General features: G+C 39.3%; 4 protein-coding genes across 5 annotated transcripts in view; 2 read left to right on the top strand and 2 right to left on the bottom strand.

Moving 5' to 3' along the window:
• ptch1 (patched 1) overlaps window positions 1-18,520 on the bottom strand; it is a 49,795-nt gene extending 31,275 nt beyond the window's left edge. Inside the window, exons 1-5 of the mRNA XM_063489241.1 lie at window positions 17,995-18,520; window positions 16,399-16,591; window positions 877-1,066; window positions 240-309; window positions 37-128 (exon numbers count right to left, since the gene is read on the bottom strand). Coding sequence (XP_063345311.1) covers window positions 37-128; window positions 240-309; window positions 877-1,066; window positions 16,399-16,591; window positions 17,995-18,165 — 716 coding nt within the window. The 5' untranslated portion in view covers window positions 18,166-18,520. The remainder of the gene's footprint in view (window positions 1-36; window positions 129-239; window positions 310-876; window positions 1,067-16,398; window positions 16,592-17,994) is intronic.
• A 30,836-nt stretch (window positions 18,521-49,356) lies between these two features.
• ercc6l2 (excision repair cross-complementation group 6-like 2) lies at window positions 49,357-64,075 on the top strand. Of its 2 annotated transcripts, XM_063490114.1 has the most exons (20): window positions 49,357-49,642; window positions 49,969-50,396; window positions 50,513-50,629; window positions 50,787-50,980; window positions 51,174-51,267; window positions 52,506-52,573; window positions 54,396-54,603; window positions 54,715-54,855; window positions 55,230-55,346; window positions 55,432-55,551; window positions 55,632-55,703; window positions 57,367-57,512; window positions 57,604-57,699; window positions 57,895-57,994; window positions 58,116-58,268; window positions 58,896-58,976; window positions 59,658-60,624; window positions 60,702-60,856; window positions 61,334-61,491; window positions 62,743-64,075. In XM_063490114.1, exons 1-20 carry the CDS (start codon window positions 49,615-49,617, stop codon window positions 63,905-63,907), a joined length of 4,608 nt encoding a protein of 1,535 aa, XP_063346184.1. In that variant the 5' UTR covers window positions 49,357-49,614; the 3' UTR covers window positions 63,908-64,075. The 2 variants fall into 2 exon arrangements, with proteins under 2 accessions (XP_063346184.1, XP_063346185.1); XM_063490115.1 differs by lacking the exons at window positions 49,357-49,642; window positions 49,969-50,396; window positions 50,513-50,629; window positions 50,787-50,980 and having other exon boundaries at window positions 51,245-51,262; window positions 62,743-64,069.
• A 10,190-nt stretch (window positions 64,076-74,265) lies between these two features.
• On the bottom strand, window positions 74,266-87,737 carry hsd17b3 (hydroxysteroid (17-beta) dehydrogenase 3). Its single transcript, XM_063490256.1, has 11 exons — window positions 87,587-87,737; window positions 77,944-77,990; window positions 77,645-77,720; window positions 77,426-77,533; window positions 76,523-76,590; window positions 75,966-76,010; window positions 75,197-75,231; window positions 74,980-75,061; window positions 74,829-74,894; window positions 74,546-74,695; window positions 74,266-74,452 (listed from the first exon to the last, which is right to left on the bottom strand). Exons 1-11 carry the CDS (start codon window positions 87,735-87,737, stop codon window positions 74,345-74,347), a joined length of 936 nt encoding a protein of 311 aa, XP_063346326.1. The 3' UTR covers window positions 74,266-74,344.
• A 3,792-nt stretch (window positions 87,738-91,529) lies between these two features.
• On the top strand, window positions 91,530-224,024 carry ipo11 (importin 11). The gene is made up of 30 exons (XM_063490574.1): window positions 91,530-91,634; window positions 98,228-98,377; window positions 103,782-103,882; window positions 113,412-113,484; window positions 114,698-114,901; window positions 117,532-117,664; window positions 117,931-117,989; window positions 125,312-125,360; window positions 129,823-129,893; window positions 130,074-130,266; window positions 131,166-131,318; window positions 131,937-131,980; window positions 137,261-137,351; window positions 139,522-139,569; window positions 142,824-142,929; window positions 153,032-153,158; window positions 158,632-158,665; window positions 158,862-158,902; window positions 159,005-159,121; window positions 161,142-161,255; window positions 165,319-165,434; window positions 166,505-166,581; window positions 188,717-188,796; window positions 188,944-189,024; window positions 189,678-189,773; window positions 190,163-190,276; window positions 190,746-190,867; window positions 195,094-195,189; window positions 196,595-196,679; window positions 222,016-224,024. The coding sequence occupies exons 2-30, from the start codon at window positions 98,240-98,242 to the stop codon at window positions 222,178-222,180; spliced, it is 2,928 nt and encodes a 975-aa protein (XP_063346644.1). The 5' UTR covers window positions 91,530-91,634; window positions 98,228-98,239; the 3' UTR covers window positions 222,181-224,024.
• Window positions 224,025-288,358: the final 64,334 nt, after the last annotated feature.

The raw sequence follows: 288,358 nt of genomic DNA on the forward strand, positions 1-288,358 counted from the left end.
ATTCTGTCTAGTCAAAAAGAGCTTTTAAGTACTTACGAGAGATAGACTGTTCCAGACTGGAGCTTAGCCCCCTCCCAGAAGCAGTCCAAAGGTGTGATGATGAGGCAGGGATGTAGCCTTTCTATGATCTAAATGGTTGAGCAAATAATAGAATTGCCAAACACTTCCGAAGTAGCAACAATACAGAGAAAAAAGTCAAAAACAGAAAAACTATACACACTGTGCTGGTTGTGTCTCACCTGATTCAGGTAATGTGTTTCTGTGACTACTTCCCCTGATTTGTAGCATAAGTCCTCTAATTTCCATTGTCTGAAAAGGAGAAAAAAAGAGTGAAAAAGTCACTTGGATGAGTGACGAAACTTTTCTCCCAATGAGAATGCTTCGTCCAGAAAAAAAGTTTAATTTTTTCATCACCACGTAAACACCACGAGTGCACCCAGGATATCCTTCATCACTACGAATTTCTTTATGTTTGTACACACAGAATAATTGCTATATCTCATCATGTACAGCAATGAATTCACTCAGAGATTACCACTTGAGTTTGCAGGAGGGTTACTCCACTGCTGTGATCAGCTTATTCATTTACTTCCAACAATGTTGAATAAGCTGAGCACATCGTGTCAGAATTGGAGCTGAGAAATGTTGACTGACACACAAGTAAGAGAATTTATACCTGGACTGGCAGAGCTATAACAGGGCTACACTCACAGATTACTGGCCACTGTGTTAGAATAAAGAGGAAGCCAGATACCGTTATTGGACTAAAGATATTAAACTTGAATTAACTTGTCCAGAATTGAAAAACATGATCCTTAAATACAAAATGACAAGAGGCACGACTCGAACAGAGGCAGTTATGGAATAGTAAGTTACCTGTTATAAAGGTAAACATGAACTCTGCTGGCTCGGATAGCTGAATCCAGGTGCTGCAGGAGCGCCTCCACAGTTAGAACATTGGCTCCCTCCTCCCGCGGCGTCTGGATCATCAGCTGAGGGTTAAACATGGCCTCCTCGCCTATCTTCTGTCTTGTATACTTGAGTTCCTGGTTCACACGCCCGCCAACTGGACAAAGAAGAGTGAAGTTACATATTTAAGGCTTTTGTGAAAACATCCAGACCCTTATTGCATTTGATTCACAAAATCTTATTTAGTAAAGTTAAAGGTTAAGAAAAACTGCATGTAAGGGTTAGGGGCCAGAATTGTGCTGGCTTTGAATATGTGCTTAAAAAGTCTGTGTTTTTCTGACACAAAGGCACAAATACCTGCAAAATATAAACACAGTAAAGATTAAAACACTGACTTTCCTTCTGGTTCTTCATGTAAAACAGGAGTACAGCTGTGTAGAAAACATCACACTACTACCAGATCCATTCCAGATCATGCATACTTTTTTATTTTAATGCATTATTTTGCTCTAAACTACAAGATAATAATAATAATAATAATAATAATAATAATAATAATAATAATAATAATAATAATAATGAGCCTTTAACACAGGACATCTTGCACACACACAAACAGCACGGTGTGCTATAAAGTCTGTGACTCACACAAGTGATCCCCTGCTCGTTCTGCAAAGCAGACCCAAAGACATCACAGCCTGTCTGTGACATTATCTGACTTGTATCTTAAATAAAAGCACTTTCCTCACAGTGAGCCTGTAACACTACAATGGCAAACATCCCAAGTCCTTTGAATCCACAAAAGCAGCATCACCTCAACAAATCCACATTTTACAAACAGCTCAGTGTTTCTCCTCAAATTTGCTAACTTGTCAGCAGCGCCAAAACACGTTGTCTGCATGTGTGTGTAACACTAGTGTGTGTGTGTTTGATAGAGAGAGGCTGTCTTCCAGGCTTTGCTCCCAGTATCGTGGTGGGACTAAGCCCTGTGCGTGCGCTCTGAGCCCTGAGCTAGCCCGAGCTACAAAAGCAGCCTTTCAGACCCTTTAGCTGCCCAGCTCCACCCAAGTACATCCAAGGAAAGTCTGGCAAAGTATCCCTCACAAACACACACGCACACACATAAACACACACATGCATGCAAACAAATGCGGGCATACAAGGATGGGCAAAATTATAAGGCAAATTAAATTTTAAAAAAGTACCAGAATTGTTTACGTTTTGTGTTCAGGTTTAAGATTCACGTGTCTTCATATGCATCCCCCAGTTTGGTGTGTCTGTGTCTAATTTACGAGCTGATGATTTGAGCCGTTCAGTCATTAATGACTAAACGCTCAGTGAAACCTCGAGCAATTTATACTCATCTTATTTCACTTGGTCACCCAGCCACACACATACACAAAACAAGAAAACTCTCCAGTGAGAGAGCCGACTGTGTGAAAAATCTGTAACATTTTATTATGCCTTAATCCAATTTAACAATTCTGCTCAATCCGTGTAACAGTGGGCATGGATTGAATATTTTTAGTCTACTGTAATGGCATTAAAGTTGAACATAAGCATGCCTGTTCCGCTGGGCTGGACCACCCAGTCAGACCAAGGGAAAAGGGAGAGAGGGGCCATGTCTTGGGGCATTAGGAAAACACATTTGATTTCTTTTTTTCTGGACTCAAACAGCATTCCTATCTGAACCTGTCTGAATGCATGTTTATAATGCTCATCATTAATAGCAGGCCTAGGCTAACTGGAGCGACATGCTTTCCACTGCTAGGCCAGCTACAGAGGTCCGTTACACCAGCCCTCCCTTCAAAGGAAAGCGCATGGAACTGATTAAGATCTGACGCACACTGACAGCGCACTAACAAGTCGGCTTGTCTGATACACTCAACGCTCAAAGGCAATGCTAGCCTGAGGCTTGGTTTAAGTGCACTGCCAGGAGGGGACAACGGAAACACGGGTATACGGAAAAAGGTGCATCCATCAGTCAATACCCTTCTACACGTGTGGAGATGGCAGGGGGGGATGGGAGGATCAAGTTTAGAAAGAACCCACTGTCTGTTTTGAACACTTTCCAAGTCGTGGACTGCCACCCAAAGATCCTGAGTTTACAGCAAGCAGCGAGGAATGGGACAAGTCAAAGGAATGTACTCTCCCGCTACAGGAAACAGCACATTACAGCCTCAGGCTTCGAGAATTCCACACTTCACGAGGTTACAAAGTTTTGGGGTCAACACTCACACAGCCTTGGGGTGAAATTAACACCCCAGCTGGACCAAGAAAACATGTATGTGTGTGCGCACACACTCAGCATACGTGCAAGCATGTGCACACGAGTGTGCGTGAACACACAGCTGTGTTTCTTCAATGACACATATTCCCATATTCCTTCTCCTAAGAAAACTGGTTGACCCCAGCATGTGTTGATATCTTGAAGGTGTCCCGCTCCAGGCTCAGCTGCTGAGACCAAAACAAAGTGGAAATAATTTTCAATCCCTCCCCTTACCGGCCTCGGTCTCTTACGAAAACAAAAACCATTTGTAATGTTTTAGAGTGACATGAAAAGTACACATCCAAAATAGATAATTAAGAGAGTCTGATTAAGTCAAATTGTACTATCCATCAACTGGTTTTGAGCCAAAATGCTTTCATTCCAATAAATCACACCACTTAATATGTTCTGACAGAACTGGAATCAGCAAGCTGCTTTCTGGTTTTCAAAAGTCCAGTTTCTTCACCTGTGTTCATGAACTTAGGCTCCAGAAACTTGTGACAGAAATATTTTATTATTTTCTGACTTGTAATAGATCAAACTGCTAATCAAAGTAATCAGCAGCATATGACTAGTTAGTTATTTAGCTAATCATGTACGTATTTATTTTTACTGAGTTAGTGCGCACTGTTGACTACATGGGTTTGTAGTGTACGAGTTATTAGTTATTAATGATTGACAAACGAAACCAAAAACCTTAGAAGAAGAGAAGAGAAAAGAAGAGAAGAGAAGAGAAGAGAAGAGAAGAGAAGAGAAGAGAAGAGAAGAGAAGCGGCCTATGCTTGTCACTGTAGTGGAGCCCTCGGTGTGGGTATTCAGCATGTTGCATAACATTAACCCCTGGTCCCCCTATTCTCAAAGTAGAGGAATGGTGGGGGGTGGCGGGCACCAAAGGAGAGAAAGTAGGTTTCTAAGGAACTGACATCACCCCCTTCCTCCTTTCAGATCTGAACGCCCCCTCCTCATTCTCATTTTCTCTCTCTCTTTGCTCTATTCAGCTCTACACCGTGATTGGCCAGATCATGATGGCAATCAGCCCGGCCCCTCTGTCAAAGCCAGACCACCCCCCATATCCTTTCGCCAACTTTCTCTCCTTTCCATGCAACACACAACAGCTTGTCCCCACCCCAGCACATCTCTTATGTCTGACAACGGAAGCAGCCCATAACTTTCCAAGAGAACACGCACCACGGGCGGCACACCACTCCTGCAACTGTGAGTGATGCTGGTATAATTCCAATCGAAATTATGCTCAGTGTACACCTGAACATATTTACACATCTATTAATAAATCGTCTGAAACACCTGACCTGCTCCACTACTTAAAGATTTGTCACATAATGTATTATATGTATTTGCATGTGGCTGAACACGTCTCTGTGTGTGAGTGTGGGTGTGTGTGTGTCTGTTTGCAGAGAACGGATTAGCTGGATTAGCCCTCCATCCCAGCAGGCACCCCCTATGGTGAAGAGGAAGCCCCCCAAAGCCAGGTCATCTCACTGCTACCAAGTCTACAGCGACCTCCCAAAATCTGAACCTCCAGTATTATTAAGGGATAAAGAGACGACCACCCCATGAAACTACAACGGCATGTACTTTAAAAGCTGCTTTAAAAGTTGTGTAAAGAAAATCACATTTAAGTTGATTTACACTGAAAAGATCTTTTAAACTTGGGAAGTGACACCTGTTGCATGAGACAGAAAAATGATGCTTTCATACAAGAGCTTGATATTTTGGGTTTCTCTGGAGTTTAGCAATACTGGTACTTAATTAATATTTGGAAAGGTATGAAAGGTTCTTTGTACCTTACTGTGGTTTTTCAAGTTGTGCTTTCAATTTTTCCATAAGCTGGTATTAAAAGATTGATATTATTAACCTTTTTCTTTCTAATGAATCAACCTATAATCTCCTATAAAGACATTTTGGTATTTTCTGTTCAATTATTAAAGAACTATAACATAAATATCCCATTTACCTACATACTGAGAACCTTATCTTAACTTTTGTCCTAAGTGAATTAATTCAACACACTGAGCACGGGCACACACCTATTCATAGCAGGTCTCACAGGGGATGATATAAGCCAGAGTGAAAACCAAGAAGTGAAGTCAACAGGACTGCGAACTTGAAACATTATTGTGTTAATACTTGGATCTGAGGAAGAGGAACCGTTCTGCAGAATTCTTAAATGGTGGTTTTCTTCCTACCAAGAGTCTTTCTTGGTCTGACCACTTAGTCAGGGGTGAAGACTTCTTCGTGGAGATGCTCAGTCAGTGATAAGAAAATTTTCAGTCCATAACAACATCCAGAACTTCTGACACTAAAGTAATGTAGGCAGTAGAGCAGTTTGCCAAATCCTCCTGTAGGTTTAGGAGTGAGACGATGGTTTTCATTTTCTGTTTTAGCAATCCCATTTGCAGTACTCTTGTCAAAGTTTGTTACTTGATCTCCACTGGTTCTGTATACTGCCATTTCTTATTATATTACAAACTGCAAAAAAACAGCGACCTACAAAACCTTTGCAGTTTTCTAGCAACACTCCTTTAAACTTTCAGGCAGGTGCTTAGAGGCAGCCTTGGGCTATAGGAGTCCTAAATCCTGAGGCAAAGTTTGAGGAGTACAGAGAAAAATTATATAACTCTTCCTTTCTTTTTGTCTGTCAACATAAAATTGCACAAGAGACAATAAAAACATTTGTCTTTTTTTAAAATGATAAGAATATTTCATCTTTAACTCCATGCCTTTGGACACGAGGTCATCTTTTTCTCATTGGTAGTTCAGTTATGTTTAAGACATAGTTTTGTAGAAATACCCCATAAATCTAATAACAGGGCTATTTAGACTATGGCTGATTTCAAACTTTCTCATGAGGTTTGGAAAGAGAGGATATACTGATATAATAAAAATGCATCTGTTACTTGGCTATCTTGGTCATTTATTTGAACTTGCTTGGTATCTGCTCCTGGTCGCACTGCTCAGGTAGTTTCCCACAGTAGGTCTGTCCAGTGACCTCTCCTACTTCCTGTTTGTCTCCCATTCAGCTGCTACTGTCAATCACCTGCTTTGATCACTAAGAGGACCCCACCTGTTTCTGTCCTCCACCATTTGTCTGCTTTCTCTTATCCATCTGCTGCCACGGCTCTGAGTTGATCTTTTTTCTTAGATTTTCTGCTGCTCCCATTTTCTGTAGGATATCATCACTGCAATGTGACAGACCCTCTCAATAAAAGTAGATAAACATCAACAGATCTATGCTAGAATGCATTTGTTTATCACTTTATACACCGATCTAAAATATTTAGCTGCAGCTAGGTGAAAAAAAAAAGTGCCACAGATTTCTGTCAAAGCACTGTCAAAATCTGTTAGAGAATTGTTGAACTGCAGGCGGGCACAAGATTATGATCAGCCCGCCACAGGAACAAGCAAGAAAGAAGTCAAGGCTTTAATCCAGAAGCACACAGAATTTGAGGACAGGGTTTGATGAGAGGAAAAAGAGAGGCAGGAACTGGCAAAGGAGATGCCAGTGTGTAAAGAGATGCAAAAGGCTCAGAACAACTTTGCGAGCAGGAGAAGGAGCGCTCACTGCAGCAGCACGCACAGCAATCCACAGAGCATTAACAGCAGTTTCGAATGTTCACTCTGCAATGCAGGTGTGCACACAGCCACAAATATGTGGTGAAAGGCCTTACTGGGAGCCGAGACCCTATCTGACCCGTGGTGAGTTCCCCTCACTTGTACTGCTCTCCCTCCCTTGCTCTCTCTTTCCCTCCCTCCTGTCAGCTTATAAGAAGAGGGGGCTGCCACACAGAGAGGGGAGTGTAAAACAATCGTGGTCAAGAGCGGAAAACTGTGAAATAAAAAAATGAGGAAAAAAAAGGAGAGAGTGACAAAACGGAGATTGGAAGTCCTTGGACTGGCAGCTGTAGCCGAGTGTCTCCTCATGCAGCAGCGCACCCCCGAAACACTCCAACCCCCGACACACCCCAGCTGCCAACCACTGCCCCCAGAATCCCCACCCATACCACCAAAACTCACTCCCCAACTACTGCATTACCATATGTATAGCTCCCCTCTCCCCTGATTATGCTAATCACCTGTCCGGCCTCTGCAGCCCCTAAAATGGGTGTATTTAGCAGTCGGCTGGCTCCCAATGCAGCTTCCCCTGGGCCCGAGGTGTACATTCACACACTCCTCAATGGGCAGATTCTTCCACGTTGCTGCCTTCATTCAGGTCCCTCTCTCGCCTCTCCCACCCCCCACGAAAAAAAAAAAATCCTATTCAGTGCCAATGGATTCAGAGAGCTGTGGAAAGAGTAGTTGGGGAAGAAAACATTGACAGAAAGTCTGTTTTTGTAGCATGTGTGCATGCAGTGGTTTGTAGTTCAATTAAAAGTGATGTCACAATGCAGCCAAACAGACATGGCAGATCTGAAGCCACCATCACTAAAGTGACGTGAAAGCTTTATAAACTCTTCAGCGATAGTACACCTCTTACTCTGATAAAGTCTAGCCGATTTTACCCATGAATTCTGTACAATTCTTAGAGAATCAAACTGAGTTATTTTCTACAGTTGTCTGCTTCATAAAACTGTAAATATTCTGTTTGGTTTTATAGAGGGACCTGCTTGAATGCAATGCGAAAGATGCACCACACGTTACGCTCACTCACTAGCGGTGAATGCCGGTGATAATTGTGTGGTTTCACACATCTGTAAAATCTGAAAGCACACGTACTTTGTACTAGGAAGCTGGCAGGTAAAGACCAGATAATGTCCAATTAAACTGCAGCAAAAATTCTGCATTCTCAGGTGTGTGATAATGAAGAAAAAAAAAAGACTCCAGGACAGGGAAAAAAATCACATTCTCTATTCTTCTGCAGTGCCTGTCAAATTTAAGCCAGGTGAGTCTCGTCCTCTTGCTGCATTTACAGCCTTGTGATTGGCCCACAACCAAACCATAACAGACCGTGACATGAGCCTCAACAACCAATCTCAACTAGCTATCTCTTTGTCATTTCCTGTAAAGATGGTCAATGATTTCAGGTATCCCATAAAGAAAACCACACATTCTTGAGTGTGCAATAAAGGACACAGAAACAGTATGAAAGTAAGACAAAGAAAAACCAACAGAATCTGTATTTGTTTTTTGAGATTCATGGTTACCACCCTCATAATTCAACTGTTATTCCATCTTACTAATAAATCAAGGAACCTCTGAACTTGCATCTGTTCTGCACTCATCACAACAACCAGTCGCCCAGTCTGTTTTAAACATGGGCAAACTTAGTGCACTGCTGGGAATCTGACTTGCTCAGATTCCCAGCAGTGCACCCACCAAGTTTAAAACAGACAGGATGTTGAGGTTATTTGGATAAGGGGTGATCTCATTTTTGCGTTCAGGGCATCTCATGGACCGTCTGTGTCTTGCTTGCTCGTGCAGCTTTCTGGGATGTATCCATCACTTTGTGCCTGACAAAGGTAAGAGTGAAATGCACTACAACTATCTATGAAGAATTAAACATTTCTCTTTTTTTGTTAATGGCAATTATCATCTAGTTTATAAATCCAGCAAATGGTGGTTGTTTATACTCCATTCTGTTATGTATAGGTCTGCCCAACAAACAGAGCCAAACTTTTACAGAAGGGCAGATTATAGTGAGAGCACTGGTCCCTTTATTTTGAGGCAAAGTGTTTATGGTTTACATGGATCACATTTCAGGTATTAGGGTCTGTAGTGACAAAGATGAGCTCTTTTCAAACATGTTATTTGGTGAAATTCATACATTTTTGAATGAACATATACATTTACAATGTATGTATTAATAATTCACATAGTAAATACATCAACTATAAAACAACTGTAAATGTGCATGAAATAGTTATTTTGAAACAAGAAGATGGAAGATATATGATGTGCATCTAACCTAAATATTGAACCCGTGCATTCAGCTACCTTTGTCACTATAAGTGTTGTTTTTAAACCAAAAACAATCTCAATCCATTATAAAAAGCCTAGAAATACATATTAAATGATCATTCGCACACACAGTCAATGTGTAGCTAGCTAGAAATCAGCGCTAGTATAGACACAGACTATACTAGAAAACACCTGCAATTTGTTCTTCTTGCTGAATTAACTGCTGACAGTCAAGACAGATTTCCTGATTTTTTTTGTTTTCTTCTGGAAGAGGGTCATGCAATGGGGGTGAGTGACAAAATAGAGAATGACACATAGTGACTGATAAAACCCAGTATGATAGGAAGAGTTCAGACTGAAAGACAGCACAGTGGTGTCCAAACTTAAAGAGCATTAGAAGTATACAAAAGCTTCCCATTTCTGGGCTCCTGTGATGGACTTGAAACCCGTCCAATGTACTATAAGCAATACTTATTGCTCTGTGTCAGCTCCAGTAGGCCCTAGACCCTCTGCAACCTAAGGTGGGTGAGCAAATAATAAAATGGACAAATGCACAGGTCCAAAAACACTGGAGTAGTGCACATGCCAGGGAACAATGAAGTAGAAAATGTTTAAGTGTAAACATGGTCTTTATAACACCCAGTGCTCTTTATGCAGATAGGTTACAGTGCAAGAGACGATTTCACTCAGTTGCATGCTGATTCAATCTGGAGCTCCTAACTTTTCAATCATCTGACAGAGGAAATGTTATCTTTGTATCTTTATGTCTTGCATGTGCATGTGTGGTACTTGTGTAACTGCCGTGGTTGCCAGATTCTATGACGACGTGCTGCAGGAATTGCAATGAAATATACAGCTACGTATGTAACTGTGGTGTGCCAGAGGGGCTAAAAAAAATAATTAAAAAAATACACACATACACACACACACAGTTGGAAATGTTAGCGAGAAAATTTCTCTGCTCTGCAGTCTGAGAAGCATCAATCCACACCCCAATCTCTCTTTCCTAGCGTACGGTAGGCACTGCAGCCAAAACACAAACACACTACTGCTACTATACTCTTGCTTCTTCCCTCACTCAGTCTCCTCTCCAACACACATCACACACACAGACACACGCACACACACACTCTCCCTCTGCTGTTTTGTACAGAAGGGTGTTTCTCCACCCTTCTGGCAGTCATCGCTGTGAGGGAGGGAACAGAGGAAAGGGGAAGAGGGAGGGAGAGGAGGCGAAGGGGAGGGGAGGGAAGGGAAGGAGGGAGGCCAGACCACCCTGCTCTCATGGCAGGGCTGAGTGTTTACATTGCCGTGGCTCACTCTGTAATACATCTGGCATTCTGAGGCCACTCTCTCTCCAGCCAGGGACGGGGGAGTGGTGGTGGTGGTGGTGGTGGGAGGGTGGGGGGCAGGAGGGGGGGAAAGGAGGCTCGGGTAAAGAGAGAGACCTTTCTGGCAGAGCGGAAAAGAGAAGAACAGAAGAGAGAGAGAGCGAGGGAGGTAGAGGGGGAGGGTAATTCTCTCCACAGTCTCCTGTGGTCGGTCATTCGCAGGGCTCTGGTTTTTGAATAAGAGCGCCTGAAAGAATGCAAAATGTAAACAGAGTGCTTGGAGGTATCTCAGGATGTTGTTTGTGAATGGGAGCATGCTTGCCTTGGGAGCACGCACACACACACACACACACACGCCCGCACACACGCGGGGAACGCTTGACGAGCAAATTTTTAAATGTTATTTCACATTCACTTTTGCCAGGTAGGCCTAATATACACAAAGCTGTTTTCAAACGCTAGCTTGAGAAAACAGCGCAGCGAGTCTGTGTACAGTACCAGAGGCGCAATGTTTCCCCACACTAAATCCCTCACCAGCCAGCCTGCACTTTTCATCAACTCGTAAAGTTTAACACAACACACTGGAATGTTATTCCTTATAGAGGGGTTTAATCATGTTTGTAGTGAACTGATAAACACAAACTCAGCAGAGTGCAGTTTGGAAAAAGCGCGCATGTGTAGGTGCGCTCACGTTTGAGTATCACTGTATACATTTGATGTCAGGGAGCGAAACTGATGAGGAGAGAAGAATAGATGACTCTATGTCGTGTATGCCGCGCTAACTAGGGAGAAATATTGCGTGTGGGGGGGGGCGTTTGTATGTTTGATCGCTTGCTGCTGCTGCTGAAAGAAAGCTGCAGGAGGTGTAGTGTGAGAGAAAGAGTGAAAGGGAAAGAGAGAAAAAGAAAGATAAAGGGAAAAAAAGATACTACCAAAATAGACTGGCATGCCAACCCTGCTCAACCACCCACTCATTCACAGAACCAAAACTCCAAAGCCTCTTTCTGCGTACATGTGTGTGTGCACATGCACCCATGCATGTATCTATGCTTGTATACACATCAAAAGCTGAATAATTCAGCCATGCAAACCACAATCCTCTCAGTGGAGACACCACATTCAGGGCACTCCTCCTCCTCCACAAAAAAGGATGTCAAGGCTTCTTCTGCATGCACTTAACATTATACTGCACCCTTTTCCACTGCCATTACCAGCAAAACAACAAAACAACCACCAGCTCTGTTGACTCAGTTCTTAATCATACTAGATACAAAACAGACACGGAGGAACGGGCAAAGGAATGGCTTTAGAAAAAAAACAAAATAACAACAACAACATTTGATCCTATCAGACTGGATTTTGAAACCTTAAATCAGGCTCCAAACAAACATAGCCTGGCACCACTGTAACTGTTACCATACTGATTTCAGGGACAAGCTAAAGGCGCTCCTTTTTCAATTTAAAAGGAAATTAAATTGTGAAATTTCTGCAGTATGACTTTGAAATTACTCCGTCTGTGACATGTCGCTCCTTCAAGTGTATTCTGTCGTTGAAGCTGGAATGATGATGTGCACTGTTCTTGCACTTAGATATTTATTTGACATAAAATTATTATACAGTAATTCAGAGATTAAATAAAAAATAGATTCACTGCCCTCTGCTGGAGAAGAGATTTTAAAAGTTTGATCAGAAACTCACAAAACTGAATCATCACACAATGAGAAAAGAGTGCAAACTCAAAACAAAACAGCTGGCACTGAGGCGCTCTATTATACAGTAGGCATACACATGCGACATGCCCGCACGTGAACATATACAAACAGTGACTGGTGACAGCTGCGACCTTTGCTGCAGTTCTTCCACCCCCCCTCCCACTTCTGCTGTGAGTCTTCACTCTGCACCCAGGCCACAGGGTGAGTATCAGGTAAGGTTTTAAATAGTGGGGCCTCTACAAGATGACCTCAGGGTCTCAGGGGTCTACCCCCGTGGCCCCCGGCCTCTGCACTTATGCCCCCCAAGAAAGCGCTCCGGGACCGAGGCCCTCCCCTCAGTCTGCAGCCTTGAGACTACAATCCACTGCCCTGTGCCCCAGTCCCAGCCATAAATCTGGAGACCACAAGCTCTTTTTAAACTCGAATCCTTCATATAATTGCCATACATTTGATATCAGACACAACTGTCAGGCAATTACACTCTTTTTCCTTCTTGGTAATCAGTTTCCATAGGGGAAAGAGATTCAATTTTCCTTAACCAATCATTACGGAGCAAAGTGTCTGACTGGATGTAATATATTTCTAGGTCAACACTGATGTGTAGCCATGTCAACATGTCAGTGGTTTTAAGATTGGAGCAGAGCTAAGTTAAAATAAACTCTGACATCGGTCGATACTGCAAAAACATGCCGTTTACGTAGCAGTCGACAGTGTTAACATGAAGCCTCCGTCTTCTCCTCCAGTTACTGCTCTTCACTTATCCTTCATCAAACCTCTTTGGTCCACAGATTCACAATTCTGGATCCTGAGGTGTGATGAGAACAAAATGCAGCCACTCAATGCCCGCTTCATCCTCGCTTCAGTCTAGGCTGAATCTATAGACTAAATAAAACTCCAGCCACGATTACCCCACAGCTCCACATCGTCTGCTTCACCCCTGGCTTCAACTTCAACCCTTGCCCAGAGCTCAAGCTTCAAAAGCCCCAATTTCCAAACCATCCCCTCCCTGCGTCTCCTCTTCCCAATCAGCACAGCTCCATAATCTCCAGCCTTTCTCTCTGCAAAGAAACGGAGCAAAAGAGAGAGGGGCTGTCCTACAGGAAGGCCAATGTTTATGTGATACTGTTTTAATTAGCGGCAAGGCAGTGCTCCTATTTTCTTTACAATTTGGCCTGTTTTTGCCATAACGTAGAATGCCAAGGGATGGCTCCATTTTCCATTTGCAGCCAGGAGGAAACCTAAAAGACTCTCATTCCTCGCTCGTCTATGTCTCTTCTCCATGAATGTGGCTTATTGTTAATCACTGCAAGATCATCTAGATGATCTTCAGGTTTAAGCTGAGGATGCATCTGAGGTCGCAAGCCAGTGAGCATGTTTTCCAACACTGAGGAAAGCACACAGAGAGCTTCAGACCACAATTGTGTGTGGGGAGACAGTACACCACAATACTACAGCTTCCTGTTTGAACTAATCATTTCCTGTGAGTGGATATAAACACAGAGCTTGTCTGTAGTGTGGATACAATCTGCCCTAAATAGAAACCACGGCCACTTTGATGTTTTCTAAGTGGGAAAAACAAGACTGAAAATCTTACTATCTTGCCCCGATTGTTAAGTAAAGACCAAACTTCCATGCATCCTCAGAGGTCTGACACCACTGCGTCTTCGTGCAGGCATGCATCTCGCTCCCAATTGGTCTCTGTCACTTTGTCTAATAAACAGAACTTCCTGTGTCAGAGTATTTATAAACAGTGCTGAGTGAGCACTGTGTGAGAAAAGACAATCCCTGCAAAAGCTGTGGCACGTGACCTACAAGCTAACCGCAGTAGAGACTTAACGGCGGTCTGCCGGAGACCTCAGCTGCTCTGCAGCTATCAGAAAGCAGGTGACGACCGACACGACATGAGATCGCAAACGTGAATGTTGCTCCGGTCAACACTGGAGGAGCTGAGAGATCTGATGGGAGCTGGGCTGTATTGTATGCGCGCACGCATCCACAGGCCACACAGCTTCCACGTGGGGTCGTCCATGGGTCGCCTGCGGAGGGGCAGTTCCAACCAAATGAAACATAAACAGGCACTCTGTCCTCTCCTCTTTTTCCTCTCGGACGATGGGCCAGTCCCCCAGCACGGCCCAGCACAGCGTTCCACGGTCCAGGCAGAACTAATCTATCCCTCAGCTGTGCAGTCTAATCTAAACAAACAGATCTCTCCCTACCAGCATCTGGAACCCCTCACTTATCGGGATGTAGAAAACCACAGCAGCCCTGTCTTGTAGTCAGAGCCTGTGTACGAGCAGGGGTTCGCATCTTGGTGTGAGCCAGTATGAGACCATTTTGTAGATGTCTACCAGAGGTCACTACACTACTTGTGTGTCAGCCAAGGTCAGGTTCAGTTCTGTCAACACCAAAATTTATTGGTGGAACAAAACAAAAGTGTACAGTCACTCTGGGTTTGAGTATCCTGAATTTGATGCAACACCAGCAGCGCTAAACTTGCAACAGAATCAGCTGAAACATCTGAAAATGCTGATAAATCACAAGTTACCAGACCTTGCAAAGACAAAATAATAATAATGGGAAACTGAGAAAATCTAAAAATTCTCACATTTGAGAAGCAACAAGAAGACCGTTTACCTACTGAATCAATAACTCTGAAGCTATAGGTTTTAGTAATTTTAACCTCAGTACTCTGAAGAAGCTGAAATAAGTCTACAGTTTGCACTTGCAATGTATCTTGAAGCCAAAAGGCTTCATTGCTGTCCTTTTAAATATGCTTTAAATAAAAAGTTTGCCAAAATGTTTCTAACCCCGTTCTTTGAGAAGGGCAGCAGTATGAGATGGAAGAGTAAAGCTCATAAATTACAACAGGCCAAAGTGATGCTCTTAGTATTTTTTATCCCACACAGCGTTTAAAATTAAATCAAACAGGCAACAAAACGGCGACAGGTCCCTGCAAATGTTTGATTTATTCATTTTTTTACAAATTACAAGAAGCTATGAATATATTACTAATTCATTTCAGCACTTGCGTGTAAGAGTAAAGGATGCACTGTGAAGTGTGCAATAATATTCAGTTCCAAAAGGTGCCGGTCACTTTAGTATACACGACCGTGGTCAGACATGTGAAAGGGTGTGAAAACAGTGCGATCCTCTGAGTATAATCAGGATTCCTATCCCAAAGAGGCTCCCCTCTGCCTAAACTGTTGCCAACTGCGCCTGCGCTGCAGATTAGAAGAACACGCTGTCTGTCAGACCCCTGCAGCTGCACGCAAGGGGAGAACAGCCAACCCCGGGCAGGAGGTGTGGTGTTTGATCTGTACAGGAATCAGTTTGCTTTAGTGTTTGATCTTGTTAACTTTTTTTTTTTAAACCTGAGACAAAGTGGTTTAAAAAAGTTAAAAAAGCAAACCACACAAGCACAGCTAAAAAAATGCATTCATTTTTATAACCAAACAGTACTCCACTTCAATTTCTCAACAAGTCTGCTCCTCCATTCATGACTCCTACAGCCAACTCTACCCATAAGCGCAGGAATGTGGATCAAAGGAAAGGAAAAAAAAGCTCAGCCCCTTCCCCTTAAACCCCCCCACAAGCACCACCCATATGCACAGTTTCTTTCTTCCTTATATATTTTCACTCTTCATAAGTTGTTTAGGAATTTCAAAAACAAGGAAAACTAACAAGTGTTCCATCGACCCCGCAAACACGAGTTCCTGCCCTCACTCCGCTTTTTCCCTGCAGCCGGAGACAAATCTTTTTGGAAAGTTGAGAGCTGTCCAAAACGGGACCACACACAGTCAACTGCTGGGGGCAGGCAGGCAGGCAGACACACACACACACACACTCACACACATCTCACAAAATGGCGGCTTTCACAAAAATTTCCTCTACCCCGAAAGCCCCTTATGAACTTAATTACAACTTTTTATGAGCATAGTTACACTCAGCCCTTGCACATCTTATGTGTGCATCTAGAACGGTTTTAGAAGCTAAGTGTGTTGGGAATAGGCAAGTATTTTCAAGTTTTGCTTGGGTGCTTGCCAGCACCTATACAATAAACAATCCCCTTACCTACTTCATTAAGTAGCACCAACAAACCTTCTTCCTCCGAACTAAACTGTGTCAAATTCTTGGAAACATGCAATATGAAGTGAAACAGTTTCAAAAGCACTGAAATAAAGAAAAGTCCCAGCAGGTCACACTTAAAAACATCATGAATTGCACAGCTTGTCAAAAAACAAAATAATCAAGAGTGTCTTACCTTCCACCCAGAGCTTCTCCACATCCGTTTCCAAATTAGCTGCCCGTAAGCCCACAGCAAAAGCTCCAAAAATCATGAGGCCAACAACCAAAAACTTTCCGCAGTTCTTTTGAATGTAACAGCCCAGCCTAAATAAAAGTCTCTGGAACTTCGCTCTCAGCCACAGAGGTGCTTTCCTCCCAGTTGCCTTCCCCTATGATAAGACAAGAGTCCCAGAGTTACTGTCAGTTAACAGACAAAGCACCGCACTTACCTGCTCAGGTGAGGCTGTAGGGTTAAAGACAAAAGATTTTATGGTATACATGCAAATAAGCTACAACAATAAATGTTTCCACTTAAAAGAACCTTTACAGTTTTAAAGTACAAGCCACTCTTTGATCAAAGAATCCCACCTGCTCTCTGTTCAGTAAGACTGCACATTTACCTACAACTGGGGATCTAAAGTCAGAGAGCTGGGATCTTCCAACACATCCACTAAATCCCTCTGCTAACCTTTATTCACTGAAAAACCACAAATCTGCTGGGGATCCTGGGCACTGCTAAGGACTCCCCAGAGTGCGAGCTACAGGTCCTGTCAGATCAGAATCCTTAGCATAATACATGCACTGGGAAGGTACCACCATTCCATGTCATTTCACAGCCACAATAACAATAATAAATAGTCCAAAATAAGTACATCTGGACCTCCAGAGTAGACACAGGTAAACAGGACATAACTGTCAAACCACAACTAGACTAAGCAGGCTCCCTTGTGTCTTTGTTCTACTCTTTATGTAAAATGGCCATTGGAAGCACAATACTGCTGTTAGTAGCAGACTATAAGTCTTAAAAGACAGAGTAAAATAAAATACTGAATGCACTGTAGACCACATGCTCCCCATTTGACAGAAACTATTACATTTTGAGGGGTAGTGTAATTGCTACTGAAGTAACCTGCACGCACACATCGCCCGGTGATATTAAATACCCTGAATCGGCGCATGTGGTAAAACCACAAATACCACCACCACGCACTCACACGCGCTCTCCCCGTCTGGCCGCTCGTGTGTTCCGGCCTGCACGGTGAAGTGAAGGAGCTATCACGGGGAGGAATCACAATATTTGTGAACGGAAGAGGGCAGCCACATGGATTCTTTACTTTCCTCCTCTTTACACGAGTCACCCAAGTTTAGACAGTGTCACCGAAACTCTTTAAAGCTTTGGGTGCTCCGCGTAAAAGAAAGGCAAGGATGTTATGAAACGGTCAATGGCAGCGTTGCCTGCGAGAGTAAAAGCTGCATGTTTTTGCCTGGTGCGGGACCGCTCTAGGTTGGGGATGCACTGGAAACAATCGCGTGTTTGTACTGGGGAAACGGGCACTTAGAACTTGCAGCACATCCTTCATCATAAGCCGGTTGCATCGGAAGAGTCGCGTGAAATCAAACACAACTACTTTGCGCTTTTCTGCAACCTTGCCTTACCGCTGTGTACCCCGTGCCCAGCCCGTCCCGTTACCTAGCAGCGACTGGACAGTTTGGCCACTTTTTTTTCTTTTCGACGAATACAATGAAAGCAGCATCACAAAGCCTTTTCCCGTTCAAGATGAGAAATAAGCACCTCTGAAATCTGCTCCAGAGCAAAGCCCGCATCGCAGTAACTCGGCCGCTGCAAATACTCCAAATCCAGCGGTGTGTTGCGGGTATAGTCCCCCCTGTTCCTCCGCGTTATCCTCGGCCGATCGGGGTCTCTGTTTTCCTGCTCGGAGGGCGCATTACCAGCCGAGGCCATGTTGCGGGGACAGCGATATGGTTTCCCACTTTATAGTATTTCCCCGAAAGCGTGTAGCGATATCCCAAGAGAACAGAGTTTCACTCTCGGAGATCTCACACCCGTGAAGTAGGGCTTCATACTCCTGTTGGAGACGGCGAGTCAAAGTCTGCGCCTTCCATCCCAACATTTCGTGATCCGGAGGTCTCCACCGCTTTCACCGCATTCACCGTGTCTCTTAAAAAAGTAAGTTTCTCTCAAAAAGCGAGCTTCGCGAAGTGATTTCCATACACAAGTTGTCGGGTATGAAACCTCGATAGTCGTAGCATTCTGGTGACATCTATGTGGTCTTCCCCTGGGCCGCGCGTCACGGCCAACTCTGAGATTCAATAGAAATGAAGAAAAAGACCTCTCTCCATTTGGAGGCAGAGAAAGAGGAGGGGTGAAAAGAGGAAAAAAATACTCGAGATCCCGCCTCTGGGGCTGTCAGATTGCAGGAGTTTCTTGCATCTGATTGGTTCCAGAAGGGCAGAAATTACTCAGCAAACACGACTATTATTAGCTGCTTAGCAACAGCTCACTAAAGTAGAGAGACCACCCAGGCAGGCAGACCTCATGTGAGCATCTCCAACTTCAGGGGAGGCTCGCCGAGAGTCGAACCCATTTGGTGCATTCAGGTTTTCACGTAGAGCTCCGTTACAATGATGAAGCGTTTCCCTGAGAGGACCCGAAGTCAAAGACAAGGTACCCGTTTGTGCATCGGAGGGGGCTTTTTGGCATGTCAGAACTTTAACTATTTTTCCCCCCCTCAGATGAGCCTCTAACTGGTTCAATGAGAGGGGGGCGGCTTGTAGGCTATAGTGTTGTTGCGATCTTTAGAGTTAAACACCGCCAAAACACAGCTCATTAGTGTTTTGTACATATCAAAATACGCCACAGCCTCAGGACCACAGCTCTCTACAGAGTAAAACAAAAACCCTTTGATAAAACGTCTAACTGGGAAAATATTACCTATAGAGAACTGCGATGTGTTTATGCGCAATTACGCATACGAATGCCTAATTATCTCCCCTTTAGTCTAGTGATCCGACAGGGCAATATCACAGTATTATGGTTATTTAGCTAAAAAAAAAAAATCACATTTCATATAGATGCAGATATACACAAGAACTATTTGTGCATTTACATCTTGCTGCACAGTAAGCAAGCGGATTTTAGGATTTCATTATAATCTGATGTCCTTAAACTCCTAACACCTGGTTGCCAAAGGAGGTAGCATTTATCCGTGCTGCAGGCATCATTTTTATAATTGACTTTATTCTGATAGAACTTTTTTCGTGAAATAAAGATAAAAACAAATTCATTCAAATAAACAGTATCGGGTCAAAATAATAAGGTTATAATAAGCAAAACAATTAACTCCAGCAGCCACTCTTGGCTCGCCAGAGCATCAGGTGTACTTCACACCTAAGCCATCTAAGCTGACTCTGGGCGTGTGGCTGCCAGCCGAGCACTTACCATCTTCTGTCCTGGTGGGGAGAACATTCAGAACAAATCCGTTATTTCCCGCTCCTCGGAGAGCGAAATGAGTCAGTTATAATAAAGATAAAAAGGAATGATTAAGTGTTGTGAGGAGAGAAAGAGATGCATCGTAATCTGTCTTGGTCACAGTCAGAATGCTCAGAAAAAAGTTCACCCAATTATGGGACTGTTCCTTTTTTGGCCACGTTGGTGGTCTCCTTAGCTTCATAGGCAGGACCCTTTGATTGTCACGTGATTAGCCCGAAGTCGTAAACTGTGCCAATCACGCAGCAGCTTCCAGTATTTTAGGCTGTGGTAATTGAAGGAAAAGAAAGAAAAAGAGCGCACAACGCACACCTGTGCACTCTGACATCAAAGAAGTGAGTGCAATGCAATTTAGAGACGCACAGATATACTTATGTGCACATGTGGGTACTTAAGGAACAAGTACATAGGATCAAGCATACAGATTATTTCCATTGATGCATAAGGGATTGTAGATGCTGTACAATAAGGAAACCAAAAACAGATTAATACAGTCTCATGTCCTCAGCCACATAGTCTCAGATTATATTAACTTCCAAAGACAGATTCGTGTTACTATCAAAGTAAGTCATTTTACTACCCTTAGTGTCCCCCTTAGAGCAAATGACTTTACATTTGGTCTGGACAGAAACCTTCCATTTTACTGGAAATAACATAACATTCATATAAATGCTTATTTCTGATCTGTCTGTATCATAAACACTAACATTCTTCTTTGCAGTTAGTAGGAAGGTTGGTTGTGATGGAGAAAACCCACCTTAAATATATACAATTTAACTGCCATCAGATACTCCAGGTGTAGTATCTGAGTGAGGGAAAGCGTCCAAGGGGGAACAAAGTTAGGCTGCGATGCCCCCTAATGCTCCTGAGAAGAACCAGGCCTGTGTCAGTGGAACAGGAGGAAGTAGGAGCCGTAAGTGCTGCACAATATCTGTGCTATGCATGTTCAAGTTGTTGTCATGACAGTAACGCTGCAGGACTCCATAAGAGTGCCTCAGGTCATTGTGGAAAATAGCCCCCCCCCCCCCCCCCCCCCCCCCCATTTGAATACTGTAGTTAAAAGTTGTAAAGATATGCCTGTAAAAATGCTCTTGGGAGATTATATTGCAAGCATCTGTGTGAACTAATGAAATACATATGCACAAACAACACTAAAACACCCTGGACCAAACATGAACATATATCCTTTTTTATTTATTGACAGTTAACATGGATGGGATGCACTAATTGTTGACTTTAGGAAGGGAGAAATTAATCCAGCTTATTCTGATTTGTAAATGCAGGAAACAGTTTGGGTTTCAGATTTTGTAAGATCAATAAGTCCATTCAACTTGTAAGGTATGGAGCAACAAACAACAAAGGTTTCAGTAGTCACCTTTTCATACTTGTCATCAAAATCAGATTACTCCCCTTTTTGTGACGGAATATGTTTAATAAATCTGTATGTAAACACCATTCGTTACATGGTGATCTGCTGTGACACACTCACTGTTCGAAACAATATCCTACAGAGAAAGTTATCATATTTTTCTTAAATATTTGTTAGCTTTTCTTATGTATTACTTTTTTTTTTAAAATTGTTTCAGAGTTAGTTTGCTTGTTTTACTCAAGTTGATTGTTCGAACTGTTTAATTTTAGGTTTGTTTTTATTATTAATATGTTAAGTTTTGTCAAGAAGACATACTTTAATTTTTAGCCCTCTTTCACAGCCACATGGATTTCTTAATGAGGAAAGGAGATGAAGTATTCATTTGGGTGCTTGAGGTATTGGGCATTGATCCCAGAATGACTTCACCAACAAGTCACCTTTGGTGACCCCTGGCAGGGCCCCTCACACCCCTCAAGGCTGGTCGCTGGCCAGTGGCCATGAGAAAACGCTGAAAAACCTTGCTTAGTGCATGCGTTTATTTATGATTTGCAGGTGGATTACAGTTCCAAGCAGAACTGTGCCAAAACATTACTATCCCTGAGTCAAAACAATAGCTTCTTTTTAGCCAGGGCCATTGTTATGCTTGATGCAGGGATAAACAAAGATTTCTAATCAATACTATGTCCATTACCTGGCGTTATGGACATACTTTGAAATTTTTTTAACCAGTCTAACCACTGCATTTTTAGTCAACTCATTTTCTGTCACATCAGTAAACAGTAGCAGTATCCAACCAACCAACAGTTTGAAAAAGTCTCGTAAATGCAGAAAGTTATACTCAATTTAGTTGCGTATTTATGAAGCGTTTGTTTTTTCCAGTGGTTATAAGACTATAGTAGGTGTAAGTCACTTACAGTGAAGTGTACTGAAAAAAAAAGACCAAAAGGGGCAACAACAACAGAAGAACACCTGTTTATTGAAAACAAATGTTCCCAGTTAAGCAAGAACGTCCTCTACTCTTGTTTTTCATGCCGCTTACAAAAAGTAAAGAGAAGGAAAATCAATATGGATGTGTGGGAGTGAAGGTTTCTTGTTGCTTGAAAGCTTATGTGATATGTTCCATTCATGGGCAAAAGTGTTGTTTATACATCCAATTTAGCTTTAGCAGCATTGTACTGATTGTTAACCAAAACAAAACAAAAAGAAAACAGGTATTGCAAAATGTGTAAATGCCCCTAACATGACTGCTTGTTTGCTTGTATGCCCTTATGCACACATTGCTGTGACTATGGTAATCATATGTTGTTTTCTAGGTTTTGCCCCAAACTTCTAACCAAGTTGAATAGTTTGCTGTTGAAGCATGGAAACTTTGCTTATAGGACAGCCAACACAGTGAACAATAAGACAATAACAGAGGTTTTATACAAAATCCTGGCTAGCCAAACCTTGAAAAAGAAAACAAAGCCTAAGATCAGAGCTTTGTTTCAACCATCTTTTGTAAACATAAATAAAGAGCAACATTCTGGTTTTGTTCTGACCAATATCGTAATGCCTAAAGGGGACCAGCTATGCCCTTTTCTATATCTACTCGGCCTTAGAGCTGCTCATCAAATTATCCACCGTCCATTGTCTACTGGCTTTTCGCAAAATTCAAAAGAGCCCACCCACCACTTTAATCGCAATCGCACACATCTTTTTCTAACATATACCATAGAAATGGAATATTTAACAGTATTCCCGAAAAACCTCTTTTTTCTGACTGTTTTCTTAATGACATTTACATTTACAACAATGATTTTCACAGCAGTGGGGAATAAATTTCATTACAGTAGATTTCTTTCTGAAAGGGCTGTAACTAAGTTTAAGGATATAATTATATATGATAGCCTCGAGGAAAACTATTGTTTTGATTTGGCGCTGTATAAATAAAATTGAATTGAACTAAAAGAGTTTTTGATCTGTGGTTGATTTTATTCGTTTAGTTTCCTAGTGTTTCTTAGTGTCTATCTTCCCTCTATCTCAACCATGTGTTTGTCTTCCCAGTTCATTTTGGTAACTACTTTTTTATGTGTGTTTCTGTGCACAGGCCTGTGCAGCAGGATAAAGCGCTGTGATACGATGGGCTGTATCACCGTGCTAACTTATACTGCAATGGTTAGGTTCTAGATTAGAGAGGAACATGTGCAAAATCACCACCTACTGACCAATAAATTCTCCAGAAAAACTGCATCATTACTCCTGCATAAATAGTAGCAGAGTCTAAAGTTTTTCAATAGCATCTCATGTCTTTGCATTTCCTTGATGAAAATTCTTAGATGCAACCTTGTTGTTTGATTTTTTTCCTCCCAATTTTCCGCTAACAATCTTACAAAAATATTGTTGTTCTACAAGCATTAATATATGATCCTAAAACAGAGCCGCTATTTGTATTTGTGGACTTTATATCAAGTTTTCCTTTACTCTAAGCCCATTTTTGCACTCACACATTTATTCAGTGCTTTTAATACCAAACCTGCTGTGGAGTGCCTTTCCTCTCAAATACTCTGGTGCTTTTGTCTTTCGCTCTATACACTAATTCTCTAAACTATGGAAATGGAAGTTGAGTTGTATTAAACGGGAAATGTTCTTTGTACATTTCTATCTGTAAGGCTGGACATTTTTACTCAGCGGAAAATCTCTCTGTCAGTACATCCTTACAGTATTCCCCTTTGGAAGGCCCATATAGGTACCATTTCCAATATTTCTGCCAGGTCATAAAGCTCTCCTGTCCTCCTCCATCTTAACTGCCCCCCACCCACCTCTACACCGCCATGGCTCCCTGTGAAGGAGTAGGGGCTGAGTGCAGAGTGAGAGCCTGCTGGGATGTTTATGTTGCAGCTCAAGATTGTCTTCAATCATACGTAGAGCTGTTTGACAGGTTGCAGCAGCAGATTTTGGCCTCTGTTTACCTCTTCCAATTTCTGTGAGGGTTTGTATGTACAATAAGAGGAGCTCGGCAAGGATACATTTAGCACGAACATAGAGAAGTGGACCAAAACTATAAGAAAATCAAGAAAATGCTTTTTTTTTGTTTGACTGGCAAAGTGAAGAAAGCAGGACAGATTTTGATTCTTCTTCTTCTTCTTTTGTGAAAGTACACTGATATGTGAAAAAAATTCAAGCTTACATAAAGCAAGCTGATTTGGGTGTCTTCCTAGTGATGTCTCTCAAAAGTCAGTAGGCATGATGTGAGAATAGAGATATGAGATGAGGTTTTCCTGACAAGAAGTGTGTAACTGCTAATGAGAAACTAAATTTAACATGGCTGGCATTTATGATTTTTTTTTTAAATTGTGTCAGTTTTATTGGTACTATGTGCAGCAGTTGACAGTCAGTCCGCTGTTTGGCTGACATTCACTTTGAAATCTGGGATGGACAACGTTGGAGCAAGCAGATATTTAGACAAGGCAGTGGTCTGCTCTGCAGAACTGGCCTGAGAAGCTGTAATTTTTGGAAGCGAGCTGAGCCTCCAATGTTAACAGGAAACGTGTGCTGGTCTCAATGTATACACATGGCCTCAACAAATAAGCAGTATAATACAATATAAACGCTGTGGCTCTGTAGAAAAAGGGCTTACAAAAAAAGGAAGGAAAGTTATACAGTCCAAAATAGGCTGAGAGCAAGGGAGAGTAGACAGATGGAGTTAGTTCCACAAAAAATTCATTTTTATAAATTGCACAAAGAAAGAAGGGAAATTTTGAGTCACGGACACACATTCACAAACAAATATATTTGTTTAAATTCAAACATCTGCACTCTGCATCTTGACTGCACCATATTAATGGAAGATTTACTTGTATTTGAACTGAGGTAGGTCTCTGTGGGAGGGCCACTGGAAAAAGTGAAACATTTAAGAGTATGAAACTAATAAGCTGTCCAGACCTCTGTTTACTCACTCAGACCTCCTGTTCGGTTTGGTCGCAATAACAGCGGGAACTGTTACCTTTCTGGAATGTAAGCTCATAAACAAGCTGCATTAATTCTTGTTAGGAGAAATTGTTTCAGCTGCACAGAGAATGGATGCACACTTTGGTGTTTGTAAATGAACCTTTAAAACGTTTCCTATTAAATATTGATGATGCATTTCAAATTTATAATTTAATACAACTTCCTTGTAAATGTCCGTAGTGTGTCAGTGGTGGCAGTTTGAGCTCAAGAGCTGTATTAATGGGAATGAAAGGTATTTAACAGTTCCTGGAATACCAGCGCTCTTCTCAGGTGTGCCTAATAGCGTAATAAACCTATAATTGCAGGATTTTGTGTTGGTTTGTCAGAGGAATGAAGTGCACATGTGGCGTTCTGAAACTGTAAAAATAATTAGAAATAGATTCACAATGTCTATTTTAAATCAAGCAGAAATGTCAGAGTTGTAAATAAATCCAATATATCGAGTGCAAAAAACAGCAGTTTCTTGAGTGGGAACTTGAGTCTCTATCGAAATGTCAATAGACTCCTCTATGCCGCAGCATCATGTATAGAATTAAAACTACAGAGATGTTGGATGAAGAGTCCCAGAGAAGGAAAGGAAATACGGTGGCCAAAACAGAGAAGAAAAATCTGTTTTCATGTTTACATTTATTGCCATGTGTAATTTTGCGTGCAATAAAATGACTGTGCTCTGGGACTCGTGTGCCATGTTTGGCTTTAATCTGCCAAGAGAATATAAAAAAAAAGACCTGTGATGCTAACTTGTCCACTATTTTGGTGAGTGTTTGCTAGAGAGGTTGATGGTATTAACAGAGAAAATTATTGCTTAAAACCCAGTCACGTAGGCCTAGCAACCATTTGTTACTAGGTAAAAATGGTTGGAAAATACTTCCTTATGATTGCTTTGGTCAACAAGTATTTTGTTGTGGTCATGGTTTGAATGGAAATGATAGATTTCCACTCCCCATCTCCTCTCTGTGAAAAGTGCAACACAAATGGGCTTTTGGGGTTTGAGTTTTTCAAGTTTACTTCTGCTAGGCTAATTTTTGCCAAGTATTTGCAGACAAACATAAAAAACTAGAGGAAACCCTGGCAATTTGCTCAGCAACCAAAGCAATCAATAGAAGGTTTTTAACATGACTCCTTCCTTACAACCAATTTCATCCAGTGACATCCAGCAACCTCCAGGAACCACTGCTAACCAGTCAGGGAATACAGATTTTTCCCTAGCAACCAGTGGTTGTATCACATCCAATATGGCAGATAACTCTTAAGCAATATATGTCTGACGTAATGTGAAACCTCAGTAAGTTACCAGCTTCGACATGCTATTGTCCACTAAGTCTACAGCTCATTGGGTAGTAGGCTCATCATTTCTCACCGCTGAGATTATCCATTACCAGCTGATTGGGCAAAGATATAGCCTTCTCCAACTTCTTATAGTATCACTGTGTTCCATGTTGCTGCACCTTAATGAAATACAGCTTCGATGTAAGTTCATTAAGGAAAATCTGTAGTCACTCATGCCCGCTTTCTGCCTTCATGGTTAGGTGTTAGGCTTCTTGGCTGTTCTTTTCATCACTACAACCTTTCTGTCAACCTCAGTACTGCCATCATTACTCTAGTCCAATCACCTTCTTACCTGCCTTCTTTGTGCGAATCAGCCTCTACTCTACGTGGTTAAAATCTGTGCTCTCCATCATTTTCTGTGCCAGCCTCTCATTTGTGCAACTCACTTCCTCCCCATCTCCACCTCACAACCACTTCAGTCAGAACTCAATCCAAGCCTCAGTCTTCATCTTCCAGACCACCAGTGTCTAGATTCCAGGGGGTCCTGTCCTAAATCTTATCACTGCTGGGATTCGCCAAATTATTGTATCGCCAAATACAATAATTTAATTTCTGACTGAGGTGTGCTTAGTGACCAGATATTCAGACTACTGGATGGTGTCACCATGCTTATGTCCGTCCTTTATGTACACAGTCTATGAGCAGGTCTAAATCACTGAGTAAGGAAAATAGTATTTATGTAAATTCTATTGCGTTTCCTCATTATCTTAATTAGAAAGGTTTAATAGATGTGGCACACTAACCAGGCTTCATCATAGCTGATAACCTAGCACTCCACTTTCTTGTTCAAATTTGGTCCAAAAATGTTAACACTAAAGTTAAAAAGCAGGGCTTCACAAAAAAGTGGGTGACATCATAGTTACTGTGGCAATCTTTTATATACAGTCTGTGTTTTAAATTCAACTACAGCAACGTTTCACAAAGCTAGCATTATATTGTGTATTATATACTGTATAATTATACATTGTTACTCAAAAGACAAACATCAGACAACAAAGGCAAAAGCACTACAATTCTATTCAAGCACTGTCTCCCTTCACCACATTTTTGTTGGGGATGTTTTACCCTAATCTTAAACAATGACGAAAGATGAATAAAAGCACAGCTTTGCATTACACGTGCGGCAGCACACTGTGGACTGAATTAGACAGCATGCGGGTGAAAGCTCATCTATCATTAAACCCTCTCATTACAGTGATTGGGATGTTTGCAAGACTTTTAATTATGATGCTTTTTGCATCAGCTGTGCTGGAATTTGGGCTTTTTGACAAAATGTCAATATTTCTTTGGGAGAATTTACTTTGGTGCAGCCACATTTGATTCTGGATTGTTTTGACCATCAGAACACATTAAGAAAAAAGAGATAATGAGGACACACCAGGCTTGGAAATGTTGGAACATGGATCATTTTTTAAAAATTGTTGCTCCCTAGTTGAAATACAGACACAACAAGGGAATTTTCTCATTCGCTGCTCTTTTTCAAATCACATTTCTTCCACATTTATGGAGTGGAGGAAAAAAAAGGGGGGGGGGGGGGGGGTGAATAAGTGGAACAGAGACAGGGAAACAAGCTGGGACTATAGGTTACATTCATTTTAATAACTCTGCTTAAACTGTGGTAAAGACCTATAGAATATGTGCTGAGACCACCTGCTGCCAAACCACTGCATCTGACTCGGCTTTCTTCTGACTCATGAATGTGGCGTCACAGTCATCGTCTGCTTATTTTCTTCACAATACCATGAAGTCATAGCTTAAGCGGCCCAAACACTGTTAAATCCGGGACATCTACGGTGATAGCATGAGCAGAACGAAGAGGGGTATTTATGGTTGCTTCACTGGACATCTGCAGTCAGAGGATTATGAAACCTGTCTAACTTATCCCCATCACGGTAACATCACACCTGCACTTCTGTGCGCTTAGCTATGTGCATTTCTGGTTTATGTCTTTGGGCATCAGGGCTGTTTTGGTTAAGTGTCTAGTGTGCTTACTGTGAGGTCTGACTTGAGCAGGGGAAAATAGCTGTCATAATTACCCAAGCCTGTATCTTGTAGCTGAAATCCAATCCCTGTTTCCTAATTACCGCCTGCAAGCAATCTTGCTAATTTATGCGTATTGGTCAAGAGATGTGGGCATTCCCTTCTGTAACTCTTTCCCAGTCCAGCCAAAATTGTTAGTGGTGAACATTCAACCATAATTTCTGCTGAAAACTTTAAACAGCTACACATTAAATTGAAGAATGAGGGGTCCCCCTTTTCATCAGCAAGAGAATGACACGGCAGTTTCCACGCAAGGTGTGCATGAATATGTAAATATTTCAAAGAGATAAAACAATACATTAAAGAAGCAAAAGAAATGGTAACAGCCAGAAAGTCAGTATGCCCTCTCTCATTTCAGAAAGGAATGGATCGGTGTAAACACAGCTGGATGAGAGTATTTATTAGTTCGATTTAAATTATTGCTTTGCTTTTCTGTAGACTGCCAAAGGCTGTTATGTATACAGAGAATATCAATCTGAATTCACTCTCATGTTTTGCAGCAAAGGTACTTGCTCAGAAGTCTTGGAACTTGGGAGATATCCATCTGCACATTTCAAAAGCAGCACTGTTTAAGATTTTCATCATGTAGTCAAGTGTGATGCAACCAGAGCTTTGTGTGTGTCTGTTGCAATCATTTCTCAGTAAATAATGAGGGACAAAAGAAGTTAAAAGAGAAATAAGTGGGTGAAATACTTAGGAAGTTCATAGAAATAAAAGTAAGTTGATATCATGCATCATATTAACACATTGTTTGCAGGCTTTGGTCTCTAGACATCAGAGAAACACCCATTCATCTGTCCTCTCGCCACCATGGTGGTGTGCAGCACAGAAATGTCAAACAGTCCGAGACAAAGTCAACATGCGCTTGTATACAGAGGGACTCTGAAATTTGCAATGGGGGGAATGTCAGCTTGAAAGCTGCTCTTGGTTTTATCATTCGTGAGGAGCATGTTGACAAAGACTACAGACTCAAGAGAGTCGAGAAATAAAGTATTGGAACTTAAGTTACTTCATCCAAAGTACAGATGTTGTATTATTCATCTGTCCTCACACCAAAACATTTTAATGGAAAACCCAGCACAACGTGGAGCCACCGTGACCCTGACATACTATAGAGCTGAAATGAATGTGTAAACAGGTTTTGAAGACACAAAGGTGCAGAAAAAGGCACAGTTTCCTTTGAGCATCTGGAGATAAAATGCAATTATCAGTGATACGCTCCACTTCATGAAAATCATCGATCTTTGAGGACTGAGCTGTAAACTAAATAGAAATTTGTTTGCATTACTTTCCTGAATACATGTTTGCATTTTAGGCAAGTATGAAGCCTTAGAGCGGAATTATCAAAATAAAAGCATCACTGACTAAACACAGATCCAATCCTGAGTCATATCCTTATCATAAAGATAAAGTCAAACTTTCAGTTGTTGAGTGGGGATTGATGGGATTCTAGCCAACGATCTATTCATCTTGCAGATGACTAATAGTCACATGAACCCATGTGGATAGTTTCACCGCGACTCCCCTGGCTTCACCTTGCAAAAATAAATTCCTAGCAAGGTTGTGCTTGAACCCACATGCTTTATTTTTCACTCTTTTGTTTCCATGGGGGGTTTTTTTATGTTACAGTAGCAAAAATGTAAAATAGCCCCATAAAGAATTGTTCAGGTGGCTCATTTTGCCAAGAAGGATTAATTACAATGTGGTTAAAATAACCACATTTTCCTTATTTTAAAAACTCACAGAGTTTTCACTAGCAATCACCTAAGAAGGCTTACACATACATCCTAATAAGTGCAAGAAAAATGGACCTCCGCTTCAAGGAGGAGGCTTTCCGGCAAGTGGCCTTACTGTCGTCATTTCAAGCAGTCTTTTTTCAAAAGAGGTCATGCGTGACATTAAAGAAAATCCAAGGGGCCTTAAAAAAAAATTTTTGGACTCACACATGGACAGTTACAGATGCCTGACATACCACAGAATTGCTCACACAAGTTCATCAGTCACTCAAACTGTCCACTGCTGACAACTGATCAGAGACTGGGTTCACAAACATTTCAAACACATACACTCTGACTCCCCCTGTGACTACACTGACCTTTGACCTTAGGTGAAGAAGGTTGTTGTCTGATGGTGTGGATCCATTCTCCGTGTGTGAAATCATTTCCTGCCAGTGTCACTGTGAGGGACAAAAGGGGGCGAAACTGGTTGACCTCGAATTGGGTGCCGGAAGGTAAGGAACATCAGCAGAGGAGCACCATATTTTGTAATAATGTGCGGATGTGTTTTAGTTTTAGTAGCTTGGAAGACCTTTACTTATATGAAACCAAATACTGATACACTGGGACAGCAGCATGTAAATGACTTTATTATGTAAAGTGTTACAAAGGCCAGCTTCATTTTGTTGATCATGTTTAGGTGAAATAGTGTCATCGCTATACTTTTACCCAACCCGAACCTAACCCTATATTTGCTATAAACCATGGTGCTGAGGGCCGTCTCTAACAAACAGAACCTTTTATATGATAAAACCAAAACCCTCATTGTTTGCAGTTTATGTCAGAATGGGCGTCTGTGTATATAGACCCAGCAAGGGAAAAAGGCCAAAAAATGGAGGAATCTGCTTTGAGCAGCATTTGTAAACAACACAAACATAATCAGCATCTTTAGAGCCACATCTGGCTCTTGTCGAATTTGGGCCTGGGTTGTGATTCAGAGACCGATGTTCAATTGTTTCCTCAGAGTTATTTTGTTGCATGCCACAGGAGGGAAAAATCAAGTGCTTGGTATGCAAAACATTGGCATTTTCAGGAACAAATGGCTAAACCTGTCACATATTGTCTACTACTTTTAGACAATATCTGTCACAACAGTAAAGAAAAAAGAAAGTAACAACAACCTTGATATTACTCTGGTATGTTCCATCCACCTAAGCGTAGCTGAAGACCAAGGAGACCCCCAGTGGCAACAGCACTCCCTGATGGCAGTGGTCTCCTCCAAGAGGAGAATGGGCCCTCCCACACCTCAAAACCTATTCAAGGACCGCTCAAGGAATCATCTGATCATCCCCCAGATACACTTGAAAAAGCGCAGCCTCACATCACTTCACATTCACTGCCACTTCCTGGTGACAGAGGTCACGTGTTCCCATGCTCCAACAGGTCAAAGCTGTGTGGGTGGAATGAAGGGGACTGACACAGAATTACAGAGATGATTTTAATGTTGGTCAGTCTATAAAGTCTAGAGTTAGATGTAGATATCTGTTCCTATTGACAAGGACGGCATTGTAGTTTCCTACTTCTTGCAGATTGACATGTCAGATTTATGTATTCTCATACATCTAAACAGGAGTGCAGATTTTGACAGCCCACTATTATGAGTACATATTTGTGGCACTGAATCACATTGGTTTATATCAAATCAATACACAACAAGCCTGAAAAGTAAAACAAACATACTGCAGTGAGTTTTTTTTAAATTTGCCATTACTCATTCAAGGCATTAGTAACTACTGCGTGTGTTTTTCCTAGTATTTCTGGAAGCATCGCTACAAAAAATATGCTGTTATGCCTTTTAAAGAGAAATGAAACAGAACAGAGCTTCGGTTGAATGTCTTACAGTAACAAATCCAGTGAATATCATATATGGCTTCTGCCTTGTATTTAGCAGACATCGTGAAGTCACAGCATATATATACAGAACACTATTACAGCGCTCCAGAGCTGTGTTTAAAAACCATTGTGCTGCGATGAGAGAGCCCCAAACTTGCCCCAGGGGAACCTCCTCTTCTTTTTTACGAGAAAGGCCTTAATTCATAGAGACAAACCAAGCCATCGTTATATTTAACAGAGTGTCGTAAACATTCCTGCATACTGGATCTAAATGGCAAGTGTGTCTGGTAAGATAGACGGTTGGGTAAACACAGTGATGTGACCTTACAACATATACACAGGTTTCCCATGCAGGCACATCTGTATGAATGATAGCTATAGGTGGGAATGCACCTTGGGCTGCTTTTAATTGAACACTCTCTGTGTTCATTCATTCTGTGTGTTATGTTTGTCTTAAAGTATCACATATTATTTTTAGACTTTCCCAACCACTCGAACCTGCAATGTCAAGGCTTATGAACAAGTAAATTTAAAAATTAATAGATCGAAACCTTTAAAAACAAGAATAACACAGTTGAATGAGTGTTCATTTAAAAGAAAAAAAAATTCAACCTCAGTAAACATGGACCAATAATTCGGAGTAAAATGCAACTGAAATGTATAAAATAAGAGGTTTATTTATTCAAATACTTAATCTTTAAGGTGCTTAGTATAAACTAAATACATACAAATCAAGCAAATTTCAGTTGACCAGATTAATATTTTACATTGTACTAATGTAACAAAATTAGTCAAAATCAAATTTATTTATATAGTACATTTAAAACAACAACTGTTGACAGTGCTGTACATTTCAAATAGTCAAAAGAGATAGAAATAGGAAGAAATGACAAAGTTTAAGAAAAGAAGCATAAAATGAGAAGATTTCAGTGAGAAATAAGACAAATAAAAGAAGTACAAACTCATTCTGATTTAAAAGCAAAGGAATAAAAGTGGGTTTTCAAACGGGTTTTGAAAGTATCTAATGTTGGGGAGGTCCTGATGTGAAGGGGCAGTTTGTGCCACAGTTTAGGAGCAGCCACAGCAAAGGCCCAATTTCCTCTGTGCTTTAATCTGGAGCTTGGGACAGCTAGGAGCACTTGATCTGCAGACCTCAATGATCTTGCAGGAGTGTACCAATTCGAAAGATTAGAAAGGTATGAGGGTACTAACCCGTGCAATGCCTTAAAAAGGAATAATAAAATCTTAAAATCAATTCGAAAACTAACTGGCAACCAGTGTAAGGATGCTAGTATTGGGGATCTGTGTTCTTGCTTGCGCGTGCAAGTTAGTAACCGTGTTACAGCATTTTGGACCATCTGCAGTCAGCTAATTGATGACAGACTGACACCTATTACAAACTATTACAAACGTGGAGGCGAGATTAAATGAAGGCATGAATCGCTCTCTCAAAGTCTCTAAAACAGAGAGATGTCTTCACTTTTGCAAGTAGCTGAAGATGCAAGAAACTGGTTTTGATTACAGCATTGATCTGTTTATCAAACATTAGATTACTGTCAAAAATCACTCCTCGTAAAGGGTCTTTTTAAAATAAATTTCTAAAGGGCCAAAGTTGTAGTGGTCACAGGGACTAAACACAATGACCTCTGTTTTTTGTTCATTTAAATTAAAAATTAAATTAAATTAAGTGAGCACTTTATCTTCCAGTATCAGGATATTTGCCACTTGCCATTAAAGCAAAGACTTCCAACCCAAAACACTTACCCATTCAACTCATGTAAGACTGTGGTAGGAGATAGGAAATAGATAGACTCCTAAGATCTAAATAATATAATTTGACTTCCCCCTTTGTTCCAGCTTTAATTCAGTTTGATGGCAAAATACCAAGTCATGGGTTGTAATAAAAAATAAATAAATCTTCCCCTCCTATAACATAGAAGCATTACAACACACCTTGTTTTGCCTCAAATTAAAAACGTATCTGGCATATAGGATTTGTTGCAGTGTTAAACCATTACCAGTTAGCGCTGTGCTGCTGCCTAGACTCTACAGCTGGGTGAACAACAGTGCCTATGCATAAACGCCACTGACCCATCACAAACCCTTTACATCTCTAGGGGCTACCACAGTAAAGATGAGGCTATGAATGACCCCACCAAGGACCACAGGATATGTCTCTGAATGTGTATAAAAGTGACAAGTGGATTTAACAAGTGCATGTAACAGCCTCACAGCCACAGCCATGCCTTTTATGGCCTTCTAACCATTATACTCTTCTTCTTCGTCTACAAAACACAGCTGATCAAAAGTATATCTTGTAAATTATCATAATCTAAAACCAGTTTGCTCACTACGTCAGGTGGCGCAATGCCATTGTAAAGTCTGGATATATAGAAATAATGTGTTATCTGTACGCTTGCCCACTTGCTGGAATCTGTAGATGACAGCAGGGCTGAAGATGTGACAAAGACACCAGACCCAAGCCATACCGGGGTCTAGTGTCTTTGTGAGCAGTGTGCACTGTATATTTATTTCTTTGTGTCTTTGTGCGTTGCTAAGGTAGAGTGACTAATGACTGATTATTTCTAGCTGTCAGACAGGACATCCTGTTTGCACTGGGATCCATGTGGGGTTGTGGCAAATGACCTCAACACATGCTGTAATTCTGAGAAGCAGTCCTGACTTAATAAACACTCCATCCATACATCAGTGTTTGCCTGCAGATAACCTCATCCTAACTGATTCTGCATGCATGTCAAATTAATGGGTTTGTTTCCCCCACTGTTGAAATAGGTGCTGTAGAGAATACTAACACTATGTAAATACTCATGTGTTTTCCAAATGTTCCAGTACTTTGTCTGATGATGAAGCTGACCCACTGGAAATACCCTAATTTGTTAACTATCAGGTGCTATGGGGAAAAAGAAGATAGCAATACTTTGGATATGACCCTGAACCAGATGCTACATAACAAATAACATCATTCATAAAATATAAATCACTGTTTTGTTTTGTTTTTGGATTCTGCCCAAAATATATTTTTGCGGAACCACAGATAAACCCCAACACAACCCATAAACACTGTTTGTTGTCAGTGAACAGGAATATCATACTTGATATTGCCTGTGAGCTTTAAGTATAGATCCCATCTATTTTCCCTGATAAACCCCTAACCTGCAGAGATGCAGACTTTTGAACTGAGTGCTGGCAACAAGTTGGATGTCCCCTCTTTAGTTTGGAGGAGATGGCATGTACTCTTTCCAAAAATAATGATCAAATTTACATTCATCTGACCACAGAAAGTGTTTTCATCTTTCTCTCTGTACATTTCTGTCTCTGTACATTTCTGTCTCTGCACATTTTCAATGATTTTTGGCCCAGAGAAGATGGTGGGGTTTCTGGATCAGGTTTACACATGACTTCTTCGTTGTATGGTAGAGCTTTAAACTGCATTTGTGGATGGCAAGGTGAACTATGTTCACAGACAATTCAATTCAATTTTATTTATGTAGCACTGAATCACAACAACAGTCTCAAGGCACTTTATATTGTAAGGCAAAGACCCCACAATAATAGAGATAAAATCCCCAACAATCAAACAAACCAGTTTAAACAGGCACTAGGTGACAGTGGGAAGGAAAAATTCCCTTTTAACAGGAAGATACCGCAACAGAATCATGCTCAGGTAAGGCCAGCCATTTGCCATGGCCAGTTTAGGGTGGTGGGAGGAAGACAGGATAAAACACAATGATTTCTGGATGTGTTACTGGGCCCATAGAGTGATTTCTATGACAGAATCATGCCTGTTTTAAGGCAGTGCTGCCTGAGTGCTTTAAGATCATCCAATACAGATTTCTGGCCTTGTCCCCAGCACACGGAGATTTCTCCAGTTTCTCAGAATGATGATGATATTATTTGTTTGCAATTTTATAGGAGGAGCATTATTCTGAAAATATTCCACAATTTGTAGATGCAGTTTTTTTTCTTTTGCAGATTGGTGAACCTCTGCCCATCGTTACTTGTGAGAATCTCTGCCTCTCAAAGATGCTCTTCTTATATTTAATCATGTTACTGATTACTGGCTAATGAATCTAATTAGTTGCAAAATGTTCCCCCAGCTGTTTCGTTTTAGTACCACTTACTTTTCCAGCCCTTTGTTGCACACGTTCCAACTTTTTAAGACATGTTTCTGCCATCAATTTCAAAACGAGCCAATGTTTTTCACTAAATTGTAAGATGTCTCATTTTAAACATTTGATATGTTTTCTCTGTTCTATTGTGAATAAAACATGGGTTTATGAGATTTTCAAATCATTTAATTCTGTTTTTATTTACATTAAAGAGAATTAGGGTTGCATATAGGTCCCATATCTGGCCTCAGGATGTTGTCTGTGCATGTGAATGTGTGTGTGTGTGTGTGCCTGTGCATAAGTGTGTTTATCTGTCAACATCTGTTCTCCTCCAGCTTGAAGGTGAAAAAACCCTGTAGTTCAGTGCTAACAGATGACTGATGGAGTCTAATCAGAGTCTTTATTTGAAGAAGGGTATTCAGTTCTCTGTATTTGGGGCACACAGCAGTGGACTCACATGTAACCCTGTCTGTTCAGGGCCAGACCTCCTCACTCCGAGCCTTTACAGTCCCCTCGACTGAGGCACAACCTACATTTCACTGGAGAGACACAAAATGTCTCTGGAAATGATTTCAGGGTTTGAGGCCTCAGTCAGTGTTGATTTTAATTGAACACAACTATTTGTGTGTTTGATGTATGTGGGCGTGTGCTGTGTTTGGGTTTGTGAGTGTGAGTGTGTGTGCGTGTGCGTGTACTATATTCATGCATTTATAGAATTATGCTCACACAGCTATTGGGTTGTCCAGGGAACCACTGCTTACATATTGTGTATGCATGTGCACATTTCTGTGACTTTTATACATGACACACACAGAAATGCAGACACATTTGAAGTATTTGTGCATGTGCAGTGATATTTGCTGTTTTCCATGACTGTGTTTGAATTTAAGTGAGTTTGAGTTTTAACATCTTTAAATTGGCTACTTTTGACTTTTGCAACAAATTTTGAATATTTTTGATTGCCCTAAATGGAGATAAGCACATGCTTTACAGCAATTCATGGCACAACAGCTCGCCTACAATGCACTTATTTTACTAGCTTGAAAACCAACATGTAATATAAGGATATCTATAATATGTTTTGGCTATTTGGAAAATTCACCTTGTCAAGTTCATCCACCAAAATCCACACAGGTGCACAAGTGTTTCGAAAAACTACTATGCGTCACAGAGCGAGGCTCCATTCTTCCTGGGTGAATGCCCGGTGAAAAGAGCTCTGTTTGGCAGGCTAGCTGATATATTTGCAAATAACACAGTAATCTCCCCATGGCGGGCCAAACATGCCAGTGTTTGCTTGCTTATTCCACATAAAAGAAAAGTTTACTCATTCGTGTTCTTACACAAGCAAAGGCAAACATTCCCTTTTATTGTGCAGGCGTCTTCTCCTTTTTTTGGCCCCTTCTTCTCTGAGCCCAGGAAGGACACAGTCAGCCCGGAACAAGCTTGGAGGTCTTCAGACCACACACAGAGCAAGCAAAGATCTCTCCATGACTCTCTTTCTTTTTCTCCTTCCTCTCCTCCCTTCATACCGTCTAACTCGTTCCCACTGTTTTAAATGGTCACCCGTTCAGTATCGCTCCTTCTTCATTATAACTCTCTCACACTGTTCCCACATTTCGTCTTCTCTCAGGCCAGCCTGACCCAGGCAGAGCAGAGGTTGCATGCCCACTGTTGCATATCTCAATTGCCATTCTAGCAGTGGGTTCTGCCCCAGTGTTTGTTTGAAAAGGCTGATGTGAACTGTAGAGAGGATGGTCACTTAGTATGATATTTGTGCCTGTTAGACCACCCAGCCAGTCAGGCCAAAACTCAGGAATTAAGGCTTTATTTTTCAACGCCTCCACTGTTCCCAGGGCCTCAGAGCTGAATGAGATTAATCCCTTCTCTGTCACCACCATCTGTGTCTAATGCTATAGCTTGCATAGTAGTCACTTCTGGAATATCCAGGTAAAAGAGAGGATGTGCAAAACAGACAAAAAGAAAGAAACAGTCGAGTCATATAAAGGAGGATTTTTCCAGTGGAAAAAAATTAGGAAATAAATTAGGAGACAACACAAATGCTTCTTTAGGTATTTGTACACTGAAGTTACACATAATTTAAAATAAATTCCATATAAAATATAACATTTATGAACACTTCTACTGATCTGTACTGACAATGACTCACCGAGAGGAACAAATAGATAAGAAGTAAGTTATCTTACATGACTGTCAGAGTATCCATCCATCAGGAAAATTTTAAAAACTCTATTAACATAGCTAACTTTTCCACAAGGACAGATAAGTTAGAGTTTTTTGCATATCAGAGTGTTCAGATACAGTCTGTTTATGTATGTGGAAAGAGATCATTAAGTCTTCTTTGAGAAATTTTGAAAGGCATAAATGACCTTGACTTGGTTGGGCTGATACTGTGGATAAGGAGGCCTAAACGTCGCATTGGGTGGCACCATGCATGAGCTGGGGATTTACAATGTCTCTAGACCGCACACAGACAAATCAGAAGAGTGAGGGATGGATGAAAGGAGAGTGGAGATATGGAAAAGTAGCAACAACAAAAAAAGAAGATTAAATGTGCCCTGTTTTAATGTTATAGAATTATATATTTTAAGCTGTTCTGGGGGCAGAAAATGACTTATCGTGATAATAATATCAAATCACTGAACTGCAGGCACTCATTAAATTAAATAACACCTTTGGATTACAAACGTAAGTGCATTCCAACCAAAGACCATCACATAGTGAACCCAAAATTAACAAAAAAAATTTTCTTTAGACAGTCTGCACACTTCTGACATCAAATAAGGCTATACGCTCTTCTGTTGCTAAAATATAAATTAATCACAGCAAGTACCCACAGCACCCTGTTTAGTGGAATCCAAACACAGCGTATAAGCTACCTCATACCAACTGTCGAGCACGGTGGTGGAGGGGTAACGATTTGAGCTTGTTTTGCAGCCTTGGCACTTTTCAATGAGTCAACCATAAACTCTGTATACTAAAGTACTCTAGAGTGAGATGTGAGGCCATCTGCCTGACTGCTGATGCTTGGTCCAAACCGTGTCATGTAACAGGACAATGAACCTAAGCATAGCTGCATCGGCGTAACTTTGTGCTGAACAATTCATAACTTTATTGGGGGGGCTTATATTGGTTGGGTCTGATTATTGGGGGGATCATAATCCCCCTAACCCCCCTGGAAATTACACCCCTGCACAGCTGCAAATCTCCAAAAGAATGACTGAAAATGAAGAATCAAAGCGCTACAGTGGTCAGTGAAAGTCCAGATCTCAACTCGGCTGAAATGCTGTGGCACAGCTTTAAGTGAGCTGTGCATGACGCAAATTCAGAGAACTGAAACAATATTGTAATCAAGAGTGGGCCAGAAGTCATCCACAGTGATGCCAGAGAATGATAAAGTAATAGAAAAAACCCCCCGATTACTTTAAGTTATTGCTGCTACAGTTGGTTCTACAAGCTACTGAATCATGAGGTGTACTTAGTTTTTTAACAGCCTCATTCTACATTTAGATTTCTTAATGGAATCTCAAAATGTTTCCTCAAATCAAGAATACTGAATAAAAAAATTTTTTTCAACTCAATATGTGACATACAGTAGAATATATGTACAACTCATTTTATATGAGTTATGAGTTAAAATCGTTTAAATTTGTCCACTGTATATTTGGACACATTTAAATCAGCTGTTGGGTTTAAGTAAAAGGTGAAATGGCTGTGCTAAACTACTATACTGTATGCTATACTACCCCGAGGCCATATTTCTCTTAACTGGGTATATGATTACATTTCACAATAGTCAGCTTTGACAAGTCACACTAAGTGCCCGCAGTACTGCTGACAGATTTAAATAGAGAATATCCAAAGTATTAAGGAACCAGCATAAAAGGCAAATGGAAAATTGTGTTGGTATTCCAATAAGTACAGATTTGTATATCCTTCTCGTTAGATCCTGTTTTCTCTGTGGAGTCTTTCTCTATTCACTGTGAAGTTTTCCACCTCTGATTTGTGTATCAGGAGAAATGCAGTGTAGCCATGAAGGAGAAAGCAATGTGTGCTAAATGGTCCATAAGCATGGCCTGGCCTGGCCCTGAAAGCCCCTCTGGACCCCATATGGTGAATATGTGTGGACTAGATGCATGGATGCACGGCCTACCCGCAGCAAGGCTGCTCCCCACAGTAAAACATCCCACTGAATACCCATACAAATATATAAACACATGCAGATATTCAAAAACTCAAAAACACAGTACATTAACACAAGATACATAATAATACAACTATGCATGAAACTGCCAGCTCTCACACAAATGAAATCTCACAACTACACAAGCCCTTAGGTATTTCACGTGCAACAACTTTAAAATCCTGCCAATCAAGATAGCAGTGTCTCCACAGATCCTTCTGCACTTAGTGAACTACTACAGATACCACGTTGTACTCCCCCCTAATCCTGTTTGTGAATTGGTGAGCAAAGGGGAGCATAATTGCATGCTTAAACGCCTGAGAAATGGACATCCAGTTCTGCTGAATCTGTGCTTTTTGTGTGGCCTCATTGTTGAGACGTGCAGTCATGCAGTTCTTTGACTTGCAGTCAGTGTTGGGTTAGGGGTGGTTCAGAAGAGTGGAAGTGGGGAAAATATTGTCTAGGGTCCAGTTATTTTATTTCAGTATCAAACAATCCATGCTTGCCCAACATGCCTGGCAGGAAGAGTGTGATTATTACCAGAGCGGAGTAACACAGGCAGAAATCGGACGCGTTTCCCTCTTTCCATTGCGTTTCTGTCCTGCAGTTTAACACTCTTGTTGTCAGCGATCTAATCAGCTGTTTTTTTGGTTTTTTTTTAAGGCCCTGTGGAGAATTTTGTAGCAAGATGCCAACTACACAAGCACAAGAGCACACACACACAGACATGAACAGACTCCACAGTCAGTTATACTTTCTGGTTGATGGGCTTTCTGGTAGTGTGGCCAAAGAGGACAAACAAAAGGCTCTTCTATGGGGTTGCAGTGTAATGAGAGGCAGTGTGATTGTAAATATGGTGCTCTGCAGAGTTTTCCATCTCACTGCAGGACAAAGGGGACCAGCCATCAAATTCGGGTCATTAGAGGCTTCTACGTTGTAAATCAATTTGCTGAGCAGAATACGTTGCGTCATCATCTGTCTGTGGCCCCAAACTGCTCAACAGAGGCTGAAGGATTCTCCACTTATGAAATCTGAATGACAAAAAGTGGTTTTGTATATTTACCTCTTACCGTTTCAGTGTGGCCGCAGGCCTGAGAGCACTCTGACATTTAGAGGGAGGTTAATTATCAGCTTTTGGAGGAGCGAGTGTGTGAGAGCAAGAGGAGTTTGGATGAGATAATGGATAATGTTTAAAGTTTATTCGAGCTTTATATAACTTTATTAAAAAGAACTACAGCACTTTTGTCTCCAGCCTTGCTAAATGGACACTATTTACTGTGACTAGCTCTTACATTTATAATGATAAATGAGACAATGACAAGATAATGGGTGGATTTCAAAAAATTGCAGCTGTAACAACACAATTTGAAGTGATTCTGAGACATCCTGGCATCTTTAAAACAATATAAATACATAGATGACAGTCTTAATTGCATACTGCCTATGATTTGGAGTGGTGCAGTCTCTAAGGATGTAATCACGTCAGAAGTCCGTGATGCAAATTATCTTATTAACTGTATTCAAAACTACAATTACTGCCTGGGAGTTGTAGAACTCCCCCGCTGGTCAAAATAAAGTTTATATTCATGTATTCATATTTAAAATGCATAGCACATAGACAAAAGATCTGTACAGTCACCACAGGTTCAGAGTGGGAACCCAAGATCTGTATCCAACCAAATGTATGAACATTGTGAAATGTTAATAATTGAGTAATGGTGTTGAATAATGGCCAAGAAGTTTTTTCGGGGGTTTTGTGGAACATTTTAATGTCACAGTAAAGTTTCTCCTTTGACCATTCGCACATGTATGATTTTTTTTGTCTTCCTCCACTCACCCCAGCTAGTCATGCCAGATGGCGACTCCTCCCTGAGCCTGGTTCTGCCAGAGGTTTCTTCCTGTTAAAAGGACATTTTTCCTTCCCAATGCCACCAAAGCACTTGCTCAAAGGGGATCATATGATTGCTGGGGTTTTCTCTGTTTTCTTTGTATCATTGTAGGGTCTCTACCTTACAATATTAAGTGCCTTGAGGTAACTGTTGTTGTGTTTCCTGCTATATAAATAAAACTGAATTGAATTAAAATGATTCACTTCTGTGAAATTTTGTAGTAGTACACAATTAGAGTGAGCATTAAAAAAATTATGACAGAAAGATGTTTTGTTAGCTATTTCACATCTAAAATCTCTTTATTATATCCTTTTGTGGCCATTTTAAAGAAAGATGAGCTCTGCAGCAAAAAGACCATTACTATGAAACAAATGCAACTGGTACAAAAAAAAGTAAAAACATGTCAGAAATGTTCATCTTTTTGAAAAATCCACACTCATTTAATTAAAGCTTTGTGGATATGTTGCTCTTAGACATCTTACTTAATTTAAATTAAACTATTTCAGCTTTTGCAGGACACACTTATACCATGAATGAATTAAACAGATGAATGAAACAACTGCGACGAAGAGAAAAGCATGAATTATCAACCTAATTTTCCGTCTGTGCAATCAGTGTTTATGAAGTTGAAACTGTCATTTTTGGCACAGTGGTAATTGCTTTTGGCTCATAGCGGACTTTCTGACTCATGAGAGAGAGGACGTGGAACACAGGAGTATTTCCGAAGCTCCCGAGCGCAGGACAAGACTTCCATTCAGGTCTTTCTAGGCGCTGATTACAACGTACGATAGAAGTTTCACCCATGTCTGGTCCAACACTGTTTTATTCGAGTCAAACCTCAACTGAAGCAAATAAATCCGACTGAGATTAAAGCTACTGCTGCAGGAAACACCTCGTCCACAAAAGTGCATGTTCTTAAGTCAATACAGGTGGGTTCTTAGGAAAGCCAGTGGGGAAATTTCACCATGAATGCAAGAGAATGCAACACTCTGACCTAATTAGAATAAATTAGAAAATATTTCCTTTCTGTTTTTAGAGATTACAACGTTAAATATTCATCTCAAGAAAGCACAAAGCTGAGACAGCAAGAATATTATAAAAAAAACGTTATTACTTAACAGAAGTGAACTCCTTGCGCTTATACTTAAGTGTACTTTGGCAAAATTGATTTTTTTTCCTGTTTAGTTTAGTTTCTATTTAGTCACATTTCAGGAGAAGTCACTGCTGCAGACCAAAAATTCCACCATGCATGTTACTTCTCATACATAAGTAAATATCTTATAGATCAGCTAGATAGATTTGGAATTTTACTATAGTTCGGTTTATTGGGTGATGTATAATGTATGAGAGATTTATAATCACAACTTTAGGTGCTGCATTTTTTCCATGATGATATAGACACAAAAAAGACCACAAAAAAGAGAAAGAAAATAGTACAACAGTAGCCGATAAATGTACATTTATGCACCAGATAAAGATACATTTTTATGGGTGGCTACATTTAGTTAATATCTCTGCACACCTGAATGAATAATCTATGCACACTGTTTCACTTGCCACTATTTATTTTCACATTTTTATTATTTTTATTTTAGTGCTGGATCTGACCACTTCCATCTTATGTTTCTTTGGCAGTTCAGAAATCAGGACCCATATTCAGGTTAGAGTGTGTCTGGCTATAGGGCTGGCTCAAGCTGAAAAGCAAGCAGAGACAACATGGGCTTTCTTGAAGGCAAGTAGGCTCCCAAGAAGGCTGCTATATATTCTGGCTTTCTATCAAGTTTTTCCAACATAAAAAAGAGCAGTGATAAAATAAAATACATCTTTTTTTCTCCTCCAATTTGATCAAGAAGAAGCTAAGTTTGAAAACCAGCAACTGATTTCAGAAATGAAAAATCAAAATCCAGCACTTGGCACAATATCTCAAAAAAGTCAATTAGTCAATTTTGAAAATGTGAAGGTTTTGCCAGAAGCCAGTGATCTATTTATCTCAACTCTATCTGTCTGAGTCGTGAATTTCTAACGGGGCCAGAAAAGGTCCTTGTGATTCAGTGAGAGAACAAGTGTGTGTGAGATGTAGTGGAGTATGTAAACCGTTTGACATCAGTGTTTGGGCTTTCTTTATGAGAACATCTGCAGCAGCTGCCCTATAAATTCCCAATGTTGAGAAAGCAGGAACAAAAAGTTCCATTTTTGTATAGCAGTGTACCATGGCAAGAAGCGGACCCAGTCGTGCCTCATCTGGAGCAGCATGGCCGACGTTTTGGGAAAATCAAATTGGGGATGCAGAACTGAGATAATGTTGGTGTATGTTTACAAGCCAGTTCTGCACAGCAATAGACAACCTTGAAGAGATCTTACTGATTGCCACCATATCAGCCCCAGACAACAGGCAAGACATCTGTCTTGGTTTTACTTTTCAACAGACCAACTCTGTGTGGGATTCTGGCATTTAATGGGAAATATTGGCTGATGTGACGATGTTGTTGTTCCCTCTTTAAGAATGTCTTCATTGCCAGTGATACCTAAATGTTAAACTTTCAACTAGCCCCATAGACATATCTTTTTAACAAATCCCATAGGCAATCAGCATTTCACAATATTAGCACATTATTAGCAGACACACTCAGTGCTAAATTAAACATACACTCAAAATTCAAATGCTTCTGGCTTCTTGGCAGATTTTTGGGACTTTTCAGACTTGTGAAAAATGCTGACAATTCAATTCAATTCAGTTTTTTTTATAAGGTCCCAAATCACAACAATAGTTACTTTGGGAAAATTTATATTGTAAGGTAAAGACCCTACAATAATACAGAGTGACAGTGGGAAGGAAAAACTTCCTTTTAACAGGAAGAAACCTCTGGCAGAACCAGACTTAGGAAAGGGCTTCCATCTTTTGTAACCGGTTGGGGGTATGGGGAAGAGGCATGCTGACATGCTGTGGAAGAAAACCAGTGATGAATAATAGTAAGTGATGATTAAATCCAGAGTGGTGTATAAACACACAGTGACTGAAAAGGGTAAGTGAAGAAGATTGATTTTAGTGGAGGGAGACTAAAAATCCAGAAAAAACAACACTTTACATAAAAGTTACTAACTGATTTGCATGTCATTGAGGGAAATAAGTCACATCCCTAAAACTCAGCCAGATCTTGAATAATCAGGCCCCATCTTATCTTAATGACCTTTTATCACCCCATTAGGGCACTTTGCTCTCAGATTGCGGGCTTACTTGTTGTTCCTAGAGTATTTGAAAGTAGAATGGGAAGCAGAGCCTTCAGCTTTCAGCCCCCTCTTCTGTGGAACCAGCTCCCAATTTGGATTTGGGAGACAGACACCATCTCTACTTTTAAGATTAGACTTAAAACTTTGCTTTTTGTTGTTGGATGTAAGTAAAGGAAATACTAGTATAAGGTGTCTATGGAACACATTTCCTTCAACGTTCACAAATCAGTCAACTCATTGTGTTAAGGGAAAAAAGCAGCTAAATACACTGTGATTGCTCCACGTTGTTAGTGAGTTAACTCTGGATTTCTGTGGATTTTGTCAAACTTGGAGTGAACAAAAGCAAAAAAACAGTAAAAGATGCAGACAGTGAAAGTCTGGTTTATTTCATGAATACAATGAAACATTTTTACAGTCCACAGAGCAAAGTAGCATACATGATACATGGATACCACACCATAAAATGGGCAGTGACAAGTAAAACTCATCATCTTACCAGTTGTTATATTCTTTAAACTTAAAATAAACCCCTGATATTAGAGTTTAGTGTTTTAAGTCATTTATTAAAAACACGAGTCAACACTTCTTTCTCCCAGGAGCATTACTGAAGTGACACTTTAACATACTGCTGATGCTTCACATAACAATCTTTATGATGAAAAAACATGTTCTCTCATTAGCAGATGTCTGTGAGGTCACTTGGTCAGAGCGTGGGTTCAAGCTCCCTCTTCTTCCTCTTAAATTACCATTGATCATTAACAGGGACCACAAAAGAGTTGTCATATTATCCCCATAAACAACATGCTTTTATAGAAATCATTGTGATACAAAGATTTAGATTCTTGTTTTACAATGTGAACAAACTCAAAATCTTTTGAGTTTCATATTTATAAAGTATCAAAAAGAAGACATTTATTCCATGAACAACGCTTCTTGTAAAAAGCTGATTGGAAATGCATTCAAAAAAGCTTCTGTCATGACCTTACTTCTGCGAGCATGCACACACATACGCACGCACACACTCACACACACACATACAGAGAGATAAAGAGAGAGAGTATTAATACAAAGGATTGCAGCAGCTTTTGGATTTTCACTCTTTGTTGGATTTAATATGAACAGTCACATAAAATTCATTCCAAATTTTCACATTTGCTTCAATTAAGATATGTCTTTAAATCTACGATACTTTTCTCGTTCAAATAGTAAAGAAGTAGATAGGGAACTCAGTAAGTATAAACAACAATAGTTTAAGGAAATTTTCTCAAATAAAGAGGATTTCATCATCTGCAGTTCAAAGGTGCCACATTAAAAACAAATCAGTAGATCCGCAAATGATGCATACACTTACACATAGACATACACATACAGACTTTTTTTCAGCTATAGAGGTAGAGGCACACTTCATGTACTTATTAACATACAGTTCAGAGGCCAGCATTAGGGTGCATTGGTGCATACTTGGGCATCTTTTATTTAGTATGGTTATACCATTGTGAATTTTGCCATATAAATATGCTTAAGAGCAGAGATGGGCAGTAACACGTTACTGTAATCCGATTACTTTTTTCAAGTAAAGAGTAATGTAAGGGATTACCATTGCAAAAAAGTAATTAGATTACTGTTACTTTCCCGTAAGCACGCTGCGTTACTGCGTAACTAAACCATGATTTTGTTTGTGAGGGTGTCTCATGATGACAATGAGGTAAGCGCGTGCAACGCCCATGGCAGCAACAGACGTGTGTAGATCAACAATGGATAAGTAGCAAAGTCGGCTCCAACCCACGTCCAGGCATCAACTGGTCTTTCCGCCAGCTGGCTTTACCCTCAGCTTCCATGCTGGGATCTGCCGCACAACATCGCACTAGCCCCAGGGGCACGGAAAAACTTGTAAGCCCCAGTTTGGGTCTTCACGGCTCCCAGAGAATTAACAATTGAAGAAAGGGATCCAACACGAAACTCAAACCGCACTGTACAGTTGTAATTGTTCACAACCACGCTCAGTTTCACAAATAAACAAAAAACTTGCACCAGCCATACTGTTCATAGCCACAGGAGGGAACATTGAAAACTTCCCAGAAATTGAAATTGTAATAAATTAATCACGCTAAAGCCACCTCTACGCCATTTTCGAAAGCTCCAGAGGCTTTATACATAGCATATGCCAACCAGACTCGGTGGGAGATAAATAATATGTAGCCTTAGAATTAAATATCTACAATTTAAAGAGATACACAGGTCAGTGCCTCGCTATTGTCTCTAAACATTAAGATCCAAAAAATATTCCGTTTCATTAACCGAGTGCACATGAAACAAGCAAAGCTGGCAGTTCTGGAGGGCGGTGCATGCTCTCATTTCACAAGTTGGTCTAAATTTTCCCAGAAAGAAAGACCACACAGTTAAAACCTGTAAAAATGCTGAATTTTGTGATATACAACGCAAACCAGTGCTCCCCAGGTAAGTCTGATGGGTATGTGTTCACAATGCCCAACACACCTTTTGATCCCCCCAAGGAAAGAGTTCACAATCCCTTATCAACTCTATGCCTCTTCCCCGCATCCTCAAAGACAGACAAAAATACTCCATCTCCCCAATTTCCTGAGATACAGGGCGTCATAAAGTCTGAAACAGGAACCAAAGCACTGTTGCTAAGACAATGTGACAATTTACATCAAAGATACTGCAACACAATTCTTCTAACATACACCCTTTCAGATTAGTGTCTAAAAACAAGTAAGTCTTTCTATTAGACCTCTCCATAGTGTTCGGATAAAAGATAAAGTAATTCCATGTTTGTATAAATTCACACTGAAATATCCCTTTATAAAACAGATAAACCTAATTAAAACACCCCCTCACTAGGAGGAGACAGGGCGTGCGTGGTATGCACGGCGGACGGAAGTATCAGTTCTGGAGGGGGATGCCCGCTTGTGCATGAATGTGCATGTGGACGTATGTGCACAAGGTGCCAGTTCTGGAGGTCAGCCCCCCACCACACACACACACACACACACACACACACACACACACACACACACACACACACACACACAAAGGTGCCAGTTATGTTCTTTTCATGTACATGTACAAAGAGTCTGCATCTGAGTTAAGAGGGCTTGGGCTACAAAGTTTTTTGGCTGCCTTCAGATACTGCAGGTGTACTGGTCATGTAGAAATTGGAGGCAGCCAGATCTTCTTAGGAGAACATATTATATGCCACCATATGCTTTTGTCATTGGTAGTGCCAACAAGGTACCAGGCAGGCAGTGATGGAAAAAGGTGCATCATCATCCTCTTTGGCAGGTTAAACTTTTAATCAGTGTCTGGAAGTACAAACTCTGCTGTCTTTATTTTTTTTTTTTTTTTTTTTTTTTTTTTTACAGAAAATCTACAACCAGCTCCACTGTTAATATGTAGGTTCTGCATTAGGTCAACAAATGATCAATAACCATATGTGGACAATAAAAGGACTTTCTCAGTGATAAAAAAAAAATCACTGAGATGCTTAGAGTGAAACCGGGGAACTAGGAGTGTGAGACAACTATGACTGATCTGTGTATTATTTCATATTAAGTTAATTGTTAATTGATATTATTTTCCGTTTACTCCAAATCAGATTTGAGATGTTTTATCCTTTTTTTCGTGAATAGAGCACATTAAAACCTGAGCAGCACTTTCTACACAAGAGAGACGCACGGTTAAAGAGGTGAAATAGATCGAATCATTAAACCACACAATGTTTAAAACATTATTTAAATTAAATCAACAAAGCTACACAAACGACATTTTATATTTACATTTATTAAATTTAGATAAGTCGGTGAAATTTGTCGAAAGTGCGGTATCGATTGTGAAAACAGATAAACACTGAGCAGCCTGCAGTAGAGCTGATCCTGCTGTGAGCCTGTTGTGCCTTTTCCCCAAATAAAGGACTCTTGGAAGAGGAGAAAGTATGAGCGACTTACTCGGAATGACGTGACTCACACAGATAGGTTTTTCGTCTCCATTTAACCGTTTTCCTTTTTTGTATATGATGGCTGAGCTAATCTAGCAGGCTAACAAGCTACAGTGCCTTTTCCTCTACCGGAAGAAGATCAGAGAGTGCAGCCTCTGTTTCCTCCTGATGGCTTCAACTTCTGCAGTTGGAAAAGGTATTTTTGTTCTGTTTTTCTTCCTATTCTGTCTGTTTTCTCCGTAGCTAATGTTTATATTTCTATCAAGTAGCTTTTACGTTCACAAATTAGTGATTAGCCATATTTTAGCAGTTGGTGGTAAATGTCCCCTCCTGCAAAGACATTTCTTTCCTTTTTTTGACCAATTTCTTAAAGAGTATTTGCGAAGATTATTGTTATATGTTATAGCCAGTGTTATATTTGCCCAAGGTTAAATTTGCACTCATTTTAATGACTGGAGTTAATGTGAAATTCTTTAATACATCTACATCATTAATAAATATAATGTCACCATGATTTTGCAGCAGAATGGCGTGAAGGTGACAGTTGTCTGGCTCTACACCCAAGACATGGTGTCCTGAGAGAAGCCACTATCCAGAAACTGACCTCCAGCTCTCTTAATGAGGATACAGCATGGGTGATATTTAAAGACACTAATAAAGATGTGGGAGAGGAAGAACAAGAGGCGGAAGCCATACCTATCTCAAAACTTATGAGACCTGGTTTGAGGGACTTCATGCAGGAGAAACCTTGGTTTCCTACCAGCCTGATAGACCCCAGGTTATGTGTCTCGTTAGAGCTGAGTGATGCTGATGAAGACAGAGTTCCCTATACCATCAATAGATACCTTAGAGATTACCAGCGGGAAGGTATCAGGTTCGTTTACAATAACTACATCCGTTCCAGAGGTTGCATCCTGGGAGATGACATGGGCCTGGGAAAGACTGTACAGGTACAAAGCACATTATTTTGTTGTGAGAATTGTTAAAGTGGCAGTGTTTGTTTTTAATTTGGCTTCCTGTGGCTCTCTTCCTTTTCATTCTTGTTGTCTCTTGGATCTCACCTTAGGTCATTGGTTTTCTGGCTGCTGTATTGCACAAAACAGGCACATGGGAGGACATTGCAAACAACAGGCCCCAGTTTCTGCAGAGTCAGCAGTCATCTAAGCAAAGTAATCCCAGCAAAGTAGGTTTTTTTTAAAGCTTGCTTACATAAAAATGTGACCTGTGTTTTAACAAAATTTTCAAGAAAAATACACTATGTATTTGACCAAGTGCAACAAGTGACAGCAGTGGAATATCACAGTCACAATTTCGACATTTGTGCGACATTTCTGTTTAAGGCGTTCCTTATTGTGGCCCCACTGTCAGTTCTTTATAACTGGAAAGATGAGCTGGACACATGGGGTCACTTCCAGTGTGTGGTGGTCCACGGACTGAGGAAAGAGGAGGAGTTGGCCCGCATTAAGAAGGGGCGAGTTGAAATTGCCCTCACTACCTATGAAACTCTTCGTCTCTGCCTGGATCAGTTTAATAAGTAAGACCCGCACTTAAAAAACATGTGTGTACATTTAGTACTATTTATAAATTAGGCTCCTTAAGAAATGGTTTATTTTGGTTTTTATTTATTTTTAAGGCACTTCAGTTGCATTTTAGATCAATGTTGTGCCATAAATAAATTTGCCCTATCTATTTATGCCCTAGATTATACCTCTGCCTCTTCCCTACAGGATTGACTGGTCTGCTGTGGTTGTGGATGAGGCCCACAAGATAAAAAATCCAGACTCTCAGATCACTCAGGCCATGAAGGAGCTAAGATGTAAGGTTAGAGAGCTTGTGCTGTTATTTCAGAATTCTCGTATTTAGTATGGACTACTAATGAGTCTGTGTCAAATAACTGATAGTGGAAAGTGTTGATGCTCTTTGTCCTTGAGGCTCTACTAGAGCTGGGCGATATAAGATTTTTTCATAGCACGATATGTTTTTTTCATTTCAGGTGATAACGATATATATCACGATATAAGCCAAATAACTATATTTGTAAGATTTAGATGTGCCGTTGCTCACAAGTAAAATGTGAAATAATCAGCAGCTTGTTTTGATTTAAATATTTATTTCCCATAATAAGTTCAACAGGGTAGATGTACTTAAGGAACATGAGACTTTTTCAGATAAATAAAGGCAAATATTGCAAATTACACAAAAGGCAGCCGCTAAAGCGTTTAAGTTTCAAAATAGAACAAACAAAACAGACTACTAAATTGTCAATTCCACTTAGAAACAAAATATTAATTCTAAAAATAAATCTTAGTTCGTTTTACAGAAGAACAGACAAAATTGACTAACTTTTGTCAATATCAAATAAACTGAGAACTAAAAGAAAATTGTCAATCTCTCCTTGTTGTATAGCTTAGCTTTTCAAACAGTTTTAACAGTTACTTTAGTCTGACAAAAGCCGAATGACGAATTAGCGCTTTCAGTCAGAGATTGAGCATGCACCGGTTTATTGTATTTCCAGACTTGCTTTCGGCACAATTTACAGTGCGCGCAACTCTGTTTTTTGTCAGACTTGAAATAGCCGAAATACCTTCACACTACGGAACTTCTATGGCTCTTCCGTTCGACAATCTCTCCGGAATTGGAACCATCATCGGTTTTCTCTTCGGTAACCTTCGGTCATGCTCTCGGTTGATTTTTCTCTAGTCGGCAAACTCATTTCCTCCATTACCCGGGCGGCATGGCGGCTGGCTGCTTCCCAAACAAATACACATGTGCGGCTTGGCACTTGTGCTGTAGGTAACAAGTCACGTGACACTGCGGCTGTGATTGGTTCGGCTCTGCGCTACTTAATTTGGATTGGCTGTTCTTCTTTTTTTTTAAGAGGACAAGAGAGATGAGGCCTATCGCAATAGTTTAATTTTTCTATCGAGAAAAAGTTATTTCGCAATACATATCGTTATCGTTCTATCGCCCAGCTCTAGGCTCTACACATTAATTTCTTAACCTTTTAGCAAGCTCAACTTTGAGTCAGGATTCTAATGCTAACTTTGTATTTCCATCAGGTCAGAATTGGTCTCACTGGAACTATTTTACAGAACAACCTGGAGGAGCTGTGGTGTGTTATGGATTGGTGGGTTAAAATTACAACCTTAAAATTTATATCACAACTTCTTGTCTTTTAAAAACTGTGAGAGGCATAAAGCAATGCAAGTCGGGAACATGTTTGGATATGGGAGGCTATTTCACTTTACCCTTTCTTTTTACAGCCCTCAGCAAGTGTTTGACCACTGTAGGATTTCAGTTGCTCAACATTTCTTGGCCTCCTCTGTTGTTTTTATTGTTTCATAATTTGCACAGTGTTTTTAATGGGCCATGATAGGCTGCCAAGAGAGGGACTGTGGTACTGCATGAGGAAATCAGGAGTGGCAGAGAAAACTGTGAGGTTGGTGCAGGACATGTACGAGGACTGCGAGAAACCGGTGAAATGTGAGTTCAAGCTGGAAGTGGGATTCAGGGATCAGCTCTGAGCTCTTTGTTGTTTACGATGGTAATGGACAGGTTGACAGATGAGGTCAGGCAGAAGTCTCTGTGGACTATAAGATTTGTAGATGGCATTGCAATCTGTAGTGAGGGTAGTGAACAGGCAGACAGGCAAGGAGCGGCAGTAGTGGTGTGGATTAATTTAAATACCTGGGATCAACCATTCAAAGCAATGGACAGTGCACAACAGTGAAGAAGCGAGTGCTGGCAGGGTGGAGATGAGTGTAAGGAGTGATGTGTTCCCGAAATGTTGCAGTAACTGATGTTGCAGCACTGAGCAGCTCCTTCAGTGGGAGACTGCGGCACCCATGGTGTGGGACGGAGAGATTTCGCAGGTCTTTCCTCCCCACTGCTGTCAGACTCCACAACAAAGACTTTAACTGATCAAACGCACACATCCACACGTGCAATAACACTAATGTGCAATAATCTTTTCTGGCATCACTGTATTTTTACTAAGTTGTATATAGCATTTGTATTCTATTTTTATCTTATTGTATATTTTATTCTACTGTATATAGTATTTTATTTTATTCTATTCTGTACAGTTGTGTACTGTATTTATTCTTATTTTATTTTATATTAATTTTTGCTTCATAACTTTTGCACTGTCCACTTCCTGCTGTGACAAAACAAATTTCCCACGTGTGGGACTAATAAAGGTTATCTTATCTTATCTTGTCTTAAGTGTGAAAGTAAGGTTTACAAGATAGTTTTAAGACCTGCTGTGCTGTATTATTTGGAGATAGCACCACTAATTCCCACAGGAGGTGCAGCTGGAGGTGGCAGATCTGAAGACGTTAAGATATTTTAGCTTAGGTTGAGCATTTTCGAGACAAATTTGGAAGATTGAGATTTTTTTGAACATCCAGAGCAGGGATAATGTATATATTGGACAAAGGATGCTGAATGTGGACCTTCCAGGTGGGAGGTCGAGAAGAAGACCATAGACGAAGTGAAGGAGGACATGCAGAGGGTTGGTGTTGGAGAGCAGTATGCTAGTTATAGCGTGAGATGTAGTCAGATGCTCCACTGTGGTGACCCCTAAAAGGAGCAGCCTAAAGAAGGCATTTTTAACTAGACCATTTAGCACCTGGATTCCTTTAATACAAACAGAATATAGGTTGGCATCATGCTGCTGAAATAAGCAAAGCCTTCCCTGAAAAACATCTGTGACTGTCCAACATCAGTGGTCCCATCAATGTGCAGAGATGGGCACTAATGCACTCCCACACCTCCACAAATGCTTGCCTCTGGTCTTATCGCTAACAAGAACCATTAAATCTTACCGTTAAAAATCGTACTTTAATATTTAGACTTTGCCCCATTTTCAATTAAATATAATGAATTGCATTATGTTTTTATTGAACTTCTATGCAGAGATTCAGATCTATGTTTACTTTTCTCTTTAGGGCTATACCAGGTTGTCTTGGTAGCTTAGGCCACTTCAAGAACAAGTTTTCAGATCCAATTGAGCAAGGGCAGAGGCACAGCGCAACCAAACGCGCTCTCGCTACAGGGAGGAAGGCCGTCAGAGCCCTGGTGAGGAAGATTTCTCATTGGTTCTTCAGAAGGACTAAAGCTCTTATCAAAGAACAGCTGCCCAAGAAGGACGACCGGGTAAGACTAGATGTCAGACTGACCCACACTTTTTTAATTCAATCAAATTTATTTGACTTAATTACCTTCTCTCTTTTGGAAACGGCTTATGTATGTGTTGTTTCGTCGAAGGTGGTGTATTGCTCTATGACAGAGTTTCAGCAGACAGTGTATCAGGCAGTGCTCGACAGTGAAGATGTGACATTACTCCTAAGGTCATCAGAAAAATGTGACTGTCACAGCAGACGCACCCGCAGAAGCTGCTGCTATAAAGTTAGTTTTTCTCTTCTGCTATTGTGTGTCCCTGCAATTTACCAAGCACAACTTGATTCTATATGTTGAGACCAAACTCACTTTTATTGGATATTTTGTTTGTTTGTTTACATTTTATTTTACCCACTTTAAAGTATCACATCATGTATTTTAACTGCAGTCTATATAAAGTGTCTTTGTGAAGGTGCCTAATCTTTTTTTTTTCATTAAGTAACTGTTTTAAAGTTCATTATAGTCTGCTAGAATACACCAAGTAATAGATCCCATTAAAACAGAAAGGAAACTTTATGCTTTTGCATAAAAATCACATGTATAAAAATCAACAAAAAGATGCTTTGTCTCTTACATTAAATAATATTTTCCTTCTATCATAGACAAACTCTGATGGAGTTCATATGAAGGAGCTGTACTTTAGTTACCTGGCCATATTGAGAAAAGTTGCGAACCATGTAGCACTCCTTCAGTCTACTCCAGGCACCAGCAAGAAACAGGTAGAGTTGTGTTTCTTTGCACATGATTCTGGATAGATTCTCTCAAGATCTGGTTCATTAAAATGACTTTTCTACTTATTTTTAGGAAAAGTATGTGAGTGCTGTTTGTGCAAAGGTATTCCAGAAGTTTCCGGAATTTGTGCATAGATGCAAAAATGAAGCATTTGAAGCCCTGTCAGACCCAATGTACAGTGGAAAAATGAAGGTAAAGCACGAAAACAGCTGCGTGTGATCCCTTCACTGTCGGTTTCTAAAGGGGGTTAACAGGTTTATGCTTTCTTTTAGGTGCTGCAGAAGCTTCTCAAATTTTATTTACAAAAGAGAGATAAAGTGCTTATTTTTTCTCTCTCAACCAAGGTGAGAGCTGCGTTTGCATTTTTTGTGTTTCTGTGACTTTGGATGTGTGATTGAAGGTTTTGCAGTGAGTGAATTAAATACTGAGTCATATCTATTTTGATAGATTCCAATTTGTTCATGTAAATCAGGAGTCTTCTTCTAGAGTTCAACAGGGTCTTTTTGCATTATACATATTTTCCTTAGGCAGTGTTATTAAAAAGCACTCTGTGCAGTTTCATTGCTATGCAGATGATACCCAGCTTTATTTTTTCATGAAGCCAGATGATACAAATCTACCAGTTAAATTACTGGCATTTCTTAAAGACCTTTCCTACTTCTAAATCATCCAAAACTGAGGTTTTTGTAGTTGTTCCTAAAAATCTTGGAAACATGGTGTCTAACCAGATACTCTGGATTGCATTAATTTGACCTTAAGTAACACTATGAGGAGTATTGGAGTTCTTTGTGACCAGGATATGTCCTTCTGTATGCATATTAAAGACATATGTAGGACTGCATTCCTTCATTTGCAAAATATCATCCTGTCTCAGAGTGATCCTGAGAAACCAGTTCTAAATCTTTCCGTTAACAGGGAGTTTTTCCTTCCCACTGTTGCAAAGTGCTTGCTTATAGGGGGTTATGCAATTGTTGAGGTTTCTTTCTAATATTGTAGGGTGTTCACCTTACAATACAAAGTACTTTGAGGCAACTGTTGTTGTGAATTCGTGCTATGCAAATAAAATTAAATTGAACAAAGGAGCAGCCTGAACCCTGCTAATCGCGTCTTCTGTTAGATGAATTGCTTATAGAAAAAAAGTCTAGAGGACGTGGTTTTCTCATTACATCATGTTTATTTATAAGTTTGTGGTGAAGAAAATTAGACTGAGACTGCAGTCTAATGGTTGTAGTCACCTGATACAGTATAGCTCATTTAAGCTTCGGGTATATCAATCAGCAGTTATTATAGTTTTTGCTTTCTGTTCAGTTTAATTTCACTCTCTCCAGGAATACATCAGGTGTCTTTGTGAGGTTCTGTTGAAATGCTGCTGCGTCTGCTATAATTCTGGAATTGGTTTCAGAGTGGGTTTACTCGTTGAATTTTTAATAGTTTTAGATTTGTTGTCATTATCATGTAGGTGAGATTAAAGTGCAGAGCAGTCTGATAATACACGGTCACATAGGCTTAAGTCTAAAAGTAATATTTTTATGTTAAGTATTGTTGTGTTATCTCAGTTAGGTTTTTTTTTTAATTCAGTTTTGTTTTCATTTTCATTTTACAGCACTTTCACATTCATTTTTAGGTTTTATATTAGTTTTAGTTAGTTATAACCTTGAGCCTAAGTTTCTTTTTCTCACAATTTTCACATCATAACTTAAAGTACTTAATTTTTGATGTGGGCGTGGGATGCAGGCAGAGTGTGCAGAAGGGAGGAAACATGATATGAAGTCATATTTTCATGACCTTGGTTTTACTTTAATGCTAATCATGGTGTCCATACAGGCCAGTGTAGCACTCAGTGTTTAGCCTCACTGTAGATCTGTAAGTATAAGTTGTAAAGATTGAAGTCCAGCAGATATTTTTAGATATGCTGCTTCAGTTTACACGTGTAGGATCTATTTTCTATACAAATCTACTGATTAATGAAATCCTAAATGGTCATTTATTGTGTATTGAATCTTTTAGCTATTAGATGTGCTGGAGAGCTACTGCATGGCTGTGGGCCTGGACTTCAGCAGACTGGACGGATCCACCAAATCCAAAGAGCGAGTCCAGATCGTCAGAGACTTTAACAGCTCCTCTCACATCAACCTCTGCCTGGTTTCCACCATGTCAGTTGGAAATACCAACACTTGTAACAATTAATTTTATCCTAGGTAGTATTTGGTATTGAAACCTACTAATATGTGTATTTTCTTTTAGGGCAGGTGGTCTTGGTCTTAACTTTGTTGGTGCTAATGTTGTGGTGCTGTTTGACCCCACCTGGAACCCAGCCAATGACCTTCAGGCTATTGACAGGTAGGTTGCCACCTGACTAGATATTATTTCATAGCAGTGTTTTGCTGCAGCTCTTTAGCTAACCTAACAATATTCTGGTAATTCCTAACTGTTGCATACTGCATCCAGAGTCAAGGCAGGAATGTTTGGTGTTATTGCGCCACTTTGTGCTGTTGAAAAGCATCATACTTTGTGTCTTTTTATACATCTCCTCAGGGCGTATCGCATTGGCCAGTGCAGGGATGTGACTGTTCTTAGGCTGATCTCACTGGGGACTGTGGAAGAGGTCATATACCTACGACAAATTTACAAACAGGTACCAGACTACTGTGAACTCATAGACATAATGTAATCTGCAATTTAAATACTGTGTATACAGATGAAGCTATAGTATATAAATTAGATGCTGCATTTCCACATTCTCTCCCATGTTCCAGCAATTGCACTCCTCTGTAGTTGGCAAAGAGAGCTCCCGGCGGTATTTCGAAGCAGTGCGGGGGCATGGTGACCATAAGGATGAACTGTTTGGGATCAAAAACCTATTTAGGCTGCAAACTCAAGGGACCTGTCTCACCCGCAAGATTTTAGAGGTTAGATAGCCGACAGACCTTTTACTGTTTGACTGTGTGTTCTGCTGCCTGCCTGGACTCGCATCATCCCACTGATTTATTTCCACAGTCACAATTCAGGGTTTCACAAACCAAAATGACTTTTACTGTTTCTTGTCTTGGGCCTTTAGAGGCATTTAACACTTGCTTTGATTTTCCACTCAATATCAAGACTTAAACTGGTTTCATCATCTCAGAGCACAGAGAAAACTGGGTGTACATATTTCCATCTACATAATAAATGCACTACATCACTTAATCTTTGAATTCAGGTGTTGGTAAAATAATTGGCTGTAGCTGTGTCCGCAAGGGTGGTTGGCAGGATTCAGAAATCTTGATTTATACATACAACGGTGTCACAATACTCTAGGTTGCTTGTTGTGTTTTTAAAAAGCAGGATATTGCCCAAATAGGATTTCCCTTTACATTTCAAATTAAAGATATGTTTAAACATACAGTTATAAAAATGGTATCCTGCAGAAGACCCAACCTGTCTCTCACAGTGTTATACTAAATATCAAAAGTGAAAGATATTGTTGTGCTGATGGTTGTGACAAAACTGAGTTGATGCCGTTCACTGAAATGTTTGTTTTGATGAATTCCTCTCAGAGAGAAGGGCAAGTGGAGGCTGGTGTTATGATGAGTACACACACAGGCAAAGACACGGAGGAGGAGACAAAGGGAGCTGGCGTGAGTAGTCTTCTCTTCTCAGAACATCAGAACATCCCTGACTCTGTCATTCTTTCCAAGCAGACCGCTTGTCTTCCCATTCCCACGTGAACCCTGCTGTCCGTCAGTCTACCAGCCACACAGGCTCATTAAGCAGATCTCAGCTGCTGTTCTGAGAGAGTGAAAGTGACCAACTTGTACTGCACACTTCCAATTAATTACTATTAATACTTGCAAACACATCAAGTGCAGTAGACTCTGGAGTACGCTATGGAAGGCCTTGGCTCACAGATAACATTTTATTCTCTGTATATTAGTGAAACTGAAGCATGAAGCTCTTGTTGGGTCACCACCACATATGAACAGCTGGGTGTCATTACTTGTTTGCTCTAATGTAAGGCACATACCACAATGAAGTCTGTCTTCCACTTTTCAGACTCATTCATGTAACACTGGAACACGTTATGACCCTTTTCTTTTTATCATTATAGAAGCTTTAAACCACATTAATGAAAGTTAACAAATAGCTTTGTATCACTTGAACGATTGCCTGATTGGGTCACTCAGTGGTGACACAGGTGGATTTTTGAGCTAAAGCTACAGTTCACTTACAACAAGATGCAACTAATAAGAGAAATGTATTGCCTGCCCTTCTTGTCCTTTCTTTCTCAGTCTGTTTCTACCTTGTGTCTACTGTCTTAGGAAGCTGGAGGTTCTTCACCTACAAAAGTCCATGTACCAAATGATAAACCAGCGAAGGAGATCAGCGATGCATCAAAAGTCTCCACAGGGGTGCTGGACTTCAGCAGTGAAGAGGATGAGAGGCAGCAGGGGTTCAAGAGAAAGGCCTCAAACCTCAGTACAGATGATTGCAATAGGAGCAGGAGTGCTACAACAGGTCCTGGTCGAATGAGTCTCCAACAGCATGGTTTCTCCAAACTCCTTGAAAGAGTCAAAGAAGCACCAGCGCTAGAAGGAGAAACGAGTCCAGAAGATGAAGGAAGCTGCTTTGAGGAAGATCCTGAGGAGAAAAAAAGGGAAGACACGTCGACCTCCATCACAGGAAATGTCAGTGTCCCTTTGGGAACAGAAACCAGGGACACATCCTGCAATTCAGACAGAAAATTAAGAGATAATGGAGATAATGGGAGACAAGACGGTGACACGGGTCTGAAACGGCAGATACGTGAAATAATTACTGTGGATGAAGATGGCAATAAAAACTCTAAAGTAGAAAAAAATAAAGTTAATAAACTCAAAACTACATTTCACCAAAAACACAAGTTTGATGGTTACTCAGATGAATCTGAAGACTTCGACTTAGAGGCAAAGTCGTGGTCCAAAAAGGATACTTTATATTTACATGATGGAGCAGAGAAGGGGGGAGGAAGGACAGACTGCAGTAAAAGGAGGCAAAGTGCAAGTGAAAGGGATAAAAGAAGATCAAAATACACAGAAGATATAGAGACATTCTCATCTTCAGAGGAGGAACATGTAAGTCCGCACATGGAAAGATCCAGAGTTAAATTGCAAAAACTTGGGCAAAGACCTGTGACGGGCACAACAGAGAAGGAAGCTGTGATGCCGAAGGCTGTTTCATTTACAACTTTGAAAAGTCAGACAACCCTGGCAACTAAAGAAAACAATGGAACTATTGACTGCATGCTAGGTTAGTTCCAGTACTACTTTAAACATTTTTAATAACAAAATTGTACCAATTCTGATGGACTTTTTTTTCTTTTTAAGGAGGTGTACAGGAGGTGGTGTACACCCACTCTAACCAGTGCGTTGTGGGTGGCAGCAAAGCAGAAGAGCTAATCAGTCGAGCTGCTGTACGGGACGTGTTTGAACGCAAAATGTACTCGCAGCTCCCGGCCAATCACCTTCTAGGAACCCAAGAGGTACAAACAAGAGGTCAAACACTGGTCTGATCCATTGATTCTTCACGTAGTATAATATAGAGCCCTCAGTCAAGCGTCATACCTTTAACCCTGTGTTGATGGCAAGTTAAAGGATCATCTCACCCAGTTTATAAAACACATTTTTTTCTGTCACATGGGAGTGGTACTTGTAGATTACTGTTGGGCAGTTTGTGCTGATTTGAAACCGAGTTGATCAGTGAAATTTATTTTAAAAAGAGTAGAACTTTGGGGTAAATAAATGCTGTTCATTATGATTTAGCGTAATTATAGGACTTTTAGGACCAGTGACTTAAGACTGTCCATTAATTGCAGCACAGTACTTAATTTTTTACATGCTCTTTCATGCCTGCAAATCTGGTCCACCAGTAATGACTATAAACTATATTGTTGTTAGGTAACTTGACAGAGAGTGGATCAATATTTCTCTGAAACTTTACTCTTGTTTGATTGTACCAGAGCTTGCCGGAGAGCTTGCCAGAGAGTGAGCCGTGCCATTCCACTATGAGGCTGCAAGAGCTCAGTTTGGATCATCCAGTCACCTTTACCACCAAGAGTGTGCATCACACCAAACACAACACCTTCATCGTTGGCGAGACTCCCAAAGCCATACGCAGGTAGTGAATTGTAAAAGAGTTTAACTTATTTTAAGGCAGAAGAATCACATGATGATAAGAGAGGTCGGGGGTAAAAGAGGGAGAGGTGATGAAGGTGTAAGGGAAAAACTGCAACAGAAGAGTAAAAAAATTTCTGATATGGGAGGAAAAAAGTAGGATAATAACTGAGAGGAAGGTTGAATAGAGGAGTAACGGGGAGGATAGGAAAAGAAAGAGGAATTTCTAGCAGTGAGGAATGAGGCCAAAACCTACCGGAGATATAGTGTTGAGTGCCCCACCTGGGCCTCAGTAATTGTGTGTGTGTATTTAGTGAGGGACCACCTCTGAGCTTTTCCTTCCACCTATTTCCCAGCATCGTGCCAAAGATTACCCAGTTATGACCATGCCCAACAGTGCAGGAGTTTTCCCCTTCACAACCGCAGCCCTCCTGGGACTAACCAAAATGATCGCCTTAGGACTTCCAAACCCACTCTGATACGTACACACACATATCCTAACAAGCATTAGCACACGTTCACATGCAGAGCATTCAAATACACGATTCTGTTCTGCTGCATCACCCCCACCCCTTTCTAAATACTCAAACGCAGACACACAGACACTGTTTGTGGCTCCAGTCTCACTCCCCGAGGGTTGTATCCCTGCCTGGAGGCTCACCAGGAAGCAAATACACACTAGTTATATTGCTATCGCCTCAGTTAACCTTGGTGTTTAATGATTAAAATCCACATGCGCATCAGGTTATACTGCTCCTACTTTTATTTATTGTTTTGTTTTGTTTTGTTTTTTCAGTAAAAGCCACAAATGCTAGTAACACCACTATAATTCTGCTTTACCACCACGGAGGTATTTCTGTCCCGAATAATTGTTAGAGCAGAGTTTTAATAGGTGCCTAGCAGCTAATGAAAAATACTACACACTGCACTGCTTTCTGGATATGAGCATGAATATGGGATGTTTATAATTAGTTAGGCCTTACTCAATATGTGCTTAATAGTATAGGCCTTGTGGCTTTTTGAAGAGGTATTATTTGAGATTTTAAGGCATTTTATGGTCACAAATGCCAGATTCTAGCCTTGATCTTACTGTGCATTTGTGAATATAGGTTAGGAGAAACCATTAGTTGTTAAAATATCCTGTCGTCTTCAGTATCTAACACAATTTTCTATTTTTAGATGGGGGTTTTTTGCACTTTCTTCCTTCATTATTGCCCTTTTTTTTCTTTTCTTTTCTTTCTTTGTTTTTTTGCAGGCAACAGCTGGAGGAAATGGCAGAAAAATTCAAATTTCCCACAGTCCACCAGTTTGCTGTTGAAATTCTGAGCAAAGATTCAACCCAGAGACTGGCCTTGCTTCACCAGTATTACACTTCACTGAACCTCCCTGAGTTGGCTGATATGGTCAAAAACAACTTCCCACAACCTGTTTCAGCACAAGCCTCCCCCTTAGCTGCTAACTCAGAGATCAAAAATCCACAAAAGGATGCTTCAAAAGCCACAAAAAATTTGATATTCACTCAAAAGAATTTCAGAACTAAACCTGAAACATCGCAAAAAACTCCTGTGCCACCAAAAAAGGCTAGAAACTTAAAAGGCGATACTCCAAAACCTCGCAAAAAGCAAAGAATATCACAAAGGAATGTGCTGGAACCTCTAAGTGATGTTCCAAGTCCTGAGTCAGAGGAGCAGGACGAGACGCACTGCAGTGCCAGAGGACTCAAGCGGACAAAGGGAGGTAGTGTCTCTACTTCTGGAGCCCACATAGCTGGTGGTGGTCTTGGCGGCGATCGAGTCAGCAGCAGTGGTCTTGGGTCTGGGGAGGCTTCTGCTCGCCTGAACTGCACAGACAGAGATACCCCTTCTTCTTCGGACCTCAGCCATGGCAGTTCCACCATGGTATCCAAACCCACAGCACGAGGAAAAGAGCAGAAGCAGAAGTCATCTTTGAGGATAAGTGAAACTTTGCAGAGGGAGCAGAGAGAAAATTCTCAGCCCCCTTCCATCTCCACTAATTGCTCCTACCTAACAGAGCTGATAGGAGACACCTCGATCCTAGATGACTTGCTAAAACCCAAACCCAAGAGTACTCAACACATCCCAAAAACACCACCCGTAGCACCTGTAAACACCAATCTTACCACGCCTTCACCGTCCGCACTCACTTCCGACTCTGATGCAACCTTACACACCCAAACTACACACCAGGTCGAAACAACAGCACGGGCATTGAAGGGCAGTCGCAAAGACTTCTGGGACATCCTGAATGAGGGTAATGAGGAGAGTATCAATAGATTAACAGATCCAGAAGAAGTGCAGAGAGTTTGCATCACCACCAACTTTGCAGCTAGAACTATGTCTGCGGAGAAGGACAGCAAGAGTCTCTGGAAAACTAATGACAAGTTCCTGTGGAAAAAATAGCATTTGAATTTGTATTGGTGAACAGTTTTGCAGATTTGTCTGCAAATTTTAGTACTTGTCTTTTGTTTAAAATGATTGAATCTTTTAAATTGTCTTTTTTTACTTTTTAAAAAAGAGAATTCTCTTGTTTGTTACTGAAATAAACTTCAGTGTAATCACTCTTGAAAGTATTTAGTTGAACGTGCATATACTTTTATGAAAATAGTTTCCCTGCTCTTTTTTTTTTCTTCTTTTTTTCTACACTGGCTGAGCACTATACTTTGTCATCACAGTGGTAAGTTGTATATATGTATCATGTGATGACAACAGACAGTTTCCATTACACTGGACTGTTTCCAACAGAGAAACAAAAAGTGGAACTTCAGGGCGAAGCTGACTCAGATCTCATCAAACATGGGTATGGTTTGGACTTAGCATAGGCAGGAGTGTATAGTGTCAGCACTTTAGGCCGATCACACAGGCATAGTGGCCGATCAGCTGTTCCTAAATACAGCAACTGTGAAATGACTGAACACTTTATTTGGTAGGTGATTGGCATCAGGGACTACACGTTTTCTTTTCCTGCCAACCAGTGGTTGTTAAGGGGTTAACGACTGGCTTCTAGGCCTGTGTGACTGATATCATAATTGTCACCCAATAAGTGTTGGTGACTGTGCAGAGATACCACTTAAAACTCCTTAATGGCTATTAGGTCTGTGTCACTCCACACCCGTTGCTGCCTCACACCTCCCAAGAGAGTGGACATTACATAGTGTAGATGGTGATGTTTTCCTGCAGTCATCTGCACTGTAATCTGAGCGCTCTGTGGGTCTGCTGAGTTGTGCCCCTCAGAGGGGAGAGCTGCTGTGCTATTAGTGTAATAACAATAAGCAATTCAAGACTTAAGTGGAGCAGCGAGATGAGTGATGGCAGGTAGTATTCATGCCCTTCCATTCACCCATCATCTGAAAATTTTCGTTACAGTTGCATTTGTCAAATTCATCAAACTCTAAGCTTTGTTTTAATATGAAAAAAAAAAAGGGTCATCGTGTTTGTTTGGGAGTGCACATTACTGTTCTGTTACACACAGCTGTGTTTGACCTCTTTCAGCTGTTGCGTTGATGTAAATGAAAGCTGCTCTGTTTAAGTGTTGTGTTCTGTGCAGCAGAAATGAGAAAGTGCGGATAGCTATCGGTAAACATCACTGAACGTGCCTCAACAAATCATGCAGGTCGGTAAAGTGTGTGTGTGTGTGTGTGCGCGCACGCACTTCTGGGTGGTAGATCATGGCTATGTTTGCTAAATTAGAAGCCACACATCTGTCACACCTGTTTAATGAATCAAAAGCCTTTTCTCTTCCAAGCCCCCAAAACATTTTTCTCTCTTTGTTTCTGATTCATCCAAAACTGAGATTTGCAGATCCCTATCTTTTTTATCTTTTTGTGTTTACAGTCTGGTCCCAGGGTGATAGCGGAGCAGCAGCATTTTACTGGCAATGGTGAAGCTCACTAACTGGCTGGCAGTGGTTCCAAGCTAATGGAGGCCAGCTAGCATGGCTCAGTGGCAAACAAAGCTTTCATGTCTTTAGTACTAACTACATTATTATAACAAAGATCTGCTTCTGCTGCCATGACTTATAACTGACAATGTCTCAAATCAGTTGGATTATTGTATTGTATTTTTGTACTTGCCATGGGAGGCCGTTTCCCCACAGATGGAGCTACAAGAAATCCCACCAAAGAGGCTGACTGTTTTTCCAGTCCTCTCATTAGTTTCTTGTCTTTATGTGTCGAGGGAAGGTTGAGAAGTCTGTTTATATTTCCTGCCACAATAACCTGAGTGTCTGTAAGCCTGTAAAATGCAGCACAGTCAAGCAAAGAGATGGCCCTGAACCTCTAAGTTTATTTTCACAGGTCAGACTGTCACACCTAGTTTGATTTGATTTGTAAAAAACTGTGAATGAGTGTTGTGACCCACTCTGACCTCAGCCTGCAGTCATCTTTGGATCGGGTTTCTATAGGTTCACTCTGCAGTGTGTGAAGAACATCTGCAGGCTGTCACAGATTAAGAAATAGCTCATGTATAAATGCATAAAACGAAGCAACCAAAAGAATCTGCGCTACGAACTGCGTCTGTTATTTTAAAGACACTGTGAAATTTAAAAAAAATAACATAAACATTGACAAAAAGTAATCCCAAGTCTTCAGCGTATGAATGTGATAAATGTTGATTTACAGTACTGTACAAAATAGTTCTTCGAGCAATAGTTCTTAAAGCTTTTATGTGGACATTGACTGCTTTTACACTCATTTTCAGTCCAGTCCTTGGGTTTTTAAGTCGGTTAACACTGATATAAGAATCATTCAAGCATTAAAAAGGCACCAAACTCAAAGGATGAACCAGTTTTGTATCTACACACATCTTATGGAGTGACTAATACAAATTTGACATTTTTGGTTCAAATTGTCAGTATTCACAGAGGAGCTCAGGAGAGAGGTACAACAGTAAAACACGACACAGGCTCTGTCATGGGGCTGCACTTCAGCCAGTAGTGTTGGTGATCTTGTCAGAACTGATGGAAATCTAAATGCAGAAAAGTACCATCAGATTTTGATCCACCATGTAGTACTATCCAGAAAGCATCTGATGAAATACACTGCCCGTGTGGTAAAAGCATACCTGGATAGAAAAACACACAATGCAAAAGGATCAGTCATGGATTGGACTCCCCAGAGCCCAGACCTTAACACCACCGAAGCAGTGTTGCGACGGCTTGGCAGAGACCAGAACAAAGGACAGCTGATATCCTAAGAAGAGCTTTGAATGTCATTCAATAAACCTGGAGAACTATTCCTGCAGACTACTTAAAGAAGTTATGAGACAGCTTGCCTAAGAGAGTTCAGGCTGTCGGAAAAATGACGACTATACCAAATATTGACTTTGAAGCTCATTAGAATTGTACAAAGTCTGTTTTTGCCTTATTCACAGGTTTTCTGTTTGTGTGCACCTGTTTCAATAAACATGACAAAATATCAAATATGGACAACTGTAACAATAAATGCTATAGTAAATTCTCTAAATGCATTACTTAAGACTGGATTAAATTAATTTATTCCTAGCACTTTTTTCTGACCTCATATTGTGGGAAAGGAAGGTGTGTGTATGTAGGCGCAAGTTCCTGCATTTATTATGCTGTGTGTGCCAAGCCACATGCAACATTTGTGGGTGTCTGAATTTCTTACTTAAGTCCCTCCAGCCACTATTTCCTGTACAGCGTAAAAAATTCCTGATCATGCAAAACACTCACATCCTTGGTTTAACTTGCATTTCACTGTGGCCTTAAAAGTTTTGTGCTCAAAAATCTTTTTAATCCGTCTTATTAGGACCGGGTGGGTGTGAATGAATCCTATTTGAGCAGTAGGCAAACACCCTACCCTCTTTTACCAGATCTTTATTTTAATGTTTGCACTGCTACTTAACCTTTCTAACTAACTTTTAATGAGTCAGAAAAGAGAAAAAATGCAAAAAATTTCTCACTATTTCAGTAAAACTCATCTCAACATCACAACTCTACAAACTAACTTGTTGGTTGGCTAAGAAAATTAGTTATTAGGGCTTTTTAAGAGCTCATAGAGGAAATCATAGTGTATAATTCTTGTCAAAGTTCATGCAACACTAGCTTATTAAAAAAATACGCTGAAAATAAAGGTAACCGTTAAGAAATTGTAAAAGAAACTTAGCTGACCATCATAGATGATAACGTGGAAACAGATAAATAGTTTCTATCCGAGGCCTATTAAAAAAAAAAAGCACACATTTAGGTGACTCAGCAGGCAACAACTGTTTTGGAGGGATACAGAGTCCTCCTGTTACGGTAACAGGCAGAGGAGGTCTCGAAATGTGAAAAAGAACTCCCCCTTCATTACAAAATTACACACCATTTGCCCCTCATTCCTATCCAGTTGTCTGGGTAACTGCTAGCTGTAATTTGGGTTAATTCACTAGCTCCCGAGCCCTTCCGTTCCCCATTGTGCCCCATCATAAAAGAGATATAACACAGATGCACACACACACACAGACACACACACACAGATACACATGCACACACTTGTACAAACTAAGTTTCTAATGCAGTGACTCACACAGTAAGGGAGACTAATCCTCATTTTGTTTGCTTCTCCTCATCATGGCTGGAAATAGGCCATGTGTGGGAATATCAGTGTAGGAGATTCAGTGCAAATCTAAGCTTTAAGCTTTAATCTTTTCATTCCTAGCACCTTTATCGAGCTGTTGCAATAATTTAGTTATTGAATTCTTTCGCTGGGGTTCTACTGTTGTCAAAAATTGTATAATATTTTTAAAGATTTGTACAAAAAGGACACTTATCCTTTCTGACCCTGCCCTGTGTTGAAGGTGGGAGAGATGGAAATGGGAGGGCTACTCTTTTTGCTGCTTTCAGAACAAAAGGAATGGAAAATTGTGTGTTTTCCCATGGGGTAAATATTGAGAGAGTAGAGATATAAACGCACGGAAGAAAGGCTTTTCTAAGCAGCCCGGGTCTCTGTTGCACTGCCAAAGGCCTGTGCGTCACTTGATCCATTGTTTAGTGTAGAGAGGTCTCGGTGAGCAAGCGGCTGCCTCCCCGCTCCAGCTGCAGACTCTCTACTGTTTATGTTTGCAGGGCCCTTCGCCTTGAAGTGAGGCTATACAAGCAAAGCCTAGCCATATGTGAGCACTGGGCCCTCGGAGAAGTTACTTGCCCTTTATTTTTCAAACCATCCATCTCTCTAAAACTCTCTCTGTCTCGTTTGTCCCTCTTCTTTCAGCTTGTTTGCTTTCCCTCGCTGACAGTCCAGCTCTTCCCTGACAGCCTGCTCTTTTGAAGAAGATGAAGGATTGGAATTATCTTCTTGAGTTTCAAAGAGCCCAGTCCTGGATGGCAGGAAAGCTGTAGGTATTATAACTGCTGGGAGAAATAATTAGCCCCCCTGGAACTGCTCAGTGGGAATTCAATGTTCATGGGCTCAGCAAGAAAATCTGAAAAACAAGACTGGTAATTATGTCATAGAAATATTTCAGCTTCTATGAATGTTTGCCCATCGATACAAATGAGCATCACTCCAAAAAAGGCAACATGGAGTTAAAGGTATAGTACGAGCCATCTGGGCTGTTTGGCCAGTCAAGTATATACGTGTATGGACTTTTTCAAAACTCCTTTATCCGGGTTAATTGCTACCTTCATTTTACTTTGCAAGCACAAAGGTGGATAAAGTTCTAGTTTCAAACTAAACACTTGAGTCAACCTGGAATTTTTTTGTGTGAGCTTGGTTTAGTGTGTAAGTTTACGCATGTGTCTGAAGGTTAGTAGTGCTGACCTTGGCTTCTGGGTGGGCTGCAGTGGCAATGTGCTTGTCTTGGATCATCTTTGGACCCTTCTGTTTACTGAAACAACACGCAAGCAGTGTCCAGGGAGGAGAAAGGAGTCACACAGGGAGCATCCTCAAAGGCTCTCCTTTTCTTACCCGTGCTTCAACACACACGCACACACACACACACACACACACGCATACACACAAACATAAATGAACACACAGGAAGGTGTCTTCAAGAGCCCTGACCACCCATGTCACCCATGGTCATCTTCTGAGATATAAACTTTTTCTTGACCCCTTCCTTAATGAATTCATCATCTGCTGGAGGCTTTAGACACTCTGGGTTTAATATGTGTACAAAAATCGGACCTATTTGATGGTTAAAGCCCTCATTCTGCGTGTGTAGAAGAAAAGCTCTCCCACACACTGTCTGGAAAATAAGTGAAATATTAGCTTTGAGAACCGCACTTGACGTTAGAGAGGTTTTGTAGGGCAAACTATAAATTAAAAGGTGTCATAATTGTGCTGCCACCCATACCCATAAATTGCAGATCACCCCAGGTGAGGAAAGTCCCTGCTGTTGAGCAACCCGGGTAAACATCCTTTGATTTCAGCTGCAGGTAACACACACGTTGCTCAGACTGCAGCTTTGAAAGTAGATGCATTTACACAAATATTTCAATTTAGCACGCATGATGGGAAACCCCCGGTGGCGGGGAACAGTGTCGTGATAAAAATGGTAATTTGACTACATTTGATCGCCGGATTTCTGCTGCAGCGCTATAGCGCTGGAATCCCAAGGCACGATGAAACCTTTACATTTTGTGCCCTCTAGTGGCCATGACGAATCTTTACACGATCACAACATCCACCCATCCGTATTCTTAACAGCTCAAGTTCAGGGTCTCACGGGGCCTGGATCCTGTCCTAGCTGGGGTAGACCTGGGCAGGTTTCAGTCTATCACAAATCATGGAGCTACACATGAGACCATTTGGTGCTTTGAATGACTTTAATACCAGTATAAACTTATTTTTATCCCTATGATATGCATATTATGCAAGCTTCCCACTGGGTATTGTTTATACCGTAAAGCCTCTCTCCCTTATTTCTATATCAAATAAGATTTTTTAAAATAACAACACTACACTAAAACCAGCTCTGTCCCCGCACAGCAAGAAGGTTCTGGGTACGAATCCAGCCTGCAGCCTTCCTGTGTGGAGTTTTGTTCTTCCCACATCTGTCTCGGTTCTCTCCGGGGACTCCAGCGTCCTCCTACAGTCCAATCTGAGCTGACCATAGGTGTGAATGTGAGTGTGATGGTTGTCTGTCTCTATGCGTTGGTCCTGTAACACTCTGGCAACCTGTCCAGGTTGTGCCCTACCTCTCACCCTATGACAGCTGAGATAGGTTATTAGTAGTGTCATTTAAGACAATATCAATTATCTTTATTATTATAGGGTCTTTATTTTACAAAATAAAACAACTTGAGGCAAATGTTGCTATTTGGCTCCACAGAGATAAAATAAAATTCAATCCAATTCAATAGAGGCAAACATACACTCAAAAAAATCTGTTGTTGGATGAACACAATTTAATCATGGCACCTTTTTCTGATTTTGTTTCCTGAGCTGAGCCCTGAGTCTTTCTCTGTAGGACGTTCAATTCTGACTCCTGGGTGCACTCCAATGATTTATTACAGCTCGTAGTATTTATGAAAAACACTACATAAATAAAATTCAGTTGACCTTAGAGAACTCTGAGAAGACATAAAACCACTCAGTTAAAACACATCTTTATTTTTCATGAAGTATGATTTACTAGTTACTCTTTTGTCACCCTGTTTGTGTTGGTATGATAAATACTCCTTCTTTCTTTTTTCTTTCCTTTCATACATGTAAACAAATATACATAAACCAAAAAAAAAACATTAAAAGAATTTAAACAACGCTGCTAATTTACATCTGCAGTCCAGGCCAGGTTAGATTGAAGCTTTACCATAAACAATGATGTGCAACAAAAACAAACAGCTCAGGTAGGAATACGTTAAAAGTGTCCACACATTTGATTTACCATCAGCCATTATTAGCGATGATCAATCAGGCAGTAATACATTTTTGATAATTTGACAATTTTAAAAGACTTTATGGACGTGAGTTTGGCTCCTACACTACTTGTAGTTGCTGTGAATGTACACAGTGGAAATCGAGGATTTTCTGTCTTAATATATTACAAAACCAAAGTCATATGTATCAATTAAACTGATCAGCTCACAGATTTTTTTTTTATCAGTGTGAAAGTACATTCTGAGATTTTCTTTTCCCATGTATATCCATACCAATCAGTGTATATGTTTCCTACAGTCATTGATCGATACCAAGAGAAGTGAACAGAGTTTTGATTTGTGAACAGGTCATTATTTTCTTTTCTTTTTTTTAAACATTCAGACTAGGAATAGACTATCTAAGCTCAGGGTCACTCTGACCTTCCTCCCCCTTCGCACTCCTTCTTTTTTCTTATTCCCCACACTATCTCTCATGGGGAGGATCATTCATCACGGTTGTCTAAACACCCCTGTCCCCGTGTGATTAGTGACCCTTTTAGGTCAGACATCACTGAAGCACCTGCTAATTAAAACAGCTGTGCGTGTCAGCATATATACATACACAGATGAGGGAAGGTTTTGTATTCTTTAAACACTGTATATCATGCTGTCTGCAGCACACTGTCAAACTAATTTCTGAGGATGCAGGTAGAAGCTGATAAGTCTCTGTCCCAAACTCCTGCTGTGGATTAGAAAAGAGTCTGATCCTGAGATGATCGTGTCTTCCCATCACGTGAGCAAATGTTTTCTTGATCTCAGAGGAGAATAGAGGATGCTAATGACAGTTAAAAGTGTGTGTGTGTGTGTGCATGCGTGTGCCTGCGTGTGTAGGAGTGAATTAATGGAACAAGACAGGTCCTTCCGTTTAGCAGATAAGGTGTCATTATTATTATTATTACTCATATCTCTACAAGATATGTAGACACACACACACACACGCACACATTTGTCACTGCTATCAGTGCTTAGTCACGTATGAGAAAGTTATGTAAATTTTAACCTTGAATTGCATCAGAATTAATAACTGTGGAGTAAGAGATCTATATCTGAACTGTAAAACTGAAGGTGCAAAGAAGGAGAAACACGACATCATTTTTCTATTGACAGGAACACTCATAAATAAGTTTTTGGGATTTACTTAAAAAGGTTATGTTAAGTAGTTCCACACACCTATGTTAACTCCTAACAAACAGCTTGAGTTTACTTGAGTAATAGTCTGATTACAACAAAAAGCAGTGCTTTGGCAAGTTAACAGTTACTTTGCAGTTGGGTGGAATAACTCGACCTGAGGGTTTTTTTTTTAAAGCAAATTGAAAAGCTTGTTTATGAGTGCACAGTATTACATGAAATAACACTAATTACTCAAGTAAACTTGAAAAGCATCATTTGTTCAGTAACAATATTGTTTAAAACCAACAATGGTGATATTTAGTTTATTTGAGTGAACAAACAACATGCATCAGTCACTATAAGATGAAGACGTGGAGATAAAATTAAGAATGTAATTTATAGACATGTGTGTTTTACATGGAAACAGTTCAGACAGTACTACTGCATACATATTAATACAGTTAGTTCCATAAGTATTTGGACAGTGAGACAATTTTGCCTCTATACACCATAACAGTGGATTTTAAATCAAACAATTAAGATGTGATGGAAGTGCAGACTTTCACCTTTAATTCAGGGGCTGTTTGACAAAGGCAATGCATTAACTGTGTAGATGTTATAACTTTTTTTTTTTTTAGTACACAACCAGTTTTGTCAGTCAACTGTAAAAATTAATTGGGCAGTTGACTGACAAGTAACTTCATGGCCAGGCGAGGCCTGTTCCAATGTTATTCTGAAGCTGATTCTGAGTGTTGAATGTGGATTTAGTAACTGTTCACTGGAATTTCAAAGATGTCAGTACAAGTAAGGGAGGCCATAGACTGAAAAAAACAAACAAAATCATCCGAGAGATAGCAAAAACTTCAGGAGTGACCAAACACTGACCAGCTCAGGAACACCAAAATGCCTGAAAAACCTCACAAAGATTACAAAAGTAGGCGATGGCAGAATCATTTTGATGGTTAAACAAAAAAAAGAAAGAAACCTTTTCAACATCAACCCAGGTTGAGAACACTCTCAAGGTGGTAGGTGCGTCTAAGTCTACAATCAAGAGATGCCTTCATGAACATAAATACAGAGGGTTTATAGCAAGATGCAAATCGCTGTTTACAGTCAAGAACAAGAAAAGCTGATTAGACTTTCCCAGAAAGCATCTAAACAAACCTGCATAGCTCCACAAAAAAAGAATAAATCAGTCTTCGGACAGATGAAACCAAGATTAACCTGTTGATGGAAAAAGAAAAGCATGGAGAGAAGAACCTATGATCTGAAGCACACCAGCATGCCTGTCACACATGGAGGCAATGTTACAGCCTGGGCATGTTGGACTGTCTTTTGAACTGACTTACAACTGTGTATTGATGATGTAACCGCTGATAGAAGTAGCAGGATGGATTCTGAAGTATACAGTTCTCAGATTCAACCAAGTGCTGCAAAAAACAGACTGCACGGTGCTTCACGGTGTAAATGGACCCAAAGCATACTGATAAAGCAGAGTTTCTTAAGCCAGAGAAATGGGCTATTCTTAAATAAACAAATCAGTTACCTGATCTTAAGCCAACAGAGCATGCTTTTAAATTGCTTTTTAATTCCTAAACAGTTTGTTAAACCCCTTGAATTAAAGTCGAAAGTCTACGCTTCAATCACATCTTCACTCACTGATTTAAAACCCACTGTGGTGGTGTACAGAGGCAAAATTACTAAAACGCTGTCACACAATATGCACACAATGAACACAGTAAATAATGATACTTTCACAAATTACATCCATTAGTTACATGATAATGCTGCATAAAAATACATAATACATTTCTTTATGGCTAGAAATATTTCATACAAACTTCTTCATGTTTATTTCTGGCGTTGATTTTGATTTAGACCAATCCAGCCTGCATTAGTTTTTGCTTGGCGTAGTCTTGTAAGCCTTGCATCATAGGTTCTGCATAGAGAATCTTAAGTGGAATAGTCTGCAGCAACCAGCTCTGTACACACATGCACACACACATACAAACAAAACTGCAGGTCAGTCTCTTGGTGGCAGTTTTTGGCATTATGTTTGTGACTCTAAGTCTTACCAGAACTGTATGACAGATGCTTCCATTTGTTTTGTCTCCAGTGCTGACGTACTGCAGTGAATATTTTACAAAGTCTTCTGGTGAAAAAGTCACCATGTTAGTTTTTTGGAACCCAGCCATTCGAGTGGATACCCCAAATGGAGCCACTGACTGACAACAGTGCATGCGAGGGAAGATTTAGGACAAGAGGACAAGAAATAAAAGACTTTAAAGTTAATTTAAAGAAAATAATTGCTTTCGTTTCATAAACCTTGAGATGATGTCTGAGTGAGGATCAAAATACCTGGATAATAATCCCCTTATCTTTGTATTCAGCTTGTAGAGCTTGAGAAAATCTTTCCACAAACACCTATAAGAACGCAAATTAAAATGTGAAGGATCATACGTCGCCTGGGCAGAGAGAGTTAAAAGTGTGCCGCTGATGTGAAACTTGCCTTTGATGCAGCGTACAGGGTGTACAGGGGAAATGGGATAGAAGCAATTCCAGAAGAAACATTCAATATCATCCCTTTCCCTCTGTAAATACAATAAACATACAAACAGATATAAATAATTAAACAACACTTATGAGCACAAACTCAGTATTAATTAGCATGTTATTATCCATCACTTTACACATTACATCTAATGAAGAAAACATGGGTAGGAAACCTGTTCGCCATGCCTGGGAGAATAATTTTGCACATCTGGAAACAAAAGAAAATAAGTTCAGACTTGAGTCATATGTAGCAATGAAAAGCATTAACTTGTTTTAGAACAATACAAATAATCCTTAAAAAACAGGGGTTTCAAACAAAATGCCCAAGGACCAGAACTGGGCCGGCAAAGACTCCAATCCGACCACTGGACAGCTTTAGAAAATGTAAAGGATGGCATAAAATGTGGAGTTTTAACTCTATTTTAACTCTATACAAAAGTATGTAAATAACAGAAAAGTCCCCGTTCTTTCACTATTAACTATAAAAAATGTTTGGGTGCACAGTAAAAAAAGATAATAAAAAAGAACATTTTTTGCAAATTAACAAAAACTTTGTGCTTTATAATTACAGGACAGTCTGGGTGAAGCTACCAAAACTTTGTCTGTAATTTAATTTATTACTTTATGTCGTTTTTATGTAGAAAACTGAGACATACTGCTGAAATCATACTTCCATATCTCAGGAATCTGTTTTAAACTTCTTTACAATGACAGAAAGGGGAAGGTGATTGATCCGGCCCACTTAAGATCATAGTGGGCTGTATGTGGCACTCAGGGTAAAACGACTTTGACAACCCTGCTCTACAAAATCATTTACGTGCACTTCCTTTACTGGCTAACCCTCTCAGATTATACTGATGATTATATACTGTCTTCATCAATAAACAATCAATATGAACTTAAATTCATTGTTTTGTAGTAACAATAAAACTATGATCTTACCTTGGCCATCGTCTTCACATTGCAGTTTATCACTTTGGTAATTGTCTGAAAACATAGATGAACATGGGTCTCAGATAATCTCTTTATTTATATCTAAAGAAATGTATTTGGAGCTAAAATTCTTTTTTAAAAACATGTTATTATAAACTGAACCCTCTGAGGTTCAACATCAGGATGCTATCTGCTGTCAAACTTACTACCAATAAAAGTAATAATTATGCAAATAGGGTCAATCCAAACAATCTATAGTTAGTCATAATGTTGTAGTGGTATTTTGTTTTTGTTTTTACTTATTGTACATCTGTGGAGTCGTGCACAAGGTCCTGGATCTGTTTATTATACATTTGCACACATATGCAGGTGATGCTATTATATCTGCCAAAGCAATAAAGAGAGTCATACAGAAATCACAGCTAGCAGGTAAGCATGGATGATTTTTTTAGAGCCTAATCATCAATGGCTTTTAATAAGAAACAACAAATATAAACATAATGTGCTTGTACATATACACAAAAAACTAAACACCTTTAAGTATAAGCTGTTGAGGTACTACTGACCTTGTCCAGCTCATCATACTCAAGGAATCTGCAGGGAATGAAGCAAGGAAGCATTCCTACATTGTTGACTGGGGTAGAAAAAAAGCGGGGAAAATAACTGATATTATTTTCTTAAATAATCAGGGTTTTTTCCCCATTTTTTTGTCTCTAGACACACTTCACTTACAAATTTTACAAACCCAATTCCACAAAGTGCCTGTGTTGATTTGCAAATTTTATAAATTTGTGTTTCATTTACAGTTGAACATAGAAAAAATATGTCGAATGTTTAAAATGACCATTTCATGAATAATATTAGCTCACTGTGAATGACATGTCTCAAAAATGTTGGAATGGTGGCAGCAAAAGGCTGGAAAAGTAAATCATACTAAAAAGAAACAGCTGGAGGAATGTTTTGCAGCTAATTAGATTGATCGGTAACAGGTTGGTTGTCTTTTTTGGGGGAAATCTTTGCATGTTCCAGCAAAACATTGATCAACTCGATTCTGCATCAACTACAACTGCATTGTCTGGGTGCTGAACAGGCCTGCCGATCTTCCATAACTTTCACCAAAAAATATGACAAAGGAGACCCAGGGCTGTTGAGCAGCTAGAATCCTATATCGGACAAAACATGGAACAACATTCATCTCCCAAAATTCCACAATCTGTAAATCCAGCAGATTTACAGATTGTTCTTAAAAGAAGAGGGGCTGCTACACTGCAGTAAACATGGCTCTGTCCCAGCTTAGTGCTTAAAAGCTAATGTTTTTCTTAAAATGGTGTTTTAAAAATGAAGATGTTTTGTTGTAAATAAAATATGGGCTCATGAGATTTGCAAATCATTGAATTGTGTTTCTATTTACGCAGCATGCCATCTTTTTTGGAACTGGATTTTGTATGGAGGCACAAATAAAAGCTCACCTAAAACTCCTATGTTGAGGTCCTTCAGTTGCTCTTCAATTTCACTAACGATATTTTCTTTGGTAAAATCTGTTGTTATCACTTTCACCCTCTGCCCCGTGGCTTCTCCTGTGAACAATGAAAAGACAAATATTGTGCACTGTTTGCCTGGATCAACAGCATATTAGCAGATATCATACATTTTAGGAAGCAAAGAAAATAAAACATGCACATAGATACCTATTTCTTTAGCCACTTGATCCAGTTTTGCTTTGGTTCTGCTCATGACTACAATGTTCATTCCCCGCTGAGCTAGCTGAGATGCAATAGCGACAGTGGAAAAGTACATATGAAAACACAGTTACACAGCAAAAAGTAGCAAGTGTGCCTCAAAGGAACAGTAGTTTAACTATGGTGTGCTCATTTCAAATTATTATACATATAAGTATTTGCTAAAATATAAAAAGATATTATGTACAGTATGTGTATTAGTTTTGTTTTATGAGAACACAAGCAGAATTATTTAAACAGTCACTTACTGCAAATGCATATGCTCTTCCTATTCCTTCTGAAGAACCAGTCACCACTGAAAGGAGGATTGAGAGACTGAAAATTACAAATGAATCCCTCATCAAATCTCCTGCAGTTTCCATTCTGACCACTAGAGGCACTGTACTGCACAGTACAGTACAGTAATGCACTGCCTTACCCATCTTCCTCTGCTTTCAGCCAAATCCCAGGATTGTTTTATTATTTGTTTACATTAGTTTAATCCTCACTCCATTCTGTTCGTACAAACTGTGCTAAAACAGCATGTTCCCCTGGTGTGATAAAGAACTGATGGGAACTGCTTGTTTCTGAGCGTTCACTGCTCTCCCATTTCCTCCTGACCCTTATTACAAAGATCACAGGCTGTTTTCATCACCGTTTTCAGGCCTACATGAGCATTCATATCTAATTAGGTTTTACAGCACTGAGAAAATTGTGTAAAGCCATTAAAACATTAAAAAGATCCCATGGTTTGAAGTGTTGTTAGCACAGGGGGGGAAATGAGTAATGTGACACTGCCTATTAACTACTGAAACAGAAACTGAAATTAAGCCTCTGTTTTAATTTGTTCAGCTGAACAAATAAATTGAATTCACAATTTATTTCTGCTCTTTTACTACTTAATTAGGAAAGTATCAAATGACAAAGAAACCTCACATTGAGCCTCAGTTTTATGAAATGCAATCCGCTACAAGTTTTGTCATTTATATTTCTTCTTTAGTGAAAACCACAGTCTACACAAACAGGCAGCAGTATGTTCAAATAGGTCTTTCCCATGTAGATATACACACTCAACTATATAAAAAAAAACCTAATTATATAAACTTAAGAACTACATTCAAGACAATGAAATAGTGAAAATAACCAAACTGAGCATGTGTGGTGAGGTGATGTGATGAGAAGTGGACGTTTTGATTTTAATATATGGTGCTCATGTTAAACATGATCAAAGTTTTAAATAATACAGTCAACATAAGTAAAGGTTACTGCAGTGAACCAAAAGCTCAAGTTTCAGACTGCTCTAAATGCTCTAAGACAGGAGTGTCAAACACAAGGCCTGGGGACCAGAATTGGCCCAGCAAAAACTGCAATCTGGCCCACTGGAAAGCATTAGAAATTTTTGTTTTTTCAAATAAGTTTTATAATGTTTCCTGTTGATAAAGACGTCCCCCATGTCTATTCATCCTGCACCAAATAATTAAGTATTAAATAAACAATTAGATGACAGAAAAACTCCTGTCTTTTTTTTTTTTTACTATCATCTATAATACAAATTTCTGTTGTTAAACTTCCTTATACTGACAGAAATGGGAGTTTCTTTGTACCAGCCCACTTACGGTAAGTTCAAAGTGAGTTGTGTGTGATTCTCAATGTTTGCATGGAGCAATCAGTACAAAACAAACAAAAAACTCAAAAAGAGTGTGGTCTTAAAGGGAGAGGCACTAAAACTGTGATCATCTGCACTATGCCCCAGGAGAAGATAAATAAGGATTATTACTCTAACATTAGTAAACACATCCGCACAAGCACAAAATCCATTTAGTGAATATCTGGAAAGAAAACTATACTAGACAAACGGTCCTAACAGGTATTCAGTCAGTTTTCTTTTATTTATTGGTAATTTTTTTAAGCCCACCATTTTCTGCTTGATCATAAAAATTATACTATTCATCTATCCATCCATCTTCTGCTTATCCGGGGCTGGGTTGCGGGCAGCAGCCTAACCAGAGAAGCCCAGCAATCGCTCTCCCCGGCTACCTCCTCCAGCTTATCCGGAAAACACCAAGGCGTTCCCACGCCAGCCCGAGAAATATACAGTGGCTTGCAAAAGTATTCGGCCCCCTTGAATTTTTCCACATTTTGTCACATTACAGCCACAAACATGAATCAATTTTATTGGAATTTCACGTGAAAGACCAATACAAAGTGGTGTACACGTGAGAAGTGGAACGAAAATCATACATGATTCCAAACATTTTTTATAAATAAATAACTGCAAAGTGGGGTGTTTCGTAATTATTCAGCCCCCTTTGGTCTGAGTGCAGTCAGTTGCCCATAGACATTGCCTGATGAGTGCTAATGACTAAATAGAGTGCACCTGTGTGTAATCTAATGTCAGTACAAATACAGCTGCTCTGTGACGGCCTTAGAGGTTGTCTATGAGAATATTGCGAGCAACAACACCATGAAGTCCAAAGAACACACCAGACAGGTCAGGGATAAAGTTATTGAGAAATTTAAAGCAGGCTTAGGCTACCAAAAGATCTCCCAAGCCTTGAACATCCCACGGAGCACTGTTCAAGCAATCATTCAGAAATGGAAGGAGTATGGCACAACTGTAAACCTACCAAGACAAGGCCGTCCACCTAAACTCACAGGCCGAACAAGGAGAGCGCTGATCAGAAATGCAGCCAAGAGGCCCATGGTGACTCTGGACGAGCTGCAGAGATCTACAGCTCAGGTGGAGGAATCTGTCCATAGGACAACTATTAGTCGTGCACTGCACAAAGTTGGCCTTTATGGAAGAGTGGCAAGAAGAAAGCCATTGTTAACAGAAAACCATAAGAAGTCCCGTTTGCAGTTTGCCACAAGCCATGTGGGGGACACAGCAAACATGTGGAAGAAGATGCTCTGGTCAGATGAGACCAAAATGGAACTAACACTGCACATCACTCTGAACACACCATCCCCACTGTCAAATATGGTGGTGGCAGCATCATGCTCTGGGGGTGCTTCTCTTCAGCAGGGACAGGGAAGCTGGTCAGAGTTGATGAGAAGATGGATGGAGCCAAATACAGGGCAATCTTGGAAGAAAACCTCTTGGAGTCTGCAAAAGACTTGAGACTGGGGGTTCACCTTCCAGCAGGACAACGACCCTAAACATCAAGCCAGGGCAACAATGGAATGGTTTAAAACAAAACATATCCATGTGTTAGAATGGCCCAGTCAAAGTCCAGATCTAAATCCAACCGAGAATCTGTGGCAAGATCTGAAAACTGCTGTTCACAAACGCTGTCCATCTAATCTGACTGAGCTGGAGCTGTTTTGCAAGGATTTCAGTCTCTAGATGTGCAAAGCTGGTAGAGACATACCCTAAAAGACTGGCAGCTGTCATTGCAGCAAAAGGTGGTTCTACAAAGTATTGACTCAGGGGGCTGAATAATTACGCACACCCCAGTTTTCAGTTATTTATTTGTAAAAAATGTTTGGAATCATGTATGATTTTCGTTCCACTTCTCACGTGTACACCACTTTGTATTGGTCTTTCACGTGGAATTCCAATAAAATTGATTCATGTTTGTGGCTGTAATGTGACAAAATGTGGAAAAGTTCAAGGGGGCCGAATACTTTTGCAAGCCACTGTAATCTCTCCAGTGTGTCCTATATCTGCTCCAGGGCCTCCGCCCGATGGAACATGCCCGGAACACCTCAACCAGGAGGCAATATTATTTATATAGCGCCAAATCTCAACAATATAAAGGCACTTTATATTGTAAAGAAAACAGAGAAAACCCCAATAATCATACGAAATCATATGACTCCTTACGAGCAGGCATTTTGGCGACAGTGGGAAGGAAAAACTCCCTTTTAACAGGAAGAAACCTCCAACAGAACCAGGCTAAGGGAGGGGCAGCCAAAGACAAAGACATGCTGTTGAAGAGAGCCAGAGAATAATAATAACTAATAATTAATACAGAGGGGTGTATAAACACATAGTGAATTTAAAAATGTGACTGAAGAAGAAACAATGCATCATTGGAATTCCCCAGCAGCCTAGATCTATTGCAGCATAACTAACAGAGGATTCAGGGTCACCTGATCCAGTCCTAACTATATGCTTTATCAAAAAAGGAACGTCTTAAGCCTAATCTTAAAAGTACAGAGGCTGTCTGTCCCCTAAATCCAAACTCGAAGCTGGTTCCACAGAAGACGGACTTGAAAGCTGAAAGCTCTGCCTCCCATTCTACTTTTGAATACTCTAGTAACCACAAGCAAGCCCGCAGTCCTAGAGCGAAATGCTGTAATGGGGGTGATATGGTACTATAAGGTCATTAAGATAAGATGGGGCCTGATTATTCAAGACCTTGTATGTGAGGAGTACATACAAATTTAAATTCAGTTTAATGGTGAGCCATTGAAGAAAAGCCACTATATTAGAAACATGCTCTCTCTTTCTTACTATAGCTGCAAATTAGAACAATTAACTTTTCACATAGTAACAAGATTTTATAATGCTATAACACCCCTAAAAGAATAAAAATAGTGTTATATTGTTCACTTGGTAGAGTGGCAAAAATAGGCTGCCTTAGTCAATGTCCTTTTATTTTTTCTGCAGAAACTGAGTTACTGTTATTTAAGTTTACACAAACTTTATCTAGACTAACCTCAAATCTGGTGTTTTAATATTCCTTGATTACTCAAATATTTTTAATTCAATTGCAACAAACCTGAAATATACTATGTATGTTTGTTTGTTTTTTTTGTTTGTTTTTTTTTACAATTTTTGCCTCCACCAAAATACAGTGGAGGTGAAAGGAGAGCATTTATTTAAAATACTTGCCAATGGACAGGAACCATTTGAATAATCCCTATGAAAACATAAACTATATGAAATACAGATTGTCCTGTATCATGATTATTAAAGAAGAAACATTACAAGATGTACCCAAAAAGCTGGTTCTCGTCATCTTGACGTAACATTTTCAGTGTGATTTTTTTCGGTCTCAACTGCCTGCAAATTTTTCCAACCTTATAAACAGCACATTTGCGTAATGGCTTAAACTAGCACTACTGGCGAAAAATGGGCTGTGAGATCAGTTTCTTGATCATTAAGATGCAAATTGTAATGTCCATTGATCAGCAATGATTGATCAATGGTCCTATGTACCACAGAGCTAACTTGTCAGGCCAGGACTCCACAGTCTATTCACACCTACAGGCCAGTGGCCACTCTTTCAATGATGAGAATGTGCACATCATGGACAGGGAGGAACGCTGGGAGTCAAGGAGGCCATTCACATGAAAAGGGAAAGACCATTTCTGAATTGAGGAGGGGGCCTAAGGGTACATCTTTCCCCATCTCACAATGCTCTGTGAATGGCACTCATGACCATTGATCAGTGGTCTTTGATCAGTAGTTGTTGATCATTGGTTGTAAAAATTTGCATATTAATGATCAAGAAACTGACTGCACAGGCCATTGTTTGCCAGTAGTGCTAGTTTATGTCACTGCTGCAGCAGCAGTTGTGTGGGGTTGAAGGGAAAAGGACCCAATCGCAGGCACTGATGATGCAATGAGTGGGCTTTATTTACATGAGATGATAATACAGACAGAACACAGATGGGATGGACGGAAACTAAGAACAAACCTAAACTGGGACAATCTAACGAACAAATATGAAACCATAACTCAGAGGAAAACATACGTGGTGGAACACGGGATGACATGTGGAGGTAACACAGACGAACCAGTGATGAGCACACACTGTAAATACACACAGAGGAAAACGCGGAATGGCAAACAGGAGGGCTGAACCTAACTGACCTGACGAGACAGGGGAAACGTAAGCTGAACACACTGACATAAGACACGGACCTTCACAATAAAACAGGAAATACACAGAGTATATAGACTGGGGGGGAAAAGAGAAAACTGAGGAGCGTGAGGGAGAGCACAGACATCACTGCCTGGGGAAACATGGATTAGACAAGGAGGGGAAAACAAGGCACCAGAACTCCAGTACACAGAGGGAGACAAAGGGGGTAAAGACACAAGGGGAAATCCAAACTGAACAACTAAGGACCCATAGACTAACTCCTTAGAGTAACAAATGAACTTAATACCAAAAAAAAAAAGGGGGGCGCTTGGTCAAAATGACCCAGGACCATGACAGTTTTAGTCATTACGCAAATGTACTGTTTATAAGGGTGGAAAAATTTGCAGTCAGCTGATACTGAAGAAATCACACTGAAATATTTAATGAAAAATATGAAACAACATTTTCATAAATTAAAAGGGTCCTTAGCTGGTAATGTTCTTTGAAGAACCATAGAGTCTTTAAAAAGAACCATTTAAGAACCATTATTTTTCTGAGAGTGAAGAAACACACCATTATGTAGTTATATAACATTTGGTTATAAAACAAAAATTGGATTCCTCTGTGACAAACTGAATAAAATCAACATGCCAAAAATAATTTGAAACCAGACATGACTGTGACATTTTCCTTTATGCAAATGAGCTCTGTGAACTGCAGCAGCCTGTGGAGGCTTCTCTTCAAAGACAAATGTGCTGTTGTGTGAGAGTGATGCAGAAAGAAAGACTGTCATTTAAAAGCCAGCAGGATAGTAAAACTGTAAGCCAACTTAAGACATTTTCCAATATTAAATTAATGTTGAGCCTATGCCAGGGGTCCCCAATCCCAGTCCACGAGGGCCGGTGTCCCTGCAGGTTTTAGATCTCACCCTGGGTCAACACACCTGAATCACACGATTAGTTCATTACCAGGCCTCTGGAGAACTTCAAGATATGTTGAGAATTTATCCATTTAAATCAGCTGTGATGGATAAAGGACACATCTAAAACCTGCAGGGACACCGGCCCTCGTGGACTGGGATTGGGGACCCCTGGCCTATGCACTCAACAAGGGCAACAAGGGAATAGAAAGTCTATTTGTCCCCATTGTTAACAGTGTTTCTAAGTGCCATGTTTGTCCAGAGTCCACTTTATACAAAACTGTGTGGTCTCACAAAGCTTGCCACAGCTACTTCACTATGATATGTCACAACGAGTTCATTGTACTCTATTGTCAGAGTTGAGTAAATAAATACTGAAGGATGACACAATGTTTAGACACAGTGTTTGCAATGTTGCCTCTGTCCACCAGCGCAGCGGATTTTAAATCAAATAACATAAATGTGATTTAAGGGCAGAATTTCATCTTTAATTCAAGTGGTTTAACACAACTTTTAGGAATTACAGACGTCATTGTGCATAGTTCCCTGTGTTTAGAAACTCAAAAAGCTGGACAAACTAAGATCATTTTAAGTTATATTGAAATCTTGTGGACATCACCAGATGTTAATGCTTTGCTCAGGCCTTAACTGCAACTACATTCAGTTTGTCTTTCTCTCTACCTTCAGATTTTATTTTCAGTAACTAAAAAACATGCTCTATTTGACTAATATCAAATGAATTATTTGTCTATTGAAGAGTATCCCATTACTTTGGCTTGAGAAACTCTTGGGTTGCTTTTGCAGCATGCTTTGGGTCATTATCTATTTGCACTGCCTGATAGGTTATGCAGCACATGGCTGAATCTGAGCAGAGCATATAGCCCTGCACACTAAATAATTCATCCTTCTACATTTATCAGTCACATTATCAGTAAACAATAGTGATTCACTCACAATTAGAATCATACACACACATGTCGTAATAATGCCCCTACCATCTTTGTCAGATAAGGTGGTATGCTTCAAATCACGAGCAGTTTCCCTTGCTATCGTTCTGGTACAAGTTAAGTTGAGTTTCATCAATCTGGTTTGCAGGCTCTGCTAGATGTTTTTGGCCTTCCTGTTTCTGAGTATGACCAGTGGTTTGCATCTCGGTGTAAAACCTCTGTAATTACATTCATGAAAGCATTTCTTAATTGTAGCTCTTGATGATGATTCACCTACCACCTTAAAAGTGTTCTTACCTTGGTTAGATGTTGTGTTTGGGTGCTGCTGAGCTGCCCAGTGCCTTTACAACTGATGATTAGGTTACCCCTGCATTTTTAGTGTCTCTCTGGCAGGCTTGTTTTGGTTGTTCAGCCTAGTGATTCCCTCCCTCACTTGCACTGACATCTTATTGGTGGACAGCTACCAAATACAAGTACAGCACTTATATTTGAAAAGCCCACATCTCTTATCTGCCTAATTATTATGAAATAAAAAAAGAAAATGCATCATCTGATAGTGAAATAGTCAATTGTCCTAATTATTTGTGAGCTTCTAAAAAATGGGACATTACCATTTGAGTAACTTATTCTCTTTGTTATCAATAGATCCATGCACATACACAACACCGCTTAGGCTTCTTGAAACTAAAAACGTTTAAAAGGTCTGAAGAGGGATACAAATGGGACTTTCCAATTATTGGGAGAAATAACTGGAGAGGGGTGTCATTTATGCAGCCTAGAACATGCTGTTCAGATATTATTCCTCTGTGCCGGAATGTAATGAAAGTGTGAAGGAAAGTGGGCTTTGGGAAGAAAAGCAAGATCAGCCCAGTGTTTTTATTAGGCTTCTTTGAGCACTGTGAGAGAATAACCCCTTCATAAGATGCCAAAGCAAACCTCTTGAGTGAATGAAACTGCTTCTGGACCTGCAGAGGAATGTCACAAGGAGATTGGCAAGACAGCCAGTATTTGCTCATTTCCTCAGCCGCCTTTAAGTTGACACTATTCTGTAGTTTCATTTGGAGTGTTTAAGTTAGATTTGTTGTACCCACTTCGAATGTAAAAGTTTCCTGCTTATTATTCTTAATCCTGTATGTCCACTCACTACAAAAACACTTCAGGGTAAAATGTTTTGGGAAAACACTGAAAAACATGATTGGTTTAAATCAAACCTTCAACAGTAATTTGCCGTTTTCAACCCGAAGGTTTGGCTTTACTTGTCTGTTCTTGAAATCTGAAAATGTTTTTCCTATTCTTAATTAGAAACAGTTTGCCTATATAATTTGCATATCATAATTTGCACTTTAACAGTCTTTTTTACACAACTACATGCCAATCTAAATTATTACAAGTTTGAAAATCAATGGAATAGGGTGCATTTTGTCAGTGAGCTTATCACTGCATGTAATTGTGTATAAAATAAATTTAGTTGTTATATTTTCTTTACATTTTTTGGAAGAGTAGGCTATAGTGTGGTAAGGTAGAGGTATATTTCTGACTCCCTGTACTGTACCAAGTTCTTACTGTTAAACGAGTCACACAGGTATGTGTTCCTTGTCGTCATGCAGCTTTTTTCCAATGTCAACTATGCTGACACAGATCATTTTGCTCATCTCAAAATGGATGTTATGTGAAAAACATGCAGTTTATGCTTGATGTTCCATACATTTTGATATTGAATTTGAATTGTGTTTTCTGTACATATATCAGCTGCCCTGCAAGTATATTTAAAAAGAAGTATTTTAAGTGTCGGGACTTGCCTCCTTTGGGTATATCAGCGCACAAGCGCAATCTTGTGTAACAATGAAATGTTAAAACAAGTTTGGGCAGGGAACTCATCCTATTGTGACCTACTAAATGCACTTTTACACACAAGTTGATCAACTAAATCACTTTCACTGCTTAGTGTTCATGGCACTTGCAGATTCTGCCATGTACACTTTGGCATATTAATTAATTCTAATAATGTAGTCATTTAAAAGTTCTAATTACATACAGTATACACATAAATGTAGTGTTGTATCACAAAACGTGATACCTATGTTGGCTTGATACTACATAACCTACTGAAGTTCCAGGATTTATTTATCATAGCATGACCTACTGAAGATTGTATGGTATTCATTACACATGGCACAGACACGCACAGCACAAACGCATACATGTGGACATGCATAAACATGCTGCTCACCTGCCCACTCTCCCATTGAGGTGAAGAAAGTTTCTGGCAGTGGAAACCACAGTTTTGGAAAAAGCATCCTACTGAAAAGCAGTAGCCTCACTCCATAGTACACCACAACTCCAGTACCAAGAGAAATGAAAAAGAGTTCCATGAAATCCATGCTTCTCTGGTACAGAAGGCTCAGGATTCAAGTGTCTGTGAGTCTGTGAGAGAAACGTTTTTGTTCAGTGAGAAAGACTGACACAAAGAGGGAATGAGGAACAGGACCCTCCCATTTAAAAACATCTCAATATGCGCACAGACAGGCAGACAGTCACACACACACACACACACACACACACACACACACACACACACACACACACACACACACACACACCAACAAACTTAGGCTGGTAGGTGTGTAAGAGTGCTAAATGTGTAATTAAATCTGATCTTTTTCTGAGGAGCTGCTTTATGACTTCACTTTCATTTATAAAAAAGTCTCACTCACCTTTAGCGCTGCAATGTCTGATCAAATATTTGTAAAATTGTCATTTCTCATTTTTTATTTGATATTTCTGTCTGCCTTTCACTTTGCTGCTGGAACACGTGAATTTCCCAACGAGGGACAATAAAGGATAATTCTGTTCTATTTGTATCAACAAATCCATTGTTTGTCAAAAGTGATCATCTTTCTTGTCGTTATAATGTCTAGAAAGCTTTTTTCTTGACATGTGTGCCATAATTGTAGGTTATCCCAGTTAATACACAGCCTTCAGTGAAATGGCAAAATGCCACCGAAATTGAAACGAAGACTGATAGGGATTAGTGTCACTATGATTTACAGCTAGATAACTGTGTGGAAAAACATGTTCTGCACGTCACCTGACAATGGGCTATGTGCAAAAAGGCGAACTAATTTCTCACAGTACTTGTACTTTCTCAGATACTTAAGTGATATGTCTGTAAGTATGTCTGTTTATTGCCCGGAACACATTAAACGTTATTTGACCAGCATTTTCCACACAAATATCAAGTTACTTTGATTTTGAGAAATACTGAAATAGGGCACATTTAGTCAGTTGGTGTCTTGCACTGAGTAGGTTGCTTTATGTGGTAAACTATATTTATTTGATGTGATCAGTATTCAGTGAATAAATAATACTTACTGTGTGGTAAACCACAGAGAGGAATGTTTACTCTCTTGGGAGCCAACATAAATGCGTGATTGCATGATTTGTTTATCTCTGGTGTCACCGATGATAGACTGACAGAAATGTGGTCCACTTTGTCTTGTATAACTTCCAGGTTTTTAAAAAAAAAAGCAGTTTTCATTTATACATTGGTCAAGATTCTGACCTGATAACCTAAAGGCTGCGTACCTGTACATCTGCTTTGAAATATCTCTGCCACCTAGTGGTAAGAAAATCTAAATCAAGCAGTTCGAGATTATGTGAGAAGATAAACTCGTCTGCTGGTACTACTGTTCACGGTGCAGCAGCCCCGACAGCTAACATGTCTGTTAGTTTGGCACATTTTGTTGCATCTATTTTTAGTTTGTTTTTATTATTTTCTCTCAGCTTTCCAGCTCCACCTTCTCGCCATTTGATCCGTGAGTGCACAGCATGGCTATGGGAGGGGCCGGTCACGTTACGAGATTTGATTGGACAATCCAGTGTCAGTCATGAAAATGAACCAATGGACTGCTGTCACTGCTTGTTCGGCCGGTGCACAGTGGCCCTTCAGGCAAAAAAGTGATTGTCTTTCAAATTTTTTTTTCCAGTTTATTTTTTTTTTTCAAATTTTTTTTCAAATTTTTTACGTTAATGTCTTTACTTATATTGGGAAATAGACTTTATGAGCATGATTTACAAATGGGGTTATATATAAAATATTAAAATTAACAGTTTTTCAAGTGATGACTTTGTGTTATTGTACCTACTTTATAACCAATCCAACCCTTTATGGCCACTTAAAATATCCTTATAGACCTATTGTTATATTTGTTGCAATTTCTGCTATCCTCTTGGCCAGATTACTCTTAAAAGACATTTTTTAATGTCAGTGAGACCTTTTAACAGGATAAATAAAGGATATATAAAGGCGCTTTGCCAAAAAGTGATTGCGGCTTCACCTTGTGATAGGAATGTAGTTTGTGGCTCAAGATGACTTGATATCATTCATGATGGACTGGACACATTTGACATATGTTTCACATATTATAGGCCAAAAAGTTATTTATAGCAGTTTAAATACAGGCAATCACTTTTTGGCAAAATGCTGGAAATCAAGTTTTGGCACAACTCAACCCAAAAGTGCGTTATTCCACTGAGAAAATGATGAGTCGTAGCCCTTTAGAGTTTTTCAGCAAATACAAAATGAAGTTTTTCCTTGGTTTTCTGACTGAGGCCAAATTGTGAAGAAATTAGTGATGCTATTTAATGAAACAGCATCACATAAACACAAGCCTTATAGGACAGCCGGCCTTTTCTGAGAAAACAGCTAGAGATCCTGGGGAATCATAATGAACGACAAACAGTACAGAAGGTATCATGATTATAATAATTAATTAAGCCTTAACAAACAGTAGATGTAAACAAATAGATATTTACACAAAATAAAAAAAACAGACAAAACAATATTGCTCACAAAAATAAAAGAAATATATAGACCTGTGTCTTTAGTTTTAGTCAAATCTGTTGACACTTAAAATCAGAGGACACACTGATCTATTTATTGAATTTTATATTACAAAGCCAATTACCTTCACAAATTTCTGTGTTTGCATTACCCCTGAAAACTGACCATATTGTCAAATTATATATAAAAAAGAAACTTACAAACAAACGTCTTGATGCACGCTCAATCATCCTGGTAGGGAAATCGCTAAGACTGAAGACGTCACTTGGATGAGTGACGGAATGTTTTTCCCACTGAAAATGCTACGTCAAGATGAACAGAATCAACTTTTTGGGAATTACAAACAAACTAACAAACAAACAAACAAACAAACAAACAAACAAACAAGCAAATAAACAAAAACTGAACTGAAATGAGAAAGCCCACCCTGGGAACGTACTAGAACTAATGTACTGAACTGGGGAAAAAAAAAGATAATTAAAGGAAATCAGGAATTTAAGTAATCATGAAACTGTATATCTGAATAATGCATGGTCTCTATGCAAGTCTAAATAGACTAGATATATTAAACAAGATACTAAAATGTCCTTTAGTATGTGCTTGGCACTATCAAAAAGAATAATAATATGTCCTACTATTCTTATGCAGATGATACACAGTTGTGCTTTTTATTTTCTTTAATCATCTAACTACTGTTCACAGTTTAATAAGCTGCACTGATAACATTAACTGATGGATGTATAGAAACTTTTCAGAACTGAACAGAGACAAGACAGAAATATTTGTGATTGCACCAAAAATGTCAGAAACAGAATTTTGTCCATGTTTATCTTCTTCTCTCTGAACGCAGTGAGCAAGTCAGGAACCTTGGCATTATTTTGGAACGTGATCTCAGTTTGGATAATTATACAAATAAGGTCGCCAGAACAGCTTTCTACCACTTAAGAAGTGTATGAAAAGTTAGAAAATATATTTCTGAGACTGACTTTGAAAAATTGGTCTATGCATTCATATCAAGCAGGCTAGACTACTGTAATGATCTATTTGCCAAATCATCAGTAGGATTACTTCAGCTTGTTCAGAATACAGTGGCCAGAGTCCTTACAGGCATATTGAAATTTGAACATATTACCCCAGTACTGAAGTAACGTCACTGGTTCCCAGTTCAGGACGGAATTAACTTTAAAATCCTTCCTACAAAAACAAACAAAATACAAAAATTCTTTTGGTGTCAGTATACTAAACAGCGATTGGCTCTCTTTACTCATGATGAAAGCAGCCTGCCGCTGATCCTACGTCATCAACACGCGCCTGCTGTTCTCCCCGCGCCATTCCTACAAGCGTGTGTTTCCACCTCTCATTACATTACCACTGGCAGCGCTTTAGCAGCCACTGTTACAAGCACAGATTCTGTTTTCTACTGCTTTTCTTTTAGGTGAGTCCAGCTTCATATGTCTTTGTAGAAATATTTAATTGGTTGCCAGGACAAATACTACTGACGGACGTTGGTTTGGATAGAATAAGTTCAAGCTTGCTAGCTAGCCAGCCTAAAGTTAGCTTTGGTGTTTTGGGGTATATGCACGATGATGAACTCTGCCCACCCGGTTCTTTAGTGAGTGAGCGGTATTTTGATTATAGATGACGCGCACTGGGGCAAGACTACAGCAAGTTGGACTATATTTGCGAATCCTACAGCAGTAGTAAAAGGCAAATGTGAATCACATTAGTTTAAAATTTCTGCCCCAGTATTACCCCACGCCACTGAGCTTGTTTTGGTTCCTTCTGTGCTTCAGAAACAAACTAACCCACTGCGTATGCTAGCGACTGCGTTTGTATAATCATAACAAATACTTGCTTTGACTAAAGGCCTGTAGACACATATAGCTATATATAGTGTAAAATGTCCAGGCGTGTGTTACCGTAGCTTTAGTTAGAGGTAAATCAGTAAATGTACCGCTAGCCCCTGCAGTTGCCACCCTAGCTTTCTTGTCAACCGAGCCAACATTTGACAGCAAGCTAGTGTTAGCGACAGAAGCTACGGCAAGTGCAAAACAATATTTAGCTGCCTACCGCTGGATTAGCCTCATGTGTTGGCAATTTACGCGTGGGTGATATAACCCCCAAATTATATCACGATATTCAGGTAGTAGCATTTAATGTATGTAAATTAAGGGGTATTTTCTATCCTTTTCCAATTAGCTGTTGTCAAGAGTGATTACTGAAAGAAGGTGCCAGCAGCTTTAAATCCAGTGACACAGCATATGATTTAAAGTATAAAATAACACTTTAGCTTAACAGTAAATAAAGTATCTTAACCTTGTAACGCTTCAGAAACTGCGCAGCATCGTCAGATAATAAAACTAGAAAATATTTTCTGCGTGGGATGATCTCTCCTGTGTTGAGCTTTTTAACAGAATGCGAAACGCCCAGCTTTTCCACCGTGCAATTTTACGTCCATCTTTTGCTCTTCATGTGAGCTAGTGAGGGCTACAGTGGTAATTGGAGTGATTTGTTTGAGTCACACATCATTAGGTGCTGGTATATCTTCCTTTTTAGCTTGGTTGTACTCAGTGGCCTGTTTCTGTCTTAAGTGGCAAAACAAGTTTGTTTCTTCTATCTTCAGCGGGAACAGCTTTCTTTCCCTCTTTTGTGCTTTGTTGGAGATTATTGAAGTAGCTACCTTTTGACGTACTAAATAGTAATTTGAGGTTGAAACATTGGTCTTGCTCCTGCAGTCAGACTTGCCCCAGGTTTGTCTCATTACACTCACCAAGGAGCGTGAATAGCAGTTATATATATATATCTCACAGCCCCAACTGACAGCATAACAATTTAACTTAGGTTACAGATGAAACTGCTGTTTCCAAATTCCAAGAAATTAAACAGCCCATGTTTAAATCCTTACCTTTTGGCTAAAGGTTTTCCTGTAGTGGTTAAATACTGTTATGCAGATTTGGATTGTGGATGTTGTGGATGAACAAGTTTTTACAAGGTAAAAAAAAAAGCAGTATGTGATCAGAACAGAGTACATTCTCATACTGTATGTCACTGTAGGGAAAGCAAAAAACTGTCTAAGTGCTTTGTTTTTTTGGGTCGTGGTGTTTTTTTTCTGGTAAAAGTTAAAGCATGTGTCATGAAAAAGAAGTTTGGTATATTACAGTGGTCTACTGACTACCACCATTTTAATGATTTCTTTAACTAAAATACCCACCAAGAGTAAGCTAGATAATCCTGAAACTATCTTGAGATTCAGTTTCCACTCCGGAAATTGCCACTGAAACCATATTTAAAGCACTTTAAAATAGTTTAAAATGTTGCTCTGTAAACCTTCTTTGTATAAAACAGCCGTCTATGACAGTGAGATTATATCAGTAGACAATATCCTAGCAAACCAGGCAGCTCACACAGGTGAGTTTTCTAAATGGATGATATTTTATTACATTACAGTAAAAGATAAGCACAACTCCAACTCATAATGCTGCTGATTGGAGTCAATCTGCAGATTCTGTGTTATCAGAATTTCTTTCAGTAATGCTTTAATAATGTATTCCACCTCACCAGAAATTTGTCCTATAACATCACTAACCATAGGAAAATAAGTTATTATATTAAAGCATATATTACCTAAATAAACATTTTTAATAGATGGTATTTAATAGGAACTGCCTGGCAAAATCACAATGCCGTCATTGTTCATCCAAAGGCTTATTTCATTTGCCACTACATGCTCACTTAAAGCCCTTCCATTAGTACCTACTCAGGTCACCTTAGCAGTGCTCGACACGGTTTTTAAGTGATAGTACCTAAGGTAAACTTGGTGTATACCTTAGGTACTATGTGTGGGCTGCCTTGGTAACCCCAAGTCCAACGGATGTAACCTTTTTGTATTTCAGTATAATTTTATTGTTTTGTTGTTAAATTTGACTGCAGAGAGCGGAACGTCTTTATTTACCTTTTGATCTAACCTCAGCAGTATTGGTCTTGCATGGGGAGGAGGAGTTTGGGGACAGAGCCTGTCCTCCTGTGCTTTTCTCAGGGGGTTGAGTGTAACGTTATTAGCTGCTACTGCTGGAGCCAAGACTAGGCTCTTTGCCAAACCCGCCCTTCTATACAACATTTTGAAAACTGGACTTTATCCAAGTTTCTAATTTTTTCCCTCTGCTTTGCAAGCATTTCAGTGCTTGAATGCTCCACATAACACTCATTGTCATTTCGGTACCAGCTGAGTTTCTGTTGCTGCACCCTGTTTTTTTTTTTTTTTTTTTTTAAGCTTTTAGACTGGATTTAAACTCTACTAAACTTTAAACAAGAGAAGATTAAACCAAAAACACATTTTTCTTTTTTTGTATGATGTTCACTTTTATTTCAGTTTGTGAATCTTAGTTACAATGTATCATATTTTTTTTATTTTTATTTTACTGACTAATCACTATTTAACTTTAGTTTCTGCAGTAAACATACAGTACTGTCTAAAACTCTTGAACCAACCTTCATTTCTGTTGCTTCCAATGAGTCAGACTTTCTTATAGTGTTTTTTTTCTTCATGGCCTTGAGTGATAGTTCTCCAGTATTGCTGCAGGTCTGTCTGTCATGACCATTTTCAGAGGAATCTATTTTTGTTGAACGATTTACTATGACCTATGAAGCATTCATGCCGAAAAAGGCACCCAATTAAAGGGATAAAGCAGTGTTATGTCTACATACAGTGGTGTGAAAAAATGTTTACCCTCTTCCTGATTCCCCTGTGTTTTGCATATTTGTCACACTTACATGTTTCAGATCATCAAAATTTTTTTGTATTAAACGAAGATAACCCGAATGAATACGAAATCCAGTTTTTAAAAGATGATTTCACTGATTAAGGGAGGCAAGTTATCCAAATCTACCTGGTCCTGTAAAAAAGTAATTGCCCCTCTTGTTAAATCATGAATTAACTTTGATTGACCACATTTTTTGTAATGCTGAGTTCAGTTTTACTAAACACACTCGGGCATTATTACTGGCAGACCTGCTGAATAAAGAAATCACTGAAATAGAACCTGTCTGACAAAGTGAAGCAGGTTAAAAGAGCTCTAAAAGCAACACATCATGCCACGATCTGAAGAAACGCCTGAGAAACAAAGTCACTGAAATCTGTGAGTCTGGAAAGGGTTACGTAGCCATTTGTAAGGCTTTGGGACTCAATTGAACCAAAGTGAGAGCCATTATACACAAATGGAGAAAACTTGGAACAGTGGTGAAGCTTCCCAGGAGTGACCGGCCTACCAAAATTACTCCAAGAGCACATCGACGACTCATCCAGGAGCTCACAAAGGACCCAGAACAACATTAAAGAACCGCAGGCTTCACATGTCTCAGTCAAGGTCAGAGTTCATGATTCAACAATAAGAAAGTGACTGGGCAAAAATGGCTTGCATGGCAGAATTTCAAGACAAAATCCACTGCTGAGCAAAAGGAACATAAAGACTCATCTCAGTTTTGCCAGAAACATCTTGATGATCCCAAAGACTTCTGGGAAAATTCTGTGGACTGATGAGACAAAAGTTGAACTTTTTGGAAGGTGTGTGTCCCATTACATCTGGCGTAAAAGAAACTCAGCTTTTCAGAAAAGGAAAATCGCACCAAAAGTAAAATATGGTGCTGGTAGTGTAGTGGTCTGGGCTGTTTTGTTGCCTCAGGACCTGGAAGACTTGCTGAAATCTGCTGTCTACCAAAACATCCTGAAGTAGAATATCCGGCCATCCGTTTGTGACCTCAACTTGAAGCGCCCTTGAGTTCTGCAGCAGGATCCAAGACAAGCCACCAAGTCCACCTCTGAATGGCTTAAGAAAAACAAAATAAAGACTTTGGAGTGGCCTACTGAAAATCCTGACCTGAATCTGATTGAGATGCTGTGGCATGACCTTAAAAAGGCAGTTCATGCTTGAAAACCCTACAGTGGGGTTGAATTACAACAATTCTGCAAGATGAGCCAAAAATCCTCTCTGTAAAAGACTCATTGCACTTGTTGCTGGTAAGGGTGGCCCAGCCATTATTAGGTTTAGGGGGCAATCAGTTTTTCACACAGGGCCATATAAGTTTGGATTTTTTTCTCCCCATAATAATAAACACCATTTAGAAACTGCATTTTGTGTTTACTTGTGTTATCTTTGTCGAATGTTTAAATTTGTTTGATGATCTAAAACATTTAAGTGTAACAAACATACAAAAATTAGCAAATAGTATTAATAGAAGGGTGACTGTCAAGACGCTATACTTAAGGAAAGAAAATAGAAATAAAAATATGACATAAGTTACAGATGTCAAAACAAGGGATTTTAAATTATTGGACTGAATTATTGGATTCTTTGGAGTGAAATCCTTTTTTGCCATTTCTGATTCAGTTTGCATGGAGATGGTCAGGAAAGCGTTGTCAACAGCCATGAGAGTGGAATGTGAGTTGGAAATGAAAGTGTATGCTACCCGACCCTGTAAATAAAAGGAGAAAATCTTATTTGTCAAGTGCTTTGTGAAAAATAAATAAGTGAATATTATAATCAGTTGGCTCTGCAGAATGAGCCTTTCATCCTGCAGATGAACTTCGAATTCCACCGTCTTAGACTGCAGCTGGTGACAGTCCTTATTCTGGTCTGCAGGCTCAGTAAACTCACTGTAGCGGCACTTGAATCAGTAGTCACTTTCTGCAGTTTCCAGTTGGAGTGACCCTCCAGTTCACAGCAGTTCTGCTTCCACTCTCAGAGAAAGCAGAAACCACATTGCCACAATAACAACCTGGACACTGATTGCAGATAGTATCATTTACTCAGACAATTAAGGGGGGGGAAAAAGCTTGAATTGTACTTGGATAATATATTAAGTAATCTTCAAGTATACTTGGTAAGTATACTTGAAGTATACTTGGTAACTCTTAATATGTCTGGGTGGCCCACCAAGGTAAAGTTTATCTGTGAGGAAACGCTTATCAGTTTGTAGGTGAATTTTTATCTTAAATCAAGATGACTGTGCTCACAAAGTCAACCTTCATTAATGTCTTTAAGAATTGACTGGTACTAGTCTTACTATAATCAAAATTAATAATGGATAATGTATAATGCATGGACTGTGCACTAAAATAATTATACTTTGTAATGTGAAAATTGCACTGTCCGCAATGCTCCTGATGCATTCTTAATGCACATGTCGTTACAGAAGCACACAGTGTTTTGTGGTGCAGGATATTTATTTTTGGACTGTAGATGGCAGTCTTGTTGTTCCCTATGCTGTTTTTCTAACCTAATCATGAAAAGTCAGCCACCATACTACTAATGATTTCACGGATGGCACTTAAAATGAATTCTGTGCCAATTTAATATGACTGGTTGGTTAAAAGGAATTTTTAAAAACATTTTTAATGTAATGTATTTGGAATAACAGTAATAAATGTATTTTTTTTTTATTCATATTGTAAATGGCTCGTTTTGTTTTGTACTGAGGAGAGTGTTAAAAAAAAGGCAAACAAAATCTGTTAATCCCTTCGTTGAAATGTTGAGCTCATAATGAAGGATTCATGTTATCAGTGTAGGCCTGGTTAGGCAACAGTTCATTATTCAGACTGAAAGTGACTCGGGTACTTCCTTTGAGACTGAAAAACACCTTTGGACGTGTGAAGCTGGGGTGCTTGAATTCTATCTGGGACAGAACAGCTCTTTGTACAGCCGAGATGACTGTCAGTGTTTCTATTAGGTGCGCTTCTCTTTATTCGGAAGGGTTTGTTTCTTTCTCAGTCAGTTTGACAGTGATTTCAGCACTGCTTGATCTATAATAAAAATAAGATGGAAAAAGATGCAGCCACACACAAAGCAACAGAAATTCCTTGTACTGACATTTTTTTTTGTAGATGTAATTTGACTGCATCAGCTTTAGCTACACTGAAACTATTTTGAAAGGTTTTACTCCCAGCTCAACCAGAACTTTTCACGGACAGAAAAAATAAATTCTGCTTTCTGTCTGTCTCTCCTTCTCTCCCTCCCCTCTTATGTTTTCCTGCAGATATATCCAGCTATGGATATGGACAGTGCCAGTTCAGTGGTGCTGCAGGCCTTAACCCAAGCTACCAGTCAGGACACAGCTGTGCTCAAGCCTGCGGAGGAGCAGCTCCGGCAGTGGGAGACCCAGCCAGGCTTCTACTCAGTCCTTCTGGTGAGGGGATGATATCAAAGAAGAGAAATAAAGTCTACATCAAAACCACTAAAACTAATAAATAAAGATCTTAATGGGGTATTTTGCTGAAAGTTAGATGCCACCGGGTTTAATTTATCTGCTGAAACGTATCATTTTAGGGCTTCTTTGTTTTCAGATGGATGGAAATATTTCTCTCGGCATTAGAACAGGACACTGAGGAGTAAGATATTTTCTGTTTTAACAGTTTGTCCAGTCACCTTCACACGAAAGTATCTAACAAGTTTTTTTTCTTTTTTAACCACATCAACTGTCAATATGCAATATGTGGTGACAAAGCTGGTAAACAATGCCCTGACCGGCACCTACCACTTGGTGTCTTTTCACCACAAAGCCCTTGTGGATCCACAGTGGATCCTCACACATTTTTGTTTGCCGTCTAAACCATACAATACAATACAATACAATGAGATGGATTTCACTTTCATCTCTCTCTGCATTTCGTAAAGAAATTGGCTCAGGTTGTCTTTTGCAAGGCTATGCTCGAATGATTATTACATTCATGGAACAGTTTATTATTTTCCTTTATATTTGCCAATAATACACTGTAGATTTGTGAGACAACACTGCATGCTATTTCCTTTTCACGTTGGAAGTCTCTCTGAAAATTCCTTTTGAAACTACTTCTCCACGATGTGAAATATAGTGAAACTAACGATAGCTTTTGTTGTCGGTCTCCTCTCGTAGTCCTGTTGCATCTTTTACAGTGACATGATCTATTCAAACATTGATGATATTTGTTGATGTTACAACAGTTACTGAATGAGCCATGCTTCTTGCACAATGGGTACCATGAGTGAGATCTAACAGTACATCATGTAATATTAGATGCATTAGGTTAGACTTCCTTTTTTAACCGTATTAGAAGAAAACATTTTCACAGCTACTTCGATAATTTGCAAGATGACACCCTATCTAGTTATGCTGATGCATCCATGCACACTTTAGTAACCTTTAGTAAGTCACAACAACAATTAGTAATGTGTAAGTTTGTAAAGACAGCTGTGTGAGGTGAGGTACACAAAGTAATTTGTTGTTAGCTTCTGATTATTCCTGTCTTTATTTTGTTTTTTGTTTTTTTTAAGGCAATAAATGTAGTTACCACTGTTGTGCTATGTGACTAAAAATGCTGAGCTCTCTCCCTTTGGAGAAGCATAAGGATGGATCCTCCTGATGATGATGCTGCAGGTATTGAATCAGTGCTGCAGTATTAAATTAATGATGACGCTGATGAAGGCTACAAGCGGAAACGCGCTGCTTAAGCAATAAAGCTCTTCTGTATACTCAGTATTGGGAAGGTTACTTTTAAAATGTATTCCACTACAGATTACAGAATACATGCTCCAAAATGTATTTTGTAACATATTCCGTTACGTTACTCAATGAGAGTAACGTATTCTGAACACTTTGGATTACTTAATATATTATCATGCTTTTTACAACTACATGAATGTACTATTTTGTGATTTATTACTATTACTGAAGGCTACTCGCCATACCAATACCAACTAGATTTTTAAATCTTAATATAAAATGAGTAACAGTAGGTGAACATTAGGTAAGGATGCACTTTTTGCAGCGATCTCGTATAGAAAACTATTCCGTGTGCGTATAAAACAGGTCCGCGGCTCCGAACCGCAGTAAAGGGACCTCTGACTAATACGTCGGGTTCCGTGTTGGGCTCGTAGCCAAAAACTAGCTTTACTTTGTTGTTTGGGTCAACTTTGCTAGCGAGAGACAGAGAGAAGCGTTGAAAGGCTGCTCCACCAGAACTTATTGTTTCGGAGGAAAACACGAACACAGAGTACAGTCGAGTCTTAAGAGCTTACTTAGAACTGGGCTACACTGCCCATAAGGCTACGTTCTTTAGGGCTATGCCTGTAACACTCTGCCTATTGCTTTCATATTAAATCATTTTTTGTACAATAATTTTTAATTATGCGGGCCGCAAGTGGGGGTGAAATGGGCCACGAGATTGAGACACAGGCATTAGAGCCTCTTAATATGTGTTTTGTTTGGGTTTCCACCGGCGTGGAATTACCAAAAATAGAGGGGACAGCCTAACATAAGAAACAGGAAAAGACCGCCGTGTAATCCTTTTAATTCAACAAAGTAACTGTATTCTGAATACCACCTTTTTAAACGGTAACTGTAACGGAATACAGTTACTCATATTTTGTATTTTAAATACGTAATGGCGGTACATGTATTCCGTTACTCCCCAACACTGTGTATACTACAGGTGTTGCTGGAACTTCCATCTCTTTAGTAATCAGTTAACTCAGGAGAATAACTTTTAGACTTACCAGTCACATTGTTGGGTACAGCACTTAAACTGATGCTACTAACGTAAATACCTAATCAACAAATTATATGGCAGCAACTCAGTGCAATTAGGCATGTAGACATGACCAAGATGACCTGCTGAAGTTCAAACTCAATGTCAGAACAGGGGAAAAAAGGTGATTTCAAGTGGCTTGGCTTGGCATGGTTGTTGGTGCTAGACAGGCTGGTCCTAATATTTCAGAAACTTTATAATATCCACTGAACAGCTGCTCTCTGGACAAAAATGCTTTGTTGCTGCCAGAGGTCAGGGGAGATGGCTTCACTGCTTCAAGCTAATAAGAAGACCACAATAACTCCACTTGTTACAATCAAGGTATGCAGAAGAGTATCTGAACACCCAATACGAAGGTGACACTTGCCAGCTAAGAATAGGAACCTACAGTTCACACGACATCACCAAAATTGACAATAAAAGGTTGCCCCATACTTTGGGCCCCTTAGTACCAATTCAGCATTGTTTAAACACCCGAGCCTACCTGAGTAATGTGGCTGGCCATTTCCATCTCTTTTTGACCACACTTTGTGTGAAGGCTGTTTTTGTTCTCATTTTCTGATGGCTGCTTCCAGCAGAAGTAATGCACTCAAAGTCACAAAGGTCCAAAGATTTCTTTTAAAATATAGCACTGTACTTCAGTGGCCTTCAAAGTCATGAGATCATAATCCAGCATAGCACCTGTTGGGTGTGGTGGAATGGGAGAGTCACATCATTGATGTACAGCCAACAAATCTGGTGCAACTGTGTAATACTATTGTGTCTGAGGAATGGGGTCACGTTGTTGAATCTGTGCCACAAAGAATTTAGGCAGTTCTGAAGTTTTTTGTTTTTTCCCAAGTGCTTTTTCAGCAAAACAAGGGATTTTCAACATAGCATTTCTAAAAATACTAGTTTTCTTTAGAAAGCATAAAATATTTGTATTTACACACATTAACAGAATTATTTAAGAAAACTAAAAATTACCAGTGGCAATATTATCAGCTCTCTGGAAAACTAAACTTTTTATTGAGCACAAAGCACTGCTGTGAACTGATGCGTTTTAATGCTTGAAGCTTGTAAAATCAAGTTAAAACTGAAGGTTATCTTAAAAACCAGTATAAAAACTTGAGGAAAAAATATGACACTAAAAACAAAAAGAAATCCGATTAAACTTGAGAAATAGAATTGTTGGTGCTTACATATAAGAAGATGGATATACAAAGTTATCACAGCGTATAGTGTATAACTATTGAAAAATTGAAGAGAGAGCCACACAGTATAGAACAAACCTGGCAGAGGTAGGAAGCAAAAGATTTGAAGGACTCTAGAAAGAAAACTAGTGAAAGATGTGTCTAAAGACCCCAGAACAAGTGCCAAGACACTAGTGGATGACTAGCAAAGTGTCAAAGAAGACGATCCTGCACAGAAATGGACAAAGAAAGGTTTGCAACCTTGCAGGAAACGTGTGAGACTTGTTTAAAGCTACAAGTCACAGCGGGCTGTTACACAGAAAAAAGGATACACAATACACAATTGTCTATTAGTAACAGGGAGGCTAGTAGTAATAGTTGACCCTGGTAGTTTTTGTAAAATAATAACAAGCTGGTTTTTTGCATATGTCATATGTATAGGACCAACTACGAGATTTCCCTGAGTTTAGTTAGGACATAGAGAGTGATGGCGAGGCATAAAGTGAAAGTTCCTCCTGCATGGAGGGTTTTTTTTTTTTTTTAAATTCCCCCCTAACATTATTGCTGTTCAGGGCATTCTCCAACAAGCTTGACTGAGTGAGCTGAGCAACTAACGATGTGTGAGACAGTTCTGTGAGCCTGTCTCTTCCTGGATGCAGTTCAGACTTGTGCCATTTTAAAAGTGATAAGTGAGTGTTACCAGAGCCAGCCAAATAAGATTGTAACTTTTATGGGAAGGAAAAAAATGGTGCTCATGAAACTGATGCATTCATATGGCCTCAGATTAATGGAGGAGAATGCACATCAGAATGTGACATTTGTTTCTCTCCTTTAATGGCCCATCATATTTGCAAGTGTAGGATGGCCAAGATGTTAACTTTGACCTTACATTGGAAAATGTGAAAGCCATTTTTTTTTTCTTGTGAACTTGTTTCTATATGGGTTTCTTAGTCTGGATAGACATAGGTACAAACTGTAGCATAATTGGTGGGGACATACAATCACAAGGTGATTTATTATTACGTTTGTAATACTGAAAATCACCACAAACTTTTTCTTTAACTCACTTTAAAAGCGTGTGTGCTTTGATGTTTTTTGGAATTGGGGGTGGGGTCATTTTGCTAGACCCCATCTCAAAAATCCCATCTTGGGTCATCCTTAGCTTTGAGTTCAGTGTTATCTCTGGAGTCACAGATGATTTAAATTTTCACGAGATGTTCCTGATACCACGGTCCCTGGCAATTAGGCCATGGTGTGCTGTGTGCGCGCTGTCTCATCTCATTTAGTATGATAGCGGTCTCTCTTAATCTCTCACCTCAGAGATGGTACAGAAGGTATCAGTAAATAAAGAGCAAGGGAACCAAACCAGCTGAATTACTGTTTCAGAGAGGAATCTGATAAGGATTTAGTTTCTTTCTTAACTTGCATAGTTAAATAAAAAACAGATGGATATTTTAGGTCTGCATCTAAGCAAAAGTAAAAGTTATGGTTTTTGAAAAATCATGTTGAAAAGTCATGTTATCTCTTAAACTTGAAAGGACTAAGTTTCCAATCTTTGATGTTACTGTTCTCTCTTTATGGAGCCTCTGCCTGTGCCGTGTAAGGAAGAATGACTTTACACAGCAGTATTTTCTGTGGTTACATTTTAAATGTCAGTGATTTTGGCATTTATGATAAGTAAAGCTGCATTAGTTTGGTCACTTGAGACATATTGTAACATAAAGTCAGTGTGACCTGGATTTTAATGGTGCTGTATCTTAAAGGGCTTGTAGCCATCAGAGTACTGTGTCAGTCCTACTCATTTGAGCTAACAAGGCACTGTGAGCTGAGCTGATTATATGTTTCTTTTCCACAGAATATCTTCAATAACCACATGCTGGATGTGAATGTCAGGTGGCTTGCGGTTCTGTACTTCAAAAATGGCATCGACAGATACTGGAGGAGAGTTGCACCTCAGTAAGTGTTTGCTTGTCTCTCACGTTCTCTGCTGCTATCAGCCTCTCTATTCCGCCTTTCCATTTTAGACCTTTTCTTTTCTCTCCTGCAGCTCATCGTTTCCTTTCTTGTCTCTTCCACTCCTGAAGCATGTCTATTCATCAGTCTTAATCTCTTTGCCTGATTTTGAGGCTTTATTTTCAAATCTTTTTGTTTCATATTTGCAGTTGCAATTTTCTGTTTTGTCACAGCCTCCATGTCCTCCATTTTCCCATTGTCTTTCCTTCACTAGTTTTAGCTTACATCTGCATTTCTCTCTCCACCACTTCTCACAGCTGCCATTTCCCCCCTTTTTTACCTTCTGTTCTGATTATTCATATCATTGTGATTTGATTTTATGCTCGGTTTATTCTTTTGTGTCTCTTTTGTCTGGTGTAAGATCGGATTTTAGTATTCAAAACCTACAAATTTTCTTCGGGTATCTGACTAGCTGGCTTTTGTAAGGTTTGAATGGACGTTTGCTGTTAAACTCACAAGAGAGGAGCTGGTTGGAGGTAATCGGTTCTGCCTAAGCACTTGTGGCCACTCTTTGACCGCTTTGCATTGTTGCAGTTCATTTTTGTTGTTGTTGTAAGTTTGGTAAGTTTTCTGCTCTTACCAAAGTTGATTCACTCTTGTCAGTAGTTCTGTAAACTGAATTTTATTTGGAGTGCTGTGGTCCGTGGATTATTGATGCGATTACTTTTGGACAATGCCATTTACCCAGGGGTTGGATAGTGTGTGACTCAGCACAATTCATGTGGTGTCAGTGTATGAAGTGTAGGCAACATGACATAACATTTTTGTTACAGCAGCTTACAGTAATAGACTGTAACTGAATTAGTTTAAAAATTGCTAAAAAAAAAAAAATCTGAGTGTGTTGCCAGATTTAGTTAACTTGAGGTTTTGAAATACTTTGTCCAGGTACATTTACAATAGTTATTGTTTCTAAGTCATTAGTAAAGGCAAGTTTTTGCATCAGTCCTTTAAATAAGCAATTATTGAACAGCAAGCCTTGGATTTTTGTCTCACTTTCTGAAGGGACTTTTAGTTACAGTACTGGGTAGAGTAGTAGATGATGATAAATAGTTTTAACAAGTCATTGTTAAAAAAAAAGCTAATGCCCATTTCCATCCAAAATGGTGTTACTAGATACCATTACAGGCCGCACCAACTCGGCTCTGTGTCCTGGCTCATTTTAGCATGACTGTGCCACTTGGAGCTAATAGTGCCGTCATCAGTGTTAATGTAACACCTGTGCTGCTGCTGTGACCAGCCCAGAAATTCTCCTATGAAAAAGGTCAACTTCCTTTTTAATGGACTTAATGAAAAAGCCTAAATTAAGATGGTACAAATGTAAAAAGTAAAGCAGATTTACAATCAAATAATAATCAAATATTAAAACTACAGAGATGAATACAGTTAAAAATATGACATTAATGGATAATACAGTAATTTACCTGTTTACAGTTACCTGTTCCTGATAAACAGATGTTCCAGTGACTTCAAATTACAACATAAAAACTTAAAGCTGTAGAATTCTTACTTAAACTAATGTTAAACTGATAAATCTATTTGTTACATTTATGCCATCCCTGGTTTACTGTCAGCTTGGAGAAAACCGCTGATCTCGATGCAACCAGAACCAACATTGTACAAACAAAAAGGACGTTTATGCAGAACAGGGTGATTCACATTTTTAGTTGGAGATCAGTTGATTTAGCTGAATTGTTATGAGTTAATTTTTTGGAGTTGTAATATAGTGTGCCCTAGTTTGGCAAATGAATGAATAAATGTTGTTAAAGTAGGAGTAAAGTAATTTGCTTGTAAAATCACTTAAATTACTTGTAAAACAATAGAAAGCTGGCCTATATTCTCCACTGTTGCTGAGGGAGTGACTCACTTGAGCAACCTGCAGTTGCTAGAGAGGTTTTTACACCAAATCTGCTTTTTGTTCTGCATTTATTCAAATGCATTTTTGAAAATACATCTCCCTGCAACATATTATGTGGCTGGAAACACCCACATAATAGCCAGAACAACCTAATAAAATTTGGAGTTGAGTGTTTCCCTTTCAGGAAATTTTCAGTCTGTGCATTGTGTTAAATCTTTTTGTGTCTCTCACTTGGTTGATATTTTCCCCCCTCAAATCATCAGATTTTCTAGCTCCTTGCAGACTTACAAGGACAAAATGGGGCTCAGGAGCATACTTGCTTACGTTAATATATCTTTTAATCTTTCATCCTGTATTTCTTTAAAGCTTGCCTCACCCCCGTATTCCCAAAATATGTGTGTGTAGCAAATCTTGTATTACTAATTCGCAATCTCCCTGCAAGTAATTTGACTTCCACCCATCTCGCTTCTCTTTCTGCCACGGGTTACAGCATGAGTCACTCCTCACGGTTCTTCAAATCAGATGCTTTCAATGTGCCTAACTTCAGCAGCAGCTGAATTAGAACAGGGTAACTCATCATAAAACAACATATTTTCTTGCATATTCACACAAATTGTGACTATTTTGTGCCCTCCAAACTATATCTGGTTTGGAGAACAGCAGTTTTATTCAAAGTTTACTAATTAATTAATGCATTTCACAGGATCTTCACTTAATAATGTAACACATTTAATTGATTTTAATAAATCCCTTACCAAGTTGGCTATTTTGTCATATTCATTATTGCCATAATATTAAAGTCTGTGATTTGCACGTTTAGAATCCAAATTGAGATAATAGGGGTCTCTTAGGATATGTGCTGCATTCAACAATGCCAGGGCGGCTGGCACTCGCTCCTCGTAATGCGACATGGTGGCTCAGTAGTTGGCATTCTCGCCTTCAGCTAGACAATTCTGGGTTTAAGACTTGGTCCTGTTTTATTGTGGATAATTTGAATGAATATTTCTGCACACTACAGTCTGATTACTGTGTCTAAGATCAAAATGAATTAAATAAATCTGCAACATGAGGTACATGAATAAAGACGTTGTGCAAAAAAGTAACAGTTTATCTATGTTAGGTCTACAGTTAATGTACAGTAGTATGCAAAAGTCTTGAGCCACTCCTCATTTCTTCATATGCAGTGATTTATTGAAAGGTTCAAATATACATGGAAGTACAGTATGGAAGGTCAGTATTTGAGATGACCACCTTCTTTATCACAGTCTCACCTCTTATGCAAGCTTTCTTATAACATCTTCAAGTAGTTCCCTTTCAGTCGATTCACTCGGTACAACACATAAGTATGGGATATCACGCCCTCGCGTGTCCTGGCTGAAGAAACCTTTATTCACGCCTTTAAGGCAGATGACGTGTGATGACACGCGCACGGCCCCGCCCGCACATATAGCCGCTGTCATCACAGTCATCCCTCAGTTCTTACGCTCTTCACCTCGCTGAGAGCACCTCTGCTGAGTTGGGCTAGCTAGCTGCTGCTAGTTAGCTCCGTTGTCTGCCAACTTGAACTTAGCTTAACTGCCCCTGTTGGTGTTAGCCTCCACCGCCCAGTTGGTGCGTAGGCTGCCCGCGGAGCGCTATTTTCAAGTTTTTCTTGTGCAGCGTTTCGCTTTGCGTTTTGGAATGGACTCCAAACCGAAGCGAGCAAAGCAGAAATCTTCTGTTCGCCCCTGTCCTCAGGGATGCGGTTTCTCTTTGCACGACAGCGACCAGCACGATGCCTGCCCTGTCTGCCTGGGGATCGTCCACGCTAGGAGAGCGTTGACGGAGCCCGAAGCCTGTGCGTTTTGTCGCCAGCTCCGGCGCTCGACCCTGGAAAGACGGGTGACGTTTGTGGAAAGAGTGCTGGGACGCTCGGCTGTCGCACGGCATGACCCTCTCCTTTCCGAGTCTGGAGCCCCGGCTTCGTCCGAGTCCGAAGACGAGGATTTTCCGGTCGATGTCCCCGCGATTAGCTGGGCTGACCACATGGAATATGTTGACGGGTTAGCCGATGACGAGCCGGAACCATGCAGGAGCGCTGACGGGCTTCAGCCTGGGTTGAAGCCCGCCAGCGCTCCCCAGGAAGACGATGACGTGCTGGACATCGGCCTGGACATCCATGGTTTGTCGGAGGATGAGCAGGAGAGCTCATTGTCGGCCCAATGTGCCGCCGCTGCTGCGCCGGTCGGCCACGATGACACCTCTCTTTTCTCCCTGTTTCGCCGTGCTGCTGAGAAGCTGCAGGTGGACTGGCCCTCTCCTCCACCAGCTCGGAAGCCGTCGCGGTTCGCGGGTTTTTTCCTCCCACCGGAGCCCGCAACGGCCAAAAACTGCCTTCCCATGTTCCCAGACTTTCTCTGCGAGCTAACAGCGTCATGGGACAAACCTCTGTCTACCCGCGTCACTGTGCCCGGCTATGGACAGTACATGGAATTGGACGGCGCCGAGGGGGCTGGCTTAGCTAACCCACCCCCTATGGAGCCGTCTCTGGCTGCTTATCTGGCCCCGTCCCATAACCATGGTGTCGGTGGCCCCGCAACTCTGCCGTCCAAGCACTGCAGATTCTCTGCCTCGCAGCTGGAGAAGATTTATCGGGCTCAGGCCGGCACTGCTCGCGCCATGAGCTCCGTCACCATGCTCCAGACGTACCAGGCAATGTGCCTGGCGGAGCTTGGATCGCTGGTTCCTGATGACAGCCCGCTGGCACCTCTTCTTAACGAGGTCAGAGTCACCACGGATTACATCCTCCGTGCGTCTCGCTGTGCAGCGCTCTCCCTGGGCAGAGGGATGGCTTCGACAGTAGTGGCGCAGAGGCACCTGTGGCTGACCCTCTCCGACGTCCCGGATAGGGACAGAGCTGTGTATCTGGACGCACCAGTGTCTGCGGCTGGGTTATTCGGACATTCACTTGAAGCCATTCAGGCTAGATTCGATCTGAGGAAGAAGCAGACGGAAGCTCTGCGCGACATCATCCCCAGACGTCAGCTCCAGCCCAAGCCCGCAGCTAGCTCTCACAGGCCCGCCGCTCCTCTGACGACTGGCAAGAGACCGGCGCCCACTGCTGGAGTGGGTGTGCCGCCGGCGAGAGCACGTCCTCCGGCCCGAGCTCCACGCCAGTCGGCCTGGAGCAAAGGCCCACCCTCGGGCCCCCGACGGGACCCGACGCCAAGGAGGAAGAAGCCTCAGCCCTCCTAGCTGTGGTTTCGAGTCGAGAAGGGGTCCAGCAGCAGGGAGACGCTGTTTTTACCCCTCTGTTGCCGCACAAGAGGTGCCGCTTAAGTTCTGTTCAGGTTGTCAGCCCCAGAAGGCGCTGCACTTTCCTATCACCGTCTCCCAAGCACAAAACCCCTGCACACAAAACCCCTGCACACAAATTGCCTCAGGTAACTCCCTGTTCAGGTGTGTTAAATGTTCAAGTGACCACATCGAGTGTTCCCGCTGTTTTTCATTGTTGTGCCCTAGAAAAGGTGCATCCAACAAAATGTATGAATGTACATGTTTCCATGTTACAATCAATAAAGAGTGTTGTTTATTCTCAAACAATCACAAATGCTCAGCCTGCAGGCAAAATGAGCCAGGTCAGGCAGGTGATGCAGTTCCCTGCAGACACACTGGGGGGCGACGACGCCCCGCCGACGGTGCTGCAGGTCAGCCGGCTGGCTGCTCACTTCCCTCAGTGGCGCGCTTGCGCCCCCTCTCCGTGGGTGCTGCAAACCGTTGCCATGGGTTACCGGTTGCAGTTCCGGGTCAAGCCGCCTCGTTTCCAAAGAGTCGTAAACACGACTGTCAACACCGAGGCAGCCATGATACTCAGAGAGGAAATACAGGCGCTATTGCAGAAAAGAGCAATACGAGTGGTCCCCGCTTCGGAGACAGACAAAGGTTGGTACAGCCGTTATTTTGTCGTTCCGAAAAAAGGGGGAGGGCTTCGTCCCATCCTCGACCTGCGAGTCTTGAACACGTATCTACGAACGTACAGGTTCAAGATGCTAACACTCAGACAGCTCTTGAATGCAGTCGGCCCGAGAGATTGGTTTGCGACAATCGATCTAACAGATGCTTATTTTCATGTCGCTATACACCCGAAACACAGGCAGTTTCTGAGGTTTGCATTCGAGGGCGTAGCCTACGAATACCTAGTGCTGCCGTTCGGGCTGTCGCTCGCTCCCCGCACCTTTACGAAATGTGCCGAGGCAGCGCTAGCGCCCCTCAGAGAGAGAGGCATCCGCATCTTAGCCTACCTAGACGACTGGGCTCTCGTAGCTTGCTCCAGAGAGCAGGCGGAGACACAGCTGTCGCTGGTTCTGTCACACATTCAGACACTGGGGTTCTCTGTGAACTTTCAAAAGAGCTCGCTAATCCCGAGTCAACAGATTACTTTTCTCGGTCTGGAAATATGCTCTCTTTCCAGCCGCGCACGTTTGTCGGAGCACAGAGTGGCCGCGTTTCATCGCTGCCTCGCTCAGTTTCAGCTGGGACGCAGACTGCGTTTCCAGACGATATTGCGCTTGTTGGGCATGATGGCATCTATGATCGCCGTAGTGCCACTTGGACTGTTAAAAATGAGGGCGTTTCAACGCTGGACTCTCTCTCACCGTTTGTGTGCTTCGCGTCACCTCCGGAGGAGGCTGCCGGTAACCGCGTCTTGCATGCTAGCTCTCCGTCCTTGGAGGGAGCCCAGGCTGCTGCATCAGGGCTCTCGGATTGGGAGGGTGTTGTTTCGCAAGGTGGTGTCCACAGATGCTTCCCTAAGAGGGTGGGGAGCGCTGTGCGAGGGTGCGTCAGTGAGAGGGATCTGGTCCGCAGCTCAGCGCCAGCTGCACATCAACCACTTAGAGCTGTTAGCAGTGTTCTTAGCTCTAAAGCATTTCCGTCCAGTCCTGCAGGGCCAGCATGTCTTAGTCAGGACGGACAATTCAACAGTGGTGTCTTACATAAACAGGCAGGGAGGAACACGCTCTCTTCCCCTGTTGCAGCTGTCTCGCTCTCTGCTGTTATGGTGCAGTGTTCATTTTCTGACTCTAAGAGCCACCCATGTCCCGGGCCACCTGAACCTGGGGCCGGACCTTCTCTCCAGGGGGGGTCCTCTGGTGAGAGAATGGAGGTTACACCCTTCAATAGTGGCTCAGATTTGGGATCTATTTGGCGAGGCGCAAATAGATCTTTTTGCTTCCAGGATAAATACTCACTGCCCCCTGTACTTCTCCATAATCGACCACGATGCACCCTTGGGCTTGGACGCGCTAGCGCACCAATGGCCAGACGTGCTCCTGTATGCATTTCCCCCAGTGGAAATGATATCTCCAGTTCTAGAGAGGGTGCGTCGGCATTCCCTCTCTCTGATCCTGGTGGCCCCTTGGTGGCCCGCGAGGTCGTGGTATGCAGAGATAATCAGCCTGCTAGCAGCGAGTCCTTGGCAGCTTCCTCTCCGCAGGGATCTCCTCTCTCAGGCGGGAGGAGAAGTGTTTCATCCGCGCCCGGATCTGTGGCGCCTTCATGCTTACCTGCTGAGAGGTTAAACTTGGTTGCTAAGGGTTTGCCACCTAGTGTGATAGCGACAATTCAGAGCGCTAGAGCCTCATCTACTAGAGGCTTGTACGCTTACAAATGGCGAGCCTTCGAGCAATGGTGCCAGGACCGCCATACTCTCCCATTTCAGTGCTCTATTGTGGATGTTTTGACATTCCTGCAGGAGCTGCTGGATAAAGGCCTTTCGTTTTCGACAATCAAGGTTTATTTAGCAGCTATATCTGCTTGTCATATTGGCTTTGACGGGGTGACACCAGGTGCTCATCCCCTCGCCATACGTTTTCTGAAAGGGGTTCGCCGGCTGAGGCCCGTGCTTAAGTCCAGTGTCCCTGCTTGGGACTTGTCTTTGGTGCTGGAGGCCCTTTGTAGCCCCCCGTTTGAACCCATTGAGTCTGTGGATATGAAATTTCTTTCATATAAGACCGCATTACTTCTCGCTTTGGCTTCAGCGAAGCGAGTGGGTGACCTTCATGCGCTGTCTGTGCATCCCGCCTGCACACAGTTTTCTCCTGATGGCCACAAGGTCGTATTGCGTCCAAATGCTGCCTATTTTCCCAAGATCATGCCTGTATCTTATAGCTCAATGGAGTTTGAGTTGCTGAGCTTTTGCTCCCCTCCTTTTGAATCTGAGGAGCAGAGGAGGATGCATTCTCTTTGTCCAGTGCGTGTGCTACGCACCTACATTGAGCGCACTCAGGATGTGCGTTTATGTGACCAGCTGTTTGTCTGCTTCGCTAATCCAAATAGAGGTAGAGCTCTGTCCAAACAGAGGCTGTCCCACTGGATTATAGAAGCTATCTCACTGGCATACGGCACCAGAGGTCTTGCGTTGCCCCACGGGGTGGGAGCTCATTCCACCAGGGGGATGGCGACCTCATGGGCTCTTTTTAGAGGGGTGCCTGTAGCTGATATTTGTGCAGCAGCTAGTTGGGCATCGCCGCACACTTTTGTGCGGTTTTATCGGTTGGACGTTACAGCCCCTTCGGTGGCTCATGCTGTCCTTTCTGCTGGGTCTACCACTCACTAAGGATGTGGTGGTCCCATTCCGGTTCGGTGGCTGCTCTGCGGGGCGTGTATATATGTCCCATACTTATGTGTTGTACCGAGTGAATCGACTGAAAGGGAACGAATAGTTATGTCTATAACTTCTGTTCCCTGAAGGAGAGGAACGAGGTACAACACAGGGTGGCCCCACTGAGCAGTTTGGCTCGGTGAAGAGCGGCTATCGAACTGAGGGATGACTGTGATGACAGCGGCTATATGTGCGGGCGGGGCCGTGCGCGTGTCATCACACGTCATCTGCCTTAAAGGCGTGAATAAAGGTTTCTTCAGCCAGGACACGCGAGGGCGTGATATCCCATACTTATGTGTTGTACCTCGTTCCTCTCCTTCAGGGAACAGAAGTTATAGACATAACTATTCGTTTTAACGAATAGTTCTCAAGCTTCTTAAAGGACATTCAAAGCTCTTCTTTGGATCTTGGTTGCCTTTGGTTTCATTTACTGTTACCGATCCCACACTGCTTAAATAATGTTGAGGTCCGGGCTCTGGGGATGCCAGTCAGTGACTTATTACGTCCATTGTGTTTTTTTTATTTATTTATTTTTATATATCCAGGAATGTTTTTACTACATTGGCAGGGTGTTTGGGATGTTGTCAATGTTGCCAATCTGATGCTTTCCATATGGTATTGCATGATGGATCAAAATCTGTCAGGTCAGGTCAGAACTTGGCTGGATTTTTTTGTTTCTGTTTCTCAACAACATGACCATCAGATACTGTTCATGTGCAAGAATGTCTGGCTGCTTGGAAGTAAGAAATGAAAGGTGGTTTAAGGTTTTTGCACAGTACTGTAAAAGTAAAATTACTGTGGGGCAAGATTCTTTTAAAGTAATACTGAAATACTGTACTCATTTATCTATAGACATTTTCAAATGTGTCTGTTTTTCTATATTAAGTGCTGCCTTTGTCTTTTTGTCAGCTTTATTGTTTCATCTCTCTCGACCTCTCTACTTCCTCTGAACAGCTTTTTGATTGGTTTGTTCGCAGTGCATTATCAGAAGAGGAGAAGACGTCATTGCGTGCTGGTCTAATCACAAACTTCAACGAGCCTGTCAATCAGGTGAGCAGGGAAAAAGGAGAGGGAAATAAACATGTTTGATCATTGTATACTAATGAATAAAACACTGATGTTGATTAAAGTGCTTTTATCAAAACCAGATAAGTTACAAAGGATCTGACTGACAGCATTAAGATTTTTTAGGCTGTCACAATGCGACTCCATAGAATGAGATTTGAAAGTGATGAAAGCTGCTAATTGTGCATACTGGGACATTATTTGATGTTGAAGTTTCTTGATAGACATTTTTTGGGGGGGCTGTGTGGGGAAGGTTACAACAAGCAAATAATTCAGGAATCAAGCAGCGTAATACATCTGTCTGAGGGGACGTGGAACTTGGCCCTAAATGATGGCCATCCATCTTGGTTTCTACAGGCTGTATGTCCCTGTGGGACAACTCTCGAACATCAGGGCTGATCGGGTCCATATGGCAAGCAATGAATACGATTTGGACACCATATGTCTCTCTAGTCACAGCCTCTTGTTGAGTCCAAATTTCATGAGGGTGCTTTATGCTTGTGCGTGAGAGAGTGAGTGTAACTTGTGTACAAATTGACTTACTGATGCTTAATCATTTGTGAGGATGCAAGTTTAAATACTTAACTGTGTACTGCAAGACATTCTGAGATAAATCTTTTATACAACCATAAGAACAAAAACTCACGCAAGGTTTTCACATTAAAAAAAAAAGCTATTTGGAGTGTGTTCAAATAATATAAGGAGCTTTAATTTTTATCATAAAATGTCCATTAAGTCTTGAGGTATAAAGTGTCTTTTTCATTTTGAGCTTGTTATTAATCTCGAAATATTAAGTGTCTTACCGGCAGTTTGTGTTGGAGTAATGAGTAGACTTGAGCGATATTTGCTCAGCTGTTGGGCTCAGTGGAAAGCCAATAAAAAAAAAATATGAGAAGCGAAGCTGTTACCAGATCATGTGATGCACATTGCAGATATAGCTCAGGCACAAGCGCTCTATTTTAAAAATCAACTTAATCCATGCAACTGATTCCCTATCTGTCACCAGATGCATGTACTATGTACACTGTGTTGATTTTAAAAGTTTGATATTCTGTGTCATATTTGTTCGAGCTACGTATTTTTAAAAGAGAACCACGTAATAAAATTCCCATCAAGTTTGCTCCACCTTCTGCTGTGTTTATGCTTTGCCCCTGGTCAACTTTTCTTTCCTGCATGTATTTTTTTTTTTTTTCAACAGATAGCAACCCAGATCGCAGTACTGATAGCCAAGGTGGCCCGTCTGGACTGCCCCAGGCAATGGCCAGAGCTCATCCCCATTCTGCTCGAGTCTGTGAAGGGTCAGGATGGCCTGCAGCAGCACAGAGCACTGTTAACCTTCTATCATGTCACCAAAACTCTGGCATCCAAACGACTGGCGCAGGACAGACGGCTTTTTCAGGATGTAAGTCCACAATATTAGCTGGTCCAGTGTTGATACAAAATTCTATTACAACCTTTTTGTTCGCCATTGCTTCTTATTCTTATTTGTATTCTTATTCTTATTCTTATTCTTAGCCATTTAAAGTGTTTTTGTTTTTTTTTTAGCTGTGTTTTGCTCTTTATACATCAGTTATATATACCTGAATAAAAGGTTATGTTAGGTAATCAAGTAAACAGTGAAACTTTCTGGATTTTTATACTTTGCAGGTTGCAGCCTCCTGCTCTCTGCAATATAACTTTTTTCTTTGTTGCTATTTTTTTTCCTCCTTTAGAAGATTTTGAAAATGAATAGATGAATACTAAGATTATCCTGAGACTTGCGTTGTTTTTTTTTTCTTCTTTTTTTCAGTTTTAGGTTTTGTCTCTAGGAGATGCTGTTTAGCTTCTGTTAGAAGCATGTTAAATACAAGATTTATAGTAAAAATATTCCCTTGTCATACATGACTCAAGCATGGTTGACTTGTTTAGAAATGGTTATCAGCGTTTCCGTGTCTTTGTTGATATTGCGCTGAGACAAATGAACTTTTGAGTAAGTATTTTTGGTGTTTCTGGTATTTCTGGTGAATACAGCGTACATTATACAACATTTTTCTTTCATGCTTGATTTAAATTTGAGTAAAAAAAAGGCCATTTGTGGAGAGAAGGATTTTAGAGGAATGAGATGATCAAGCAGAGGGAAGATGGAGACCAACAGAGGGTGAAAGGGACATGAGAGCAGTGACTGAGACCAAATAGTTGGATGCCAGGCAGAGGCATCCTGTATGCCAAAATTTCTGCCCTTAGGCAACACAAGAAACAAAGGCAGCCTGAGCCCCATTAAACAGTGCACTCATTTAATGATGCACTGACGACTTTGACACTGAATCTCCTCTCTTCCTCCTCTCCTCTTTTCTCCTCTCCTCCTCTCTTCTTCTCATAATCATGTGTATACTTATTCATACAAACATTTTGCTTATGCTGTAATTATATTCTCGGATAGTAATTGGATAGTAATTCTAAGACTGGTAACGCTGCTTATTTCATTGGGCTCCTGTTTAGTTTGGCAGTGTGAAAGATTAAAAGTATCATTGTAGTGTTAGAGGGCCATTAGGGAGAGGACTAATTCAGAAATTAGGTTCGCCTTATGACCTTACAGACCTATACTTAAAGGCACCTTAACAGTTTTTAATTTTTTTATGTTCTTTTTGATTCATGGGGTAGAAAATGCAAACGGCAAGGATGTACAGGTTTTTTTTTTACACAGATGTAGCACAGTGAGAAATAAAAAGGGGGATTAGAAGGTAGACTACAGTGCACCTGTCGACTGGAGTAGGTTGTTATATTTTTTGAATGTCTGTAACATTTGGAAACTGTGTATTGACGCTTTGATGCGATTTACCTGTTGTGCATTCACAGAATGTAATGAAACTGTAAAAACCCATTTAAACAATAGCGTATTAGTCTACTGAAACACCAAGACTGAGGAAGTCATGAGAACAGTATGAAGTTGTTTCCTGAACTTGGCTCATCACTTTTAGGCTCCATGGGTTGGATTAGTCTGGGATCTGAGGAATGGAAAAGGACAAGCTGTAGAGAAATCTCTCCAAAGAAGAAACTTGCCAATCTTGCGGTTTCTCTAAAGAATATATCAAAGCCTATGCTGTGCTGTCAAAGTAGGGATTTCTCTTTGAACAGCCGAACATCAACTTAACCACTGATTCTCAGATTTTTCCCACTTGACTCTTGAGTGTTACCAAGAGCGCACAGTTCCTCTGGCTAGAAGTTGCTTGCTTTCCTTGTTTGATATATGGTGTTCACAATTTTCCACAGAGTAATTTTAATGTGGGTGTCTTGTTTATCTTAATCAAATAGCAAACACTTGACTGTTATCCCACTGCAATGTTATTGTCAATTTTGAATAGTTCATGAGATTTAATGGTTAGAATCCCCCCCCCCCCCCTTAAAAAATTCAACGCTTACTCTCTTCCTTTGGCAGATTTGTTGGATGTTTTAAGCAGACATTGTCACACTTGGCTGATAGAACTGAGTGCTTTTATCTACCTCTGATGATCTTGTTTTGCATCTACAGGAGGCTGCTATCATGGGGGGGGGAAAGTGTAATTGGTTTGAGCCCAAATAATACTGAGACTATAATTGGAAGTTCATTTGGAGCTAAATTAGACCTGTTATTCACAGGTCCATCTTTCCTTCCTGTTTGTTTGAGTGTATCACCAGCAATTGAGTTTCTGATGTTACATGTAGGGACGCGCCAATTTAATGGCCGCTCGTCAACACCGACCTTGTTGTCACCATATCAACAAATAAAATGACATTTTCTGATGTCAGTGGCCGATGTTTACCTGTGGTCACATTAATTTACTGGCAAAGTGATCAAAGATGGTGTGCTGAAGGGATATTTTTAATGTTAATAAACCAATAAACAATAAAAAAAAACAGGTAAATAAAAACAAAAGTAGGGTCTTGTACAAAGCTACACTCATATTAGCCCAGAATTTCTTACGCATTTATGTTGAGTGAAATGCCCTCAAATGCTTTTGAGACCCAGATTAACCCAGGTGTGCCTGACCAAAATGTTAATGTGTATGTTGGCAGCTGGCATCGGGCATCTACAGCTTTGCATGCTCCCTGTGGAGCCATCACACAGACTGCTTCCTCCAGCAGATCTACGCCAGAGATGAGGCTGCGGCACTCAGCTCGCTGGAGAGGACACTACTCTCTCTTAAAGGTAGCAACACTTGCACAGACACATGCACGCATGCCACAAACCTGCATTATCATGCAAAGACATGCAGTCACCTATTAGCACAACATGGTAATATAATCGTCATGATCCCACCATTTGATTAAAAACATAGATAATTGAACATGCAGACATGGAAGTATTAATATATGCAGCTACTTTGTGAAACACTAATTATGAGGAGATGTTGAATATAGTTAATTTTTAATTAGTGAAAATCCTGCATTGTGATGTTTTTGTGCTCCTTTTAGTGCTTCGCAAACTGACAGTCCATGGATTTCAAGAGCCGCAACAGAATATGGAAGTAATGGTGAGTCTCAAGTTATTTCAGCTGTGGCTGCTTTAGTACCTCTCATATTTGGGAAAAGCTGATATTTTTCTGTTGGTGTTTTGGGTCAAAAACGACTCCAATCACAGCGTGCAAAATATGGATGGGCACGATGATTGAAAGTGCCTTGAGCCTTGTCTCGGTTCAAAGAGTCAGGAGCTCTTCTCTCACTTCTAGTGTGAAGAAAGTTCGACTCCATGAAACTGTTAATTCAATTTAGTTTAAATCTGGTTTAAAGAAAAATCTTTAGCATGTGCCTGGATAGGGCTTTGGTTTCCTCATGGCTCAGAGTTAATGGAATCATTTGCACAAACTGTCCCAGTTCTTTGAACTCCAGTTTCATATTCTGAGTATCTCCTGTTTGGTGAAAGAATAATAATGAATGCTGAACAAGAATAATTGATAAACCATGTTCCTGGTTATTTTTTAAAGGATTAAGTCTTTTTGAATTTGATTTTAGCCAAGAGAATTCATGCTTGGAATTTTAATGTATTTTAGCTACCAAAATAAAATGGAAAACATTTTGGTGCATTTACCTGTTCTGTACCTAAACGAATTGTATCTTGAGCACATTGTACAGTCCTATAATGCTGCTAACTATACTGATGATAATTATTTTTTTTATCAGATAACCTTTTCAGTATAGCAAATTGAATGCACTTAGGACTAAATTATCTACTAGTGCAGTGAAACAATAGATATAAACCTTTAGGCTTACTGATTTAAAGCTTTCAGGTGCTTCTTAACATTCAGTGAAGGTAAGTGCTCTTGAGGGTCTGAAAAAAAAAATTACCTGAAATCACTATACTGTGTATGTAGGCAAGTGAAAAGAACATAAATGAATTCCATGTAAAACTGTGATCAGCAGTATTTCTTATTTTCCTGGATTTATGCTTTTTTTCACCTAAAGGATGCCACCACTGGTATAACCTGTGGGCTGAAATATATAACAATATAGCCTCGGACATATGTGACCTCATCAGATTTTTCATTAAAAAACAACAACAAAACAACACGTAGTCTCCTACAATTTCAAAACGTCTCAGTTTTTGTTTATCTTCTGTGAATTTTAACTCGTAGTAAAATGTACATTTGTTACATATTCATACACACAGTGTGATTAAATTGACAGATCCCAAACTGTTGTAGTTTTGTTCTCTGGTGTTTTTTGAAAGCACTGAGTAATCATCTATGGTACAGGCTGGAAAATGTTAGTGAACCTCTGTGTTAATGACTTCCCCAAAAGCTATTTGGAGTCAGGGTTTCCAATTAAGTAGATTAGATTGGAGGTGCGGGTCGTATGTTGTTGCACTCTGTGAAAGTAAAGGCAGTCAGTAACAACTTTGACATTAAAGAAATGCTTGAAGCTATCCAGAATTGCTGGCTATTACTAATTTATGATATACATATATATAGGTTCTGTCAATCTATTAAAGCCAGAACAACTGAAAATTAAAAATAAATGTTAGTTGCCAAAAGGGAATTCAGTTTGTCCTTTTGTCTTTGATACAATGTAAGTCGTCACAAAAGGTCAACGAGTCATTAACATTAAAAATGTGCTCAGTTGTTGCTGTGCCGTTTCTGTCTTTGTGCTTCTGCTGTTATGTTTCTGTCATTTCTGATTTTTATTGCTTTATTTGTTTTTTCCTGCTTTTTTATGCTTGTAGATGGCAAGGACATTTTTATGACAGAAAAAAATGTTTACTGCGCCCTGTTTCTCCACTAATGAGACGACAACTTAGCCTCCAGGCTGAAGGTTATAAGATGGTCACAATATTTTCATTAAACGGATGTTTGCCTCAAGCTTTCACTGGTTATTCCAGCTCATTGTAGTGTTTTAAAGTAAATATTTCATATTTACTTTGTTGCTTTTCTTAGTAATTACTACTTTAATAGTTGTCATTCTTCTGGTGCTGAATAAACACAGGAATATGCCTACCTTGAATCTACTTAGGCAACCATGTTTTAATATAACTCACTATGTTAAAATCAAGTTCTATAAAAATATTAATATTAGGCTCCAAGTGTGCACTGTAAGAAGTTGTGTAATCTTTTAAAAATAATTAGGCGTTCTTCCACTTGTGGATTGTGAAATTGAAGGTTCTCACAGAAACAAGTAAGCAACATAATGCCATTATGACTAAGCACAGAGTAACTATCTTAAACTGTTTAATGCTGTATTTACACTTGGAAAAACAGTGGTTTGAAACTGACATGACAAAAAGGATTGCCATTGTGTGCAATGATCTTGTTGCCTTTGAAATGATTGCTGAAAAGATGGGGACCAGGTCTGCAACTACTCACCAGGTGCAGTCTTGAAAGAGACTTTGGTGCATCAACATAGCAATAAAATGGCAAGAAGATATAATCAGTCTCCTATCAGTCTGTTATAAGATTGCGATTGAATGGGGTCAAATTTGCAATCTGCTTGTGATAAGTAAAATTTGTAAATCTGTTGTAAACATGTTGCCGTCTACATACGCAGAAGTTCACATTAACTACCACATTAATTACTTACATTCAGAGTCCAGCCAGAGTCTTGTAGATCTGAAAGAGAATTCCCTCCTCTGATAGTGATGTAGCTGCTGTGGATGGAGAGTTATCTACAGAATGATATGGGCACTCAGCAGTCTTGCATTTATATAGGAATATAACCGGAATACAACCAGTTGGCAACCATTTGAGTCGACTCCTCTGTTGCACAGAGATGCGTCATAGCCAAGTTGCGCTTATTGGAGCAGACTGTCTCACATTGATTGCAATGTGTTGGCAATGGCAATTATTATTATCTGCAATGGCAATTATTTGAAAAGCTGTCTGAGAGTGATTGCAGTGAGTCTGAGTCAGACCCTTGATTGTTTGGAGACAAAGGAAAATGTTTCCTTTTTCCAACATTTTATTCCTTTCTTTTTATTGGACATAACTTAAAGTTAATGTTGGGAAAAAATGAGCTGATTCAGAGTGGGTAATGTCTCTTAAATCAATTTAAAAAAACAGTTAATAAGAAATTACCCTATTTTCTCAATAGAAAACTTAGTTATTCACTCTTTTGCCATGTGTTAAGCTTTTTACCCCTCAGCTCAAAAGACTGATGGGAAATTGTCACTACCACGCCGGCGGGCGGCATGGACACGCAAGTTTGTGAGTGTGATAACTCAAGAATAAGTGCACTGAGGAGTTTCAATTGATGTCCTAGGTGTGTCTGTTAGAAGGCTGAGGGGTAGCACTGGCAGTTGCCAGTATTTTTTAAATTTTATCTAGTAACAGGAATCTCATTTAAATTGTTTTGAATGTTTTTAGCTACTGCTCCATGTTTTTTATTTAAGTTTGTCAGAGAGTTGATGGTTTATGGATGTGTCATGCTCTTTTATGTATTGATTAGTTCTTTAAGAATTTGATGAGTTGTCACCTCTCATTTTGCTCTTCCTTTGATGATGGGTGTGATGATGAAGAAAACCCTTTTAATTCATATTGCATGATCTAATTTCCAGTTCCCTTTCAAGGTCATGTTTCTGTCAGGAACTGAAGTGAAGTGTCTGTAGGTTACTGGGTTGCTTGAGTTGCTTCATTGATTTTGATAGCTGATGTGTGTCAAATGTTCTATAACAAAATAATAAGAATCGTGCTATAAGATGAGCCTGAAATTATGGGTATAAAGGACACCTTTTATATGCTATAACTTATGTTGATTGAGCACCCTTTTCGAATAATAATAAAACTGTAACCCTTGAAAATTTCTAGTTTTTTTTTTCTTTTCTTTTTTTTTTTTTTTCTTTTCAGATTTTAGGTCATGAGTAACAGATAAACTAATGCTGCTCATTCCTGTCAGTCTACATTCTAGACATTAAATTTGTATTGTTTTGCTCAGACATTATTATTACCCAACAATAGTTATGAACCAAAAAGACTTTTTTTTTAATATGTTGTGACACTCGGTTGTAACTATGTCCTCTTCTTATGAAGTTATGAGGGCTCAAAAATACTCAAAAAATAAGAAAAATGAAATACAGCAAAAATTCAACCCATTCATAGCTTGATGTTATAATTCTGCATTGTTTCATTAAATATACAAAAGTTATATACAAAAAACAGTTAGCCACTTATGAAGTGGTCAGGAACTGATTGACTTTACATAGAATGATCCTAAAAGGCTTGGTTAGTAGGTCTTGCTTGCGTGCTCATTGTATATAGAGACTAATTTCTTTGTTCTCCTCATACAATAGTGTGCATTTGCTTTTGCTTCCAAAGAGCAAAACGAAGCAGTGTTGAGCAATAGTTCTGCAGGCTTTGTGAAGGTCTTTGAAAGTTTTTCTGTGGACACTTTATTTTTTGGTCATTTTCAGTCCAGTCCTTGTACCTGACCATTTTCAGAGGAAGTATTTTTGTTAAAGCCACTTAATGCTGACCTCTGAATCATTCAAGCATTAAAAAAACCCTAATTCAAGGGATCAACTAGTGTTGTGCTAGACGAATAAATTTGATTTGAGTTGTCTACACATGACAGATAGGATAGCGAAGAACAAATTTTAAATTGTATCTTTTACTGAAAGCACATAATTTGTTCCCGTTTATTTAGTTCAGTGCATAAAACCCCCCACCAAAGATGACAAACTAATATTTTTGCACCAATAAGGTGATTCCCAAAGAGCAATTAGCTGAAAACATGGTATATCATGGCATGGTGTGCAGTGCCCTAAAAACAAACAAACAAAAAACTGGATCAGGTGGATGATAAAAGAAGTGTCAGGCCTAAAACTGAAACCTGAGAAATGGATCTGACCTTTCAGATGATCCATCTACTGTTCACTGAAGCTTCAACAAAAATGGTCTCAGTTGAGGGGTGATAATCAAGAAGCCATTCGAAAGGAAGGGAAATAGGCAGAAAAGGTTTGAGGTATGACAAATTACACAAGAACTATACTGAAAATGAGTTCTAACTGGCAACAGGTCTTATGGAGTGATAAATGCAAACTTGAAATTTTTTAGTTCAGATTGTTGTCAGTATCTACAGGGGAGACCGAGAGAGGTACAGCACTGAGTGTGTACAGTAAAACACAGTGGAGGCTTTGTGGAGGATCCACCATCAAATACTATCTGGAAAATGCTGTTGGTAGGCAATAGCTTCATTCTTCAGCATGGGGATTATCCTAAACACACTGCCAATGTAGTAAAAGCATACCTGCATAGAATCTCCTTGCCTCCTGGTAATGTGCTAGTCGTAAGGTTAGTGGTTCGATGGCTGGTTGCTCCAGTCTGTATGATAAGTATCCTTGGTTGAGATACTGAACCCGAAGTTGCTCTCCGATCTGTTCATTGGCGTGTGAGTGGAGTGTTAGATAGAAAGCACTTGGGTAGAAAAGGATTGAAAAAAAGTGCATGTATAAGTGGGTGAATGAAGCAGATTGAGCGCTCAAGTGGATTAGGAAAGAACTATATAAAAACCAGTTTGGTGCATAAGAACAATGGAACACCACTCATCCTAGATTGGCCTCCCCAGAGCCCAGACCTCAACATCATTGAAGCAATGTGTGATAAAACCGACATAGAATGGAACAAAAGGCAACCAACATCCAAAGAAAGCTTTAAATGTGCTCTTAGAGGTTCGGAGAACTGTCCCTTAAAACTACTTGAAGACTGTAAGAAAACTTGCATAAGAGTTCAGGCTGTGTTGGAGAATAAATGTGGTCATCCCAAATATTGACCTTCAAGCTCATTAGAAGTGTGCAAGCTCCCTTTTTCGCCTTATAGACTACATTTCCATTTGTGTACGTTTTTTAAGACATTGCTGTTCCCATTTCCCTAGCAAAATTTAAAGGAACAAAGAGGTGGACTGATACTTTTGCACATTACTATATGCCATTGATTTGAGTGTCCAGTGTATTCAAATTCCACATTTTCAGAAGAATGAGCTGTGCAGCCATCTGTTCTAAGTTGGCACTTCCCTTGAACTCTGCTTAGTGTGTCACAGCCCTATGGCATCGTTTATGGAGTTCATACTTGTGGTCCCATTAAAAAGCTGTTTTACAATGAATCTCTTTACACATGACATGAGCGTTCTGAAAAGATTACTTTTGTTTTCTTCTCACCACAGTGGCTGCATTATTGCAGAAATGCAGTGAGTTGGAAAATACTGTCTCTAAGAATAAAGAACATTGTCACTCTGCACACAGGCTGCCACAGTGATGAATTGTAAAACTCATTTTGCAGTTGATAATCTTCCTGGCTTGATTGTCAAACAATCACTAAAAGAGTGAGGATGCAATAGAATTTCAATAGAGCTTGTTCGACATAGACAAAAAACACTAAAGCTGGATGAATAACATCCAGGAGCTTTCCAGCATCTTGGTGTCACTCCATTCCAAAAAGTTATGCATTAAAAAAGGCACATTCACTTGTGCCATTGTAAAACTGGTCTGTGCCCATATACTTGATCACAGAGCTAAAACATTCACTACTTAAATTGCCACTCACTGCTTTTCCCTTAGATCTTTTCTCAAAGCGAACTAGCCTATTTGACACTCATCTGCCTTTTTCATCTCCTTCTCACAGTACTGCTGACATACCCATTTGATGACTATCACTCTGTATCCATTTTCCATCTCTGTTCATTTTGCTGACATTTGTTTGCTTTTCTCCTCATCCTTGTGCATTCTTCCCTGGCATTGCTATTAGCCTCATTTCCCTTCCTCTTTAGTTCTAGAATATTTTTTGACATGGCTGATTTGATTGAAAATAATTTTGCACCCCCTTTTCACAGTTTGTAATTTCCTACATGCTCCATTTTGATATCCCCCCCATGCACCTTGCCTATACCCCTCTGTCTAAATCCCACCATGAGCATATCGAACGCTTGCTGTGAACCGTGTTCTCTGTAATTTTCCGCACTGTCTTCTGTGCTCCACTTGTGACCCCCCCGTTTCTTCACTCACTCTTTTTAGGACCTTTAGTTGTTGACTAGACTGTGTTGGCTGAATGCGTGATTAATGCCACTGCTGTTGACCTCATGGCTGCACATTATTGCAGAACTAAACAGTTGTGTCTCCATCTATCATCTAATTTCCCATGCTAAGCCATGACTATACCAGGCTACAGAAAATTGATTCTCTTTCATACCGAGTAGCTGGCACTTTTATTTTATATATACTCCTGAGTAAAGCTGCAAGCGTCCCCACCTACACAAATACCAAAAGTTATTCCCTTGTCAGTATATATCCTCTTGGGCAATACGAATGAAGCAATCATCAGTGATTCAAATGCAAAAATGTCAGAGATTAAACTTTATTTCACCCTCTCTTCCTTTTTAGGGCTTCCTGAATGCAGTGTTTGAAAGGCTAAAACAGTTCTTGGAATGCTGTGAGTATATGTTGCTTTCTTTTTCCTTAAGTATATGATTGTAGGCTTCACACTTCAGTCAACGTGTTAGTGGTGCTTCATGTAGTGCATGCAGAAGGCATTTCCTGAAAAGTCTCCGATAATTTATAATTTCTGAAGTTAGGTGGTCGAATTGAAAATGAAAAGTTCAGAGAGAATCATCCTAACGGGCCTCGTTTTTCATTAATTTATATTCTGAAGTATTGGAACATGTCTAATTACAAGGTTTTTTTAAAATTAAAAAAATAGTTTGAATTAAAGACGCCCTAATCTATGAATATTTTATGTCTTGAGGAAAAAAGTAAAAGACATCATGAATTGTCTTTGATAATCATGTGCGTGCACATGTGAACATAAGTTCAGAGTATAAAAAAAGCATGACATAATCCCACCTATCAGCCACTCCAGTCCTATTCTTTGCCTCTTTTCCTTGATAATATGTTGTTTTAGTTGTGATGATAGTTCTTTACTGTGTCGTTTTTTCAAGGTTTTCCTGACCTATAGTTTTATATTCTGGTTATGAGCAGCAGTTGAATTTAAAACAGTATTTCTTTCACTTCACAAACTTTAAACTCAAAAAGCCAACATTGCAATTTAATAGTGTATTTATTGAGTTTCAACAGTGCTGCTCAAAACAACCTGAGGGTGAGTAGAATGTATCCTGTGTTTTACTTAATCACAACCTTTGAGTGGGGACTCCTTTTGATGGAAGGTATTTGCAATTTTGGGCCACATTATTCTAGGTACTAAAGTGTCACAGAAATTCATCCAGGAATTTAGAATCTACTTTTAATATAATCTCCAAAGACCCCTTTTTGGTTTTCTTTCATCTGGATCACGATGGGCCTGTGAGGTGTGACTACACGGTTGTTCACGATTAGTCTGTGATCAGCAGACAAAAAGCCTGTTGCTTCTTTGGCAGAAATGTGCATTTTTCCATTATTTTCTATTTGATAATAAAAAGTTTCTGGCTCTATGGACAATAAACCATGAATACTAATATTCCCTCCTTAATACTAGAGTTGACGTGTACTTTAGCTATTGTGTAAAGAAATGGGAAGGGTCCGGAGTGTTAACATTTAAAAAGCAGGGACTTTCTTGTTAACTAGAACTACAGCAAATGATCTTAGTCCCTACAGTGTATACTGCTTAAAAAATAGGGGAACATATTATCATTGCATACCACAAAGTCAGTTAAACTTCATGCACAGTTGGGAAGCACAAACAATTTTGAATCCATTTTAGCTGTTTGAAAGTGCCAGAGACACAGAAAGGGCAACATCCAAGACAATATCCAAGACGGGAATGATTTTGGAGGTGACCATTGATCTTATCTGTCTTGACTTTTTTCTCTAGTTTTTCTTTTAGCAAGTCCTAGTCCTTGTACTACTGATAGCATAAGACAGTATCTGCAGCCCATTCAGGTTGCACAAGTAGTCTAGCTCCTCCAGAATGTACATGGAGCCAGTACATGGTGTTGGAAGAAAACTCGCTTTGTTTCCTAGCAGTTTCAGGGGAGTAGGACAGGGTTGTAGAACGGCATCAACCCAGCTCTACATCAAAAGGTGACAAAATGACTTCTAATGTCCATGTTCCTGACCAAACCGTCAGAAAAAGACTTCATGCAACACTCATGAAGTCCCAACATCCTCAGTGGGACCTGTGCTCACAGCCCAGCACCATGGACGTTGGCCGCCTGTTTTACCTAATTGAAGTCATGGCTTCTGTCAGAACCAGACTCCGTAAAGTCTTGCTTATGGAGCCATTGATTTTCTTGTGATGATCAAGTGTTCCCTTAAGTTTTTGTGAGCAGTGCAGTTCCATCAGTTAAAAAGGTTTCTCATGCCCTTGTGCTGGATTTCTATCCACTGGGAGCTACTTGGGTCATTGGCAGCTGCGTAAGCTTACTTTTCTTCTCATCTCACTGTTTATGGTCTCTTTTTCTTTTCTATAAAAGTTTGTCATAGCATCCAATCAGTTTGAGATAAATCTCAGGCACAACTCCACCATCTGCCGTAGCAGCAGATGTTGAAAAATATCATTAGCAGTATCAGCCAGTACTATCACTTCTAATATTCACCCTGCTGATGGCAGTGGAGACAGGATCATGGTCCTGTTGGTATTTTAGCCTGACAGATAGGGGAAACGGAAAGACAGCTCAGTGCTTGTGGTGAGAAATATCAGCTCTGCACAGTCTGATAAGGTCAGCTATATACACTGGTTTCTTGGGGACAATGTTTGTGGTCCATTCTGATGTCAGACTCTTTATCTTTGAGGTTTTTACTCCAAGACAGATCGCCTGTCTATTTTTGTCAGTCACTATATTCTTGTAATATACATATATTTTTTTTTCTGAGCTGCTTATCTTTTAATAACAGTGAATAAAGGTTTAATTCTTCAAATATGTTTCTTTGCTTAGTTAAAGATATTTTTGATCGCTCAGATGGTTCCTTAGTATGTGGGTGACTTTGCAGATCTAACATTACCAACTGTTGCATATCATCAGAGAAACATTGGCATGAGCACGAATTCAGTTAGAATGCAGTGGGCTCTGAAAATTTGTATGGATCAAGAATATGTGGCCAAAAAGAAGTAAACAAAGCAAAATTTACCTATTTTGCTTTTTTAGTGAAGCTTTTGTCATTTCAAATTAGTACATGCTGATGGAAGTTTAAGTGTGTATGAAGCTGAAGGAAACAATGACCTTGCATGCTCACAAGTGGTTGGAGGAATGTGTGAGACTGTTGTTGGCAGAGCTGATTTCAACAATGAGTTTGGCAAGGATGTAAACTATAGAGGACATCTTTATTGCCTCTAGAATCATGAGTGGTTTTATGGAGCCAAAATTTACATCAGAGGGAGCGAGTCATTTATTTTCTAGCTTTTATATTACTGTACTTTATTATATGCATCAGCGCTTGTAAAGGACTCATGGGATTATCAGAGGGTCAGCAAGGTGTAGTGGGCATCTGACTTTAAAGAAAAGGAAGTCTTAGCTGGAGAGTCAACTTTCTTGCCCCCCTTTCTTTTCTTTCCGGTCTTCCTTGTACTGCAACTATTGATGTAAATGGCATTGTTAGCTCACTTGGGACAATAAGAGCAACATGTTTTTGCAATTTTTTTTTCTTCCCATCAGTCTGAGATCCTTGAAAGGGTTTTCCCCTATCTCTTGATAAGTAAAATGTCAATTATGTTTTCTACTATCGGTTAAAAGCATCTCTTTTTGGTGTATTACAACTTGTAGTGATTTTAACTCATATTCCAAGTTGACTGATGAATGTGTTCCTAGGTATTGGACATACTGCTGTTTATTTTGCACATATGAGAATACCATTTTTATGCTGATGAAATTGTATTTGTTGCATAGATGTCACTGGAATTAAAATATACTTTTAAAGATATTCAGACCTGGATTTTAATATAAAATCATCCTAAGTTCTTAAGAAGCAAAAATGTGAATCTGACTGAGAACCTGAGGAGACCATACACATGCAGTAGGAACTTTCAGTCACAAGGTAGCCAAGCCATAAATCATATCTGCTTTGTTTTAATCTAAAACATTAATTTATAAAGTGAATATCAAGCATCATTGGGAATGACTTAAAAGAAGCGGTTGTTACTTTAATATGCATTAGGTAAATGTTTACTAAAATCAAGTGCACCAATTGATGGGCATTAGAAATTATAAAGACTTCGGACACTTACTTATTTGCTTTTCTTGTCAGACTTTGAAACTTCTTATGACCTTTATCATGATTATTTCTAAATCCTCAAACTGAAGATCTTGCTTAAAAATTTAGATTTTTTTTGCCTTCACAATAGAGTAACTCCTCTATAAAAAATAATGCCACTATACTGCCAACACAGGATCTTTAGAGATGATGTGTCTGTTAATGTTAGGTCGCTATCACTGTCATCTAGCAGGCAGTCTTTATCTTTAAGGCTTTTCTGCCTAAGCTCTGAGATCTTAAACATTTTTATTTCAGATGCAAGTAATAATCTCTTAATCAGTGAAGAGGTTGGCCTTGAAGTGGAAAATACTAGGGGAATGGGGAAAGAGATTTCTTCTGTGGTGTACCTTAATACCCCTATAACCTCATCGCTGATCCCAAAGACGTCATAAGTAAATTCTTCCAAAATAAATACATCTAACGACTAATTCGGAGTGATCAGGTTTTCAGTTTTTTTTCTCCTCCTTTTTGTCATTTGTGCATTGAATATCCAGGATTATAAAGCTCTTAAAATTTTTATCATTGCTTTCTTTCTTTTTTTGTTTTTAAAAAAAAGAGTTTAATAAGAGTTGCAGATGCAGTTCCTGCTTTCTACCTTTTAATCCGGTATCTTTCTTGGATCTAAATGAAATGAGTTCCAAGAATGCTGCATGCATATGTTCAGTGTAATACTGCTTCAAGTAACAAGGATGTGTGATTGTTTTATGTTTCAGGTCGCCAGGTTGGTTCGGACAGCACATGCAGAGAAAAGCTGGAAAAGACCATCATTTTGTACACTAAAGTTGTGAGTTGACCCATCTATTAATTTATAATGATATAAATGACTGCATTACTTGTTCATGAATAAGTTGTGCATCCTGCCTCTGAGGCTAGCCTGTTATAGCTTCTTCTTTAAAATATTTTAATTTACCACTGTTTTTATGTATCTGTCCTTGTGTTCTGTCTACTCCTTCCTCTCACGTAGTTGTTAGATTTCCTGGAATACCATCCATGCGCATTTATACCGCTAATCCAGCGTTCCCTGGAGTTTGCTGTTACCTACGTGTTCACGCCTGCAGGAGAGGGAGTGACCTTTGAACGTTTTATTGTTCAGTGCATGAACCTCATCAAGATGATTGTAAAGAATGATGCCTACAAACCCGCCAAGAACATTGATGGTAAGTTGTGAGTGTCTTGGGGAAAGAGGAGTCTGAAGGGTTGGAGAATAACTGAAAAATATACGCGATAACACTAAAAATTAAAATGATGCTTTAGGTAGGTAATAAACATTTCATTTTAGGTTTGTGATTTAGAAGTCAGCAGAAATGCCACAAGCCCTTGAATACGCGTCACTGACAGTGAGTTTGAATAGCACAGGGCTATAACGCCATCGGTGTCACTGTACTTTATCGCAGATCCATGTATTTTTTTTTTTCTTTTTTCTTTTCCCAAGCTGTCTGAGGTTTCTAGTGCTTCATTAGCAAATGGCACAGCAGTTGGTCTTTCTTCTGTCAGCTAGCATAATCTCTGGGGTTCCTTACTCGAGAACTTTCCCATTCTAACAATCCAAGGCTCTGGGTTTCATTCGAATATCTGACTGTGTTGTTGTGTCAGAGTTGGTTATGACTTCAAGTTTACTTTCCTATAACAGAGAAGATAAATGAGGAAGTTAAAGGGCTGTTTAATATTCTTCTTTTACTGTAACCTTAAATCATGCACAAATTAATACAAAATAAAAAATGAGCAACACAGTTTTTTTTTGTTTTTTTTTTGCCAGAAACATTATTAAAATGTATTACGATTTTGAAGTTAATGAGCAGACAGCAAAAAAATTTGTCACACTTAAGGATAACTTCAGCTGCTCCTTGCCTAAAATTAAGAGATTTTGCCTTGCAGTCCTTATTTATATTTAGGAATCTTACGTACTAAATGTCTGTAGCGACAGTACTGATATAATACAATGTTTGGATTGTATTAAGTAACAATATTTTGAAGAGAAGTGTCTGTGTTTGTGATGACTTACGACTGAAATGTTGTCTTTTTCCTTTATTTATTGTTGTATCTCTCCATCCTTCAGACAGTAAACCAGAGAGCCTGGAAGCTCACAAAATCAAGACGGCATTCTTCACCCACCCCACACTGACAGAGATTGGACGTCGGCTTGTCTCACACTACTTCCTTCTCACAGAGGAAGAGCTAGCAATGTGGGAAGAGGACCCTGAGAGCTTTGGTAATATCACATCTACAAATATGCTCGCAGATTTGAACTTGTATGGATTTTGCAATGATTTTTTTTTTTGTGTATTTTGAATTTTGAAGTATTAGGGAGAATCTACAGCATTAGGTAAATGATTGATACAATCATATGACCATATTATATTAATACCCTTAATCCATAAATTGGACAGTTTGCAGATTTAAAGCAATTTAAATCAATACTTTGTGATTTATAATACTTATTTTTGATTCTACTTAAAACTGTCAATTGACATAATTTATAGGGTGTAGCTCTTGGTGCGCTTTTGTAGTTATAGGCAGCATTTGAGATCTTGATATATTTTCAAAACATTATAGTGTCCTCACAGGCTTTATGTAATGACACTGACCACTCAGACATAACACTTCATAAAGCTAAAACCACAAGGGCCCAGTGTGGGAGTTCAGTCTGTTGACATTTGAGTCCAATTTTATAGTCAGTCAGAGCCACATACTGGAGTGTGTGCGAGAAAACACATTTGCAATTTCAGGGCTTTGTCATGATATATATGATGTTTCTGTTGCGCAGTGTCAGCCATCACCTCCTGATCAACATTTTCTAATAGATAATTATTTTTTGTAACTGTTTCAGCTGTGGAAGAGACAGGTGGTGACTCTTGGAAATACAGTCTGCGGGTAAGTATATTTTTATATGTATCTATATATATGTGCAGAGAAATGGTAAATTAATAGGGTAGCTGTGGCTCAGGAGGGTAGACCAGGTCATCCACTAATCAGAAGATCAGTGATTCAGTCCCCTCTACCAGCACATTCATGAGCATTTATGGATAGGTGAATGTTTTGCTTTGCTTTGAGTGCTCAGTTAGAATAGGAAAGTGCTATATGAGTACCAGTACTTTGAACTGTTACATATATAGCACACTGAGTTGGTTTGGAAGAACAGTCCGTTCAGTCTTATGCTCAAAAGAAGAAGGAAATTAAACATTTGCCTCATCATACAAAAAAAGCATTAGAGGAATAAATAAAGCAAAATAAATCGATCCCCTGTGTTTTTGGGTAAAACTGAATGTCGAGAACAGACAGAAATCTATTCTAATGTCTGTCTTTACAATAATAAAAATGTAGATTTAAATGATCATAACAGCCAGTTTCATTTCAGTTAATTGCGGCGGTATTGTTACATATTTCTGTGTGTGCTGTATTTTCAGAAATGCTGTGCAGTTCTGTGGTGGTTGACTGTATACATTGCAGCATCATAAAACATTTAGTGGTGCCTGGAGTTTTAAAGGTTGTCATGAGTCTAGTTAGTTTTAGAGGCTTATCTTCAGCTGTTGCTGATGCATGACAAAATCTTTTATCCATGGTCCTATTTCTTCTCTATCCCCCTCCTGTGTTGTGCCCCATTCCACTTACTTTCATCACTTCAGATGACAAACGTCTGCCCTGCTGTTTCTTTGAAGTACAGTAACACATTCTTTCAGTGAACTCCAAGCCTTGTACAAATTTTTATTCATTTAAGGCATGCAGCAGCAGAAGAAAAAATGGCATTATGGTCTAAGAACTTATTAAACATCTAATTACTTCATAGTTTTGAATTCTTCTAGAAAACAACAATTTTGTGAATTTTCATACCTTTTAATCATCGGTGTTCCTTTCTGATAGTTTTTTTGTTTGTTTGTTTTGTTTAAAATGCAGTGCTATAAAACTGAATGCCTTAGAGGATGATTTTATTTATATATTTTGGAATCTAGTAACTTCTGAATTCACACATCAATTCATACATGTGCATGGCAATTAATTATGAAGCTTTTCTGTTTTTGAGAGAAGTTAGTCTTAAAATAGCCACAGATACGCTCATAGCCTCAGGATCCACAAATGTATGCTGCAACTGCAATGTATCCTGATTTAAATGGATTCATATATAATTTCAAAGAAATTTGTTAGGAGTCCACGTGACACTTTTGTTTTTTTTAATGAACAAAAGAGTTTGCTGCTTTTCAAGTAGAACACTTACTTTTAAAAATTGTACATTAAACTCTAAATGTAAATATAGGCTAAAATAACCAACCACTAGGCTTGGTGGCAGACTTGTTATTTTCTCAAAACTTATTTGAACAACTTTTTAGCACATTGTGAACCTCAAGACGGATCGTTTCTGTATCAGTTAGAATCTGTTTTGTTTGTCCTATGGTCGTTTTTCTTAGTTTTTTTCTACTTTTTTCACCCGTGTGTGGGGACCCAGAGCAGGGATCCTTTGTTTACAGTAAGGATCAGCTATTAGCGCTGCGTCGCACAGCAGTACTGCCGGCGGACAGACCCGACATTCCCAGCGAACTGAGGAGGAAAAGACGGGGGTGTCGTGCTGGGAAGGAGTGCCGTCGCCCGAGAAGGAGACGTTATCGACCATCTCTTCCTTCTGTAATTATTGGAAATGTACGGTCTTTGCACAATAAATTGGATGAGCTCACGTCGCTAACCTGGTCACAGAGGGAGTACCGGCAATGTAGCATCATGATGCTAACGGAGTCGTGGCTAACACCGCTAACTCCGGACACGAGTGTGACACTACCGGGATTCCAGCTGCTTCGAGCGGACAGGACAAGAGACAGCGGTAAGAGGAAAGGAGGGGGACTGGCAGTGTTTGTGAATGACAGATGGTGTAACCCTGGGCACATCACTGTAAAAGAACAACTCTGCAGCAGAGACATTGAGCTGTTAGCCGTTAGCATGCGTCCGTACTACCTGCCCCGGGAATTCTCGCATGTTATCGCGATAACAGCGTATGTCCCCCCCTCGGCCAACGCGGATGCAGCCTGTGACACTCTCCACTCAGTGGTCAGCAGACTGCAAACACAATCTCCGAGAGCCCTCCTCATAATATCAGGGGACTTTAATCATGCCTCACTGGACTCCACACTGCCCACCTTCACCCAGTATGTGACCTGCCCAACCAGAGACAATAAAACACTGGACTTACTGTATGCCAATGCTGAAGAGGCATACAGTTCATCACCTCTCCCTCCCCTGGGCAGATCTGATCACAACCTGGTGCACCTTGTCCCTGTGTATGAGCCCTTAGTGCGCAGTGAGCCACCAGCCACCCGCACAGTACAGAGATGGTCGCAGGAGAGCGAGGAGGCTCTTAAGGATTGTTTTGTGACGACCACGGAGAGGACATCGACAGCCTTACTACATCCATTACGGACTATATTAATTTCTGTGTGGATAACACCGTACCTACCAGGACTGTACGGTGTTTCTCCAACAACAAACCTTGGATTACCCCGGAAATTAAAGCTGTCCTCAAGCAGAAGAGGAGGGCCTTCAAATCCAAAGACAAAGAGGAGTTGAAAAGGGTGCAGAGAGAGTTGAGGGGACTGATAAGGAATGGGAAGGATAGCTACAGGCAGAAGATGGAGAACCAGCTTCAGCAAAATAACGTTGGTGAAGTCTGGAGAGGCCTCAGAACCATCTCGGGCCACAAACATCAGAACTCTCTGCCTGGGAGGGATGTGAGGTGGGCGAATGAACTGAATCATTTCTTCAACAGATTTGATTCAGCCATGAGGCAGTCTTCAACATCGGCTGCAGACTCACCCACCCCCACTGCTGCTGTTCCACCTCTGACACCTCAGACACTTCACACCTCCTCTATTCACCCTGCTCACTCCTCCCCACCCCCAACAACAGCATCCAATACACAATCAACACAAGGCTCCAGCCTGTCTCTCTCAACCACCCAGGTTAGGAGGGAACTGAGGAGGATTAATGGCAAGAAGGCAGCGGGTCCAGATGGCATCAGCTCGAGGGTCGTCAGGTCCTGCGCGGACCAACTGTGTGGTGTGATGGAGCACCTCTTCAACCTGAGCCTGAGCCTGGGAAGAGTCCCACAGCTCTGGAAAACCTCCTGTGTTGTACCAGTGCCAAAGACTTCACGCCCCAAGGACCTCAACAGCTACAGGCCGGTGGCTCTGACATCCCACCTGATGAAGACCCTGGAGCGGCTGGTCCTGGCTCAGCTTCGGCGCCTTGTGAGCTCATCACTGGACCCACTTCAGTTTGCCTACCAGCCTGGCATTGGAGCGGATGATGCCGTCATTCACCTCCTACATTGCTCCCTCGCTCACCTGGAGACCGCTGGGAGCACTGTGAGAATCATGTTCTTTGATTTCTCCAGTGCCTTCAACACTATTCTTCCCTCGGTTCTGAAGGACAAGCTGGAGAACTCTGGAGTGGACCATCACCTCACTACCTGGATTTTGGACTACCTCACCGACCGACCACAGTATGTGAGGACTCAGGGCTGTGTGTCGGACAGGGTCGTCTGCAGTACGGGGGCCCCACAGGGAACGGTTCTGGCTCCGTTCCTCTTCACCATCTACACTGCAGACTTCTCCCACAACTCCACCCAGTGCTTCCTGCAGAAGTTCTCTGATGACTCTGCTATAGTCGGCCTCATCACTGATGGGGACGACAAGGAGTACAGAGGACTGACTCAGGACTTTGTGGACTGGTGCCAGCTGAACTACCTCCAGATCAATGCCAGTAAAACCAAGGAGCTGGTGGTAGACTTCCGCAGGCACAAACATCGTCCACTGCAACCACTGAACATCCAAGGTATGGACATTGAGACTGTGGACAGCTACAGGTACCTTGGTGTTCATCTGAACAACAAACTGGACTGGACTCATAACTCAGACGCCCTCTACAGGAAAGGGCAGAGCAGGCTGTACCTGCTGCGGAGACTCAGGTCGTTTGGAGTGGAGGGCCCACTCCTGAAGACCTTCTATGACTCTGTGGTGGCCTCAGCCATCTTTTATGGTGTGGTCTGCTGGGGCGGCAGCATCTCTGCTGGGGACAGGAAGAGACTGAACAGGCTGATCCGCAGGGCCAGCTCTGTTCTAGGATGCCCTCTGGACCCAGTGGAGGTTGTGAGTGACAGGAGAATGGTGGCTAAGCTGTCATCCCTGCTGGACAACATCTCCCACCCCATGCATGAGACTGTGACAGCACTGAGCAGCTCCTTCAGTGGGAGACTGCGGCACCCACGGTGTGGGACGGAGAGATTTCGCAGGTCTTTCCTCCCCACTGCTGTCAGACTCCACAACAAAGACTTTAACTGATCATACACACACATCCACAAATGTGCAATAACACAAATGTGCAATAATCTTTCTGGCACTGTTGTATTTTTCACTCTGTTGTATATAGTATTTGTATTCTATTTTTATCCTATTGTATATTTTATTCTATTTTATTCTACTGTATATAGTATTCTATTTTTATTCTATTCTGTACAGTTGTGTACTGTATTTATTCTTATTTTATTTTATTCTAATTGTCCTTCATAACTTTTGCACTGTCCACTTCCTGCTGTGACAAAACAAATTTCCCACGTGTGGGACTAATAAAGGTTATCTTATCTTATCTTATCTTATGAAGCTGATTGAAGTACCGTGTGAGAGGACCGGTTATACTACCAGTATACCAGTTCTCACTAATATTGTGGCAAATGGCATGTTTTCACAAATGGCACAGACCATGACCTCTTTCTTACACCTTTTTAATATGCTTTTTTTTAACCCAGTAAACTAATGAAGTCGTCTAGGCCATTTCTTTATTGAGCATAGACACACACAAAAATCCCCCAACAGTGTTATATTGATTGTATTTCTATTGAACTGGGAACACAATGTATTGTTTATTTATGTTTGTCACACGTTTTTGTATGACTTTTGTTTTTGTCCTTATCAAATATTAATGCGATAGTTGCACTCCTCACCTTATCCCACCTCTAAATGCCCAGCAGAACCCAAGGTGCTGTTGAGACTGAAGAATTGTGATCCTATAAAAAGTAACTGTAATGACTTAAGCTAACTGTGATGCTGCATGTGTTAATATTCTGTCAACTACTTGTCTCTATTTTTATTTGTTCTAACTTATTTCTGTATTTAGCCCTGCACAGAAGTACTGTTCCTGGATATCTTCCACAACTACAGCCAGACCCTGACACCAGTGCTGCTGGATATGGTTCAGAATCTCCAGGGTCAGTTTAAGCATTATACCTACAAATCACATAGTCTACTCTCATTCCAGTGAATTTTTAACACCTTGGCAACAAAAACTGTATAGGCAGGAGCCAGTCAATTGGGCACATTTAGCTAAAAATAATACACTCATACATCTTTATAATGCATAAATAGATTCCGTTTATCATCATTTTAGAGGCTGTTTGTGCAAATCATTTTGTAGCCTGATTGTGGTGAACAGTGGGTTTTGGGGTTGTTGTTTTTTTGGTTATTAACCTTAAAAAACAAAAACAAACAATAGAAAAGGCAAAAATATCCCAGGAGGTCCTTTCTAGGGGAAAAATTGCAAGTATCACAGAAACAAAACACAAACTTTAAGAAAAAGTCTTTTTTTAAAAATAATTTTTGTGCCAAGTAATCTTAATTTCAACTTTTTATAAAATAAGTGATTTTCTTAATGCATTTAAGAAGAAGTTTGCATAAGAAGTTGTATTTGTGTAAAGATTGTGTTGAATACGTCTGTTCAGCTGCAGTATATACCCTTACTCATGCAGCTGAAAGTAGTGAAATTGGCCCTGAGTCACTAATATTTGCATATAAATGTTCTTACAGTGTGGAAGAAAAAGTAAACACACAAAACTACCATCAGATTCATTGAATATTCTGGAGTTTGAGCCAATCGCTAATATAAGCAGTGCAGTAAGAACAGAGTCTGCAACACTTCCATTTCTCTAAATAAAGAAACATTAACTTTGGGGCGTTCTGTGCAGGAGAATTTCTGACAAAAAAAGAAGATAAAAAAATAGTGCCAGAGAAGGTTCAACTTTCCACAGTGTTTCCTCTGAAATGACAATGGTAAAAATGGGAAAGAAAAAAGCAAGGCTCAGGCTCCAGTAACAGAGGAGATGAGTTCTGTATCCCCTGAGACATGCACTGTGGCTTATATTGAAGGCAAAAAAAAAGGTCTGACATCAAAGTTTGTGTGGGGGGGGGGGCTACCAGGTAGACCAAAAGAATATGAAGGAAGCAGGTGAAGGTACTGCTCATGTATCAGCCCAAGATAAGAAACTCACTGCTGTTACTGAAACTCAACTGGAGTAACAAGTTATAAATGACATCATGAAGTGTTTTTAATTATTTTCATACACTTAACATAAGAATAAGATGAAGAGAAAAAAAGCATTCAGACAGCGCATTTGGTGTCATTGTGACATCATTGGGCATTGCATTGAAAAAATAAAAAGTCTGCTGTAGAGCTTTCTCCATGCCCTTTCATATGACTATATATATTACTTGACATGGTTTATTGTATCCCCACCCAAGTATCAGCAGTGTTTAGTGATAACTTGGAGTTTATTGTGGGTGTTGAGTAGCCCGATGGCTCATGGGAAGAAGATATTTTTGTCTTTATGATAATATTATAATAATAAATATTAATATTCTTACTTTTGACTAAATTTTAGGTGACATCAGTCTGGAAAGCTAAATTAGTATGTATATAAAATTATTAATGTTGTTGTTTGTGTTATTATTTGCTCATACACATGGTCTGAGGGAGTTTGCATAGTACAAACAAGTCTATTCACATCTATTGATGAATCACAGATTTAGTTAAAGCTGTGATTTTTAGCCCTTTAACATTCAATATTTAAGCTTAACAGTCAATATGAAGTCTGCTATTGGCTGTCATTACGTCCACCTTTCTAAACTCTCGGTCACGTACACGCAAATTTGGCACACTGCTCCTCATCTCATGGGGGTACTGGTGTGTAGCTCTTGTTCTCTTGCTGAATTGGTCGTGCTATTGTTCGCTTGGGTGGATTACAAGGTCCACTTCTGCCCTGTCTCTCGAGCTACTTTTCCTTTTAAGTGTCAGAGTGGAAATTGGTTTTGCTGGAGCAAGGAAAACACCAGTTTGGGTAATTCTATGGTTGAAAGAAGACATCTATTGATTTTGAAACCTGAGTATACAACTAGAGCGAGAGAACAACCCATCAAAATGGCTTAAGCAAGACCGATCTATTTGGAACAGTGTCTGTTTAATTTCCAGTTGTCAGTTGCATACCTTACATACATTCCACTGTCAAAGAACAATACTGGGACAATAGATATGCTGCTATATTGCTTATTTTATTGATTCTGCCTTGTTACTGAAATTAAATCCAGTGTATATTTGTGTCTTTTCAGGCCCAACCAATGTGGAAGACTCTGTTCAGTTGCTAATGAAGGATGCAGGTCAGTCAAAAGCTCACATACTTTTTACTCCATTGTAATTATTACTCTGTCGTGCTGGGAGTATCAGAGTTTGACTTTTCTAACACAAAAATGTTACTGCTGCCAAATGGGTTTTTTTCTGAAATTCTCCGACCATATTCCCTGAACAATCTAAATAGTGTGAGAGAAAGGCAAAAGAATAATTTGAAGGATTTATATTTATGATTTATATGATTGAATTTAGATACTGATACACTTTTGAAATAAAATAGCTACAGGATGGTAAATGGCCTGTATTTGTATAGCGCTTTACTTAGTCCCTATGGACTCCAAAGCGCTTTACACTACATTCAGTCATCCACCCATTCACACACACATTCACACACTGGATGTGCAATAACCATTTAGCAGCAAAGTTACAGATTTTCAATAATCACGTGGTTACATTTTTATAATCGAACTTATTCTTATTAGTGTTGCATTCATCAAATCGCTCATGTTCATATCTTTTCATGCTGTTTTTTTTTTCTTTCTCAAGTTCCCCTTTTCTTATGGTCTACCACCTTTTAGTATTTAGAAGTCTTTGGCAGAACAGGGATCCTGACGAAGGTTTTATTTAATATACATCTAAATCATTGCCTGTTAAGAGTGTCTCTGCTTTATACCTGGAGATATCTTAGCAGTCCGTTGACGGATTTGAAATAGCATGTGGATTTTGATGCTGTGCTGTGGTCACAGCAGCAGTGGAGGACAAGTGTGGCTGTGGGAGCTAAAATTAAATACTGAATAAAAACAGGTGTCTTGAAAGGAATAAACAGCAAAGTAGTTTTAATATTACTAATATTTTTTTCTGATTAAAAGTTTAAGACTGTTTCGGAATATTTGTTCATCCTACAATATGTGATGATAAGACATTTGTCTTTTAAATACCCGACTTGTTGTACCATGACCTCATAATGACTTTTGTTTTCTCTACGTATATAGGGTAAGATTTTCTGGTGGGGCGATAAATTTTCGTTTCCTCTGGCCTAAATGTCCCTGCCTCTGCTAAACTATTCATTATCCCCACCAATAAATTATTCCTGCCTTATATAAATCATGTTATCTCCACCAATTAAAAATATAGGCTAAATTTGTATTCACTCCTTCAGAATATACAATGCAAAGAACAATCAAATCAGAAGTCTAAGGAGCTTGTTTTTGTTTAAGTTGCTTGAAGACGTTTCACCTCTCATCGAAGAAGCTTCTTCAGTTCAAATCAGAAATTTACTTTCATCCGCGATGGTAGAGATGACACTGCTTATAAGGGGGCGTGGGGTGATTGTTCCAACTTTTCATTGCAGTGCTGTTTCAGTGAAAACTACCACTAATTAATTAAAAGAGAAATAAATTGGATTCAGAGTGTCTGATTTACAGGAGTCTCGCCAAAGAAATGACACTCCCCCTCCCCCTTTTTTTGTTGGAGTATTCTTCCCCAACAAAAAAAAACAAACAACAACCCCAAAACAAAACAAGAAAACCAAAAACCTAGAAGCTTCTTATTTCAACTTGTTGAACTGTAGTTATGCACAGAGGTTGCCTTGCTGTCTGATGGAATTGCATGTCTGTGAAGAAATTACATGTCTGGTTTGCTGGCTTTGCAAGTGATGACAAATATGAGACTGAGAGTATTTGGACATATGAATCGTAATTATTCTACATTACACACGTAATAAATACTCAAACAGGCTTCACATTATATAGGGCCTCTTTGGCTCCTAAATTGTTCACAATTGTGACCCAGTGGTCCTGTGACAATCCCACACTGAAAATGAAATGCTGCTGCCCATGCAGGATTAAAAGGACTTTCAATCATTTAAGGGCACCAGCATTTCATTATCAGAGTTATTTAGGTTAGAAATGGGTCTGTTTTGAAATACCCAAAATTTAAAATATAAAAATAGTGTTTAGAAGGACAGTCTAGCACTAATGGAGACCAGGACATTACAATGCCAAATTGTTTGGGCAACAACAATTTACCAACAGCAAAAATGTGACGACATGCTAATGAAACAAACAAACAAACAATAGTAAAGACCAATTCCAAAGAGCTCTTAGCTGCCTTTTGAGACTTTCCTCCCTTGTCAGTAGTATATATAACCCAAATGTTTTTGTGATAAAGATTGCTACTTTTGCACCACTCCAGTATCCATCTGTACATCATATCATTAGTCCCGTTTTTTTTTCAAAATAAATTACAGAATATGTATCTAAAGTGTTAAACTCCTCTGAATCTGCTCATAGACACCTAGATGATTATATTTCCCTTGTTTTTGTTGGTTTATGGTTTTGCTCTTTGTTTCACAAGTTTAAATTCTAATATTCTCTTGCCCATATTCAGCCTTACATAATACAAGAGAATTAAAATAATGGAAAAAGTCTGTTTCTTTCTCCTTAAATCGGATCCCTCTCTCTTCGTTTTGTTTTTTTTTAATTAGTCCTGTTCTCTGCTTTTTGCCATTTCAAAATTCATTACTTCTGAAGATAAATTATAAATAGTAACAGTCACTATCTCTTGTATTGCGTGTGTTCTTTTATCCTTTTTTATATTATATTGTTCTCATTCTGTCACTCTTTTTCTAATCTCATCTTTTATTTTATTCTTTTATCGCACTCCTCTTCATTTTAGTCACCATTACACCAATTTCTGCCTGAAGCATAACCTATAGTATAATTATTATGTCTATTTTTCTATAACATGCACTCCTTTTTGTTTTGTTGTTTTGTATGTTAATATTTGCCTGCATATTTGAAGCATATTCAGCCTACTGTTAGCAGAATGAAAGCTTCACAACAAGCATTCATTTGTTGGAAACCACAGCTACATTCCAGTAACCCCAAATTACTCTACACCCACATTCACCTGACATGTTTTATCTTACCAGCTTCCAAGTTTCCTAATAACATCTCAAACTTGGTCAAGGCCGGCAGAGCCTGACTGGCTCTGAGCTCTGTGTAGCTTTAGCTTTAGCCATTTTGCTTTTATTCGTTTCTTTAAAATGTCCATGTTAAGTTGGATGAAGTTACATTTTTGTGACGGTCCCCTGCAGTTTAATTCATCAAATTTTGTGTTTTCACTTGCGTCAAAGAGCCTCAAGAGCTGTTTGTCTGTGCTGCTGTGCATGTGTTGCACAAGCATTTAACCAATGGTTAAATGAAAAGGTTCTTGTAGGGGAAACATGTCAGTCGTATTGTGAATATTGTAACCAGTGTAACTTTGTCTTTTTTCTCTGCAGTATACAATGCAGTGGGATTAGCAGCTTATGAACTGTTTGACAATGTGGACTTTGACCAGTGGTTCAAGAATCAGCTTCTTGGAGAGTTGCAAGTCAGCCATCACAGGTATTCTTTTTTTTCTTCTCTAAATATTCTATTTTTAATTGTTTCTTTTTTTTTTAAATGTATTTTAATATTAAAGCACGCACTAATGAAAAAAAATACCAGATCTAACTAAATTAGAAGAGGTTGACCACTTGACCGTGAAATGAGTTTTTGGAATTTCACTCTAATTATTACTGGTTAGATAAACATTAAACAATAAAATTATTTTTTGGCCTAAATCACTAATGGCTTCACAGAGGTAATATACCACACAAGTAATTTATTAGCCTTCTATAAGGATTTGTTTTTGTATGACATGGTTACTGAATTATTAAAAGGAATGTTGTTGTTGTTACTATTATTATTATTATTATTATTTTTATTTATTTATTTATTTATTTATTTGGGGGGGGGGGCTTGGAGGGGGGATACTTACCTTTTTTGAACATGTCTCATTTGACCACATCGGTCTCATTCAGGGTTGAAATGATAATAGTGAAGCAGCTTAGCAGTTCTTTTGTAATAGGTGTTTTACTGTATGCAAGCTCAGTTTCAATGTCTGTTATTTTGCATATTTAACACTCCTTCCAGTGTACTCAAGTTAATTGAGTATTAACCTCTCTCCAGCTTTCTCAAAGCCTCACAGCCTGTAGCACATTGAATGCATACAAAAAAGCTCATAAGTAACAAATACTTGGGATGTTTTTTCTGTCATGGTTATGTTAAAAAATACTGCTATTTTTCACATCACTTTACAAGCAGCAGACAAATGTGGACATCAGCAGCACTCAATAGAAAAACTTTTTTTAAACTGTGAAAGAACTCGGTAAGGGCTCTACAGACAGTCAGCTAAAGTTACGAGTTGCTACATGGATGGATTTAAAAGGTGTTAGAAAAGGGAGACACTGAGCAGAGGTGAGATGGTGTGGAAATGAAGAACAATGGAAGTGCCCTACACACACACACACACACACACACACACACACACACACACACACACACACACACACACACACACACACACACACACACACACACACACACACACACACACACAGACACACAAAACACAATCAAAGCAAAAAGCTTGCAGCGCTCAGAAGGTTGGTCACCGAGGGTTGGTGCTGACGTCACAGTGCATGGTATCTGATGTCACACTGATTCTTCCTCCACGCTATGCAAGTGCAGATAACCCCTCCACTTTTACCTGGGGTTTAATCTCTTTTTAAAGATTAATCCAGTCTTTAAAGAAACAATACAGAATGCAGTTTTACTCTAAGGGAGGATTTAAAATTTTGAGACTCCTGGGAAACACTGAAGATGAGTAAAAAAACAAAACAATACACCATTATGCAGTCAAATGTCAGCTCTGAATTTTTCTCAATTTTTTGTGCACTCATACATATACACATATTTTATTAATGGTGTTAGTTGCAGACTATTTGAATTACTGCACCAACCAGAAAACACACAAGTTGCAGCTTAACAAAGATTACCAGTTCATCATCTGACCAAATGTGAAATATCATCAAAATCCTTGCATGTTATTTATTGATGATTAGAAAATAATTATGGACAAGATTCTGTCAAAGAACAGTACACCTCTGACCTTTTGGGCATGTCATGAGTTTTACCTGATAGACTCTGTGTTATATTTTATCACAATTGGCATATAAATTCTTGAGTTGTGGTCCAAAACATTTTTTGCAAGGTCACAGTGGCCGTCTTTTAATCCACTTGAATGTTTCTTCCAAATTTTAAGAATTTTATCCATGGCCTTCCCAATAAAGGGTGTGGATAAAATTAATGAAGAGAGAGAGAGATAGGGGAGATGGAGAGGCACAACTTGAATCTGAAAACTCAGTGCCTGAAGCTACGGCTGTTGCTAGTGTAGAGGCATTAAAATTGATGCAAATGACAAATTGAAATTAAAACTGCAAAGTAGAACAGTAATTAGAAGCCAGTAAGAAATTCCCTTTCGGCTAAAACTCTGGAAACATGTCATATGCGGTGCTCCTCAGTTGCTGGGAAGTGGTGAAGCAATGAGTCTCGTAGTTCTTTTTGCACTACTGTGTGAATGCACAATCAAAGCAGTAGACTCTGCGGTATGACTAGCCAAAGAAGCATGACACTTAATATGTGTCATAAATTTTACAAAATGTGTCTGTGTATTTGTTTTTAAAATAAAATACTTTCAATGTTTCATGATGATGGTGAAAGAGTGGCACACAGTGGAACAGCCTGTTCATTGCTTACAATATAAATTCATTATTGTCTTTTATCTTCTCAGTAAAAATGTGATCAAAAAAAGACACTGGCCTTATCAATCAGTCAGTCAGTCAATATTCCGACTCATGGTCCACCAAAACAAAGCAAGTCATATAAAACACATCCTTGAGCTGTACTCGGATTCAGCAAAGCCAAGGTTAGTTACATCGAGGACAGCAGATAAACTTTTCAACTCTCATTGATTTCTTTGTGGTGTGCAAATGAAGCTGTGTTTCTGTCACATGGTTCCCACAGTACTTTGATGGGGCTTCTGAAGTGGGAATGTGTATTCATCATGGATGGTTTAAAACGGGACATGCTTGATGATCTCCCTTGGTGTGTGGAGTTTTTCTCTGTAGCAGTCAGAGGTTTTTGTTTTCAAGTGCTCATGCATGACTGCCTACATCTGTTAATGGACTTCATCTTTGTGATGCTTGTCTTTACACTGTCAGTATATTATCTTGGTTTTCAAGTTGCAATGTAGTATTTTATTCTCAGCTCTCAGTGGGGTGTACTAGAAATAAGAATACACTTGTGTAATGTTACTGCAATTAACTTGCTGTTTGTAACCTGCCTTATCACAGCCCGCTAACCCCCCTCCCGCACACATATGCACACGTTCCTACCTAGTTGATCTAAAGCCACCTGATGTTAAAGCTGTATATTGAGAACACTTTATTATGACTGCAATCCAAACACTTTAAACTTCCAAATATGTGTGATCTGCAGGTTTTTTGATATGCAGTGAATCTGAACTACTCATTTTATATAGTATATCTATACGATATGCACTCCATGGCCATAAAGTTGAAAGTCGCTGTTCCATACAGTAAAGGCCCACATTTGAAAGAGTTGTCACCCTTGTGGCGCTTACTGAACCACAGAGCCGTCGTGCTCTTGGTATCAAAGCTAACCAAGCAGACATTAGTGCTTTGCACAGCTCCCCAAGGTTTATAAGTGGAAGTTCTTTTTTTACTGATGCTGCTTTGAAGTTCACCCCAAAGGTGTGTAGGTGGATTTGGTACTGCTGAATTGTGGGGTCCAGATCATGAAGTGTTCTATTGTAGACTTGTAATTACTTGTAGTGGCCTGTGCCACCTGACATCTCTGCTTTGTTCAACTTTCTGTGATTTGCTACATTTTTGAAAGTATCACACCTTTAAAATATTCTAATAGTCCTTTCTGTTAAAGAACTGTATTGCTGCAATTTTTGATATTATTATTACTATATTTAATACCTGATATTTGTTACTAATTACATGTTTGTGCTTATGGAAATGATAATAATCACTTTATTTGCTAAACTAAGGGGGTTTCCCCCGTAGTGACTGAGTATACAAAAGCAAGCAATTAAAATCTAAGGTTCTTAGATGATCTTCTGTTCTGATTTCCATGCAGGTTTACACTATTGTGTAGTACACCATTTTTCTTCCCTGAATAGCAAAGTTTTTCCATCACTGTCATATTTCTACTGTGTTTCTCATGCCACTTAGAACTCACTTTTTCATTTTAGTAGCTTCATACACTTTATTTGGTGTAAAGTAATTAGACGGGGAAAGGGACTCGTTAGGAAATAGAGGGTTTGGTTCCACCAATCTGTGTCGCAGGTCATCTTATGAATGCTTGGGGGAAACTTTAACCAGCCATAACATGTACTTGCTCAATTTTAATCAGCTTGCTTGACCTAACCTAAACATCTAAAAACTTTAAAATGTATTCATTTATTTAAATGGGGGCCTTACATCTAGTGATAATTTGAGTATGTAAAGTGATTAGGGCAGTGTATACACACACACACACACACACACACACACACACACACACACACACACACACACACACACACACACACACACACACACCAGCCACTACTAGCACCAAATAAAGCACAGCATCAGAATAGCTAAAATAGCTCTCTAACTTGGCAGTGTCAGTAAGAAGAAAGAAGCAGAGGGACAATACCTGTTTGGTATTTGCAGACGTCACATTCAAAGCAGGTTTTCTGGCTGACACACTTGCTCGATGCACATTTGTCACTGTTACCAGAACATTCCCAGATGCTGCACTGTCTGCCTTCCTTGGCCCTTTGGGTATTCACTGTTGGAGTGTTTAATATGGCGTGCATATTGTGATCTCCACATTTTCACACATAATAGAATTCCAGAGATTAACAGTAATATGCTCAGGTGACAGGTATAATTGTTATTAATGCAAGAAAAACCTGTTTCTTTGCAAATAACAATATCATTGCAATAGCTGAATCAATGTCTTTGGCAAACTCCTTTCACTCACAGGATTTTCTGTTTCCTGATTGGATACAGTTTCTGTCCCACTTATCATCTTGAGTTGTTTCTTTAGGGTTGAATATATTCTTTAGATCAGAAGTCTGCCAAACCTTTTTTTTTTTCATTCCATTTTAAAACAAATCAGCATTTCAGGGCTAAGGGCTGTGGGTCCCTAACCGTTTAGCAAAGTGTTGCCTACGAATGCAAACTTAAAAAGTCTACAGTTCAAAAACAACTTGAATATAATTTGCATTCAAATGATATTTGATTGTGAATTGTGATGGCTGTATTAAAGACAAATCACACTCCATCTAATGCTTCTGAGCTGCTCATCCAGTAGAAGCTATGTAGATGTTTATTTGCTATCTTGCGTTTTTTTTTTAATATGTATTTTTTCTTACAAGGCTTTAATAGTGCCCTTGCACCTCTTGCAGTTTGCAGGTTTCATGATAAGTTTAGGCCCTGGATAAGTCTGCTTGTATCACTTGGTGTGAAGTAGTAACAGTGCATGTATTCACACCAAATCTGTCAGCAAAGCTGCTGTGTGTGGCTTACACCTATGGCTGAGCCTCAGGCAGCCAGTGAGTTGTTTGTCAGTATTTGGCATAATGACTACACAGATGCACATTGTGTACAGTCACACTTGAGCCCTCATGAGAAACAGTACTTTAATTTTTGACTTGCTGTCACTATTTTCCTCCCTTTTCTGCCTAAACCAAAACAGCTGTCTTACCTGTGACGGGACAGCGTGCCTGACAAGAACAGAGGAGATAGTGAGGCATCTTGAAGCTCATACATATTCAGAACTAACACATGGCTTGTATTTGGACATAGCTGAGAACTTTTTGTGCGTGTTATTTACTTGGACATCCCAGTTTAGCCTAAAAAAACCTTTTTGTTGTAACCTAAACAGATATGGTTTGTGTTCAATTATTTTGCTTCCAGGCTTTGCCAGCATAGAAGGCTGTGAAACACTTTGGCACTTTGACATTCCCTTTTGTTGCTTGATTTGTCTGTCTGGAGTAAAAAGCATCTGTTGGTTAGCCAAGAGAATTTTCAAAGTTGTTACCTTTTAAGTTTTGGTGTTCTCTTATTGCTAGTTTTAGACACATTGGGTTGATTTTTGTTAGGTTTGTATCACAAGCACGTTGTGATACAAACACGTTTACATGGGGTCAAGTCTTGGTGAAAACAAGCACTCACAAAACTGGGCTTATTATGAAGTCCAGATCAAAAGTTTAAGACCACTTGAAAAATGGCAAAAAAAAAAAAATCACATTTTGCATGGTTGGATCTTAACAAGGTTCCAAGTAGAGCTTCAACATGTGACAAGAAGAAATGGGAGGGAGACAAAACATTTGTTTGAGCATGCAATTTATTGAAAACCAGGCTTAAACTGAAACAGGCTGATCAAAAGTTTATGACCACATGCTTTTAAAAGGTCAAATATGTGGATTTATCATTACTTTCTGTCAGGTAGTCACACTGTCATGACATTCTGATGGCAAAGGCAAAAAAACCCCAAAAAACACTTTTCCTTTTTGAACATGGTCGGGTTGTTGAACTGCATAAGCAGGGTCTCTCACAGCGCGCCATTGCTGCTGAGGTGGGACGCAGCAAGGCAGTCATTTGGAATTTCTTAAATGATCCTGAGGGTTATGAAAAGTCAAGTGGAAGACCCAAAAATTTTAACCAGCACTGAGCCGGAGCATCCATTTGGCTGTCTGTCAAGACACTGGACGATCCAACTCCAATTCCTGGAAGTTTGATTTCTGTTTTTTTTTTTCTTTTTCTTTTTCTTTTTTTGTTTGTTTTTTTAAAGCATTCACTCACTTCCATTTCTCCTTGTTACATGTTGACGCTCTGCTTGGAAAGTTGTTAAGATCCAACCATGCAAAATGTGATTTTTTTTTTTTTTTTTTTTTGTGTGCCAACTTTTGATTGGGACTGTATTGGGGTTCCATTTTTATCCCTCAACCATGAAGACCTGTGCTATCACAGGCAGCTTGGTCACCCAACTTTGTGAATACAGTAACTCAAGAATGAGGCGGCATACATCTAAAAATCTTAGGACTAGTTGATCTCGAGTTGAGATTAAGTGTTCTGTAAATCCTGTGAACAGGATCACTCAAGAAAGATGACACCTAGGATTTTCAAAATGATTCCATAGGTGCATCTACTAAAAACCTTGGATGCATTCGATTATCGTAACCTTGACCTTTAGGTGACCAGAGGTCAAGTTTTGTGAAAATCTTGTGAATACAGTAGCTGAAATGAGGTGATGTAGGATTTTCACATTTGTACTAAAGGTGCATTTACTTGAAAATGAGGGGTAGCTCTGGCAGCAGCTATTTTTTTTTAATACTACTTGTCATATAATTGCATTTTCTTCAGTTTCTTTTGCATTAGCTCTGATTGTGACTTACAAGCTCTTCCATTTGGTGTTGACTAAGTGAATTAAATTTGAGTCCCAAAATCTAAAAATGGTGCTTAAATCTTTACGGCACTGCTGTAGAACTGTTCACTCAAACCTTAGGCCCAGGCTGAATCGCTTTTTGCAGGAATGGTAAAGGGAATTATTTTGTGCCACTGCGTAAAAGGTTCTTCATACTTTCAGACTTGGAAGTCTCACACTACATTGCTTAGGAATTTTAAGTATTGGGAAAATAAAGTTTTACATACACACAGCAATGTATGAAATAAATTACATTTATGTGGCCTCAACTGTGCAAGATTTCTTTCTCGGCGATAATGTAAAATTCCTTTGGGCTCATTTCTATCCACGGATTTCCCATGGGCTTGCCAAAAATGATGAACAGGGTTCCTGACAGCTGTGTGAAGTTGTGGAGGAGGAAACGGCTTTAGCATGGATGAGTCATGTCTGACCTTTGACAAATACCTCTGTCAACCTGTCTGTCCATCTGCTTCTCTAATCTTTTCTTCCACTTTGCTACTGCACTAATAATAGACTGTACCACCTGTAATCTCCCTTGCTGAAGCAGATATTCAGTGTTTTTTTTCCAGTCATGCACATATGCAACATAGCCCTGGAAATGTGTAGTCTGTTAGTCACGTCAGTACAAAGTCAGAAATAATGCTGAGAAGGTTAAAGATTTATTTGTTGGATACTCAAACACATTTTGCAACTGGTTTTCTACAACATAATCTAGAAAACAATATTGCTTATATACATAAATGTTGTTTATTTCTTTGTGCGGGACAGATCCTTGCCAAAAATCAAACATTGATAAACCATCACCAAATCAGGAAATGTGTTCCTTACATGGACTTTCCTTCTTTGTCTGTTAATCATAACTCTTCAAATTCAGCCCTGAACTCTGCTGAAATTCCTGTGCCACAGAATTAAAGATTAAAAAATGCATACATGTTAGCATTTGCATATTTTAAAAAATTGTCTTTACCAATCTTGGCTCACGATGCCATCTCATTTTTGTGTGGCAATGCTGCTGTGGTCGCAGTTTTTTGTCTCTAAACTTTCCTGACGTCTGTGATCTGAGCATCATGCATCTCCTTTAACATTGCCAATTTTTCTGGCTGGTTCCTCCTTTTGGATGCAGACAGACTCTCTTTAATTAAAGCCGATGCCATTGCCTGTTGATTCTTGGATGTGCCTGTTGATGCCTCATATGTGTGCTTATTCGTTAATTAAATGATTGCCCTTAGATTTATTCCAGAGTTGAAAGCAATATGGAAATATTATTGGGGCCAAGATTCGAAGGGACCGTTATTAAGATTTTTGTGGAAAGTAAGTAGGGTTCAAACATGAAGCTGAAATCTTGTTAGATTAATGAAAAGCAGTGCAAGTCTAAAGGATAAAGGTACTATATTCTCAGAGTTTTAAGAACACAAATCAAACATTAGCAGTAGCCACAGATTTTAACTTGTGTGAGTGATAGTATGATAACAGATGATCATGGGATAATTTACATGCAGTGTCACTCTCTCTTTGGATCAGAGACGCTTGCATTTTGATTTATTGAGAGCTGGTTGAATGTTCCCAGTTGCCTGTTTACTGCCAGTGGCATTGGCATACCTGCTTTCTCATCATGGAATCATCACGTGTTATTGCCTCAAAAAAACCTGTGGAAATCCAGTTTGTCTGGTTAACTTTTTTTTACTTTGAACAATCCATCAATGACTTTTATTCTTCTTTGATGCTCCAGTTCTGCTGAGCACTTTAACCACTTTAGTTTCTAAATGTGATACTGTGCAGCACGCCTTTAATTTAATGTTGTTTGCTATATGTTATTAATGTTATTTGCTATACATTTTTAAGATCAAGACTTGTAGCTTGTTTTGTGCATACACACTAGAGCTGACGATTTGCTTCATAGTCCAGTCGTCCTGTTGCCCCTCATGGTATCTCCAGTGAGTGATGGCATCGCTGCTGGGTGCCAGAGCATCATACCACTATGGTATCCATGTGTATCCACTCGATATAATATGTACCCTGTTATGTATATAATATAACTTGCAGTTATGGTTTTACTATATCGTCCCCCTCTGTGTTGCAGGTATTGGTTATATGTGGAAGTGGGACACTGTAGCTTGGCTTTTTTTAAAATTATTATGAATCTCAGAACAATGATAATAATATCGATTTATTGCATCAGTGGGTAAACTGGAAAAAAATAGCCTTGACTGGTGAGCTATCACTATTAACCTTTTGACCGTCATCGATCCCTGACATCATCCTCCATCAGCACGACTCTAATGCACACATGCAAGGTTGTTTTTCCATCTCCACCTCCTGAGTCATACTGTTGTTTAGCATCTTCTGGCTGGTGGCCCAGGCTATGATCTCTGCCTCCCTGTGGATGTTTGACAGGAAGCCAACAAGAGTGTCACTCCCTATCCTCATCTGTCTCTTCCCTTGTCCTTCAGTCCCTATCATTACTGTCAAGGTGGTCCTTAGACAATACAAAAGGAGCTTGCCAAATATAATTGTCTGAAAAATAACTTCCAAACGTATAGCGTCTTGCAATTTAGACATGCAGCTTGCTTTTGTCACATAACTACTCCACACAAGTTTTTTTTTTTTTTATTATTAAGTATTCTAGTTTTCTAACTAGGCCAATTCTCTTACTTGGTCATTAGTCACAAGATTCATTGTCCCTCAGGCTTTCAGTCTCTTGCTCATATGAATTCAGCTAAACAAATGCCCATACAGTAGAATGTGTCTGAACAAATACATTCTTTACAGTCCAAGTTCAGACTTATCTGTAGGGTGTAATAAAGTGACAGTGATATTTACCTGAGAGCACAAATTGTGCCATAGCCTCCAGCATACAGGAGGCAATGATAAAAAAACACAACACAAAAAACAATTCTGAATAAGCCTTAAACAATGACAGTGCAGATTTCATTATTTGAATAGGCCCAGCAGTTTTTAATGGTCTGCTAACTACTGCTGTGTATTCACATTATGGTTCTAAGATTATAGCGCCAGCTGGTTAATTTCTCCATATTACGATATAATTGAAGAGCACAGAGTAGTCATCTGTTCAGGTTTTCAGCTAAAAGTTACTTTGTCTTCTTCTGTCCTTCAGGTACAAGTTGATTCGTCGACGAGTCATCTGGCTAATAGGGCAGTGGATTTCTGTCAAGTTCAAATCTGACCTTCGACCTTTACTCTATGAGGTCATCTTAAGTCTCATGCAGGATCCCGACTTGGTGGTAAGGCAGCTACATACAGTTTTTTTCCCCCACTCAAAACTGCTTGGTGATGAAAGTGCCAGGTTCCCCCCCCCCCCCCCCCCCCCACCCCCACCCCACCCCCACCCGTTCAGTTCATAATGACTGAAATGGGCTGTTAGTGAAAGTGCACAGTCGGCTACACAAACACAGTTTTCTGCTTAATAGCGTGAAACCACAGCCACTGTGCTGCCATCTTTCTACATAAAAAAGCCAAATGTAATCAGAGTTTGTGACAAGATTTTTCCATCTTTTTTCTCAACTGTTTACTGCAGATTTTATTTTTTGAATTTTCTTTTATGTTTCCTTTACTATCCACTAACATTTTTATTTAGCTGTGGCCTTGACAAAACCATAACCCCAATTTGGACTGAGTTTCACCTTAAGGTAAAATTAGATTAATCATTTGATATGCTTTCTGCCTCATGCACTTGATTGTTTTCTTTTAATATAATTTATATCTAGTAATATGATAACATTTTAATTAAAGTTACGATTTTAATACTTAATCTCCAAACAGCCAGAAATGTGATCAGGGATCGGTTCACTCATGAGGTAGAAGTTAAATATAATTTTAGCTGTCCACTAACTGACACTCAATTATCATCTGTCATGTTGTGGGAGTATGATGTTCAATACAAAATACATTTCATGTATATTGGGTAAAATTCATTGCAGAGGGCTGACTTTTCTTTGCCAGTAGGTGGCTAGTTAGGATAGTTACTCACTATTAACAGAGATTTATTTGTGCCTGTATGTAGACTGGAAAATGTACTGCGCATTTGAATTTCAAGAACCTTCTATTAAGTTGTGAAACAATACTTAATGCTCTTAGAGAAGTTTGTTCAGGGTTCAAATACAATTCAAATAGCACACACTGAACAAATCTGGAACATGTCATTCAAAGGGGCTCACTTTTTGTGTAGCTGAGTGTTTCTGTCCATTCCTGTACATGCAACAGGAGTTGTCAGTCAGTTTTATAGGTTAGAATTTAGAATAAAAACGTGTGTACTTAGCAATTTGCTTTGAGGTGGGAGTAGGATATATTAAATTCTGCAAGTTTGTTTTTACATCAAAAGGCCCAACTTCCATGTCAAATATTCAATGGTGGGGAGAGTTGTCTATAGCTATGACCCCGATAACCAAGCAGAAGTCTATGCCATGCAAAAGCCTGCAGTCTTCTTGACTAATAAAGGCGCATCTGGTCAGGAGTGTAACCGGGAGCTTGCTTGTGGTTTTCTTAGACATTCACAGTGATATGCCAATTGATGAGCACTGCTGTAATCCCTCAGATGTCTTGGGGAGAACAAATATCAAAACAGTTGTAACAGTTTCAACTCCCCACTGCTCACACTCACACAATCTGCTGGCTCCAGATTTGTCTTTGTTCTACCCAAACAAAATTCAAGTTGTAGTGAAGTGAGCCTCAAAATTATGTCATGATAGATCAAGGAAATTTGCTATAGTGATATTCTGCCTCTTAGGCAGTCTAAATGTGTAGCACCACTATATCAAATTTAGCCTAATTGAAATCACTAATAATTTTTGCTTTTTAAAGGTCCAGCCTGAACTTTGATCATAATTCGTGTGGTGTTACGCTATATACCTTTGGCTGCTTTGATCCAGATGTTCTGCACAGATGGTTTTTATTACACTTTAAAAAATGCGCACTTAATGTGCACATTTAGTTACATGCAAGTGTTATCTGTTTTACTCTTATTTACACCCTGTGTAGGTAAATGGACTTTGTAAATTGTTTGTGATATAAAGTAGAGATTAAGTTCAGTGCTGTTACAGTTTCAGCTGCATTTCCTCATACAAGCTTGCATTTACATAACTGACCAGCTCACTTATCATGTTGTAGTTCGTGATCAGTATCTGTCTGGGCCAATTAGAAAGTCTTTACCTGAATGAATTGTTAATCAAATCTCGAGACTTATAAACAATCTAAGTTGTTAATATCCTTGTTGCTGCTCTGTGGTCCTTGTTAACATGGAAAGTTATTCACTTAATTAGTTGTGATATCTTGTGTCCAAAAATTAGACTGAAGCGCCATGTCATAGTCGCATTGTATTTAAAAGATAGATTTAGGAGCTCATGCTGCAATGCAGCAAACTCTTCATTGTTATGGAAAAAGGAAGGTCATTTGGTTGCATAAAGAAGTCTAATTGTGCAGAAGTCTATGGTAAAAACAACATGATCTGTGACCTGTAATACTTTCGCGATGAGTTAATGGCCTCAGTCATTGTACTGAATACAATATGATGAGCTTTTTTGTCATTTATGGTGGCATTTACTGTTAGAAAGTGTGATAAAGCATTGGCCCTTGGTGTCTTGATCAGATTAACATTTTGATTATCACAAGCATGCTCTCTTAAATAGCTTCGAGATGCTAATCATTTCAAGTTAATTGTTTATTGGCTAAAAAAAGAGAGTATCATTAATAAGGGTGTTTTCTTCTACAGGAAGTGGTCTGTGTCTAATTGGAGTCTAGTATGTATTTGGTTTGCTGTTTGTACTGTAAATTGCATGTACAATCCAACAGTTATGTTAATGTATTTACAACCGGTTTAACATGGTTAGTTATTCAAGATGCAAATATATCTGTAATTGCTTTCCTTTTGAGAAATGTAAATTTTTACAGTATACACAGACTTCTGTGGTAGTGTTGCATACTCGGGGAGCTTTATATGTGAGACAGCCATCCATGCACACACTTTATTAGCATCCATCAGTGGCATTCATGAGCTAGATCACAGATGCGTGTTACTTCGATTGTGACAGGTTTTATTTATTTTTTTATCTCCTCATTTCCTTCAAGGTGTTTTAGTTTTTGCTCTTGCAGCAGCATTCTTGTTTGTTTACTCACAGAATCTTAGTAAAGATTAAAAATAGTCTTGTGGTGAGTTTAAGCTTTTAACTCCTTAAGCTTTTACATATACACACACATAAATGTATTTATGTGAACACTAATCATTAATTTGTTTTTTTCCTCATGTATTATAAAACAACTTAACTCATCAGTAACTACAATTTGTGGAAATCATTGTTCCTTATCTACCAACAGCATTCATATTACATTTTTTTAAGTTAACACTTATAATTTATCAGTGAGCACTAGCTGAAATATTTTCCAGAAGAGGATATGCATTTGTGTTACTTAATATGCATGTAGGTTTCTTAGATGGTGCTCATTATCATTTTACTTCAGATGATTGTTTTGGATTTGGTATTGCTTTTTCACGTTGGTTTTATCTTACTCAGATTCACTGAGTTGGTTGAGTGTAAGTTTTCCCTGGTTAGACCTTCAGTTACTTTTATAGTTGGCATAAATCTGATGATTTTTGGATGAGGTTTTTTTTAGCTTCTTAACCCCTCAGATATTTTGAACATCAGTAACATTTTAAAGTGAATGTTTCATGTGACTGAATCAGTGTCAGACAATACATATACGTTTGTATAAGACCCATCTGAGTATTTTATCTCCATCTTTTAACCCATGTTTTTTCTCTATGCTTTGTTGAATTAGAATGTAGTTTCACTCTTAAGTATTCCAATTGCCAACAAGGCCAGTGCTGATGGCACTTGCAGGGCCCACTTCATCAACATACTCCTTTTGTTGCTTGTTAATGTATGCGGAATTATTAAAACCATATTCAGTATTTTATGAACATGCAGACAGAAGGGCTATGTTTTTGTTTTTTTTTTCTTCGTGTCTAAACCAGACTGTCTGAATTTCAGATTTATCTTCCTTAATGTACTTTTTCCATTTGTTTTGTTCGTCACCTGTATTTTCAGCATAGAACAGATGCTTAAAATTCTTGTCTGTGGATTTATAATATTGTTAGCCCATATTATTATTGTTATACAGATGATTGTATTCATTGAAAATGGTCAAATGTATCATATCTGTTTAGTGGACAAATATCATACAGCTTATATTTTATTGACTAAGCTGCTGCCTAATGTGTCAATATGCGAGTTGTAAGTTAATTACCAAAGAGATGCAGACCTTAGATTATGCTTACTTACAGTTATTGCAGTCATGTCATTTTTTAAAAATAATATGAGAATCAATTTATTTTCTGTGCTTCAGAAACATGAGCTGTTCATAGTGTTAGAAAAGTATAAACACCACAAGCTGGAGAAGTTGTTATGCTGCTTATTTGAGTAAGTCAATTAATAATTGAGGAAAATGTGCCAGTGTGAGTGTGATCATACCACTGGTTTGGTGCCAGTAATTCCAAAACCTTGACTTGGCATGATATGATGAGGCAGAATAAATGGAGACCAAAAACGTCAGTAAAAATGGCTCAGGATTTTAAAGATATTCAGTCAGAAATATTGACATTTGTGATTTCTGAATTAAAAAAATAAAATACAAACGCCTTTTTTTTCTATTATTGTCCTTTAAAAAACAGAACAATAATACACTTAATTCGGATTTGGCAGTATTTTATACATGTAGAAATATGCGTGAATAAAGGGAGGATAAATTATGACATGACTGATGTGGTGGAAGCAGAGAATATACGTGTGTGTGTGTGTGTGTGTGTGTGTGTGTGTGTGTGTGTGTGTGTGTGTGTGTGTGTGTGTGTGTGTGTGTGTGTCATAAGAATGGAGAACACAAATCTTGTTCATTAAAATTTTTATTTCTGCAGTTTTCTGGCTTTACCCTAACAGAATAACTCTAAAAATCAAAGAAGCCTATTGAACTATGCAGACCATGCAAAAATGTTTGCAGACTAAAAACGATAACATTCCAACCTTAACAAAACAGTCAAAATCACACATGTTGATTTGTTGTCTTAAAAGAATTTCTCAGATCCGGGTTAGCAAATCTGGCCAAAGGACCAATAAGTTTATGCCATGCTGATGTGTCCACAGTCCATCTGTCCATAATTCACAAGATTTTCTGTTCCTTTGCTTACATCTACAGTAACAGATTTAAGCAAAGTCTCACACACTGATTACCTAAGGGTTCTTCACCCAAATTGCGCTCAAGGTCACATTTGTCAGTTTACAGGCAATAACCCCAGAGTTGTAACATATCGTTAGATGGATGACGACCTATGACTGTTCTGGGTTATCTTACCTGAAATAACCAAAGAGGCATGTGAATTTAAAGCTTGAGATATGTTAGTAGACTGGCATTTGGGGTTTTTTGCCCCTAAGTTGTCCCTAACCTTTAACCTTCTGCCATCATACTCATTGCCGGATTATGCTGCTGTGATACAGAAAGCTGAGCAGCCACTTCGAGCATTTGATGGCCTTTATTAGGCTAACATGGTGCCTTGCAAACTAGCTTTGTTTATTTCTGAAAAGTTGTTTTACTTTAGGTTTATGGTTTCTATTTTTTTCTCTCCTGATGTGAGTTTGTTTGTATGGGTTTAGACGGACAGTGTGATGCTTAATTTTACCTTCTGATCCATATTTTTTTCCCCCCCTCTCATAGGTGCGGATTGAGACGGCTACAACTCTTAAACTCAATATCCTTTTGATAGGCCTATTTGAAAATAAGGGTAGTTAACTTCAGCAGCACATGAATTTATCATTGTTTTGAGTGTTATTGTAAACTGACTTCATCTTTGCAAAAGCAAATGTACAATGGTTAAGTGTATCTTGGTGAATTGCTTTAACATCTGTCTACCCTAAAGCTTGAGTTCTTCTTTAACTCATGATCACCTGTCGATGACTTTGAGTTCCGGACAGAACAATTCCTTCCAGTGAGTACAAGTTTCTGAAATTCAAGTTTTAGAAAACACCAAAAAAAGGTTTTTAGACATCAGTATTTATGTCTGACATTTAAATTCTGTCTCCCTGTTTAGTATCTTGAGTCCATCTTTGGGCTGCTCTTCCAGTTGTTGCAGCAGGTAACAGAGTGCGACACTAAAATGCAGGTGCTCCATGTGATCTCCTGCGTCATCGAGAGAGTAGGCATCCAGGTAAGATGTTTGATATCAGATAGAAGTTTTCCTTAAGTAATATGCATATTTATATTACTGCACAATGACATTTATGGTATGAAAAGTTGAGGCAAACTCCAAAGTGTCTTTGAAGGAGCCCTTGTGTTAGACATCTGAAAAGATATATTCTGGCAATGCTCTTTGAAGTGTAACTCCACAAATTGTACTTATTGACTTGGACTCTGCAGGGGACATGTGAAGCTGTTAAAAAACATCAAATCACAGATACAAATCACCAGTCACCTTGTACTATACCCACACCACCAAGGTAAAACGGCCATCTGTCTTAAAAGATAAAGCCCAAATCTTGATTCTTTGTAAATCACAAAGCCTCAAGCAGCGCTTGTTCTGATGTCTGCTCTCATTTACAATGAAGATACAGTCTCTCCTCTGCCACTGCAGTGCTTTTGTAACCATATGGATTAGATTTTTTGAGCATCCATTAAGTTGTTTTAATCCATTTAACTGCCAGCCCTGAAAAAAATGACTTTCCTTTTGACCCCCCTACGTTCTATTCAGATCCATTTTAAGTGCCATCCCTTAATAATTCCTTGACTTAAATCTGTCACAAAAGTGGCTTTTATCCTAGCAAACTGTCAATCTGGTTAAGTCTTCCCCCAGTCACTGGTCCTGGCTAAACTTCTAGTGTCACTGGAAGTCCCATTAATATTCTAACCGTTCTCACGAGGGATTTTGAACCCACAAAGAGTGGCAGCAGTTGAGGAACTAGGCAATGAAACCACGAATATGGGTTGAGTTGAAATGAACATGATAACAGATATGAGATTTAGCTACTTTTTATGCTGTCAGTCTCACAAATGTCATCCTAGGTGGTTTTGTGGGTCTGTTTTTCTTACTTTTTATCTTTCTCCTCAAGGCTCCACAGCATTTCTTTCTTTCTTTCTTTCACTGTTCTCTCTGCTCCTAGGTGGCTCCTCATAAAGGTGTAATCGAGCAAAAAATCCCAGTGTGGGGTCTGCAGCTCGGCCACATAGCCACTATAGGGAATAGAAAGGGCTAGCACAAGTCAGTACAAGAAAAGGCAGAATACTTTCTGTAGTTGTTAATTCAGTGCCATACTCAAATGTCCTGGAGTTGGCTGGTTGCAAAGTAACTGCACCTAAATTGCACAGTGTGCCATCACATTTTGTAATTTCACACAGGAATGACAGTGATGACATCCACTTAGTGTCTAACTACCCAGATATTTACACTATTTAAACAAAAGTTTTGATGTAATCTAAGAACGGAAATGGATATGATACCATTTTGGTTTTAGAACAGTGTTTTGTAAAGGAGGAGGATAATGCTTGAAGATGGAGAAGTTTTTTCATGAACTGTGCATGTGTCATATCCTCTATAGTTTGGTAAAATGTAATGCCTTAGCTGCTGTGGAGCTACAGACACTGACAACATGTGTCAACAAAATTAGCTTCCATAAGAGCTTTTGCAGATTATGAAGTTGACACATTTAATTTTCACATTGCTGACAAACAGACTTAAAAGAAAAAAAATATTATGAATTTTCACCTACCTGTCTAGTATTTTATTTACTCAGCTTTTCCTCTGAAATATGTTTTGAAGTGACTGATTTGGGCTTCTAGGGAGGCCAGGGAGGATAAAAGGAAAGGGATCTCAATTTCTCACTTAAACACCCCCCCACACACACACACAAAACCTTCTTATTGGATGGCTGTTTGTTTTTCTTATGCCAAGTTTATATACAATATTAAGAAAATTTTGAGAGAAAATATGCCCGAGTAGTCTCCAAGTTTGTTTGGGCATGCAGTAAATATGCATAACACTCTGTTGAGACAGCAGCGAATCAGAATTCACCATTGTCCCTTTTTCTGCTCCCAAATGAGACTTTTAATTTCTGCAAATCCACGGGAGTCTGATGTGAATTGAACATGAATTGCAACTGTTGTGAAACCTGCAACTTAAGTTGCAGAGCATTTTCTTTTCTTCTTATTTGCCATCTAATGTGATTCTTTTTCAGATACGGCCCTATGTAGGCTGTCTAGTTCAATACCTGCCTCTGCTCTGGAAGCAATCTGAAGAACACAACATGCTTCGGTGTGCCATACTAACTACACTTATCCAACTGGTACAGGTATGGTGCATCTCAAATTTACAATTTATTATTTTTGCATTAGTCGGTCCAGTTTTTGCAAATCGAATATTCACACACTATTCAATTCAAATAAATTGAGTGAATTGACTGATTAGTATGAGGAGTCAAAATGTTAAACAACAAGTTGATCTGTCGTATCAACTTTACAGTTATTAAGTTTATAAGTGTGATTCACAGTTTTCTTAAACCCCCCCCCCCCCCCCCCCCCCCAAAAAAAAAACAAAACAAAAAAAAATGCAAAACCCCAAAACATCAGGATTGACTAAATTTCAGTTTAGTTGTGAATTTCACAATCCCCAGAGCTTTAATCCTTGTTGTAGGTACACATTCTCAAGATCCTTTCAAAACACTCTTGGCAAAAATCTCAATATTAATATTCAGTGGTCTGTTTTTTAATTTCCCAAAGGACCCCAGGGTCACAGCTGGTGCCTCTTTCAAATAATTAATTACATTTCAACTATGAGCAGAGTCAAAGTCAGAAGATATCCACCTGATTTTGATTATCATTAGAATTAAAGATATCATCAAATAGGAGTTGTGGGTTGTGAGAATTAAGCTGCAGATTGCAAATATCTGCAACTTAATTTGGAGATATCAATAATGAGAAACCCCATAAACTTAAATAGTGAGAAGAACATTTGTCCCAAGAAGAATGCTGTTATGGATTGAAGGTGCTTATCTCAGACTTGAATAAGATTTGGACCCCTGTGTGGCTGCATAAGCTCATGGTGGGAAATGAAATGCCTGGTGATACAAGCATGTTTCCTCTGGGAGAGTAACAAGAGTACACATCTGGCAAACGAAATGAAAATCTGCAGCTGAAGGGCCTCAGATTATCTAACTGTGTTGCCACATGCTAATTTGTTTTTGTTTTTTGTTTGTTTAATACATGCAGAAAAGTGTTAATGTTTAAAAGTTAAAATGTAAGGTACAGGAGACTTGTGTTATTAACCCTTTTATACCTGGACCTAGTCCTAATGTACCCAGTCCTGTGCCTGCAAAGAACTGCAAAGAAGTGTGTATGGATTGTTTGGCTTAGGACCAGCTGGAACTGGCACAAACAGCTCATGCCCGTCAGTGATCCAACAGCATAATAGCCGGCGTATTGGCTTACTTGCTTTTAAACTTCAGTTTTGCCTGTAGGAGACTTGGTTATTTTTTTGTTGTTTGTTTGATGGAGAGAGAAGGGTTGCACCATCTGGGGATTGAGAAATGCTGTCTTCGTTTTACACCCACATAAATGTAAGAGATGGCATATTTAGACCAAATTAATGTCATGCTATCAGTAAAACAGTGCTGACAGTTCTGAAATGCTACTTTGGATCCTGTCTTCCTTCACACAGATTAATTCCCCTGCTACACGCAGAGTCATTTTTCAGCACTTCTGAGGACTTTTAAGATGCATTCTAACCATAACCAGTACTTGCCTAATCTTAACAGTTACTTTAAGCTTGCGATAATCCTGACTTTACCACAACCTCATGCTAAGTCAGGCTCTTAGTATTTGATCATTTTTTTATGGGGAGTTGCTTTTTAACTGCATAAAAGGAGCTGACACCCCCAAAGTGGGACTGTGTCCAAGCACTCAGCATCATCAACAGCATCTTTCCCTTATCCTCTTCCAAATGATATTGTGTTCTCTATAAATACACAGAGTGGATGTGTAAAGCTTAAAGTGATAGAGTGCTTTAAAAGGCCATGGTGTCAGATAGGGGTTAAGTTTTCATCAAGAGGAGTTAGTGGGTATGTGTGAAGAAAGATGGAAGTGAGGTATCAAGGGTGAAAAGTGCTTCAGAAGGCATAATCCATAATTTAGAACAATCGTGTTTGTTGGCACTATAATTGGTAACTTTGAGTGCTTGACTTGTGTGTTTGTGTGTATTCTGATTTATGTAAGTATTTATTTTTTTGCTGTGTGTGTGTTTATGTACTTGTCTTTGCTTTTGTCAGTAACTGTGCTGACAGTTTTGCTTAAAGGAAGGTTGTCTTTTGCCTTTTATGAAACAAACTTTGAACTGAATTTGGATGACTTTTTTCTTGTCAGTTCAATAACCGTGTCATTGTTTGAAGTCACTCAAACAGTGCATTCACATATATACTTACATATATACACACGCGCACACAGAGAGATAAGGGCTGTTAACGTTAATGTGATAATAACATGTTAACGCAGACAATGCTGGACAGTTTTCAACTGAGGCGTCTGAACAATCTAAAACAAGGGACAAACTTTCAACAGCCATAGCTACATGGGTGGCTATGTCTTGCAGGCAGTTATATTGTGAGGAAGTATATGCTTAAGTCTACTTTTGGCATATTTTTTGAGCACCAGTACCCTTGAGATTTTTCTGGAGAATATTCTGAGCAGTATTACATAAACATACATGTGACTAAAGCAAGTCTGTTTGTCCACCTACATGCTGATATTGAAACGTGAAAAAAATATTGTTAAGGTGCATTTAGGAAAGATAAAGAAATCTGTGATTAATTTATGATTAGTGTCGAGCTAACTGTAGGGAATCATGCGATTAATTATGATTAAATATTTAAACTGACAGCAGAGGGAGAAGGCTGTAGTGATAGATGTATCACTCCCAAGTGCTAACCAACATCTGGAAGAAAGAACATGAGAACCTTGTGATTTACCAAGGGCTGAAAGAGGAGCTAGAGAAGATGTGGAAGGAGAATGTAGTAGTGGTCCTGCGATAATCGGCGCACTCAGGGCAGTGATCCCCAAACTGGACAAATGGCTCCAGCAGATCCCAAGAACCACATCTGAGATCCGTCCAGAAGAACACAGCTTAGAAAAGGCAAAGATAATGCGCAGGACCCTAAAGCTCCCTCTGGTAGACGGCCCAAGTTTGAAAGATAAAGACTGCAGGGGTTTGCTTATTGAAACGATGCCAGCCTTAGATGGTTCAACTAAATATTGACATGTGTGACTTTTTTGGCCAGGAAAGTGTATAGGGAATCAGCGTTTTTTTGGTTTTGTTTTGTTTTTTATAATTTGAAAACGAAAACTCTCTTTCTCTATGATATGTTGAGTGAAGCATTCAGTTTAGCTATTTCAATTATACTATGTGTTGCCAAATTGATATAGTCTATAGCCTGGTTGAAACATTACAGGTAGTAAATTATAATCAAATGGTTGGTCATACTCTGGATATGATGCTGTTGCATTTGACCCAAACATATCTGGAAAAAGGGATGCAGAATCTTTACTAGATGACCAGATTTTACTTCAGAAACAAAAACCTCTAACAGTCATGTAGAGCTGAATGTGTGTTGAGCTGTGTCCTTTCTTACAGTCAAATCCAGCGTTATAGCTGTGGTAATGTACCTTGAAATATGGGTTTGGTTTTAAAGTCTTCATCTTTGCTTCCAGTAGCACTGTTTTATGTCCCCTATTAGTTGAAAGCAGTGTGATACTATTGAGGTCAAAATGACACACTACTCGGTTGCTCATTCCCCTTTTCTGTCTTACACTATGGCCACATACGGATGTCCAGTGCATTAGTAACAAAGGGCTTGTGAAGTAGACTTTGCCAAGAAAAAAATTTCCCAAGGGGAAGTTCCGTCATTTCTTACTCTTGTGTCATCTTAAACGTCATTAAAATCTAAACGACCAAGAAATGACCTCTGACTTAGTTCCAGGACTTGTACCCATGCTTTTTTTCCAGAAATCGAACTTAATAGGTCCATAGTGTTTTAAAGGGATATAAAGTGAGGATTTTAAAAAATAAATCCATAAACAACTCTTGCACCTTAAGGCAAGTATTTTGCAGCCAAAGAAACATTCTGTGCTTACAAAGAGCTTCCTCCCTGTTAACCTGATTCACTGAGGTATGTTCTTTCACTAGTTGCTGGGAAAGGGTGTGTCAGGTTTTGGATAAGCCGATGTGTCTCTATTCCACACCATTCTGCTAAAGTTATCTGCAAGGAAAACCCATTAAACTGAAGCACATAAGGTGGAGTGTTTAAAGTGCATTCTTTGCCAGGCTTTCTTTTTGCATTGACTTCCTGTATCTTTGTGTTCTCACAGGGCCTCGGGGCAGAAAGCAAGAACCTGTACCCTTTTCTTCTTCCTGTCATCCAGTTGAGCACTGATGTTTCGCAGCCGCCACATGTGTATTTGCTGGAGGATGGGCTGGAGCTTTGGTATAGAGGCATATGCAGTACACTAACATTTATGACTTATGCACACTATTCTCACATGTGCTCGCATACCCATCAGGACACTAGATACTTTGGATATAGCTGTCTTTGCCTCTCTATTTCACCGGAGTCCTTTTCTCATGTTAAACTTTAGCCTCATTTACTGACTCTCAATTTTCTTTTTCAAAGGCATCCATTCTTGAGTTAAATGCAGGTGTTGTTAATTCATACAGCTCAACCACAATCTTAACTTTATCTTAATGTTTGGGAATGTACCATTTTAATGAAGGTGCCTGCTGCAGTACACTATGTTCACTTTTGGAAATGCATTACCTCCAAAAGGTTCAGTTCAGCAGAAGAGAATTTGTCAGGGTTACCCTATATTGCTCTTTTATCATCCATTTGCTTTTTAACGTCCTACTTAATCTCTCTTTTTCTGTCTGCCGCGCTGGAGAGCTTCACTGTTCAGCATGCCGTGTCTGTCTTGCAGTAGAAACCCTCAGTCTTATATCTATTTTCCTATCTTTTAGTCTACTTGATAAACAATGGTACCCTAAATATTTGTTTGCTTGGTTTACAGTCAAAATCGGGTTGTTTTTTTTTTTGTTTTTTTTGTTTGCTTCTAAGTTTATGTTGTGCTTATAGTATCCTGATGATGTGTCAATAACACATTTAGTAACCTAAAAATGTAAATGAACTGTGTATTCAAACATTTTCCTTTTAGATGCCTAGTGTTAGTTCTTTTTATATAGACTACAACTTCCATTTCAATTTGCTTAGTGGACTTCATTTATAGCCAAAATTTAGCCATTCGATGTTGCTTTTATGATATTTTTTTCTTTTTCTTTGTACACAACCTTCATAATTCCTTGTTTTTCCTCCGTTTTAAATCCCTGTGACCTTCTTTCTCTTCCTGTAATATTTGTCGTGTTGCTGTTTCTCATCCCATTTTCTTTTGCCATCTCTAATCTAATGAACATCTCTTTTGTTACTTCTTGTTTTTTGCGCTTTCTCTCTCATCTTGCTTTTTTATTTTGCCCTTGTCTGCCTCTCATCATCATGTCATTATGCAGGTTGGTGACTTTGGAGAACAGTCCAGCCATCACTCCAGAGCTGCTCAGAATTTTCCAGAACATGTCAGCTTTGCTAGGTGAGCTCACATGATGTTTCTTTATTTGCTGGTTTGCCTGGCCATGTTTATGACCACACACACACTCCCCAAAATAACTTTATGGCATTTTATATGCAGATAACATTATTGTTTAGAAAGGAAGCTGTCACAAGAATATGAAGAATAATGTCACTATAATGTATTTTAGAGTGGGTTTCCTGTATAGTGGTTATATTTATTTGTATATGTGTTGTTATGAAGAGAGAGACAAAAAACATTTCACTCCAGAAATGGTCATAACAGTGATGCAAAATTGCTGCACAATCCCCCCCAAAAACAAGCCAGCGTTGTCAGATCAAATAGTTGAGAATCACAGAGAATGGGGAAGGTTGATGCAATCCATGACCGTGGACTTAATTTTCATAGTTTCATTACCTCAGGCTATTGTAGCTTGTAAAGATCAGAGTTGTGGCTTTGCACTTGCCTCAAGGCATCAGAGTCACTACTCTTGGTCTGTAGGCAGCTGTGAGGGGTGGCAGACTGAATAGAACTGGCTGGATGATTTATCACGGGCCCACAGCACTGGGACACACCTCACATGTTCTACTCTGTAGTGGTGTATGTGTGTGGCCTTGCGTGTGATGAGGAATAGTATTGATTTAGTGCTTCTGCACATAACGAGTGATATGACCACTAGTGTAGCTTGATTGGCTTGGTGGAGCATTTGATCACTTACAGTGTGGCTGGGGAATCATGAGACAAGAGCAAAGGACTCGGGTTGACAGTTATGGATTGATGTATTAGAGGATGAGGGAATTAAGGAGGATGAGGAAAGGGGAAAGCTTGATAAAACTTGGCATGGAGGTGGTGAATGAAAAGGAATTATTTAAAAGTGATTGCTGGAAAATTCATAAAGAGAAAGTCACATAAAAGAAAGTTTGTGCATTGGAGGAGCGTGGACATGGATGGATGAAAGATAAGAGAAGGCCTTATCTAGAGCTGAACAGAAACAGGAAGCCAAGGAGATGAAAACAGCAGGAAAAGGGATGCTTTTTTTTTTTGCAAGGCATCACTGCTAGTTATGTTAAATTTTAGACCAATCACAGAAAATTACAGAGAGGTGGCATGAAGGTGACAAAAACAACTACTGTTGCCAAGAAACCAAAAAAGAGAAGTGAAAAAGCAAACCAAATCCTAGTGATAGAGAAACTGTTTTAAATTCAGATTAAAGTTTGTGGGAAGGAGGTGATCACAATGAGTCCAATCATTCAGGAACATTTTTCAGCACAGAAGATGAACTAATAATGCAAATAACATTTATGCACTCATAGAAGTCTTGACTGTGTGATTGAAAGACGTCAGCCCTGATTGCCTCCACTTGATTGACGAAGATCTGTCATATAATCAGCGCGTGCTGATCAGCTGCCATATTACTGGTTTAAGTGGGCTTAATGCGTGCATCGAAGGAGGGAAGACAGACTGTAATATTGATAAGAGGGTGTCAGATTAAAGAACAGCACAAAATTGAAGGTTTAATGGTGGGAAATGAGAGACAGATACACACGGACAGATAAGGTTGTGTAGAAATGGAGATTGACAGATGGAAGTGGAAACACAAATTCCAGGAGAAAAATTAGCTCAGTCATAAAGGTATATGAGAAAAGGCTGTGATGGTTGTTAGAGAATTGTGGATCAATATGATTGTCATTGTGCAAGATGATTAGATCTTTAGCAAGATGATTAGCTCTTTAGCAGAGTGATTATATCTTTAGGATGAATGCTGACTTCTGTTTCCTATACAGACACACATACGCATATGAATAGTTATGTCTATAACTTCTGTTCCCTGAAGGAGAGGAACGAGGTACAACACATAAGTATGGGATATCACGCCCTCGCGTGTCCTGGCTGAAGAAACCTTTATCCACGCCTTTAAGGCAGATGACGTGTGATGACACGCGCACGGCCCCGCCTGCACATATAGCTGCTGTCATCACAGTCATCCCTCAGTTCGATAGCCGCTCTTCACCGAGCCACCTTGTGTTGTACCTCATTCCTCTCCTTCAGGGAACAGAAGTTATAGACATAACTATTCGTTCCCTTTCAGTCGATTCACTCGGTACAACACATAAGTATGGGACATATATACACGCCCCACAGAGCAGCCACCGAACCAGAATCGGACCACCACCTCCTTAGTGAGCGGTAGACCAGCAGAAAGGACAGTATGAGCCACCAAAGGGGCTGTAACGTCCAACCGATAAACCGGTGATGCCCAACTAGCTGCCGCACAAATATCAGCTACAGGCACTCCTTTAAAAAGAGCCCATGAGGTTGCCGTCCCTCTGGTGGAATGAGCTCTCACCCCCTGGGGCAAAGCAAGACCTTTGGTGCCGTATGCCAGTGAGATAGCTTCTATAATCCAGTGGGACAGCCTCTGTTTAGACAGGGCTCTACCTCTATTTGGATTAGCGAAGCAGACAAACAGCTGGTCGCATAAACGCACATTCTGAGTGCGCTCAATGTAGGCGCGTAGCACACGCACTGGACAAAGACAATGCTGCATCCTCTGCTCCTCAGATGCAAAAGGAGGGGAGCAAAAGCTCCGCAACTCAAACTCCATTGAGCTATAAGATGCAGGCATGATCTTGGGAAAATAGGCAGCATTTGGACACAATACGACCTTGTGGCCATCAGGAGAGAACTGTGTGCAGGAGGGATGCACAGACAGCGCATTAAGGTCACCCACTCGCTTTGCCGAAGCCTAAGCAAGAAGTAATGCAGTCTTATATGAAAGAAATTTCATATACACAGACTCAATGGGTTCAAACGGGGGCCTCCAGCACCAAAGACAAGTCCCAAGCAGGGACACTGGACTTAAGCACGGGTCTCAGCCGGCGAACCCCTTTCAGAAAACGTATGGCAAGGGGATGTGGACCTGGTGTCACCCCGTCAAAGCCAATATGACAAGCAGATATGGCTGCTAAATAAACCTTAATTGTCGAAAATGAAAGGCCCTTATCCAGCAGCTCCTGCAGGAAGGTCAAAACATCCACAACAGAGCACTGAAATGGGAGAGTGTGGAGGTCCTGGCACCATTGCTCGAAGGCTCGCCATTTGTAAGCGTACAAGCCTCTAGTAGATGAGGCTCTAGCGCTCTGAATTGTCGCTATCACACTAGGTGGCAGACCCTTAGCAATCAAGTTTAACCTCTCAGCAGGTAAGCATGAAGGCGCCACAGATCCGGGCGCGGATGAACCACTTCTCCTCCTGACTGAGAGAGGAGGTCCCTGCGGAGAGGAAGCTGCCAAGGACTCGCTGCTAGCAGGCTGATTATCTCTGCATACCACGACCTTGTGGGCCACCAAGGGGCCACTAGAATCAGAGAGAGGGAATGCCGACGCACTCTCTCTAGAACTGGAGATATCATTTCCACTGGGGGAAATGCATACAGGAGCACGTCTGGCCATTGATGCTCTAGCGCGTCCAAGCCCAAGGGTGCATTGTGGTCGATCATGGAGAAGAACAGGGGGCAGTGAGTATTTACCCTGGAAGCAAAAAGATCTATTTGTGCTTTGCCAAATAGATCCCAAATCTGAGCAACTATTAAAGGGTGTAACCTCCATTCTCTCACCAGAGGACCCCCCCCCCCGCCCCGGAGAGAAGGTCCGGCCCCAGGTTCAGGTGGCCCGGGACATGGGTGGCTCTTAGAGACAGAAAATGAACACTGCACCATAACAGCAGAGAGCAAGACAGCTTCAACTAGGGGAAGAGAGCGTGTTCCTCCCTGCCTGTTTATGTAAGACACCACTGTTGAATTGTCCGTCCTGACTAAGACATGCTGGCCCTCCAGGACTGGACGGAAATGCTTTAGAGCTAAGAACACTGCTAACAGCTCTAAGTGGTTGATGTGCAGCTGGCGCTGGGCGGCGGACCAGATCCCTCTCACTGATGCACCCTCGCACAGCGCTCCCCACCCTCTTAGGGAAGCATCTGTAGACACCACCTTGCGAAACAACACCCTCCCAATCCGAGAGCCCTGATGCAGCAGCCCGGGCTCCCTCCAAGGACGGAGAGCTAGCATGCAAGACGTGGTTACCGGCAGCCTCCCCCGGAGGTGACGCGATGCACACAGGCGATGAGAGAGAGTCCAGCGTTGAAACGCTCTCATTTTTAACAGTCCAAGTGGCACTACGGCGATCATAGATGCCATCATGCCCAACAAACGTAATATCGTCTGGAAACGCAGTCTGCGTCCCAGCTGAAACTGAGCGAGGCAGCGATGAAATGCGGCCACTCTGTGCTCCGACAAACGTGCGCGGCTGGAAAGTGAGCATATTTCCAAACCGAGGAAAGAAATCTGCTGACTCGGGATTAGCGAGCTCTTTTGAAAGTTCACAGAGAACCTCAGTGTCTGAATGTGTGACAGAACCGTCACTGGTGTGTCTCCGCCTGCTCTCTCGAGCAAGCTACGAGAGCCCAGTCGTCTAGGTAGGCTAAGATGCGGATGCCTCTCTCTCTCAGGGGCGCTAGCGCTGCTTCGGCACATTGTGCGAGGAGCGAGCGACAGCCCGAACGACAGCACTAGGTATTTGTAGGCTACGCCCTCGAATGCAAACCTCAGAAACTGCCTGTGTTTCGGGTGTATAGCCACATGAAAATAAGCATCTGTTAGATCAGGGGTCGGCAACCTGCGGCTCTTTAGTCCTTATAGTGCGGCTCCGCGTGGTTTGGGAAAATAAATTAGAAGTATTTAGCTGAAGTGTATTTTATTTATGTTAGTTCTTTTTTAACTTGTAGTTCTAAATTGGAAGATTATTGTGATATTGAAATATAAAAATAAAATTATATTCTATTATTTTTTCATCGCTCAAAATAAGCGTCACACTCGCGGAAGCCGGTATACCCGCCGAAACACCATGCATTTATCGAGACTTTCAACCCCAGGTAGGCCAATTATGGCTCTTCGGATCCACATTATGTCAGCAGCTATTCTCCACCGTGAACTATGTTAAAAACAAACACCGCTCGCGCCTCACAGATGACAGCTTACAGTCCTGCGTAAAGATGAAAGTGACTTCGTACAGCCCCGATTTGCAGACGCTGTGCGCAGAGGTTCAGGAGCAGAAGTCCCATTGTAAACATATCACGGCAGACCCGACGATGTTTCCATGAACATGCTTTACAGCTTCTCTTTATTGACCACTTTTCACACACGGTTGCTGTACGCACACAGCCGGTTGTAGCTTTTCAGCTCACAGCCCGACATATACCAACAACAGCACAGATAGCACAGACGTTAAGGTGGCGAGGCGTGATTGCGGGTGCCGCTCAACGCCTCCCCTGCAGCGGCGCTGCAGACCATACCCCGCCACACATTAACCAGGTAAAATAGATATTTAGGCAGAATTTTGCAAATATCTATTTTTCTTTTTCCTTTTTTTTTAGCAGCATAGTGCTTTTTTTCCCAATTATTTTTTAAAAGCCAGGCCAAGGCTCCAAAAGCCCAAAGGCGATATAAGGCTGGCGGCTCACAACAGTTTTTGTTTGCTACATGGATCATTTTCGTTCAGCTGGGTGTCTTTCCTTTTGTTATATTTCTGTAAGAGATCAAAATGTGTTAATTACATAAATAAAATGTCATTTTCTCTGTAGCACTTCATGGATTTCATAAGCAACACACCTTAGTTGTTCACACAAAGCATAAAAGTAAAAAACAATATATACAGTGTTATCTTCATTTTAGATGTCAAAAAGTATTTGCGGCTCCCAGTGTTCTCTTTTGCGTGGAAACCAGGTCCAAATGGCTCTATGGGTGTTAAAGGTTGCTGACCCCTGTGTTAGATCGATTGTTGCAAACCAATCTCCCGGGCCGACTGCATTCAAGAGCTGTCTGAGTGTTAGCATCTTGAACCTGTACGTTCGTAGATACGTGTTCAAGACTCGCAGGTTGAGGATGGGACGAATCCCTCCCCCTTTTTTCGGAACAACAAAATAATGGCTGTACCAACCTTTGTCTGTCTCTGAAGCGGGGACCACTCGTATTGCTCTTTTCTGCAATAGCGCCTTTATTTCCTCTCTGAGTATCATGGCCGCCTCGGTGCTGACAGTCGTGTTTACGACTCTTTGGAAACGAGGCGGCTTGACCCGGAACTGCAACCGGTAACCCATGGCAACGGTTCGCAGCACCCACGGAGAGGGGGAAGTGAGCAGCCAGCCGGCTAACCTGCAGCACCGTCAACGGGGCGTTGTCGCCCCCCCAGTGCGTCTGCAGGGGAATGCATCACCTGCCTGACCTGGCTCATTCTGCCTGCAGGCTGAGCATTTGTGATTGTTTGAGAATAAACAACACTCTTTATTGATTGTAACATGGGAACATGTACATTCATACATTTTGTTGGAGGCACCTTTTCTGGGGCACAACAATGAAAAACAGCGGGAACACTCGATGTGGTCACCTGAACATTTAACACACCTGAACAGGGAGTTACCTGAGGCATTTTGTGTGCAGGGGTTTTGTGCTTGGGAGACAGTGTTAGGAAAGTGCAGCGCCTTCTGGGGCTGACAACCTGAACAGAACTTAAGCGGCACCTCTTGGGCGGCAGCAGAGGGGTAAAAGCAGCGTCTCCCTGCTGCTGGACCCCTTCTCCACTCGAAACCACAGCTAGGAGGGCTGAGGCTTCTTCCTCCTGGGCGTCGGGGCCCAAGGGTGGGCCTTTGCTCCAGGCCGACTGGCGTGGAGCTCGGGCCGGAGGATGTGCTTCCGCTGGCGGCACACCCACTTCAGCAGTGGGCACCGGTCTCTTGCCGGTCGGCAGAGGAGCGGCCTGTGAGAGCTAGCTGCGGGCTTGGGCTTCGCCTGACGTCTGGGATAATGTTGCGCAGAGCTTCCATCTGCTTCTTCCTCAGATTGAATCTAGCCTGAATGGCTTCAAGTGAATGTCCGATTAACCCAGCCGCAGACACTGGTGCGTCCAGATATACAGCTCTGTCCCTATCCGGGACGTCAGAGAGGGTCAGCCACAGGTGCCTCGGCGCCACTACTGTCGAAGCCATCCCTCTGCCCAGGGAGAGCGCTGCACAGCAGGATGCACGGAGGATGTAATCTGTGGCGACTCTGACCTCGTTAAGAAGAGGTGCCAGCGGGCTGTCATCATGAACCAGCGATCCGAGCTCCGCCAGGCACATCGCCTGGTATGTCTGGAGCATGGTGACGGAGCTCATGGCGCGAGCAGTGCCGGCCTGAACCCGATAAATCTTCTCCAGCTACGAAGCAGAGAATCTGCAGTGCTTGGACGGCAGAGTTGCGGGGCCGCCGACATGAGACGGTGCCAGATAAGCAGCCAGAGACGGCTCCAAGGGGGGGGGGTAGCTAAGCCAGCCCCCTCGGCGCCGTCCAATTCCATGTACTGTCCATAGCCGGGCACAGTGATGCGGGTAGACAGAGGTTTGTCCCATGATGCTGTTAGCTCGCAGATAAAGTCTGGGAACATGGGAAGGCAGTTTTTGGCCGTTGCGGGCTCCAGTGGGAGGAAAAAACCCGCGACGGCTTCTGAGCTGGTGGAGGAGAGGGCCAGTCCACCTGCAGCTTCTCAGCAGCACAGCGAAACAGGGAGAAAAGAGAGGTGTCATTGTGGCCGACTGGCGCAGCAGCGGCGGCACATTGGGCCGACAATGAGCTCTCCTGCTCATCCTCCGACAAACCATGGATGTCCAGGCCGATGTCCAGCACATCATCGTCTTCCTGGGGAGCGCTGGCGGGCTTCAACCCAGGCTGTAGTGGTCAGGCCAGGTAATTGCATCGACCGGATAATCCTCATCTTCGGACTCGGACGGGGCTCCAGACTCGGAAAGGAGAGGGTCATGCCGTGCGACAGCCGAGCGTCCCAGCCCTTTTCCACAAACGTCACCCGTCTTTCCAGGGCCGAGCGCCGGAGCTGCCGACAAAACGCACAGGCTTCGGGCTCCGTCAACGCTCTCCTAGCGTGGACGATTCCCAGGCAGACAGGGCAGGCATCGTGCTGGTCGCTGTCATGCAAAGAGAAACCGCATCCCTGAGGACAGGGGTGAACAGAAGATTTCTGCTTTGCTTGCTTCGGTTTGGAGTCCATTCCAAAACACAAAGCGAAACGCTGCACAGGAAAACTTGAAATTAGCGCTCCGCGGACAGCCTACGCACCAACTGCGCGGTGGAGGCTAACACCAACAGGGGCAGTTAAGCTAAGTTCAAGTCGGCAGACAACGGAGCTGACTAGCAGCAGCTAGCTAGCCCAACTCAGCAGAGGTGTTCTCAGCGAGGTGAAGAGCGTAAGAACTGAGGGATGACTGTGATGACAGTGGCTATATGTGCAGCCGGGGCCGTGCGCGTGTCATCACACGTCATTTGCCTTAAAGGCGTTAATAAAGGTTTCTTCAGCCAGGACACGCAATGGCGTGATATTCCATACTTATGTGTTGTACCAAGTAGGGCTGGGCGATATGGCCTAAAATTCATATCGCGATATAATTTGAAGCATGTGCGGTAACGATATATATCGCGATATATTCTATTCTTCTGTATAACGTATTTTCCACACTATAAGGCACACTTAAAATCCTTTAATTTTCTCAGAAATCGAGAATGTGCCTTATGTATGAATTCTGGTTGTGCTTACTGACCTCGAACCGATTTGGGCGTGCAGAAATCTGTTAAAAAATGTTTTAGTACAACTTTGGTAAGCCGCACTGCTTGATGGATTGTCAGAGCATTACGGCTGCCGTAGTGAGGAGCTTCGCGGAGTAATCTGGGTCCAAAACTCCGTTCTTCAGGTCCCAAAGTCAAACGAACACTAAGAGTTAAAAACGGTCTAAATTCTTTCATCTTTAATTAAATCATCAGCGTTGCCACTTTATCGGGTGTAACAATTAAGTTTAACATCCAGGCATCCATGAAAACAGAATTTATTAAATTTAATGGAGTTAGAAGTTAACAGGAAGTTAGCTCGCTAGTTTACACCTAAACATTTCATACCATGTTCTGACTGAGAGATTTTTGAAACTAATTCATACCTACAGCTCTGCTACCACTTCCAACATAAATGAAGACAGAAAACTAAACAGCAGTGGCGTTTGTAGGGTTACTGAAGTTGGACTACCTGGTATATAATGTTGTGCTACGTGATTGCTAGCGACACAGCTATGTTAGCATAACATTAGCACAGTGAAGCTGGAGGATGAACGGCAACTTTTTTTCCACTCGATAAAAGTTAACATGAGGGATTCAGGTGGTTAGGGACAAATGCAGTCGCATAGCAGGATGCTATACACGGGGCAAAATTCAGTCAGGAGAACAACTGAGATTATTCATTCACAATACGAGGTTAGTTATTAATATACTGCAACAACATGGGAATAGAACAGCTGTGAGAGAATTCAGCATTAATGAATCAAAGTTACGGAAGTGGAGGAAGCGCAGTTTTTTTGGCTTTCCCCATATTTCAAAAGTGCTTCATCTCTTTGCTATGACTGTCGCCCGCCATAATTTGCAGATGATAATGGTTTTAGCCACTGCGATGCTTTCAACCAAAACAGGCGCAGCTTGATGACATCATCAACATGCGCTATCGCGACAGAGCGATATAGTCAAAATCTCTATCGTTGGCCAAATTTATATCGTTTCTATCGTGTATCGTTTATATCGCCCACCCCTAGTACCAAGTGAATCGACTGAAAGGGAATCACTGATCACATCACATGCTCATAGACACACACACATCACATGTTCACTGTTGCAGACAAACATGACACGTTCACATGTGAGTGTTTTATCTGTTGCATGATTAATGAGATGTTTGTGTGACCACTGAGTTAATAAAAGAGCTGCGAGAGGGGGCCAGAGTTTGGAGTTGTCTGGGATCAGGTGAGGAGCTTGCAGCTCCAAGACCCTGGTCCGATCGGCTCCCCTTGCAAGTTAAAATGGATTGAGCTCTGTCTTGCTTTGTTCACGGGAATAAGTCTCTAAACCAGCGTGGCCTGCGAAGCGCAGACCTAACAGTGGTATTCCACATTAGATGAAAGGTTTACTTTCACACATCCATTCAGCACCATTTATCTCCCTAATATGCAGTTTAACTCATAAGGGCTCAAATGTGGGCTGCAGCAATTAGTTTCAAATTAGGAAATTAATAGTCTATTTAGATAACAAATTGGTTATTAAAGTGATTTTGCAAGCAGAAATGTCACATTATATCATCTATCCATCCTCCCAGTGATCCAACAGCAGCCTCATGTGTTAAAACACTGAAAACAAATAATAATTCGTTCTCATCAGAGGCTGCAATAGAGAAACAATATCTCTCCCTTAAGAATAGATCCTTCTTTGCCAACATCCATCTTGGTCAATATAATGTGACTCATTTTGTGACCCAAATATGCTTATAATTATTACCATTTTCTGTGTTTACTTAGGAGACCTTGCTTGCCTTTCTGTCAATATTTGGTTCAGTGACGATAAGTGCCACTTTACTCTGGCCATGCCAGACACATTAATGCAAGGAAAAGGAAAAAAGCTTTCACATTTCTGCAGGTACAAGGAAACTACATTCCATTAGTATTAAAATAAATAAATAAATGAGGGGCAAATGCATTGTGTTTTTTTTTGTTTGTTTGTTTTTTAACCCTGGAGAACCCATGGGGTCAAATTTGACCCCATGGGTTCTCCAGGGTTAAGTACAAGTCATGTTTATATATTCATAAAAAAAATCCGGGCTAAATCTTTGGAGTTTTCTATACATATGTCTAATATCAAAAAGTGTTGGTAAGTTTCTAATCAATCATCTTTTTATGTTAAACTGTGCTTGTGTATCTAAAATAGATTTAGATTAGGTATTGATTTTGCACATATTAGCTGTTTTACTGTTATGTCATATTAGGACTGATAATTCTTAACACAAGGGCTGTTTAATAGCACTTATTAAGCTTTCAGCCACATCTCATTGACAACTTATTTCTTCTTGCTTCTGCTACGAGATAAAGGATCCAGTTTTTAGTCTTTCAGTCATGTCACAATTGAGCAATCTGAAATTGTCTTCTCTCTGTTGCTGTCTTTAAAGTCGAGAATGATCAGTGGGCCTCAGTTAGTCAGGCCCCTGTTATCTTAGCTGTTATCAAATTTTCAAAAACTCTTAACAAGCGCATTGGTTTTAAGATAGTACTGTGCCATCAGTAGATGTTTTCACTATTGTAGCATTTTTGCATGTGTGCCGCTATTTTAGGCTATGCTTGCTGCTACGTTAATGAGTCGAATAACCCAGATGATAAGACTTTAAAATTACTGCCACTTGTCAGCCCTAAGTACTTTCTCTACAGCTTGTTCCCTTTTCCTGTCTCTGTCTTATGTTCTTGTGAAAATCAGTTTCTCCCAAGGTTATGTTTGCATGTTTAAAGCTCATTAATTGCATTCAATGTGCTTGTGAGTGCAAGTGTTAGATAGAAATTTCAAAGCTGCTATGTTCAAAGATGATAGCTCAGAGGAATGATCACAGGTTTGAACAAATCAGGAAACACTTCGAAAAGCTGTGATTTAACGCTGGGAAGAACAAGAAGTTAAATAGAGAAACGTTTTTCCTTTAAAACATGCATTTATTTCCATATACCAATGACAAATTTTATACAACAACTAAAGTTGCCTGTGTTTTGTAATATATATCTTTCATCAGTCTTCAGCTAGTCATCATCTTTGGCTAGTTTTCACTAGAACATCTGGTGGTTCATTTATTTTGCCCATGGAGAGCAATGGAGGGATGTGAGCCATTGAGATAGTCTGGCTCACTAGGATGTTGGAGCTTGCCAGGTATGTGGCCTGGCCTGCCTGATAAAGAGCTCTGCTCCATCATTGCTGAACTGGAGGAGAAAATTCCCTAATTAGAATGTCAAGAGCCTTGCTTTGGCTAAATTGTTAGACTAGCACTACGCTCTGTATCACTGCCACCACACTCTGAACTAGGACACGTTTCAGCTGTGTGTGGTGCTCTGACTTGTGATGATGGAGCACGGGCACAGAAGTTTCTCTCTTCTCTCTTACTGGCGTTACACTGACTAATGTGAGCAAGAAATAGAGATAAGTAGCCATTTTAATGTACTTTACTTTGTCCCTTCAGTGTTGAGAAACTCAGCAGTTCAAAGTTTTGGTCGAAAGGTTCATAGTTTTGGTCGGAAACAAACACATTAGTGTTGTATTAATTAAAAAAAAATTAAAAATAGAGAGATATAAAACAGAAAATCACAAAATGTAGAGATCTTTAAAAAACAGTCATTGCTTATTTTCCTAATAGCTACAAAGATCCTGGGTTCACAGAAAGGTCTCGGCCATCTGAGGTCTTTCTGTGTGGACTCTGAATCGTTCCTGTGTAGGTTGTCTCTAGGTGCTCCGATTTTATCCCACAGTCCAAAAACATGCATGTATTTAGTGATTCTAAACTGGCCGTAGGTCTTAATGTGAGCATGAATGTTTCTGTCTCTCTGTGTCAGCCCTGTGATAGACTGGGTGTACCCTGTGCCCCTTTCTGTGACAGCCTGGATAGGCTCCAGCTCCCTTGCAAACCTAAATTGGATAAGCAGTAAAGAAAATAGATGGTTGCATTGAATTCTAAGATGATGAATGTTCAGTTATATAAAGCAAAAAATCTGCAAATACTCAGCTTTAGGATGCTACTACCAGCATATGTTTAAAACATTGCCAGATGAGTGACTGGTAATCAAACTAGTAGTGTCAGTATATTAGCCTGCCTCCTAGTTGATAAATTGAAACAGAACTGCTTCATGACCTTGCTGAAGTAATGACATACTGCTGCACACAGTCAAGTCAGAGACGCTGACGGATGAAAGATCTGTTTGCACTTGATAAGTGTTAGCTCACCGTTGTGGGCATTTTGTGTTTGTACAAGGTGATGGCCAGCAGTAAGCATAAAAAGGGGTAATGGCACCAACCAGTTCCCCACATTTGCCTTCTATCATTCTGAAAATTTTGATGAAAGAAAGTTAATTTAGCCTTAAAATGAAAAAGAAATGTTATCTTAAAGTCTCAGGTGTGTTGTTAAAACCTAGCTGGTAATGGCTTAAAAGTTCCTTTCTTGGCTGTTAGGCACTAAACATTAGTGTAGTTGTTCTTTTTGGACACCAATATACAGTTATTGTTACAGACTGACTCCTCCCTACACTCATATTTTGATTATATTAACATGATAATAAATTTTTCCTTAGTATGTTGGTTTGCACTGTTGTCCACAGCAAGGTCCTGGGTTTGAATCCACCATCTGGCTGGGGCCTTTCTGTGTGGAGTTTCATTATCTCCATGTCTGCGTGGGTTCTCTCTGTGTACCCCCACTTCTTCCCACAGTCCAAAGATGTGCACTTAGTGGTGTTAGGTTAATTATTGGTTCTAAATTAATTATGAATGTGGCACGATCTGATATCCTCGTGTTGGTGTTGTTCCCACATCATCATAATAAATGTTGTTCCAGGTTCAACATTGCAAGTGACCAATCACATTGTTGTGACGTCATACTTTTGCGACTTCGGAAAAAAACACCTTAAAAAAAAAAAGAATCTACTTAACGTGCGACAAACTGCCTCTGTCTGCCGATCCAGCAATTTGAATTCTTTGCATTTCAGGATACTGTTCTTTAATAAACTGTAAGCATTATACATATTGTCCTTGCAACATTGGAATGTCATAAATGAATGAATGGCTTGGCTTGCAAAAGTATGACATCACAACAATGTGATTGGCCACTTGCAATGTTGAACCTGGAACAACATTTATTATGATGATGTGGGAACAACACCGACACGAGGATATCAGATCATCCATGAATGTGAGTGTGAACGGTTGTCTGTTCCTCTGTGTTAGCCTTGTGACAGTCTGGCAGCATATCCATGGTGAATCCTACCTCTCTCCGTACAGTAGCTCGAGTGGTTTCCAACCCCGCCCCCCAACGAGCCTGAATCGGATAAGCGGAAAAGAACAGATAGATGGACACAGTAAACAAAGATGAAAGTGAATTTCACTGGTATCATTTTTTTCCAACATATTCTATAGTTATATCATTGTCTGTGGTTTTTTTGTTTGTTTGTTTTGTTTTTGGGGTTTTTTTTGCCACTATTATCCAGTGTCATCAGAGCTGTTGTGCAAAAATATTGGCCAGGCACAGCCACAGATGAATCAGGCAATCCTGCTAAGGGCTTATGAAAGTACTCTGAGGGAATTGCTAACATTTCTCATAATGTAGACTCAAAGTTAACTGCCCCTGTTAATGTGTTTCCTGGATCAATCTGAACAACCCCATTAGACGACAAGCTCTTTACTACAAGTTTCCAAACTGTAAGTAATGGCTTTGATTATAGCTATCACATACGTTGGAAATATTTGGCCTTATTTGATGCATCAATAGAGGAAACGGTAACATCTTATCATCTTTTCTCCCATTTTGATATCATACTCCACAAGGGCTCTTCTTACAGTCTAATAACTTCAGATATACTATCCATGTTTAACCTGGAGTTCCTCATGCATTAACCAGTGTGAGATGTTTGAGACTTATTTTGCTGGCTATAGAGCTTGGAGAGTGCTTCTCATGACTGCTGTAATCTCATACGTTCACCTTGGAATATTTTGGAGCATTAACAAGGTCCAGTATTTATTAACACTTTGAAATAACACTTTTTAAAATTTTTACAGAGGTTTTACACTTGGAATTTCTTTATTTATTTTTTTTTAGGATTTGTATTCAAGAGATATCATGACTTGTCACTTTTCTGTGAAGTTTTATGCATTTGAAGGCTGTTAAACCCCCGAGCCTAGGGCTTTACTGATCTCCAACTTTTTGTAGCTGGCTGACTAGAATGAGCCCAACAAACATTATCTGTCCTTGTTGCGCTTCATTGCAGATTTTGGCGCAGCTTTTTTGCTATCTGTTCACTTTCCTTACTTTGCAAACATTTTCACCCTAATCACAGATTATAAACTGAAAATTGTGGAATATGACCACATGTTTTCGAAGTACCCAGCAACCATTAGTGGTACTTCAGGGACTGTTATCGCAGTCAGATGTGAGTCTCATTTCCCAGCTAATGTTGATAACTGAAGCGGATTTTGCAGCATATGCCCAGGGCTATGAAGGATGTACTCACTAAAGCTTAATCAGTGCTTTAGCATCTGTTTTTGTGACTATTTGATTATGACGGTGTGTGCGTGGAGGGGGTGATTGTGTCCTCCCTTCCCACATCTTTGTTAAAATTTAATTGCTTTTATAGTGTTTGGCAAAACAGCCTATTCTGATTTAGACTAATTTGTATTCCTTAGGCTTTCTTAATATTTTGTCCATGTGCATTTCTATGCGTGGAAGGAGAAAATATTAAAATAATTTCTCTATAATTCAATTCCATCCAAATCTTACTAATTAATAAAAAAAGAATTCCTTGTGCCCAGCTGTGTGTTCTGCACTTTTCGTGAGCGCTTTGCTGGAAACCTGAGGAAGTGCATTGTCCTCTTCAAAAACATTTGAAAGAGTATTTTTTACCCCTTAGCTGTAAAAGGCTGATGGGGTAGTGGCGTCATCCTATCGAACAGGTGGCCTTCATCGTGGACACCCAAGTTTGTGAATGTGATAACTCGAGAACGAAGTAACGTAGGAGTTTGAAACTAATAGTATAGGTGTATCTCCTATGTCTCAGACTACTTCTGATCTCACTGACCTTGACCATGACTCAGAGGTCAAGTTTTCTGAAAATCTTTGGAACGGGATAAGTCCAGAAGGAAGTCACCTAGGATTTTCAAATTGATACCATAGGTCTACCTGCTAGAAGGCTGAGGGCTACCACTGGTTACTATCAACTGCAGACATTTTTCTGCTGTTCATTTGGAACCTGAGTGTTTATTTCCAGACCATCATAATTGTGCTTTCAGGATTGCACTTTTCATATCTCACTGTAAGACCAGTCACAACATAGAACCCAGGAGAGAACAACAAAGGTAGAGAATAGCATTTATCGGGCTCTTGTGTTGATGTAAAAAGAAGCCGATATGTTGAAGCTGAGTCACACTAAATCCTCCATCCTTTTGTTCCTGCCGTATTAGTGTCACACCGAAATTGTCTGGGGATGCTGTGTGGAAATGGAAGTGAATTTACTTCCAATAACCAGAAAGATGCAGTGTTATTTTTGTCAGGCTGTTTGTATTCATACATGGACACTGGAGGTGGCCTGGGTTCATTTGCAATCGTGAGGGATGTGAATGATGAAAGTCTTATCAAGTCCAGGCCTTGGTACTCTGTGCTGCCCAGAATAAGAATTACATCCTTTGTATATTTTTTCTTTTAATATTAATTCGTGTTTTTCCTCTATATGTTGATAACTACACAAAACTCTTCTTCATAGGGCATTACCAGAGTATGTACACATCTTATCAGCTTGACATGGCAGAAGTGTTTGTGGTGGTTCCATTATGGAGGGACAGGGACTGGAGAGATGTCACAAGCATTTTATCTACCTCTTATTTTGCCTTTGGCATTAAAGACAATGCCGCATGTGTAACTGTGCTTGCAGGTAAGATTAAGTAATTTTGAGTGTAATCATATGGTGTCACTGAAGTGTGATAATGGGGGTGACAGTATTTTCACGGGCATAGAAAAAAGAACAGTCTACTCTTTGTTTATATTAGAACTAGACTGTTTAGAAGAAATAGTTTTTGATCAATTGATTTTATTTTCCCTGGACTGCCTCAAAGAGATTCTGGCAAACCATCAGGTGACTCAGAAGGGGAGAGCATTGCTCTACCTGCACTGTGTATAGTGCAGATGGAGTGCTGCTGACTTCAACTGAGGACATTGTCAGGCGGTGGAAAGAGTACTTCGAGGATCTCCTTAATCCTACTGACATGTCTTCCGTAGAAGAATTAGAGTCTGGGGTAGAGGGGGGCGACTTGACTATCACTGAAGCAGGTCACTGAAGCAGTTTAACAACTCCTTAGTGGCAGATCTCCTGGGTTGGACAAGGTTTGTGCCTCTACAATGCTGTGTGAAGATCAGGGCTGGTACCTCTAGATTGACAGACTGAGATGGTGGGTCCCATCTTTAAGAAAGGGTTTTGGAGGGTGTGCTCCAACTAAAGGGGTAACACACTCCTCCGCCCCCCCATGGGAAAGTCTATGCCAGGGTGGTGGAAAGGAGTCCGTCCGTTAGTAGTACCTCTGATACAGGAGGAACAATGTGGTTTTCGTCCTGGTTGTGGAACACTGGACCATCTTTACCCACTCGAGGATCCTTGAAGGGGGCATGGGAATTTGCCCAACCAGTCTACATGTCTTTTGTGGACTTGGTGAAGGCATTCATTGCATCTGTTGCTATAGGCCATTCAGTCCTTATACAGCCTTTGCAAGAGCTTGGTCCGTATAGCCGGCAATAAAGCGGACTTGTTTTTGGTGGGTGTTGGACTCTGCCAGGGATGCCCTTTGTCACTGATTCTGTCCATAATTTTGATGGACAGAATTTCTAGGTGTAGCCAAGTGACAGAAGGCTTCCACTTGGGTGGTCTCAGAATTTCATCTCTGCTTTTTGTAGATGATGTGCTTCTGTTAGCTTCATCAAGTGACTGCCTCCAGCTCCCAATGGAGTGGTTCACAGCTGAGTATGAAGCGGCGGGAATGACAATTAGTGCTGACTCTGGGTCAGGGACAAGTTCCTGCCCCAAGTGGAGGAGTTTAAGTATCTTGGGTACTTGTTTACGAGTGAGGGGAGAAGGGAGTGGGAGATCGGCATATGGATTGGTGCTGCGGCTGCAGTGATGCAGACACTGTACGCTGGACACTGTTATGAATATGACTGTTTGATTGCCTGCTAGGTGGCGCCTCCACGGCATAGTCAGTTAATTACACCTCTGGACTGACTAATATAGGGTTTGCTTGTTGGCACAAACCTAGCAAGAAGTTTGTACTTTTTGATGTCTGAAATTAGTCTGTTACTAATTAGCATTGATTAGCAAATTTCTGTATATCTGCATTTCACTTGTACAGTTTGTTGATGAAGTTCAACAACCAATCTAGTTAGGGTAGAATACTCAGTCATCTTCTTTTAAATATGATCACTTCTGGTTCCAAAAAATAAATTTAAAAAATGGCAGCATCAAAATTGATGTTCTGATGGCAGACCCATCCATATGTTTAAATGATAATGATTTCTTTTTGGCAACTAAAATATGGGTGCTGCTGATCATGATCAGGGCTTGGTGATCCTGTCTGCTTGGAGGTCATATCTACTGGTAGAACCTTGTACAGTCCCACTTCATAGACAGTTTACTCAGTAAAACAGTTAATATTTTAAAAAAACCTGTAAGAAATATATGAAATAATTTTACTAAGTTTCCTGAAAAAATTCCTGCCCTGTGTTGTGTGCATTTCAAATTTGAGTTGTCTGTGTGGGTATTTTGGTCCGTCCAGTATCATGTAGCTCACTCAATTAAGTTTTTAGGTAAGCATAACTGATCTGTTGTATACACTTAAGGTACCATCTTATCAGAAAGTACACATTTAAGAAGAGGAATGAAATACAAGTAATAACCAGCTAAAGTAATATAAAAAGCCTAGCCCTGACTCTGATCAAACAGAATGCCAAATAATAGTTATTTCTTGTCAATCAATGTCTACAACACACAACTCTGTTTTTTACCCTCTTGGGAAAGATTTGTGGTAAAACAACCTGGTTTTCCCCTCAAAGTTACTCTATTTGCTGGATTGTAGAATAACAGACAAATGCTTAATGTAACTTTCACCACTCTTCTGAAAATTTGTTTTTCCTCTCAGAGCCCTTCATTTCAAGGTTACATATCAAACCAGATTAACCTTGTTGCCACATTTTTAGTACACCCCACTAGTTTCCCTGTCATATGAACTGAAATAGCTTTTAAACTGCGCCCGGGGTATTCACGCTAAGCTCACTCATAAAAGCCCCTTTCCATGTTTGTTCCAGTCTTGGCCTTTAGAGACCTGCTGGTAGAATCTCAGCTCAAAGCAGTTATATTAGATGCTGATCGGTTCTCACTGGAGGTTTGCTGTGAGAGCTCTGCCACCAGCCAGAGCCCACCAGTAGTTTAAATCAACCTATTTTTGGCAACTTGTTACTGTTTTCAGTTACGCAGTGTGAATTGAGGCATATTTTGGAGAAACATGAGATATTTAAGTACATACTATAGCCAACCTTAATTTTGTGTCTTGTTTTATGTATTGCATCAATTGTTTGAACATAGTTGCTTACTTAGTAGTTTTATTTTTGCAGTCACAACAAAAGAAACTTGCTAAAGAGCTATGTTTAGTTTGGCATGTGCTCAGGCTATTTTATTTACCCTATATTTGTTTGTGTACAGAAACGTCTATGCAGTAATTGTCTTGTTGGCACAAATTCTAATTTGCCACTAGAGCAGGTATTGTGAAAGCAGGAGGTATTGCTCTCTTTTGAATTTGATTGAGTAATGTTTAATAAAATCATTGGTGTCACTGACAGCACAGAGATGGATTAGCCACCCACATGTTTTCCTTTCCTTTCAGGTTACCTTGATGTGAATAAAATGATTTAGACACAACAAAAGAATTTCTGTCCAAGTTAAATCTATTTGAATACATTTATTTTTGAAATATTGATTTTGCTCGCTTTTAGGCTATGAAAATAATGGCTTCCATCAAATGAACTCTTTTGTGTCCTTTACTAAATAACTCTGTAATGGAATTTGAAGGAGAGGAAAACTTCCAGCATTTTCAGTCATTTGGAGAAGTATCTGGAATACCAGCAACACAATATCTCTGGTTTTTACTGGGTTAGAGGTAACTATAGAGTTACTGCACATTTACTAAAATATATATTTTTAACTTAAAAAAGAATATGCTTAAAAGCTGTTACGTGTCAAAATATGTAAATCCAGTCTCTAAGTAAGCTTGGACATTCACACCCATTTATCCATTGTCTGCGGACCTGCCATGCTTGCAATGTTCAGTGAACTGACGTACCCTTGCTCATTCACTATTAAGAAATCTGTTGCCTTGACTTTTCTTTTCTTTTTTTTATGACTTGGGCTGACCAAACGAATGCATTTCTTTCCTCTTAATGCTTTCTTCCAGTACCAGTTCTACACAGAATGACATGTTAAAATAGTTATTTTGACTATTTAGACATTCCTCTGTTTGCTCCTTCCTTATTTATAATTTGCACTAACCTGTGTCTCCTTTGTGTTATATTCAATAATTGTCTACTCATTATCAATTCTCATTACATGTGTTTAGCGTAATATAGCCTTATACTATGTTTGGCTGATGTGATGACTAAATTGCTCCTGGAATACATAATGTACCTGAGAAGATAACAGATGGCAGAATACATTATCGTCATTACTTTATTATGTCTGACAGTTGGCTCGAGAAAACATGTTGCATGCATTAGCATAAATATCACCTTTACAAACAGGCACGCTCTTAGTGGGCCCTCTATCATTGTTTATCACAGATTCTACTATAATCTTCTTGCAGACAAACTTTGAAAAGTAAGCACATCAGGTTTAGGTGTTTTGATGTAATCAAAAGAAAGATAGGATTTTGTTTAAAAGGACAAGGAATCACAGCCTCCTAAGCAACGTTATATTTAAGTATGTGTACTAGGAAATACTGCACAGGAAAACTGTAACAATACTGTGTTACAGTTTTTAACCGTAAAAGGCTGATGGGGTATTGTCGTCAATTGCCGGGCGAGCAGCATGGAAACCAAAATTTGTGAATGCGAGAACTTGCACAAGGCGACTTAGGATTTTGAAATTGATACATTGGTGTGACTACTAGGAGGCAGAGGGGATAGCACTGGTGGTTTATTCTTTGATTTGAAGTTGCTAGTATAAATTAATTGTCTTTATTTTTGTACAAGACTTCTGTTTGAACAGTTTGTCTTTACCTTAGCTGATATAACTTGAAATCCTTGAAGTTGTTTTCATCAGTCTTAAATTAAACTAAATGCACTTAATTTAAAAGAAAAGAAAAGTTATTGATAACTAAGGAGTTTATTGTCTCATCTTGTAAACTAGGCCTTAGACGATTCATCAAGTAACTCAAATAACTTTATCGCAAAGAAGCAGATTTTTTGCTTCAATCCTTCATTTACTCTAAGAGTTTGGGACTAAAACAAACCTGCAAGAGAAATTTAATGAGGGGGCGTGTGTGTGAGTAACATGGAACCAGAGTCTGTCTAAAAAGAGGGTGAATAGCAAAGATGCAGAGCCATTTCCAAACCGGTTAGCTCAGGTGAAGTGAAACAAAGTGTGTTTGTAGCATTTGTCATTTTGTAGTCATTTTAGTCAAACCACCTGTTCAGCAAGCTTCAACATTAAGGAAAGTGAACTTAATGTTGAATGGAAGCAGCTACATTTTGTTTTAATCTGCAAAAATCTACAATAAAGCTACAGAAGTTAAAATAAAATGAACTGTTAATACACTACTTAAATCGGGTAGCTTGCTGAAGGCTGACTGCAGTAATCCCACTTGTTGTTCCAGTGTTACTTGCAGCAAGCAGATTTGAGTCTAAAGTGGGGGCATGGGCCACACTACATTCATTTATAGAAATTTAAATTAGTCTAAAATAATAAATTACATCAATTGTATTATTATACAGTTGTTTTTAATTTAATTTTTATAATTATGATTTTTTTATTATTATACCTGAGATGGCTGAATGCTTTGCTTCTTTGCTATTGCCAGATGTTACTTTACAGAGAAACATAGTCACTTAAACATACAGTCATGCACACAGACACACAAAAATTCTGTTAAATTTGATTTGTATAGCACCAAATCACAAAAATGGTCACCTCAGAGTGCTTTATATTGTAAGATAAAGACCCCACAATATAGAGAAAACCACAGCAATTATTGTACTATTGTAGGGTCTTTACCAGTCGCACCTTGAGGCATCTGTTGTTGTCGTCATTTGGTGCTATATAAATAAAACTGAACTGAATTAAGAGTCTCACTCAGCAGTCTTATCACCTCAGATTATTTAGAAACAAAAACCATATCCTCACGGTGTTTTTGATCCCTCTGTTTGTTATGCAATGCTCCAAAAATTACCTGTTGTCCAATTTGTAAAGTGCAACATTTACATTTCTGTTTTAGAGCTGAGCTCTGAGAACCTGCGTACCTGCTTCCACATTGTTAATGGCTACATATATTTGTCTGCCACAGAGTTTCTGCAGGTGAGACACAACAAAAGAACACTCACACATTTGGACTTCACAGAACTCTTATATTGGCACGATATACTGTCATAATACATGTTGGCATGATAATCTGCATAAGTTTTTACAGAACTGAACCATCTACCCTGATTATTCCCTCCCCAGAACTACGCAGAATCCTTGTGTCGATCGTTTTGTGACCTGCTGAAAGACATCACAAATGAAGGGCAGGTGCAGGTGCTCAAGGTACTCCCATTCCTCCCCTCTCACAAAAAGTCAAGTCACGTAGATGGTGTTTTTCCAAAATCACAGCTGATTGTGTCTCGTTCTCTTTTATTGTCTGGATTTATTTTTCATTGCTTTTAAGTTCAGACACTGTGAGAGGTTGTTTTGCCTGTGTGGCCACTGAAGAGCAGGTGCGCTGAAAGCACCGTTATATCCAGTAAAAGGAGACACATAAACATTTACACACACAAATTGCGCAAGCACTGCTGCTTATTAACTGACACCCCATTATAATGCAAGAGGAGCTATGACTTTTTCATTACTAATAAAAGAATTTGAGAAATGGCACATAAGGAATATCAAACGGCTCACTCTAGACCCTCTTACCTGCAGCATCACGGTCTTTGATTATGAATACAAGAAGCAGCATTTAGTTTTCTTGGGAAAGTAATACAAGATGTAAAAACGCTGCATCTTTCGCATACTGTACCGTCTATAAAAAGAAGGATTTTCCCATAACGACAGAAGTCTCTTTACATTTTTATGTGGCTGACCCTTTGTGCTCCTTTTCTGGCTTCCTCCTGAGATTTTCCTGTCAGTTTCTCTCTGCTCCTTTTGCTTACTCCACCCTCTGAGGGTCGCCCTTCATCCTTCCTCACCCTGTGTCCCTGCAGGTGGTAGAGATAGCTTTAAAGGTTAGCCCCATGCTGGGAGCCCACATGTTTCAGCCCCTGCTGCCAGCTGTCTTCAGAGGTATTGTGGATGGTGAGGTGAGTTTTACCTTTGCATCTTGCTCGAATCTACGCTGGAACTGTGTAAAAGGAGGAACCTGTAAAAATATGTTTTTCATTATTCACCACATATTTAACCTTAAATTTGTCTTTTAAGGTTTTAGTAAGTTCTTTCTCAAGTGTTAATAGTCCCGGCCCTTCTAATTTGTCCTTTACTGTCACTTGAAATGAATTCTTCAAAGACTGTATAGTGGCAATTATTGATAAGTCAGCTCAGTTAAAGGTTACACATTCACAGGATTCTGCTGTGTCAGTGGGTCCATCTTTTCCCTCTTATCAAGCTTAATGACTCGTGTTTTATGTAAAACCATTTATGCATGGTTATGTTTCATTATCTGGATGCATGATTGCGTGTCTATGATCTACAGAGATATCCCGTGGTGATGTCCACCTACCTAGGCATCATGGGTCGTGTCCTGCTCCAGAACTCCAGTTTTTTCTCATCTTTGCTAAGTCAAATGGCTTCTGAGTGTAACCAGGAGGTGAGGTTTGATGTCTGCCCTTCATTTCTGTCTCCTCAGCACAGACTCGATGAATGTCTGTGGGAGACATAAATGCAAAGTGCCTGTTAAAAGGGAATCAGTGTGAACGAGGCTGAAAGTAATGAGCCAAGGAATTGCAAATGGTAACATTTTCAAGCCCTAAAATGTTGTCCTCCTCTACTGCGAAACTCTGAGCAAAGAAATTAATTGTGCCTAGTTCTGAGATTGCAGCCTTAATCTAAATAAATGCAAAGATGTTCCTCTCTAAGTTGTCTCTCATCATACCATGCTCGTTTTGTACCACAGAGGGCAAGACAGGAAGTTTAATCAAAAATATAGGGAAGGTTGAGACACATCTCTATACAAATTGCTGCTGCTCCGTTTTTTTTTTTTTGTTTTTTCTTTTTTACTCACTAACCCTTTTTTTCTGTCCTCCTTATTTCTCTTCCTCCTTGTCTCTGCTCATCAGATGGACCAGTTGTTGGGCAATGTTATTGAGATGTGGGTTGACCGAATGGACAACATCACTCAGCCTGAGAGGAGGAAGCTGTCGTCGCTGGCTCTGCTTTCCCTCCTGCCATCTGACAACAGGTGAGAATCATTTTTGAATTCTTTTCTGTGTTGATTTTGCTTTAAGCTCATGAAAAGTGGATTGAACCGCATAGCTGACTTTAGGGCACAACAAGGGGAAAGTAATGATGTTCTTGGAAATTATTTAGTAGACTCTTGTTCATCATTACGGATATAGGTGGTGAAATTATCCTGTATATATTTCTCCTTACAGTCTTAAAATGCAGAACAGCACAACAGCTTAACGGGCGCCTGCTTTAACACTCTGGGCGCCAATTATATGTCAGCCGAGCAGCACAAATGCGGATACTGATATACACACCTTATACAGGCCAATGCAGACAGCTGGGTTTTCAGACTTGCATATGGGGGCGAGAATATATTGTCAGAAATAAAATGACTTTCCATCTCTCTTTTTGAGACTTAATGTCACAAGCTATAGTAAGCGATGTTACTTAAATCTGTAATTCATCATCCTTTAGCCAAAGCATGAAACACATTTGTTTATGTCTCTCTTCTTCTGGTGGATTATTGTCCTGACAGTAAACACTTTCTGGGCAACACCTCTCACTATGATAAATGAAGAGATAAATACGTGGATACGTGCTGACAGACACAGAGTACCAGCCCTCTTACATTGAACTTGAACATTTTCTGTGCCGTACTGACAGAAGGATGATGGTAATGATACATGTTTATATGTGCAAGTCGTCTTTTTTTAATTGTTTGTTTGTTTTTTTTCTATTAAGCTGTCACCATATTTTTTTTTTCCCCCAGATGTAACGTTGAGCATTTTCATATGAAAGCCTGTAGAGATTTACTTGCTTTTGGAGCAGGCCTCAGTAGGCCATTCTTTGGATAGAAATTTGCCTCAAAGGTGTTGCAAATGCGTACGATAAGATCCACAAGCGTAAACTGAGATTTACAAGTGTGTCCAATGATTTGTATGTAACTTACGAGGACTCACAAGCATGCGGTTCCATCCAAGCACAAATATGAAGCAATCTGACCACACGTAAAACTGTTTTGCAAATATGTACATCATAAAGCTGAATAAATACTAATCATTTACTCGCAACTTACTAAGTTCAGCTCACAAATCTTGGTTTACACTTGTGGATCATATCGGATGCCTTTGCAGCATTTTGGAGTCAAATTTCTCTCCATACCATTCAGGGTGCTACAGTTTTTGGTACTTAGGCTTTGTAGCTTTACTCCTTGGCTCCAAAATGGAATTCATGGTGAAGTTACATTTGTTTTTGTTTTGTTTTTTAAATTAGCCAATTTTGCAGCTTTTCCCCTAACTTTAAGTGACTTTTTATGCCAGATAGGCTAGTCCCAGTGTTTCAGAAACTGCTGATCTACTAGGATTTTCCCACATAACCATGTGTGGGTTTTTCAGAGAATAAGAGAAAATATCAAGTGACAAATGCCTTGTTGATGCAAGAGGTCAGAAGAGAATGGCCAAATGGCTTCGAGTTGATAGGAAGGCAACAATGACTCAAGCAACCAGTTGTTACAGGCAAGAGCAGCAGAAGACCACAAAAGACACTGCTCCTATCAGTTTAGAACAGGAAACTGAGAATACAGTTTGCAGTTCATCAAATTTTGAGACTGGAGGAAAGTTGCCTGGTCTGATGAGTCTTAATTTCTACTGTAACATTCAGATGGGACAGTCAGAATTTAAAAACCTGGTTCTGTCCTGCCATGGGTCAACAGTTGAAGATGCTAGCGGTAATATAATGGTTTGGGGGATGTTTTCTTGGGAAACTCAAAGCTCAGAACTTATTTAATATGACTAAGTTCACTGTCATGAGGTCTCAATGGGAAGCGGTGAAACAGGACATTTGTATTATGGATAGACAGCCAACAAGTCTGCAGCGACTCTCTGATGCTGTCATGTCTCTATGGCCCAAAATCTCTGAGGAATGTTTATAGCACCTTAGTTAATCTATGCTACAAAGAATTTAAGCAGTTCTGAGAAGGCAAAAGGTGTCGAACCCAGCACTAGCAAAGGATACCTAATAAAGTGGCTGATGATTGTATGTGATATATGTAATATGTTGTATATGATTTACAAAAAAGAAACCACTAGGGGAAAGAAAAGTAAATGGGATTTACTGTGACAGAGTAGTGACTACTTCTCAAAGATCTCTACGAACTAGTTTGTAAATAGTTTGTTTTGGCATGCAAGCCATCATGTAATCACTGTGAAGTTTTTCACTTAAGGGTGATTTAAGTGACAGGCACTGAGCAGCACCACTAATCAGCTATTAGTTTTTCACTTGGGAGTTGTTTTTGGTTGATAGAATTAGAATTGACAGACATGTTAAAATGATCTTAAAGGCAAACCCTATTTTCAGTTGTTGCCATGGGCACCAATTTAAGACTGTTATTCATAACCAGGGGCACATGTGTTTAGTGATTTTATTTTACCCTCCCAGGATATCGGTAGGTATATTTTACCAAAAGGATCAACTGTAGAGCCAGTGCTAGATATGATTTTGTGTGTGTGCGAGAGTTGCTTAACCATCAGGCCAGTAATCTTTATTTCCTAATTAATATTATGGTGACTAGGTAATTGAGCACATTTCAGATTATTTAGCACTGATATCAATATTTAGTCTGATTTAGTACCATGTGTATGTGTAAAATTGCCACACTTACAAAATAAGGGACACATCTGTGTATACTTGCTTCTGTGTTTTTCCCAGAACCATCTTTCATTCTGATTTTTCCAGGTTATGGCTTGTCCTAATGCTTAGTGAACTTTATGTAGCATTGCCTGGGGTCTACCTGGCTGAGAATATGAACTGACAGAAGAAGGAACAGTTGATGTATCAGTGCCCATACTCACTCACACTAACACTTCCTTCCCTGTTTTCTCATTCTTGTTGATGTAGGGGAGAAAACCCCCCAAATATATTCGGTCCACTACCACTAACCACTGAGACTCACTCAAATAGTTCACCAGTGACTGTGGCATGTCTCCAAGCTTGTGTGGTTGGGTTTCATAAACTATATTATTTTTAAAGGTTGTTGATGTCAGTTATATTTATATAGCCCAAATTGCCAGTCACTTATCTCAGGGCACTTTAGATAGAAGGGTCAAGACCTAACAGTATTACAGATATAAACAAGACGATACTCTTTAAGTAAACACTTTCTAAAAGTCGGGAGTAATCATTCTCTTTTAACAGAAGTAAAGCTCCAAGAGAACCAGGCTCTGGGAGGACTCTCATTTGTTACAACCAACTGGGGTGATTTTAAGTGAAAAGTGTAGAATAGGAGAAACAATACGACAGGCTGTTGACAGATTGGCGGGGCTGGTAAGTGAGGACTGGGAAAATACACCTCTGCAGCCAGATATATCTGCAGAATGGCAGGTAACAAATGACAACAGAGTGAAAAAAACACAAACTGAAAGAGAAGACACAGTTAATGAGTTAAATCAATAATGGCTTATGAGTGCATTTAGAGTGAAGTGAGTCAGGAAGAGGCTGTTTCAGCAAACCATGCTAAATGATATAGTGACTGAGAGTTTAGGCCTGATTTTACAATGTCTTGGGTACATGGTAGTGAATTGTTCTTTTGGAAACTAAGGAACTACAAGCAAGTGTGAAGTCATGAGATGGAAATGTTCTGTTGGAGTAATGTAGTACTTGTGTGATTGGTCTCTAAATGCTTTATATGTAAAGGGGTTTTAAACTCTGGAGTTTAATTGCTAGTTTTAGGAACAGGGAGTAGTTCAACTAGAGGCTCTTCAAATGGCTGTTATGATACAATATATCTTTTTTTAATGTAGAACTACAGACATAGTGATATAAGTGATAACAGTGAACCAATAATCAGATAAGACATACAGGATAGAGGAAGACAGGACAAAAAAAGTAAGACTTCTTGCACTTGTGTGTGTGTGTGTGTGTGTGTGTGGGGGGGGGTGTTTATGTATAAGAAGTTAATATAGTCCTATCTAGAAGTAGCAACTGGACTAGTTTTCATTGTAAGATAGAATTACTATGAATTTTTGTCCATATGAAATGCATATAATGTGAAAAAATTGTTTCCTTTGGAGAACTGTGTGGACAACATGATAAGGAACTCAACATTTACATAAACTAATAAAGTAAAAGCAACATAACACTGTCCCATTTTTTTTCTTTTTTTTTCAGTGAAAATGTACTGATGATGTCGAAAGTAATGGTGAGATCAGCATATTAATGAAGCTCTGTTCTCTGTGTTATCAGCGTGATTCAGGACAAGTTCTGTGGCATCATCAACATTTGTGTTGAGGCATTACATGATGTAATGACAGAAGATCCTGAAACGGGCACTTTCAAAGAGTAAGTATTCATATTTTTTTTCCTTGACAATTCAAGACAAGAAAAAAAACTGTGCTTATAAACTTGGAAATTATACAGTCCAAACCTTCCCATCATTTTTTTCACAAATGAATGGAGTTTGTAATTTTGACAAAACTCATGCATAATGAATGAAGACGCGCAAAAGTGCTTGAAGCACTACAAATGCAGATGCGATGCTGAAGTTGGAATTTATCAAATGCAAACCTCAGAAGAAATATTTTGAGATAAAAATTAATTTCATGGGGGCAGCGGCTCACTACAGGGAATACAAGGAAAGCAAATGAGAGATTGACTTGGCTGTATTTGCACCTTGATAAAACCTCACAGTAATGCCCGTGTCTGAGTTACCATCACTTTCTCACTGTGGGAAAAGTTACTGAGTACAGCGCTCCTTACACTTTGAACCTCCTCTACATATTTCAGTATTTTTGGTCTCTTTCTCAGCAGTTTCTTCCAGATGTTCACCAAACATAGACACCTATTCACTGCTGTGAAAGATGCTCAGCACCATACTAAGATCTAATGGTGTGAAATGAACTGAAAAGCTGGGAGCAAAGTCTACTGTATGTGTTTGCTTGCCAGTGATATGTTGAATCGTTTTGGGTCCCTGTTGGGTGTGACACGAGCAATAATATATTTGTAGATGAACATATTCCTCTGAGCGTTGTTTGCTGTTTATAAATGCAGTCAGCTGAGACAGAAAACAGTGAGTAATACAATCGTTCCCCGTTTATTTTGGAGTTACGTAAACTTTCAAACAAATAGACTTGTGTTTTCGTGAGTGGTTTAGAATTGTTCTTGCATAGTGTGAAATGAGAAGTCCTTACGGCCATGAATGAAATTCAGTAAAATAACATGCCATTTGCCAAGTCAATTTGGCATGCTACAGTTTTTCAGTGTTAACAGTACAAGATGTTGACTGTAGCTTCTTTAATGACGTGCCCAGAAGAGTTACCATTTACTAGTCTACATTTTTGTCTACCCAGAATTGTAAGCTAATTAATTTTTGTCACTTTGAATGTCATTAGTTTAGGTGGAATAGAGTTAAAATTTCTGATCACGAGTTATCAGTAGCTACGCACCAGAATCACAAAGTGTGACATTCAGGACCCCCCCACCTTATCTCTACTCACAATAAGGCTTAAGTAAGGACAAAGGAAATAAAAGACCATACACAGACTTTATACTGTGCACAAAGGTTTCACTTGTAATTCTCTCTGCATGCAGATGAACCAATATGAATAGCATTCAGGAAAAAAGGGGTGCCAGAGGGTTCAGCATTTGGAGTGCCTGTGTATGCATGCTGCCTGTTCTGAAATTGTCTCCTACTGTGTAGGTTTATTTGCGGTTATTAATATTGAGTTGAATATTATTGTGTTTGCAGCTGCATGCTGATGAGCCATTTTGAAGAGCCCAAGCTGAGTGATGATGAGGAGCCACCAACTGAGCAGGACAAGAGGAAGAAACTGGTGAGTGAAATGCATAATTCATACACAGTACAGATCTAATTTTGAAATCTTTAAATCAGTTTTTCTCTTGTTTCATTTTCATTACTGGATAATAGACAAATAGCTTTAATAATGAATTTATTTCTTATTGTTTTGAGTTTAATTTGCTGTTTATCAGAGTGTCTTTCTGTGTCCCGTGAATTTAAAAAAAAAAACATCTGTTCTTGTGATAGTTTATGCCACTCTGGAACTCATACAGTAGATGCAGAGAGGAGCATAAAGGGTTTATTCCAGGCAGCGAAAAGGAAAACGGTCACTTTATGTAGTATGTTGTCAGACACCAGTTCAGAGCAAGCTCAAAGCCTCCTGCAAGTCTTTAGATAAGCATGAATGTCAGTGAGTACCCATATGTGGCCCCTAGGTGGGAGATGTACACCAATTAAGTGGTGCATGTATGTATGAGCATGCATCCTCTGAGGATGCTTCCTGTACCACTTTACACTGTGAAAGTTCACAAATCGCTTCACTCATTCACACTATTGTTTAGCTATACTGTTGGTATCAGTGGTCTTCTCTAAATGTGTGCTCAGGCAAAATTAATTTTTTTTGTACAAATGGGATTTTATTTGTGTTTGAGTAAATACAGCTATATTTATATTCTTGTTTTACTTTTCTCTGCATGTGTGTGCGTGCTATTTGCTTGGCAGCATCCCAGTGCACTTATCACCTCAGCCCAGACCCTGACTTTTTGCTCCAGGGAAGAGAGGAGAGAAGACTTAAAGTCATACCTCTCTCTGCTTTTTAATGTTTGTGAGTCTGTGTGCTTGGAGACGTGCATGAATACATGTGTGCAAGCAATGGGAGTGCCCACATGATGGACTTTTCTATGTGAGACATAAGTTGATGAGAAAGGAGACTAATGACACTTTTTAGCAACTGTGTCTGCATCTGTATGAAAAAAAAATGTGCATAAATGTCTATATTTTTCTGCTGGTCTCAAAGATCTTGTGAGAGACACAGGTATTATTATTAATTTTTTTATTTATTAATTTTTTTTTTACATTTTTTCCCCTCTCATGTTCTTTCTCATCAGTTGACATTGAAAATCAGTGATCAGCTAATGTGAAAAAACGTAATTTTGTGCTGAAATTTAAAATAGTTATCTCCATGTGGCTTGATTATGTTTCAGGTCCACTTCTGAGTGAATTTATTTTTTCCAGCTTTCATCAGAAGCTGCTTCATATGTCTGCCATCTGCATCACTGGGGTAGCATAGGGGTCTGGTTGGGTCAGTGCCGCAGGTACGGGCAGAAGCCCTGGATACTGGCACTTAAGACATGAAATGTCACATCTCTAGAGATGAAGAAGCTTGAGGTAGTGGAGGAGGTGAAGCAGGCCCAAATAGATCTGAACACACCTCCATGCATGTTTTATTGGAATTGAAGTCCGATAGAGAGGTGGAATCTCTCCTCCTGCCACCCTGTGCAGGCGTGTGGATAGTCATGTTTTCCTAAATTTAGCCCTTAGTTTAGAATTTTCCCTTTTGAATAAAATGTTTTTTTTAATAAAGTACATTAAAAGAAATTGATTGAGGAAGACCATTTTGCATAGAAAACCTTTGCAGATAAATTTGCTTTCCAATACCATATACTGAGTGTTGATTTATCACAGTGGCTGTCAGTTAATTACAGGAAAATATATAATGCAGAATGAGTTCTATTTTGTTAAACCACTGACACATTTTCTAGTGTTTCTTGCAGTATAGTGAAAAAGTCTTGAAACATCCCTTATTTCTCTATTCTGTTAAAAAAAAATGAAAAGTTCTGCACCTGTTTAAACATGTGGAGCTATGCAGGACATGGAAATGGAGTTTATTGTAGCAATTCTAACGCGCTTAAAAGTCGATATTTAGTATGAACACATTTATTCAACACAGCCTGATCTCTCCTGTTTTGCTAGATTTTTCATTCTGTATATTATCCTGTTTCTTCTTCAGATGCTTCAAAAAAACTATAGTTTTTTTAGGCCTGCCACTTCATCTTTTATCCTCTGCTTGTCCAGTTTCCTTAATTTTCCTAGATACAAACTGCACACCATGCTAAAATAGAAGTTTTCAGACAACAGTTCTTTGAGAATTACTCTGTCGGTGAAAAAAATATATTTGATGACTGTCAAATTCATATGTTTAGCATTTTTATAGATTAATCTAAAGAAATGGGAACAAATGTGGTTTTTGAGGCTAGTGATACAATCTAAAAATTTTTAGACACAACGCTGGTTCATTCAATTGTTAGGCGCCTTTTTGTGCTTGAATGATTCAAAAACAGTGTTGAGTAGGGATTATTGGGATCATCTGAGTGATCACAGTAACAAATAAAGAAAAATTATTTCTATAAAAATGGTAAGGTACAAGACTGGATTGAAAATGAGTGAAAAAGAAGTCAAAGTCTCTCTTTGGAAACAATATAAAGAAATGAGAGTTGGCTTAGGATTTTTGCAAAGTCCTGTTTATCAGGAAGGGAGATTAATTCTTCAAGCAGATATAGACATGTATTTTCTTTAAACAAAATAATTACTTTAGTTTCTTTCTTAGTTTTCTTTTTTCTTTTCCTTGGACTTTTGAGCTTATGTTTGAGTCATTACCTTTTTATGTGGATGAATAGAACTCTGCTCATTTTCTTAATTTTCAAAGTGCCTGAAAAAGAAAGACTTTGAGCAATGTAGTCCAGCTTTGTACTTCTTTAAAGTAGCCACCTCACAGAGGCAGAGTGGGAATAAAAATTGGACTTCTGACTTGGACTATCACACCTAAATCGATCTCCCATGGAGTGTGAGATTAGAATTCAAACTGGATAGTACAGAAGTAAATGGCAGGACCAGTCATATTGTAATTTTTGTTATTTATAGGGGTTCCTCATTCTTCATTGAAGCAAATCACAATCATGAAGCGTCTCGATTGGACTGATTGCTGTCAGTGCAGGGGACCCTTGATTTCACACCAGCCCCTGCCAGCCCATTATAGAAAGTGAAAGTTTCAGTACTTGAGCTTGGTGATGACTATTAACGAAGGGAAATGTCAGCAGTGTCTCTTAAAAGGAATAATTTAATGAATATACTATTGTGGAAATGCTAAAGATTAAATATAAAAAATGAGTGAATAATTAAAGAACATTATAGTTATCTCATCTCATCTTTGTAACTGTTATTTTTTGCTAAATGGTGTTTTTTCTCACATCTTTTTGCTATTTATCTGTCTTTATACATTATAGTATAGTTAGCCATTTAACATCTGCCTGCAGGTATTGGTTTGGTGTTTTGTCTTGTCAAATTACATTTAGCTGCTTCCAAACACGGATTCACAGTCCTGATCAATGGGTGAATAAAGTGAGAATAGAAAAATTACTGTAATCATTGATTCAGTTGTTGTAAGCTGATCCCTTTAGGGATTGCCATAGTGGATCATCTGCCTCCGTCTTATTCTATCCCTTGCATGTTCTTGTCACACCAACCCTCTGCATGTCCTCCTCTAAAGTTTTCTTGTTTTCCTCCTGCCTGGCAGCTCTGTATTGAACATCCTTTGTCCAATATATCTCTTTTCTACACGTCCAAAACATCTCAGCCTTGGCTCGCTAACCTTGTCTACAAACTGCTCCTGAGCTGTCCCACTGATTATACACATTTCTAATCTTGTCCATTCTGGTCACTCTGAACAAAAATCTTAGCATCTCTTCCTCTAGCTCGGCCTCCTGTGTTTTTTGTTACTGCCACTGTCTCCAACCATATATCATAGCAGATCTCACCGCTGCCTTGCAAACCTTCTTTTTCACTCTTGTTGCTGTCTTTCTGTCACAAATCACCCCTGACACTTGTTTCCACCCACTCCACACTCTCTTCTTCATCCCTCTTATACGCCGTGCATTGCTTTGGATGGTTGACTCCAGGTATTTAAACTCATCAGCCTTCACTATATCTACTCCTTGCTTGTTCACCTTTCCACCTGTCTTCCTCACATTTACACACTTGTATTCTGACTTCCTTCTTCTTTCTTTCATATGCACAAGACCATAACAACAAATCTTGCTCCTGCCATCTCTTCATCTCCTACTGATTCTACCGATCCTTAATGTATTGCTTGCCAGTTAGTTCAGGAAGACCCAATTTATTACCTGTACTGACAAAGTGAACAAAACTAACTAAACCCGTTGTGTTTTTTACATCAAAAGTATAACTCATTTACTAATTTATGACTTTTTAATGCATATAAAAATGAAAAAGTTTCACATTAAAAACCCAGAGAAACATTAAAAATTATTTTAAACTCTTATTTTGTCAGGCGGCCAATATGTTTACGGAACCTAAATATCTTGCATTATCTTGCATTTATCAGCGGTGTACTGGCCATTTTTCTATATGTTAACAAATCCCGATGGGCCAGGAAAAAATCCATAGTTGTTTCCAGCCCTATCGGCCTAATAACTCACCCAGTGGACCTGTCACTTTGGAAACTGGGATCAGTTGCAACACACAACAAAGTTAAATTTCATTGAGATCAACTCTTACTGATGCAACCTTGGACTTACATGTTTGCCCATGAAATCTGAGTATTCTAGACAACCAGACTAAGCTAACTGCTGCTGTGTTTTGGCTTCTGTTCATAATGCATTATTTGATTCCTGTGCTTCATCTACAAGGCCAGTACCATCAAACAACAAGAAGGATACGCAACATCAAAGACTTTGTCCAGTGGGTACTAATGACATGGGTTCTGTTTGTTGTGTTATGGGGGCACACACACACACTTGAGCCCAATCACTCTCTCTCGTCTTTTTTTTTTTTTTAAAACTACACTACGCTAATGTATGTGCACAGCACACATAAAGATTATTGTGCTGCATTTATGTAAGTAAATGCCAATTACTGATTGAACTACAACATAAAAGCAAAAAAATATGTCTGCCCTGTTGCAAACAAATCTTCAGAAATAAATAGGTATATAGTGAGCTGGCTGTTTTCCAAACCTAGTCACTGAATAGTGATCCAGGAAGGTCACACTCGATTGAATACTTTGAGCAATGCAAATAAAATTCCATTTGCCTCCATTGTAGTGTTTGGACTGGAAAAAAAAATTCAATACCTATTTACATGGCAAAATACCACAAGGTTTAATTTCCATCTTTATGGACTGCTTAAATAAGCAACCCTTGTACTATTTGTAATAGTGTGTGTTGTAGGCAGGTACCTTTCTCAAGGGCAAATCAATAGTAATTGCTAAGGAAGGAATGTGTACACTAATGAGCCGCAACATTAATTTGAGTAGCTTCCTCTCCTATTGCCAAAATAGCTCTGACCTCGAGAAATGGACAAGGGACGTAAGGAAATGTCCTGTTTGCTACTTTATTCATATTTTTCTTTTTCTTTGTTTTTGTTTCTTTTGTTTTTTTCAGACTACATGATTTGCCAAAAAATTGTGACCCAGTTACAGTACAATTAAATAGGACTTGTATTAGGGAAAGCACAGAGTTAGAGAATCTGGGATACTACACGCATAACATTACTAAAAGAAAAGTTGGCCAAGTTAATTTTTTCTTGTCTTTTATTTATTTATTTTTTTTAAAGTGTGTTCACTTACACACACAATAAGGAGGCCACAATAAGAGTTACATGTTGCATAGTCTCGGAAAACCTGTTCCCCTGCATGTTTTCCGCATTCCACTTTTTTTTTCCACCCCCTCCATTTGTAACAGATGAGTTAATGAGTTGATCTTCAGTACTGCGTTATTCTGGAGTTGGTATTGGAAGGGTTTGGTAAAAATGATAGTGCTATAACAATTATTTTCAAAGTTGGAACAGTTGTTCTATGAATGTGAAAAGTGACAATGCTACAGTCAATCTCGGGCCAGCAGAAGTTTGACTGCAGCTCTACCTGAATGTTGTTACACAAATGCAATTACATTCATAAATAGAAATAAAATTGTATATATTGTATTTAGTTAAGAAGCATTCATTGCATCCTTGTACCAAAACAAAGGATTTTGCTTTACAAAAAACACCTTCAGATTTAGCCAATGCCAGTTTGTCATACTCAGATGCGGGACAGCAAGTTGGCATACAGGTTTCTTTCTTTTTTTCTTTCTTTACTTATTTTTTCAAATTGCCATTTTTGAGAAAATGTAGTTGGTGTTTGTTTTTTTTGTTTTGTTTTATTTTATTTTGTTATGTTTGACAAAATAGGCGAAAAATTGAATTAGCTAAAGTCTGCCAGTTTTAAAGTGTATGGAGTTTGACATATTGTCCAGCGTGGTTTAAAATCGTAGATAAGGAAAAAAATATTCCTATCACATTGTTGCACTGTGGTTGGTATTGCTCAAAATGAATATAAAACAGTTTTTCAAGAGAATGCTTATTAATATTGAACGTGTTCTTATTTTGTGTAGATTGGCCAAGTAACTAATTTGGCTCCTTAAATAAAAATTTAATTAAACATGCTTGAGTTATTAAGATGATAAATTAAGAAAGTTGGTGCATTTAAAATTCACATTACAGGTTTTCATTTCTCAGAGTTAACCAAAAGTATTATTTAAAGCTTTGATGAGCTTCCAATGAATCTTTGAATTGATCTTGTCATTCAACGGTTTTTCATTATTTCATTTTAAAGAACAATCAACTTGCCTCCAAAGGTCTTCCAGAGGTATATATTTATAGGAAATGAGTTTCAGCGTGTTATCAATTCACTCTGAGTCACACAAAGCATTAGTAATGAAGACTTGTCATTCTTGCTTTATTATTGCTCCTGTTCTCAAGCAGACCATCGGTGTCAGCATAATTTGGTTTTGTTGAATAACAGACCTCTCTGTTATTTTGTAGCACAAGATATAAAGATTTTCCTTTTGTACTGCCTAAGGCATACAGAGTTATCAAAATTAGTTTTCATCTCTGTCGGTTCCCAGCTTTATTGTCCATGAGAGTAGTCGGAGTTGGCATGATTGCAGTTTTTTTTTTAATTGGCAAGCGATATAGAAAAGCTAATAGGCTTATCAAGAAATGCAGAATATTGCATTGTGTCTGTAAGGCAGTACTTGGAATGCTGTCATTGTGTTCTGTTTGGATAGTTGACTAGAGTAAGTTATTATTGGTAAGTTAAAGTAAATATACAGATTGATCTGCAACCCCAAAGCCATGCAGTATGTGGTTTAGCAGTATCTTGCTGAAATATGCAAGGCCTTCCCTGAAACAGACATCTGGATCAGACCACATGTTGCTGATAGTGCCCCCATACCATCAGAGGTACACCGTCCATGTTTTCTACAGTGGATTTCAAATTTTGATCCATCTGCCCACAGAACAATTTCCCACTTTGCCTCAGTCCATTTTTAATCAGTTTTGTCAGAGATGACTGCATTTCTGGATCATTTTCACATATTACTTGTTCTTTGCATGGTAGAGCTTTGACTTGCATTTGTGGTTGGCACACACAATGATTTCCTTCTCTTCTGAGCCTATGCAGTGATTTTTTTAAACACTGCATAGGCTCAGTGTTTTTAATTGAGTGCTGAGGACCTGAAGATCATGAGCGTCCAGTGTTGAGATTTTTTTTTCTTTTTCCGATTGGTGAACCAGTGCACATCTTTACTTCTGAAGAAAACTGCGTTTCTAAGATGCTATCCATATGTATACAATCTTGTTACTGATCTGTTGCCAGTTAGTTAGTGGCAAAATGTTTCAAAATTTTCCTCCAGTGGTGTCTGTTTAGTACCACTTATTTTTCCAGGGTTTTGTTGCCCCCTGTCCCAGCCTTTTTCCGGCATGTTGCTGCCATGACCTAGTTCACTATTTCATGAATCTTTTGTGAAATAATCAAATGTCTCATTTTAAACATTTGATATGTCTTCTATTGTGACACTCAGCTGAATGTCACAGAGAAAATTAGAAGCATTAGGAAGGTAACCAGAAGGCAGTTTACCTCCATTTTCATGACTTACATTAAATCAGTTTCTTAGATATCCACACAAGCTTCTGCTCGACTAATGAGGCTAAAACGGCAGATAAAAACATGAGATTTTTTCATCCATGAGCTACCTGTAATGTTTCTTATAACTGATGCATGAAACAAACATAAATGCCATCCCATTTGGGCTGAACAGACAACTTTTTTTTTTATCATTCTAATTGGATCAAGAGGTCTGACCTCGTGCATTTCCAGCATAAATACACCAATTTTCAACCTCAGCAGAGATCAAATCTGACAGAATGAATTGCATCTGTAATGCTGTTCAGGACTTTAAAGGATTCTCAGATCCCTGTTAGACTAGTGCTAAACAGTTATCATTAGTGTTGGCATACTGATGACTCTATTCCATGTTAACATTTTAATAAGACTGCTCTTAAAAAGAGAAGCCAGATATTATGATGTTATGCATGCACCACGGGGAACATTAGAATTATTTTGCCCTATGACATTTCTGCCAGTCTTTGTTTTTACATTTCAGCTCTGCTAATCAGATGATGCACCCAAAAGCATGTTGAGTATTTAAACCTGTCAGCTCCCTGCATTTATTGGGAGTTAATTAGTCTGATTCAAATAATGAGGATAATTGATCTTTGCTCTGACAATTCACTTGTAAAATCGATCATTATGTATCTTAATTACCAGTGAAAAGCTTATTCATTCTGCATATGGCTCATTACAGTGCTAACAAATCTCTATGATTTTGATTGTTTGGTAGGAGAACAATACAGTGTAATTCACACTATTGCACTTTTCTCACCAATCACCATGTTAATGCTATGCTATGTAAAGAACTCTGGCTGTTTATTTATTTTTTCTTCTTTTATTTTTATATACAATTGTAATTCTTATTTTTATTATTTTAATTGATGATTTTACTGCTCTAAATCTTTTATTTTCCTAATTTGCCATTCTGCCTTCTTTGCCTCATTCACTTGTAGCTTTCCGTAGAAATTGATACTTTTTTATATGCACTATGCTGCCAGTGGAAGCCGGTCACTAATGTTTATTGATAATATGACTGATACAAGTAGGGTGAATTATGAAGTGTACAGGTCTATATTCGCTGCTCAGACTGAGCCAAGTACAGCAAAACTGATAGAGCAGCACTTCACAATGCAAATAATGACCCAAAACAAGTTTAAAAGGCAAAGAAATTGAATGTTTGTCAGTGGCTAAGTCAGCCATCTGATCTCAACCCAGTAGAGCATGCCTTTCAGTTCCTGAAGACTGAAATGAATGCAAAAAACCCCACAAACAACCAGCAACTGAAGGCGGCTGCACTAAAGGTCTAACAGAGTATCTGAAGTGAGGAAACGCACTATTTGGTGATGTGAACGGGTACTAGTCTTTGACTGTAGAAGATTTTCTTAGAAGTATTAAAAAGTCCTACTTTTAATCCTTTTAAAAAGCTTTAAAGAAAGGGAACCAATATATAAATTATCTTTTTTGAAAAAATAATGATTTAGCCGTTTGGTTCCAATAATGCTTATTCACTGACGACTATCTTGCAAGTGTCATCTTGTGTATTTTAGCAAATTTTGCAATTTTAACACAATGACATTAATTAAATGCAAAGGCCCTCAGTATAATGTGACAGATTCTATGTTTTGCCCTCTGTTAGCTAAAGCACAGCACTTATGGATCTAGTATACTGTATACACAGTATGATTTGTGAATAGAGTAGCTGTTTGAGTGTTTTACAAATTACTTAGAGATTGTTAAGCTATGGAGTGAACACTGAATAAAGTGCATGGGGGATTTACTGCTTATGAATGAAATGTACTGCTTATGCTGCTAACAAAATCATGCTGCCATTATGTGTGAAGCTGGAATTGAGGAATAGACTGTCCATTATAATGTAATACTTTCTGTCACAAGCTACAATTTTAAGATGGGTAATGGCACAACAGATGCTGTTAAAAGGGCACAATCTAAGTATGAAGTGTCTGGTACAGTGTAGCACGTTCTCCTTAGATAGTTTGCAGGTATCTTAAACAATTAGCTCGATTTTGAAGATTATTTGTCACAACAAAGGCTTTATTAGAAATACTAGTGTGCTTTTTTTTTAAAACTTTGAATTGAGCTCTAGTGGGATTTTAAAAAAAGTGATGTTTAACCTCCCAAGACCCGAAGTCTTTCATGGCATGCATTTTGAATTTCTCTTTGCTATTTGGGCTCATTGGGACCTTATGAATGTAAAAACAAAGAACGTGATTTTTTTGTTTTAACCTTATTTTTGTTTCTGAGAAAAATCAGATCCACATATGAGGATATTCGCTTTAGATTTCGATAGAACAGTGGCAGTGTAATTCCCTCGTAAGTGGATATCAGGCCCTTGAAGAGCAAAATTTACTATTTTGGTCTAGATAACCCAAAATGTGATGTCCACATATGTGGACCCAGGTCCTAGGAGATTAAACCCCACAATCCAAAAATTATATTACTAACAATTAAAATAGTTTTCTTTTTCTTGAGAGAAGTGGATTTTTAAAATGACTCTCCACTGTAGCAATCATTGAGCAAAATGTAATGCACAGTGTCCTTTCAAAGTGTGCTGCATTGTATTTTAGAGGTCAAAGCAACATCCTAAGCCTTATTGTTTTTTTTAAGCATTTCCCCTTTAAATTCTCATGAAAAAAGCACTCACATTTGTCAAATGATGTTTCTCAGTCTGCTTTAGGCCATGAGATTTGGGAGTATTTGGGAAAGCCCTTGAGACAAACATACAACTCAGAGTCAAGTTTTATTTTTTAACTATGTAACAACTACATGTTCTTTAAACATTACCAGGCCTGCTATAGACTTGGCATCTCTGTTACTTCTTACTAAACAGCTCTGCCAAAACTAAATCATAGGGAATTTCTGTTTGAACCCACAAGTAATGTTTAATGAAGTTAAATTGTTAAATTGCAGTTTAAATATCGCTGACCCATGATATCCTCTTACAAAAATGAATAGCATAATAATAAGAAAGATCAATAGTAATTAAACTATCTCTTTGGTATTGTCATGATAAGAAAATCAATGTAATGTCACCACTGGACCATTAATAGCTAGTGTTTATGTAAATATACACACTAGGTATTAAGTTGGCAGTACCATCAAATTACCAATATTACAACCAAATATTAATTTGGTAATAACAGAAGACATATGTGATATTACACTTAAATTTGCAGACTAATACAGAACATGAAGCAAAACACACTGATAAAGAAAAACTGTTTTTTTTAAGGCAACACGATTAAAAAAAAAAAAAAAAACACCAAATACCTCCTTGGCAGCAGTAGTAACAATAATACAAATATTTGTTGTTTTCCTGAATCTGGCATGCATGTGAAAAGCCTACAACCACTTAAGAGAAAAGGTTCCTTGTAAATACTACTGTAAATGCTGTATAAATAATCATTCTGTACAATACGATAATTTCAATTCTACAACTGTTTATAACTTGCATAGTTCATATTTCTGTATAGTTTTCATATTTATATCCTGTTCATAGCTTGTACACCTCTACAGCCTGTACATACTTATAGTTATAGCATATTTATAACATACCTTCATACCGTGTACATTGTAACATACCCATAATAGACCCATATTTTGTACCCTCATACTTATAACAGACCCATTTCTGTAATATATTTATATATCTATATTATTGCTAATATATATTTTGTAATATATCTATATAATGGCTAAAGCACTTCTGGATGGATGCAAACTGCATTTCGTTGCCTTGTACTTGTGACATGTGCAATGACAATAAAGTTGAATTCTATTCTATTCTAAATACTCAACTTTGGTCTGGGTGCTTTGTTTTTCTGTGCACTTCCTCAATTAATGACATTTTACAAAGTTTTAAACAGAAAAAGTTGCTGACTGCATCTTTCCCCTCTTAGTGCCATCTTACAAATGCAGAAGTTGGTCTTTTAGTGCATACCAGATGGCACACCAGATTTCAGACAGGATGTCTCATATCACTGTTTGACCAAGCTTGTCACTCAAAGCCCTGGTTCAAAGATTCCTCTAATTCATGGCCTTCTGCTTAGAGCACTAAAAAGAAATGTTTTTCTGATCCTGCTAGTAGGGCTGAGCCATATCATACCGTTCGTGGTAATACCAGTATAATGTTAGGCAATGATAAGAGAAGAAATATCGCGATAGAATATGGGTAAGACACGCATGCGTAGTGCCTTTGTTTTCATACGCACATGGCAGAAAAAGCATGGCGGCGACGGAGAATGAGAAAGGCGAAAGCGGATCGTTGAATGAAACAGATGAACCAGAATTGGTTTGTAAAAATGCTGCAACTTCAGTGGTGTGGAACTGGTTTGGCTTTCAAAGCACAATTTTTGGTAGAGCATGCTAGCGGGCCGTTGTTATTACTGTGTCTTTTGGAGTCGCTCTTAAAAATCCTTTGTTTTTCTGAAAAATCACACAATAATGATTTAAATGTTGAGTCTCATCTACATATATATATGCCTGCCTACACATTTTATAGTATGCACCTGTATGACAGAATGCTGAGGAATTCTTACATTAAGCCCTTTAGTACAGTACTAATTACGATATTGCCATTTGTGCTGCCTCACTAGGTGAGGAAATTACTGCAATCAAGGAATAATCTGCTCTCGAAGTCAAGAGGCCATGCCCTAATGAAAAGTAGAGAGAGATGTGTACATTTGTGTATGTGGTGTTTTTATCTTTCTGTTTTTATTTTTTCTTTACAGTGATTACTCTACGCATCTCTCAACTCTGTTCTGTCTGATGTTGTTTGGTTTCTTTTATGTTCTTTATTGTAGTAGTTTTCTAATTTGTCAGTGCAATGTATACGTCCTGGTACTGGAGACATAGCTATTAGTAATGAATGCTTTTTTTTAAACTGAGCTCATTGACATATAGCTTTGAGCACAAGTTTAATGTATTAGTGATGTAAAGTCACAGTTTCCCCCTGAGAGGCTTACAGATAAACAATGAGATATGCATGTCATGTCTTTCTTATAAGATTTAATGATGCACTATAAACATGACTATTAGTAAGCCTAAGGGCATAATGATAATCAACATCCAAGGCCTTAGGAATTGATGCCCTATACATCATATCACCGTATTCCTAAACAGAGAGACAGCTTCAGCTGTTTTTGGTTGTTGTTTTTTTTTCCTCTTGCAAACGATAGGAAAGTTTCATTTCTGTCTTAATTTCTTAACTAGATTGCCTGTGTGATGTTTGAATGTACATACAGCCATCATAATATTGAAACTCTGTTTTTTCCAATCATGCCACCAAAACAGCTTTGCCTTTTAAGGCATGGATACAGAATTTCTAGCTGTGTTGTCTGGTGGCTGGCACAAGAACTTTGGCAGTGAAGTCTTAGGGACTTGTTTTAGGGGCTGGAGTCTTCATGGATTGGTGGCGCTCCAGTGCATGCTGTGCAGTGGATACTCGCCTTGCTTGGGATCTCTTGGGAGGCCGAGTTATAATGCCTTAGGCTCTTTGTTTTGTTCCTCCAGCCCCTTCTTGGCTAGCTTTTGCAATGTGGCAGGGCATCGTGTCTTGCTGTGGTCATCTGCTGCTGTCAGGCGGTGGGTGTTCAGCAGTGGTGAGGTGAGTGGTCAAATTATGGTTATTTTCCAACACCATACCCTCACTCTATAAGGTACAGTATAAAGTTCACAAAGGTCAAATGCAGTTTGTGAAACTACATGGGTACACAATCGTGCTTCCAGCTGGATTTTATAGTATGCACACCAGCATTCTTTTCTGTTCATGCATGATCTAGTACATACTTGGAGAGGGCTGCTGAAGTTTATAAAGAAAAAGAATAAATTCTTTATTTTGTTGTCGCTAACTGTGTTGTCTGTTTTAAAATGTAGGCAATTAGCTGCTTACAGTGAGAGCTCAGTTTTTATACTTCTTTTTAAAAGTGTAACTAATAATATCCATTACTCAAACCTCGGGTTTAATTTTCCATAATAATCTCCTACATTAAATTATGTAGATGTGTTAGATATTGTATAGTTTGTAGTCTTTGTTTATTAGTGAATGCTAGATATATATATTGAAACACTTGTAATGAAATAGTCATTTGTAAAACTAATACAGCCTTAAATACTTTTGTCTATTTTTACTTAGTAATTAGAAAAAGTAGGTGAAAACGAGTTAACTTGTTTTAGAAATGGGTTCTCTGCCATTACAGCTGCTGTTGTGGATTGCCACAACCTTCACAGCCATCCTGCAGACATGTACAGCAACTTTGATAACTGCTGCTATTTATTTAGGCTCTTTCTTTCCCTTCAGTCTTGGCAAACTAACTTAAATAATTTCTTCCTTTAAATTGTCAACATGTCTAAAAGTACCACATCGGTACAAGGATGTTCAAAGAAGTCTTATCATTAATTAACGCTAAAATGTTAAATATGATTGATGTATCTCTATCAGCTGGATAGGTACCACAAGCTTTTAAGGTGGCTGTAATTAAACCACTGCTTAAAAAGCTGTTACTTGATCCAGCTGTCTTTGCTCATTATAGACCAATCTTCAGGCGTCCTCCTATTTCAAAAATTTTTGAAACGGCTAATTGATCATTTGCAGAGGAACAGTCTATTTTAGAAGTTTCAGTCAGGTTTTAGCATTTCACTGAAACAGCACTAGTGAAGATTACCAATGACCTTATGGCCTCTGACAGTGGACACATCTCTATGCTTGTCATGTTAGACCCCAGCGCAGCATCTAATATCTTTTCTCTGTCCCCTAACCCCCATCCGGTCACAGCAGATGGCAGTCCCTCCTTGAACCTGGTTGTGCCGGAGGTTTCTTCCTGTTAAAAAGGGAGTTTCTCCTTCCCACTATTACAAAGTGCTTGCTCATAGGGGTCATCTGATTCTTGGGTTTTTTCTCCAAAATACTGTAGAGTTCTTACCTTAGTCCCTAAAGTCCCTAGATGCGACTCAGGCTCAATATATGGAATTATATACATAAACCTGAAAGGAACTGCACTGTGTGTGATGAATGCCTGTATCATTTAGAACACCTATATTCATTGAAATTACATTCATATTTTTTATATTAATAAGTTATGCATTGATCCTGAGGGGTTCTTTAGATTAGGTCTGCCAGGCTCCCTGATTAAGATACAATAAGTCTGTAGAGAACCCTTTTTAAATGATCAGAAGCAGTAGTCAAGCAATGAGTGTTAAAATCCCCCAAGTCTCAGATTTCAGCCATACATGTCTTCAGTCATGTTTCTGACATTAGGTATTACACGTCATTGCAAATGCTTACTGGATGACTAAATGTAAAGTGCTTAATGGCTCTGATGCTTTTCCATAAAGGCTGCTGTCTGTAGTTGTCTATAGTTTGTGACCTTTGGAGAGCATTATAGCATTGGCCATACATGATCTTTTTTCTTTTTTTCTTTTTTTTTTTTGTAAGTAATGCAGATTCTTTATCTGAGGTTTTCATTAGCTTAGCAATACTGTATGCTAAAGTAGTAGAAAGCAATGCGGTCTCAAAGGTTTTTTTTGGGCAATGCATGACTGAATATGCCTTATTAGCATAAATTCATCTGTATTTTTGAGCGAGACGTAAACAAGCAACTGGTCAGGAAATTTCTCCTATTTACTAGTCCGAAGACTTGTTGGATGTGATAGAATGGAATCTATTTGTATTGTCTGGAGTTTTCAGAGTTAACTGTTTGTGGGGTTTTGAGCAGTTACATTTGTCTGAACACCACCACAGTAGATGTAAAATACTAATGGGAGGGCACTATGTAATTTATTTTAAAAAAAGTTGGTCTAAATCTTAAACAGTTAATCCCCTTAAAGCTGAAAATTTGCACTTCAAACACTTCTTGATTATTTGATTTAAACTCTTCTGTGGTGGTACACAGAGGCAAAATTACAAAAAATCAATCTTTGTCATTGTTAAGTGGTGGGAGACAGAGTCTGCAGGTAACACAAAAACACCCAACTGACTAAAAGCGAGGTACTGATCACTTCTAAACGGAGCTGTGGGAGACCAGTGGTGCAAGTCCAGTCAGTATCGTTTAATACAAGTCAAGACAAAATGTCATTGGTGCAATGAAAGGGACAGTCTGCTCAGCTGCAAGGTTGGTGAGATCAGGATGTCTATCATTGCTATAGCCATTATTATACTGACTGAGTTGACTTTATATCACCAAGCAATATCTTTTTTTTCTCACACTTAAATTTCTTACTGATGTAAATAAGACCAAGCCTGATCATTAGATTTGGACACTCTATTTATGATTATTTTTGTTCACATACTTGGATAGACAAAATTCTCAAAAATTATGTAAAGCTATTTCTTTATTTTTAATTAGTTATTTTTTTTTTAACTTTTTTCTTCAGTATCATCTACTGGGCCATTTGTTCCTGTCCTGGATTTATTTAGGGCTTTTGGGATTTCCTGCACATGTTTGTGTTTTATATGACTGAAAGATTGTACTTGAGTTTTTCACAGGAAGAATAAGTGTGCTACTGCAAACACAAGGACTGGCTGCTCCGATGCTAAGAGGCTCCCCTCCAGCCACTGTATGTTTATGCTTTAAGAGCATAAAAAGCCTGTGGTGGGCTTTAAAATGTTGGAATTGAATTGCTCTCGAGCTGAATGTGAATAACGACACATATGAGTTTGTGTTAGTCATCGTCAAGATGAAATTATGCTTTAAAAATTCACATCAAATTGGAATGTCTGTGGAAAGAAGATTTTAGTGCTCCATCTTTTACATTTAAAATGTGGAATTAACATGTCCATGTTTACATGTTCTATGTATGTTTATTTGTCCCCGCCCAATAGCTTAAGATTTATGCTTGCGTGTATAAGTATGTAGGTGTCCTTTAATCAGGACAGTGTATGTGGGGACAACAGTCAATAGCTGATATCTGCAGCAGTTGGAGTAGAGGTAATAGGATTAGTGTCAGACTCGGATATTCAGCAGGCCCATTCCCACCAAGCCAGCGTAGCTCTGCCAACAAAACATGCACACATATAGACTCCCTCTCTTGCATAATATCCATTAACCACACTCTTATATATGCTTCCATAATTACTGGCATAGGAGCAATTCTTTGCTATCCTTATTCTTTGATGTTCATAATCAGTCTTAAGTTCAATCTGATGTGGCGCCTCGCATTAGGGCAATGCCCCATTATCCTGCACTTTTACTGTAAAAAAAAAAAATCCCATTAAAAGAGCAAATTCAACAATTAATTTTTACATGATTTTGTCTTTCCGTGCTTATAAGCATCATACTTTCTAAGTGGGATTTACTCAAACCACAATGCCTATGATTATTGTATTGAAGGACCATCATTCATGGCAGCATTTTTTCATTTTTTTATCAGCAGTAAAGGTTTTTGACACATCATGATTATGCTACACTTTATAGAATGATTTTAATCTCAAGTTTGGTCTTTTAATGTAAACTGGATCATTTTTTTTTTTACTGTCTATTCAGATTAATGGCGTTTTCCCTGAGCTCACCCACTGGTTTTAAGTAACTATAGCATGAAAAATATCTTTTGCAGCACATAAGAAAATATGCCTGTGATAAATTGGGGACTTTTTTGTATATAGATTCGATCATATACAAGTATGCAGATATTTTTCACAGATATTAAAATGTATGGCTTAAAACCTTTAAGCTGCCAAGTTGTGAATAATTTACTACAAGTGGTTGGCATTGTTTGCACCGTATGCCTAATACAACACATATTGTTTGGCACAGACAAGCCCAGTGCTAGATCTGTTCATCCAGAGACACTGATGAACGGGAAAAAAAGAGACATGCATACAAAAGTATTTCGCATGTAACATATGTGATGTTTCAGTTTAATTCAATTTAATTTATATAGTGCCAAATTTAAAACAACAGTTGCCCCAAGGCACTTTAAATTGTAAGATAACGATGTTACAATAATACAAAAAAAAACCCAGAGAAAACCCCAATAATCATATGACACCCTTTGAGCAAGCTTTCTTTGGCAATTGGTGGGAATGTAAACTCTCTTTTAATAACAACAAACCTCCAGCAGAACCAGGCTCAGGAAGTGGAGCCCATCTGCTGTGACCAGTTCAGGTGAGGGAACGAAGACAGGATAAAGAAGCGCTACTGAAGAGAGCCAGAGATTAATATCAACTAATGATTATAAGAAAAGTTGCGCATGAACACACAGTGAGTTAAAAACGTATGTCTTGTGACATAAAGTACTGTATATAAGCAGGAAAGTACTAAATCATTTGATTTCTGCTGCAACATTTGAATGGTAGTGTCAGAATTTGGAGTAAACTGTACTTGTAAAAGCATGGATCTATCCTTACTTGTGTTAATGTTTCAGGCTGGTGCTGGTAGTTTAATGGTGTGGGGAATATTTTGTTTGCACACTTTTGGGCCAGTTTAGTGTCTCATAAATTCCTTTATTGACCATAATGTAGCCATCTTCTCAAAGTGGTTTCTTGAACACAGTGAGTTCACCATACTGAAACGGACAACAAAGTTGCCAGATCTCAATCCAGCAGAGCATCTTTGGCATGTGGTGGAATGGGAGATTCTCATCATCAGTGTCCAACCAACAAATCTGCAACAAGCATATAATGCCATCATGTCAGAATCGTTGCGGAGAAGCATCTTATTGAATCAATGCCACCAAAGGTTAGGGTGGTCCAATGTGTCAGATATGGAAAGCCCTTTTCCCAGTAAAAACCACTCTGTTCCAACTAAAGAACAGCTGCATACAATAACATTAAGTAGCCCTCTGTTCTGTTTAGGTAAGCCACTTTACACCTAGAAGTGGGGTGACATGATCAAATAATTTCATGTTCCAAACTCTCTCAGGTGTGCTGAGGCTATATTCTTCTCCAGCCTGTTGGCACAGATTAGCTTATTTCCCAGACAAAGGTGTATGAATAACTTCCAAGCAAATATTGAGTAGAGGCTAAATCATATGTTATTGGCATGGATTTGTGAAACTGTGCCGCCTTGAAACAGTTGTTCGTGTGACAACACTGGTTGCAGAAAAAAGATGCAAGCAAAAAGGTGTTTGGCAACCTCTCTAAGTAATGTCAGAACAGATGGACCAAGTGTAGGATTTTTATTGGGTATTTTGCATGAGGTAAAAGCGGACTGCCGTGGGTGCTTAGGATCATTATTATTATCATTATCGTCATAATTACAGTTTTTTCCTTCAGAGCATATCTCGCCTACTTCTCCATTCTGTCTCCTTCTTTTTTTTCCTCTATATCTTCTCACTAGACATCTACCAAACCTTTTCCACTTCCTTCACATCTCATTTGTCTCTTCTATTCATCCTGCCTCTCATTTATCTTCTTCTGTGTCTGTGGCATGGCGACCATTGCTTCTTTATCAGTGAGCTGCAGCAGGAAGCATGTCACTCTCCCTCTGTCCTTTTCTCTCATCATTATTCCTTTTCTTTTCCCCTCAAATTTCACTGGTTTCATATTTCATTCCTGCTTTTTATGTTGTGGGGGGTTTTTTTGTTGTTGTTTTTGGCTTGTGCACAAGGTTACCTAATATTAATACAGATGTATATTTTTTTTCTTTCAGTTCATCCTTTCAGTCAGTTTTACTCGTAGTTGTTTTTACTATACTTATTATTTTGGCAAACCATGTTTACTTTTTTGGTTATTGCACTTGCACTTCTTACTCTATCATTTTTTCTTGCCTTTATCTTTATCCCACTTATCCAGAGCCCCCAATTACTTTGCTGTTTCATCTTCTTCACAGTACAAACTCCAAAATTGAAACCTTGCCTCAAATGACCTGAACCAATCATATTTCACATAGTTCACTCCCATCAAGCAACTGAACAAATGACGTAAATGAGAAATGCTTCCAGTTTACAAAATCACCTTCATTATGCAGTATTTGTGTCCTGATGGGATTGTTTTTGTCTTCCCTTCTGTTTATTAACAGAATGGCTGAAATTGCCATGCTAAGGTTTATACACCAGATTTGGACTACCTGCCAAGAGAAAAATAATGAAATAATAAATAGAGAAATAATGTTGCTTATGAAAAATGCATTTAATCCTCAATGTTTGGGGAAGCACATTAATGTAATCACTTTACATTTGTCTAACATATTACTGCTCCTAAATTCAGCACTCAAAATGCAAATGTTAATCAAATATGTGTCACTTGCAGTACATGAGTTAAATGATCTCTATATTGAAAGTCATGCATGTTTTGTTTTGTTTCTTTTTGTTTCTTGCTTTTTAAGCAAGATGGTGTAAAAATCACCTAACTTTGATTAACACAGAAAGCTGTATAGAAATGGCAAAGTATCTACAAGTCAGGAAGTGCAAAGATCTCTATATGTCATTAGGAAGCTGCTTTGTGCTGATGTGTGTGAAAATGTTAGTTTTAAAGGTAGATTTATCAATCTAAGTGTGTGACAGTGCACCTCTCAGAGTAGTGCAAAAGTCTAAAACGTGTCCAAAGGGAGTAGTGTAATGGATTACTCACTTTGAACCAAATAAATAATGTATTATTTTTGCTTTTAAGTGTTATGCATAATACATTATAACCCAAACACTGATAATGCATGACAGAAAATTTACATGCAGAAAAAATAAGAGAATATAAGTTTACTTTTTTTAAATGTACATGATGGTATATGTTTAAGAGACTCAGTATCTGCTATAAGCCTTATACGACACGTTTTTAATCACTGGTACACATGTTCTATAATATTTTTATATTCAGTGACATCAAAAATAATTTCACTCAAAAATTCTGGTCTTGTATAAGCGCGATGCCATTAAAACCTGAGTTGACAATAGCTTCTCTTAAACAGCATGATGCTTTGAGTCAAATTTGACCACTTGAGAGCAGCTTACATGTCTAATTAGAGATTCTAAAGGCGACGAGCTGGCGAGGCTGCAGATGATGTGTCATAAATTAGCTGATGAAATTAACATTTGCCCGCAGTGTAATCCACTAAGCCCGGTGCTGTCAGCATCGCCTTACACAATACAGTTCTTAGTTTACACTTCAATACATCATGCAGGCCCACAGTTCATTACATCACACAGAAGTCGGTATATGTGCTCACACACTCGCGCTCTTGCGGAGTATTTGTGTGTTTGCAGTTAGACATGAGGCACCACGGGATGTGAGATAAAAGCTGGAAAAGTACAGGTTATTGCATCATTAACTCCAGTTAGCATTTGTCTGCCTGACTTAGTTTCCTTTCATATCCTCTGCTACAGTACAAATGTGTTTTTCGACTGAATAGTCTGTTGTAGTAAACTGTAAGAGGAGTGGACATAGGAGAACAGGTCTGAGAGATCAGGAAGTTGAGGATTTAAAAAAAGAAAAAGGCTTACTATTGTGAAGTCTGTGAGACTATCATCTCTGTGCAATATGTCCTTGTTAATCCCAGTCCCGAAACCAGTATTGGCAATCATTGTACTAATACCATTTATCTTTGTGTGAGCCTGTCATTCAGAGAGCTTTAAGGATCTTGGTCCCTGGTACACATGATGTTGTGTGAATTAAGTGTGTTTAAAGTCCCTCATAGGCCAATTTTAAATAACACTGATGTTTTTTATAGAAATAACTGAGAACTGTTTGCTTTGGAAAAGGACAACAGTAGTCTCGGGATTACTTTAGAGATGAGGGCTTTTACAGCCCCTGTCATTTCAGCTGTCTCTCTTCAACTCTCTCATGTTTCCCACTCATCTCTTTTCTCTGTCCTGAACAATGAGGTAGAGCTGTGATTGCCCACTCTTGCATCCCACGTCATCTTGTTTTTATCACTCACTGCCTTTATGGGGTTCTCTGAACCACATTACTTAGCCAGTTCCTGGTACTTAATTCCCATGCATGACGATTCTTTTCCCTCTTTTGTCACATTTGTCTCCTCGTTCCCTTATCACATTTCATTCCTTTGTACCCATCACATCTACACCTTTTATTGCCTCATGCCACCGTTATTTTTTTTTCCTTCTCTTGTCTTCTCATCTCTGCCCTTGTTTTTCCCCCTGTGTTGACAATGGATCATGCATACTGTTTATATTGATAGTGGCAACATTGTAAACTGCTTTTGATCAGTGTTGCTATGTGCACAGTCTCAACAAAGTATGTCCTAAATACAGTCCATTGCTCTATCTCAGAACTTTGTTTTTTGGGGTACAGAAACATTTACTTTATTAGGTACACCTCACTATTACCAGGTTGGCCCCCCATTTTCCTTAAGAATGGCTTTGTTTCGTTTGTGGGACATATTCAAAAAGGTGCTATTCCTGCACATCCACAATTTGATTTGCTGTTTCACCAAAGCCCAAATGTGCTTTATTGGATGGGAGACGTGGTGATTGTGATGAACTCATTGTGAAACCAGCTTAAGAGGAGTTTTGTCAGAGGATGTGTTATCCTGCTTGAAGCAACCATCAGAAGATGGATACACTGCGGTCATAAAGAGATGATGATCGCAGCATAATAGAGGTTAGTTGTGGCATTTTAACAATGTTCACTTGGTTGAAAGGGAGCGTTCCAGGAAAATACCCCACCCCCCACCTCACTATTCCACCACCAGCAACAGCCTGAACTGCTGATACCAGGCAAGAAGGACCCATGAGTTCATGTTGTTTACGCCAAATTTCTGTTACAACAGAAAATGAGTGTTTTTCTGCCCATATAACTTATGTTACTTTCTCTTTGTGCTGGAAGTGGGAAAGGGGTTTCTCGGTATCTCTCTTTTTCCATTCATCAGAGGCATCATCTGTTCTCCAATTTTGGTGAGCCTTTGCAAATTTTATCCTCAGTTTCCTGTTCTTCTCTGACAGGAATAGGAGTGTCACCTTGTGTAGTCTCCTGTTGCTGTAGCTGATCTGCTTCAAGGGTCAATGTGTTGTAGGTTCAAAGTTGTTCTTCTGCACACCTTGGTTATATCGAGTGGTTATTATAAATCTAGTAGATCAGCAATTTCCAAAATACTCAGACCAGCTCGTTTGGCACCAACAACCATACAAAGTCACTTAAGTTAACTTTCTTACACATTCTGATGCTTGGTTTGAACTTCAACCATACAATCAAGACCATATCTACATAAATCCATAAGGTTGCTGCCATGTGATTGGGTGATTATATACTTGGGCTCATGAGCAGTTGAACAGGGTAAACTAATGAAGTACCTTGGCGAGTGTACATTCTGTTTATTTTCTTAGTTCTATTCACTTATCAATTTCTCTTTAATCTTTATTAATAATAATAATTTAATAATAATTATAATATTAATTAATAATTAATAATTTACACTACTTCACGCCAACCTTCATCCATACCCTATCATATGCAAAGACTTGAATTGTTTTTCTGGCATTTTTCTAAAAAGCTCATTTAGTATATATGAAGTGTGCAGTCCTGATAAGGGGCTACATTGCTGCTGAAATATTGTAATCTCTACATACAGACTTAATTGCTTTTATTCCTGTTTAACCCAAACTAATCTGATATTTACTGAGACATATGAAGAATTGCATTAATAATGTTTTCCCTAGTTTGATCATAGTAGATGCTTAAGAGGACCATAGTGATTAAAAATGTATTCAAGTGCCATGATATGTGGCTTCAGACGCACACCCCCATACACACAAAAAAGGCCTTAAAGATGTTGTGGTATACAGAGAGAAGGTAATTATGCAGCTTAGATGAAAGCTTTTCCATTAAGCCACTCTACAACATCCACTCTTTACTAGTTTGATAGCATTGTAATGACAAAGACCAAATTAGTATGACAAGTATTGTTTCCAGTGATTGGCTAGAGACTAAGATTTGCCACTGCAATATTGTGCTTCTCTAAGGACCCAGAGTTGTTTTTCAGTTGTGGGCTGATGTGGTTAAGAGTGAACACGCTCGCCAAAATGTCAAGTTTGTGCTAGGTGATAAAGGAGATCACAAGGAGAGTTTTTTGAAATTCAAGATACTCACCTGCTTTGAAGCAACAATGATAATTAATTAATCTGTGGGGAAATCATAGCAAAAAAAAAGAGCCAGAATACGTGGAAATGTTACAAACAGTGATATAGTAAGGTACCCATACTGATTAAAAACATATAGGGGTGACTAAAATTGTCTTTATACATTTTATAAGACGCACACAAAAAGAAATCTTCAAAACTTGACTGCATGCGTGGAAGTTTTGTTTGTGCAGTGGTGTTAACAGAACTTGTATACCTCTCTAATTTATTTGCAGGCCGAGTCCCGGCTTTCAGGCTTTTGCCATCTGTTGTGTTTGCCTCTGCTTCACTTCACAGAAAATAAATGACAGTGTGCAGGTTTACAGAAATGTGTTAGCTGTAGTCCACCATTCAAGTCTTCTGTGCTTGTTTTTTTTTTTTTTTACACTGTTGTCAATTATTATTTTTCCAGCACTTTCTTCGGTATAAGATGAATGACAGTGACTGTGAATACTGAATTATTTTTCCTTGTGTACGTTTTCTGTTAGTTGTATATGTCAGAGACGCCACACGTAAAAGGTTTCTGTTTTATTTTCCTCCTTTTTTGTAAAAAATTCATTTTAAAACAGTGCATTTTCAGTGAAAGTCCTTTACACACCTACTTACACACATTGCCACACATAGCAGGCATTAATAAAATTAAGAGTAATTAGTGGATTTGCCTTTTTTGTCAGGCAGCTCATTTTATGGATTATGTTGATATTCTTTCTTTAAGTGAATCAAGATTACACTCTCTTTTCTAATTAAGATACGCTTTCCTTATTCTCTAGGTGGAGTACCTCTCTGTGGTCATGAATTTTTGTGTTTCATCCTGTTTTGTTCCTGTCACATACTTTGTATATATTGCTCGGTATCTCTCCACTATTTATAGTGTGCAATACCAATAATCCTGCGTCGTAAAAAGGAAATGTGTAGTTGTCCTTCAGAGTGCTAAGTATTCATATAAACCATTAAAAATTCTGAAAACCAGAGTAAAAGCTTCTATACCGAGACAGTAACCAAAAATAATGGCCTGGTGTAGGGCGGCATCTCTTCCAAAAGTTATTAGATCATGAAAATGAAATCGAGTCTGAGAGGAAAAAATCAAAAATCCAGATCTGAGTTTGTACCAGAACATTAATCCTCTCTGCATCGGTTTATTTAGTTTCAGTTTCAAAATTGGATATTTACTTACTGTATCTTGAACATCCTCTGAAATTAATGTATGGGAACTGTTACCTACATTACAGCCATGAGCAGCTGATTTGCTGGTGTTTTTGTTTTCTCCCAAAGTGCTGCCTAACAGACCCTTTCTCAGGTGGGATCACTAATTTTTCCACTCTCCATTTTCTTTGTCCTCCTGCAGTTGGCCCTGGAGGATCCGGTGCACAGCGTTTCTCTCCAGCAGTTTGTCTATGAAAAGCTGAAGGCGCAGCAGGCCCTGATGGGGGACCAGGGCTTTGGAGTCCTGATGGAAACTGTGGACACGGAGCTCGTCAGGCAGCTCCAGGAGTTCCTCCAAGGCCTCTAAATCACATCTAAAGTCTTCACTACCTTACAGAAACGTCCTTGCCTAATGCTACCCTCTGACCCCATTTTTGAAAATGTACTGGAAAGGCTAACAGTCTGCCTGACATGTGGACTCCTAATTCAAACCTCCCCAACCTCTGCCCATGCTATGCCTTATCTATATTCAAAACCTAGCCTTGTCAACTGTCCTCAGCTAACACCCCATGCCCCCACCCCCCTCCCTTCTCTATTATCTTATTTCTTGTCCTTCCCTTTTTATAAAGACTGGGTTTATGTGGGTCAGAGTATCTTCACGTTTTTAAAACACCTACATGACAACATCAACGCACTAGAGCTTCCACTCAATACTTATATTTTTTCCTCACTTTTTTGGTTTTGCTGTGAAATAGGTGGAAAATTGAAAAAGTTGTATTAATGTTGCAAAGGTTGGGGAGTATGGGGGTGGGGGAAGAATCATCTGCAGTGCCAGAACAGGAGCCTCAGACTATTTTCTATGGAAAACATACAGATTGTAGCAGAAAAGGGGATAAACCAAACCTGAAGGACCTGAAGCAGTGTTTACAGAATCTATTCTTAAAAGAGAAAAAAATGAAATGTAATTTTGTATGTATGTAAAGTATGGATGATATTCTGCCTGACATTATTTGTAGTTTGTTTTTACGTCATGTTAATTTCTCTACAGCTATTTTTTTTAATAATAATTTTGTCATAACCTGAGGTCAAATTGAAGTAACTACTGAGAGAACTAAAGTGGGGTTTTTTTTGGTTTTCTTTGTATGGTGGCTTAGAGTTTTGTTTTTTGGTTTTTGATTGCAGAATGGGGGCTTTTTAAATGGTTGATTTGTAAAAGTGCTGAACCATGTTTATATATACATACCGCTGCTAATTGATGGTGTGTTAGAGCACTTTAATAACCAAAACGGTCACATCTTTTTCATTCTTTTCACGTCAGTATACTTAAACACAATGGTAGAAGACCTCAGAGTAGTGTGACAGGATTGTGCATACTAGGCTGAAGTTGCATTAGGGGCATTGAGAGCCTTATCTTGATTTGTTGCCACATCTTCATTTTGACTTAATCCAAATGTGACATGCTGTTAGGTATCGTCATCACTTTAATTTGGAAGAATTTAATTCTGGCCTGTGCGGCTGTTATCAAGTGGCTTTCAGAGCCATTGAAAAGAATCACAATGCATCACTGGTAGAAAAGAAGTTAGCTGTCCTGCAGTCTTTTTATTTTTGTTTCTGAATTGGCCTGTAATTGGCGTGATAGTTTGATATATTTGATTTGAGAGGAGTCATTTTTTTTTGTGTTCTATCTTAAAATGCTTAATAAATAGGAACGAACCTATTTGATAAAGAAAAGTAATAAATTACTGAATATTGGCACTTAAGTAGTTGCATTTTTACACACACACAGTAGGAAACATTGTCTAAAACTATGTTGCAATTTTAGACTCATTTACATAAGTTTTTTTATGGTTTAACAAGTTTTTGTTTTCTTTTTTCATCGTGGTGCGCGTTAACCTTCTTGGGAAAGCGATGGCCCTGACATTAGCTCCTTTGACACTGTGATAAGAGTTGAGTAGCAGTCAGAATTACAGCCTTATGCTTTCAGCCTTACCTGCCCATGAAACACAAGACCTTTTTACTATTATGTTGACTACTTAACTAGTTCAACAGTACAAGATTTCTTCACTTGTTAACTCTTGATGGAAATTATTAAGTTTGTTTTCAAAACGACATAGTAGAGGAAGTTCTGGGGCTATAACTCTTGGTTATGTTTTCATGGGGAAAAATACTTATATTCCAAAGCCTTCAATAAAATGCAGTAATCAGCCAGAATAGTTGTCTTTGTATTCCCATTGCTTATTTTGTGTAACTGAAAACAGTAGTCCCTATTGAGTTTTTGATGTGCTGTTTTTTTTGTTTTGTTTTTTTGCGGTCTGATTTTATTGAGTGCATTTTTCTAGCAGATCAGACATAATTGTCCTGCAGATAATACAATGGACTTGGAAGTTGTCCTTAATGCTGGAACATCAAGGACTGAGCCACTGATTGCAGTGGAAAGGAGCACGAGTGGGAGAGCCTCAGGACACTGAAATATGATGGTAAGCATAAGGTTTAGATGTATCCTCTCTTGAGAGTACAGCATGCCTGATGTGCAAACTCAAGTCAGTTTGGTAGACGCTCTTTTTTTTCTTTTTCTTTTTTTAAAGGAAGCTGTCAGTTAGAAAAATGGGGCAATAACTACTGAGAAAGTACAAGGAAATGAACTGGCAATTAGTGGGAAATAGAACTAGATCCTACAGCCATGCTTGTGGCTCTTTGGTTTAAGCAATAGAAAAGATTCAATTCAGTTCAGTTTTATTTATATAGCGCCAAATCACAACAACAGTCCCCTCAAGGCACTTTATATTGTAAGGTAGACCCTACAATAATACATACAAAGAAAAACCCAACAATTATATGACCCCCTATGAGCAAGCACTTCTGCGACAGTGGGAAGGAAAAACTCCCTTTTAACAGGAAGAAACCTCTGGCAGAAGCAGGCTAGGGAGGGGCAGCCGCGACCGGTTGGGGTGATGCCAATCAATGTTCCCTCTAAGCTGCGCAATTGCGCACTGCTGGCATGGTCTCTGCGCACAGAAAATCTGTGTTGCACAAAAAAAATCTAACCTGATTTGAAATTAAAATTAATACTTTAACAATTCTGTTTTGCAGTGTTAGTCAGTAAGTGACTGGCTGCTCCTGTATGGGATTAGAACGATTTCACCTTATCCCATAGTCCAGCCAATGATGCGATTTACATTAATCAACGTCGTTGACAGGCTATGACAGCGTACTTATGTGCCGACACCGGTGTTTTAGCGAGCAAAGCGGCGTGGCTGATGTGGAGTGAAGCCACATTAATGAAACGTGTACAACCATTGGAGAGGTGAGCAGGACAGACGGAACAATTACGGAAAAAGTGTGGACTTTATACCAGTTTTTAAATTGTTTTGATAGGCCACGTAAAACCAGAGTTATGATTAAAAATATATGCAATGTTTGGTTTTCTTCCTGAATACTATCGTTGTTTATACTTACTGCGGGAAGAAACGGTAAAACGGCGTTTTATAAGGAAAAAGGCTCGAAAGCACTCTCCGCCTGTGAGCAAAAACAAACTCCTCCCACCTTTCCTATTCGTCCAAAAAAGTACCATGTCGACCAATCAAAAATCATATGGCAACATGACATCTAGTTGTTACGAAACTGGGGGAAGTTTTAGGAGTGATGGCGGTGCTTTGAGATGTGAGTGATTTGAGACGTTTAGCGCAAATCTTGTGTAGTTAGTGTGTAGTGTAGTCAATAGTTTTGTTGTGTGTGTCAGAACAATGAGACGACTGCTGAATGTTACAGGTGTTACAGGAGTGATACATCTGCTGTTGTCAGGCCTGCAGGTATCAGGCTGCTGTCCTACTTTATCTAATAGTGGACAGAAATTATTTTTTGGAGTGGCACAAATAATTTGTGTGGCATCAGATTTGATGCAGAACAGCTGATTGTTCTGTAAATAGTTTGAAATGTTTATTTAAAAATGCCTTGGCTGCATTAAAAAAAAATAGCTGCAAAAAAACTTTGTTGTTTGCCAAACTGAGATACTTTTTTAAAGAAGTAACTATATAATTAATTGCCCAGCATTGATCATTATATACTGTATTTTGCAGACAGAGAGCTACAGACTCTCTCCCAGACCACAGACTCATAATGCAAGTCAGAGCTTTTTTTAAAAAGAAAGAAAGTTGTGTTTTCAAAATTGGAGTTCAAGTTATTTTTACTTCCAATAGTGTTAACATACTACACAGGTCATGAACAAGATTTTTTTTTTTACATTTTCATTGTAAGTGGGCTAAAGCAGTTAATTAAAAGTAGTCTAACATAAATGTAAATGCTGTAATTTGATTATCTTAATAAACCATGTAACTTGGATGGATTCAATGCTGGCGTGACCACATTGCACACGTCTGATGTCGCTCACAGTGGTCCAAGGGATCGCTCAGGGAGTTTGTGTGTTCGCTCAGACACGTGAAAAATTAGAGGGAACATTGATGCCAATGCACAGAATAAATATGACTTTATGATAGTTTTATGAGAGAGTTCAAGTGATGACCGAGATTATTACAATTCATTCTGGGGAATAAATTGAATTAATTTTTGTACAAAATGGTTTCACCCTCACCAAAGTTATTAGAAAGTCATCCACGATATGCTTTTTGATTGGTGTGCACACTGTATGGATCTGTGTGAGACAAAACTGTAATACTTAAAAAAAACAAACGCCAGGTTGAAAATCTCAGGTAACTGGTAAAATTAGCTGACTAAATTCCCATGAGCTTTCAAAAGTGGTGACCCCAACGATGGTTTTGAAGCATTTGTTTACACTTTTTTTTTTACTTTTCAACATACTATTTTGAACGTACTATTACTATTTCTGTTTGCGGACATTATCAGAATTATTGCAGCAACAGAAAACAAAACATACAAATTACGAGGGGCAATATTATTAGCCCCCTGAAAAACGTGCTTTTTTTTATTGACCTATAGCACAAACTGCTGCTGTGGAATGCTACACTTTAACTTTGAAATGCTTAAAGCTTGTAAAATCAACCAAAAACTGAGGGTTATCTTCCAATTTGACACAGTATTAAAAGTGTTTGAGCTGTCACTTGAAAAAGCATCAAAAACAAAAGAACAACTTCAGAAAAGTTGGGGGGAAATTGTTGATGCTCACAAAACAGGAGATGGATATACAAAGAACTGGAGTGACAAGTATAATCAGGAATTCAATATTATTCAGCCATAACAATGAGCCTGGCAGGTAGGAAGTGAAAGATTCTGAAAGATTGTAATGAAAAGAGGTGTGAAGTGTGTCTAAAGACTCCAAAACAACTTCCGAGACACTAGTAAATGACTTAGCCTAGTTGGGAATTGAAGTCTCTAAGAAGACAATTACTAGAATCCTGCACACATTGACATGTTCAAGCCAAACTGTTGTATGCACAACCTGGAGAACGATTACAGTGCATCTGGAAAATATTCCCAGCACTTCACCTTTTCCATATTTTGTCATGTTACAGCCTTATTCCATAATGGATTAAATTCATTTTTCACCTCAAATTCTACACGCAGTACCCCATAATAACAAAGTGAACAAAGTTTGGTTGAAATTTTTGAAATGTATTTAAAAAATAAAGACAAAAATATGTTGACAAACCTTGGCCCCAGTGTGAGGTCCACAGCGCTCTGGAACAAGTTATCATCAAGTTATCTTTTCCCCACAGCTCGATGCTGCCACCACTACTATTCTTCACTGTAGGGATGGTATTGGCAGGTGATTAAGTGGCGTCTGGTTACCTCCAGACATTACGCGTGACATTAAGGTCAAAGACTTTCTTTGTTTTTATCCGACATGAGAATTCTGCCTGAATGGTGGATTGCTGGGAAATGGGTGTTCTTCTGGAAGGTTCTCTTCTCTCCACTGAGCAATGCTGGAGCTCTGTCATCGACGGGTTCTTGGTCATCTCCCTGGCTATGGCGCTTCTACTCAGATTGCTCAGAGTGGCAGGTGGTCAGCTCCTGGAAGAGTCCTGACGTTTCCAAACTTCTTTTCATTTATATATGGAGGCCACTCTTTGGGACCTTCAGAATGCTGCAGAAATGTTTCTGTACACTTCCCCAGATCTTTGCCTCGATACAATCCTGTCTCAGAGGTCTACAGACAATTCCTTGGATGTCATGGCTAGGTTTGTGCCCCGACATGCAATGTCAAATATGAGACCTCATATAGACAGACATGTGCCTTTCCCAATCATGTCCAGTGAACTACATGTATCACATCTGACTGATCATCAGTAGAAGCAGGACGTCAAAAAAAACTAGGATGTTTGAAAAAGTGGTGTTAAAAAGCTCTATTTAATAGCACTTTGGAAATACTTGTACCATTAATTCTGTTTTCATCTGTATATGCCAAGAAATTTTAACATTTTTATATGCCCACTTTGTACTCTTCTATCTATATATAGGGTTTAAATTATTTGAGAATCATTGTACTCTATTTTCAGTTGCATTTAAAACAGCACTACAGCTTTTTGCTTTTTTTTTTTAATATGTGTTTTTTAATGCTAAAAGGCAGCAGTGGCAGGAATTGGCCCATTTGTCTTAATTGGTAGAGAATAAATGTACTTCTGGCTACTGGTCACTTGAGTGGCTTATAGAGTGCAGAAGGGGTGATTAAGGATTCTGCACCCATCTTCACTTCCCACCCTGCCTTTCTTCCTTGCCAGCACTATTAATCCAAGGGACTCGGCCATTCATCTTTCTTCTCCCACTCTCTTTCATCCTATTGCTACCAGTGTAGTTCTGTAGAGACAGATAAGAACCACAGGTAGACTATCCGCAAAGCGTTTTGTTAATTATCCTGTGGTATGCATGACAGGAGAGCAGGGAGGATTAGCTCTAATCAATAATTTGCATTCTTCATTGGATTAGCTTCCCACTTCAAAGATTATCATTACACAGCAGCATGTTCACTCTAAAACTTTGGTAATTGCTAATTTTCTCATTTAAGTCTTCTAATTTATGTACATTTATCATTTCATTACCCGGGATCATTTAAATATTCATTTTTTCTGAATGAGGAAAAAGAGGTAAAATATCAAAAAGCAAAATAAATTTAGAAGCCCTGTTTAATCGGTGCAGTGACGTTTTCTGCTTCACTTTATGGAGTTATTTTCACTGTTTTGGTACCTTGTTTTTAAAATTTCTCTTCAAAGACAAAAAATACAGTGTAGACTGTTTTAATAATTGCATTGCACATTTGTAGCAATTAACTTACAAAAAATGCTGTTGGAGGCTTTTTCAAAGATAGCAAGCAAAGTTTAAATATCTTTAATGTTTTTTTGTTTTTATTTTACCTTTTTTTTTCCTTGCTCCAAGTTGGTTCTGGAAATGATATCCAATCTCATTAATCATAGTAAATATGAAGCCACAGCCAGCAAACATTTACCTGATCTTAATGACTGAAGGGGCAGGCCTGGCACAGTCCTAAGGCTACAATTTTTACACTTTGATTGTATTAGCTGAAAAAAAAATGAAATATAATAACTATTTGATACATTTTTCTCAAACTGCTGAAATGCATTGCAGAACCTTTAAATCATGTTTATTTCTTTACACATACCTGTTTTTGTCTATAACTTGGATATTCGTGACAAGTCTGCTCACACACTCGACATCCCTCAAAGCCATGTTCCACTTTAGGGCCTAAAACTCTAAAGATGGATGCACTGACCACAGGGTACCCATATTCTGATTGCTGATTCCAGCAGAATAACATGCCAGCTCACAAAGCTCAGATCATCTCAAACTGGTATTATGAAAGTTCACTCAAATGGCCTCCACAGTCATCAGATCTCAATCCATTAGAACCCCTTAGAGATGTGGTGGAACAAGAGATTCATCTGTGCAAGGCTGTCATCACTGTGGACCAAAATCTCTGAAGAATAGCACTTTGTTGAATGTGGCCATGAAAAGTTAATGGTAGTCCTATCTGTCAATATCACACTTTTATAGTTTATAGTTTTATAGTTTAGAACTCTAATAGAACACCTGTGGGATTTAGTGGACGGTGACTATATATATGTGCAAAATATATTTGCTTAAAGCATACTTTAAATATGTCCTTCCTTTGCCATGCTTCAACAGCTACCTGATTGTGTCATTTTGATTGTGTGCGGGTTATGTAGAAGAAAAGTATCAGTGACAGCATGTGGGTGAGCGCCCATTTGTCTATGCATTGATTCTGATTAGAAGTGGCGGTTCTTGTCTGCCAGTGGAAGCCTGTAATTAAAACCTGAAGTTCTTGGCATGTGCGATCATTATGTGGCCATACTGCATGTCTTTCAAGTAGGTGTATGTGCACTCCTCGTATTGATGACTCAGTGTCCTCGTGTGCTCCTGTGTGCGCATCTGTGTGTGTTCAAAATATCGCTTCTGTTACAGGAATATGAAAAGTTTGCTGATTGAAGTGTCACTTTGGTCCACTGATTAATGAGATTTATAGGCAAGTGTGACAGTTGTATAGAACCTACCAATCAACCAACCAACCAGTCAGTGCTCCCTATTCAGAGAGCACTGACATGAGATCGATTACCTCATGCTACGTAGAAATAGCGCCAGGTGGGGGGAGTGTGTGTAAAGTGGACATGACTCTAATGTCACATTAGTCACAGCAATGCCATGTTGCATCCTGACCAAATTATTATTTTGGTAAATTAATAATTAATTTATTAGTTAATGGACAAAAATCATTTTGGATAACAGAGTGACTATCTTTGAAGTGATGGTTGAACTGAAGAATGAATTTAATAATACCACTTTAGATTTTTAAAGCAAAACAGAATAATTAATGAAGGCCTACTTCGATGCAATTAAAGCTCCACAGTTTGAAGTATTTTTGTATTTTTATAATCGTTGATTTATATTTTTGTCGTATCAAGTCATTTTAATTACCTATTTGGGAATTTTATTTTGCTCATATTAATTTTGTTTATTTTATTGTTTATAAAACTTTATTTCTAGTTTAGTTTTTATCACTATTGATTTGTTTTTTAACTTTCACTACTCTGTGAATTTACCCAGTTGAAGTCGACAAGATATAAACAAATCTTCAATAAGCTGTATGGATGATTTCAAACGCCTAGACGCTATAAAGCTAGCAGAAAAGATAGTATTCATTGAGTGAATGTAATCAGAATCATCACCTTAACTATAAGTTGATGTCCTCACCTGTAATGTGACCAGACATTCACCACAATTACTATAGGTTGCTCTGCTCCAGTCCAAAAATGTGCATCACTGTAAAAAGTTCATTTAAAAAAAAGAAGAAGCTATAATTCAGCAGCATGTTATGTATAGATCCAATATCTAATTTAAAAACTTATAACTTAACTTTAAAAAAAAATCTCTCTTCTTCCTCTCCTGTCTTCTGTCTTGCATCTTTCTTTACCTCTCAGTTTCACACAACAACATGTATTTTCTCTCACTGGCAAATTCAGCAGTTGTCTGCTAGCAATACATTAGCTAGCAGACACCTTTTGTGACAAACTGCCCAGAGGTAGTTTTTGTGTTTGGTGATATTTGTAGAGCTGTTTGAAAAGTTGCATTTCATGCTCAGTCTTCTTCTGGAGCACTAGCTAAATGTTACCAGAGCTTTATTTACATCTGCGCCATGAACGGATCACAGCAAAGACAAGGAGAACTAAATGTTCTGAAGTGTAAGCAGCTGTGGGATGTACTTATTTTCTATAACTCATATCTCCATACTGTCCAAGAAAGGGACACCAGATTGCAGAGCATGAAAAAAATGAACTAATTTGACAGTAATATGCGTTAACCTGCCTATCAGTTGTAATTACTCAATAATTAAAGGCTCCAAAAATGCTGTTGTGGATAATTAAAGCTCCCTTCATCCCCTGATCTGGGGCGTGATTTAAGAGGTTCAAAATATGTATTCCTATACAAACATAACGCTTCACGAAGGCAACTCACTCAGTTATGTAGATATCCCAGTTTTAACAAACATATGCACCAAAGCCTCATCATCCTTGTGTGTAAGGACAAACCTGACCAAACTGACAGAGATGAACTCTTAACATATTTTCTTTACTCAGTACTTTCAGCTTATTTTTCCTCCTAAAGCCGTGTATGTGTTTTATTTCGTTTAACACAATGTTTTTGTCTTTGTTTTTCATTTACGCCAACTGAAATCTTGCAGGATTGTGCCACTATTTGACACTTGTGCAAACGAGTACATGCCTTCTTAGATCATCATTACAAGTAAAAATAGGCTTTCACAACCTGCTACTCATCAGCAGTATGGCAGCATAATGCAAATAAATATTTAATGAGAGCTGAAACTACAAGACAAAATGTCACAGGAATTCTGTCAAAGACCAGAGACGGGAACGCAGGAAATGGAGATGTTCTACTTCACGCCTCAGAGTATCACAGTACATTTTACGCTGCAGGCTGTAAGAAGTGAAGCCAACGTGAAACCCACAGGTGGGGACTCCAGTAATAATGCAGTCTTGTTTTCATCTTTTGCCTCCCTCTTGCTCATATAGAATAGAGTAGTAGTTGTACTGCAGTCATATTACTGCCACACTTTCTCTCTCTTATCAACACATTGTCAGTTATCTCAGGATATGACTCAAGACTTTTTGCCTTTGGCTGGTTATCAACCCTCAGTACCTTATGAGAGTAAAATATTTCTTTAGCAAGTGCCAGAAACAACTCGTATATTAAAGCAGTTTTTGTTTTTTGCTCATCGTATATTTTGTAATCTAAATTAGGAAATGTTATTGTATACTAGTCTTTATTCAGGTGAATTTATTTGGAAAATCTGCATCTGGGCTGCTATTGGTTTATTTATTATTCAATTATTATTCATTCAATTTAGAATCCTGTGGCCTGAAATGGATTTAGATCCATTATGTTAAGGTTTTCTTTCCACTGAAGATAAGTGATATATGGAACTGACCACTGTATCGATCATCTGTAAAGCCAGGGGGTTGTTGTGACCTGTACAGTATTAGTAGGCTATTTTCTTTCTAATTGAGTCGCTTAATTTATGTGTTGTTGTTTTGATCTTCTTTTCTCCTGACTTAGGTATTGACAAACTAATCCGTCTCCGCAAGCCATCATGGCATCGGCTGACATTAAAGGTAAAACAAAAGAGTGTTTTTGCCTTACGCTAGTGAGAAAATTAGGAAAGGCGATGATATGAAAATGTTTTTAGTCACGGTTTCTGGATGGAAGTAATCCATTTTCAGCTGTGAACAAAAAGACTCCCAATAGCTGCACATTAATGTTGATGTCAAGCAACATTTTAGTTTGAGTCCAGCGCCCAGGGCACTGTGATAACAAACTACCTTTTTCCTCACTGTATTAAAGAGTCGTTTCATTTAGAGAATTCATTGAAAAGCAACACATTATGATCTATTTAATGTAAAATGCATATGTAGTACTGTGGAAATGCTTCAGCATTGAATATTTGGAATTTTACCCACCGCACAACATCAGACGGGATCATTTTCCAACTTCAGCGCAAACATACAGCAAGAGAAATAACGACAAGAAGAACAATGATTTTTCCCACAGCAGATTTGTGCCTTATGTGGAGCAAAGCAAAAAAACAGTCTTGACTTTAAGACAGTTGGCAAATGTGCTTGTTCACAAAGGCTTAAAATTAGGGTGTTGAAACTCAATAGGAAGAGATGATTAGATGCAATCAAAATGCATGTTATGCATACAAACAACCTAAAAAGCATCAAGCTTTTTAGGTTGTTTGTATGCATTAAGTTAAAAAAAAACTGAGACCACAGCTGACACTCAAAACTAGACACTTTGACTATCCCTAACTACTCTAAAGCATTACCCCTTTTTTCTAAACATGAAAAAACTGAATGGACGAGTGCTTTCCTAAAGAAGAAATTTATTTAAGTTCATTTTCCCCACAAATAGATGTTTCAGGCTGTCAATGTCATTGTATTATCCTTGAAAAGATAGTGTAAACGGATGGAATTCTGGAAGTGAAATAATCCTAAAGTAATCCCCTGAAATGTCTGGAAAGGAATCATTGATAAGTGGTAGCCATAAAGGAAAGTAGATAAGGCCTGTATCTGAAAAGACAGGCCCTTATCAGTGGTATTATAAACTAAAATGTCCTCTTATCGGTTATTCGCTGTTTAATGGCACTCAGAGCAAGGTGAATAAAGTAAAAAAAAAATGTAAAAAGGCACACAGAAGTCAGAGTAATATCGTTCTTGGGAACACAGAAGGATTACTTGAGTGTGTATAGTCTATTAAGCATTTTCATTGGAGGGTATTCATGGACTAAGTGACTATTAGTAAAACAAGATGAATTAAGAAAAAAGCACTTAAATTAGCAGCGCATAATCACAGAAAAATGACTGAGAATCACATTCCTGTGAGTAAACGTGAGGAAGCTGTTGCCATGGGATTAATGACCCCCCTCTCTCGTGTTGAGCCTGTTCAGCTCCAGCTGTGCACGACAGAAGTGGAGCCGAGCGCAGCGGCAAGCCACTTGCGTGTGCTGTAATCTTTCAGGTATTGTGACAGTACTGTCCACATGAACAAAATAGATTCGCAGGCCAAGGGACATGTCTGTGAATTGTCACAAATGCAGTTAGTGAGAAAGAAAAGCAAAGAGCCTTACTGTAACAGAAAAAGCTGTGTTTGTACAGTTTTTTGTTTGATATAGACATCGGCAGTGGAATCCCCTGTCCATGTTCACAACAACAAGGAAATCCCCCTGGAGAATGTGGTGATGTTGCAGGTCTTTGAAGCTCACAGTTTCTGAAACATGCTACACAGCGTGATAAATTAGAGGTGAAGTGATACCCCGGTCAAAATCACAAACACAAATTTGACTTTGTAAGCACTGCCAAAATATTTTCTGCAGTGCTTTTGTACTGGACTGAATAATTACCATTAGGTGTTCTTATTATAGTGACCACCCTGTGGAGAAACTCAGAGGATAGTTTTCTTCTGTCACTGCAGCTGCTCCTGAGCGACTTTACTTGTATAGTTCCATATCGTATCAGGAGTAGTGTTTATAGTCAAAATTAGACTTTAATCTCCACTGTAGAAGGGATACATTGGTGGTAATTAGCTAAATGACATCTCTTCAAACAGGAGTTAAAATTGTCATTGGCTAATTTCACATCTGATGGGCTGCAAGTTTAACTGTGGTATGGCAGCTGCAATGACTGCGAGCTTTTGTTTGATGTGGCTCCCCATAATCACGCTGACAGCCTCTTGACAGATGTTTGACAGAGTGGTTTCAGGTTCACCGAAGTACCTGTAAGTGGAGTGCGTGATCAGAGAGTGAAAATAAGTGGGGTGTGCAATCACCATCACACACGCACAAACACACGCTCACCGCGTCCTCCTGTTCTTATCCGAGTCTCCCTTCGACCCTTCTATTCTTACTCATTCTCTGTCTCTCTCTACTGGTGGCTGATTAATATTGGATGGCAAATCTGTCATTATGTTTCCTACTAGGGAAAGAGATTACAAGGTTGCATATATGAATATTATGCAGGCATTTCTCTGTAAAGGTACACAATCCAGGATCAAAACGATGTTAATAGTGTGGTAGAACTCCTCTGTAATTGCAGCAGCATCAAAAGAGAACGTGTTCACGGTGGTGTAGCACCTCACATTGTCACCTTTTTAATATCACAACATGGAAACGTTCCAGCTTTCTCCTCAGTATAGTGAACATCACTCTAAAAACTGTTGGCTGCCTCTGGCTTTCACACGTCAGTTGTAGTGCGCCCACAACAGGGAGGAATCTCAACAAGAGATTTATGGGTGCCCTGGAGGTCCAGACGCCTTGTTGGATTACCTGATTGCCTGTGGTTTCAATTTCGCATTATAGGAGATTTACAAGTTCAGGAAAGGATTTGATCTGTGAAAGCGTTTGCTTATGATATTATGGCTCTGTATGCTGTCTGGCTGATGTGTGTGTCACACAGTAGAGGTGTCATTACACATGAATAGGTTTAGCTTTTTTTTTATAATTTCCAGCAAATTATTGTACCGGTATGAACTCTTTGTGGTGTTTCCTACATGATGGTGCATCATGTGTAAATGACATATTGTTTTCTACTTTTAACTCTTTCCCCAGCCACATGGGCTTTATATTAAAGTTTTACCTGGTAAGTATTAGATCTATGATGCCTAACTTTGGTGCCAGGGCGTTCGCTAGGGTTTTCTTGGTACAGTGTGCACATGTTTGCTGTCAGAGCTACCAATACAATGCTGGATACACTTCTCAGATATTTTGGTTCATATCTGGTGCACACTAGCGTGATAGCATCGCACAGTTGCTTCAGATTCGTCAACTGTACATCTGCCTTGCAAATCTGCCATTACACGAATTGAGATCTGGAGTCACTGTCATGTTCAAGAAACCAGTTGGGGATCACTTGAGGTTTGTGACATGATGTGTTGCCTTGTTGGAAGCAGCCTTTAGAAGAAGTGCACACTTTGGCCATGGTCAACTACAATACTTGGGTAAGCTGTGGCATCATGGAGTAATAAGGGGCCCAAAATGTGCCAAGAATATATCCCCACACAGTTACACCACCAACGTCAGACTGAACTATTGATACAAAGCAGGATGGTTCCATGCTTTAATGCAGTTTATGCCAAATTCTAAACCCTACCATTGTGCACCATGCTGCAGCAGGAGTCAAGACTCTTCAAACCAGACAATGTTTTCCAATCTTCTATTGTTCAATTTTGGTGAGCCTGTGAAAATTGTAGCCTTAGTTTCATTTTCTTAGCTAATAGGAGTGACACCTGGTGTGATCTCTTGCTGTTGTAGCCCATCTGCTTCAAGGCTCTCCTGGTAACAAGTGGTTACTTGAGTTACTGTCGCCTTCCTATCAGCTCAAAGCAGTCTGGTCATTCTTCTCTGATGTCAACAAGGCCTTGTCACCCATAGAACTGTTTTTTACACCATTCCTGTGTAAACCCTAGAGACAGATTTGTGGAAAAATCCCAGGAGAGCAACAGTTTCTGAAATACTCAGACCACTACATCTGGCACCAACAACCATACCACGCTGAAAGTCCTTAAATCAAAATCACCTTTCTTTGCCATTTAGTTTTCTGGACTGTGTCCATATACCTAAATCCATTCATTTGCTGCCACGTGATTGGCTATAATCACAAAGGTAAACAGGTGTACCTAACAAAGTGACCAGTGAGGATAAATAAATATTTCACAAAATAGTTTTTTTTTTTTTAAATGGTATTGCATTTCAGTTTCAATCAGTAAAATAATAACTCAAGTGATGCACTAATGAAATAACTTGTTGTTAAAAGTATGTGTTTTGTATGAATAATACATAACCATGGCAAGTCCATAACCCTGGTGTATTGTCCGTATATATTGCTTCATTTATCAAAGGCAACCACCATCCCTCCACTATAGATTATTATAAAAAATGTATTATTTTATCATGGACAATGTAGGTAGGCTTCATTTTTATGTTGTATTTAAAATGGTTAACATAACATTGCAGTTCAATTTCAGTGCGGATGATTACAGTCAATAGATAAACGTCCAGAGGAAACCAGTCAAATCTAAAACACTCACTTATACATAAAAAACATAGCAATAAAAGCAATAATTTGAGAGTGCAATATTTGCGAAGCCTGTCATCTTTGCAGACACACATAGATCTGTCTGCCTTAAAATTGTGGGTTTAATATTCTTTGGAAAGTGTTGAGAAAATTGGCAAAAACATAGAATATACTCAGCTGCTCTCTTCATTTTATCATCCTGGAGAGAATTTCTTTCTGGAAATATATCTCAGATTTATGATGTAGGCTGTCATGACCTTATCCTCTTAAACTTGTGCTTTTCAAGTGCTTGTAAAATGAAAGAGAGTTGTTTTATCAAGATATAAAGGGGTCAGGGGAGCTCACACTTGCAACTAACAGTAATTTTCAACATCTGCCAAATTGTAAATGATCTAAGAAACATGTTCTTACACAGTCCTTTGTCAACACTAAATCCACTTCTGCTTGCTTCTGTTTCACAGTCTTTTAGGATATGTGCGTGCATGCTTTTCCACGTGTTGAATACTGATATTGTGGTTCTTCTGTTCTTCCCACTTCTCTCTGGCATTCATTTGCCCTTCTTTTCATTGTCTTTCCTCCTATCCCTCTGTGCAACTGCCTTTTATTTTGAAGCCTTTTGTTAGCAGAACTGTTAACTCTGTGCATATCTGCTGGCCACCCACCTGCTAAAAACTGTGTGACACGTCTGGGGAATTACTGCAGTTGAGTTTGTTGCAGAGAACTGTGGCAGAGACTAAAACCAAATGACCTCTGAGCTTATGTGCTGCTCAATTAGAAGCAATAAGTCCTTTCTCTGATTACATTCTCTGTAAAAGAATTCATCATCACACCTTAAACTCTGTTCCTCCATCTCCTCTTCTACTAATGACAAGTAGGGGGTAGAAAAAAAACTAAACTAAAATGATTTAACTGCGCTCTGCCTAGTGAGGTTAGAAGGCAAAGAAAATTGTAAGTAGGAAGTTCATTGACAGTCATCTGTGATTCTGTGGAAAGATGCGAGCGGAGGAAGGAGAAGGAGGGCTGAGATAAGAGGAAAGGCAATCTCAGAAGTGAATACATTAAAAGCTGAAGTACGCTGATGAAAGTTGTCAGAAGCTATGAAATACATAACAATGAACAGCTCTGCAGCTGCAGCTCTTTGTTCTGCTTATCATAACAGATTCATATACAAAAGCAAGGTGACTGTTAATGGTGTTATTTTATGTTAGAGTTGGTTTATGTGAAGCATCCTCTTTTTTGAGTGACAAAAGCATGCATTCCTGCTGAGTGATTCCCATCATTTTGGAGATTTGTAGTTGACCATCTGCTGCAATTTTGAGTGAACTGAACACATTTTACTAGTAACAAAAATGCTTTTTGTTGAACTGTCAGGATTTGAATGCAGGCTAATCAGAATAGAGGCTCTATGTCCACGGGACTGTCGATGATCTCTCAGTGATGCAAGAAGACGCTGTGAAAATATGCAGCCGTATTCTGAACTGCTAAAAACGCGAACTAAGTCACGGACACAAAACGACCTCCACCCCCCCAACCCCCCTCTTGTCTTCTAGTCTGTTTGCTCAGGCACACGTAATCCCCTGCATCAATGTTCTCCTTTGATACTTACATAAACACTCATGCACAGTGGAAGGTTAACAGCAGTTGGTCTTTCTTGGGCAGCATGAGGTCAAATCAGCTTTAGGGGATTTAAGGAACAATCAGAAACTAAGCCTTTGAGGGAAAACAACACTTCAGTCCACAGACATGCATGAAGTGCTTTCCAATCATTCCTTGACTCTTTTTGTGTGGAGTTTGTGTTTACCCCTACCTATACCTTTTTCCAGAGTGTGTATGCTCAAATGGAGCTGGAAGTGTCATGATTGAGTTTTCAGCCCATTAAATCTGTTTAGAGAGGTAGATCGTAGGTGTGGCTACCTAATTTAATATATACAGCAGAGTGGTCACTGACTATAGGTGTTTTTAATGCTTTTATTTGTGTGTAGTCAGACTAAGCCTGCTGTAAGGATTGACACTGACAGTAAACGAACTCTTTTAAGGTAGTAGGTATCAAGGATAGGTCAAGTTTTCTATCATCACCCATTTCTCACCATCATACTTTATATTAGGTACACCTATACAGAATCATATACCTACACACACACACATGCGCACACACACACACCCAGAGGACACAAATACACTCAAATCCCACACCTGGAATTTCTGACGTGGTGATACAATGGTCAAACTGGCACAGCATGCAGGATGGAGCAGCAAGCTGTACTGTGATTAGTAGGTCGATGTCATACTGGAACAATCGATTTGACATTGAGCGCTGTAGGCCACTGTACACACCAAATGTGAATCACACTGTCAGCTTAAGATCACCCTTAGCTCTCCCCGAAAGAAATGACACAAAGATCAGGCAGGCAGGGGTACAATGACGGGCCCTGTTGCTCTCAAAATACACAAAATATTATGAATCCAACACATTTTCATTGCCAAGGTGTGAGATTACATGAATTTGTTCTGTTCTCATGTTAGCTTGACATGTTTGGTTCATGCACTTGCACTCAGCCACAGATTAAAGGTTTATTATTTATTTCTGAATCATGTATCCCCCCCCCCCCCCCCCCCCCCCCCCGTTTTGTCCAGGTTTGTGACTCAAGTAATTCGTTTCTTTGATAACACATAGAGGCTTACTGTGTACTTTTACATGCATGTGGTAGATGGAGTAGATTTCAATATATAGTCTCTGTGTATGTTCCAGTGTTTAGATGGGTAGGGTATATACTGACTTTATTTCACAGTGCACAAAATAGCAATAGCAACAATAATCAGTTTACATAAGCACAGGACTGGGAGAAAAATTATACACACATTATCAAGGGATTTGAGATGAATCACTGGTTAATATTAGTTGGATTGGTATTGTCTGCTGTCCTCTAGATGCATTATTTCTCCCCTGGGATTTTCCTGTGACAGTAATCCTTTATTCTATTTGAGGATACAGACAAAATTACTAGAATGACTGTTTCAGACTATCCACAGACACTCATATGTCAGGTCATCTCATGTGATCTGATCTGCAATGACATGGTCTTAAAGGTCCATCTGACCTTGTGACAAAGCAAAATAGGTTAAGTTATAAAGACATCCACAAAAGCCTATTTCCAAAAGTTATTTCAAAGCAGATTTTAAACTTTTAAACAGATTTTAAAGTGTTTGTAACTTCAGGTTAATGGTTCCTCTAAACTATACTCCTCACTGATTTTACAAATTAAGTTTAACCTTAGGCAATGCATGTCTACCAGAATAATGAAAATCTCACTGTTTCCTGTGAGCTCTTGCTGTTTGTGTTTGACACAGCTTTATATTTCCATCCATCTTCTACTGCTTATCCAGGGTTGGGCTAGGGGGGCAAAGGCATAAGCAGAGATTCCCACACATTCCATATCCCCACCCACCTCCTCTCCATATCCCCACCCACCTCCTCTCCATATCTCCACCCACCTCCTCTCCATATCTCCACCCACCTCCTCTAGCTCATCAAGGGGAGCACTAAGGTGTTCCCAAGCCAGCTGAGAAATGTAATGTCTCTGTAATCTTTAATCTCTCCTGAGTGGGTAGCTCAGGGTCTTCTTTTGGTAGGACGTGCCAGGAACATCTCACCCAAAAGACCCCCATAGGGAATCCTTTCAGATGCCCAAACAACCTCAACTGGCTTCTTTTGATGTGGAGGAGTACTGGCTCGAATCGGAGTCCCTCCTGAATGATTGATTTCCTCATTCTATCACTAAAGAGGAGCCCAGCTATCCTTTGGAGAAAGCGTATTTCTGTCACCTGTATCCATGAACTCATTCTTTTGGCCAGTACCCAAAGTTTGTGACCATAGCTGAGGATAGGTACGTAGGTAACCAGATAAAAGGACCAGTGCAACATTCGCATCACTGTACAGGTAAGAACCAATAAAGGGACCAGTTCACCCTGCCTGGACCAAAGTTACTGGGGCCCCACTTGGGCAGGCATATGTAGTGTGATCTCCCTATAACTGGAGAACACAGTCACAGTCAGTTCAGAAGTAACAGAAATTTTCAGAAGACGATCTCCGTGCAGTGTTGCAGAGGCATATCAGCTCCATGCAGCCACCTCAGTATGGAACACAGTCATTTTAGAGTCAATGCCCTCAGCATCCCTCAAAATGTTGTTAAAGTTCTCTTGAAGGTGCAAATTAAAGATTTCACGAACTGGGGCCTCTCCCAGACATTCCCATCACACCCCCACTGTTTGGGGCTGTCAGGAGCAGAGATGGGCAGTAACGCGTTACAAGTAACGTGTTACTGTAATCCGATTACTGTAATCCGATTACTTTTTTTGAGTAACGCGTAAAGTAAGGGATTACTATTGCAAAAAAGGTAATTAGATTACTGTTACTTTCCCGTAAGCACGCTGCGTTACTGTGTTACTAAAACCGTGATTTTTTTGCGAGAGTGTCTCATGACAATGACGTAAGCGAGTGCGACGTTCGTGGCAACAGCTGTGTGCCGATCAGAAATGGATAATATAATGAGTGCGGGAGAGAGTATGACCGTGCAGTGTTTAAAGCGTGGAAGTACTGACCTTACTTTGAGTTTGATTCCATAAAAAGTGACAAAAACATTAGCGTCCGCTGCTCACTGCGTGGGAAGAAAACTTCTTTTTACAGCGAATAAACCCCTAAACGTCCGAGCAAGCACCAAATACGCTGCCGCTGGAATGTGAAATTCACAGAGAAACTGCCGTATCCTTCCACTGACCGCTGCGGCACACCTGCACCAGGGCAAACCTCCGCCTGCCCCACTCCTGCTATACAGGTGAAAATAGAGCAACAGGACCGCTGAGTCTTTGATTTGATTTATTTTCTGCTGTGTTTTACTTGCATCTATTTGAAAGACTGAGTGTAAACACAAAAAACTATTTTATTTTATATGCTGGAATATGCAGAAAATAGGTTTAAATGTTAAACAAATTTCTTCCAGTCAGAGAATGTTGCATATAATTTAATGTAAGTAACAGTAAAGTAACATGATTACTTTTTTCGGGAAGTAATCAGTAATTAGTTACTGATGACTTTTTTCAAGTAACTTGACCAACACTGGTCAGGAATGTCCAGTATCTTCTCCTACAACCCAAGAAGGTTGGGTATGGATCTGTCATTTCACACATTAGTGCAAACAAACATCTAGCCACAGGGAATCAACCTCCTCATTTACTGGGGAAACTCCTAATGTACAGGTTGGCTGAATGATACCTACTACAAAGGTGACATTCCAAGATCTAGTTTCAACCGAACGGGACTGGACTGCTGATTGCAGCTGACCCCTGTGGTGCCACCTGCAGATGCTGAAACCACAAAAGGGCAGACCCCAGTCCCCTCTTTGGGCTGGGCCCAGTTGGGCCCCATGGGCTGAGTCCCAGATATCAGGGGGTCTCCCTTGAGCTCCCTCCCCAGGCCTGCCTCCAGGGTGTGTCCCTGGTATCCTTTCCTCATAAGGGTTTTTTTGAATTGGTCTTTGTATGACCCCTCACCCAAAACCATTTTGCTTTGGAAGATCCTCATAAGGGCAAAAGCCTCCTACAACATAGCCCACAAACCACTCCAGCACAGTAAGGTAGTGATTTGCATGAAGGGGCTTTGAATTTCAACAGCTGAAAAATGTTTCCTACATGAACATGGCTAGGTGTCCCTGTTTACTGTTTTCTTTTACTAAGGCAAGATCAACATATTGCTTTAGTAAAATAGTTATAATAGATATAGCCTTCAGCAAAATTAGGTGTACATTGCATTAAGACTTCAAGACTGAGAGAAGATGACGAGTTACCCTGTGTTTACACCTGTCCAGTCTGAAGGCACACATGTTTGACTAATCATCTTCATATTCACAGCACACAATGATTGTAAATGGAGACTCTGGCCCTGTCACAGTCTTTATAATATTAACATATACTGCAGCTCAGGTATGTGTGTCTCTGGTTTTCCCAAGCACACACACACCTCGAGCTAAACCTCCTCTTGATTACTGAGAGGATGGTGTTGCTATCAAAGGAGAATCGTGCAGTTTTATTGAACTAAAAAGCCACACACCTCAAGCTGACCTTCGCCGAGAGCATAAAACATCCTTCCTTCCTGAAATGATCGAAGAGTTTGTTCACAATCACTCTGGCTAGATGCAATTCCAGTCCACACTGTAACTGTTGATTGATAGATGGTGGCAAACAGCTGTAAATCACAGGAAATGCTCCATCACCTACCAACCAAATGCTTTCTTTCTTTCTTTCTTTCTTTCTTTTTTTTTTAGTTATGCTTGTATGGCTCCGTGCTACTCCTAGAATTATGAAGTGTTGTGTCACTTCCTTCTGTCAGATAGCAAGCTATTCTGGTCAAAAGATTATGGCAAACAAATGATGTTTGTGAATGACTGCAGCATTGATGGCAAACATGATGACAATGAAGGCAGTTTACTCAGTTTGCACGCTCCACGTTTTCCTGAATTTAGTAGGGCTACATGGTAATAGACAGCTTCAGGAACTTTCTAGATAAACATGCTAACAATGCCCATCTATCTGCTGATGCAGGGAACCTGCTGCTGTTTATTATCTGTGATGCATGATACCTATCTGATGCACTCTTCATACCTAAAGTGTTTGAATGTGTACAAGAAACGGGTGTTTTCATACTTGTGGGTTCTACCTTTAGCAGTCCTTCATGACAAACATACACACACTTGCTCAGACTCACAAAGGCACCCATATTCACACGCCTCAAATCCCATAATTTTTTTTTATCATTCATTAACAATGAAAAAAAAGAAATTGAGTTGAATTTTACTAAAATAAGGATTAGCATTTATCATCAGCAACCTACCTGTAACCTGCCTCACAACATTAGAACCACTGCATTAATGGTTAGTGTTTTCACCTGCAACCTTTCAACCTAATAAGACTCCTAATAGATGTAGATAGATCCTCATCTCATATTCAGGTTCAAACAGAATTTGTTTCCTTTAATGTGATTGCACTTAATATAGTTGGCAGCGTGTGTGTGTGTGAGTGAGCAATGACCTTTCATTTTAAGATACAGACTGCAATGCCAACATTAACTTTAATATGCTTGCAGTGCCACTTATGTGTGCTTGTGTCTGTTTGGTAATTTTCTTGTGCAAACCAGACCCTCTTGTGCTAAGCTGAGAGAAGTCGCACACCTGAGGATGTGTTTATCAAGATAAGACGTCTTACTGAAATCTGTATTTTTGTTTTGCCATGGAAATTGCTCTTTAGCAGCTGCAATTTTGTAGCTTCAGATGAAAAAAAAAAGTAGACTGTTTTGGTTTATGTCAATTTTTGTTTGAGATGGCTATTATTCAATATTTCCAAAAGCTTCTTGAAGTGATCGATATTACAGAAATCAGGAATCTTAAAAAGAAATTGAAACAGAAATAGAAAAATAATGGATTATTTGGAAACGCTAAAATTGGCCTTTTTCTTAACTATTTCACCAAAGAGCCAATCAACATCTAAATGGAAACGCATGAATCCATCATGTTGTTTCACCAATACATGCACACAGTATAGATTCACAACAGCTTCAGTGACAGGCTATTGTTGTATAGTTCATTTTTCTTTTGTACATGGATCTTAAATGTGAATAGTAGAGCATTTGTTTGGTGTCTTGGTGGGACAGGCCATATTTCATTTATCCTTGGCCATTAATGAAGTTGTTATGTTGTGAAACTCTGTGTGTCTGTGTTTATTTGTTTTTAGACTAAATCTACAAAATGTTTGGACCATTTTTTATCTGATTTGACTGGTGATACTAAACATGTAGCTTTTTTTTTTTGTTTTTGTGAGTTTCCATTTCACATTAGTTTAGCCAGAGTTTGGGGGCATAATGAAAAATATCTAGTTCTTGGCAGATCTTAAAATTAAAGAAAATAAAGCCTTAGATGTATTACAAAACATAGAATATGGCACTATGTCATTATTTATTTAATAAAAGCAAAGCTAAAATGCAGAAGCAGTGTATGAAAATTAAGAACACACTTCCTACTTCCATAGCAGTTAAGACGGTAAGCAGCAGGTACATGTTGCTAATCAAATGTACTGGATTAGCTGAAGAACAGCAAATGTGAGCACCTTTTGGGAGGTTTTGGGAGTCTGCTTTTCTGGAGCTGTGGAGGAAAATCTTCAGCAAAGATCTTAGAGAAGCAATTGTTGCTGCCTATGAATCTTGGAAAGGGATTTCCAAATAATTTCAAGTCCATCATTCTACACTGAGGAAGATTATTCACAAATTGGCCATCCTCCCAGAGATTCTTCTGGGACATTCCAGCAAATTCATCATGTTTAATGTTCAAGTTCATTACAGTACAATTTGAAAAAGATAATGATGTATGAACCCTGCTTCCGTGTCCAAACTACACTGCGTTCATTAAGGCTGTTATCTTTTTAATGTGTTTAAATGCTTTGTATCGTGTTCTATTTAATCTAAACAAACCCCTAAAAATAGTCAGTGGTCACTGTTGGCCTCTCTGGATTTTTATTAGCACTATTCATCCGCAGCACGTTTTAAAGCTACGTTTTAAAAATCTTACCAAATCTTAACTGCCGCCCATTGGCTCACGGTTTGCCAGACACCAAACTTCTAACTCTGTTAAACTTTATAAATCCTGTTTTTCATGGATGCCTGGATGTTTATCTTTAATGTTACACCTGGTTGAGCAGCTACATTGATCATTTTTTAAAGATGAAAAAAATAAAAATAGTTTTTTCATCAGTGATGCCACATTGTTTGTTTGAGTTTGGGAACTGAAGAGGAGGTTGCTAGGGAAATTCTCTCTAAACAGAACATTGAAGTACATGAGTGCAAAGCTGCATGTGAACAAACCACAAGACCTCTGGAGCAATATTCTTTCGACACATGAGACTAATGAGTTGTGTTTTATTTCTCAACTAATTCAGCATATTGGGTGTGTTTCAGTAAGAACACCATATAATTTAGTTTGCCATAAAAAATACAGGAGTTTGTCCCTACAGATAATATGTCAAATGCAGTATTGCAGAAAATATTGAATACAGCGTTTGCTGTAATTTGCTGAACTAAATCTTAAATTGGATTTTATGTTTTTATGCTAGCTTTTGTTTTTTAGACACACTCTTTGTAAACTGCTCCCAGTGTCATCTAACACAATTTTGAAGTTATAAATATTTCTGTTTTTTTTTTCCTAGTCTCTCATTTTGACTTCAGTTTTGAAATTGGGAGATCAAAGGGTTTAGGACTGTAGCAGTGCTAAACCCACTGCAGTTTACAAACAGCAGCCTGCTAAGCAATATCATGACACTTGCTAGATGCCAGAGTGTAGCCTAATGAACTGCTGCTTTCAGGAAATGTAAATGTAAACTTTAGTTTTGTGCAGATGATTATAGCTAAAGACCTTTGTGACCTCATCATGACTCTAGTGTCATAGATTTTAGTAATGTTGATTATTGATTCATCCAGACACACAAAATGTAGCTGAAACAGTTTTGAGCTTTCTCTTGGTAGATATTCAATAAATTCATTTAAAGGGAAAGCCTTTATCTGTGATATAATGTAGATTTTTTTTTTTTTTTTAAATCATACATGATTCCAAACATTTTTTACAAATAAATAACTGCAAAGTGGGGTGTGTGTAATTATTCAACCCCCTTTGGTCTGAGTGCAGTCAGTTGCCCATAGACATTGCCTGATGAGTGCTAATGACTAAATAGAGTGCACCTGTGTGTAATCTAACGTCAGTACAAATACAGCTGCTCTGTGACGGCCTCAGAGGTTGTCTAAGAGAATATTGGGAGCAACAACACCATGAAGTCCAAAGAACACACCAGACAGGTCAGGGATAAAGTTATTGAGAAATTTAAAGCAGACTTGGGCTACAAAAAGATTTCCCAAGCCTTGAACATCCCACGGAGCACTGTTCAAGCAATCATTCAGAAATTGAAGGCGTATGGCACAACTGTAAACCTACCAAGGCAAGGCCGTCCACCTAAACTCACAGGCCGAACAAGGAGAGCGCTGATCAGAAATGCAGCCAAGAGGCCCAGAGATCGAGCCGCAGAGATCTACAGCTCAGGTGGGGGAATCTGTCCATAGGACAACTATTAGTCGTGCACTGCACAAAGTCGGCCTTTATGGAAGAGTGGCAAGAAGAAAGCCATTGTTAACAGAAAACCATAAGAAGTCCCGTTTGTAGTTTGCCATGTGGGGGACACAGCAAACATGTGGAAGAAGATGCTCTGGTCAGATGAGACCAAAATGGAACTAACACTGCACATGACTCTGAACACACCATCCCCACTGTCAAATATGGTGGTGGCAGCATCATGCTCTGGGGGTGCTTCTCTTCAGCAGGGACAGGGAAGCTGGTCAGAGTTGATGGGAAGATGGATGGAGCCAAATACAGGGCAATCTTGGAAGAAAACCTCTTGGAGTCTGCAAAAGACTTGAGACTGGGGCGGAGGTTCACCTTCCAGCAGGACAACGACCCTAAACATAAAGCCAGGGCAACAATGGAATGGTTTAAAACAAAACATATCCATGTGTTAGAATGGCCCAGTCAAAGTCCAGATCTAAATCCAATCCAGAATCTGTGGCAAGATCTGAAAACTGCTGTTCACAAACGCTGTCCATCTAATCTGACTGAGCTGGAGCTGTTTTGCAAAGAAGAATGGGCAAGAATTTCAGTCTCTAGATGTGCAAAGCTGGTAGAGACATACCCTAAAAGACTGGCAGCTGTAATTGGAGCAAAAGGTGGTTCTACAAAGTATTGACTCAGGGGGCTGAATAATTACGCACACCCCACTTTTCAGTTATTTATTTGTAAAAAATGTTTGGAATCATGTATGATTTTCGTTCCACTTCTCACGTGTACACCACTTTGTACTGGTCTTTCACGTGGAATTCCAATAAAATTGATTCATATTTGTGGCTGTAATGTGACAAAATGTGGACAAGTTCAAGGGGGCCGAATACTTTTGCAAGCCACTGTATATCACTAGGCAAGTTTAAAATTAATATATTTAATCCAGTTAAATGCGGAATTTGATATGACTGAATTTGCCCCATTTGCTCCATACTGTTTTCTGTTTTGTGGGATCCCACACGGATCACTTTTAGGTCCTTTCATATTTAAGATTGCTCACTTTATTGAGAATACTATAGAAGAAAAGTACATTTTTATTCCTGTGCTGAGGATAAAAACATAGAAGCTGTAAAATGTTGGCTCACTGCAGCAGCAGAGATAGTTTTCAAGCCAATAGTCATGTTTAAACCAGTCTACTTTTTTCATAGCAATTAGATAAATGAATTTCAGTTATTAGTATCCTATCTCCTCAGTATCACTATCAACTGCCTGTGGCTCAGGGGTACAGTTCTTTTATTGGTCGCTGCGTGTCTGTCCGTTTTTTCTTTTTGTCTTATCTCATTATCAGATTACTCTGCATTAAATGATATTGAAAAGTAAGATGTCCATAGCAGATACATTATACAACAGTCAGACTGTCTGAGCAGCTATTGATTTAGCATCTCTAATCTATTAATTAATCATTTCACTTTGAATATAAAATAAAGCGTATTTGGAATGGAATGTCTACTTTTAGAGCAGATTAGCTAATGTGATCACCGTCAAATTAAATTAGTCTGTTTTTTATAAGACCAAAAATCGACCCAGCAGTTGAGCGGTCCGCTGGAAATCCTTTTGAAGTCCCCTATGGCCACAGTGGTCATTTCAGAATTTTAACGGATCATTGTCACAGAACTTCTTAAAGGTATTCAAACCCTGGGGCTTGCTCTAGGCAATAGATGAAATTCATGATTTTTTTCCTTACATTTACCCAACTGAGTCAATTCTAAGTTCCTTTATTGGCTTTTATTTATCTGTGAGGCAGACTCTGGTGTTGATGGACCATACCTGAGGTGAGCGTTGTTGTGTCACTTTGGAATTACGCGAGTAGAAGAAACAATTAAGTCAAAGCCTAAATCTATAGATACGCTATACTTAAAAAAAACTGTAGACATAATCCAATTATATATAATAACACAGAGTTATGTTGTGTTTGCATTAAAGTGTTGCATAAACTGTGTCAGCTGATTTTCTAGGTGAGTCCAGAAAAAAATTAACTGCTAATACAGGATGAGAGTTACCAAAAGTGTGCAGTCGGTGTAAGTTTGTATAGCATATTTATTTGTCTGGTCTGTTTGGAAAATTTCAGTGTTAACATGAAGCAGAGTAGAACAAAAAACACAAATATGTATGACTTATCCCCCCCCCCTTTTGTGCAAACCAAATGATCTACAAATGTAAGTGCACAATGGTCCACCTCTAGGCATGAATCCATTTTTAGTCATGAGGTGAAGCATCGCTAAAAAATCTAATTACAATGACCAGGACTTTGCTGTTAGGGTTTGGCTTCTGAGGACCTTTTCATTATTGAATAATGCTCCACGAAAAATCGAAAACCAACTTCTTTTGAACTTTTTCAAAGTTTCACCTTTGCCCCACCAAATCATAATTAAAGCTTTGAGCCAGAACTACTGAGATATAGACTTATGATCTAATGGTGGCAGCTCCTGTGTCAGGCAGACAGCCAACGGGACACATATTATTAAATCTTGTCCTAGGCATTTCATTTGTATTCTGGAAAGAGAACACATTCTTCCATAATTTGCCTCAGGTACTGTGAAACACACACTGTGTCCACACTGCAATTGATCCCTATTGATTTTTACCTAGACGCCTTGTACTGTAAGACCGTCTTTTCCAGACAGATTTAATGTTTGAGTTCTTATGATGAGTCTGAGGTAGGGTGGAAATGATTTGGATAAAAGCCCTGTGGGGATGTGAGTTACGCGTAAAACGATTTGGTGTGTGGGTCAGTAAGAGAGCCAAATCTGTCAGTCATTTCACTGCTTACCTTCTGTTTCTCTTATCCTTTGCTTGTCTGTACTTTTACACACTGAGGATAGCATATCTGTCAGGAGTTTGTGTGTCCTCATTCCTGTGTGCATGTAAGTCTGTGCATGCTTGTGCTCCACCGGTGCACTTCTTTTGTATGTGCACTGAGCTGGGTGAAAGTAGTGCCTCAGTTCAGTTGCAGCGTTAAATCTGGAAGCCTTGCCTGACAGATTGACAGACAGAATAATTAGGATGAAAATTGTCTTTGGCCACCACTATTTCTCCTCCAACTTCATCAGCAAATGCTGGACACTGATGGACAATCAGCTGTCTGTGGCTGATGGATGCTGCTGACACTTCAAAATGCTCACTCTGTAAGCATGCAACATCTTTAATGTTACACCTGGTTGTTATCTTTTTATATATATTAAGAAATATTCTTCTGTTACTCTTGACATGTCTTTAGTGTCATCTAAGCCCCTTGAAGGATGTAATATCTTCCTTTTTCTTGTAAAAAATTATATGTACATAAGGAAAAAGGGAAAAAAATATATTTTAAAAAGTTATACCAGCTACCAATGCAATCTTTTTGTCAAAATAATTACACTGTTAGCACAAATGACATTTAGCCAAAGTGATAATTTATCTCACTTCTTTCTATTTTGACACATCCCTTGGCCATCCCTTAAATCTTGATTTCAGCCACATATGCCTGAGTGCTGACATAGTGCCATTACTAATGTGTTCTGTTGCTTGACTGCCTCTAAATTACAGTCCATCAGCAACTGACAAATGTAACTGTACCACAGTATTACATGATTTTCACCCCTTTGTTCTACTCTCAGATTTACAACCTGTCTCTTGAGTGTAATTCAGAGTGATTAAGGCTGTTTATTAATCCCACGGCCCTGACCGTGATCCTATAATCAATCAGCTATATTACAAGTCTCGCACACTCTGACAAAGTAAATTACATAGCTGATTTCCCATCATCCTCACTTTAGTACCTCTCATAAATCACACATTAAGAGTAAAGCCTATATAGGCTATATAGATCTGTGTGGATACATGCTCCCCTGTGCAATATTACTGAAACGATTCATAACTGCATTTGTGGAATGCATGTTGTTTTATATGTAGGCAAAATAAAAAAATAAAATAAAAAAATCACAAAACTTTAGTTTATAGCTTAGAGAGCAACATTTATTACTGCTGGGAATATATATGCACTGAATACATAAAAAGTATATGAATAGGTTTATACTACATTAGATAGAAGATAATATTGTATTAATACTGATAAAGCTATTTTTAGGCTGTTTGTGTGTGGGTGGGAGAGGAGCGTTGACAACATGCTTTGCCTACAAATAAAAGTATAGTTGTTATTTCAGAAGAAAGCCACCCCAGTTACCCTCTCTACAGCTAATAAATGGATTGTGTCTAATGTCACTGGTTGCATCTGTTGCCAAAATGCCCAGAGCCTCTTAATATATCTGGAAGCATATATTTTTTGTTTTTATTGAATAATTCACTGGGACTTGTTGGGACACTGCATCTTGCCACAGAACTCTCTCACATTTTGTGTAATATGCAGATGAGCCCTAGTTTGTTCACTAATCACAGTGAGGGGAACTTGATTGACATGCAACAATGTTTTTCTGCAAAAGGCAATCACTGACAATTTCACAGTCTGTGCTACTCCCTAGTCCTTGAATTTTATGAGACTATAAAGCGGTGAGTTTTACTCCAACCTCAGCTATCCCTTTGTGTCCATCCTTATCACTTGCATCTTCCTGTTTTGCAGATGACGAACCCTGTTTTTCGGAACTATTATGGTTAAACACACTCAGTTGCTCTTAGTTTTTGCGCCTCTGGCAAACATGCAAATGAGCGCACTTCTAATTGCACAGCGTAAAATGTAATTGTGTGCTTTATAATGCTGTATCTCAGGCATTTTGTACTTTTGGTCTATTTGTTTAAATCCTCTAAATAAAGGCAGAAGGCAGATTGAAAACTCTTAAAGAACAGAGAAGTATTTTCATAAAAAGATATGGATGAAAGAGCAGGTCCTGCTGTTTGAAGCTTGATGCAGTCACTCTTCCTGTTTTAGAAAATTATAGCACACTCTCACTAAAAGCATTGGCTGAGGGAAGCAGCAGCCCCCTCCGCATCTCCGTCCCTCTCTGTATCTCCGTCTAAATGTCTGTGTCTGTATCTCTCAACTACAAAGATGCAGCTTTCATATCTCACACTTCCACCCGGAGGTGTGCAAGAAGTAAAGTGGCATTAGTAGATGACGTAGCTACAAGTTAATACTGCTCAAAAATAGCTGATTTTTTTTATTTTTAATTTCTGTGATTTGCTCTGTTTTGGTGTTAATCCCTTTGATCGAGTGGAGTGCTGTCAGTCTACCCTGAAATAAATCGAAGTGGATGGAGGCAGAGAGCAGAGTGGGAGCTCTTGAGTCATAGAGGGACTTTTCATAAAAAGCTTCCAGTGCAAACACTATGGCACAGAACAAAGATCAGACCCTGTCGTTTGAAGCTTGGAACAGTCCCTCTTCTATATTTTTTTTCTTTTTGGAAAAATTGTAGACACACACACACACACACACACACACACACACACACACACACACACACACACACACACACACACACACACACACACACACACACACACACACACACACACACACTTTGCTCTCTCCTTTACTCCTTCAGCTTCTTTTTCTTGGTCTCATCTTTGACTTTCTCCATAGATACATAAGTTCATTATAAAAAGAGCTTCACAAGGGAAAAAAAATCTTGATGTTTTCCACTTTGCCAAAATACACTTTGTCTGTTCTACAAAATAAAAGGAAGCAGCTTAAGATGAGACAGCAGCCTTGTCCTTTCTATGTGTCACCACGTCCAAACACAAAAGCAGCTTTGACATGCCTTACCCTTCTATTCTGGGATGAAAGATAGCTAAAATGATTTCAGTTGGGTAAATAAAATGTATAACTGCCACTGTCAATACACAAAGAATCCATCTGAAGTACATGCCGTCTAACCCACTTTGCAGCAGAAGGCAGTATACAGCTCATAGTCTAAGTCAGTATGTTACTTATGGGAAATGGCACTGTTTCAAAAAATGTGTCTTTTGGAAGAGATTAAGATTAAATAATGACTGCAGAAATGCGCCTATTTTTAGGAGCCACACTGGCTCAAATTTGTTGATAGCGGAGAATTTCCAAGGGGCATGATTGTTAAAATAATGTTCAAAATTAAATTACACCCCAGATGTGAGTCTGGGGTGTAAAGTCTTTTTTATTTATACTGTAACTGGTATTAAATGGTATTTAATTTAAATGTATTATGTTTATGGGGGGGCATCACCAATTAAAGCAGGACAAATGAATTTCATAGTGTGGGTATCAAGGCGAAATTTTAAACTATTTGTGACTTTATTTTAAAGTAAAATTAAAAATGTATTCAAAGTGTGTGACTAAACAATTATTGTGACTTTAAATTGTTCCTGTCTGAGCATAAAAATTGTACAATCCTGCTTTTTTTTTTTTTTTTTTTTTTTTTTTTTAAAGAAACTGAATTATTGCTTCAAAATGTAAGTGGGTTACTCCATTCATGTTTTAAAGAATACAAGTTGTAAGCTCTTTAAAAATTCATTTTACAGTAAATAATGGATTAAAGCATAAATTTTCCATTTTCTTTTCAATAACAAATACCTTTATATAATCATGCAAAGCATGGCTTGTGATGATGTGTTTCAACAGAAACTGATGAGCTTGTGAAAACATTGAGCTGCCATGTTTATTGAGAAATGTCTGCTGTAAATATGGAAGACAAGTGGTCTTTATAGAAAGAAATGATTCATTCAGATGTTGATATTGATGTAAAGACTATTCATAATAATAATTGATTTGCTGCTTTTCAACTGTAGCTTTTGTTGTAAGCTATTCATTTATTAGAATAAAAATGTATGAGTATCTCTATTGCAGCCCACAGATATTATCTTATTAGGCAGGCAGTTTCAAGTGAAGAAATTAAAACAGGTCATCGGTGAAAAACAGTTATGAATGACATAATTACTGTGATTACTCTTTTGCTTATCTTAATTTCAGAATATGAAATGTGCAGTGCATTACCTTTGAAATGAACAGCTCTTTTTCTGAACATGCTTAGATTGCAGTTTTCTTTTCATACAGTCCAGTTTGCAAATCTAATGAGAAAAGAAAAGTATTTGGTCAGATGCTTAATTAAGGCCCTGGAGAGAGAACATGGTTTCAGTTTTTGTTTTGTGTGCCAAAGAAAATACAGCCCCTTTTCACCTTCTGAAGATATCTAGCATAGCAAAGCAAAGCAAAGTTATTCATGCAGACAGACTCAAGTCAAAAGGTTAAAAATGGGCATGTTGCTAGAGGGCTGTTGATCTGAAGTTTGATTTTCAGAAACCCGAAGCTCTCAAGTGGTAAACAAAAGAAGACCGTGCTTGAGTGTTAGAGACACTGTGGTGAAAGATTCAGTTAATTGAGCAAAGGCCTGAAATTGCTCAATTAAAAGCATTGGCATTCTGACAAGGCAAACAAGGCAACCAGTGCTGGTCTAGTGAAATTTAAAAATAGATATTAATTAAAATGCATCAAAAGGAACTATCTTCTTTAATATCAAACTGCATTCTGTCATACAGTTTCTTGCCTGTTTGCACCCACACTTAAATAACTGCCTATGTGTGGCTCTGGTTGCTCTGGAAGCAGGATTAACTCTGCTTGACTACAATACTGGAGTCTGCAAATTTCATTGATGTGTCTGTATCCTGTTAACAAGCAATTTTTTCTGGTTGTTTGCGCATGTGCATTTTAGTTAAACCTCTGGCCTCTGACCACTGACTCTAAGACAAGGATGCCACTTAATTTTTCCGCATCCAAGAGATGAAGCCAATGAGCAAATGCTTTATTTACAGAGTTTATGCACTTTCTTATTCATGTCCTTGCTCTCTCCACAGCTGCTCCCCCTCTTTTCTCCACTCTTCTGGTTCCTGGCATCCTACTGAAATATGGGAGGCATGATTAGAAGATGAAAACCACCTGTGACCAGCCTCCCCTGACACTGCCCACGTGAAACCTTTGCTCGATTTCTCCAATGCCACAAAATACACCATACCACATACCCCTTTGCCTGACTTAGGCCGGGGAGTTGTTCGGCCTAGCCTACTATCCCTTCCCTGACGACTGAGAGAGGAAGTCACCACAATCATCTGTGCCCCGACCTATGGCTCACCTTGAACTTAAAGGACTGGCGAGCCAGGACTCTAGGACCTTTCCCCACATATGCTGCACCCAGGTGTCACACCGGATAATAACATCACCCAGGTAGGCAGCAGGGCATGTAGCTTGTGGACCTAGTACCCAGTCCATGAGACATTGGAAGGTAACTGGGGCTTTAAACAAGCCAAACGGAAGTGGGCCAAATTGGTGCAATTCATACCGAGTGAAGGACAACATTTTTTTCTTAGACTATAGAGCACAAGTGTCAAACTCCAGTCCTCGAGGGCCAGTGTCCTGAAACTTTTCCATGTGTCCCTGCTGCAACACACCTGAATAACATAAATAGGCCATTAGGAAGACTCAACAGAACTTGACTGCATGCTGAGGTGGCAAGTCAGCCATTTGATTCATGGTACAGCAGCTCATGAGTGAATGAACATGGTGCAAAAAAAAAGTACTTGTAGAAGTACATTTTTCCCAAAGACTTTACTTCATTTTAATTTACTTCAGTAGGGTTAGGGGTTGCCACCTCAGCATGCAGTCCAGTTCTATAGTCTTGCTAATGACCTACTAATTTTATTCAGGCGTGTTGCAGCAAATCCCCTCCTAACAGTACGTGTTTCTATTGTTATCAGTGAACGGCGGCAGAGTAGAAGAGTAGATGTAAGAATATTTGACAATTCTTCAACCAGGGAGGAGTGCAGAAAGGTGAAGACATCAAGGAAGAGTGCAATATATATAAGGCAGGCAGCGCAAAATCTGAGTTTTAATCTGGTCCAATTTGTCTTGTTAAACATTGGAGGAAGTGGCGTGCATTTACTTTCTGTCAAAGTCATTGCACGCCACTGATTAAAAGCAAATGTCTCGTTTTAAATTGACAAGTTACCCCTAAATCAGGTTAATATATTGTTCCTCTGGCCTTTCCAATTTTTGAGACATTGGCTGTAGAAATGTATATAATGAAACCAGAGGGCACTTGCCTTGTAGTACTCAGAGAGCCAAAAAATGCATTTGGAAAACTCAGCATTAATACCTCTTTCTTGAAAACGTGACTGCTGTGAGCAGGTTCCTAACTTGCAGCTATGAGAATGACAATAAGGTTTGCATCCTGTCATGTTGTTTTTTTGTTTTTTTTTTAGCTTCTGTTCTGCAGAGTGATATGATTTGTGGGTAATATTTAGTATAAAACTTGTCCCTGCGCGCGCGCACACACGCACACACACACACACACACGCGCGCGCGCACACACGCACACACACACACACACACACGCGCGCGCACACACGCATGCACGCACACACACACACGCACACACACGCACACACACACACACACACACACACACACACACACACACACACACACACATGTCCACGGCCCCGTTTTGGACCTCCTTCTCGATCCCATCATTCTGCTTCACTGTACAAAAGTGTCTCCTCTTCCCCTCATCCTTACTTTCCCTCACTCTTGGTTTTCCTTCCCCCCTTTCCATTTGCCCTGAAGTGTGAAATGAGAGCGCAATGAGTTGACTACTTGAGAGTAGAGAGGATGAGCGCAAAGGGTCGGTCACAGCAGAATGATCTTAACAGGTCTGTCCACGTCCAAATCCCCAAGCCCAACCACCTTTTCCACACTCCAGAAAAATCTGCTGTGACACCACGGCCATCGACCGGTTGGTTACTGATCAGAATCAAGCCAACCATCCAGGCAGTTGGAGAGTCACCACTACAGCAGGACATGCATCTGACTGGGAATCTCAGATAAAGACTGTAAAGACTGCTGCATAAACACATCCACACACACACATGCAAAATCAGCACTAAATTATCCATGCATTCATACACACATCAACAATTCCATCAAGGTCCCATTCCATTTTCATATTGGTTTACCCTCCTGACGAAGAACTTCACAAAATGATAACTAGGAGGAGTAATTGGATTTTAAAGAAAAACACTTTCCTTCAAGGCTGCTGCTGCAATGCAGCTTCTGGATCTTAAGAAATAATAGATATTGATATAGAGTGCTGACATAATATGAAGTTATTAGTTGAATAATGAGGGATGACAGCAAAGTACAAGAGAAAACAAATGTAAACAAGCCAAGTTGTAGTTTCAGCTTCACCACCTGTTGTGTTTCTGAAGCTAATAACTACACCTGCTTCAGTTCTCAAACCAAATTAATCAGTTGCACAAGATCAGTTTTCCGGTATTTTCACAAGTTCCGTGCTTGGTTGGTGCAGATGCTTGGGCATCTGTCTCTGCCTCATACACACAAAAAAAGAGGAGAGGTGCATCCGTCAACCCTGACAGCATTGGACAGATACTTGGAGCTTGTGTGAAAAGGGTACTAATCCACTTTTAGAGAAAAGACCTAAAGACAGAAAAAAGAAATAAAAATTACCACGGGGGGTGAGAGAAACGGTATGAAATATCATAGGCTGATAATCACAATATTTGCCTGTTGACTGTGATTGCATATACACATATATGACATCTCTGTTTTGAACTGCAGGAAATATTATGCTATCCTACTGGAGATATAATCTCTGGAGAAGGGATAAATCTGTTATAACCTTGGTAACTTTTAGCATATTAGGATTCAAAATGAGGACTGGCTGACTCAACAAAAACAGTGGCGTGTTACAGCCTATTTGGCACACTACTCAAGAGGAATGCTAAATAGGCTCATAACGGACAGGTCCAAATTGTATTAATCAGGCAGTTTTTTTTTAAAATTTTTTTTATCATCCATGACATTGCAATGGTCAGATATGATCTCTTACTAACACATCATTTTAGCAGCAATAACAGTCTAGTGGTGAAAGACGTGCATTAAATTAAATAAACGTGCCAATACAGTAATGTAAATTACTCCAAGTATTAATTCTGTCTGAAAAATCCAATGAAATGCAAATATATTAGTAACCAGTAGTATATTCATGATATACTACTGGTTCTGGGAGGATGACTGCATTATTATTATATAATGTATGACATCATAAGATTGGTAACACTCAAGCACTGGTGTGTGAGCAGCATACAAATGTAGGCAGTGCTATTTTGAACTACTTTATATACAGTTTTATATACAGAGACAAGTAAATTTGAGCTGTGATGAAAATGAGTGATGAGCCAGGGAAGAAGGAAAAAAAAAAACACAATTCAGTTTTTGTTTTTTCTTTACTTTGATTTTTTTTTTTGAGTAAAAATGGATCATTTGAATATTTATTGATATTGATGTGCAAAGTTTAGAAGGAAAAATCAGTATCTGATGGAGCTGTCAACAACTCATAGGTAGGAGGAGGAGGACCCAGGCTTGAGACTGGCACTAGAAGTACATTAGCTTCTGACTGCTTGAGGCTGGGTCTCTATCTCTTTCCGGTCTTAAATTGGGAATCTTTTGCATTAAAGGCAAATGCATTAACCACTACACCTCAACAGAAGTTTTGCAGTGTGTTCAGGTATAACATAAAAAAACATTACATCAGCTTGTGCTTAAAATATACAGTATACTGAATATATCTGTTGGCATTAAGATGACCTTAAATATGTCTGTAAACTACGACCTTGTAAATGCTCCCCTCACAATTAGTTGACCGACAAGCTACTTGTTGACTTTCATTGGGGTTAACCCCTAAAAGGCCGCAATCGTGCCAGCCACGCTTGAAAAAAAATTGCGCAACTACAGCATTATGTACGGTTCAACATCCGATCGCTGTTCATGTTGCCTTTAGGTGCACCTCGTAGATTTGGAAATCTATAGTCATGTTTTGTATAGTCCCTGGGGCACTTACAACTTTGAGTGCACTGTTGGGAATTTTTTGTTTGTTTGTTTGCAAATTGTGCACAGTAATATCTATTTTTGTTTTTGCTGCAGTTTATAAAAATGAGTGTCTCAAAATCTCAAAATTAATTTCCTGCGATTGGGAACTATTTTGTGTAACGGTTTTGGATTTCCAATTTTGAGGGATATACCTTTGACAGTTCTGTAACTAGAAAAATGTGTTTTAAAACCAAAATACCAAAAATGATTTTCATTTTCTTTGTAGTTTATTGTAGTTTTCTTTTGGGAGAGGGGGGCGGCATTTTATGTAGTTATATGGACTTCATGCATGCAAATTGTTATTTGGGATATAAAGGTTGTATTGATCCATAGCAATTTGAAATTCTTCAAAAATTAAAATTTAAATGCAAAGATAATCTCTGGCTGACTTGTTCTGTGTTAGGCTTAAAAGGCTAAAGGTTAAATGTTTTGTTGAGAGATATTTTTATAATACACTGACAACTTTATAAACCGGACATCTTCAATAATGTACTGTGTTTGCTCAATATAAATAACATTCTCAAAACAACAGCATACACATACTTTCCTGCCGGTCTTCTTATATATTTTTAATATCTTTGCCTTCAAAAATAGATGGTGAAGAGGACAAGCAATGGTATCCTGAATTTCACAGAACCACTTGAGAATCAATCACTGCCGTAACCGTGAGAGATAAGAAGTTAAAAAGGCGGTATTCAAAACTAATTGAAGTCATTATTATTCTATAAGTGAACAGCTTAAAAAAAAAACCACTACAATTTTAGACCAAAGAATTTATTTTTTGATTAAACATCAATTTTTCCTCAAACTTGTCAACCTCTTGACTCTATCTAGGGAGGTGGTTTAAAAATACTTCATTTCTCTTTTGCTTTTTTTTTTCAAACCTGTCTCCACTTACTTTCTTCCACACAGTCCCCTTTGATTTTTGGCAGGACTTTGATAATCTGAATAATCAGATGAGCTGGGCCTGTGAGCCAGCCTTGAAATTGGGCTATACCAAGTCAGGCAGTAAATCATTTTAACATTGCTGTGAAGAGGGAGGACAGTACAGCCTGCTTATGTTACAGACCAGAGCACTGTTCTATCTGAAAAGCACACTGCAGAAGACATTAAAAGGGAGCCTCAAATATGTGATCAATTAGAAAATAATTTCATTCGGGGTAAATTTGTTTTAACTCGGTAGCAGGTGAGACTGACACATGCATATAACTGTATTTGCTGTGCAAAATCATTTAAAGCACCATTCTCAGTGCAACGGCATTGATATTGTAGTAAAATGAACTCAAAAACCTGATTCATTATACTTTGCTGGGTAGTTAGTGCCCAAGGGCATTCAGAGATGACTTTGAAATGTTACTTTATATTACTTTTCATACAATAGATTTGGTTGATGCTTTTCGATGAATGTATTGATTAAACACATTCTCTAAGAGGAATAGCACTTGGGAGCTAACTGTGTCTCCATTTTTTCCATCTGCATTTGCTTTAGAAGGGTATTTGTCAGAGAAAAGTAACCTGAATTTGTGATTTCTGTGTATTTTTTCTGTCTTTCTTTGAGCTGCCGAGAGTGAGATGCGAGGATACAATACGGTGTGCAACTGGAGCCAAGATTACAGACAGGAGATAAAGGAAAACATGACTAACTCATGGATAAGATGAAAGGATTTTTAAAGAAGCATTCTCAAAGGGATTAGTCAGGAAGAGTAATAGGAAGAGCGATTACGGATAGGTTTTAATTGAGAGGCGAGAGGATCGAACGGTGAATTAAGTCCTCTGGCAAAGGAGCCTGAAGAGCTAATGTGCGTTGTGTGAATGCATGCGAACGAAATATGTTCACATGTCAGGTTATATTTTGTGTATTGCTGAATCTTCACATAACACTTTACATTATGGATACAATTTACTGCAGTTTTGTGCATCAAATGACCCATGTAAATACTACAACCATTATTTTAATTACTGCCTTCTGAAAAGAAATGCTAATTGCACTTTTAAGTTAAAGCCTTTAAAAATAGGCATGTATGTAAAGACAGTCATAAAGATGACACAGTACTGTATATCCATAAACTGAAGGACCAGGATGGGGAATATTTTCTGAATAATACTTAAAAGGCACTAAAGTGTGAAGAGTGTGAAAATGGAGCAGAATTACGTGTTTTATTTACCCCCTTTTCCTAAAGCCACATCTACATTTTATGAATTATGAATGCAATAGCTTGCATAAAAGTGAAGAGATGCTATCTAGAGAACAACTGTATGCACTTCAAACGTATAGAACACTCTGCAAAAATTCCCTAAGGGCTCTCTGGAGGTCTGAGCTTCCAGCTTGCTAGTGTACAGTTTCTTATCAAAGAAAGGCTGAGGTTTAAGCAAGACCTCAATATGGATCATTTCCTTTCACAGCTATTTATAAAGCTGTTTCTAAATACACAAAGATCTACAGGTCTACTTTTTGTGACTATGACGTGTTTAGAATTCCCACAGTGAGTATTTCTTGTGTTTCTTCACCAGAATAAATCTGAGGATACGGAGAGACACTGTCAAATGTTTTTCATTTTATTTATTTCTGTTTATACAGACCTTAATATTAGAGTTAGATTTGATTATAGGTAAAATAATAATAATAATAAAAAATATCACATGTAAATTACAGGATAATCAGAGCATCTCTCTAGAGATCATGCTTAGCCTCTGAATTATTTACAATTTTGTGTTTACTGGAAGATGTATAAACATGGAGGTGGTTGGAAAATTAATTAGCATGGGGCATCATGCATAGCAGTGATCCATAAGAACTTGCAGCAGATAGCTCTTTGCTTGTTTTCATGTGTGTTGCAAAGACATGAACAAGCCATGGATTAAACATTGAAGAGCTGCAGGATTACACAGTTATAACACAGTCACAGCAGTGGCTGTATACATAGGTTCTGGGTTTCTAAATTCTAAAACTGGGCTGAATGAAGCTTCTACATTTATAAATACATAAATTTAAAAATGTGGGAGGAAAGACTCTATATACAATATATGTATAAATACATATGCATATATTGTTTTATATATATAAAAGTGTGTAACATAAAATTACAAAGAATTTGGATATTTGATCTAAAGTAAGTCAAAGAAATATTCCAAGAGTGCAGAGACATTTTCTTTACATGAGATAAGCTGTCACTGATTGGCCATGGTGCTAAGAACCTTGGGCTGCACTGCATTGAACATAAACACGATTGTGTCGAGGAAATCGCTGCATTTTCTCAGAAACCCTTTTTGAAAGTCACTGTCAGTAACACAGTCCATTCCAACATCCAGAAATACATGTTAAAACCTACCATACAAAGAAACAAAAATGCATATAAATAGAAATCCTGCTGTTTTCTTTTTTCCCCAGGCAGATTTAAGATGGATTCAGGCAAAATAAAAAAAATAATAATAAAAAAACTGCCCCGTGGTCTTGTCCAACAAAATCTGAAATTCTATTTCAGTCATGGAGGCGGCATGCTGCGGGCAAAAGATTAAAAGGACCATCCCGCTTGTTATCAGCACACGGTTCAAAAGCTTGCATCCATGATAATATGAGGGTGCATTAGGCCTTACTGCATGCTTTCACTTTGGTGAAGGCCCCATTAATGTTGAACAGTATACAGGTTTTGCAGAAGAATGGCCTCTTAAGTGTGATGTGGAACACAAGACTATTTTTGGCTCCTTATTATTTTCAACAATCACGCTTCCCCTCAGTCAAGTAACTCATAGTTTTAGTTACTGTTATACAGGTACGGCTACAGTCACACTATGCAAAATGATGCTCTGAGATCAAAATTATTCTGTGATGAACTTGCAATCTCCCTGCCTTTGAATTAGTCTTTTTTAGGACAGGGCCTAAGTTTGAGACCTGTTGCAGTCAGCTGCAGCCTTCAAACTGACTGTGGTGCTTCAAGATGGTGATGAAACTCAGTTAAAATGGTAATTAGAAAGCTTTGCTATGAGCCCTAAATAATTAAACTTCATACAGCTTTGAGCCATCCAGATGTGACAGTGGCAACTATCACACACATATCAAAACACATAACAAGGGATGGAAATTGATAACTGGTTCTTAAGGTCATTTTATGGTGAGAAATTCCACCTCTGAGGAAATAAGTAACGTACTGCATTACTTTTAAGAAGAGTGTTTTGTGTAAGTCATTACTTTTTTTGTGTACCTCCACAACACTGATAACAAAAAAGGGGAGAAATACCTCCAACATGCACAAACATTTGACCACACATCATGCAATTAATTTGCATGAATGTAATATCTTTGATGAGCTGCTTAGCGGTGGTGGTGGCTCTCAAAGCAGAGTCAATGAGAATCAATAAGTGATATCGATAATGGAATGGTAATCACTGAGTTCTTATCAATCCCCATCCCTAAGGCAAGCTTTTTGATGTTAAATTTAACCCAGTTCGCAGTAAATTGCCTGCCACAAACCATAGTAACTCAGGTTTGTGTGGTTTGTTATGTGCTCAATTTAAAATGCAGAGAACTTTTGGTTAAATGGGAAAATATTTATATCAGCTTTTTTTCTTGTCTATTTTCAATTAAACAAAGCATTTAAATGATTTGCAAATCAATGCAGTTGCTATTTATTTATGGCAAATCCCATTTTGTTTTTAAAATGGGTTTTCTATTTTCTCTGCAAAATGCACACTTTTAACAAAAACTTTATATTGTCAATATGTTTGGTTGAAAGTTTCCTTCCTTCCCATGGTGTGGAGCCTAATGTTCATTTCCTCTTGAATGTTTTTATATTTTGAGTTTTAAACTGAAATCACAGTAGATTAATTAAGCAGAAGGAGAAGAGAAAGACGGTTACAAGAATGATAAATTGCATCATGAGAAATAAGCAGGAAAAGAAGAAAGCGGTGTGAGTAAAAGTTAACTAGTCCAAGACGTTATCTAACCCATCCCCAGCAAATATGATTTTAAAAAAAAGTTTTTATGTTTCATTAAGCAGGAGAAGAAGAGAAAGAACAACAATAGTCGATGACTATAAAGACTTATGCAAGAGCCTAAAAATGTGATGCAGAGAAGTGCATCAAAAGTTATTTTAGTAGGCCTTGGAATAACTATTAACAGTAGAGAGTCTCCACAGCTGTAACCTCTTTATTTCTGGACTGCAACATCATTTAAGCAAGTTGCGCACCATGGAGTACCATGGACACACTGTGAAAACTGTAAACAAAATAAATGAACGCTTAAATGCATACAATGAAACTAAGTCACACAGCTTAAGAAAGGACAATAATCCTGTTCTCTAAAAAGATGAACAACACATGCTTACTGTGTAGATTTTTTTGATACAGAGGTGAAATAAGACATCCGTTTTTGCAGGAAGGCATTTAGAATAAGAAATGAACATATTACAAAACTTTCAAATTAGCATTGGTATATTTACAATGTAGTTGGTAGAGTAGAGCAATAACTGAAATGCATCATGTGTATTTAAACGTCCAAGGTAGGTTGCTAACCATTCAGCTTGTAGAAGAACAACCAATTTCTTTATGGGCCTTCCTAGTATTTGGACTTTGTGGAGAGTCCTAGTATTTGTATCTGGTGGAGTGGTTTTTCTCCCTACCTGTACTTGTTGAACTAAGCTGTCACTGTCAAACACTCTTCCTAATTCCCTCTGGTTCCTGGGCAGCATTTCCTCTTTGATAATGACTATGTCATTCTTCTTCAAGAACTAGGGGTTAAAGTGATGAGCTACCTTTTCTTCCACCAACTTCAGAATTGTCCATTTAAATGATGGACAGAAATGCATCTTTGTGAGGCACATGTGTCTTGAGGCACCAATTCCCCTGGAGGTGAAAGAGGATTCTTTGATTTTATTAAAATTAGGTTGTTTAGAGCATGGGTCTCTAGTGTCTGTGGATTACTGATTGCATCCATAGTTAGAAGCCAGCTGTTGACAGTGTCCATGGCTTCATAGAATAGTGTCCAAAGCAAAACATCATTCAGCCTCACTGGGTATTGGCCAAGTCTGACCTTTGGGACAGTCCTGATGGTCTAGATTCAGTGTTTTCAGGCACCATCTGCATGACTTGCTGTGGGTGCATTAAAAATAAATTCACACTGCTTGACTGCAAGGAATGCCTCTGGTGCTTGGGTGTTGCACTGCTTAAGCACTTCTTTGAACTTGTTTTTTTAACATCTACAAAATTTGTGCCTTGATCATAATAGAGCTGAAAGGGAGTACCTCTCAGGCTGATGAAGCACTTTAAGGCACTGGTAAAAGCATCAGTGTATAGGCAGTGAGTCCATCATCTCAATATAAACTGCACAGGGTGGAAGGCATGTAAAGATCAACATATATTTTGATCTCTTTGCAGCACCTTTTAATGGCAAATGGATAAAAATGGTCCATTCTGCAGAATGTGAATGGAGCAGTAGTTTTGACACGCTCTGTGGGGAGTACACTGTACTTACACTGTTCCTCTGCTGGTCATCTGTGTTTTTGGCATTGAAACTTAGTGAATTAAATTGGTGACAGCTTTTCTCATATCAGTTATCCAAAGCCACTGACTCTGAGCTCCATCAAACTCTGATTTCTCCCTTAATTACAGATGTTGGCCTGGTGCTGTTGTATAACACACATACAGTGGCTTGCAAAAGTATTCGGCCCCCTTGAACTTTTCCACATTTTGTCACACTACAGCCACAAACATGAATCAATTTTATTGGAATTCCACGTGAAAGACCAGTACAAAGTGGTGTACACGTGAGAAGTGGAACGAAAATCTTACATGATTCCAAACATTTTTTACAAATAAATAACTGAAAAGTGGGGTGTGCGTATTTATTAAGCCCCCTGAGTCAATACTTTGTAGAACCACCTTTTGCTGCAATTATAGCTGCCAGTCTTTTCGGGTATGTCTCTACCAGCTTTGCACATCTAGAGACTGAAATTCTTGCCCATTCTTCTTTGCAAAACAGCTCCACAACTGCCCTGTGACGGCCTCAGAGGTTGTCTAAGAGAATATTGGGAGCAACAACACCATGAAGTCCAAAGAACACACCAGACAGGTCAGGGATAAAGTTACTGAGAAATTTAAAGCACGCTTAGGCTACAAAAAGATTTCCCAAGCCTTGAACATCCCACGGAGCACTGTTCAAGCGATCATTCAGAAATGGAAGGAGTATGGCACAACTGTAAACCTACCAAGACAAGGCCGTCCACCTAAACTCACAGGCCGAACAAGGAGAGCGCTGATCAGAAATGCAGCCAAGAGGCCCATGGTGACTCTGGACGAGCTGCAGAGATCTACAGCTCAGGTGGGGGAATCTGTCCATAGGACAACTATTAGTCGTGCACTGCACAAAGTTGGCCTTTATGGAAGAGTGGCAAGAAGAAAGCCATTGTTAATAGAAAACCATAAGAAGTCCCATTTGCAGTTTGCCACAAGCCATGTGGGGGACACAGCAAACATGTGGAAGAAGGTGCTCTGGTCAGATGAGGCCAAAATGGAACTTTTTGGCCAAAATGCAAAACGCTATGTGTGGTGAGAAACTAACACTGCACATCACTCTGAACACACCATCCCCACTGTCAAATATGGTGGTGGCAGCATCATGCTCTGGGGGGGCTTCTCTTCAGCAGGGACAGGGAAGCTGGTCAGAGTTGATGGGAAGATGGATGGAGCCAAATACAGGGCAATCTTGGAAGAAAACCTCTTGGAGTCTGCAAAAGACTTGAGACTGGGGCAGAGGTTCACCTTCCAGCAGGACAACGACCCTAAACATAAAGTCAGGGCAACAATGGAATGGTTTCAAACAAAACATATCCATGTGTTAGAATGGCCCAGTCAAAGTCCAGATCTAAATCCAATCGAGAATCTGTGGCAAGATCTGAAAACTGCTGTTCACAAACGCTGTCCATCTAATCTGACTGAGCTGGAGCTGTTTTGCAAAGAAGAATGGGAAAGGATTTCAGTCTGTAGATGTGCAAAGCTGGTAGAGACATACCCTAAAAGACTGGCAGCTGTAATTGCAGCAAAAGGTGGTTCTACAAAGTATTGACTCAGGGGACTGAATAATTACGCAGACCCCACTTTTCAGTTATTTATTTGTAAAAAATGTTTGGAATCATGTATGATTTTCGTTCCACTTCTCACGTGTACACCACTTTGTACTGGTCTTTCACGTGGAATTCCAATAAAATTGATTCATGTTTGTGGCTGTAATGTGACAAAATGTGGAAAAGTTCAAGGGGGCCGAATACTTTTGCAAGCCACTGTAGTTTGGTGATGTGACTGTCTTTCGGAGGAATGATGCTGTAGGATGTTTCATCTTGTGACTTGGGGTTGACCAAGGGCGTAGATTTGGCATGGACAGAAGGGACATGTCCCCACCAATATCCAGCGATTATTGAATTGTCCCCACCAATAATTTGATCTCGTCGAGTAAAGAAAAACAAAACCGATAGAAAGAAAAAACCCCCGAACTGTCAACGTCTCATTCACCTTATGGTGTAGAAAGAGTTAAATTACGTTCTCTACCGGAGTCCTTCCTCATGTGACAAATATGGCCAATGTGATTGGCTATGCCTTTCAGGGAGCTCTGTTTGGTTTTAGCAGCAGCAAGCCTGCGCTGCGAGGATCTGCAAGGAGGATGGCAGCAAAAAGGAAGAACCTGGATATAAGAAAGTATTTTTCAAAGAAACCTTTAAGAAGAATTGTATGTAACCATGGATAAAGTGTTTTGGAAACTAACTGCACAACAGGCAGCACTATTAGTTATCTCAATCTCCCAGAGTAGCATTTCTAATTTTGATTGAAACTGTCAGAGAAAACGGCAGCCTCGAGCAAGCCAGGATATTAGTTTACAGAGGCTGTTAAAATTATATGCCTAATGTTAAAATGTAAAATGCTTAAAGGTAAAATGCTGTATGCCATGTCCACCAGGAAAGACTGGACAGTATAGATGTAAAACAAACATGCCAGCAGTTTATCTCAGTTAACGAGAGGAGCAGGCATGTGTTTGACTCCTTCACATAGTGGACATTGAGTTGTTGTGTGGGGCACCAGCAGTCCATGTCTGTTGCTGTAACAGTAGTTCATGTTTAGAATAAGAAATCCCAGCTCACTGAGTTGATAGGGGCAATAGTGTGCCTAAAATGTTGCATAATTTTGCTGAGTGATCTTTTACTTTGTGATAATTTTAGATGAGTATTTTTATGGACAAAAACCACCAGGTCATTCAGTGTTCCCTTAGTGCTAATGTATATAAGAGATGTTGGTGTACTATAACTGAAGTAATGTTGTTAAGTCCTTAAAGTCGTATTCTTTCATTGTCACAACTGTATTTGAAGCTATTTTTTTTATTTTTGTATGATACTTGATTTATATGGAATATGGCTGAAGTAAACTAAAGTCTAAAATACTTAGTCAGTCATTTGTTTAATAGTAATTTAACATTATATAATTCACATATAAAACTATGAATTGTAATTTTAAATGGTTTAAAAGCATGTAGAATAGCATATGTAGGCAAGTATATTTCTCCTTTTTTTCTTTTTTTTTTATCAAGAAACAAAGACAAAAAGGAAAAAAAAAAACAGGGCAGGGTTCGGTGGTTGAATCATCCGTCCCCACCAATGCCAAAACCAAATCTACGCCCTTGGGGTTGACCTTTTTAATCTTCCACCAACACAAAGAATGACAATGATTTAGAACAGGGTCAAGTCAACAAAGTGTGCTGGATTTTGGAATACTATCTATTTTTTGAGAAAAAGAGAGTCCTTTCAGGCCTGCTGTGCCATTTTAACAGCAATGTAGGGTTATTGCTGCTGGACAGTAAAAACCAAAAAGCACGCTCACTTTGCAGTCCTGGAGCACTGATAGTTTTGAGATATCTGAGGTGATGCCACTGAACTGATGTCTTCTTAGCTGGGACATATGATCGACTGTTATGAATTCTTCTGTACAGATGTCACTGGGCTTCGTTTGAGCTTGACTAATTGCGCCTCAACATTAAGGTTTGCCAATAAATCATGTCGAACCACTTGTGTGTTGAATATCAAATACTGTAGGTGAGAATTTCCACAAGCTATCTGTCTCTTTCCTCATGCAATCCAGGTAGATGACATCCTACTACTTATACCACATCCATGTCATCTTGTACTGCTTTGGATGATATGCCCTTTCCTCAAACATCCAAAGCTCAAGTGATTCTCATAAATCAAAGCTTTCTTATCATCAGTGTTCTTTGCTGCAAAGGTTGAACACTTAGCAATACCATGACTTTCATAACTGCAGGTGAGACGTGCATGTCTAAGCTTGTAATCTAGAGTGTCTTGCTATCTTATAAACTGATTTTAGATCAAATGTTTGTATTTAGTGCTCTAGCTCTCTTAGGCAATCTCTCCCCTTGGTTTTTGGTATTCATTAAGAATGAAGGTGCTACTGGATTACAAATGACTTTTGCTTCACTTTGTGTGAAGTCTGTGAAGAAAGAGTAACTCACATAGTCTTTTGATTTCTCTATTTCCTCCACAACTACTGGGCTTCATTTGTACAAAACACGTTCTGGTTGCTTCCTAAGTAACTTGTGATTTTCTTCACAGTAATCAAGGATGGTAAGACCTTTGACATGAGGTATAGCTTCAGCGCAACCTTAGAAGAACCTTAGAAAAAATCTGCAAAGTGCTAACAGATCATTTGGAGCTATCTTGGGCCATTTAAGCAACTTGTTTTTGAAAGCCTTTCATATGACAAATGGACTTTCATACCTCCCATCTTGAATTGCAAAAACCCTCTGATAGGTGCTCTCTGTCTTTGTGTAAGAGAATCCCTCTACATCCTTATGTGCCTCTCCTGCAAGATAATGCTTTAGATAAAGCATTGTCTCATTTACTGGGAGAGGTTTATGACCTATAAGAACCATCAATGAGATTTTTCAATCCACGAATTGTAGAGGATCACCAGTAAATGTAGTGGGTTCTGGAACAAGTAGGCAATTTAAGCTTAGTGAGTTTGTAATTGCTTGAATTAGGCTGATCATCTCTTGACTTAAAGAGGCCATAGAGATTGGCTGTTGAATTTGAAATAGCATGGCACATGGATTTAATACATGTTGCGTTATTTCATAAGCCTGATTTTGTTTCACGATTATTTTCACCATCATGCCATCATCACCTACTACTATATGTTTGTACTCCAGATGCTGCTATTTATTATGTCACTGTCCAGTTGCAACTTTTGTAACTGTATTATCTTCATGGCGCTTCAGATGCATTTCTGTCTTGCTTTATTTCATATTTAAGTGTATGTAGTTTGGCTTTCTGAGCTTGCATCATTTTAACATCCTTTGCCTATTCTTCTGCGGCTATTAGTTCTGCAAGTACTTCAATTTGTTCACTTGAGTGTCAAGGACAGGGGCTTAAGTACATGATCAAAAAGATCAAAATCAAAAGCATTTTTTAAAAAAGTAAATGGTAACATGTAAGCAATCACTGAGTCGCTGACAGGTGGTCAATACCAAACTGCTTCCAGGTGTGTCAGCAAGAAAAGTGGGAGAGGCAGCTAGGCCCCTAATCTGAAACACACAACCAGAGTTATAACAAACACACCCACATTTACACACTGATTGGCTGCTGAGATTGAGCAGCCGATGGATCCAGTGGATCCTGGGTTCAAATCCACTGGGTAGTAAGGGCCTTTGTGCTGCAAGTATAAAATGTGAGAACTACTGCACCATCTTCAATAAAAGAAACCACACAGTGAACTCTGTCAGTATGGGCATCATTACCAGCAGCATGTGGTCTCAGCTCTCAGGCTCAAGAATTCAAGTTTTTCAGTCTTGTATTTAAGAATAACTGTACTAAAAGCACATCTTTCTATGCAGTGTTTTTGGCCTTTGTGTTGCAACATAACCACTTGCATTTGACGCTCTGGGTCTCTATCCTGTATTTAAAAGGAACTGTATTATTTTTACAACTTTTTGAAATGCTTATGCAAGATGAAACACTCAAAGATAAACAAATTAAATGAAATAAGAATAATTTCTCAACAGCACTAAATAGGATAGTTTGCATGAATATGAAACACAGAAACCCTTTGATTAAAAATAAATAAATTACAAATGGTTCATTTTGCTTCATTTGAACTATAAAGATGAAAAACAGAAACGTAATCTTTTCTTAAATGATATTTAGTTTAGATTGCACAAATAAAAATACCACTATTTGCCTTCTTAATGATTTCAACATACACAGACTTGTAATTTTCTGGTTTTTAAGAAATGCTTTATGCACTAACTGCATGTAGTAAAGACTTTTTTGAAATACTTAGTACAGAGTTTGTTTACCCATAGTTAAAGAAACTGAACATCGTAATTTCTTTCTTTTCTTTTTTAATATATAACTTTCTTTGCATTTGATGGTGGGATTCATGGCCTAGTCTTGTACATTAGAAGTCCATAGCTAAGAATTATGCAGACGCTGTCTTGATCCTATCACACTTTTCCTGTGACTCAAACCCCACAGCCGTCTACAGTCTCTGAACTCCTTCTGGTTATAGAGTAATAAACATTACTACAGTCAACATTTATTACCATGCTATTTGTCATGAGCTTGGTGGATATTGCTCATACTTTGAAATCTACAGCGTCTGCACAACCCTGTTAATTCCAGACCTTGCACTATATGACTCTCTACAGCTACAAAAATATGAGGTACCCATCCCTCATCGTTATTCCTCAAGTCTCATCCACTCTGTGAAGTATCTCCACTGTACACTGGACCATGGCACAATATATTACACTTTACAGCTTGAAATATAAAATACCGACCCTGCCACACAAACATATAGGTGGACGACCAAAGATTAAAGTAGACTGTTTAGATGATGTCATATAATTTTCCTGTTTAATGATTCCTTTACAAGCAGTTTTTTTTTCCTTTTTTACATCGAGCAGAGAATGGATGGATGCCTGGATTGACACTTTCACTTCAAGAACAGTTTTCTTTGCCATTACATATCAAAACAGCAGTACTGAAAGGTTAAAGACCGCTGACAATCTATATATCTGCATTTTTACACATTTCTCATGGACTGTATGGTTAAGATTCTTTGTCACAGTGTGCTCCAAGCAAACTTGTTTGTACAATGTATCATTCAAATGGTTCTGAAGTTTTGATGTCAAAATTGCCAACAAGTTTGAAGGAAGGCAACAATCATAGCGAGAGTAAAAAGGGAAAAAACGATAGCCTTCTAGTTTCTGCTTTATGGCTTTCATGGTGTTGGACTTCTGTACACACATACAAAGAAGACCAATGTAATATGAAGAATAAAAGATGAGGACAAGAGATAGAAGGTCGATCCCTGATGCCTCCCATACCTCAGTTGTTTTGACCAATTTGTTGTGTAAATTACTCTGATTCAAAAAGCTTCTGGACGGAAACCTCTTGTAACTTCGAGGTAACTGAAAGAAGTGTTTCAAATATCAACAATTTCTACTACCGTGCATCCTGACCTCCAAATGAAATTGCCTTGTTTCTAACCACACCAAAAAGTGTCTTGTTAGAGAAATATTGACATTAGTATGTACACATGTGTACATACCAAAGCAACTACTGATCCTTTTTTATGGTAATCACAGTGTCATTTCATCTGTGCTCTTTTCCCCACGGCTGTAACAGCCTCGACTCACCTTTTCCTTCACGTTCCACTGGGAAATCTTCTGTACTTTTTTTCAGTTGTAGGCTCTCATTCTATTAGGTGACTCCACCATCCAAATTCTAATATCCTCCTCATTTCTGCAGTGTGTCACACAATGCTGCTCAAGCTGTCCTCCTTTCTCTAGTTTAATATGTCCTTACACTGCTGATCATTTTGGTTTTTAATAATTCTCTGCATAGTGTGCCATTAAGTCGCTTTCTAACTATTTCTGTCACACATGTAAAAGTGATTCTGATTCTGAAAAACTCTTCAGGGACCCAAATGCAATTAATATTTCATGTTGAACTTTGCAGAAGATCAACATCTCTTGGTTATAATGAGATTGCATCTCCATGGACTATAAATTATTTCTGAGAGTTTTCAGCTCCCATGATATGAAAATGCCAGTCTGGCTCTTAAGGGAGCAACATTGCAATCAATTTCCTAATGCTAAGTGAAAATGTCAAGAACATTCAATGTTGATTTGCCCTGAGGCCTTTGGTGTTTAGCTGAAGCTCATCATTAAGTGTATATACTGTAAGGAATCTCTATATAACAGTGTTGTCTGAACTGCTTTCAAGGAGTCATTTTTAAACCAAAAACATCAGCCCTGATCCTCCTCAAGCTCTGCCTTTGCACAACAGGATAATAGAAAGGTGATGAACCAAGATACATGTATGGACTGATGTGGCATTTTGTATTCTCAAAAAGCTAATTTGGTAAGAAGAATCCAAGTCAAATAAATACTAACACACATCAGAGTGCACCTACAATTTTTGTCCAATATTTCTTCCTCAGTGTCTTGCAGGCATCCAAAGGGGTGATGAGCACATAAATGTGAATGACCCAATAAAAAAAATCTAGAAATACATATAAATCAATATACATTGGTAAATGTATGCATTAGATGATAACACCTTATTCACAAACACATTTGACAATGTCTGCGATGAACACTGAAATCACTTAATTCACTTCAGTCTTGAAAATGATCTCATCTTTCTTTAATCCCCTTAAAATCTAATGTAATCTGTTAATGACTGGATTATTTATCATTACCTCAAACACAGTATATATAATTATAAAATGTTAAATAATTTATGCTTAATATCACGGTGGTTGCCAATGCACTTAACTCATTCTTCATTTAATTTAGATAGTCTTTAATTTTTAAAATATTTACAGTTTCTATAACTTAAAATATACATAGAGAGAAAAGCGTACTGCAGTGATTAATAATAATTGATAATGACAATATTGACTTCATGTGAAGTCACATGTATAGTTCTGAGCAACAGCATTGAGCTCTGAGCTCTTAGGTGCAGTGGTTTACTGGAAACATGAAACATGTGTGGACACGTAAATACAACATATCAAGCAAAAACAGTTTGTACAATTCTAATGTTCTTGAAAGTCAGCATTTCTCCCAGCATTCCTCTCCCCTACAGTGCCTCCTCTCATAGTAGTTGACTGACTTGCTCTTTGTCTTGCAGCTCACCCAGGACCAGTTTTCCCTGGGAGTCACTGCCAAGAGGCAAGAGCAAAAGCCCTTCAATGTGGGACGCACAGACACCTCCACCATGGTTAGGTGGCAATTCATGGAGGGGGTAACCAAAAACTGCCAGTTTGCAGAAATTTGAAACTAGTATATGAGACCTGTTGCCTTTTCATTTCAGTTCCTGTGTAATTTGGCATGCCTTTGTTCAACTATCATAAATAGTTTTTGTCCTTCACTTATGCAGTTCCCTCACATTTTTTAATGACACACTGAACTCATGTGTTGGTGTCCGATTTAATGCCGGTCAAACTGCATTAAAATGATAATGGAGTACTGTAGCTCTATTCAACGTCCTTTAGTTCAGCAAATAGTAACACTGTTTTTGATCTTGGACTGAAAAGTCGGAGAATTTAAACTAATAAAAATGACTTGAAACCATATGCTTTGGAGATATAAAGTTATTCCCAAAAGTTGGGAATTGTGTATGAGCTGAAAACTGTTTTCCAAGCTGCATGACACAGTACAAATTGTCTTTGGTTTTGTTCCTTCCACATTACACATCATTAGATCCTTTGATTAATGGAGCTTTAACAAAAATGCATTTATCTAAAAATAAACTAGATCATGTCTTTTGTATTGAAATCAAAGTTTTCAAAGAGTTCTCTGTTTGGATGGGCTGAGCTCATCTATTGAACATGAGAAGTTTGCACAGTGCTCGAGCTATTGTTGTTTGTAGTTATGTGTACTGCAATAATATAAAGCTGTTGCAGTGTGATCCTGTCAAAGCTTTGGTGCAATATGCAGATAAAGCAGTAATCCTCCCCCTCCTAGCCTGCATTTATAGGATACACTGGAGCTGTGGGTCTTTCTTATTGAATTTCATGAAATTCAGGTCATTTCAAGCAGAATGGCTGTGTTTACATAACTGTCTTGGGCCTCTTGAGGTGAACGCTTGTTGCCTTAAATCAGCTGTCCCAACTGAATGAGGTGAACTAGACCCCTTCTCCACTCCACCTGTCTGATAAATGGCCTGGAACCAATTCCCTCGCTTTGCTTTTTTATGTCGTCACCTGTCTTTGATGTCATCAGATAATTGCTCCTTTTAGAACTCGGAAAGGGCCACTCAGCAGTCACGGGATGGAGGAGTATCCATGGCGACAATCTTTGTTATTCCACACTGCAAACAACTGTTTATTGTACCCTGGATGAGGAAAACGCTTTTGAGTGGAGATACTGCACATCTGGTGCTGAGGGAAAAGGGAGGCAGAGAGAGAGAGACAGACAGACAGAAATAGAAGGAAAGAAAGAAATGGTGAGGGAGATTGGAGAGGGAGATGAGAGGCAAACTAGAAGGATCATATTTTTTTTATGTGCGAGTTAGCGACATAGAGAGAGTGAGACAGGTATTTAAATGGATTCCAACTGTTCAGGGACTGAAAAGAAAGCGAGGTGGGGGCTTATGTAGAGAAAAAAAAACAAAAAAGCAAATCAGTTGGTTTTTGTTCCCTGTGTTCACAAAAGGTTTTTATGTGATAGCACTGATCCTAACCATGCAGGAGAGATATAGATGCCCACACTGGCTAGATGGATAGAAAGACAATCCCTGTAGATGGCAGATAGTGCAGCCCAGCCACAAGTTTCATAAAATGAACATTTTAACAGTTTCTGTTCAAACATCTGCCAGTTTTCTATCATTTTTCATATATTGCAATCATGCTTTATATACAATTTCACAATTTTTTTTTATCAATAATAAATGCATCGAACAACAATGTGAATTATTTCAGGGCCTGTGATTCTGCTGGATCCATCAGCCCCAGCAGTCCCCCCTCCTCTATTCCTATATTAGACTTGATGACCAAGCTAAACTCCACTATACGTCAAAGCACTTTGAATTACAATCTTCTTCACACTCCAGTGCAAAAAATGAAATTGGCCAGCCCACGTTTTGCAGTTATTACCAGTGGATATTGCCAAATGCAATTATGGCAGAGAATGCAGGCCTTCCAGCAAAGGTTTGACTTTGACTTGCCGCCGAATTAACTTTATTGTATATCTACAAGGTGATGAGAGTCAGGCACATTAATGTTCTGAAATGATACAGGAAGAACAGCTTCCGGTAAAACAGATGAGCACATAACTGGGACTATGAGACTGCTCATACAAAGAGAATGTTTAGTGTTGTTCACACTAGGGTTCAGTTTTAACGCCGAGTAAAATGGTGAGGGATTTGTTGACAAAATATATAAGAACTTATCAGGAATGCACACTCTGTAGAAAGAGGATTTATTACACATTTTGAGTAAATGAGCATGAAGCCATATTGTGTGAAACTGCTCCCTGTCTACAGACATTTTTGTTCTTGGTTATATATGGACCCTTGAATATATCTCCGGAGGCTGGTCCAGCATTTCTTTCCCTGCATTGCATGTTAATGGCACTAAAAAACAGACTAGGTTTAAAGCAGGATGTGGAGGAGAGAAAAAGAAATTATCCAGAGCAGAAGGAGTAAATAAAAAATTCTAACAACTCAACTAATGGAAGTAATCATAGAGGCTCTCAGTGCCTGTTCAGAACATTTTGGATTTCAGATCCATGTCCTTTTGTTTTGTGTATTGCATTTTGTGTACTCTGCCCTCCCAGTTTTTATGGTTGGGAGGAAAATATGTGTTCCATATTGTACCGGTTTTGTCTCCACCTGGAATTTGATCCAAATCCACATTTACATTTACATATACATGTGTATTATATATTAACTTTATATCTCTAAATCATAATTCTTTCTTTCCTTCTTTCATTTTTGGGATCCTTCTACCTTTGCCTTTTGTTTGTACCCCCAAGAAAAGCATCTGCAGTCAGTTGACATTGTTTAACTGCCAAAATTTTTTTTTGCAGATAGACAAGAATGGATGTGTGCGTCATCAAACATTGTTTAGAGAGTGTTGTATGCTGTACACTTTGTAAAGCCCTTTGAGGCAGAGTTGTGATTTTGGGCTGCATAAATTGACTTGATTTGAGATGCAAAGAGGGGAGAAAAATAGGACAGAATAAGTGATAGAGAGAGGAGAAAAATGAAGTACTGCAAACTGACCGCAGCCTGAAAGAGAATTACAGGCAGGGAGAAACAGTAAATGATAATGATTGGAGGGTAAATGGAGCAAGTGCACATGAAAGCAGGCCAGTAAAAAAAAAGAAGAAGGAATTTTAGAGAAACCAGAAAAAAGCCTCAGTGTTATGTGTGCCCATACATCTGAGTGTGTTTTCCAAGACAGCGTATGAAACCATGGATAATGTGCACTAAAAAAGCCAGCAAGTAGTCTAAAAACCTAACATAGCTGCTTCCCAGTTTACAGAAGTCTCACTCCCCATGGAGTTTCACTCAGGGAATTCTTGTCATTTTGCAAGGCTGAGTTTTGCAATCAGTGCAGTGTATTGTTCACACATCTCTGTTAATCCTGGCCTAGTCCTGGTGGATTAGAGCAGGCGAGTCCTCTAGGGTCTTGAGGCTCAACTTTATTGATACTCAGTGTTGTTCAGGGGGAGAGAGAATGTCCTGGCTTTGCAGGACGAGAATCAGATATTGTTTCACTGTCTGCTGCCTTCGTACATTTTTTCCATTAACTTGTCACCGTCACTTTAATCCCACCTGATGTATTGCAATTTTTCTTTAGCATAACATCAAATCTGTTGTATGATGACATGAGAAATGTTAGCGTTTGTTGTTTTTGAAAAAGAGCAATATAATATGTAAGGGAATATGAATCCAGGCTTACATGAAGGGAAGCCAATCAAAGAAGATGTATGGTATTAATATTTGTAATAAATTACCAGTCAGGAAACCACTCTGCATAATTCATATTTTGTCAGATTGAATATTGTATCCACTGTATATGCAAAAAAGACTTTAACAGTGTCTGTGTGCCGGGAATTAAAATTCTTCTCTCTGCTGAGGGACATAGATGATCTCCAAACATGTATAAGTCTCTGTCCAGATTTACTGAAATGTAGTTGAATATATCTGTTTATTTGATTCTCACTTCTAGGGATTTGAAGGCTTTAAAATGCAATTTTAGTGAATCCAACCATTTTAGGCACATAGTAAGGCAAGGAAACAACTGGAAAGACATCACAGTATGAAAGAATATAAAACATACTCGTGTTCCCCATGCAATGTTATGTAGTGCACTAATCTCAGTTCATTCAAATATAGCAGAATAAAAGAGGGAACCCATGCCCTTTCATCGAGATAAACAACTGAAATAATATGTTCAAATGAAGCTATAAACAGATGTGCAGATAAAAATAATACCTTTTGCCCAATACAAAAAGAAAAACAAAACAAGAAAACAAGCAAACAAATAAATAAAACATTTAATTATCACAGTATGAAGTCAGTTAGGAAGAATAAAAGATTGTCATTCAGTTGCTGCAAATGTTGTGCTGTGTGCAAGATCTGCTGGTCTACCTTTGTAACCTTAACGGGCTGCAGGTGCTGTCACATGCTGTCTGCAGTGACAAGGTCACTAAGAAAAACGCGAAGTATAGAAAAAATGGTCGGAGTTTACTTCTTCTGCAAGTCTTGTAAATGTGATAACTTGAGAACAAGGCGACGTAGGATTTTGAAATTGATACCATAGATGGAGAGGATGAGCAGTAGCACTGGCGGTCGCCAGAATTTTTATTTTTATAATAACCATAACTAATTTTATTGTAGGTAAGCAACAGAACTGTAAGTTGTCCCACTTATTGACTGTAGAGAGCTAAACATAACTCTTCATGAGTCAAAATATATTTACCAAACTTATTAAGTGATTGACTAAAACTACGACCCACAATAACAAACCCATAATATTTATAACCCGTTGGTCAATCAAAGTAATACTCCAGACATTAAATATTGCTTGAGCAATATTTAAGCATCACCTCAGGCATAAATGCCAATTATTTATTCACTTTTTAAACAAAAAACATTAATTATGATTCACTCATTTATAAACTACACGTATAAATTTCAGATGTAGATGCTTTCAGCACTTCAAAACAAAATGAATAAATAATTTAGTCATAATAACAAATTTCCCACGTGTGGGACTAATAAAGGTTATCTTATCTTATAAATATATATTGGTAATAAATAACACTAATATTTCTGTTTATGTGTGGAGGACGAGTTTGGTGATGTAGTCTCAGGTTCCAGGGGAAGAAACTGCTCTGCCTCTATATGCAGAGTAAACACAGTGTGCGCAGGTATTGTCTTTAGCATACTTTGGGGTCTGCACAGACACTCACCTCATCGACATCCTGATGCTCCGTCGAAGTGTTGGTGATGTATTTGGGGGTTTTAATCACCCACCGCAAAGCCTTTTGGATGCTGGGCTAGTGCATCACATACCAGTTTGTGATGATTTCAGTTAAAATGCTTTCTATTACAAAGCGGCTCAACCTTCAGAAGATTGTGTGAGCTTAAACCCTGCTGCATAAAATGCCCTCCGGTGTGTTTTTGTCTGAACAGAAGCAGTAAAATGTTTTTGACTTTTCTGCAGTTCAAATTCAGCAGTCTTTCCAAAAGCATTTTTTTTTTGTTTTCTTGTGACACTTTTGCCATTTCTCATTAAATGTGGTCATGACCCTTTTTTCCACGCTGCTTTCATCACCTCCTCGCGGTAACTGGCGGTTTCCGCTGTTTGTCTGCATTTTCTTGTTATCCACTGCTGTGTTTTTTTCCCGAGGCCTTTTGCATCAAAAATGCAGCACCATATTTTACAGTCTTCAGTAATTGAGCTCTTCCCCTTATGTAATCCAGTGCCTATGAATGCTGCCTGTGTGCTGATGAGAGATAAATCTCTGGCAAGATGTTGAAGTTCATACTGGAAGCTGATCACAGGACCTCTTCTGACAAATTATATACCGTCTGCCTGCTCACTTTAGCACAATACCCTGGAGAGAAAAGCAGTAATATAAGCATTAGCATACCAGCTGTCTAACAAACTGACAGCGTGAAATCTAAATCAATGGAAATTTCAAAGTCACTGGACATTTTTAATATGATTTCATTATTTGTGTGCACATATGCATTCTTATAATTATAGATTCACAAACTAAGTACTGCATCAGTGATATCAGCTGTGGGTAAGATTTGAAAATATTTTCGGGATGCTTTAAGAGTAAGGATCACTCTACTGGTAAGGCAGAATTTGTACTGACTCTGCAAATGTTGATAGTATATTTCTCCTGGGTTTGCACAATCAATAAGAGCTGAGACAGGCATATATTATCACTATACTGTATAAACCCTATCCTTTCTCATTTTTTATGTAGCATTTTCCCAGCGGGAATCTTTCTCTCCACTTAAATCAAATATGCTCATCTTAACTCATTCTTCCCATTTGGAAAATTAATAATTTCAGCCTTTGATGGTTTAATCATAGCTCAGTTTCAAAACAAAGCTTTATCTGGAAAAACATTGTTGCCTTTTAATAAAAAAAAAAAAAAAGTTATCTGTGCATGCACAGAAAAAAAGGATTTAATCAAATGAACAGTACTCAGAAAAAGGCAAGCAACTCACATCGACAGTAATTTAAACTTTCTTTTGTTCAGTAGGCAAGTTTGAAACATTTTAATACAACATTTCACCCAAACAGCACTGCAGAAAACTCTGTCGACTGAAACGAAGAATCAAATTTTGTTGAAATTTAAACTGGCTTTGATAATGAGCATTACAAAAATAGTTCACTGTGTTTTTGACTGCAGATCAAGTAAGGCTTTCATGTCTCCCATAGAAACAACATTTGCAGTAAATAAATGAACAGAAAAAAAGCTGATGGAGTTTGATCACAGTCATTATTCTGCATATTTCTGAACCACACATTATCTCTCATGTGTTGTTATTAACTTTGACTCAATTATCATAATATTCTCCTTTTTTAAAAAACCCTTTTAACACCAATATTTTAGATAACTCTCAGTGATGACAACTTTTGATGATAATCATAAATTGCTATGATGTTTGGATAAACATAGTTTAGTACATATTACATGTCATAGTTTTTTCATTGAAACACTCTAATTTTCCACCTGCAATTCAATTTTTGCCCAATTTACACTGATTTATAAAAAGCTGCAGAAAAATTACACTTTAAATTGGGGAAAAAAAATTTGATTTGATTGTTTAATCTCCAACAAGTGATGTTTTCATTTCCTCTAGTATTGGTGTTTCAGCTGAACCAAAACACATTAACACTAATGCACAAAAATCTTGAGCTACCCTTCATTTCTTTATATTTTGCTTCCAAGGAGCAAGACTTTCTAGTACTTTAAAAGTAAAATCTTGAGTAATAGTTCTCCTGCCTTTCATATTTTTTTCTTTGGATTTTAGCTGCTTTTTCTCTCATTTTCAGTCAAGTCCTTATACCTGAACATTGTAACAGGATTTTTTTTTTGTTAAGCCACTTAACACTGACATATGAAAAATTCAAGCTTACAAAATGTACCTATCTTAATCAGTATTAGCAAAAAAACTGGCGTAGTGTGCAGTGAGTTCTTAAAAAAATCTGAGGAAACTGGACAAGTGGATGACAAAAAGATGATCTAGATCTAGAGCGGATGAACAGCATCTGAAATGTGAAGTGTCTACAAACACACCGCCAATGCAGTGTGGGATAATCTTGACAGAGAATGCAAGTAAAGCAGCTAGCATTAAAAAAAAAGAGCTTTGGATGTTTACTTAAGCCATCCAAGAAACCTGGAGAACTATTCCTGAAAACAAGAGTTTAGTCTGTACTGAAGAATAAAGGTGGTCATACCAAATACTGACTTTCAGTCTTGATATGTTTTGCCTTATATCCTGTACTGTCATTTCTCTTTGCATATTTATGTTTCAAAAAATCATTGCCAATTCCCATTTTCCCAGCAAATACAAAGAAATAATGGGTGGCTCAAGACTTTTGCACATTACTGTAAAATACTCAAAGACAGCACCATAAAGGTGTTAGAATGATCATCAAGAGTAGATAATTTCGTACAAAATAACCATACCTCCCTTCATGACATCTTTCACCTTCTGTCTATCTTGATCTCTGTTTCTCCCAATAACATTTAAAGGGTCTCTCAACATTCAAGACAAGAGGTCATCTGACAGGTTCCACTGCTCAGAAAAATGGAGCAGGAGCAAAAGGTCAAGGATTTCTGCCAGCCAGACAGCAAGTGGGTGCTGCTCCTCTCTGACCTGTTTTTTTTTCTTCTTGATGTTAAGTGGAAAGACTGGGAAAATGAACAGACAGTGGAAAGCTAAGAGGAGAGGATAGTTACTGAATAGTGAGAGAGGAGTGAAAAGGTGAAAACTGAAGTGCACAGAAAAAAGAGAACAACAAAGGGGAAGGAGACGAGGGGAAAGGATGAGAAAAACACGAGGGTTAGGCTGGGATGTAGATGACTAAAAGACATCTTCATCACCTTATTATGTCATGGAAGTAAATGACCAGCAAATTACAAATGAACAAAGAAAAAAACCTGTTAAATCAATCTAACAGAAACTCTCTGTGGATCGGGACTCAGGCGATTTGGGATAGGAATTTAATGTTTTTCTACTGAAAAGCAGGTATTGATCAGGATGCCTCTAAGATGCTTCCCTGTGGAGGTTTTCCTGGACCTCTGCCTACTGGGAAGAAACCTTTGGGCAGACCCAGCACACTCTGGAGGTATACACATACTATTTGGGAACATCTCAGGGTCAGATCCCAGAATTATTGACATCATGGTTGAGTATTGAACACAGACTAAGGTAGTTAGTCTGTCAATGTTTATTATTCCTCATATCTGGGTCTTCCACATGTCTCTCATCTAACACTGTTGCACAGTTGCAAATACACACCTGGTGCTGTTTGTACAAACAACCATGCTTGACTGGGGATGTCTGGGGATATACTCTCATATACTGTTTTGCTCTGCTGAACGGTGTGGTCAGAGCATCATAAGATAAACCCCGTGGCTGCTGTTACTGCATGTATCTAAATGGCCTCAGTTAAAGGCCCTGTTTGTGAATGATGAAGTGTCACTGAGCGCTCCTTTAGATACATAAACTGCAGTCGGGCCGTGGCAGAGACAAATGGATGGACTCTGTTACAGGTACTTCTGCTGCTGTCCACTAACATTAGAGTACAGCGCACAACATGCATGAATGCACTCACATCACACACAGTGACAGTCACATACATAAAAATCTAAACACGATGCAAACCTATACAGAGAGCACAAATATACTACACACAGCAACCCCATATGGGTATATAAACACCCCGAGGATGCTTGCTCATGCGCAGATTACCAAGCACACACATTTCAATATAGCTTGATAAGAAATAACTTCACATACGCACTTTTACACTGCAGCAGCTTCCTCATCTGCAGCTTTTAGCTTAGCTATGAGTCCAGACTCTGATAATCCACATGATCGATGCTGATGAAGAAGTGAACAGGGGAAAAAAAAAAACACACACAAAAAATAAAAAAATCATGTCTTTTTATTTCTGTTTCTCTCTCAGTCCCTCCACCCACCCTTTCTTTTTTTGCCAGTATGTAGGCATATATGACTCCTTGTTCGCCACCCTCAGTCTGTACTTTATTGGAATAACTACCTTAAAGCACTGAGTAAATAAAGAGAATACATTACCTGAATCTAATAGTGGTTATTGGAAATGTAGCTCTCACTATAGATTATTCAGGCAGCCAGCCAGCCATCTCTCCTTCAAAAATCATTAAACTTCTTTGCTCAGCAAGCACACACACTAAACAATCTAAACAATAAACCTGTAAACAACTGTGTAATAAAAAGATGTGATTCGATTAGAGCTTAGTGGAAACAAAAACAGAAGAAAAAACTATAAACATAAATACTTTAGTGATTATATGTATCTCTCTATACATGAAGCTTTATCTCATCTGTGATTATTTTTAGCACTGAATCATTTCAATGTTTTTTTTTACTTTTTATTTTATTTATTTTTTTTGACCATCATAAAATCAATCAAATCCAAATCAGGCTTTGAGGCTGCTTCATCTAGACTGCATTACTTTCTTAATTTATTTATAACATATATATCAGCACTGTCAGATTTAGCCTAAAGGCTAGTTTTCATCTGGCAGGCTGATACGAGTAAAGAGAAACAAATTCACAAAACACACACAAGTAGTCCAAGTAATATTTCTCGCAGTTATCAGCGACAGTAGCTCGCTCCGCTCTGTTAATCGCTCAGCACTTTGCTAAGTTGTGACCAATAAGAGGTAAAGGTTGTTCTAAAGACACCTAATTAGATGGGATCTGAACTATCAGTGGAGCTTAAAGGAATTACTGTGTGTTTTTGCCTGTGCTTAAGCGTGCGTGTGTGTGTGTGTGTGTGTGTGTGTGTGTGCATGTGTGTTTGTAAGTGCCCAATTAATGTGCACATCTTCTGCCAGTGTCAGTATCATGTTGGCAATTAAAACAACATGACTGAAAGCAAAGATGCTGTCTCAGAGGACCCAGAGCAGCAAGCACGGAGATGATATTATTAAAGATCTGTGAATCAGCCGTGGAGCCACTGTTGCTCAAGGCAGAGACACTTAAGCCCCAAAAAGCAGTGTTGTCTTTCAGGTTAGATGTTGTCCCTGAAGCAAAAAAAGCTGACATGTTAAGTTATTTTTACTTGGACTGTGAACATATTTACAGGACACATGGAGAGACGCTGTGAAAATGCATCGCAAGAGTTGGCAGCAGATGAAACGAAGACGGTGGGCGCTGCTTTTTTTTTGTGTGAAAGGGTTCGTTTTAAGGCAATAGATCTTGCTCTTGGCAACATGTTTTGCCTGCTGACAGGCGCTGGATATGATGCAATAAGCCAAGTAATCTTTCCTCTCCAAGAGCTCTCTCTCACTCAGTCTATCACTCTCTGTCTCTTGCTCTGTTTTCAGTTGCCATTAACAAGGTGTCACAGGCAGCATGGTCCAAATTAACACCTACTGTATATTAACGTGATCTTCTGTGAGAATTGCTGCTGCATCCAGCCGCTGGGAGAAATACTCTCACAGCATCTATGTGGTATTTTTCATGAAGAACTCTGAGATAATTAACTGAATATTGATGTTTAAATCCAAGCTCAACAAAAATAAATAAATAAATAAAAAGACTGTGAGTGAAGGTCAACAATTTAAGAATGTTTCTCAGCGTTAAATTGCAAAGACTTTGGGGATTTCATCATCTACATTATATAATTAGGCGATTTAGTAAATCCAGAGAAATCTCTGTACACAAGGGACAAGGCCAAAAACCGATACTGAACGTCCATGAACTTCTGCCCTCAAAGGGCCCTCTATTACAAACAGGTCTGATTCTGCTAATTGTGAGTCAATTCAAGTCAGGTCAGTTAATTTTTTTACTCCCAGTTTACAGCAACGGTCACCTCAAGGTGTTTGTCTGATTGTTGGGGCTTTCAATCTCCAAACAATGCTTTTGCTGACCCCCGCCTCTTTTAGGATGCACCTAGCTAAAATCCAGCATGTGTGAAGGCAAATGATAAAATGGACTTGCTTAGTGCTTTTCTACTATTACCCAGCACTCAAAGTTCTTTTTACTACAAGTCTCATTGAGCCAGTCACACCCACATTCATACAAGAGCTTGGTTCTATTCCCTCGCCTTGCCTAACATTCTCACTCACTCACACACACACACACACACACACACACACACACAATCCGATGGATGCACCGGGGATTCCGTACTTGCCCAGGCATACTTTGCCATGCAGACTGGAGGAACCGGGTAGCCAATGGGGAACTATCTGAGTGGTAGAAGACCGTCACTACCTACTGAGCCACAGCTGTTCCGCTAATAGATTAATAGTTGCAATGGGGACATCTTAGCAGGCATTCCTAAAAATGCATAATATTAATAGTGAGAAATGCCTGATATGAACTCTTTTTTCAAGTCAGGCATTACTGATTTCAGCAAGACAATGCCAAGCATTAATCTGCATGAATTCCAACAGCATCCTCCATGGTGAAAAGAGTATGACCCCCTTTCACTCCAGACAAAGCAGACCATGAGCTGTCGGGCAGCTGAAGTGCCGTTTTAAGTAAAAATAGGGGAATATTTTTGCTTTGACAGCTGTAGCAATTAGTAGAAAAAAAAACCTTTAGAGATTGTTATTAAAAGGGTTGATGAAATACAGCTGTAATTCTCTTGAGGAGATGATGGTTAACACAATAGAACTTACTGGACAATTAATAATTTCTGTGCTTGTCTTCCTGCCCTCTGATTTAAGGAAGTGAAGTTTGTTGGCAAACTGTTTGTAGAGAGAAAAGGTGCATTCTTTGTGGCATAAAAAAGGCAGTGAGCATTTATTTTCATCAGTCAAAAAGACAGACAATTTTTTGAATGATTTCTACCTTTAAAAACTCTTCAAATGATAAATAACATTTTGTTGGTGGATAATGGCAGCTACGCCTGTGTTTGGTGAATGGTGGGTGTCAAGTGCCTTGACACTGAGTTCATCTCCTGTAGTGTGCGGTCTATAGATAGATCAGTCCCCGCTTTTACACTTTTTTTTGTTTATTTTATTTATTTTGTGAGTATGCTTGCAGATCACTTCATTAGTTACAGCTTGCTAATACTGGGCTGAACCCCCTTTTGCCTTCAGATCGTAATTCTTCATGGCATGAATTCAACAAAGTGTTGGAAACATTCCTCAGAGATTTAGGTCCATACTGACATGATAGTATCCATGATGGAAATCTCCAGTTCCACAACATCCCAAATGTGTTCTGTGGGACTGAGATATGGTGATAGCAGAGGCCATTTGAATACAGTGAAGTCAAGTTCATGGCATGTTACCCTGCACATCAAACGATCTGTACTCTGGTCATAAAAAGAATGGTCATGATCAGCAACAACACTCAGATAGGGTCTCAAGATAATATTTGTTATTTGAGTTACTGCGGTGTATGGTCTTTCTCCTCTTACCTCTGGCATCAACAAGACATTTTCACCCAGAGAACTGCCACCCAATGGATACTTTCTCTTTTTTAGACTGTTCTCTGCAAACTCTAGAGATGGTTGTGTATGAAAATCCCATTAGATCAGCAGTTTCAGACCATGTTCAAAGTCACTTAAATCACCTTTCTTCTCCCTTCTGTTGCTCACTTTGAACTTCAACAAACTGTCACAAGTAAGTCTGCATGTCTAAATGCATTGGGTTACTGCCATGTGATTGGCTTATACAAATAATGAGATGTTAATGAGGAGGGGAACAGGTGTATCCAATTTAGTCACCAGTGAGTGTTTTACAGGTAAAGATACTAAATTAGGTTAAACTTGGGAAGAGGCTATGGACCCCAGGACTTTCCTACCTCTTTACTGCCACTCTTTCCTCAAACCAAATCCCTCTTTAAACTCATGCATTTGGCACACACCTGTCAATGTTTGCACCTGAGACTGACTGTGTCTGTGACACACATCTCTCCACATCCAAACAGACAGACAGATACAGCTGCTAAAGTCAAAACTGCCTTTGTGATTCCTCCTGCTACAGTAGACGTGTGCGCGCACACACATACACACAAACAAGTGCAAAGTCATAACTGCCTCCAGGCAAACTAAGAGGGGCTTGTTCTGTTTAGAGTGGCCTTCTTCAGAGACTGTGTCACGCAGTCACTGTTTGTGTCACTGAGGCATGTTTGGTGCAGAGTCTGTCCACTG

This window comes from Pelmatolapia mariae, linkage group LG12 (assembly GCF_036321145.2).
Source record: "Pelmatolapia mariae isolate MD_Pm_ZW linkage group LG12, Pm_UMD_F_2, whole genome shotgun sequence".
Taxonomy (NCBI): Eukaryota; Metazoa; Chordata; class Actinopteri; order Cichliformes; family Cichlidae; genus Pelmatolapia; species Pelmatolapia mariae.

What these genes read in the sequence shown, in the direction of transcription:
- ercc6l2 (XM_063490114.1), top strand. Translation starts at nt 49,615, where the DNA reads ATGGCTTCAACTTCTGCAGTTGGAAAAG. An exon ending in TGTACAGTGGAAAAATGAAG is followed by an intron (nt 55,552 to 55,631) that starts GTAAAGCACGAA and finishes GCTTTCTTTTAG; the next exon opens with GTGCTGCAGAAGCTTCTCAA. An exon ending in AACTATTGACTGCATGCTAG is followed by an intron (nt 60,625 to 60,701) that starts GTTAGTTCCAGT and finishes TTTCTTTTTAAG; the next exon opens with GAGGTGTACAGGAGGTGGTG.
- hsd17b3 (XM_063490256.1), bottom strand. Translation starts at nt 87,737, where the DNA reads ATGGATTTCATGGAACTCTTTTTCATTTCTCTTGGTACTGGAGTTGTG. An exon ending in CCCTGTACGCTGCATCAAAG is followed by an intron (nt 74,895 to 74,979) that starts GCAAGTTTCACA and finishes GCGTTCTTATAG; the next exon opens with GTGTTTGTGGAAAGATTTTC. An exon ending in ATAAGGGGATTATTATCCAG is followed by an intron (nt 74,696 to 74,828) that starts GTATTTTGATCC and finishes CACTGTTGTCAG; the next exon opens with TCAGTGGCTCCATTTGGGGT.
- ipo11 (XM_063490574.1), top strand. Translation starts at nt 98,240, where the DNA reads ATGGATATGGACAGTGCCAGTTCAGTGGTGCTGCAGGCCTTAACCCAA. An exon ending in TGGAGGAGAGTTGCACCTCA is followed by an intron (nt 103,883 to 113,411) that starts GTAAGTGTTTGC and finishes GTTTGTTCGCAG; the next exon opens with TGCATTATCAGAAGAGGAGA. An exon ending in TATGGTTCAGAATCTCCAGG is followed by an intron (nt 137,352 to 139,521) that starts GTCAGTTTAAGC and finishes GTGTCTTTTCAG; the next exon opens with GCCCAACCAATGTGGAAGAC.